General features: G+C 48.4%; 1 protein-coding gene across 1 annotated transcript; it reads right to left on the bottom strand.

Moving 5' to 3' along the window:
- Positions 1 to 18,734: 18,734 nt before the first annotated feature.
- On the bottom strand, positions 18,735 to 208,160 carry dnajc4 (DnaJ (Hsp40) homolog, subfamily C, member 4). Its single transcript, XM_078427914.1, has 7 exons — positions 208,070 to 208,160; positions 199,590 to 199,709; positions 193,624 to 193,717; positions 137,619 to 137,839; positions 111,739 to 111,903; positions 52,463 to 52,549; positions 18,735 to 18,937 (listed from the first exon to the last, which is right to left on the bottom strand). The coding sequence occupies exons 2-7, from the start codon at positions 199,673 to 199,675 to the stop codon at positions 18,838 to 18,840; spliced, it is 753 nt and encodes a 250-aa protein (XP_078284040.1). The 5' UTR covers positions 199,676 to 199,709; positions 208,070 to 208,160; the 3' UTR covers positions 18,735 to 18,837.
- Between the last annotated feature and the right edge of the window lie 41,336 nt (positions 208,161 to 249,496).

The raw sequence follows: 249,496 nt of genomic DNA, 5'->3' as shown, positions 1-249,496 counted from the left end.
AGAGAGAGGGGGAGAGAGGGAAATGGGGAGAGAGGGGGGGCAGAGAGAGGGGCAGAGAGGGAAAGGGGGAGAGAGAGGGCGGCAGAGAGAGAGGGGGGCAGAGAGAGGTGAAACGTCGCTCGTTCCTTCTCTCCAGAGACGCTGCCTGACCCGCTGAGTTACTCCAGCGTTGTGTGTCGGTCTGTCTGCAGTCCCTTCTTCAGTGTACCCCCCCCTCCACATACACACTACCCCCCCCCCCCCCCCCCCCCCCCCACACACCCCCCACCTGTACCTTAGCAAGAGACGGGCGGAGAAGGAAGAGGGCGAACTGTAGGTGGAGGACGGTGAGCGCCGAAGGCAGGTCCATCTTCACCGGCGCCCCAGAGAAGGAGAAGGAGATGGGGAGAGAGAGAGGGAGAGGGGAAGGAGGGAGGGAGAGAGGAAGGAGGGAGGGGGGGAGAGGGAGAGAGAGAGAGGGGGAAGGAGGGAGGGAGGGAGGGGAGGGGAGGGGAAGGGGGGGGGTGCTGGTGTGAAACCCACCCCTCCGACACCTCTTAGCTTGGGTTGGGGTCGGTGCACTCCATAGCACCGGCCGGCGGGGCAGCCTGGCTGGGAGAGGGAGGGAGGGAGGGAGGGAGGGAGAGAGAGAGGTGGAGAGAGGGACAGAGGAACAACGAGAGAGGAAGAGAGAGGGGGGAGAGAGACAGAGGAGGGGGAGATGGAGAGAGATAGAGGGACAGAGAGAGGGAGAGAGGGGGACAGAGAGACAGGGAGAGGGAGAGAAAGGGACTGAGAGGGGGAGAGAGAGGGACAGATGGGGAGAGAGAGAGAGAGGGGGAGAGACAGAGAGGGAGAGACAGGGAGAGGGAGAGACAGAGAGGGGGAGAGAGAGAGAGTCAGGGAGAGAGTGAGTGAGGGTGCTCTGTCGCTTGCTCCTCGCTGGCTGCCCCCTGTTACTCCACAGTGTGGGGGTGGCGTGGGTCGGTGCGCGGTGCAGTCCCGGAGATATCCCGTCTCTCTCTCACTTTCTCCGGCTTATTCCCCGAGCCTTCAACTGCACAGACCTGCCCAGTCTGTGCGAAACAGCCACTCACTCACTTCGGTTAAACACAACTCAAGAGGTCCCGTCCCCCCCACGACTTTGGCTCATGTGACTGCGAAAGGGGAGGGGTGGAGAGAAAGAGAGAGGGAGGGAGACAGAGGGGAGGGAGGGAGGGAGGGAGGGAGGGAGGGAGGGGGAGAGAGAGGGGAGGGGAGGGAGGAAGAGGGGAGGGAGGGAGAGAGGGGAGGGTGAAGAGAGGGGAGGGTGAAGAGGGGGGAGGTGTAGAAGAGAGGGGGGTGGAGAGGGAGGGAGGGATGGAGAGAGAGGGGAGGGAGGGAGGGAGAGGGGAGGGTGTAGAAGAGAGGGGGCTGGAGAGGAGAGAGGGGAGGGGAGGGAGAGGGGGGAGAGGGGAGGGGAGGGAGGGGTCGAGAGGTAGGGAGGGAAGGGAGGGAGAGAGAGGGTAGGGAGAGGGAAACACACACGGACCAGAGGTTTCAAGGACTGGACGGTCTGTCAAAGTTCCTCCCGCTTCGCGGCTGTCACTCGCTCTCACTCCCCTCCCCTCGCCCCGGCTGTGCTGAGCCCGACAGCGACTCCCTTCCCTACCCCAACGGGTCGAGAAGACGGTAACCTGCGGCTGCCACTGATGAGATCTCCGCTGTGGCCCCGACCCCACCGTCAGCGCCTCCACTCTCTCTCTGCCCGCCACCAGCGCCGTCTCTCTCTGTGTCTGTCTCTACAACCAGCGCTGTCTCTCTGTCTATAACCAGCGCTCTCTCTGTCTCTATAACCAGTGCTCTGTCTCTCTCTGTCTCTATAGCCAGCGCTGTCTCTCTGTCTATAACCAGCTCTCTCTCTGTCTCTATAACCAGCGCTGTCTCTCTGTCTATAACCAGCGCTCTCTCTCTCTCTCTGTCTCTATAACCAGCGCTGTCTCTCTGTCTATAACCAGCGCTCTCTCTGTTTCTATAACCAGCGCTGTCTCTCTGCCTCTATAACCAGCGCTGTCTCTCTGCCTCTATAACCAGCGCCGTCTCTCTCTGTCTCTGTAACCAGCGCTCTCTCTGTGTCTACAACCAGCGCGGTCTCTCTGTCTCTATAACTAGAGACAGAGAGACATTCTCAACCGTGCAGGGATTTTCTGTCTTAAACTCCACTGATGCTGCCTTTAAAACCAGTGCTGTGGTCCTCTGTATCAAAGTCCAGTGTAGCAGTTCTCAGCCTCAAAATCCAGTGTAGTGATCCTCCACCTCAATATCCAGTGTAGTGATCCTCCACCTCAATATCCAGTGTAGTGACCCTCCACCTCAAATAGACATCGGTCAGTGGTCATAATGTTTTGGCGCATCGGTGTATTATGGGAGCTTATTCGCGTGATTGGTGTCCGTAAGTTTGGGCGCCTGTAACCCATGGATGGCCTCACCAAGAGAGACGGCACCGATCAGCCAAAACATTACGACCACTGACAGGCGAAGTGAATGACATTGATTATCTTGTTGCAATGGCACCTGTCGAGGGGTGGGATATTTTAGGCAGCAAGTGAACAGTCAGTTCTTGAAGTTGACGTGTTGGATGCAGGAGAAATGGGCAGGAGTTAAGACCTGAGCGACTTTGACAAGGGCCAAATTGTTCTGGCCAGACGATTGGGTCAGAGCATCTCTGAAACGGCAAGGCTTGTGGGGTGCTCCCGGTCAGCAGTGGTGAGAACCCACCGACAGTGGTCCGAGGAGGGACAAACCACAAACCGGCGACAGGAATGGTGTTGGGCGCCCAAGGCTCATCGATGCGCGAGGGCAACGAAGGCTATCCCGTCTGGTCCGAACCGACAGAAGGTCGACTGTGGCACAAGTCACGGGAAATGTTAATGGTGGTGACGGGAGGAATGTGTCACAATACACAGTGCATCGCACCCTGCTGCTTATGGGGCTGCACAAGGAGGACCAACAGCATATTAGGATTTTGCAGCATTTTGTGAATAAATCGATTTGTACCAGCATCTGCAGTTATTTTCTTATAGCATATTAGGCATAATGTTTTGGCTCATCAGGTCATAATGATTTGGCTCACAAAATGCTGGAGTAACTCAGCAGGTCAGGCAGCATCTCAGGAGAGAAAGAATGGGTGAGATGATGCCTGACCTGCTGAGTTACTCCAGCATTTTGTGAATAAATACCTTCGATTTGTACCAGCATCTGCAGTTATTTTCTTATACACAAGATGGAATGGCATAGCGGATTCGATGGGCCGAATGGCCTAGTTCTGCTCCCATAAACAAATGAGATGGCATACTCTGAGCTTAGCCCTATAAACAAACTGCTGCCTGCCTCTGGTTAATATATAATGTTGGCTCGGTCTTTGAACTGAGATGGTTCGATGATGTTTGACCGTTGACTCCAGCTCCCACCTTCAGCTTGGCTTCCTGCATCAAGGTCAAGGGTCAGCCAGAGAGATATTCCCCTACTCTGGGCAAGAGACTCTGTGCGCCCACCCCGATCTATTCCTCTCATGATTTTGTACACCTCTCTAAGATCTCCCCTCGTCCTCAAAGCGCTGGAGTTACTCAGCGGGTCAGGCAGCATCTGTGGAGAACGTGGACAGGTGACGTTTCACAGAGTGCTGGAGTAACTCAGCGGGTCAGGCAGCATCTGTGGAGAACGTGGACAGGTACAAAGTGCTGGAGTAACTCAGCGGGTCAGGCAGCGTCTCTGGAGAACGTGGACAGGTACAAAATGCTGGAGTAACTCAACGGGTCAGGCAGCATCTGTGGAGAACGTGGACAGGTACAAAGTGCTGGAGTAACTCAGCGGGTCAGGCAGCATCTGTGGAGAACGTGGACAGGTACAAAGTGCTGGAGTAACTCAGCGGGTCAGGCAGCGTCTCTGGAGAACATGGACAGGTGACGCTTCGGTTCGAAGTATCTGCTGCAAGTAAGAATCTCATTATTCCGTTTCAGGACTAATGACAATAAACCACCCTTGACGCTTAAACTAAAGACACTTACCTGCGACCCAGTCAGGAACTTGCCCAGCCTCGCCTCTCAAGGCAATGCAGATGGGCCATAAAGAGACAAAGAGATGTCCATAAACACAAAAAAGCTGGAGTAACTCAGCGGGACAGGCAGCATCTGTGGAGAACATGGACAGGTGACGTTTCACAGAGTGCTGGAGTAACTCAGCGGGTCAGGCAGCATCTCTGGAGAGAAGGGATGGGTGACGTTTCGGGTCGAGACCTTTCTTCAGACTGAAACATCAGGGACGGGGAAAGGGATTCTCTCCAGAGACGCTGAGTTACTCCAGCTTTCTTTGTGCCCATCCATCTCCGGCTAAACCAGCATCTGCAGCCCCCCCCCCCCCCTCCCTACACAAAGAGATGTCCGTTCTGGTCCAAACGTCGAAGATAGCCCGAGGGTCGCCAATGAGGTCGAGAGTAGTCGGGGCTGCTCTCTGGTTGTGGTGGGGTGGTTCGGTTGCCTGATAGCACCTGCCTACAGGTGGGCCTGGAGTGCATGTTGGTGAATGCTGGCACGCTGGGCTGAAGAGGTCCGTTTCCACGCTGTGTCACTCTTTACACCTGACTAGAGGAGTCCCCCCGTTTGCAAGGAAGGCTCTTTTTAAAAATATCTGAGGCCCCTGTTTTCAACGCTCCCTTTAAGTCCAATGTTTTCGCTGGGAAATGTGTTCTGTTACTGTACAACAACATCCAAGGAGAGTGATTTTTTTAAAAAAGTGTGCTGGGATATTAATAGAAACAATGGTCTGGAATAGCTGTGCGACCAAGCTCCCGGGGGCTCCGCGTTATTGGAGAGTCGTTGAACTTGTCGGGTGTTCGTTGGACTTTACAGTGGTATTCTTGTAAAGAGACTTGGGACGTTTTGCAGGGTCAGCCGGCTGTCTTCCAAGGGGACGCAGGAGAGGAGGCGGACTTGGCTGAGGTTGTGGACTGCGGAGGGAGAAACACAGAGAGCAGGTGCAGGAGGAGGCCATTCGGCCCTTCGAGCCAGCACCGCCATTCAATACGATCCACAATCAGTGCCCCGTTCCTGCTTTCGCCCCACATCCCTTGATTCCGTTAGCCCCTAAGAGCTAAATCTAACTATCTTGAAAACATCCAGTGAATTGGCCTCCACTGCCTTCTACATAGAAACATAGCAAGATAGGTGCAGGAGGAGGCCATTCGGCCCTTCGAGCCAGCACCGCCATTCATTGTGATCGCGGCTGATCGTCCCCAATCAGTAACCCGTGCCTGCCTTCTCCCCATATCCCTTGATTCCACATCTCCCCATATCCCTTGATTCCACATCTCCCCATATCCCTTGATTCCACATCTCCCCATATCCCTTGATTCCACATCTCCCCATATCCCTTGATTCCACATCTCCCCATATCCCTTGATTCCACTTCTCCCCATATCCCTTGATTCCACTTCTCCCCATATCCCTTGATTCCACTTCTCCCCATGTCCCTTGATTCCACTTCTCCCCATATCCCTTGATTCCACATCTCCCCATATCCCTTGATTCCACTAGCCCCTAGAGCTCTATCTGACTCTCTCTTAAATCCATCCAGTGAATTGGCCTCCACTGTCCTCTGTGGCAGAGAATTCCACAGATTCACAACTCTGGGTGGAAAAAGTTTTTCATCATCTCAGTCCTAAATGGCCTACCCCTTATTCGTAAACTGTGTGACCCCCTGATTCTGGACTCCCACCCAACAGAATTCCACAGGGAACTTGTGTGGTGTCAGTGGAGGAGGAAGTCAAGAAGCAGAGGCAAGGACGCCAAGCACCCGGGCAACGCTTCCTGACGGTGGCGCAGCGGGTAGAGCTGCTGCCTCACCGCTCCAGAGACCCGGGTTCGATCCCGGCCACGGCTGCTTGTCTGTCAAGTGAGGTCAAGTCAAGTTTATTTGTCACATACACATACAGGACGAAGGCATTTATTCACAACATGCTGGAGTAACTCAGCAGGTCAGGCAGCATCTCAGGGTAGAAGGAATGGGCGACGTTTCAGACTGAAGAAGGGTCTCGACCCGAAACGTCGCCCATTCCTTCTCTCCTGCCTGACCCGCTGAGTTACTCCAGCATTTTGTGAATAAATACCTTCGATTTGTACCAGCACCTGCAGTTATTTTCTTACATATACACATACAAGATGTGCAGTGAAATGAAAGGTCACCCACAGTCCAGCAATAAGAGCAATAACAATAAGCAATAACACACACACAATCACAGACCAACACAAAACAAAAAAAAGAAACATCCATCACAGTGAGTCTCCTCCAGTCACCTCCTCACTGCGATGGATGTTTCTTTTTTTGTTTGTTTTGTGTTGGTTTGTGATTGTGTGTGTTGTTGCTTATTTTTATTGCTCTATTTTATTGCTCTTCCCCTGTTTTTCTACCTTCTCCCCGTGGGTTTTCTCCGGGGATCTCCGGTTTCCTCCCACACACTCCAAAGACGCACGGGTTAATTGGCGTCGGTGTCATTGCAAACTATTGTCCCGCACGATTTCTTCACACAGAGAGTGGCGAGTCTGTGGAATTCTCTCCCACAGAGGGTAGTTGAGGCCAGTTCATTGGCTATATTTAAGAGGGAGTTAGATGTGGCCCTTGTGGCTAAAGGGATCAGGGGGTATGGAGAGAAGGCAGGTACAGGTTACTGAGCTGGATGATCAGCCATGATCATATTGAATGGCGGTGCAGGCTCGAAGGGCCTACTCCTGCACCTATTTTCTATGTCTATGTTTCTATAGTGTCGGTGTGCCAAATGGCCCTGTCTCCGTGCTGTGTCTCTAAACCAAACGACGCTAATTGGGAGATTGAGACCTCCCTCCCTCCCTCCCTCCCGTACTGATTGAGAATGATCAGCCATGATCACATTGAATGGCGGTGCTGGCTCGAAGTCTATTGTCTATTGTACCTCCACCTGCCAGCAAAAGCACAGGAGTGAAAGCGTTGAGGAGGGAAGGGTGGTTCTTGGGGAGTGGACACCTCGTCCACTTGTGTGGCTTAACAAGGAACGCACGCACGCACACACACACACACACACACACACACACACAGGGGTGAGGAAATGTGAATTCACATTAGACTGGGACGCTTTAAAACCTCATCTGTTTTTGCCATTAGGATCCGGGCTGGAATCCAAACAAAAAGCAAGAATGGGCCCGTCTTGCCTCATTGAGGACACCCTCTGGAAACCCTGCAATAGAAAGCTTACGCTCAGCTCGCATCCAAAGGCATTTCCGCAAAAACCCACCCTCTCAACTCGCTCCTCAAGCTGCCTCGGCAAGGCCACCACCGGCATGATCAAGGATGAGTCTGAAGATGGGTCTCGACCCGAAATGTCACCCATTCCTTCTCTCCACAGATGCTGCCTGTCCCGCTGAGTTACTCCAGCTTTTTGCGTCTATCTTCGGTTTAAACCAGCATCTGCAGTTCCTTCCTGCACACCCCGGTCACCCCGTCTCTCCTCCCCTCTCCCGTCGGGCAAGAGGCACAGAGGTGTGAAAACGCACACCTCCAGATTCACAAAGTGCTGGAGTAACTCAGCGGGTCAGGCAACATCTCAGGAGAGAAGGACTGGGTGACGTTTCGGGTCGACCCATTCCTTCTCTCCTGAGATGCTGCCTGACCTGCTAGACAATAGATGCAGGAGGAGGCCATTCGGCCCTTCGAGCAAGCGCCGCCTTTCAATGTGATCGTGGCTGATCATTCTCAATCAGTACCCCGTTCCTGCCTTCTCCCCATACCCCCTGACTCCACTATCCTTAAGAGCTCTATCTAGCTCTCTCTTGAATGCATTCAGAGAATTGGCCTCCACTGCCTTCTGAGGCAGAGAGTTCCACAGATTCACAACTCTCTGACTGAAAAAGTTTTTCCTCATCTCAGTTCTGAGTTACTCCAGCATTTTGTGAATAAATACCTTCGATTTGTACCAGCATCTGCAGTTATTTTCTTACGCCTCCAGATTCAGGGGCAGTTTCTTCCCGGCTGCAATCAGGCGACTGAACCGCCCCATCACAAACTGAGCTGGTATCTATCTACCTCATTGCAGTCCGCACCGATCAACGATCACCCCACGCACTAGTTCTATGTCATCCCAGTTTTCTGCCCAGCCACACTAGGGGACAATCTGCGGAGTGGTGAATCTGTGGAATTCTCTGCCACAGAAGGTAGTCGAGGCCAGTTCATTGGCTATATTTAAAAGGGAGTTAGATGTGGCCCTTGTGGTTAAAGGGATCAGGGGGTATGGAGAGAAGGCAGGTACAGGATACTGAGTTGGATGATCAGCCATGATCATATTGAATGGCAGTGCAGGCTCGAAGATCCGAATGGCCTACTCCTGCACCTATTTTCTATGTTTCTATGTTTCTATCTACAGAAGTCAATTCATCTACAAACCTGCACGTCTTTGGAGTGTGGGAGGAAACCAGAGCATCTGGAGAAAACCCACACGGTCACACAGGGAGAACGTACAAACTTCCATACAGACAGCATCTGTGTTCAGGATTTAGATGCTGACATCTAAGACAGCAACTCTACCACTGCGCCCCAAAAGTATTAGGGCCTTTTTGTAGGCTCTCCTATCCACGTTCTCCAGAGATGCTGCCTGAGTTACTCCAGCACTCTGTGCCTTTTTTTTCCTAAACCAGCATCTGCAGTTAAAAAAAAAAAATCTGCTTCTTTAGACATAAGACTTTATACTTTGGAGATGCAGCGTGGAAATAGGCCCTTCGGCCCACCTAGTCCGCACCGACCAACGACACTGGCACCATCTTACACACTAGGGGTCAGTTTACAATTGTTACCAAAGCCAATGAACCTACAATTAACCTGTGCGTCTTTGAAGTGTGGGAGGAAACCGGAGCACCCAGAGAAAACCCACGCGGGTCACGGGGAGAACGTACAAACTCTGTGCAGACAGCGCCCGTAGTCGGGATCGAACCCGGGTATCCGACGCTGCGAGGCCGCGACTCTACCGCCGTGCCACCTCCCTGTCACTGTTCTCCTGTCTGCTTGGTACGTGTAGGGAAATAACTGCAGATGCTGGTACAAATCGAAGGTATCACAAAATGCTGGGGTAACTCAGCGGGTCAGGCAGCATCTAGGAGAGAGCGAATGGGTGACGTTTCGGGTCGAGACCCTTCTTCGGTCTGAAGAAGGGTCTCAATAGACAATAGGTGCAGGAGGAGGCCATTCGGCCCTTCGAGCCAGCACCGCCATTCAATGTGATCATGGCTGATCATTCTCAATCAGTACCCCGTTCCTGCCTTCTCCCCATACCCCCTGACTCCGCTATCCTTAAGAGCTCTATCTAGCTCTCCCTTGAATGCATCCAGAGAATTGGCCTCCACTGCCTTCTGAGGCAGAGAATTCCACAGATTCACAACTCTCTGACTGAAAAAGTTTTTCCTCGTCTCCATTCTAAATGGCCTACCCCTTATTCTTAAACTGTGGCCCCTGGTTCTGGACTCCCCCAACATTGGGAACATGTTTTCTGCCTCTAACGTGTCCAACCCCTTAATAATCTTATATGTTTCGATAAGATCCCCTTTCATCCTTCTAAATTCAAGTGTATACAAGCCTAGCCGCTCCAGTCGTTCAACATACGACAGTCCTGCCATTCTGGGAATTAACCTGGTGAACCTACGCTGCATAGCATGAATATCCTTCCTCAAATTTGGAGACCAAACCTGCACACAGTACTCCAGGTGCGGTCTCACTAGGGCCCTGTATAACTGTAGAAGGACCTCTTTGCTCCTATACTCAACTCCTCTTGTTATGAAGGCCAACATTCCATTGGCTTTCTTCACTGCCTGCTGTACCTGCATGCTTCCTTTCAGTGACTGATGCACTAGGACACCCAGATCTCATTGTACGTCCCCTTTTCCTATCTTGACACCATTCAGATAACGTCTCGACCCGAAACGTCACCCATTCCCTCTCTCCTGAATGCTGCCTGACCTGCTGAGTTACTCCAGCACCCTGCCTGCTTCGCATCTTTTTATTCCGCACTGCGAGCTTTGAAGGCTCTTTGCACATTGCTCAACGCACCAGTCCCTATCTAGGTCCTTTGTTATTTTATCAAGGAATCCAGTTTATCAGCTCTCGATGTGAACACTGTACTGAAGCTTATCAGCGGTTTCCCTCTCCGAATGCCTCCGTCCCAGATTGTTTGCACAACATCCCATTCCATTAGCAAACTCCTCAGCAAATGGAACTGCCCCTGCCTGCTAGCAGCGACTGCCAGACACACTTCAGATAGAGAGAGACTGATAAACAGTAGCGCTCATGTTCCCAAAGTGCCAGGAAATGCCCACCTTTCAGCATCCAACCACCTATTAAAGACTTTAGACTGCCCTAGTGTCCACAAAAAAGTGTTTTTCTTTTTCGGTGGCGCAGCGGTAGAATTGCTGCCCTTACAACACTGGAATTGAGAAAGATGAGAGGGGATCTTATCGAAACATATAAAATTATTAAGGGGTTGGACACGTTAGAGGCAGGAAACATGTTCCCAATGTTGGGGGAGTCCAGAACCAGGGGCCACACACAGTTTAAGAATAAGGGGTAGTCCATTTAGAACGGAGATGAGGAAAAACTTTTTCAGTCAGAGAGTTGTAAATCTGTGGAATTCTCTGCCTCAGAAGGCAGTGGAGGCCAATTCTCTGGATGCATTCAAGAGAGAGCTAGATAGAGCTCTTAAGGATAGAGGAGTCAGGGGGTATGGGGGGAGAAGGCAGGAACGGGGTACTGATTGAGAATGATCAGCCATGATCACATTGAATGGTGGTGCTGGCTCGAAGGGCCGAATGGCCTCCTCCTGCACCTATTGTCTGTTGTCTATTGTCACAATGCTTACAGCGCCGGAGACCCGGGTTCGATCCTGACCACGGGTGCCGTGCCTCTTATGGAGTTGGTGCGTTCTCCCCGTGACCCGCGTGGCTCATCTCCGGGTGCTCCGGTTTCCTCCCGCACTCCCCCAAAGTGGTGCAGGTTTGTAGGCTAATTGGTAAATTGTCCCGAGTGTGTGCAGGATGGTGCTAGTAGTATACGGAGTGGTCGCTGGTCGGCGCAGACTCGACGGGCCGAAGGGCCTGTTTCTGTGTGTATGTGTGTGTATCTCTAAACTAAACCAAACGGGTGGGCCGAGAGTTCTGCAGAAGGGAAGGTGGTGATAGTTGCCGACGCTTGCCTGTGCCTGGTGCTGGTTTATAAAAAAGATAAGACAATAAGTGGTGGAATAACTCAGCAGGCCAGGCAGCATCTCTGGAGCAAAAAGGGTTTTGGGAGTGAGGAAGTTGGCAACCCAAGAGAGACAGTATGGTAAGATTATTAAGGGGTTGGACAAGTTAGAGGCAGGAAACATGTTCCCAATGTTGGGGGAATCCAGAACAAGGGGCCACAGTTTAAGAATAAGGGGTCGGCCATTTAGAACTGAGATGAGGAAAAACTTTTTCAGTCAGAGAGTTGTGAATCTGTGGAATTCTCTGCCTCAGAAGGCAGTGGAGGCCAATTCTCTGAATGCATTCAAGAGAGAGCTAGATAGAGCTCTTAAGGATAGCGGAGTCAGGGGGTATGGGGAGAGGGCAGGAACGGGGTACTGATTGAGAATGATCAGCCATGATCACATTGAATGGCGGTGCTGGCTCGAAGGGCCGAATGGCCTCCTCCTGCACCTATTGTCTATTGTCTACTGTCTATTGTCTATTGGGTGGCAGGTAGGAGAATAAACATTATTGTTACTGAAGAATTATTGTCACTAAACATTATTTAGTCTGAAGAAGGTTTCTCGACCCGAAACGTCACCCATTCCTTCTCTCCTGAGATGCTGCCTGACCTGCTGAGTTACTCCAGCATTTTGTGAATAAATACCGTCGATTTGTACCAGCATCTGCAGTTATTTTCTTACATTATTGTTACTGAGATCGCAAGGTCAGTCCGCTTTATGTAAACTGTGCGGAGCTGTGTTTAATCTGTAACCGATTATAAATAACTTGACTATCTGGATGGAAGCGGAATTAATATGTTAATCTACACCGGCTGTATTCTACAGTTCAACGTTTGCAATGAACACAGTGCATGCCAATTAAACTCTCCCTTGACCTGTAGCCAACTAGAGTGATACAGTGTGGAAACAGGCCCTTCAGCCCAACTCGCCCACACCGGCCAACCATGTCCCAGCTACCCTAGTCCCACTTGTCAATAATCCTCCAAACCTGTCCTATCCATGTATCTGTCCAGCTGTTTCTTAAACGATGGGATAGTCCCAGCCTCAACTACCACCTCTGGCAGCTCGTTCCATACACCCACCACCCTCTGTGTGAAAAAGTTACCCCTCGGATTCCTATCAACTCTTTTCACCTTCACCTTGAACCTATGTCCTCTGGTCCTCGATTTCCCTACTCTGGGCAAGAGACTCTGTGCGTCTACCCGATCTATTCCTCTCATGATTTTGTACTCCTCTGCAAGATCACCCCTCATCGTCCTGCGCTCCATGGAATAGAGACCCAGCCTACTCAACCTCTCCCTGTAGCTCACACCCTCTAGTCCACCCACCTATCCTTTAAACGGACACAAACTGGTGGAGTAACTCAGCATCTCTGGAGAACACGGAATGGTGACGTTTCCGGTCGGCAACCTTCTTCGGACTCTGAAGAAGGGTCCCGACCTGAAACGTCACCTCGTCCCTTTTTCTCCAGAGATGCTAGTGTGTCTTTGGGATGCGGAGGGAAACCAGAGCACCTGGAGGAGAACCACGCGGTCACAGGAGAACGTGCAAAATGGGACAAGACTGAGGTTGGACGTAAATATGTACCTTTTAGAAGTACAGTATACAAGGTTACGAGAGGCATAGACTCTGAAGAAGGGTCCTGACCTGAAACGCCACTTGTCCCTTTTTTCTCCAGAGATGCTTGTGTGTACAAGTCCCATCTACACCAATCCAAATCAGTCTGTAGACAGGGGCAGACTCCAAGCCTGCTTCTGTTTCTAATGTTTTGAATGACTGGGGCTGAGGGGATGCTGCACTGTCTCGGTTTAATCCCCCAGGCCACTGCTTTTCCTGGTTAAAAACCTTGACGGGAGGCACAGCAATGCAGCGGGTAGAGCTGCTGCCTCACGGCGCCAGAGTCCTGAGTTTAATCTGATCTCTGCGTGTGCGTGGAGTTTGCATGTTCTCCCTGTGACCGCGTGGCTTTCCTCCAGGTACTCTGGTTTCCCTCCACATCCCAGGTACTTCCGCGGCGAGGAAGAGACCGTGTTCCACGTGTACACGCAGCGTGAGAGGTTGCAGCCCCTGTTCGACTATCGGAAGGGGCTGATCCTCGAGTTTTGGCTGCACGCTCCCAATATTTGGGCACCCGGTACAGAGGGGGGAGTCTCTCTGTCGGTCTGCTCCTGGGCCTGGCCAAGATGACCATTCGTGGGTACAGGCAGCGGGCGGTCGATGGTCACACCAGAGTCGGCTGCCTGCCCTTCTTCTGGGCCTACGTCCGTGCCCGCATGTCCCTGGAGAGGGAACATACACACGCTGTACCCATGGGGGACTCTGGAGGCCTTCCGTGAACGCTGGTCACCGCGGGAGATCGAATGTATTATTGATAAAGTCGGCGATATATTAATTTGATAACTGTTTGTCTGTAAACTGCCAATATAGGCAGCCTTTGATCGTGTTACTACTCTGTATGTTTGTTTTTGTTTTCTGAATAAATGTGTTTGTATATATATGTTTTTAAAAGACGTGCAGGTTTGCAGGTTGATTGGCTCTCTGTGAATTGCCCCTAGTGTGCAGGGAGTGATGGGAAATTCGGATAACATTGAACTAGTGTGAACGGGTGATCCATGGTCGACGCGGACTCGGTGGGGCTGAAGGGCCTGTTTCCATGTTGTATCTTTTAAATTCAGTGTAGGAAAATAACTGCAGATGCTGGTACAAATCTAAGGTATTTGTTCACAAAATGCTGGAGTAACTCAGCGGGCCAGGCAGCATCTCAGGAGAGAAGGAATGGGCGACGTTTCGGGTCGAGACCCTTCTTCAGACTTTTAAATTCAAATCAGTTTAGTTTAGTTTAGTTTGGAAATACAGTGTGGAAACAGGAAGGGTCTCGACCCGAAACGTCACCCATTCCTTCTCTCCCGAGATGCTGCCTGACCCGCTGAGTTACTCCAGCATTTTGTGAATAAATACCTTCGATTTGTACCAGTATCTGCAGTTATCTTCTTATCCTACGATCCACCATGTCCATGCCGACCAGCGATCCCTGCACATTAGCACAGTCCTGCACACTGATTTGCAATGTTTGGCAAAACCGAATTAACCTACAAACCCCGTATGCCCTTGGGGTGTTGGAGTAGTCCGGAGCACCTGGAGAAAGCCCACGCAGTCACAGGGAGAAGGTACAAACTCCGTAGTCGGGATTGAACCCGGGTCTCCGGCCCTGGTTGGCCGCGGCTCGACCTCTGTTGGGACTTCTTGGCATCCGGGATGGTCGCTCCACCGAGATTAGTGAAACAAAGATGTGCTCCCTCACTGTCTCCCTCTGTTCCCAGCGTGCAAACTGACTTGTCACGTTACCTACATTACAACAGTGACTGTGCGTCAAACAAACAAATGGTTCATTTCCTAGAAAAATGCTTTGGCTAGCTGGACTGACGTCAGCAGCTTTCTTTAGGAGGCTTGGATAACAACTTGCTATTGAATGGGCAGGGACACACTACCCTGATGTTAATGGCTCCACTGTGAACGTGGTCAACTCATCCGACTGCACAAATGCACGTGTACAAGTGTGGACACCGTGCACGAGAGATGCCATTGGAGTGAAGCACATTTCCACAGCTAGTCGTCTTAAGGGAAAGGGCTGGATACTACATCACAATTTGGATATACACCGATCAGCCAAAACGTTATGACCACTGACAGTGAAAGTGAATAACATTGATTATCTTGTTACAATGGCACCTGTCAAGGGGTGGGATATATTAGGCAGCAAGTGAACAATCAGTTCTTGAAGTTGACGTGTTGGATGCAGAGGAAATGGGCAGGAGTAAAGACCTGAGCGACTTTGACAAGGGCCAAATTGTTATGGCCAAACGACTGGGTCAGAGCATCTCTGAAATGGCAGGGCTTGTGGGGTGTTCCCGGTCAGCAGTGGTGAGTACCGACCGACAGTGGTCCGAGGAGGGACAAACCGGGACATCCCATATATTGGGCTAAATTGGTTTGTCCCGTACGGGACCGCCCTTGTCCTGTATTAGGCCCGGGGGGTGCTGTAGGCCCGGACACTGTAGGCCAGGAGGCCGCAGTAGGCCCGGACAGTGTAGGCCCATGAGCCGCCTGACGGAGGTTGCGTAGCAACCTGCCTCCCGGCCCGGGCTGCCACCATTTGTGGAGCGAAAGCACGTGGCCGCTGGCTGGGTGAGGTCACGTGGGGCGTGGGGCGGTGACGTCTCCTTTTGTCCCTGTCCGGACCTACACTGTCCGGACCTACACTGTCCGGGCCTACTCTGTCCGGGCCTACAGCGGCCCCCGGGCCTAATACAGGACAAGGGTGGTGTACGGGACAAACCAATTTAGCCCAATATACGGGATGTCCTGGCTAATATGCGACGGTTGGCAACCCTATTATAATACCTGCCTCATCTATTTCCTTGTTCCATATACCCACCTTTCTCTGTGTGAAAAGATTCCTATTAAATCTTTCCCCTCTCACCTTAAACCTATGTCCTCCGGTTCTTGATTCCTCTACTATGGGTCAAAGACTCTAAAAGGTGCATTCACTCCATCTATTCCCATCATGATTTTGTACACGTCTACAAGATCGCCCCTCAGCCTCCTGCACTCCAAGGAGTTCCAAAGATCCACAGCAACAGGCAGCCCATGGACAAACGGGACTCACTGGCGGGCAAATGAGACTTGCCAAGATGGGGCATCCTGGTTGGCATGGATGAGTTGGGTCGAAGGGCATGTTTGAGACTGCACCTGGAGTACTGTGTGCAGTTTTGGTCTCCAAATTTGAGGAAGGATATTCTTGCTATTGAGGGCGTGCAGCGTAGGTTTACTAGGTTAATTCCCGGAATGGCGGGACTGTCATATGTTGAAAAACTGGAGCAACTAGGCTTGTATACACTGGAATTTAGAAGGATGAGAGGAGATCTTATCGAAACGTATACGATTATTAAGGGGTTGGACACGTTAGAGGCAGGAAACATGTTCCCAATGTTGGGGGAGTCCAGAACCAGGGGCCACAGTTTAAGAATAAGGGGTAGGCCATTTAGAACTGAGATGAGGAAAAACCTTTTCAGTCAGAGAGTTGTGAATCTGTGGAATTCTCTGCCTCAGAAGGCAGTGGAGGCCAATTCTCTGAATGCATTCAAGAGAGAGCTAGACAATAGACAATAGACAATAGATAATAGGTGCAGGAGTAGGCCATTCAGCCCTTCGAGCCAGCACCGCCAGCACCGCCATTCAATGCGATCATGGCTGATCACTCTCAATCAGTACCCCGTTCCTGCCTTCTCCCCATACCCCCTCACTCCGCTATCCTTAAGAGCTCTATCCAGCTCTCTCTTGAAAGCATTTTGTACATTTACCAAGCCAATTAACGTACAAACTCCGTACAGACGGCGCCCGTAGTCGGGATCGATCCTGGGTCTCCGGCGCTGCGTTCGCTGTAAGGCGGCAACTCTACCGCTGCGCCACTGTGCCGCCCTAAAGGTCAGGAATAAAGCCGACGGTATCGATGCAGTAAAACGTAAAGAGAGGTTGGATTTAATTAAAGCTTTGTTTAGTCGAGAGATACAGCAGGGAAACCGGCCCTTCGGCCCACCGAGTTCACCCCGACCGCCAATCACCCATTCACACTAGTTCTATGCTATCTCACTTTCTCCTCCACTCCCTGCACATCAGGGGCAATTTTACAGAGCCCAATTAACCTACAAAACTGGTGGACATAAAATGCTGGAGTAACTCAGCGGGTCAGGCAGCATCTCTGGAGAGAAGGAATGGGTGACGTTTCGGGTCGAGACCCTTCTCCGAAACGTCACCCATTCCTTCTCTCCAGAGATGCTGCCTGACCTGCTGAGTTACTCCAGCAATTTGTGTCTACCTTTGATTTAAAGCAGCATCTGCAGTTTTCTTTCCTAACCTATAAACCTGTACGTCTTTGGGATGTGGGAAGAAACCGGAGCACCCGGGGGAAACCCAGGCGGTCACGGGGAGAATAAACTGAGCACAAACAGCACCCGAGGTCAGGATCGAACCTGGGTTCTCCAGCACTGAGTCGGCAGCTCTACCAGCTGGGACACTGTGCCACTCTGAAACGGACCATTTTCAAAGATAACAAAGACCAGTAATCGAGAGGATGTGAGTTCAGATTACACGCAGCTGGATTGTGAATTTGTATCCAATCAAAAGGCCTGTAAAAATGATCACAAAGCTGCTTTGAATGCTTAACTACTCACTAATGTTCCTTCAAAAATGGTAAAAGAGAAATAGCGGTCCTTAATTGTTCTGGGCCTCTGTAGGACTCTAGTAGGGTTGCCAACTGTCCCGTATTCGCCGGGACATTCCGTATTTTGAACTAAATTGGTTTGGCCCACACGGGACCGCCCTCGTCAATAGACAATAGACAATAGGTGCAGGAGGAGGCCATTCGGCTCTTCGAGCCAGCACCGACATTCAATGTGATCATGGCTGATCATTCTCAATCAGTACCCCGTTCCTGCCTTCTCCCCATACCCCCTGACTCCGCCATCTTTAAGAGCTCTATCTAGCTCTCTCTTGAATGCATTCAGAGAATTGGCCTCCACTGCCTTCTGAGGCAGAGAATTCCACAGATTCACAACTCTCTGACTGAAAAAGTTTTTCCTCATCTCCGTTCTAAATGGCCTACCCCTTATTCTTAAACTGTGCCCCCTGGTTCTGGACTCCCCCAACATTGGGAACATGTTTCCTGCCACTAATGTGTCCAACCCCTTAATAATCTTATACGTTTCGATAAGATCTCCTCTCATCCTTCTAAATTCCAGTGTATACAAGCCTAGTCGCTCCAGTCTTTCAACATATGACAGTCCCGCCATTCCGGGAATTAACCTAGTAAACCTACGCTGCACGCCCTCAATAGCAAGAATATCCTTCCTCAAATTTGGAGACCAAAACTGCACACAGTACTCCAGGTGCAGTCTCACTAGGGCCCTGTACAACTGCAGAAGGACCTCTTTCCTCCTTTGTCCCGTATTAGGCTCGGGGGAGCACTGTAGGCCCAGACGCTGTAGGCCCGGACGCTGTAGGCCCGGACACTGTAGGTCGGGACAATGTGGGCCCGGACGCTGTAGGCCCAGACGATGTAGGTCCGGACAGTGTAGGCCCGGAGGCCCGGGCGACGCCTAATGGAGGTTGCCTAGCAACCCGTCTACCGGCCCAGGCGGCCGCCATTGGTGGAGCATGGAGCACAAGTGGCCGCTGGCTGGGTGAGGTCACGCGGGGCGCGGGGCGGTGACGTCACCTTTGGTCCCTTATTTGGGAGTGAGATGGTTGGTGCCCCTAGACACTCGTCTCCGCATTGATGCATGTAGTTGATTTACCTGAGCAAGGAGCCGGGCCGTCTAGAGAACACCAAACGCTGGTGCTGCCTGGGCGAAAGAAGGAGTGGAGTAAATCCCAGACCTGAAGAACTCCCTCATCCCGAGACTAGATGCACTAAGCAAATGGATTGTGCTGTCTCCGCAGCGATCTACCGTCAAAGGAATGCCAGAGTCAGCACGCAGGTGAACATCACTGCAGTCAGACGCTATCATTGTGGTACATGCTCAGTGTTTTTATTCATCATCGTCTCCTTGTTTCCTCGGCCGATACTTCTCCATAAAGTGTGCGTGCTTTTGGCGAAGGATTTCTTGCTGCCTCTTGAGGCCGTTCATCCTGTGGCAAATGAAAGAGTGAGCGTGAGGGGGAAGCCCGACGGATGACAATCGGTTACAATCATGAAAGGCAGGAGTTTCATTGCTGGTCACCCATCAGCCCCTAGACTCCATCTTGGGGTTGCCAACTGTCCCATGTTAGTCGAGGCATCCCGTAATTTTGGGCTAAATTGGTTTGTCCCCGTACTGGACCGCCCTTGTACCGCGTTAGTAGGGTTGCCACAACTTCCCCACTCCCAAGTAAGGGACAAAGGGTGACGTCACCGCCCCGCGCCCCACGTGACCTCACCCAGCCAGCGGCCACGTGCTCCCGCTCCACCAATGGCTGACGTTACCTTGTCCCCTATTTGGGAGTGAGGAAGTTGGCAACCCTAACTCCATTCCATACCCATTCAGCCGAATCCACAAGGCGAGGAAGTTACGTGGATCACCTCCAACCATCAGCCTATTAAACACTACAACCTCCAAACAAGCTCTGAACTACATAGACTCGGGGGCTTTGGTTATGCCTTTTTGCACTATTATTGTTTGTTTCTTTTTTCGTTTCCATGTGTATGTATGCATATGTACAAAGGTAGACACAAAATGCTGGAGTAACTCAGCGGGTCAGGCAGCATCTCTGGAGGGAAGGAATGGGCGACGTTTTAGGTCGAGACCCTTCTTCAGACTGAGGTCTTGACCCGAAACGTCACCCATTCCTTCTTTCCAGAGATGCTGCCTGACCCGCTGAGTTACTCCAGCATTTTGTGTCTACCTTTGGTTTAATCCAGCATCTGCAGTTCTTTCCTATGCATATTGAAGGTATTTATTCACAATATGCTGGAGTAACTCAGCAGGTCAGGCAGCATCTCGGGAGAGAAGGAATGGGTGACGTTTCGGGTCGAGACCCTTCTTCAGACTGATGTCAGGGGGGCGGGACAAAGGAAGGATATAGGTGGAGACAGGAAGATAGAGGGAGATCTGGGAAGGAGGAGGGGAAGAGAGGGACAGAGGAACTATCTAAAGTTGGAGAAGTCGATGTTCTTACCACTGGACTGCAAGCTGCCCAGGCGAAATATGAGGTGCTGTTCCTCCAATTTCCGGTGGGCCTCACTATGGCACTGGAGGAGGCCCATGACAGAAAGGTCAGACTGGGAATGGGAGGGGGAGTTGAATTGCTCGGCCACCGGGAGATCAGTTTGGTCAATGCGGACCGAGCGCAGGTGTTGAGCGAAGCGATCGCCGAGCCTGCGCTTGGTTTCGCCGATGTAAATAAGTTGACATCTAGAGCAGCGGATGCAATAGATGAGGTTGGAGGTTTCCTATGCATATGTACATATATATATATGTGTACATACACACATATATATATATATATCTCTAATATATATATATATATGTGCGTGTGTGTATGTGTGTGTGTGCATATCTATGTATATATATACATTCACACACACACACACACACATATATATATACATGTACATAGTCATACAAACACATAAAAATTCTTATTTGCAGCAGCACAACAGAACGTAAACATAGTACTCTGTAAACAATATAATAAATGATAAAAGGTTCAGTATATATACATACTTATTTCCATTTAGTATATTGTTTACGTATCTGCTGTGCTGCTGCAAGTAAGAATTTCTTACAGTTTGGGACATACAGTGCATTCAGAAAGTCTTCACTTTTTCCACATTTTGCTAGGTTACAGCCTTATTTTAAAATGGATTAAATTTCTTTTTTTTTTAAATCATCAATCTTTGCAAACATTTCCAAACACCTGTTTTCACTTTTTTATTATGGGGTATTGTGTGTAGATTGATGACAAAAAAATGAATTTTAGTCCTTTTTAAAATAAGGCTGTAACGTAGCAAAATGTGGAAAAAGTGAAGGGGTCTGAATGCTTTCTGAATGCACTGTATGGCAAGAAAAGACCCTTGACTCTTGACATTAGGCGCATGTCTGGTCGCCCAGCTGTACGAAGGATGTCATTCAGTTGGAAAGGGCACAGAAGGGATTCACCAGGAAATTCAAGGTTTCAAGTTCAGTGTATTATCACATGTACCAATTAAGGTACAGTGAAACTCAATCACCATACAGTCATACTATAAAAAGCACCAAGACACACAACTACTTAAAAGTTAACATAAACATCCACCACAGTTACCTGGGCTTGCGGGCTTGAGTTTAGTTTAGAGATACAGCGCGGAAACAGGCCCTTTCAGCCCACCGGGTCCGCGCCGACCAGCGATCCCCGCACATTAACACTATCCTATACCCACTAGGGACAATTTTTTCATTTATCAAGCCAATTAACCCACAAACCTGCACGTCTTTGGAGTGTGCGAGGAAACCGAAGATCTCGGAGAAAACCCACGCAGGTCATGGGGAGAACGTACAAACTCTGTACAGACAGCGCCCGTAGTCGAGATGGAACCCGGGTCTCCGGCGCTGCATTCGCTGTAAGGCGGCAACTCTACCGCCGTAACCGCCACCGTGCTGTGTAGCTCGATGATTCTAAGACCTGGAGATATTTGCTGGCAGTGCTAGTTTAGTTTAGTTTAATGTCAGGTGTACCGAGGTACAGTGAAAAGCTTTTGTTGCGTGCTAACCTGTCAGTGGAAAGGCAACACGCTGATTACTCAGCGTACAGATACAGCAGAAAGGGAATAACGTTTAGTGAAAGATAAAGTCCAGTAGAGTTTGCTCAAAGGTAGTCCGAGGGTCTCCAATGAGGTAGATGGTATTTTAGTTTAGTTTAGTTCAAAGATACATAAAACTCTTCAGCGGGTAGTCCATAGAGCTCAGAGGACCATCGGAACACAGCTACCAGCCTTGGAGGGCAGAAAGTTCTGAGCCCCATGCTCTACTCCCTCTTCACACACGACTGTGTTCCTGCATTCGACACCAACACCATTGTCAAGTTTGCAGACGACACAACGGTGATCGGGCTGATCACCAACGGGGATGAAACAAACTATAGAGCTCGGTGCTCGGATAACAACCTGTCCCTAAATACCACCAAGACCAAGGAGCTGATCATCAACTTCCGTAGGTCACATAACGGGGAATATGCCCCGATCTCTATCAATGGGGACAGTGTGGAGAGAGTGTCCAGCTTCAAGTTTCTGGGCACTCACATTTCGGAGGACCTAACATGGTCCAATAACACTGCTGCGCTGGTCAAGAAGGCACAACAAAGACTGTTCTACCTAAGAACACTGAAAAAGTCTGGTCTGCCCCAACAGCTGCTGACGACCTTCTACCGCTGCACCATAGAGAGCATCCTAACGCATGGCATCCCTGTGTGGTACCTCAGCTGCACGGAGGCAGAAAGGAAAGCTCTACAGCGGGTAGTCCATAGAGCTCAGAGGGCCATCGGAACACAGCTACCAGACTTGGAGGGCATCTACAACACACGATGCCTCAGAAAAGCCACCAGCATCCACAAAGATTCCTCACACCCCTGCAACAGTCTGTTCGAACTCCTTCCATCGGGCAGACGATACAAGGCATTCTACGCCCGCACCTCCAGACTCAGGAACAGCTTCATCCCCAGGGCCATAGCTGCTATGAACCGGTCCTGCTGAGCCGGATGGTCACATTGCACAGTGAACCGGCACAGATCTACTTACACTTTATTCTGTTTTAAAACTGTTACAATTTGTTTCATTGGGTTGTTTAAATTAATATTGACTAGCTAATTAAATTATTGTATCATATGGGAGGCGCATTCCCAATCTCGTTGTACCCCTGTACAATGACAATAAAGATATATTGTATTGTATTGTATTGTTTTGGAAACAGGCCCTTCGGCCCACCGAGTCCACGTCGACCAGTGATCCCGGCACATTTATTAGCTCAGGGCTGCTTTCGAGTTGTTGGTGGGATGGTTCAGTTGCGTGGATGAACGAACGTAGGGAGCAGTGGAAATGCATTCAAACCTATTTGAAAGAGATAAGGGCTTGAAGGGGAAAAAGCTTTGCAGATCTCAGGGGAAAGAGCCGGGGAACGAGGCTATTTGGATCACAAGAGGTGACCCAGCAATGATGTGTTGAATGGCGTACCTCTCCTGCTCCACGACATTCCCCTGGATACTCCAGACAAATCCGAAAGGGTTACTAATCCTATCATGTGCCCCTTTCAAATCTTTCTTTGTGAGAGTTAGTGCTCTCTCTGTAGCTGAGCTGACGTGGTATGCACAGTGGGGGGTGGGTGCAGGTAGTGCTGGGATATGAGGGGAACCTTCTTCACCCAGGCAGTGGTAAAGCACCTGGAATGTGCTGCCAGAGAGAATGGTTTTAGAGTTCGGACATGCAGCGTAGAAACAGGCCCTTCGGCCCACCTGGGTTGATGCCGACCATGAACTCTGGTGGGAAGCTTACTCCATGAACTCACACTCCGTTTTCTACGCTATCCCACTTTCCCATCTACTCCCGACACCTCTGCGGGCAATTTAATTAGAGGTTAATTAACTTACAGACCCACACATCGTTGGGTTGCGAGAGGAAACTGGAGCACCTGGAGGAAACCGGAAAACCACAGGGAGAACATGCAAGCTCCACTCGCAAGTTCACGATTAAACGCGGGTCTCTGGCGCTGTGTGGTGGCGGCTCCACTATAGACAACAGGTGCAGGAGGAGGCCATTCGGCCCTTCCAGCCAGCACCGCCATTCACTGTGATCATGGCTGATCATTCTCAATCAGTACCCCGTTCCTGCCCTCTCCCCATACCCCCTGACTCTGCTATCATCAAGAATATCTAACTCTCTCTTGAAAACATCCAGAGAATTGGCCTCCACTGCCTTCTGAGGCAAAGAATTACACAGATTTACAACTCTCTGAGTGAAAAAGTTTTTCCTCATCTCCGTTCTAAATGTCCAACCCCTTATTCTTAAACTGTGGCCCCTGGTTCTGGACTCCCCCAACATTGGGAACATGTTTCCTGCCTCTAGCGTGTCCAATCCCTTAATTGTCTTATATGTTTCAATAAGGTCCCCTCTCATCCTTCTAAATTCCAGTGTATACAAGCCCAGTCACTCCAGTCTTTCAACATACGACAGCCCCGCCATTCCGGGGATTAACCTCGTGAACCTACGCGGCACTCCCTCAATAGCAAGAATGTCCTTCCTCAAATTTGGAGACCAAAACTGCACACAGTACTCCAGGTGTGGTCTCACTAGGGCCCTGTACAACTGCAGATGGACCTCTTTGCTCCGATACTCAACTCCTCTTGTCATGAAGGCCAACATGCCATTAGCTTTCTTCACTGCCTGCTGTACCTGCACGCTTACTTTCAGTGACTGGTTACCATCTGATGGTTGAAGCAGATCGCCGACAGCATTTGTTTAGACAAGCAGTCAAAATGACCGACAGATGTTGGTTAACCAAGGAAAGACACAAAAAGCTGGAGCTACTCAGTGAGTCAGGCAGCATCTCTGGAGAACATAGATGGGTGACGTTTCAGGGCGGGACTCCGTTCAGACTGCAGTTGAGCAGTTGAATCGCCTAAATATAAAAACCATTTGGACCATATGGGGCGCACAAGTCCAGAGACCTGGGTTCGATCCTGACTATGGGTGCAGTTTGTACGGAGTTTGGACGTTCTCCCCGTGACCTGTGTGGGTTTTCTCCGGATGCTCCAGTTTCCTCCCACACTACAAAGACGCACAGGTTTTTAGGCTAATTAGCTTCTGTAAATTGTGTAGGATAGTGCTAGTGTACGGGGTGACCGCTGGTTGGCACGGTCTCGGTGGGCCGAAGGGCCTGTTTCCACGTTGCTTCTCCAAAGTGTAAAGTAAAGACCAAGTACTGGGCAATGGGATTAATACAGAACGGTGCCCGCTAGTTAGCATGGCATTGGGGTGAATGGCCTGTCTCCACACTGTACAATAAGGTCATGAGGAAAAGGAGCAGAATTAGGCCATTCGGCCCATCAAGTCTGCCATTCAATCATGGCTAATCTATCTCTCCCACTTAACCCCATTCTCCTGCCTTCTCCCCATTACCTCTGACACCCATAGAAAACAGGTGCAGGAGGAGGCCATTTGGCCCTTCGAGCCAGCACCGCCATTCATTGTGATCATGGCTGATCATCAGAATCAGAATCATAATAGCCTTTATTGTCATCCAAAAAAAACAAGTCTTTTGGACAAAATCCACAATCAGTAACCCGTGCCTGCCTTCTCCCCATATCCCTTGATTCCGCTAGCCCCTCGAGCTCTATCTAACTCTCTTTTAAATTCATCCAGTGAATTGGCCTCCACTGCCTTCTGTGGCAGAGAATCCCACAAATTCACAACTCTCCGGGTGAAAAAGTTTTTTCTCTTGCTGTGTGAAAATGAGCTGCCATGTTTTCTTCCCCTCTGACAGTGAGTGCAGTACAACTCTCTGGGTGGAAAAGTTTCTTCTCACCTCAGTTTTAAACGACCTCCCCTTTATTCTTAGACTGTGTGGCCCCTGGTTCTGGACTCCCCCAACATTGGGAACATTTTTCCTGTATCTTCCCACTGAGTTCCTCCAGCACTTTTACGCTTTGCTCAAGATTCAAGCATCTGCAGTCTCTCGAAATTCTCTACAGGATGAGAGGGGAAAGATTTCAGGTGAGAGGGGACAGTTTCTTCCCCGCTGTTATCAGGTAACTGAACCATCCTATCAATGACTAGAGAGCAGTCCTACCTCATTGGAGACCCTCAGACTATCTTTGATCGGACTTGACAGGACTTATCCCCAACATTGGGAACATTTTTCCTGCATCTAGCCTGTCCAGTCCTTTTGTAATTTTACCCGTACTAATCAAGAATCTGTCACTCTCTGCTGTAAAGATATTCCCTGCACAGCCTTCTTATGGCAAAGAATTCCACAGATTCACCGCCCTCTGACGAAAGAAATTCCTCCTCATCTCCTTCCCAGAAGAACGTCCTTTAATTCTGCGGTGATGAGGCTCGCTGGACTGGCGCCTGTCAGGAGAGGGTGGGGTTTCTCCACGGATCTACGTGTGGTACCGCACACTCGAGCCCACAGAGACCGGTGACGCTCACGCCATGCCCAGGACTGATTGTGTGTGTTGAAATGAAACTGCCTTCTATTGTGCTCCTAGCGACTGGAGCTCTTGTTCCGAGTCAGGGCACGGCGGAAGCATTCAGACTTTGCATTCATCCCCTTCAATGGGGAATGCGATACCCCATAGTAGGTGACTTGTTTTCATCTGATCATCAGACACCTCCTCCCCCCACCCCCCCTCCTGCATCCACCCACCCCACCCCCCCCCCCCAACCCATCCCCCCTCCCCTTCTCCGATCGGACTCAAAGGGATCATTCTTAACTTTACGTCAACGGCAACTTAGGAAGTCTGACGGTGACTGCGGCCTGTGACCGGGGTCGGCGGGGAGAGAGCGCGCTGAGAAATGGGAGCCCCAGCCTGGATGGCACCCCTCACCCCCCCCCCCCCCCCCCCCGACCCCTCACTTCAGTAGCCCGGCAGCTGCAGATGGTGTTAATCCCTCTGATGGACAGACACAGCAAAAGGCACAGGCTCTCGGTTACATGTAGTTTGTGCACCTCGCTGACAAAGAAGCTGCAGGCCCCGTGCGACCCCTCTGTCCCACGCCTCATCTCACCCCAACACCCACCGCCCGTTCGCTACCCCTCACTGAACCCTGCACAGGCCACGCCTAGGCTTTAGAACCCTCGTCCAAATCCATGCGTGGTCACCCCCTCCTCCCTCTCCCCCCATTTCTTGCCACCTCCTCTTAGAGTCACAGAGTGACAGTGTGGAAACAGGTCCTTCGGCCCAACTTGCCTGCATCAGCCAACGTGTCCCAGCCACACTAGTCCCACCTGCCTGCTTTTGGTCCATCTATGTACTAAAACTCTCGTTTGTTCCTGAACTGCAGCCAAACCGGCACACGATGCTGGAGTAACTCAGCGGGTGAGGCAGCATCTCTGGATAGAAGGAATGGATGACGTTTCGGGTCGAGACCCTTCTTTGGACTGATGTCAGGGGAGTGGGCGGGACAGAGATAGGATGTAGTCGGAGACAGGAAGACTGGTGGCAGAACTGGGAAGGGGGAGGGGATGGAGTGAGAGGCAAAGCAAGGGGTATTTGAAGTTAGAGAAGTCAATGTTCATACCGCTGGGGTGTAAAGCTGCCCAAGCGAAATATGAGGTGCTGTTCCTCCAATTTAGGCTGGGCCTCACTCTGACAATGGAGGAGGCCCAGGACAGAAAGGTCAGATTGGGAATGGGAGGGGGAGTTAAAGTGCTGAGCAACCGGAAGACCCTACCTTCGATTTAAACCAGCATCTGCAGTTCTTTCCGGCACATTTTATCCCAGGCAATGTCCTGGTGAATCTGCATAGATTTACTGGCGCTGTGTAACTTGGTGTGCTTCATACCTTGTGCAGAGGCCCAGTTTTTACTCAAGTCCCATCATTAACAGTGATCTGACTTCTCCTCTGCCTGCATCTAAACCATGTTTCTTGCAAGCTTAGATTAGGGTTGCCAACTGTCCCATATCAACCGGAACATCCTGTATTTTGGGCTAAATTGGTTTGTCCCGTACGGGTCCGCCCTTGTCCCGTATTAGGCCTGGGGGGGTTCTAGGCCCGGACGCCGCCCATCGGAGGTTGCATTGCAACCCGCCTCCCGCCCGGGCGGCCGCCGTTGGTGGAGCGGGAGCACGTGGCCACTGGCTGGGTGAGGTCACGTGGGGCACGGGGGGGGGGTAACATCTCCCTGTCCCTGACCGCCCCGTGCTCCACATGACTTCACCCAGCCAGCGGCCACGTGCTCCCGCTCCACCAATAGTGGCCGACTGGGCCAAGAGGCGGGTTGCTTCGCAACCTCCGTTAGGCGGCGCCCAGGCCTCCGGGCCTAAACTGTCCGGGCCTACAGTGTCTGGGCCTACAGTGTCCGGACCTACACTGTCCGGGCCTACACTGTCAGGACCTGCACTGTCCAGACCTACACTGTCTGGACTTACACTGTCTGGATCTACACTGTCCGGGCCTACATTGTCAGGACCTGCACTGTCCGGGCCTACACTGTCAGGACTTACACTGTCCGGATCTACACTGTCTGGACCTACAGTGTCTGGACCTACACTGTCTGGGCCTACAGTGTCCGGGCCTACAGTGCCCCCCAGGCCTACAGCACCCACCGGGCCTACAGCGCCCCCCGGGCCTAATACGGGACAAGGGCGGTCCCGTACAGGACAAAACAATTTAGCCCAAAATACGGGATGTCCCAGCTAATACAATAGACAATAGACAATAGGTGCAGGAGTAGGCCATTCGGCCCTTCGAGCCAGCAACACCATTCAATGTGATCATGGCTGATCATTCTCAATCACGGGACAGTTGGCAACCTTACACTCTAGGCATCTAGCTGAGGGAGCAGATGGAGTTTAGTGATCTGACTGATTGATGGATACTTTATTATCACATGTGGCAAGTCACAGTGACCATCTTTGTTCTGCACACCATACACAAGGTACGCAATGAGTCGCCACAAAGGGCGGCACGGTGGCACAGCGGTAGAGTTACTGCCTTTCAGTGCTTACAGTGCCAGAGACGCGGGTTCCATCCCGACCACAGGTGCTGACTGTGCGAAGTTTGTACGTTCTCCCCGTGACCGCGTGGGTTTTCTCTGAGATCTTTGGTTTCCTCCCACACACCAAAGGCCTACGGGTTTGAAGGTTAATTGGCTCGGTGTAAATGTAAGATTGTCCCTGGTGAGTGTAGGATAGTGTTAACGTGTCACAAACTGGCGGCATCTTCCAAATGTGAGAGCAATCTACAGGCTGCGGGAAGCAAGGAAAGGCATCTCTAATGGCTAATCTCAACTGCGGACTGGAGACCAGAGACTGATAGAAATCAGTGGAAGTACAGGAGCTGCAGCCAGCGTGAGAGTAAAGATCAAACACTAACCAGTTACCAAAGGATGAAAGTACAAAGCTGGCCACTGCTACGGAATTCAGTCACCACCTGTTTAAACTGAACTTTAATCCAGCCAAGACACAAGTGGCAGGTCTAAAACCTTTTTTATTTCGATCCAATTCACACCAGATTCTATCACCCACCTACACATTGAGTGCTGTTATGCTTGTTGAGTTTTTTTCATAGAGTTTTATTGTCACGTGTACCGAGGTTCAGTGAAAAGCTTTCTTGCTGCGTGCTAACCAGTCAGCGGAAAGACAATACGTGATTGCAATCGAGCCGTTCACAGTGCACAGATACGTGAGAAAGGGAATAACATGAATTAACTAGCATCTGCAATTCTTTGTTTCTACAGTCTGAGTGCACGTCTTTGGGATACGGGAGGAACCGGGAGCATCTGTAGAAAATGCACCAGTCACAGGGAGCGCCCAGTAGCGCTGGAGCGACACGGTGGTGCAGCGGGTAGAGCCGCTGCCACACAGAGCCAGAGACCTGGGTTCCATCCTCACCTCGGGTGCTGTCTGTGTGGAGTTTGCATGTTCTCCCTGTGAACTGCAGAGGTCTCATCCGGCTGCTCCTGTGTCCTCCCACATCTCAAAGAGGTGCAGGTTTGTAGGTTAATTTTAGTTTAGTTTAGTTTTGGAGATACAGCGCGGAAACAGGCCCTTTCGGCCCACCGGGTCCGCGCCGACCATCCTACACCCACTAGGGACAGTTTTTACATTTTACCGAGGCAATTAACCTACATGCCTGCACGTCTTTGGAGTGTGGGAGGAAAACCGAAGATCTCGGAGAAAACCCACGCAGGTCACGGGGAGAACGTGCAAACTCCGTGCAGACAGCGCCCGTAGTCGGGATGGAACCCGGGTCTCCGGCGCTGCATTCGCTGTAAGGCAGCAACTCTACCGCTGCGCCACTGTGACCGCCCATAATTGTCCCTCTGTAAATTTGTAGGGAGTGCACGAGAAAGTGAGATAACATAGAAGTGGTGAGAACGGGCTGTGAGAACGGGCATGGATTCGGTGGGCTGATACAGTTTCCATATTTCTATCCCATGAACACAGATAGCACGGGAGGCGAGGATGGAACCGAGATCACTGGCGCTGTGAGGCAGCAACACTACCACCATGTACTTTTTACCTGATGCACTTCCAGAATACCATTTAATAGAAAAGATTGATGTGCAATCCAAGTACTAGGCATCTAGGTTAACACTACTGTTTTAATAATCAACATCTGTTGCAGATGTAGGTTTACACCGAAGATAGACACAAAGTGCTGGAGTAACTCAGCGGGACATGCAGCATCTCCTGAGAGAACGAATCGGTTGAGGCTGAGGAATGGTCTCAACCCAAAACATCATCCATTCCTTCTCTCCAGAGATGCTGCCTGACCTGTTGAGTTACTCCAGCATTTTATGTCAGTCTGAAGAAGGGTTTCGACCCGAAATATTACCCATTCCTTCCCTCCTGAGATGCTGCCTGACCCGCTGAGTTACTCCAGCTTTTTGGTGATACCTTGTGTTTAGTTTAGTTTAGAGATACAGCTCAGAAACAGGCCCTTCGGCCCAGAGTCCGCACCGACCAGCGATCCCCGCACATTAACATTATCATACACACGCTGGGGATAATTTACACTCATACCAAGCCAACTAACCTACAAACCTGCACGTCTTTGGAGTCTGGGAGGAAACCGAAGATCTCAGAGAAAACCCACGTGGTCACGGGGAGCACGTACAAACTCTGTAGACAGCGCCCGTGGTCGTGATATAACCCGGGTCTCTGGCGCTGTAAGCGCTGTAAGGCAGCAACTCTACCACTGCGCCCCCTTGCCCCCTGTGTCTATCTTTTCTGTTTTAATAATCTGCTCCATTCTTTGTTAGGACTGTGAACTTCCTCCAGCATATCTATCATCAGTTAAGTGAAAGGTGTGAGATCAATCTTTTGTCCTGTACGTCTAAGGTGCAGCTATTTTGGTCATGAGGTATTTGGGGTGGACTCTCAGTCAAGAGTCCTTAACTTTCAGATAATTATCACAATCATGCAGCTATCACGTCCGATTTATAACAGCGGCAGAGGTTCAAAATCGCAGAGAAGGTTTGTGAAAAATTAGAAAGCAGAAATTGAAGATTGTTGCCAAAACATCAGAAGGATGTTAAAGCAAAAAAAAAATGCAGAGGCTGGGTAGACCGTCAACAGCTCTGAAGAAGGGTTTCGACCTGAAATGTCTTCTGTTCCTTTTCTCCAGAGATACTGCCTGCCTGAGTTACTCCAGCATTTTGTGTTTTTGTCAGGGAGAGAGTTTATTTGCTCCTGTTTGTTGGAACTTGCTCCCTGCAAACTGGTTGCAGTTTTTCCACCATTGTAATAATAGTGACTCCATTTTAACTAGCACTAGACGGGCGTGGACCCTTGCAAATCTCTCGTTGGGTGCAAGCCTCTCCTGCAGGCCCGGCAACCCCCTCCCAACTGACGACCCGTGGACCTGGGGCCCTCTGGGGAGTGTCTCCACGGGCAAGGGGGGAGAGGAAAGGGGAGAGGGGGCCACTCACCTCGGCCCCGGGCGGCAAGAGCGAGCCATGGACCCGTCGGGTGCAAACCTCTCCTGCAGCAGCAGCTAGGCGGAGACGGCCATCTTGTTTGACCCTCTGCCGCCGCGCTGCACCACGGGAGGAAGGTCAGGCGTGGGGCATGCTGGCACGGGCGCCGGTCCTCCCGGCGGGGGGGGGGGTGGGGGGGAGAGTGCATTTATTAAAGTTTATTAACTTAATTGTTTTAAAAATGTGACAAAACTTGATCAATGGAGACCGCAGGGGAATGGTGAGTAGGGTGGTCCTAAAATTGTTGCGCTATCGTGTACCGTTTTGGCGGTATTTCGGGATCAAATATATCCACAAACCCACAAATATACAAGGTGAGAGTTTTCGTCATATGGAGATAGATTGGCTTTAAGCTACTTGGAGGCATTGGAAAGGTGCTGGGAAAATGCACATTGCTTTTTTCACCAGAGAACAAGAAACCCTCTGGCAAAATATTAACTTTGGCCAGCACCAACTCTCAACACATACAGGTCCGTGCACAAATGGAATTTGATCTGAAAACCTAAAGTAGGCATTAAGGGGGGAGTTCTTCGGATTTATAAATGAAGGGAAGGTGAAGTTCCACAGGGATTGGTTACTTGGACCAAACCCAGTTACAGCAGGCAGACCTAATGTGGACTCTGGGACTGGAAGCACAATGTCAAAACCTGCAGCAACGTGAATTAGGAGGTATCTATTAGCGGTAAGAACGCCGATGTAGGTAAGTGTGAATTACTTTCCTACACTGGTTACTTCAAATTCATTCTGGCCGGTACTCCACGAGGGGAAAAGTCCAGGACTGGAGGGGCTCAGACATATTTCTCACCAAAAACAGTGACACAGATTAACGAGGGGTGAAAGGAAAAAAAGAAAATCCAAGCTTTGGGGTGGTTGATTTCTGGGGGGATAGAGCAAAAAGCGTAGAAATTCTGTTCAACTGGCATTAAATCTCAGAGAGCACAGTCATGGTTCCGGTATCCAGTTTACAGAGAGGCTAGACAACCGTTGGAAAAGATGTAGCAAAAGATCCAGTGATTATGTCAGGGATAGAAAGACTACACTATTGCAACACACCGAACAGGCTTTTCTCTGGACAAGGGGAGAATGTAATAAAGGGCAGACACAAAATGCTGGAGTAACTCAGCGGGTCAGGCAGCATCTCGGGAGAGAAGGAGCGGGTGACGTTTCGGGTCGAGACCCTTCTTCTCCACCCGAACAGTCAACCATTCTTTCTCTCCCAAGATGCTGCCTGACCCGCTGAGTTACTCCAGCATTTTGTATTTACCTTCAATTTAAACCAGCATCTGCGGGTTTTTTCCCCCCTATGTAATAAAGGGTGTTTACTACTGAGTGGTTTTGTTAGGGTTAGACAATAGACAATAGACAATAGGTGCAGGAGGAGGCCATTCTGTCCTTCGAGCCAGCACCGCCATTCAATGTGATCATGGCTGATCATTCTCAATCAGTACCCCGTTTCTGCCTTCTCCCCATACCCACTGACTCCGCTATCCTTAAGAGCTCTATCTAGCGGGTTAGGATTGATGCAGAGAAGATGCAGCCAGGTGAGTGATTTGAGAACTGGGGGGGGCACTAATGTAATAAGATAATTGGCCAGACCTCCAAGAGGGAATTCAGGAGAAGCATCAAGAGAATGTGCCTACTGGACGTGACAGTGACTACTGGACGTGCTTTGAAGGGGGAGGCCAGATAAATGTTTGAAGGAAGAAAGGGTGAGGTGATGGAGCAAAATAAATTCGGAAAGAGGATCCGATAAATCAGGAAAAGCCAAGAAATTATTGATTCCGTTTGCCTTTCAAACGGAGCATTTACCAATATTTGTCAGACACTCGTTGGGATGGCGCAGCGGTAGAGTTGCCGCCTTATGGCGCCAGAGACCCGGGTTTGATCCTGACCACCGATGCTTGTCTGCAGGGGGTTTACACGCTCTCGGCATGCACTCGGTGGGCAGAGGGGCCAGTTTCCGTGCTGTATCTCCACGCTTCACTAAACAAATGCTTGTTTATTTACTGTGGTTTTGTAATATTTTGAACACCCCAGATGCCGAGACGCCTACCTTTGTCCAAAAAGTACCCAGGGACTCCAGTACATTTTCTAAGTTGAATCATCTCGTGACGCATCCTGGGCTACAAGTGTTTATGCTGCTCTGCCATTTGATTAATGAAGATCTGCAGATTCTCCCTATTTTGATCTGGGAGGCAGGAACCAAGTGGAATATTTCTTGGCCCAGCCACTCTTTCATCGGTCAGTGTCAGCTCATGGACGCGTGCCCAGTGCTAGGATTGTGTTCTGAAGCGCTAGTCGGCTGTTGACTGGGAGCTGCCTAGGCTCCTATCCAATGGAGTTACCAGCAAATTCACTGGGAATGCACGCTGAACCAACCCAGCCACAGACGGCCGTGGAGGCCAAGGCAATGGATATTTTTAAGGCAGAGATAGATAGATTCTTGACGGGCGTCAGGGGTTATGGGGAGAAGGCAGGAGAATGGGGTCAGGAGGGAGAGATAGATCAGCCATGACGGAATGGCGGGGTAGACTTGACGGGCCGAATGGCCTAATTCTGCTATCACCTCTGAACTTATGAGATTTTGCAAACGGCGTATGTTTTCATGGTACAGCAGGTTGAGTTTTGTTTAGGGATACAAGGCGGCACGGTGGCCCAGCGGTAGAGTTGCTGCCTTACAGCGAATGCAGCGCCGGAGACTCAGGTTCGATCCTGACTACGGGCGCCGTCTGTACGGAGTTTGTACGTTCTCCCCGTGACCTGCATGGGTTTTCTCCGAGATCTTCGGTTTCCCCCCACACTCCAAAGACGTGCAGGTTTGTAGGTTAATTGGCTGGGCAAATGTAAAAATTGTCCCCAGTGTGTGTAGGATAGTGTTAATGTGCGGGGATCGCTGGGCGGCGCGGACCCGGTGGGCCGAAGGGACTGTTTCCGCGCTGTATCTCTAAATCAAAATATAAATCTGGAACTGGCTCTTCAGCAACGCAGGGTCCGCACCGACCAGCGATCCCCGCACACTAGCACTATCCTACACACACACACTAGGGACAGCTTTCAATTTTACCAAGCCAATTAACCTACAAACCCGCACATCTTTGGAGTGTGGGGGGAAACCGGAGCTCCCGCAGAAAACCCCCGGTCATGGGGAGAACGTACAAACTCCGTACAGACGGCACCCGTGGTCAGGATCGAACCCGGGTCTCCGGCGCTGTGCCGCCCCTGGTCTTAAACATCTGCTGGACAAAACAATGCAACAAGAAACTGAAAGCATAAGAGTGACACCAAAAACTAAACTTGTTCCATCAGGCCAATAGGCAGGAACAGCAGCGGATAGAAATGGAGGAGAGCGCTTTCAACACCATGGGTGGCGCAGCGGTAGTGTTGCTGCCTCACAGCGCCAGAGGCCTGGGTTCGATCTTGACTGCAGGCGCTGTCTGTACGGAGGTTTGACGTTTTCCCTGTGACTGCGTGGGTTTTCCCCGGGTGCTCCGGTTTCCTCCCACACTCCAAAGATGTACAGGTTTGTAGGTTAATTGGCTTCTGTAAATCGTCCCTAATGTGTAGGAAAGTGCTAGTACGGATTGATCGTTGGTCACCACAGATTCGGTGGGCCGAAGGGCCTGTTTCCACGCTGTATCTCTAAAGTCTAAAGTTAAGTCCAAAGCGCCTTGCGTTCTGATGAAAGGTCATCAATCTAAAACCTTACGTGTAGGAAGGAACTGCAGATGCTGGTTTACACCGAAGATAAGACACAAAATGCTGGAGCAACTCAGAGGGACAGGCAGCATCTCTTGAGAGAGGGAATGGGTGACGTTTTGGGTCGAGACCTTTCTTCGGGTCTCGACCCGAAATGTCACCATTCCTTCTCTCCAGAGATGGTGCCTGTCCTGCTGAGTTACTCCAGCATTTTGAGTCTATAATCTGAAATGTAAACGCGGTTTCTTTCCCGAGCTATGCTGCCCGCCCTGCTGAGTACCTCCACTGCTTTTATTTTTTCAGTTCAGACCTCTAACGTCCAGTCTTTGTTTTTGTTTTTCAAAGCTCCCTCTGTCTGATCAAACACACAGAGCAGGGACAGTGTGGTGTAGGTACAAAGTTCTCTCCATGCAGTCTTGTCATGCATTCTCTTGGCTGCAGTAGCGCAGGTTAGAACATAGAACAGCACAGCACGGGAACAGGCTCTCTGACCCACAATGTCTGTGCCGAACATGATGCCAAGATAAACAGACCACATCTGCCTGCACTTGACCCATATCCTTACCTGCCCATCCGTGCGCCTATTTAAAAGCCTCTTCAACACCACTATAGCTTCTGCCTCCAACACCACCCCTGGCGGCGCGTTCCAGTCACCCAACAGCGGCACGGTGGCGCAACGGTAGAGTTGCCGCCTTACAGCGAATGCAGCGCCGGAGACCCGGGTTCCATCCCGACTACGGGAGCTGTCTGTACGGAGTTTGCATGTTCTCCCCGTGACCTGCGTGGGTTTTCTCCGAGGTCTTCAGTTTCCTCCAACACTCCAAAGACGACGACAGTGATGTAACATTTGAAACATGGATGATGGACACAAAAGAAGAAGAAGCGCGGAAACAGGCCCTTCGGCCCACCGAGTCCGTGCCGACCAACGATCCCTGCACACTAACACCATCCTACACACACCAGGGACAATTTTTTTACACTTATACGGAGCCAATTAACCTACAAACCTGCACGTCTTTGGAGTGCGGGAGGAAACCGAAGATCTCGGAGAAAACACACTCAGGTCACAGGGAGAACGTACAAACTCCGTACAGACAGCGCCCGTGGTCAGGACCGAACCCGGGTCCCTGGCGCTGTGAGGCAGCAACTCGGGCCGCTGTGCCATCGTGCTGCCCGAAGGTATAAAGCAGCATCTGCAGATCCTTCCTGCAGTTGCTGTGTTGGCGGCTCCTTCTTCCTCTTTGTCTGCCATCTGGGCATACTGCGATAGAAAACCCTTCCAGCATCTGGCAGCGATGGTGGTCCTCAATTGAAAGTCTTTCTGTGTGGGATTCTCCCTCCCCACTCCCCTCTCTCTTTACCATGGGGTCCTGAGATGGGGAGCATTGTACAGATGTTGAACTAGTTTCACAGATTTCCCATGCCACCTGCAATATCCGTATCCTGCAAGAGTCTGTGCAAGAAGCGTACACCGATCAGCCAAAACATTATGACCGGATCAGCCTAAACATTGTGACCATCTGCCTAATATGCTGTTGGTCCTCCGTGTGCAGCCCCATACGCAACAGGATGCGATGCACTGTGTATTGTGACACATTCCTCCCGTGACCACCATTAACATTTTCTGTGACTTGTGCCACAGTCGACCTTCTGTCGGTTCGGACCAGACCTCGCGCATCGATGAGCCTTGGGCGCCCAACACCCTGCCTGTTGCTGGTTTGTGGTTTGTCCCTCCTCGGACCACTGTCGGTCGGTACTCACCACTGCTGACCGGGAGCACCCCACAAGCCTTGCCGTTTCACAGATGCTCTGACCCAGTCGTCTGGCCGTAACAATTTGGCCCTTGTCAAAGTCGCTCAGGTCTTTACTCCTGCCCATTTCTCCTGCATCCAACACGTCAACTTCAAGAACTGACTGTTCACTTGCTGCCTAAAATATCCCACCCCTTGACAGGTGCCATTGTAACAAGATAATCAATGTTATTCACTTCACCAGTCAGTGGTCATAATGTCTTGGCTGATCGGTGTACAAACTAAAATGGTGACGGTGATGTGGTGTGTGCTGGGTTGCAGCCCCTGTTAGAATATGTGAATATATACTTATCGATTTCTAGATGTACATGAGTCCCAAATAAACACAAATTGGAGGAACATCATCTCATTGAAATCGGTGTTATATTTTTTAAGTTTATCACATTTTAAAGTTTAAATCTATCTCCTAGGAAGGGATGGGGGGGGGAGGAAGGGGGGGGTGGAGGGAATAGGGAGGATAAGGGCGGGTTGAAGGGGAGGGGAGGGAAGGGAGGAGGGTGGGGGGAAGGAGGAGGGGGAGGGGGAGGGGAGGGAGGGAGGAGGAGGGGGAAGGGGGGCAGTTGGGGGAGTAGGGGGAAGAAGGGAGGGGGAGAATAAGGGGGGTTGAGGGAGATGGAGTGGGGGGAGGGGAAGGGGGATGGGGGGAGGGAGGAGGGAGGGGGGGGGGGGGGGGAGGAGAGGGTGCTGCACCAATGCAGGAGAGGTTTGGGCCTAAAGGGTCCACTTGGTCTAGTTGGTTCTGTTTATCTTCTATAACTTTCGTTTCCCTTTCCCCTGACTCTCGGTCTGAAGAAAGATCTTGACCCGAAACATTATCTGTTCCTTTTAGCATCCAGAGATGCTGCCTGACCCGTTGGGTTACTCCAGCTTTTTGTGGCTATCCTGATCTTTGAACTCTATTGAAGCAGAGAGGAAGGCGGTAGGGGTGTCCAGTTGGGAGACTTTTCTTGTCAGTCTGCTCTCGGGTCTTGCCACGATGGATCAGGCAGTAAGCAGTTGTGGGCAGAGAGAGGGGGAATGGTGGTCTGATAGTCCCGTCACATACTCCAAGACTAAGACAGCCTGGGTTAGATGCAGAGTACGGCTTTCTCTACACTTACTGGTGATCGGCGGTCACTGGAAGCGAGTATGACTGTCCTCTCCGTAGGGTCGGACGCCTGTGCGTGACTTTGTTTAACGTGGGGAGACTGGTGCACAGACAGCCACCACACCTGTCCTTGACAGATCTGGGTCAGGATCCAGTGGCGTGGAGTCCAAGACGACCGGGGATTCTTTTCTGCTGCAGCCTTCATCCATCTGCCTTCCCAGCCGTTGTGACGCTCCACTAAAGTCAGCCGTCATCCTCCGCCTGTTCCACCGTTGAGGTCTTGCTTGGATCGCTCTTTGTCAGGGACCTCCCCCTCGACCGTACCGCCACGGGTGACCCCACCAGGAGCGTGGCTCGAGACGGCATCACTCTCAGGATCTCACACCCGCCCAGAACAGGACAGCAGAGGTTGGATACAGAGCAAAGCCTCCCCCCTCACTGTCCCATCACGCACATCAGAGCAAGGACTGCATGGGTTAGACTCAGAATAAACTCACCCGCACTGTCCACCACACTCCCAGGGCAGGGTTAGACACAGAATAAGGCTTCTTTATTTCATATTTCGCTTGGGCAGCTTACATCCCAGCGCTATGAATATTGACTTCTCTAACTTCGTAACAGGTTAATTCCCGAGACTTGACGTACGTTGAAAGACCGGAGCGACTAGGCTTGTATACACTGGAATTTAGAAGGATGAGAGGAGATCTTATTGAAACGTATAAGATTATTAAGGGGTTGGACACGTTAGAGGCAGGAAACATGTTCCCAATGTTGGGTGAGTTCAGAACCAGAGGCCACAGTTTAAGAATAAGGGGTAGGCCATTTAGAACGGAGATGAGGAAAAACTTTTTCATTCAGAGAGTTGTGAATCTGTGGAATTCTCTGCCTCAGAAGGCAGTGGAGGCCAATTCTCTGAATGCATTCAAGAGAGAGCTAGATAGAGCTCTTAAGGATAGCGGAGTCAGGGGGTATGGGGAGAGGGCAGGAACGGGGTACTGATTGAGAAAGTTCAGCCATGATCACATTGAATGGCAGTGCTGACTCGAAGGGCCGAATGGCCTCCTCCTGCGCCTATTGTCTATTGTAACCCTTGCTTTCCCTCTCTCTCCATCCCACCCCCTTCCCAGTTCTCCGACCAGTCTGACTGTCCCCCTGATTACATTAAATCTCTGTCTGCTTTGTTGACACCTTCTCCTAGCTAACAATGTTCTATTCCACATCCCCCTTGATCTGCATCTCTTTTCATCTCGTACACTTCCTTATCTCATCTCGGTTTCTCCCTCTCTTCTGAAGAAGGGTCTCGACCCGAAATGTCACCCATTCCTTCTATCCAGAGATGATCCCGCTGAGTTACTCCAGCATTTTGTGTCTATCTTCGGTGCAGATCCTTCCCACACAACACTCCCAGTTTAATTCCCCTTCCCATTCCCACACTGACCTTTCCTCCTCCATTGTCAGAGTGAGACTAAACGCAGGTTGGAGGAACAGCACCTCATATTTCGCTTGGGCAACTTACACCCCAGAGGTATGAATATTGATTTATCTATCTTCAAGTAACCTCTGCATTCCCTCTCTCTCTCTCTCTCTCTCTCTCTCTCTCTCTCTCTCTCTCTCTCTCTCTCTCTCTCTCTCTCTCCATCCATTCCCCACCCAAGTCACACCAGCTTTTTGTTCTCACCTCACTCCAGCTAACAATGACCTGTTTCCTTTATCATCGTTACTTTTTTCCATATCTTTCATTCATTTGTTCTATATCTCTCGACATCACCGTCCAAATCTTTCGTTTCCCTTTCCCGTGACTTTCAGTCTCCCGACCCGAAACGTCACCCATTCCATCTCTCCGGAGAAGCTGCCTGTCCTGCTGAGTTACTCCAGCATTTTGTGTCCATCTTCGGCGTAAGCCAGCATCTGCAGTTCCTTCCCACACAAGGCTTCCTCTACACTGTCTGTCTGTTCGGGGCCACAACAGGTTAGCTGCATAGTTAATATAAGAAAATAACTGCAGATGCTGGTACAAATCGAAGGTATTTATTCACAAAATGCTGGAGTAACTCAGCAGGTCAGGCAGCATCTCAGGAGAGAAGGAATGGGTGACGTTTCGGGTCGAGACCCTTCTTCAGACTGGTGTCAGGGGGGCGGGACAAAGGAAGGATATAGGTGGAGACAGGAAGATAGAGGGAGATCTGGGAAGGAGGAGGGGAAGAGAGGGACAGAAGAACTATCTAAAGTTGGAGAAGTCGATGTTCATACCACTGGGCTGCAAAGCTGCCCAGGCGAAATATGAGGTGCTGTTCCTCCAATTTCCGGTGGGCCTCACTATGGCACTGGAGGAGGCCCATGACAGAAAGGTCAGACTGGGAGTGGGAGTTGAAGTGGTTGGCCAACGGGAGACCAGTTTGGCCAACGCGGACCGAGCGCAGGTGTTGAGCGAAGCGATCGCCGAGCCTGCGCTTGGTTTCGCCGATGTAAATAAGTTGACATCTGGAGCAGCGGATGCAATAGATGAGGTTGGAGGAGGTGCAGGTGAACCTCTGTCTCACCTGGAAGGACTGTTTGGGCCCTTGAATGGAGTTGAGGGGGGAGGTAAAGGGACAGGTGTTGCATCTCGTGCGGTTGCAGGGGAAAGTGCTCGGGGATGGGGTGGTTTGGGTAGGAAGGGACGAGTGGACCAGGGAGTTACGGAGGGAACGGTCTCTGCGGAACGCAGAGAGGGGAGGGGATGGGAAGATATGGCCAGTGGTGGGGTCCCGTTGTAGGTGACGGAAATGTTGGAGGATGATTTGTTGGATTCGCTGGCTGGTGGGGTGGAAGGTGAGAACGAGGGGGATTCTGTCCTTGTTGCGAGTGGGGGGAGGGGGAGCAAGAGCGGAGCTGCGGGATGTAGAAGAGACCTGCATAGTTAAAGCTCCCTCGACACTGTCCCATCAAGATTCAGCTGGGCTGCAAGTTGAGTGCCACCATAAAAACATGCTGGGATTATTGGGTGCAGAGGCTGAGTCATTCAACTGATCTTGCTGAAGCAGATAATGGAACAGGACTGGACCTGTCTCAGCTGGTGGTATGCTGAAGATTTTATCTACTACAATGAGATACACAAGAGCATTGAGCTGTAAGGAACAGGTGTCTGATTATGCAGGAGCAAGGTCTACGGTTCAGATGACAGCGATGAGGGTTTAACACTTTCGCCGGCACAAGCTACCGGAGTAACTTACAGTGCCCTCCATAATAGACAATAGACAATAGGTGCAGGAGTAGGCCATTTGGGCCTTCGAGCCAGCACCGCCATTCATAGAAAATAGGTGCAGGAGTAGGCCATTCGGCCCTTCGAGCCTGCATGAAGCCCTTCGAGCCTGCACCGCCAATGAGTTCAATGTGATCATGGCTGATCATTCTCAATCAGTACCCTGTTCCTGCCTTCTCCCCATACCCCCTGACTCCGCTATCATTAAGAGCTCTATCGAGCTCTCTCGAACGCATCCAGAGAATTGGCCTCCACTGTCTTCTGAGGCAGAGAATTCCACAGATTTACAACTCTCTGAGTGGAAAAGTTTTTCCTCATCTCCGTTCTAAATGGCCCAACCCTTATTCTTAAACTGTGGCCCCTGGTTCTGGACTCTCCCAACATGGGAACATGTTTCCTGCCTCTAGTGTGTCCAATCCCTTAATAATCTTATATGTTTCAATAAGATCCCCTCTCATCCTTCTAAATTCCAGAGTGTACAAGCCCAGTCGCTCCAGTCTTTCAACGTACGACTGTCCCGCCATTCCGGGAATTAACCTGGTGAACCTACGCTGCACGGCCTCAATAGTAAGAATGTGCAGGTTTGTCTGCTAATTGGCTTTGGTAAAAATGTAAGATGTCCCTAGTGTGTGTAGGATAGTGTTAGTGTGCGGGGATCGCTGGTCGGCGCCGACTCGGTGGGCTGAAGGGCCTGTTTCCACGCTGTATCTCAAAACGAAACTCGACGCTTTGCTTATGCTCCTCCTCTTCCTGCCTTTCCAGGAGTGGGAGTATAGACTTTCCATCACTCCCACTTTTGACAACCACCTTCAGCTGCCTGGGTCCCAAACGTGCATTTCCCATCGCAGCCCGGCTGGAAGATGGGCTTCCATGTCGTCAGGCTTCTTGTGTGGTTCAGTTTTCAACGTAGCCATAGGAGCTGTATAAATATTTGGCACTTGTCCTTCAGTGCACAGATGGGGAGAGTTAAAGTACTCAGGTCAAAGACTGAAGACTCATGAAACAGCTGTAAACAGTATTTGATAATTTCTAGACATAAGGACATCCCATATACACACCAGAGCAATAGATATAAACAGATGTAGAGTCTGTTATTCATGGGTTCTTGGCTGGCTTTGTGGAAGCACAATGCTGTCAGCATGTATTAGTAGCGTTTCTTCATTCACTATGTATGGGGAAGGGGAGCTTATACTGTAGAACACAAAGTGCTGGAGTAACTCAGGAGGACACGGATTGGTGATATTTTGGATCGCACGTCTCCTTTAAAACACCTTATAGCTAGGTTATGCCAGGACTTGATATTAAGAGCCACAGAACCATTACTAAAGTATAGATTACCTATGTAGGAAAAACAAACTGCAGATGCTGGTTTAAATCGAAGGTAGACACAAAATGCCGGAGTAACTCAGCGGGTCAGGCAACATCTCGGGAGAGAAGGAATGGGTGACGTTTCGGGTCGAGACCCTTCTTCAGTCTGAAGAAGGGTCTCGACCCGAAACGTCACCCATTCCTTCTCTCCCGAGATGCTACCTGACCCGCTGAGTTACTCCAGCATTTTGTGCCTACCTATAGATTACCTATGATGTAACTAAATGGGGATGGTAGGCTCAAGGGTGTGAAATGCAGGTGGCACCGCGCTAGTTACCTGCCTGACAGCGCCAGAGACCCGGGTTCAATCCTGACCACGGGTGCTGTCTGTACGGAGTTTATATGTTCTCCCCGTGACCTGCGTAGGTTTTCTCCAGGATCTCAGGATTCTCAGTAGTAAAGAAAGCAAACGCAATGCTAGCATTTATTTCGAGAGGGCTTGTATACAAAAACTGGGATGTAATGCCGAGGCTCTATAAGGTGCTGGTCAGGCCACATTTGGAATATTGTGAGCAATTCTGGGTACCATATCTGAGGAAGGATGTGCTGGCTCTGGAGAGGGTCCAGAGGAGGTTTACAAGAATAGAGGCAAAGACAGTGGATATATTTATGGCAGAGTTATGGGTGTCAGAGGTTTTGGGGAGAAGGCAGGAGAATGGGCTTAGGAGGGAGAGACCAGCCATGATTGAATGGCGATGGACTCGATGGGCCGAATGGCCTAATTCTATTCCAATAACTTATGAACTTATGATCTTAGGATCTTATGATCTCTGGTTGCCTCCCACACTCCGAATACGTACAGGCTAAAAACGTCACCCATTCCCTCTCTCCTCGATGCTGCCTGACCTGCTGAGTTACTCCAGCATTTTGTGATACCTTCAAGATGTACAGGCTTGTAAGTAAGGCAGACACAAAATGCTGGAGTAATTCAGCGGGTCAGGCAGCATCTCTGGAGAGAAGGAATGGGTGACGCTTCGGGTCGAGACCCTTCTTCAGACGGATCAGTCTGAAGAAGGGTCTCGACCCGAATCGTCACCCATTCCTTCTCTCCTGAGATGCTGCCTGACCCGCTGAGTTACTCCAGCATTTTGTGTCTACCTTCGATTGAAACCAGCATCTGCAGTGTTCTTTCCTACAGGCTTGTAAGTAAATTGGCTCGGTATCATTGTAAATTGGCCCGAGTTTGTGTAGGATAGTGTTAGTGTGCGGGGATCGCTGGTCAGTGCCTACTCGGTAGGCCGAAGGGCTTGTTTCTGCACTGTATCTCTAAGCTAAACTAAATGTTCCTTATTCCTAAAGGCAGCACAAATGATTTGCCTTTGCCTTGACGGGTGCTTGAACATGGGAGTACATGGAAAGTTATTATCTGCAGAGCCAATGTAAACACCGATTAAAAGCCAAATTAAAAACCAGAGACACACGATTACACGGCTAATCACAGAGCAGATAAGTGTGGAATATTTTCAGCATCACTCTGGTCGTCCTGGAGCTCACTTTTATGCAGCCACCTGGTTTCACTCTGTTATCCTTGTTGCCTCTGGAGTGATCATAGTTCCACGGATCAAGCTCATGAGGATTAGCTGCCTCCAACATCTCCCTTACAATCAGGTCTGAGGAAGGGTTCACGACCAGAAACGTCACCTATCCGTGTCCTGTGGGACACTGCCTGATCTGCTGAGTCAATCTTTTTGTGCACTTTGTGTCTGCCTGCGGTTCCTTGTTTGTGCATTCATGAAGGGCCTGTCCCAGTTACGCGATCTTTAAGGCGACTGCCGGCGACTGTCAAAGTCGTTGCAGATCGCCGAAATTTTCTTTGACCCCACGACAATGACCACGACAACGCCGAGTCAGGTCGATACAAGTTACTTTTTTTCGTGAAACTAGCACCTGGCTAAGAGATTACACCGTCTTCGGAAACATCTCGAAATTCCCACGCTTACCCGACCGTCAAACTGTCGCCTCCAATCTACCCGTCAAATGTCCTGACGGTAAATAAATTGGTTAAACAAAACTATCTTAGACAATAGACAATAGGTGCAGGAGGAGGCCATTCAGCCCTTTGAGCCAGCGCCGCCATTCAACGTGATCATGGTTGATCATTCTCAATCAGTACCCCGTTCCTGCCCTCTCCCCATACCCCCTGACTCCGCTATCTTTAAGAGCTCTATCTAGCTCTCTCTTGAATGCATTCAGAGAATTGGCCTCCACTGCCTTCTGAGGCAGAGAATTCCACAGATCTTCTGGTATCTTCAAATGTCTTTTCTTAATTTAATATTACGTGCTTCTAAACGCATCTGCGACAACCTAGCAAACCTGGGACCAGCGTGCGACAGCGCCCGCAATAAGCAGCGATACCTGGCGACAAGCCAGCTGTCACCGAGAAATTTTTATCTGGAAAATTTTTCCGCGACGTGCCGAGATCCGCTACGATTCATTGAAGACTCCTCGCGGTCACGCCCACGGCACACCGGCAAACGTTCGGCGGCAGCCTAGTCGCCGGCAGTCGCCCTTAAAAGCAACTGGACCATTGGTGCGAGGTGGTGCTGCCAGTCCAGTGCAAAACGTTTCTACCCGTCCAGCAGTTGGCAGTGCCACTAATGTGTTGCTACATTCCCCACTGATTCAATGGGAGCAAATGGAGTGCCAAAGCAGCCGTATGATATGCTTGCCTTCGCTGGTCAGGACTTTGGTTATTAGAGTCATGAAGTCATTTTGTCGTTTCATTGAACTTTAGTTGGGCTGCATTTGGAGTGCTAGTCTGGTTGCCACATTACAAGAAGGATAAAAATATAGAAACATAGGAAATATGTGCAGGAGGAAGCCATTTGGCCCTTCGAGCCAGCACCGCCATTCATTGTGATCATGGCTGATCGTCCACAATCAGTAACCCGTTCCTGCCTTCTCCCCACATCCCTTGATTCCGCTAGCCCCTAGAGCTCTATCTAACTCTCTTTTAAATCCATCCAGTGAATTGGCCTCCACTGCCCTCTGTGGCAGAGAATTCCACAAATTCACAACTCTCTGGGTGAAAAAGTTTTTTTCTCACCTCAGTTTTAAATGGCCTCCCCTTTATTCTTAGACTGTGTGTGGCCCCTGGTTCTGGACTCCCCCAACATTAGGAACATTTTTCCTGCATCAAGCCTGTCCAGTCCTTTTATAATTTTATACGGCTCTCTCAGGATGTGGAGTGTTTGGAAAGGTTTACCAGGATGCCGTCTGGATTTGAGGGTATAAGCTAGAAGGTGAGGTTAGAGTCATAGAGTCATAGAGTCCTACAGCACTGAAAGAGGCCCTTCAGCCCATCGTGTCCGTGCCGCCCGTTACCAAACACAGTCTAATTTTAATCCCATTTTCCCGCATTTGGACCGTAGCCCTGAATGTTGTAGCATTTCAAGTGCCCATCCAAATGCCTCTTAAACGTTGTGAGTGTTCCCGCCTCCACCACCACCCCAGGCAGTGAGTTCCAGACTCCAACCACCCTCTGGGTGAAAAAGTTCTTTCTCACATCCCCCCTAAACCTCCCTCCCCTTACCCTGTATCTATGTCCCCTTGTTGTTGAACCTTCCACCAGTGGAAGAAGTTCCCCGCCATCTAACTTATCTATGCCCCTCATGATCTTGTACACCTCGATCATGTCCCCTCTCAGCCTTCTCTGCTCCAGGGAAAACAACCCCAGTCTGCTCAGTCTCTCCTCATAGCCGAGGCCCTTCATCCCTGGCAGCATCCTGGTGAAGCTCCTCTGCACCCTCTCCAAAGCTATCACATCCTTTCTATAATGTGGTGACCAGAACTGTACACAATACTCCTTGGCTTGGATTGTTTTGTCTGGAGCATCAGAGGTTGAGGGGAGACCTGATAGAAGTGTGCAACTTTATGAGAGGCATAGATAGGATAGACTGTCAGAACCTTTGTCCCGGGATGGAAATGTCAAAGCTTTAAGTTGAGGGGGCATAGCTTTATGAGGGGGGGAAAGTTGTGGGTCAACATTTTTACACAGAGGATGGTGAAACGTGCTGCCAGGGGTGGTGGTGGAGGCAGAAACGATAGTGGCGTGTAGAAGACTTTTGGATGGGCACATGGATATGCATGGGATGGAGGGGTGTGGATCAAGTGCAGACTGAAGGAATCAGTTGAATTTGTCGTCATGTTCGGCACTGATACTGTGGGCCAAAGGGCCTGTAGCGGTGCTGCACTGTTCTCTGCTGGGTAGAAACACTGCGAGTTACTCTGAGGGTAGACACAAAATGCTGGAGTAACTCAGCGGGTCAGGCAGCATCTCTGGAGAGAAGGAATGGGTGACGTTTCAGGTCGAGACCCTTTTTCAGACCCGAAACTTCACCCATTCCTTCTCTCCTGAGATGCTGCCTGACCCGCTGAGTTACTCCAGCATTTTGTGTCTACCTTCGATTGAAACCAGCATCTGCAGTTTTTTTTCCTACTGAGAGTTACCCCAGTACTTTGTGTTTTACTCAAGATTCCGCCATCTGTCGTTTCTCGTTTGGTTTAGTTCGGAGATACAGCGCGGAAACAGGCCCTTTCGGCCCACCGGGTCCGCGCCGACCAGCGATCCCCGCACATTAACACTATTCTATACCCACTTGGGACAATTTTCACATTTACCAAGCCAATTAACCCTGCAAACCTGTACATCTTTGGAGTGTGGGAGGGAACCGAGGATCTCGGAGAAAACCCACGCAGGTCACGGGGAGAACTACAGACAGCGCCCGTGGTCGGGATCGAACTCGAGTCTCCGGCGCTGCATTTGCCGAAAGGCAGCAACTCTACCGCTGCACCGCCCGCACCGTTGAACAAAGGCCAGAGATGAATAAACGGAAGGCGTGAGGAATGCACAAGAGTCGGGATCTGGGAGAATCGAGGGCTGGCGGGAGGATGAAGGCGAGGGAGGCGTTCGTAAAACCGAGGGATAGAACAGAGACAGGGAGAGGCGGTGCCAGCTGCTGAAGGTGATTCATGGGCACGTCATTGCCACGCCTAGTTCATCAGTGGACGACATGACTCAGGTGAAACACCTCCTCTGAGTGCAAGGGTGAAGCCGGAGGCAGAGATTGCTGCTTTGATTTCTACACCGAACGGCAACACTGTTCGCTGGTAGACACAATATGCTGGAGTAACTCAGCGGGTCAGGCAACATCTCGGGGGAGAAGGAATGGGAGACGTTTTGGGTCGAGACCCTTCTTCAGACTGATGTCAGGGGAGGGGGTGGGACAAAGATAGGATGTAGTCGGAGACAGGAAGACTAGTGGGAGAACTGGGAAGGGGAGGGGATGGAGAGAGAGGGAAAGCATGGGTTATCTGAAGTTAGAGAAGTCAACGCTGGGGTGTAAACTGCCCAAGTGAAATATTAGGTGCTGTTCCACTAATTTACGCTGGGTTTCACTCTGACAATGGAGGAGGCCCAGGACAGAAGGGTCAGACTGGGAATGGGAGTTGAAGTGCTGAGCCACCGGGAGATCAGGTAGGTTAAGACGGAACGAGCGGAGGTGTTGAGCGAAACGATCGCCGAGCCTGCGCTTGGTCTCGCCGAAGTAGAGAAGTTGACACCTGGAACGGCGGACACTGTAGATGAGGTTGGAGGAGGTGCTGGTGAACCCCTGCCTCGTCTGGAAAGACTGGGTCCTTGGATGGAGTCGAGGGGGGGAGGTAAAGGGACAGGTGTTGCATCTCCTGCGGTTGCAGGGCAAAGTACTTGGGGAGGGGGTGGTTTGGGTGGGAAGGGACGAGTGGATCAGCGAGTTTCGGAGGGAACGGTCTCTGCGGAAAGCAGAAAGTGGTGGAGATGGGAAGATGTGGCCAGCAGTGGGATCCCGTTGGAGGTGGCGAAAACGTTGGAGGATAATATGTTAAATCGAAAATGTTGGAGGATAAAAGTGCAAAGGTGTAGGGCTGCTTACTAGTGTCAGGGGTTCTGGGGAGAAGGCATACGTTCATACCGCTGGGGTGTAAACTGCCCAAGCGACCCCAGTGGTATGAACATTGACTTCTCTAACTTCAGATAGTTCCTCTGTCCCTCTCTTTCCCCTCCCCTTCCCAGTTCTCCCACTAGTCTTCCTGTCTCTGACTGCATCCTACCTTTGTCCCTCCCCCCTCCCCTGACATCAGTCTGAAGAAGGGTCTCAACCCGAAACGTCACCCATTCCTACTCTCCAGAGATGCTGCCTGAGTTACTCCAGCATTTTGTGTCTATCTTCGATTTAAACCAGCACTTGCAGTTTTTTTCCTAAGGTTTTGTGGGGATTGGGCCAAACGCAATCCAGTGCAGTTGTGGTCATCATGAACAAGTTGGGCCAAAGGGCCTGTTTCCATGCCTCGCTTGGAAAGACTGGGTCCTTGGATGGAGTCGAGGGGGGGAGGTAAAGGGACAGGTGTTGCATCTCCTGCAGTTGTTCGCTGCCCAGGTTCAGGTGTGATGGGGATGGGGGATGGGGAAGGGTGTGGGGCTGAGATTCGGCAGGCTTTGAGCTGCGTAACCCATTCACAGAATCCCTGCTCTTCAGCTGCTCTGTGGTGATAATTGTTCCGCTGTCCAAATGCAGGCCAACTTCCCCAAAAGTCAGACAGTGGAACATTGTTGCAGCAACGTTAAATAAGATTGACATTTGAAAGTATTCGTGCAATTTGGTCATCAGAGAATCTTAAATGGGAAAGTTCCAGATGTTTGAAATATTGGAACACAGGCTTTGACTCAAGTTGAAAACCACGTGGGCAAAAATAAGTCACAGTCATTAACATTCTCCCTGGACACGGTGATCGTCAGCAAGCTGCAAACACACTAGATCTGTATCTCCATTCAAAATCTCATTACAATCTCCAAGTCAGAAGTTCAAAGCTGCCAAGAATGCTTTATGAGCTCGCTCAATGACAGAATCGTTCGCAGTCCCTACACCCTCTTTCACACTCAGGCTCGCTGATTAGGACACTCCGTTGTCGACTCCACACGCTCAGTCCGTATCGCCAAGTGTGCTCTCCTCCCCATCAGCCCGGCCCAGCCGAGGTTCGCTCTACCCCTTCCTACAACCCTGCCCTGCTCATGACTCCAACAACCCCTTTCCAGTGGCTCCAACAGCCCTGCCCAGTTTTGAGGCTCCCCTTTCCCCTGTCCTGTGCAGGCTTCCAAGAACCTTTCCCAGCGGAGGCCATCCGACAACTCTGCCCAGATGAAGCGTCAACAACCCTGCCCAGTCGAGGTTCCCCTTATCCCCTGACCCAACAAGGCTTCCAGCAGCCCTGCCCATTCGAGGCTGCCCCTTACCCATGACCAGTCGTAGCGCCCAACAATCCTTCCCAGTGGAGCTTCCAACAGTTTGGCCCAGTGGAGGCTTCTAACACTCCAGCCCTGTCAAGGCCCCCCCCCCCCCCCCTCCACTACCCCTGCAGGCTGCCAACAACCCTGCCCAGTTGAGACTCCCCTTATCCCTGCTCAGTAGAGCATCCAACAGAGGGGCTCCCTCTGGTCCAGCCTAGTTGAGCTTTCTCCTATCCATGCCCAGTTGCGGCTTCCAACAGCCCCTGCCCAGTCGAGGTCCCCCCCCCCTACCGAAAACCTTTCCCAGATGAGGGCACCCCCCTTATTCCTGCCCTGCGACGCTTCCAACAATCTTTCCCAGTGGAGCTTCCAGCATCTCAGCCCAGTGGAGGCATCTAACAACCCGGCCCAGCTGGGGCTTCCCCTATCACTGCCCAGTTGAGGCTTTCACAAACCCTGCCCAGTGGGTACTTCTAACTACCCTGCCCAGTCTGAAGAAGGGTCTCGACCCCCGAAACATCACCTATCCTCCAAATTTGAGGTAGGATATTCTTGCTATTGAGGGCGTGCAGCGTAGATTTACTAGGTTAATTCCCGGAATGGCGGGACTGTCGTATGTTGAAAGACTGGAGCGACTAGGCTTGTATACACTGGAATTTAGAAGGATGAGAGGGGATCTTATCGAAACGTATAAGATTATTAAGGGGTTGGACACGTTAGAGGCAGGAAACATGTTCCCAATGTTGGGGGAGTCCAGAACCAGGGGCCACAGTTTAAGAATAAGGGGTAGGCCATTTAGAACTGAGATGAGGAAAAACGTTTTCAGTCAGAGAGTTGTGAATCTGTGGAATTCTCTGCCTCAGAAGGCAGTGGAGGCCAATTCTCTGAATGCATTCAAGAGAGAGCTAGAGCTCTTAAGGATAGCGGAGTCAGGGGGTATGGGGAGAAGGCAGGAACGGGGTACTGATTGAGAATGATCAGCCATGATCACATTGAATGGCGGTGCTGGCTCGAAGGGGCCGAATGGCCTCCTCCTGCACCTATTGTCTATTGTTTATCCATATTCTCCAGAGATGCTGCCTAACCCGCTGAGTTAATTCAGCGCCTTGTGTCCTTTGGCCCACTGGATGACGGTTGGAGAGGGCGCTGAGAAGATCTACGAGGCTGGCACTCTGCTCCTTGGAGTGCAGGAGGATGAGGGGTGATCTTATAGAGGTGTGTAAAATCATGAGGGGAATAGATCGGGGTAGACGCACAGACTCTTGCCCAGAGCAGGAGAATCGAGGACGAGAGGACATTGGTTTAAGGTGAAGGGGAAAAGATTGAATAGGAATCCGAGGGGTAGCTTTTTCACACACACGAGGGTGGTGGGTGTGTGGTACGAGCTGCCAGTGGAGGCAGGTTTAAGAAACAATTAGACAGGTACATGGATAGGACAGGTTTAGAGGGATATGGGCTAATCGCAGGCACGTGGTAATATTGTACATGGAACATGTTTGTCTGTGTGGGCAAGTTGGGCAGGAGGGCCTGTTTCCGTGCTCAATGTCTTATGACTCATGACCTGCTGAGTTACTCCAGCATTTTCTGTCTTTTTGGGCATTAACTCGCGTCTGCAGTTCTTAGTTTCTCTCTAATCCACCAGGACTCCCCAACATCCTTGCTCAGTGAAGGCTTCAACCAAGAGGCGCAGAAGTGCGAAAACGCACACCACCAGATTCAGGGACAGTTTTTTCCTGGCTGTTATCAGGCAACTGAATCATCCCACCACAACCAGAGAGCAGTGCTGAACTACCATCTCAGTTAGACACAAGATGCTGGAGCAACTCAGCGGGTCAGGCAGCATCTCTGGAGAGAAGGAATGGGCGACGTTTCGGGTCGAGACCCTTCTTCAGACTGATGTCAGGGGAGGGGGCGGGATAAAGTTAGGATGCAGTCGGAGGCAGGAGGAATGGTGGGAGAACTGGGAAGGGGTAGAGAGGGAAAGCAGGGACTATCTGAAGTTAGAGAAGTTAATGTTGATACCACTGGGGGTGTAAACGACCCAAGCGAAATATGAGGTGCTGTTCCTCCAATTTGCTCTGGCAATGGAGGAGACCCAGGACAGAAAGGTCAGATTGGGAATGGGAGGGGAAGTTAAAAGTGCTGAGCCACTGGAAAATCTGGTTGGTTAAGAACTACCACCTACCTCTTTGATGACCCTGCTTGATCGGACTTTGCTGGCTTTACCTTGCACTAAACGTTATTCCCTTATCATGTGTCGATACACTGTAAATGGATCGATTGTGATCAGGTATTGTCTTTCTGCTGACTGGTTAGCACGCAACAAAAGTTTTTTGCTGTACCTCGGCACACGTGACAATAAACTGAACCGAACTGAGCAACTATGCCGACTGGAGACTCCTCAGAACCATAACCCAATGGAGACTCGTTCACAAACCTGCCCGACCGAGGCTCCCCAATACTTTGCTCCCAATGCATTAAATACTGTCACATTAACGCAGGCCTGGGTCAATCCAGGGCACATGGAAAGTTACCTGGCTCTTTCCTTGGAATCGTTATACATTTCCGTTATAACTCGGTCCTTGTGGTCCATGAAAGTTTTGTGAGCTTCTTCAAGTTTCCTGCAAGACAGTGAAGTTTTGATTCGCAAATTATTTTCGTTTCCCTCGAAGGGCCAGATATCGGCTTGGAGCAAGTCAAAAGCCCATGGCCGTGAAACCTCACGAGATAGACAATAGACAATAGGTGCAGGAGGAGGCCATTCGGCCCTTCGAACCAGCACCGCCATTCACTGTGATCATGGCTGATCATCCACAATCAGTTCCCCCGTTTCTGCCTTCTCCCCATACCCCCTGACTCCGCTATCATTAAGAGCTCTATCTAGCTCTCTCTTGAAAGCACCCAGAGAATCGGCCTCCACTGCCTTCTGAGACAGAGAATTCCACAGATTCACAACTCTCTGACTGAAAAAGTTTTTCCTCATTTCCGTTCTAAATGGTCTACCCCTTATTCTTAAACTGTGGCCCCTGGTTCTGGACTCCCCCAACATTGGGATCATGTTTCCTGCCTCTAATGTGTCCAATCCCTTAATAATCTTATATGTTTCAATAAGATCCCCTCTCATCCTTCTAAATTCCAGCGTATACAAGCCTATGGCGACATGGTGGCGCAGCGGTAGAGTCTTACAGCGAATGCAGCGCCGGAGACTCAGGTTTGATCCTGACTACGGGAGCCATCTGTACGGAGTTTGTACGTTCTCCCCGTGACCTGCGTGGGTTTTCTCCGAGATCTTCGGTTTCCTTCCACACACAAAGACGTACAGGTATGTAGGTTAATTGGCTGGGCAAGTGTTTTTTAAAAATTGTCCCTAGTGTGTGTAGGATAGTGTTAATGTGCGGGGATCGCTGGGCGGCGCTGACCTGGTGGGCCGAAGGGCCTGTTTCCGCGCTGTATCTCTCAAAAATCTAGTTGCTCCAGTCTTTCAACATACGACAGTCCCGCCATTCCGGGAATTAACCCGGTGAACCTACGCTGCACGCCCTCAATAGCAAGAATATCCTTCCTCAAATTTGGAGACCAAAACTGCACACAGTACTCCAAGTGCAGATAATACTCAGCTGTCCCTGGCTGTCAAAAATGGAACTGGCCAAAGATGCAATCCCAATTGGCAGCAAACATCCAGAAAAATACACTTTAACTTCCAAGTGCGAGATTTCAGGCATGAGTCCAAGAAGCACATTTCTCACACCAAAAAGGCTTTGAATATCTGCAACTCTCCCTCTAAAAAGCTGCCCAGATCAAGCTAAAATGTCAAAAGTAACATTGATGGAGATTTGTTGGACAAAGCACTAGTGGATTGAGAGCCAAATGGATAGATCAACCATGGGTTAAAATGAATAGTGAAGGAAGGAACTACAGATGCTGGTTTACACCGAAGATAGACACAAAATGCTGGAGTGACTAAGTAGGACAGGCAGCATCTCCGGAGAGAAGGACTGGGTGATGTTTCAGGTCGGGACCCATCTGAAGAAGGGTCTCGACCCGAAACGTCACCCATTCCTTCTCTCCAGAGATGCTGCCTGTCCTGCTGAGTTACTCCAGCACTTTGTGTCTGTCTGTAGTGTAAATGAACATTGGATAGGTTTGGAGGGGAGGAGCAAAAGACCTGAGACAATCTCGGTGCTGATTTCAGATACGTACTATCATTTTTTGGAAGAAAATATAAAAGTTATGTTTTTTGCTGCTGATTGCTGTCTCTTGACTCATACTGGAGAACGCCTGGAATTTAAGGATGAAGTCAATTCAATCAATCCCGCTGCTAATCAAGTTTTCCAGAGAAACAACACCTGAGGCAAGATACCGGGAGTCCCCTAGTCCCTGAGAAACTGTGCTACATCATGACTGAACTTCCACAAAAGGGTCTGGAATATCAGAACATCAGACACTTTAAAGGAGGGAGGATTTTTCATATATAGAAACAGAAAATAGGTGGAGGAGGCCATTCGACCCTTTGAGCCAGCACCGCCATTCATTGTGATCATGGCTGATCGTCCCCAATCAATAACCCGTGCCTGCCTTCTCCCTATATCCCTTGATTCCGCTAGCCCCTAGAGCTCTGTCTAACATTTTTAAATTTGTTTTAATTATCTGGAGAGGAGAGGAGAGGGGAGGAGAGGAGAAGGGAGGAGAGGGGAGGAGAGGAGAGGAGAGGGGAGAAGAGGGGAGGAGAGGGGAGGAGAGGGGAGGAGGGGGGGGAGGAGAGGGGAGGGGAGGGGAGGAGAGGAGAGGAGAGGGGAGGGGAAGAGAGGTGAGGAGAGGAGAGGAGAGGAGAGGAGAGGAGAGGAGAGGAGAGGAGAGGAGAGGAGAGGAGAGGAGAGGAGAGGAGAGGAGAGGAGAGGAGAGGAGAGGAGAGGAGAGGAGAGGAGAGGAGAGGAGAGGAGAGGAGAGGAGAGGAGAGGAGAGGAGAGGAGAGGAGAGGAGAGGAGAGGAGAGGAGAGGAGAGGAGAGGAGAGGAGAGGAGAGGGGAGAGAACATTTAGTGAAGAGTGGTTTTCAGCGTGGTTAATTGATTGAGGTAGAAATAGTCCTGGGAACCATGTAAAAGTACGCAAAATGTGCCTATATGCCGAGACGAAACGTAGACTTAGTGATTGTTTTGCTGAACACTTACGCTCAGTCTGCCTTGGCCTACATGATCTCCCGGGTGCCAACCATTTTAACTCCCCTTCCCCTTCCATTGACTCCATCTACACCTCACGCTGCCTCGGCAAGGCCAGCAGCATAATCAAGGACCAGTTGCACCCTGGCCACTCCCTCTTCTGCCCTCTCCCATCAGGCAAAAGGTACAGAAGTGTGAAAACGCACACCTCCAGATTCAGGGACAGTTTCTTCCCAGCTGTTGTCAGGCACCTGAACCATCCTACCACAACCAGAGAGCAGTGCTGAACTACTATCTACCTCATTGGTGACCCTTGCACTATTTTTAATCGGACTTTACATTGCACTAAACGTTATTCCCTTATCATGTAAACGGCTCGATTGTAATCGTGTATTATCTTGGTTAGTACCAAACAAAAAGCTTTACACTGTACCTCGGTACACGTGACAATAAACTGAACTGAACTGAAAGCCTCAGACGAATCTCCTCTGGAAAGGAGACCCATAGCACATGGGATGAAGCAGCACACCAGGAGGCCATCCTTTGAGATATGGCGATTCACTTGCTTTAGTTTAGTTTAGTTTAGAGATACAGCGTGGAAACGGGCCCTTCGGCCCACCAAGTTCGCGCCGACCAGCGATCCCCGCATATTAACACTATCTTACACACACTAGGAACTAGTTTTATTTTTACCCAGCCAATTTACTACAAACCTGTACCCCTTTGGAGGGTGGGAGGAAACCGAAGATCTCGGAGAAAACCCACGCAGGTCACGGGGAGAACGTACAAACTCCGTACAGACAGCACCCATAGTCGGGATTGATCCAGGGTCTCTGGCGTTGCAAGCGCTGTAAGGCAGCAACTCTAGCGCTGTGCCACCGTGCCGCCCACAAACGTGGCTGCGCCATTTCAAATTATCCATGCCTTCTATCGATATTTTCAATCTCAAACCATAAAATTTTGAAAAGCTTTGCTTCAACTACTCTTGCTCCCAGTGAAATAAACAATCTGCGAGCTCTGGTATTGTTCTGGTAAGAGTTGTCATGGCCCAAACATCCCTTTGAGCATGGTTGCCAAGGGTGGCCTGCTGCGGCCTAACTAATATCCTATTAAAAATACAATCATTCACTTTACTGCTGAGAGTTTCAATGTCGGTACATATAAACCCAGAAAGTAATTTATCCTGTTTATTATTGTCCGTTTCCAACCGCACAGTTGCTTTTGGTGCTGAATGAATCCAGTGTGTGGTAGATAGGGGTTGCCAACTATCTCACTCCCAAATACGGGACAAGGTGACGTCACTGCCCCGCGCCCCACGTGACCTCACGCAGCCAGCGCCCACGTGCTCCCTCTCCACCAATGGCGGCTGCCCGCGCCGAGCGGCGGGTTGCTGCGCAACCTCTGTTAGGCGGCGCCCAGGCCTCCAGGCCTACACTGTCCGGGGCTACAGCGTCCGGGCCTACCCTGTCTGGACCTACAGTGTCCGGGCCTACAGTGTCCGTGCCTACACTGTCCAGACCTACAGTGTCCGCATCTACAGTGTCCAGACCTACAGTATCCGGGCCTACACTGTCCGGGCCTACAGTGTCCGTGCCTACACTGTCCAGACCTACAGTGTCCAGACCTACAGTGCCCTCCGGGCCCAATACAGGACAAGGGCGGTCCCGTATGGAACAAACCAATTTAGCGCAAAATAAGGGATGTCCCGGCTAATACGGGACAGTTGGCAACCCTAGAGAACATACTGAATGGTTGTTTCATGGGCTGGTTCTGCAGGAACGGAGATTACAAAGACATTACAAAGTGCCACATGTATTACAGATGCTGATCCATATCCCTCCATTCCCTGAATATCCATGTGCCTTTGTAAAAGCCTCTTAATTGCCACGACCACACCTGCCTCCACCATCACCCCTCCACCAGGCACCCATCAATCTTTGTGTACAAAACACTTGGCCCGCACATCTCCTTTAAACGTTGCCCCCCTCACTTCAAAGCTATGCCCTTTAAGGGCCTGTCCCAGTTACACGATTTTTAAGACGACTGCCGGCGACTGTCAAAGTCGTAGCAGATCGCCCAAATTTTCTTTTACCCTACGACAATGACCACGACAATGCCGAGTCAGGTCGATACATTACTTTTTTGTGAAACTAGCACCAGGCTAAGAGATTACACCGTCTTCGGAAACATTGCGAAATTCCCACGTTTACCTGACCGTCAAACTGTCGCCTCCAATCTACCCGTCAAATGTCCTGACGGTAAATAAATTGGTTAAACAAAACTATCTTCTGGTGTCTTCAAATGCCTTTTCTTAATTTAATATTACGTGCTTCTAAACGCATCTGCGACAACCTAGCAAACCTAGGGACAGCGTGCGACAGACAGCGCCCGCAATAAGCTACGATACCTGACGACAAGCTAGCTGTCGCTGAGAAATTTCTATCTGGAAATTTTTCCGCGACGCGCCAAGATCCGCTACGATTCATTGAAGACTCCGCATGGACATGCCCGCGACACCCCGGCGAACGTTCGGCAGCAGTCTCGTCGTCGGCAGTCGCCTTAACATTGCCTAAGTGGGACAGGCCCTTTAGTCTTTGACATTTCTTCAAAGGAAATGCCCTTATATAGGAACGTCCAGTCTTAGTACCAAGGTTCAATGGGACTGCTTGTAATATTGCAAAATCAATTTCCACTGTATGTTCTTGGAAAGGCCGGGCACTTGTGGTTTTAAGAGTTGGCTAACACAACAGTTTATAAAGGGAAAAGAGTTGGAAATAAAAAGATCTGGGAAAGATTAGATTGCTGAAGTCCAGCCAGGATTTGATTGTGCTGTGTAAATGATTCCAAGTATAAATCCTATCTTCAGGTAGGCTTTATCAATTTCCACATGTAAGTGCTTGTGCAGTTCGATCCTCGTTCCATGCCAATACTGCATATTTATTTCACGCAAAAATGCCCTGTTTCCACAAATAAAAATTAAACAACCTAGATTAAAGATACAAAGTCCTGGGGAAATTGGAGGTTGTCTAATTGCAAGCCCGCTAAACAGGAGTTGGCTGCTGAATTTTAGGATGCAAGGAAATTGTGTAAGTCTGAAGAAGGGTCTCGACCCGAAACGTCACCCATTCCTTCTCTCCTGAATGCTGCCTGACCCGCTGAGTTCCTCCAGCAATTTGTGTCTACCTATATAAATGTACCTTGTTTTTTCAATTTGTAGCTTTATGGTGAAAAGATCTGCCTTGGCACTGTTCAATAAGATTATGGTTGAAATCATCTTGTAATTCAATTTTCATGTCCAAAGCCCACATCATCTGGAAGAGTAGGAAAAAAACCTGCAGATGCTGGTTTAAATCGAAGGTAGACACAAAATGCTGGAGTAACTCAGCGGGTCAGGCAGCATCTCTGGAGAGAAGGAATGGGTGACGTTTCGGGTTGGGTCAGTCTGAAGAAGGGTCTCAACCCGAAACATCACCCATTCCTTCTCTCCAGAGATGCTGCCTGACCCGCTGAGTTACTCCAGCATTTTGTGTCTACCCACATCATCAGGTACCTTTGCTTCCAAAAATCTATCATACACAGATATTGTACATAGAGTCACAGAGTGATACCGCGTGCAAACAGGTCCAGCAGCCCAACGAGCCCACACCGGCCAACATGTCCCAGCTACACTGGTCCCACCTGTCTGCGTTTGGCCCATATCACCCCAAACCTGTCCTGTCCATGAACCTGTCTAACTGTTTCTTAAATGTTGGGATAGTCCCTGCCTCAACCACCTACTCTGGCAGCTTGTTCCACACACCCACCACCCTTTGTGTGAAAAAATTACCCCTCAAGGTCTTATTAAGTCTTCACCACTTCACCATAAACCTTTGTCCTCTGGTCCCACAATCCCTGGCAGCGCGTTCCAGGCGCCTTGTGTAAAAAACTTGTCCCGCACATCTCCTTTAAACATTTCCCCTCTCACCTTAAAGCTATGCCCTCTAGTCATTGACATCTCCACCCTTGGAAAAAGGTTCTGACTCTCCATCCTATCTAATTTTATATCGTTCTGATAGAAGTCTCCCCTCCACCCCTGACATTCCAGAAAAAAACCAATCCAAGGCAGACACACAATGCTGGAGTAACTCAGCGGGTCAGGCAGCATCTCGGGAGAGAAGGAATGGGTGACGTCTCGGGTCGAGACCCTTCTTCAGACAGATGTCAGGGGAGGGGGCGGGACAAAGATAGGATGTAGTCGGAGACAGGAAGACTAGTGGGAGAACTGGGAAGGGGGAGGGGATAGAGAGGGAAAGCAGGGACTAGGGGAGGGGGGGAGGTAAAGGGACAGGTGTTGCATCTCCTGCGGTTGCAGGGGAAAGTACTTGGGGAGGGGGTGGTTTGGGTGGGAAGGGACGAGTGGATCAGCGAGTTTCGGAGGGAACGGTCTCTGCGGAAAGCAGAAAGTGGTGGAGATGGGAAGATGTGGCCAGCAGTGGGATCCCGTTGGAGGTGGCGAAAACGTTGGAGGATAATATGTTAAATCGAAAATGTTGGAGGATAAAAGTGCAAAAGTGTAGGGCTGCTTACTAGTGTCAGGGGTTCTGGGGAGAAGGCATACGTTCATACCGCTGGGGTGTAAACTGCCCAAGCGACCCCAGCGGTATGAACATTGACTTCTCTAACTTCAGATAGTCCCTGCTTTCCCTCCCTATCCCCTCCCCCTTCCCAGTTCTCAATTTCCTTGGCGACTACCTAGGTCAACCGGCGACAGGTACCGGCGTCAAACCCGGAGGCCAAAATGACGTGAATTGTCCTCAGTTGTCGCCGACAGGGTCTTCGGCGACCTGCTACGACTAGGACAGTCGCCTAAAAAAAATCGCCTAAGTGGGACAGGTTTGTAAGTTAATTAGCTGAGGTAAAAATCGTAAATTGTCCCTAGTGTGTAGGATAGTGCTAGTGTACAGGGATCGCTGGTTGGCACAGAGTCAGTGGGCCGAAGGGCCTGCTTCCGTGCTGAATCTCCAAACTAAACGAAAACTAAACAAATCCAAGTTTGTCTGACGTCTCCTTACAGCTAATACAATTTATTCCAGGCAGCATTCTGGCAAACCTCTTCTGCCTTCACATCCTATTGATATCAGTTTTGAATGTGCTCAGTGCCTGAGCAACCCCACGGCCTCTTGGACGGAAGATTCACAATCCAGAGCAGAGAAATTTCTCTCCTGGGTTTCTCCCTCCCGTATCCCGAGTGTGGCCCCTAGTTCTGACGAGGCAGCCGCTCAGCGCTTCCACAGTCTATCCCTCTCAGAAGCCTGCACATTCCGGAAGCTTCTGCCACGGTTGCAGCCAAAGATAATAGAGCAGAGCAAGACAGACCACTCGACCCTAAAAACTGTAGTATGTCATGGCACCATTTTAGTAGACAGAAACTTGCAGAAACATTTAAAAAGGAAAATAACAAACAATCTGTGAATTGATAGATGAGATATAGAAACATAGAAAATAGGTGCAGGAGGAGGCCATTCGGCCCTTCGAGCCAGCACCGCCGTTCATTGTGATCATGGCTGATCGTCCACAATCAGTATCCCGTGCCTGCCTTCTCCCCATATCCCTTGATTCCACTAGCCCCTGGAGCTCTATCTAACTCTCTCTTAAATCCATCCAGTGATTTGGCCTCCACTGCCCTCTGTGGCAGAGAATTCCACAAATTCACAACAAATTCTCTGGGTGAAAAAGTTCCTTCTCGCCTCAGTTTTCAAATCTGCATTTTTATGGTATCGTCACACGTACTGTTCCCCCAAGACACTGATTACACTGCGAGAGGCAGAGCGAACGGCGGGGTTTGCCTACTAAAATGGCGGGCGTCAGGCTCCTTTGCGTGCCACACTTCAGTGCAGGCGATTTTGACGGAGCGGCCCATCTTGCTCCTCTAGTATCTTTGGTTGCAGTCGAGCCAGGGGAGGCCAGCTCCACGTGGTCTGCGGGATTTAGCGGTGCGTCTGGCAGAGGACTTATCCGCGAGGTATTTAATCCTGATAAATTATTTACGAATGTGTGCATTGAACATAGGTGCACGTAGGTTGGTCACGAGATGCCAGGTCAGCTGGCTGCCTGGGCGGGAAACTGCTGGCAGCTCCTTGGCATCCGCCCCAGGGCTTAATCGCTCCGGGGCTGGAGAATTAAGGAATACTGAGAGACTTGAAGCTGCGTTTGGAGAACAGAACCAAACTCTGGAGATCACTGTGTGTAAATATGTATCTAATGCAGTTTTAATGTAAACAAACATTCATTGCGTTACATTTTCAGTGCTTGTAGGAGTTCACATGCTGCTGATAAACTACATCTGTTAAGTGGGATTTGAATCCGTTCCTGCAGGCTGCAACTTATAAAATCATCAGTTCTTGTGCACAGACCAACGGTCCCTTTCATCGCGGCTGCCAATTCCAACATACAAGCTTTCCAACATCAGCTGCTTTAAAGAACCACTATGTCACAGTTACAAATTACATACAATCCAGCCAGTGCTGATTCAATTGCTCCGTGAGGCATGACTACCACGTCAGGATAAGAACTCCAAAGCAAGCAAGAGACTTGGTTTCAAATTGTGCAGAGGACACGTGGTAGCATTTGCTGCCTGTCCCAGACTGATCGCAAGAAGGAAGGCACAAAATGCTGGAGTAACTCAGCGGGTCAGGCAGCATCTCTGGAGAGAAGGAATGGGTGACGTTTCGGGTCGAGACCCTTCTTCAGACTGATGTCAGGGGAGGGGGCGGGACAAAGATAGGATGTAGTCGGAGGCAGGAAGACTCGTGGGAGAACTGAGAAGGGGGAGGGGATAGAGAGGGACAGAGGGACTATCTGAAGTTAGAGAAGTCAATGTTCATACCGCTGGGGTGTAAACTGCCCAAGCGACCCCAGAGGTATGAACATTGACTTAGACAATAGACAATAGACAATAGGTGCAGGAGTAGGCCATTCAGCCCTTCGAGCCAGCACCGCCATTCAATGCGATCATGGCTGATCACTCTCAATCAGTACCCCGTTTCTGCCTTCTCCCCATACCCCCTCACTCCGCTATCCTTAAGAGCTCTATCCAGCTCTCTCTTGAAAGCATCCAACGAACTGGCCTCCACTGCCTTCTGAGGCAGAGAATTCCACACCTTCACCACTCTCTTCTCTAACTTCAGATAGTTCCTCTGTGCTGTTTCACCCAGAGAGTTGTGAATCTGTGGAATTCTCTGCCACAGAAGGCAGTGGAGGCCAATTCTCTGGATGCTTTCAAGAAAGAGCTGGATAGAGCTCTTAAGGATAGCGGAGTCAGGGGGTATGGGGAGAAGGCAGGAACGGGGTACCGATTGTGGATGATCAGCCATGATCACAGTGAACGGCGGTGCTAGGGTGAAGGGCTGAATGGCCTCCTCCTGCACCTATTGTCTATTGACAGTCAGAACCTTTTTCCAAGGGAGGAAATGCCCAACACTAGAGGGCATTGCTATAAGGTGAGGGAGGAAAAGTTTAAAGGGGATGCGGGGGGGGTTGGCAGAGGGTGGTGGGGGACTGGAAATTATAGTCAGGGTAGAGGTGGTGGAGGCAGATACGATAGTGGCGTTTAACAGGCGACTAGATAGGCACTTTTATTAAAAATCAAAAATATTTATTCAAATATTAAAATAATATATACAATACAATAAAACCAAAACAGAACCCACCACCAGAATACTATACAAACAAATATACCAATTGAAACTTTTATACAATTATATTACAATCCCCATCCAGGATACATCCAATCCCCCGCGGTGCCCAGTGGTCCCGGAAATCCTCCGGGGTGCCCGTGGACAGCGCGTAGTCCCTCTCCAACACCACCCGGGCACGGACGTAACCCCGGAAAAGGGGTAGGCAGCTGGCTCGGGCAGAGCCCTCTTCCACCTGGCGCCGCGAGTCGCGGATGGTCAGCTTGACCAGGCCCTGGAGCAACCCAACCAGGACATCTTCGGCCCTGCCCTCTCCCCTACGCACAGGGTGTCCAAAGATGAGGATGGTGGGTGAAAAGTGCAGCCAAAAGGCAAGGAGCAGCCCCTTTAGATATTGAAACAGGGGCTGCAACCTCACACACTCCATGTACACATGTTACTCGGACTATTCCAACCCGCAGAAGTGGCAGGCGACTAGATAGGCACATGGGAGTGCAGGGAACAGAGGGATGTGGACCAAGTGCCAGCAGATGAGTTCAGTTTCATGGCATCATGTTCGGTACAAGCATTGTGGGCCGAAGGGCCTGCTCCTGCGCTGTGCTCTGCTGTGGTCCACGTTCCATCATGTTGTAGAACCAGAGAATACTCCAGCGTGATAGGCGTCCATGCAGTCCATCAAATCCCCTCATGAACAGCAAGTCATTCAGATTCATTATCCCGTTTGGCTCGACCTTCCAGTTCAGTTCTGCTTCCGAGATTCCCAGGAACGTCCCTGATGATACTCGATCTGCCTCACCAGTGCACCGTGACCTCCGCACTGGCAGCCAGTGCATGTCTGTGGTTGGGAAGATGGTAGAGTTTGCTCGTTGTGTGGCCTGTCTTGCGGGGGGGGGGGGGGGGCGGGGGGGGCAGGGGGGGGGGGGAGGGGGGGATGCTGCCCCCTTGTTCATGCCCCGGTTGCAGGTGGGCTGCTTTCCTCTCGCTCCCCACTTTCCCATCGTTGTTGAAGGGTCCCTCCCGCCCACCCGCTCCTGGGGGACTCGCCAGCTGCAGTAAACCCTCTCTCCTCCTCGAGTCGACGATGCCAGGATATTGAAACCAGACTCTGAAGAAGGGTCTCGACCCGAAACGTCACCCATTCCTTCTCTCCTGAGATGCTGCCTGACCCGCTGAGTTACTCCGGCATTTTGTGAAATAAATACCTTTGATTTGTACCAGCATCTGCAGTTATTTTCTTATGAAACCAGACTCCCCCTCGTCTCAGAAAAGGCAAAGGGGCGTGAGCCTCTTGGCCAGAGAACCTAATGAATGAGTGGGAAAATAACTGCAGGTGCTGGTTCAAATCGAAGGTGGACACAAAATGCTGGAGGAACTCAGCAGGTCAGGCAGCATCTCAGGAGAGAAGGAATGGGTGACGTTTTGGGTCGAGACCCTCCTTCAGACTGATGTCAGGGGAGGGGGTGGGGGTACAAGGGTGGCGCAGCGGTAGGGTTGCTGCCTTACAGCGCCAGGGACCCGGGTTCGATCCTGACTATGGGTGCTGTCCTTACGGAGTTTGTACGTTCCCCCCTTGACCTGCGTGGGTTTTCTCTGAGATCTTCGGTTTCCTTCCACACTCCAAGAACATTCAGGCTTGGGGGTTAATTAGCTTGGTATCAATGTAAACTTGTGACCTGCATGGGTTTTCTCTGAGATCTTCGGTTTCCTCCCACACTCCAAAAACATCCAGGTTTGGAGGTTAATTAGCTTGGTGTCAATGTAAAATTGTCCCTGGTGTGTGTAGGATAGTGCTAGTGTGTGGGGATTGCTGGTCAGCGCAGACTCGGTGGGCCGAAAGGCTTGTTTCTGCATTGTAGATCTCGGAGAAAATCTCGAAGGGCGGCACGGTGGCGCAGCGGTAGAGTTGCTGCCTTACAGCGAATGCAGCGCTGGAGACTCAGGTTCGATCCTGACTACGGGCGCCGTCTGTACGGAGTTTGTACGGTCTCCCCGTGACCTGCGTGGGTTTTCTCCGAGATCTTCGGTTTCCTCCCACACTCCAAAGACGTACAGGTTTGTAGGTTAATTGGCTGGGTAAATGTAAAAATTGTCCCTAGTGGGTGTAGGATAGTGTTAATGTGCGGGGATCGCTGGGCGGCGCGGACCCGGTGGGCCGAAGGGCCTGTTTCTGCGCTGTATCTCTAAATCTAAAAGAAATCTAAATCTAAAAACCCACGCAGGTCACGGGGAGAACGTACAAACTCCGTACAGGCAGCGCCCGTAGTCGGGATGGAACCCGGGTCTCCGGCGCTGCATTCGCTGTAAGGCAGCAACTCTGCCGCTGCGCCACCGTGCAGTGCCACCCTTCTTCAGACTGATTGTGGTGGGGAGGAGGAGGGGCAGGGGGGCGCCTGGCGGGTGGTGGGTGAATGCGGGCAGGGTGGGTTTTTGGTGGGCAGATGGTTGGATGGGTGCTACAGATGAAAGGACAAAAGGGTACCACCACACTCAGCATGACGAAGGGTCCCAACCCGAGGCGTGACCTGCGCTCTCCGTGGATATTGTCTGACTCGCTCAGTTGCTCCAGCACTTTGTTTTTTTTAATTATGTGCCTGAAGATATGACCGGACTTATTAATGAATCAACAAGCAGCCAACATCCATTGCCACATCAGCACTGACTGATATTCAGAGGCAATGGATATCTGCAGAGGACCATAGAACATGGAAAAGCACAGGAACAAGCCCCTCGGGCCACAATGCCTGTGCTGAACATGATGCCAAGATAAACTAATCTCATCTGTCTACACATGATCCATGTGCCTTTCTAAAAGCCTCTTAAATGCCAAGAGGAAGAGGTGAATGAACCTTCTCCCCACCAATGATGTGGACAGGGAGCACATGAACTGCGTTTGATTAACCACGGAGGCCCGATGTGAAATGTAAAGTTACGTAAAATGTAAAAATGTAAAACCGTGGTGGGTATATGGAACGAGCTGCCGGAGGAGGCAGTTGAGGCTGGTACAATAACAACATTTTATAACAGACATTTGGATGGGTACAAGGATGGGAAAGGTTTAGAAGGATATGCGGGCAAGTGGGCCGAGCGTAGCTTGGCCGGCACCTTGTTCGGCCTGGGCAGGTTGGGCCAAAGGGCCTGTTTCCGTGCTGTTTCACACGATAACTTCAGCCACAATATGCCAAAGGTGGAGACAATGGAAGTTTTAGCCAATGCACCTTGGTAACCGGACAAATTATTTTTGATGGAAATGCTGCTGAATGTCACAGGGAGGCGGCTGGACTCACTCTTGCTGGTGACAACGATTGCCAAACACTTGCCTGGTGTGAATAACTCTCATCACTTATCAGTTCAAGGGTGGACGAGGATTAAAGTGAGGGTCTGATGCACGTTTTTTCTTCACAGCATGGAAACAGGTCCTTTGGCCCATTGATTTATTCACAAAATGCTGGAGTAACTCAGCAGGTCAGGCAGCATCTCTGGAGAGAAGGAATGGGTGACGTTTCGGGTCGAGACCCTTCTTCAGACTAGTGCACACTGGACATCAAGAACCAATCCGAAACTAATCCCATTTTATTCCACCCACATCCTATTACCTTCTTTGGGAATCTAATCCTCAGGTACACATGGTGGTCAATTAACCGCCAAATTGCACATCTTCATGTTCATCAGTTTTAGGAGCAGAATTATGCCATTCGGCCCATCACATCTAATCTGGCATTCAATCTTTCCCTCACAACTCCTGCCTTCTCCCCATAATCCCGACACTATTACTAATCAAGAATCTGCCAATTTAAAAAATATCCATTGACTTGGCCACCACCGCTGTCTGTGGTAATGAATTCCACAGGTTCACCATCGTCTGACCAAAGAAATTTCTCCATCTCTGGGATGTGTGAGGAAACTGCAGAGATAGATTCTTGATTAGTGCGGGTGTCAGGGGTTATGGGGAGAAGGCAGGAGAATGGAGTTAGGAGGGAGAGATAGATCAGCCATGATTGAATGGCAGAGTAGACTTGATGGGCCGAATGGCCTAATTCTGCTCCTATCACTTATGAACACCCAGAGGAAAGCCATGCTGTCACAGAGAGGCCTAGGGATGCCGACTATCTCACTCCCAAATACGGAACAAGGTGACGTCACCGCCCCGCGCCCCACATGACCTCACCCAGCCAGCGGCCATGTGCTCCCGCTCTACCAATGGCGGCCGCCCGGGCCACGAGGCGGGTTGCTAAGCAACCTCTGCGGGCCGCCGTAGGCTAACGGAGTGCGTTCGAGGAGCGGGGCCGAGTGCTACGCAACCTCCATTAGGCGAACACGCTCGGCCCCACTCCCTGGACACACTCCGTTAGCCGACAGCGGACCGCTTGCCTAATACGGGACAAGGGCGGTCCCGTACGGGACAAACCCATTTAGCCTAAAATATACGGGATGTCCCGGCTAATACGGGACAGTTAGCAACCCTGGAGAGACCGTACAAACTGCACACACATTTCAGGAGAGGACGGGTCAAGCCTTGCACAAACAATAATCTTGGAAAGGTTACTGCTCAACTCCAGTACAGTACTGTTCTGTGGCAAACCGAACCTGTAACCCGCTGACACATCTACGCCGCACCTGTTGTTGGTTCCTGAAGTCCTTTTAGCTGCATAATTCCTTTATTGCAGCCATAAAATATTCACGGTCCCCGCATGATGCCACCGACAAAGGAACTATATTTCTTCAGATAACTCACGCGGCGATGTGCACAGCTGCCAAACGCATTAACGGCAGACACGAACGTCAATTGTGTTCCTGTTACCCTACATTTTATTGCCGAAATTGGAGTCTGAAGAAACAATTTGTGTATTTATTCTAACATAAAACTTTGTCTCGAGGATATGAAACAAAACACGAAGATTGATGCCGGCGGAATTGGTCCACTGGCTCCTACTCCATAACGCTCCCGGTTATTGCTTCCTTCTTCACAGGCTGAATCATATGCGTTCCTTGTATCACTGCTTTGGGATTTGCTGGGGTCATGAGAGGTCCTATACAAACGCAATCCACTTCCGCTGCTTCTTTCACTCTGTCACTAATGCATTCAGCAAAGGGAAGGCTGGAGCAGAAAGCAGGGTGAAATATGAGACTGCACAATCATTGGGTACATAGCTCGCTGTGTCGTGCCAATACCTTGAAACACATCTCTAATTAGTCACAATTCACACCCCACATGCCATTCTTGCTCTTCCTCCCAACGTAGTGTTACCAACTGTCCTGTATTAGCCGGGACCTCCCGTATTTTGGGCTACATTGGTTTGTCCCGTACGGGACCACCCTTGTACCGTACTAGGCCCAGGGGGGGCGTTGTAGGTCCAGACACTGTAGGCCCGGACGCTGTAGGCCCGGACACTGTAGGCCCCGACACTGTAGGCCCGGACGCTGTAGGCCCGGACACTGTCGGCCCGGACACTGTAGGCTCCGACGCCGTAGGTCCCGACACTGTAGGCCCGGACGCTGTAGGCCCGGACCCTGTAGGCCCGGACGCTGTAGGCCCAGATGCTGTCGGCCCCAACGCTGTAGGTCCCGACAGTTCAAGTCCCGACACTCTAGGTTTCCGACATTTTAGCTCCGGACAGTCTATGTCCGGAGGCCCAGGCGCCGCCTGACGGAGGTTGTGTAGCAACCTTGCCTCCCGGCCCGGGTAGCCTCCATTGGTGGAGCGGGATCACATGGCCGCTGGCTGGGTGAGGTCACTTGGGGCGCGGGGCGGTGATGTCACCTTGTCCCGTATTTGGGAGTGAGATAGTTGGCACCCCTATCCCTACGGCCCTGTGAAGATTTTGCTTCACCATTGTTTATCTAATTCCCTTTAAAAGTCACCATTGAATCAACTTCTATTGACCTTCTAAGCAGTGCATTCCAAATGACAACGCACAGTGAAAACGCGCACCTCCAGATTCGGGGACAGTTTCTTCCCAGCTGCTATCAGCCAACAGAAACATCCGACCGCAACCAAAGAGTAGTCCTGAACTACTATCTACTTCGAGGAGATTTCCCAGCAGAGCGGCAAAATGTGTAGGAAAAAAAAAATTGCAGATGCTGGTTCAAATGGAAGGTAGACACAAAAAGTTGGAGTAACTCAGCAGGTCAGGCAGCATCTCGGGAGAGAAGGAATGGGTGACAGTTTGGGTCGAGATCCTTCTTCAGATGAAGTCTACTATCTACCTCATTGGTGATCCTCGGGCTATCTGCACCTCCTCCAACCTCATCTATTGTATCCGCTGTTCCAGATGTCAATTTCTCTACATCGGTGACCAAATGCAGGCTCGGCGATCGTTTCGCACAACACCTTCGCTCAGTCCGTCTTAACCAACCTGATCACCCGGGGGCTCAGCACTTCAACTCCCCCCCCCTCCCACTCCCAGTCTGACCTTTCTGTCATGGGCCTCCTCCAGTGTCATAGTGAGGCCCACCGCAAATTGGAGGAACAGCATCTCATATCTCGCTTGGGCAGCTTACAGCCCAGCGGTATGAACATTGACTTCTCTAATTTTAGATAGTTCCTCTGTCCCTCTCTTCCCCTCCCCCTTCCCAGTTCTCCCACTGTCTTCCTGTCTCCACCTATATTCTTTCTTTGTCCCGCCCCTCCTGACATCAGTCTGAAGAAGGGTCTCGACCCGAAACGTCACCCATTCCTTCTCTCCAGAGATGCTACCTGACCTGCTGAGTTACTCCAGCATTTTGTGAATAAATACCTTCGATTTGTACCAGCATCTGCAGTTATTTATACTCGGGCTATCCTTGATTGGACTTTGCTGGCCAGACCTTGCACTAAACGTTATTCCCTTATCATGTATCTGCACACTGTAAATGGCTCGATTGTAATCATGTATTGTCTTTCTGCTGACAGGATAGCACACAAGAAAAGCTTTTCCCTGTTCCTCGGTCCACGTGACTATAAACTAAACTGTAAACTGTAGAAACTCTGCTCCTCAACTTCTTTGCTAAATATCGTAAACCCATGTCCCTCTGGTTACTAACATACCTGTCAGAGGGAAGAGTTCTCCTTACACCATCACACCTTCAAAATCTTGACCCACCCCTGCCGAGGGATGCCAACTATCTCACTCCCAAATAAGGGACAAAAGGTGACATCACTGCCCTGCGCCCCACGTGACCTCACCCAGCCAGCAGCCACGTTCTCCCGCTCCACCAATGGTGGCCGCCCGGGCCGGGAGGCGGGTTGTTTTGGAAACCTCCGTTAGGCGGTGCCCGGGCCTCCGGGCCTACACTGGCCCCCGGGCCTACCGTGTTGGGGCCTACAGTGTCCGGGCCTACAGCGCCCCCCGGGCCTACAGTGTCTGGGCCTACAGTGGCCCCCGGGCCTACAGTGTCCGGGCCTACAGCGCCCCCCGAGCCTAATACGGGACAAGGGCGGTCCCATACGGGACAAACCAATTTAGCCCAATATAGCCAAAGATGTACAGGTATGTAGTAGGTTAATTGACTGGGTAAATGTAAAAATTGTCCCTAGTGTGTGTAGGATAGTGTTAATAGTGTTAGTGTGCGGGGATCGCTGGGCGGCGCGGACTTGGTGGGCTGAAAAGGCCTGTTTCCGTGCTGTATCTGAAATATGAAAAATATGAAAAAAATACGGGATGTCCCGGCTAATACGGGACAGTTGGCAACCCTACTAACACACCTGTCAGAGGGTAGAGTTCTCCTTACTCCCTCACGCCTTCCAAATCTTGACCCGCCCCTGCCCCTTGTATTAAATCCGCGCAACCCAATTAATGAACACGGCGACTTCTACTCAATGCGGCAGGGCTGGAAGTGTTGTTCTTTGGACAAGATATTTGACCAAGTGTTGTTATCCCGTTCAAATGGACCTGTCACATTTTTAGAAGAGCGAAGAACTCTCCCGGGAAACATTCACATTCAACTAAGAGCGTTGCTTTTGAGCATCTCAAGCCTGATTCAAGTCAGCCTGGAGCACGGCCACCAGATCACCTCTCATTCACATGAATCAACATTTATAGGAGGCTATTCCGGGACTGTGAAGGGAGACAAGGAAGTTTACCCCTGCATCTTAAGCCATGCTGTCCCAGTCCCGAACGTGTCTGTTAGGACAGTGCTAATGACCTTTTACTCTGTATCTAACCAGTGTTCCTACGATAATGGGATGCATTTACAAGAGCAACAACATAACACAGAGAGACCCAGAATTAGGGAAAGGCATATCTTTGAGAATGTGAGATCTGGAATGAGAGGTTAGCCCGATATAAAGTGACAACTGATTTTAGAGTCACAGCATCGTACCGCAAAGATACGGTACGGCCCACTAAGTTGGAACCAACCCCTATTCAGAAGATCAGCACAAAATGCTGGAGTCACTCAACGGGACAGGCAGCGTCTCTGGAGAGAAGGAATGGGTGACGTTTCGGGTCGAGACCCTTCTTCAGACTAGCAGAGGCTAGCAGTCTGAATGAAAAAGGGTCTCGACCCGAAATGTCACCCATTCCTTCTCTCCAGAGACGCTGCCTGTCTCGCTGAGTGACTCCTGCATTTTGTGTCTAACCCCCCCCCCCCCGGAGGTGAGCTCGATTAAGCGGAACTGATCTTAGGTGTAAACCAGCATCTGCAGACCCCTGTGCCGGAGGTCAGCATCGATCCCGGGTCTCAGTGTGGTGGGCTCGCAGGTCCAATAGTTTTGCCACCACGCTGCCTCGTTAATTGAACCGATGTTGTTCTAACCTTAGAAACAAGGAATGAACAAACAACATCTCTGGAGAGAAGGTATGGGTGATGTTTCGGGCCAAGACCTTTCTTCAGACTGTGCCGCCCTGAATTCTGAAATTTCCTCAGCCAATTCACCAGATGTTAAACCGTTCAGTAACTTGTCATTGCTAAGAAATATCTATATACCAAAACTCTCGTTTGTTTGTCCCTGAACTACAGCCAAAACGGAACACAATAGCGCGACAATTTTAGGCCCACCTTACTCACCGTCGTCCCTAATGGTGCTAATGGAAGAAGTTTCATTGAAATCGGTGTTATATTTTTTAAATTATTCACATTTTAAAGTTCAAATCTATCTCCTAGAGAGGGAGGGGGTGGAAGGAAGGGGGGAGGGAGAGAGGGGGGTTGAGGGGGATGGAGTGCGGGTGAGTGGAAGGGGGGTAGGGGAGGGGATGGAGGGAGGGGGAGGGAGGGAAGGGGGGAGGGGAGGGTGAGGGAGGGGGAGGGGGAGGAGGAGAGGGTGCTGCACCAATGCAACGGGTCCACTCGGTCTAGTATTTATATAAAATCGAGGCACTCATTTAGCACTTTGAGCATTTCCTAAAGCTTAGAATTCTCCCACCAGACCTGTCCACATCTCTCTCTCTCCCTTTACGATGCAGTATGCCATTTGGCGCATTGGGTCCATACTGGCTCGCAGCCAAACAATCTGCCAGTCCCATTCCTCCTCTCCTTTTCTTCCCTGTAGCCCTGCAATATATTCACCCTCATGTGCCTGTCAACTCCTCTTTGGTTCTTTTGTTACTCACCTAAACAAGAGGGAAATTTACTGTGGCCAATTAACCAACTTACTTAAAGCTTCCCTCTCTGACCAAGCTTTTATCACCTTGAATGATGTCTCCTCGCGGTTTGCTGTTAAATTACAACAGATTAAGAATTCCACTCCCCAAACGTGTGCCTTATTCTCAAAAGTTGTAATTATACTAGACGTCCTGTGGACCCGTTGGGTTCCCGCTGTGACGGTGGTTGATGAAAAAAAAAAGACACACAATTTTAATATTATTGAGTGGCCAAACTTTAACCTGAAGAAAATTTGAGCATTTACCTCAGGAGTTATCGTTCAACGGAGCACGCGTCTAATGAACACGGAAGTATTAGATCAAAATGGCGATGTTTATTTCATGGGGTATGTGTCCGAAATACAGCCAAAACGGTACACGATAGCCCAACAATTTGAACGAAATTTGATACTGCACATCACAGGCGAATGGTGAGTAAGGTGGACCTAAAATTGTTGCGCTATCGTGTACCGGTTTGGCTGTATTTCGGGAACAAACATATATATATGAGATTTTTAGTGATATACTAGACCAAGTGGACCCGTTGGGCCCTAACCTCTCCTGCATTGGTGCAGCACCCTCTCTGCCCCCTCCCTCCTTCCCCCCTCCCCTCCCCTCCCTCACCCCCCTCCCCAGCTCCCCCTTACCCCCTTCCCCTCCCTCCTACTCCATCCCCCTCAACCCCCTTATCTTCCCTCCTCCCCCCTCCCTCCCTCCCCCCTCCACCCCTCTCCCTCCCTAGGAGATAGATTTAAACTTTAAAATATGAATAACTTTAAAAATATAACACCGACTTCAATGAAACTTCTTCCATTAGCACCAAAGGGACGACGGTGAGTAAGGTGGGCCTAAAATTGTCGCGCTATCGTGTACCGTTTTGGCTGTAGTTCAGGAACAAACAAACAAACATACAAGAGTTTTAGTAGATAGATAGATAGATAGATAGATAGATAGGTAGGTAGATAGATAGATAGATAGATAGATAGATAGATAGATAGATAGATAGATAGATAGATAGATAGATAGATAGATAGATAGATAGATAGATAGATAGATAGATAGATAGATAGATAGATAGATAGTGATATTCCTTTACTTTGTTCACTAAACATCGTTTATCATTACAGTTGCTTACAATGTTTACATTATGTTAAGAAACATGTGTTTCTTAAGCATTGTGGTGGCTGCGAGCCTCCAATGGAACTGAGTAGTTTAGCTTAGTTTAGAGATACAGCATAGAAAGTGGGCCTTCGGACCACCGAGTCCGCGCCGACCATCCCTCACCCATTCAAAGTGAGACGCAAAATGCTGGAGTAACTCAGCGGGTCAGGTAGCATCCCTGGAGAGAAGGAATGGGTGACGTTTCGGGTCGAGACCCTTCCTCAAACTGATGTCAGGGGCGCGGGTAGTCGGCGGCCGCACAGGGGTCGGCTGCCCGCCCCTTTTCCGGGCTTACGTCCGTGCTCCACGGGGACGCTGGAGGCCTTCCGTGAACGCTGGTCGCCGCGGGAGGTCGAATGTATTGTTGACAAAGTTGGCGGAATTTTTATTTGATAATTGTTTTGTTTGTAAACTGCCGCTAAAGGCAGCTTTTGATTTGATCGCGTTACTACTTTGTATGTTTGTTTTTGTTTTGGAATAAAGTATTCGTAAATAAAAAAAATCCCCCCCAAAAAAAAAGCTTGCCAAGATTCTGGACTGACACCATGTGAAGACACTAAGGGAGTTGTTTGTGAAATCCTGGCTCTTCCCTGTCCTGCAGGCATTGATGGTGTGGGACTTGGCAGCAGCAGCAGAGATGTTTGAAGCAGGAATTGTAAGGTGTTAATGCAAGCCCTCAGTGTTTGTTTGCGCCAGTGGTTGTCTGAACAGAGATGCTGCAGTTGTACATGTACATTCGGGGCTTATCACAGCGACTAATTCTCACCCATGACTGCCTGGTATCAGCCATGGATTTGTAAGAAAGTATTGTTTCACGTGATGGTATCACAAAATGCTGGAGTAACTCAGCAGGTCAGGCAGCATTTAGGAGAGAGGGAATGCGTGACGTTTCTGGTTGAGACCCAGAAGGGCGAGGGGCGGTGATGTCACCTTGTCCCTTATTTGGGGGTGAGAAAGTTGGCAACCCTAACTCCTAGGCCCCTTTTCTGAGGAGGCTTTCATCTGCCCAGGAGCAGCAGTGGATTCTTGTAAATTCTCTAACTTCAGATAGTCCCTGCTTTCCCTCTCTATCCCCTCCCCTTCCCTGTTCTCCCACTAGTCTTCCTGTCTCCGACTACATCCTATCTTTGTCCCACCCCCTCCGCTGACATCAGTCTGAAGAAGGGTCGCGATCCGAAACGTCACCCATTCCGTCTCCCCTAGATGCTGCCTGACCTGCTGAGTTACTCCGGCATTTTGTGATGCCTCCGATTTGTACCAGCATCTGCAGTTATTTTCCTACACAACTTGTTTCACTTGATGATGTACAGAAAACAATAACCGAGTCAGAACATAAAATGTCAATGTGCATTGAAATAGCACCAAGATGGTGACACAAGTGACGCAAATATGAATTTAATTGTTCCATTTTGCCACATATGACAATGAACCACTCGTCTCTTGACCTGAAATGTTGCTGTCCATTCCCTCCACAGATGCTGCCTGACTCGCTGAGCTCCTCCAGCACTTTGTGTTTTGCTAAATGTTCAACTATCTGCGGTTCCTTATGTCCACAGAGTTTCAGGCCTGGGTAGCTAGAATGTGGAAACAAGAAACTGCCGAAGGTAGACACACAATGCCGGAGTAACTCAGCGGGTCGGGCAGCATCTCAGGAGAGAAGGAATGGGTGACGTTTCGGGTCGAGACCCTTCTCTCGACCCATTCCTTCTCTCCAGAGATGCTGCATGACCCGCTGAGTTACTCCAGCATTGTGTGTCTACCTTCGATTTTAACCAGCATCTGCAGTTTTTTCCCCTACACAAGCAACTGCAGATGCTGGTTCACACAACAGGACAAAAATTGCTGGAGTTACTCCAGCTGTTTTGTGTCTATCTTCGGGGTAAACCAGCATCTGCAGTTCCTTCCCACACAAAAATTGCTGGAGTCTGAAGTAGGGTCCTGACCCAAAACTGACACAACATGCCGGGGTAACTCAGTGGGACAGGCAGCATCTTTGGAGAGAAGGAATGGGTGACATTTCGGGTCGAGGCTCTTCTTCAGACCCAATACGTCACCCACCCTTGTTCTCCGGGGATGTTACCTGACCTGCTGCATTGTTCCAGCACTTTGTGTCCCTTTGCGGGCAGCTGGAACATCGATACCGAATACAGAGCCACTGATATGATTGTGGATGCTCGGGAGAGCACAGATCTTGTGGTGAGTCCTAACTGTAACTCAATGCACATCGTGATAGTTTCTGTTAACTTTGGCCGGCTATCAGAGAAAAAGGGAATGCAGCGTTTTCAATTGCTGTGCTAATTTACCGAGCACGTCATTCTCCTTTGTAGTGGTCGCTGTTACTTTCCTCAGCAGCTACAAGAGCTGTCTGGCCTGACTAACCCTTCAGACTTCTTTCACATTGTTCGGCCAGACGGGGCTTCACAGTTGACCGTGATTAGAAGTTACAACTCCCAAGGACTGTCAACGGGCCGACATTAGCATTTGAAAAGACTAGGCCAGGCCATCAAAGTTAATGTTATCTTAGCTGATCTGTGAACTTGTGGAACTGTGGTTCTAGCACCAGAAGAAGCCTGGCCCACTCCTGTCTCGGCGAGGATGGGGCAGCCCCCATTTTGAGCCGACAGTGTCATTGTGTGACTGAAAGAGGACTTAAACAGTGACAAGGATTCCTATCCCCTGTCCCGTGGCACTAGGCTGGGGAGGATAATTGCTCACCGCGCCCCTTCCTTGGGAGGTGACATGCAACCACAAAACCTCTGTGTTTAACGCGGCTAATTATCCCAAGGACCCATCACAGGGACACCACCGAGCAACAAAAAGTTCACGCCACGCTATGTAGGACAGATTACCCATCGCTTGGCGAGAGGTAGGTTTTGCATGTCTTAAAGGAGGAAGGCAAGGAAGAAGTTTTGCAGGGGGTGGGGGTGAATTCCAGAGCTGATTGCCGTGGCAACTGATAACTCAGCTGTCAACGGTGGAGCAATTTAACTTGCTGGGCTCAGGGAACTGCAAAGCCAGAGGAGATTATATTGATTATCGAGAGGGAGACCACAGAGGGATTTGGAAACAGGGACGACAGTCCCACAATACGTTTGCTTAACCCGGGGGGCAATGTAGGTCAGCAAACACAGGGAGCGCTGGGTGGATGGGGCAAGGGCCAGCAGAGTTTTGCATGGCTGAGTTTACAGAGGAGTGGAACGAGCAATGCCCTGCCAGGTGCAAGGCTGGCAGAGTGGATTTTTAGATTTTAGATTTAGGGATATAGCGCAGAAACAGGCCCTTCGGCCCACCGGGTCTGCGCCACCCAGCGATCCCCGCACACTAACACTATCGTACACACACTAGGGACAATTTACATTTACCCAGTCAATAAACTTGTCATTTATTGTATGAGTGCTTATTGTATATTTGTTTTTGTCTTGTTGCGTAAAAGTGCTTGTAAAGCTACAGCAAGTTAAAATGTCATTATTCTGTCCCAGTGCTGACAAATACTCTTGATTTATGGTCTAAAGCCCATATCCGGTTTATATATAACAAGATTGCAAACAGTCTGGCTGGCAGAGATGTCCGTGGCTAGTCAGTGGCCAGGGATCAGATTGTAGCTGGGAACAGTTTGCTGGGGACTCAAGTCAGTGGCTTCATACTTGTCAATATTTAGCCTGGGGAATTTCTGCTCATCCACTATTAAACATCAGTACAGATTACTCCCAGAGAGACATAATCGATCCTAAGCAAAGACACAAAGTGCTGGAGTAACACAGCGGGTCAGGCAGTATCCCCTGATTGCATGCGCCTTTGTCACCTTCTCCTAGGGTTGCCAACTATCTCACTCCCAAATATGGGACAAGGTGACGTCACCACCCCGCACCCCTTGTGACCTCAACCAGCCAGTGGCCACGTGCTCCCGCCCCACCAAAGGCGGCGGCTCGGGTCGGGAGGCGGGTTGCTACGCAACCTCCATTAGACAATAGACAATAGACAATAGGTGCAGGAGTAGGCCATTCAGCCCTTCGAGCCAGCACCGCCATTCAATGCGATCATGGCTGATCACTCTCAATCAGTACCCCGTTCCTGCCTTCTCCCCATACCCCCTCACTCCGCTATCCTTAAGAGCTCTATCCAGCTCTCTCTTGAAAGCATCCAACGAACTGGCCTCCACTGCCTTCTGAGGCAGAGAATTCCACACCTTCACCACTCTCTGACTGAAAAAGTTCTTCCTCATCTCCTTTCTAAATGGCCTACCCCTTATTCTTAAACTGTGGCCCCTTGTTCTGGACTCCCCCAACATTGGGAACATGTTTCCTGCCTCTAATGTGTCCAATCCCCTAATTATCTTATATGTTTCAATAAGATCCCCCCTCATCCTTCTTTAGGTGCCGCCCTGGCCTCCGAATGTCAGAAACCTAGAATGTGGGGACCAAAACTGTTGGGACCTACAGCGTCGGGGTCTACAGTGTCCGGACCTACAGCGTCCAGGCCTACAGCACCCCCCGGGCCTAATATGGGACAAGGGCGGTCCCATACGGAACAAACAGGGTGGCACGGTGGCGCAGCGGTAGAGTTGCTGCCTTACAGCGAATGCAGCGCCGGAGACTCAGGTTCGATCCTGACTGATTCTGTTCGGAGTTTGTACGTTCTCCCCGTGACCTGCGTGGGTTTTCTCCGAGATCTTCGGTTTCCTCCCACACTCCAAAGACGTAGGTTAATTGGCTGGGCAAATGTAAAAATTGTCCCTAGGGTGTAGGATAGTGTTAATGTGCGGGGATTGCTGGGCGGCGCGGACCCGGTGGGCCGAAGGGCCTGTTTCCGCGGTGTATCTCTAAATCTAAAAAATCTTTGAAAAAATCTAAAACCAATTTAGCCTAAAATACGGGATGTCCCGGCTAATACGGGACAGTTGGCAGCCCTACCTTCTCCTCAGCCAATAATGAACCATTCTACATTTCCCTACTCATCGTCGTTTTCACACCTCACCCTTCCACATCTCTCGTCTTCCTCTCCCCGACACTCAGTATGAAGAAGGGTCTCGACCCGAAGCGTCACCCATTCCTTCTCTCCAGAGATGCCGCCTGTCCCGCTGGGTTACTCCAGCGTTGTGTATCTTGAGGACATGGATGGGTGACGTTACGGGTTGCGACCTTTCGTCAGACGAGAGAAGGGTCCCGAGCCGAAACATCACCTGTCCATGTTCTCCAGGGATGCTGCCTGACCTGCTGAGTTACTCCAGCATTTTGTGTCCTTTGGTAAACCAGCATCTAAGGTTCCTTGTTTCTACATAATAGATCCAAACTTTATTTTTAAATAATTATTACGGAGATCCAACTTTCTCCTGTGACACGAGGCCAGAATGTATCCCTTGATTAAAACAGATTAACACTCCACTGTGTGTGGGAGTTGGTGTTTGCAACTGGACCATCTATCTCTATAGACACAAACTGCGGGAGTGACTCAGCAGGTCGGGCAGCATCTCTGGAGAAAACGAATGTGACGTTTTGGGTCAAGACCCTTCCTCAGACTGAGAGTCGGGCGGGAGGGGGAGAGGGGGAAACTAGAGTTATGAAAATGTTCAGAGCAAATCACAACCAGCAACGATGACCATTGGCGACAACCTACGTCAACCGGCGACAGGTACCGGCGTCAAAACCGGAGGCCAAAATGACGTGAATTGTCTTCAGTTGTCGCCGATACGGTCGTAGCTTGTCATGGGCGGACCTAGGTTGACTTCGGTTGCCGTAGGTTGCCGCCAGTGCGGTCGTAGGTTGTCGTAGGTGCGGTCGTAGGTGGACGTCCTAAGTCGCGACGATTGGGTCGCCGGTTGTCGGTAGCTTGCCGTAGCTTGACGTTGACTAGGTGGTATATTTTTTTGCTGCTCCCCGTCTGTGATTTCTCCTTCGCTGCTCCCCCTCTGTGATTTCTCCTCACTGCTCCCCCTCTGTGATTTCTCCTTCGCTGCTCCCCCTCTGTGATTTCTCCACCTCCTCTCTTCGACGAGAGTTTAGCAACATGTTGTCTCGCTGCTCCCCCTCTGTGATTTCTCCTCCTCCTCTCGACTAGGTGGTTAGGTTGTTGTAGCTTGTCGTAGACATTGTCGTGGGGGGGTCCAGTCACCGGTTTTTCAGCGAACTGCTACGACTATTGTAGTTGCCGGCAGTCGCCTAAAAAAACGCCCAAGTGGGACAGGCACCTTACTCCAGCTTTTTGTGTCTACTTTCAGGTGAGGACTCTTCTTCAGACAGAAAAAGGGCCTGACTCGTTCTTTTACCCCCTCAGGTTGGTGTAAACCACCCTGCAATAACGCTGAAAGAGCCTTGTCGCTCTGCTGTGTGTGTGAGTGAGTGTGTGTGTGTGTGTGCGCGTGTGTGTGTGTGAGTGTGTGAGTGAGTGAGTGAGTGTGTGTGTGTGTGTGTGTGTGTGTGTGTGTGTGTGTTTTGTGTGTGTGTGTGTGTGTGTGTGTGTGTGTGTGTGTGTGTTTGTGTGTGTGTGTGTGTGTGTGTGTGTGTATGTGTGTGTGTGTGTGTGTGTGTGTGTGTGTGTGTGTGTGTGTTTTATTGCCTACAAAGTGTTTGGGGCAATCTGATATTGTGAAAGTTATAATATAAATGCAAGCAAAAAAAACAAAAAACAAAGAGCTGGAAGAACTCAGTGGGTCAGGCAGCATCTATGGAGGGAATGGACAGGCAACGTTTCGGGTTGGGACCTTTCTTCAGACTGATGGAGTAGGGAGAGAGAAAGCTGGGAATGAGAGTTTGGGGGTGGGTCAAAGCATGGCAAATGATAGGTGTGAGGTGGAAGGTCTTACTTCTCCCCGTTGAATATATTTGCTTCCTATAGGAGCTGGGGACTGAGGTGGTGATAATGGGCCATTAGTTAAAAATGTGATATCCAAATTAATTAGTGTTCTTGAAGAATTTGAGTTACTAGTTTACAAGAGGGATGATGAAACTTGTAGGAAAAAAAACTGTAGATGCTGGTTTAAATCGAAGGTAGACACAAAATGCTGGAGTAACTCAGCGGGTCAGGCAGCATCTCAGGAGAGAAGGAATGGGTGACGCTTCGGGTTGAGCCCCTTCTCAGACTGATGTCAGGGGAGGGTGGGGGGGACAAAGATAGGATGTAGTCAGAGACAGGAGGACTAGTGGGAGAACAGGGAAGGGGAGGGGATAGAGAGGGAAAGCAGGGACTATCTGAAGTTAGAGAATTTGCAAGAATCCACTGGCTCCTGGGCAGTTGACAGCCTCCTCAGAAAAGGGGCCTAGGAGTTAGGGTTGCCAACTTTCTCACCCCCAAATAAGGGACAAGGTGACATCACCGACCCTCGCCCCACGTGACCTTATCCAGCCAGCGGCCACATGTTCCTGCTCCACCAATGGCGGCCGCCTGGGCCTGGAGGCGGGTTGCTACGCAACCTCCGTTCGGCGGTGCCCGGGCCTACATTGTCCGGGATTATAGCGGCCCCTGGGCTACAGTGCCCCCCGGGCCTAATACGGGACAAGGGCGGTCCCGTACAGGACAAACCAATTCAGCCCAAAACACGGGATGTCCCGGCTAATACGGGACAGTGGCAACCCTAAACCTAGGAGTGTTTGAAAGGCTGTATATTTTGGAAGGCTGTATATTTTAAAAAAAAGAAACCTTCAAAAGGATAATAGAAAATCAATATTTGTGCTTAAAGCTGCTTTTGTATCAACAGCTGGTGAACATTGAGGAATGATAGCCGTACAGTTTACCGGCACCAATCAACAGCTGGTGACCACTGAGGAAAGATAGCCGCGCTGTTTGTCAGCACTGACAGGGCCTCACAGTAAATGTGTGGCTTGCTGTGATGGATGATCTGACACATTTGCAGGAATGATCCCATCTCTCTCAATAAAGCCTGGTCTTCGACCATCAGGAGAGTCACTCGTGGGGCTTTTTACAGCGGCAGAGTTTGTGTGGCTGCATCTGCCCGAATTCCTTCCCAAGGAACAGTGGAGGTGCCTGAAGCTGGAGTATTTATCCGACCTGACAATAAATCACCGCACTTTTCACTTCACTCAGCAGTTAATGGCGGCAGCACAGAAGGCAAACAAGCACTCAGCGACTGCTGCGGTTAAACGAAGGCCAACCTGGCCTGTTAGTGGAGTTCAGCAGCGCACAGCTGAGATCCATTGTGCCATTGAGGTTACAGCGAGAGGATAGCTGTATAATCAGCTGCAGTGCAGCTGATCCTGAACGCAAAAAGCCACCTGGGGAGGGGTTTGCTTGCAAGTCACCTCACCGTTGGGTGGCAGGGTCAATGGGGTGACAGTGAATGTGAGTGTAAGAAGAGGAGAGAACTGAGCAAGGGAACTGAAAATTAGTCGGCACGGTGGCGCAGCGGTAGAGTTGCTGCCTTACAGCGAATGTAGCGCCGGAGACTCAGGTTCGATCCTGACTACGGGCGCCGTCTGTATGGAGTTTGTACGTTCTCCCCGTGACCTGCGTGGGTTTTCTCCGAGATCTTCGGTTTCCTCCCACACTCCAAAGACGTACAGGTATGTAGGTTAATTGGCTGGGCAAATGTAAAATGTGTCCCTAGTGTGTGTAGGATAGTGTTAATGTGCAGGGATCGCTGGGCGGCGCGGACCCGGTGGGCTGAAGGGCCTGTTTCCGTGCTGTATCTCCAAATCTAAATCTAAAAATCTAGTCTCAAGAAGGGTCTCGAGCCGAAACGTCACCCGTTCCTTCTCTCCAGAGATGCTGCCTGATCCGCTGAGTCACTGCAGTGCTTTGCGTCTATCTTCGAACTGAAAAAGGAGTTGCCTAAACCATCACATGAACCAACCCCTCTCCCACCCCCCCCCCCCCCTTCCAAATACACCATCTACACCTCGCGCTGCCTCGGCAAGGCCAGCAGCATAATCACGGACCAGTCTCACCCCCGGCCGCTCCCTCTTCTCCCCTCTCCCCATCGGGGCAAGAGGTACAGAAGTGTGAGAACGCACACCTCCAGATTCAGGGACAGTTTCTTCCCGGCTGTTATCAGCCAACTGAACCATCCTCTCACCAGCTCGAAAGCGGTCCTGACCTCCCCTCTCCCTCATTGGTAAAACACTTGAACGATCTTTCATCGATCATCAGTGACGGCTCCCACTGATTGTCGCCGGAAGCTTGCGCCCTTTTCAGGACGGACAATGGCAGCGATGTAACATTTGAAACATGGATGATGGACACGAAAGGAGAAGGAGATCCGAGTTTATCGGACTTCAATGTTATATCTTCCACTCAATGTTGTACCCTTTATCCTTTATCTGTGCACTGTGATTGTATACACGTACAATAGACAATGGACAATAGACAATAGGTGCAGGATTAGGCCATTCGGCCCTTCCAGCCTGTACGCACCGCCATTCACTGTGATCATGGCTGATCATCCACAATTAGTACCCCGTTCCTGCCTTCTCCCCATACCCCCTGACTCCATTATCATTAAAAGCTCTATCTAACTCTCTCTTGAAAGCATCCAGAGAATTGGCCTCCACTGCCTTCTGAGGCAGAGAATTCCACAGATTTACAACTCTCTGAGTGAAAAAGTTTGTCCACAATCTTTTCACTGGCTGGAGAGCAGGCGAGCAAAAGCTTTTCCCTGTACCTCAGTAGACGTGCCGATAACAAACGAAACTAAATGGAAGATAAACGATTTTAAATTTCTACTGCAGGTTAGAGGAAGAAGACATTCCGATTTTTGGACATATGGCTGCTCGTCTACCAAGTCGCTATTTATTATAATACATTAGATCCTGTAAACACACACCATTGACAAACACGCACCAAAACAAAAATGTTTTTTGAATTCCCACCCCAACTAATTACAACTTCAAAAGGCCAGAGACTCTCTTTGATATCTGGATAATTTGTTTCAAAAATAAACATTCAGTTACTGGGTCAGAGCTGCTTCTGGACTTGTTCCAGCTGCACTGTTGTTCCTGGTCACTTGCTTCTGCCATTAAATTATTGGCCTGCAATTGCCGAGTAGAACATCCAACAACAAGTAGCGCGGCGGCACTGCAATCTCGTGCCGAAGCCAGTTCCCATGAATAACACGCTGGGGTAACTCAGCGGGTCAGAGAAGGAATGGGCATCTCGGGAGAGAAAGAACGGGTGACGTTTCGGGTCGAGACCCTTCTTCAGACTGATGTCAGGGGAGGGGGGACGGGACAAAGATAGAATGTATTCGGAGACAGGAAGACTAATGGGAGAACTGGGAAGGGGGAGGGGATAGAGAGGGAAAGCACGGACTATCTGATGTTTCCCTCTCTTTCCCCCTCTATCCCCTCCCCCTTCCCAGTTCTCCCACTAGTCTTGCTGTCTCCGACTACATTCTATCTTTGTCCTGCCCCCTCCCCTGACATCATAGAAACTTAGAAAATAGTTGCAGGAGGAGGCCATTCGACCCTTCGAGCCAGCACCGCCATTCATTGTGATCACGGCTGATCATCCACAATCAGTAACCCATGCCTGCTTTCTCCCCATATCCCTTGATTCCGCTAGCCCCTATATCTCAATCTCTTTTAAATTCATCCAGTGATTTGGCCTCCACTGCCTTCTGCGGCAGAGAATTCCACAAATTCACAACTCTCTGGGTGAAAATGTTTCTTCTCACCTCAGTTTTGAAGATCTGAAGGAGGGTCTAGACCCGAAACGTCACCCATTCCTTCTCTCCCGAGATACTGCCTGACCCGCTGAGTTACTCCAGCATTGTGTGCCTACCTTCGATTTTAACCAGCATCTGCAGTTTTTATCCTGCCCATGAATAACATAACGCGGGAGTTTCTGTATGAAAGACGACTTCAGCACCTTTGAACTGGTATCACAGATCTGTGTGGAGAACAGGAATAAGCTACTGTGGGCCCAGAAAACTGATGGAATGCAGTGTACCTGCAGATGTTATCTTTATGGATAGATAAACCTCAATAAGCATCTGGAGAAGAAAAAGAGAGAGCGATTGAATGGCATCAATGTAAATAGGTGCAGATAGACAGACACAAAATGCTGGAGTAACTCAGCGGCTCAGGCAGCATCTCGGGAGAGAAGAAATGGGTGACATTTCGGGTCAAGCCCCTTCTTCAGACTGATGTCAGGGTGGGGGGGGGGGGGCGGGACAAAGATAGGATGTGGTCGGAGACAGGAGGACTAGTGGGAGAACTGGGAAGGGGGAGGGGATAGAGAGGGAAAGCAGGGACTATCTGAAGAGAGGGAAAGCAGGGACTATAGAGAAGTCAATAGCGGAATCAGAGGGTATGGGGAGAAGGCAGGAACGGGGTACTGATTGAGAATGATCAGCCATGATTACATTGAATGGTGGTGCTGGCTCGAAGGGCCGAATTTTAGATTTTTTAGATTTAGAGATACAGCGCGGAAACAGGCCCTTCGGCCCACCGAGTCCGCGCCGCCCAGCGATCCCCGCACATTAACACTATCCTACACACACTAAGGACAATTTTTACATTTACCCAGTCAATTAACCTACATACCTGTACGTCTTTGGAATGTGGGAGGAAATCGAAGATCTCGGAGAAAACCCACGCAGGTCACAGGGAGAACGTGCAAACTCCATACAGACGGCGCCCGTAGTCAGAATCGAACCTGAGTCTCCGGCGCTGCATTCGCTATAAGGCAGCAACTCTACCGCTGTGCTACCGTGCCGCCCCTCCTGGCCTACTCCTGCACCTATTGTCTATTGTCTATTGTCAATGTTCATACCGCTGGGGTGTTACCTGCCCAAGCGAAATATGAGGTGCATATAGATAGATGGACAGGACAGGTTTAGTGGTACGGGTGCTTACCATGGGGTTACGTTCCAAGAAACCCATCGCAAACCGAAAATATCGTAAGTCGAAATGCATTGAATACACCTGATCACGTGGCCGGAAGCGAGCTGCGGCGAGCTACCGTTTGCACCATCGCAAAGTCGAGATATCGTAAGTCGAAGCATCGTACGGCAGGAAGCATCTGTACATGGGCCAAACGCAGGCAGGTGGGACTAATGTAGATGGGACATGTGACAAATTGGGCCGAAGGGCCTGTTTCCACCCTTTAAAACTATGACTCTATAGGAGTGGACGAGGTGGGCCGATCGGCCTGTTTCTGTGTCAGTGTCTTAGAATCGTACATCATGGACCACCAACCCAACTTGCCCATGCTAATAGGGTTGCCAACTGTCCCGTATTAGCCGGGACATCCCGTATTTTGGGCTAAATTGGTTTGTTCCCGACGGGACCGCCCTTGTCCCGTATTAGTAGGGTTGCCAACTTCATCACTCCCAAATAAGGGACAAAGGGCGACGTCACCGCCCCGCGCCCCACGTGACCTGATCACGTGGCCGGAAGCGAGCTGCGGCTGCCATTGGTGGAGTGGGAGCACCTGGCCGCTGGCTGGGTAAGGTCGCGTGGGGCGCGGGGCGGTGACGTCACCTTGTTCCGTATTTGGGAGTGAGGAAGTTGGCAACCCTACATGCCAATCAAGATGCCCCATCTACGCTCGTCCCACCTGCCTGCATTTGGCCCATATCCCTCTAAACCTTTACTATCCATGTGCCTGTCCAAATGTCTTTTAAATCTTGTTGGTGTACCTGGTTCCTCTGGCAGCTTGCTCCATATACCCGCCAACCTCCGTGTGGGAAAAGCTGCCCCTCGGGTTCCTATTAAATCTTTCCCCTCTCACCTTAAACTTCTGCCCCCTGGCTCTCGATTCCCCTACTCTGGGTAAAAGAGTTTTATAACTGAGACATTGGTTAAATGGGAGTTAACAGGGGGGCACAGGGTGGTGAAATAGGTACAGGGCCCTAGTGAGACCGCACCTGGAGTACTGTGTGCAGTTGTACAGGGCCCTAGTGAGACCGCACCTGGAGTACTGTGTGCAGTTGTACAGTGCCCTAGTGAGACCGCACCTGTAGTACTGTGTGCAGTTGTACAGGGCCCTAGTGAGACCGCACCTGGAGTACTGTGTGCAGTTGTACAGGGCCCTAGTGAGACCGCACCTGGAGTACTGTGTGCAGTTTTGGTCTCCAAATTTGAGGATGGATATTCTTGCTATTGAGGGCGTGCAGCGCAGGTTAATTCCCGGAATGGCGGGACTGTCATATGTTGAAAGACTGGAGCGACTAGGCTTGTATACACTGGAATTTAGGATGAGAGGGGATCTTATCGAAACGTATAAGATTATTAAGAGGTTGGACACGTTAGGGGTAGGAAACATATTCCCAATGTTGGGGGAGTCCAGAACCAGGGGCCACAGTTTAAGAATAAAGGGTAGGCCATTTAGAACGGAGATGAGGAAAAACGTTTTCAGTCAGAGAGTTGTGAATCTGTGGAATTCTCTGCCTCAGAAGGCAGTGGAGGTCAATTCTCTGAATGCATTCAAGAGAGAGCTAGATAGAGCTCTTAAGGCTAGCAGAGTCAGGGGGTATGGGGAGAAGGCAGGAACGGGGTACTGATTGAGAATGATCACATTGAATGGTGGTGCTGGCTCGAAGGGTCGAAAGGCCTACTCCTGCACCTATTGCCTATTGAAATGAACCGAAAAGCAAATCTATCAGAGGTGACGTTGCAATGTTGGCAATTGATCGGGAGACCGAGAGTGGAGATAGGGGGAGCAGTCTTGGAGAGGTACAATGTGACAAGAGGTGTCCACTGGAACCAAACTTCAAATTGCTAGTAGTTAATATCACCAACAACTTCTCCCGGACCACCCATATTGAAGCAACGACCAAGAAAGCACACCGTGTAGGAAACAAACTGCAGATGCTGGTTTTAATTGAAGGTAGACACGAAATGATGGAGTAACTCAGCGGGTCAGGCAGCATCTCAGGAGAGAAGGAATGGGTGACGTTTCGGGTCGAGACCCTTCCTCAGTCTGGAGAAGGGTCTCGACCCGAAATGTCACCCATTCCTTCTCTTAAGAAAGCACACCAACTTCCTACTGCACATCCTATCACATCTACTTCCTTAGAAGGCTCAGGAACATTGGCATGTCCCCTACAACTCTCACCAACATCTACAGATGCACCATAGAAAGCATTTTATCGGGATACATCACGGCTTGGTTTGGGAACAGCTGCGTCCAAGACCGCAAGAAATTGCAGCGAATTGTGGACGCAGCCCAGACCATCACACAAACCAACCTCCCTTCTACCGAATCTATTTATACCTCGCGCTGTCTCGGCAAGGCCAGCAGCATAATCAAGGACAAGTCGCACCCTGGCAACTCCCTCTTCTCCCCTCTCCCAGCAGGCAAAATGTAGAGAAGTGAGAAAACGCACACCATTAGATAGACATTTTCTTCCCAGCTGTTATCAGGCAACTGAACCATCCTACCACAACCAGTGAGCAGTGCTGAACTGCTATCTACCTCTTTGGTAACCCTCGGACTATCCTTGATCGGACTTTGCTGGCTTTTCCTTGCACTCAACGTTGTTCCCTTATCATGTGTCTATATGCTATAAGTGGATCGATTGTAATCATGTATTGTCTTTGCACTGACTGGATAGCACACAACAAAAAGCTTTCCACTGTGCCTCGCTCGGTACACGTGACAATAAACTATACTGAAACTGGAGTTCAGCTTTTCACAATATACTGGATTTGGATGTAGGCACTGAGGGAAATTTGTCCACCCGTGTCTGGAAGCGATATTCAATGAGAAGGCAAGGTGCAAGTTTGGAGCAGGAAGCCACATGTATAGAAGTGAGAAAACGCATGCCATCAGATAGACAGTTCCTCCCCATCTGTTATCAGGCAACTGAATCATCCTACCACAACCAGAGAGCAGTGCTGAATGACTATCTACCTCTCTGATGACCCTCGGACTATCCTTGATCGGACTTTGCTCCAAGTAAACATGACATTGCAAACGATCAGGGTGGCATTCGGCTTTCCGTAAGCTTACATTACCAGGTAACGTAAGGAAGGAGACCTTTGAACAGAACACCTGTAGGAACTTCATGACTAACAGGCTACATTCCTCACCATGTAGCAGGGATTGCACAATGCAAACATTAGACAACAGCCTGTTTCTTAGATCATCGGCTCAAAAAACTGTAATTAAGTGATAAAGCACAGCTCAAATGTAGATATCGATCAGCCGGTGTTGCTATTACAGGACCAATTGGTGCAGTATACTTCCCTTTTCAGAAGTGCGGCATTCACAAACCACTGAGCATTCAGTTTGTGACTCTTTACAAGACGGCCCGGGTAGATTACAGAAAGCTGAATGCCACCCTGGTAGTTTACACGGTCATGTTTACATGGAGCCGAACCCTGATTGAAAGAGACACCGAACATTAATCTTGTTCAGGGCCAACGTGTCTTACATTGAATTGCCCAGGTTTATGGCAAAAGGCTGACACTGAGAGGGTAACATTAGATGAGCGTAATTCCCATTATGAAGAGCTCTTCAATGAAATGAGATAAACAAAGTTGGGAATGCTTAACCTGTGTTTCTGGGAGGACAAAACCCATGAATTAAGTTAGACTTTCACAAAGTTCTTAAATGATCTTCCGTTTGATTTTTTCCGCTCCTTTGTCAGCTAGGCTTGTGTTCTTTAAGCAGCACTACACTACATGTTTCAGAATGGCTAAAGAATGGGACACCTTTTAATTAATTCACTGCCAGTCGTGGAGGTCGTTTCTCATGATCGAGGTAGGGAGGGGCTAGGGGTTGGCAACTATCTCACTCACAAATATGGGACAAGGTGACGTCACCGCCCCGCGCCCCGCGTGACCTCACCCAGCCAGCGGCCACGTGCTCCCGCTCCACCAATGGCGGCCGCCCGGGCCTGGAGGCGGGTTGCTACGCAACCTTCGTCAGGCGAACACACTACGTTAGTCTGAAGAAGGGTCTCGACCTGAAACGTCACCCATCCCTTCTCTCCCGAGATGCTGCCTGACCTGCTGAGTTACTCCAGCATTTTGTGAATAAATACCTTCGATTTGTACCAGCATCTGCAGTTATTTTCTTATACACTCCGTTAGCCTGCACTGTCCCGGCCTACAGCGGCCCCCGGGCCTAATACGGGACAAGGGTGGTCCCGTATGGGACAAACCAATTTAGCCCCAAAAATACGGGATGTCCCGGCTAATACAGGACAGTTGGCAACCCTAGGAGGGGTGATGTAGAGGGATAAATTTTACTCCAGGGGACCAATGTTAAAATAGCTTCAGACAATTGCCAAGGATCCAGTTCAGTTCAGTTTAGCTCATTGCCACTTGTACAGAGGTACAGTGGAAAGGTTTTGTTGCGTGCCAACCAGTCAGCAGAAAGTCAATACATGATCACAATCGAGCCTTTTACAGTGTATAGATACCCTGATAAGGGAATAACGGTCTGTGCAAGGTAAAGCCAGCAGAGTCTGATCGAGGATAGTCCCAGGGTCTCCAAATAGTTATGAATGAATGAATGAAGGCTCGTTGCTCACACTTGCACAGATGATAATTTAAAAAAATATCTGTAACTTGTGTTGCTTCCGATCATGTTGGATGGCAGAGGGGAAGAAGGAAGACTTCTTTCACAATCTCGACATCCCAAAGACTTGAAGTGTGATCACTTTTGCAATATCGGAGGTGCAAAGGACAATTTCAGGCAGCAATTGAGCACTGAATGCTCAAGCATTCAACCATTGCCTTGCTGCAGTGGGCGGCACAACTGGTCGAGCTGCTGCCTCACGGCACGAGAAACCCGGTTTTCGATCCTGACCTCGGGTGCTGTCGGTGTGGAGTTTGCACGTTCTCCCTGCGACAGCGTGGGTTTCCTCCGGGTGCTCCGGTCTCCTCCCACATCCCAAAGACGTGCGTGTTTGTAGGTTAATTGGCCCTCTGCGAATTGTCTCTGGTGTGTCGGTAGTGGCTGAGAAAGTGGTATAACATGGAACTAATGTGCACGGGTGATCGATGGTTGCCGCAGACTTTGTGGGCCAAGGGGCCTGTTTCCACGCAGTATATTCCACGAGAAACCCGGTTTTCGATCCTGACTTCGGGTGCTGTCGGTGTGGAGTTTGTACGTTCTCCCCGTGACCTGCGTGGGTTTTCTCCGAGATCTTCGGTTTCCTCCCACACTCCAAAGACGTACAGGTTTGTAGGTTAATTGGCTGGGTAAATGTAAAAATTGTCCCTTGTGTGTGTAGGATAGTGTAAATGTGTGGGGATCGCTGGGCGGCGCAGACTCGGTGGGCTGAAGGGCCTGTTTCCGCGCTGTATCTCTAAATCTAAATCTAAAATCATATCTTGCTTTTGCTCATCTGCCCCGCACCCGACCACCCCGCCAGTGAAACTGCCCCGAAATGAATGCAGCAAATATATATTCACGTTTTGTTGAGAAAATGTTTGCTTGATTGAACTACCTGTGCCTAAGCTCTGCTGGATTTTGCGTTGTCCAAATTGTATTGTATGACAGAAGAGTTTTGTTTCAAGAAATGCTTTAAGGAATTTAAACTCAGTTGAACTGGCCCTTGGTGTCTTTATCAGTGAGCACTGGTATGTTGAATTAGGGTTCACTAAACAATTTATTAATGCTTGACATGAATTGCAGGCTTCAAAGTGATTCACATTTAACAGTAGCATAAGAAAATAACTGCAGATGCTGGTACAAATCAAAGGTATTTATTCACAAAATGCTGGAGTAACTCAGCAGGTCAGGCAGCATCTCAGGAGAGAAGGAATGGGTGACGTTTCGGGACAAGACCCTTCTTCAGACACATTTAACAGTAAATATATAATATATCCCTGCACAAAGTGGTGCAGCAGTCGAGTTGCTGCCTTACAGCTAAGGTTGCCAACTGTCCCGTATTAGCCGGGACATCCCGTATTTTGGGCTAAATTAGTCTGTCCCGTATGGGCCTGCCTTTGTCCCGTATTAGTAGAGTTGCCAACTTCCTCACTCCGAAATACGGGACAAGGTGACGTCACCGCCCCGTGCCCCATGTGACCTCACCCAGCCAGAGGCCAATTGCTTCCGCTCCACCAATGGTAGCTGCCATTGGTGGAGCGGTAGCACGTGGCCACTGGCTGGGTGAGGTCACGTGGGGCGGTGACGTCACCCTTTGTCCCTTATTTGGGAGTGAGGAAGTTGACAACCCTATGTACAACACTAGAGACCCCAGTTCGATCCTAACTATGGATACTGTCTGTATAGAGTTTGTACGCTATCCCTGTGACCACGTGGGTTTTCTCTGGGTGCTCCGGTTTCCTCCCACATTCCAAAGGCGTGCGGGTTTGTAGGTTAATTGGCTTCTGTAAATTGTCTCTGGTGTCTAGGATAGAACTAGTGTACGGGTCTGGTCGGCGCAGACTTGGTGAGCCTGTTTCCACGCTGTATCTCTAAACTAAACTAAGACTGATATCTCTACATAACTCCACCAAGTCCCATCACTGACTTCAAAAATCAGAAACTTTCCAACCAATTTCATCCAAACTACAAAAAAGTTGCAATTACCTCAACTTTTAACCAGTTTCAAATGAACTGCATTTAAAGATAGGACATTGTTGCTGCCGTGTGTATTGATCTGTGTTCTTGTTGGTTCACATTGACCCACACAAACAGAATGATAGCGGCTCAATTGGAGGTGCGCACACCTATGCATCTAAGAAGGCTTAGGAAGATTGGCATGTCCCCAACAACCCACACCAACTTCTACAGATGTGCCCTTGAGAGCATCTTATCGGGATGCATCACAGCAAGGTTTGGGAACAGCTCCATCCAAGACCACAATAGACAATAGACACTAAACAATAGGTGCAGGAGTAGGCCATTCGGCCCTTTGAGCCAGCACCGCCATTCAATGTGATCATGGCTGATCATTCTCAATCAGTACCCCGTTCCTGCTTTCTCCCCATACCCCCTGACTCCGCTATCCTTAAGAGCTCTATCTAGCTCTCTCTTGAATGCATTCAGAGAATTGGCCTCCACTGCCTTCTGAGGCAGAAAATTCCACAGATTCACAACTCTCTGACTGAAAACGTTTTTCCTCATCTCCGTTCTAAATGGCCTACCCCTAATTCTTAAACCGTGGCCCCTGGTTCTGGACTCCCCCAACATTGGGAACATGTTTCCTGCCTCTAACGTGTCCAACCCCTTAATAATCTTATACGTTTCGATAAGATCCCCTCTCATCATTTCTCGGCACGGTGGTGCAGCGGTAGAGTTGCTGCCTATCAGCGAATGCAGCGCCGGAGACCCGGGTTCCATCCCGACTACGGGCGCTGTCTGTACTGAGTTTGTACGTTCTCCCTGTGACCTGCGTGGGTTGGTTAATGTAAAAATTGTCCCTAGTGGGTGTAGGATAGTGTTAGTGTGAGGGGATCGCTGGTCGCCGCGGACCCGGTGGGCCGAAAGGGCCTGTTTCCGCGCTGTATCTCTAAACTAAAACTAAACTAAACTAAAAGTGCAAGGGCTCTCCAATGAGGACGGCCAGTAAATTGGGACTACACCCTTAGCTTATGAGACGTCTGTTCACTAGTTTGATAAAAGCTGTTCCTCAATCTGGTGGTATGTGGCTTCAATCTTTTATATCTTCTGCCCGACAGAAGAGGAGGGAAGGAGTACTTTCGTTTATTGTCAATTGTACTGAGGTACACTGAAAAACCTTTGTTCTGTGCTAACCAGTCAGGGGAAAGGCAATACAAGAGGGTGTCAAGTCAAGTCAAGTCAAGTCAAGTTTATTTGTCACATACACATACACGATGTGCAGTGAAATGAAAGTGGCAATGCCTGCGGACTGTGCACAAAAAAGAATTACAGTTACAGCATATAAATAAAGTTAATATAGAGAAGACAAAATTTAGTCCCTGGAGTTATAAAAGTTAACAGTCCTGATGGCCTGTGGGAAGAAACTCCGTCTCATCCTCTCCGTTTTCACAGCGTGACAGCGGAGGCGTTTGCCTGACCGTAGCATCTGGAACAGACCGTTGCTGGGGTGGCAGGGGCCCCTCATGATCTTGCTTGCTCTGGATTTGCACCTCCTGAGAGGTCCTTGATTACGCTGACTGCTTTACCACGGCAGCGTGAAATGTGGAAGGGATCAATGGCGAGAGGAGGCTTGGGGTGGAAGGTGGGAGAAGGCTGGTCTGAGCGATGGACTGAGCTGCCTCCACATCTCTGCAACTTCTTATGGATCATCATATTGCTTTTTTGGGATATCGGTGCGTGAAATAGCTGGTGCATTCTCTGCTTTTTAATAATGGCTTCATTTCAAAAGTACCTTGTGTGAGGGTAAAGGGTTTGGGACCATCTTGAGATTTGAGATCAAGGATAAATGGAAGGTGTTTCCTTTGAGCTTCATGCCGACCCTCGAGGTCTTATATCTAATAGGCCAAATAGATCAAAACACTGTAGAAACTCCTCTTGCCTGGACCTAGATTGGTGGGGTTTAGTGTAGTTTGGAGATACGGCATGGGAACAGGCCCTTCGGCCCACCAAGTCCACACTGAGCATCGATCACTCTCTGTGGAATTCTCTGCCTCAGAAGGCAGTGGAGGCCAATTCTCTGAATGCATTCAAGAGAGAGCTAGATAGAGCTCTTAAGGATAGCGGAGTCAGGGGGTATGGGGAGAGGGCAGGAACAGGGTACTGATTGAGAATGATCAGCCATGATCACATTGAATGGCGGTGCTGGCTCGAAGGGCCGAATGGCCTCCTCCTGCATCTATTGTCTATTGTCTATCACCCGTTCATACTAGTTCTGCTATCCCACTTTCTCACCCACTCAGAGCAATTTACGGAGCCAATTAGCCCACAAACCTGCACGCCTTTTTTTTATTATTAATCAAAAATATTTATTCAAATATTAAAATATTATATGCAATACAATAAAACCAAAACAGAACCCACCACCATAGAACAAGACAAACAATAAACTATTATACAACTATCTTACACTCCTTGTCCAGGATGCATTCAACCCCCCGCGGTGCCCGTGGACAGCACGTGGTCCCTCTCCATCACCACCCGGGCGCGGGCGGACGTAACCCCGGAAAAGGGGCAGGCAGAGCTCTCTTCCGCCTGGCGCCGTGACTAACCCGCACGTCTTCGGCACGTGGTAGGGAACCCGAGCGCCCGGAGAAAGCCCACACGGTCACGGGGAGAGAACGTGCAAACGTCACACGGGCGGTACCCTAAAGTCAGGATCTTATCGAAACGTATAAGATTATTAAGGGGTTGGACACGTTAGAGGCAGGAAACATGTTCCCAATGTTGGGGGAGTCCAGAACAAGGGGTCACACAGTTTAAGAATAAGGGGTCGGCCATTTAGAACTGAGATGAGGAAAAACTTTTTCAGTCAGAGAGTTGTGAATCTGTGGAATTCTCTGCCTCAGAAGGCAGTGCAGGCCAATTCTCTGAATGCATTCAAGAGAGAGTTAGATAGAGCTCTTAAGGATAGCGGAGTCAGGGGGTGTGGGGAAAGGGCAGGAACGGGGTACTGATTGAGAATAATCAGCCATGATCACATTGAATGGCGGTGCTGGCTCGAAGGGCCGAATGGCCTCCTCCTGCACCTATTGTCTATTGTCTATTGAACCTGGGTCTCTGGCACTATGAGGCAGCGGCCCTACCCGCTGCGCCCCCGTCCCACCCCTACGCAGGATGTTTACCAATGGAAGGACATTTCCCAGCACATTGGTTTCAGACAGGGTCCCCTGGGCTCAGAGAGGAAATTACTCATCTTATTTCTCAAAATTGACCACACCACATTTTCAAAGTTGTTGGATGGCTAAGCGGGAAGATTACATTGGCCAACCCCATTTTCAAAGGTCTGGTGGTGAGGGCAGGGGTGGCGATGACAGGCCATTTGAAATCAGATAAAAAGATCCTTGGTTTGAAACTTGCAACAGCCTCTCTCACGGATGTCCCGTGGGGCAAGCATAAACAATCAGCCTGTGCCACAAAGCATCGGGGTTTGAAAATCCCTTGAAGCTGTAGCATTATTCATTCTAATCTGCTCTTTCAATTTACCCAAAGCAAGACTCTGCCTTGTACACCGTAACGTGTAAAATATGATGTATGGCATGTGCAGGAAGGAACTGCAGATGCTGGTTTAAACGGAAGATGCTGGAGTAACTCAGCGGGACAGGCATCTCTGGAGAGAAGGAATGGGTGACGTTTCAGGTCGAGACCCTTCTTCAGACTAGTCAGGGGTGAGGGTGACGAGAGATATAGACAGTGAAGTAGAGAGATATAGAACAAATTAATGAAAGATATGCAAAAAAGTAACGATGATAAAGGAAACAGGTGTAGGAAAAAAACTGCTGATGCTGGTTTTAATCGAAGGTCGACATAAAATGTTGGAGTAACTCAGCGGGTCAGGCAGCATCTCTGGAGAGAAGGAATGGGTGACTTTCGGGTCGAGACCCTTCTTCAGACTGATGTCAGGGGAGGGGGTGGGACAAAGATAGGATGTAGTCAGAGACAGGAGGACTAGTGGGAGAACAGGGAAGGGGGGGGGATAGAGAGGGAAAGCAGGGACTATCTGAAGTTAGAGAATTTGCAAGAATCCACTGCTGCTTCTGGGCAGTTGACAGCCTCCTCAGAAAAGGGGCCTAGGAGGGGGCGGGACAACTTTGTCCACTAGTCTTCCTGCCTCCAACTTCCTATCTTTGTCCCCCCCCCCCACCCCCGACATCAATCTGAAGAAGGGTCTCGACCCGAAACGTCACCCGTTCCTTCTCTCCAGAGATGCTGCCTGACCCGCTGAGTTACTCCAGCATTTTTGTGTCTACAAAGGGAACAGGCCATTGTTAGCTGCTTGCTAGGTGAGAACGGGAACCTGGTGCGACTTGGGCGGGGGAGGGATGGAGAGAGAGAGGGCGTGCAGGGGTTACTTGAAGTTAGAGAAATCAATATTCATACCACCGGGTTATAAGCTGCCCAAGCAAAATGTATGGCCTCATGCATGGCATGTTGCAAGCAGCGCTCTGAATTCCTGAAGCTCAGCAAATTTACACTTGAATATGCATTGATTCTTCAGTCAATTACTGAACATTGATTCAACTTCATTCCAATTACAAGCTCCACCAGTCCAGTCACAGGGGGTCAAGTGGGCCATTCCTAGTCACGCGTGTGAGCAAAAATATGAAAAATTGTTAAATACATCTATATACTATAACTCTTGTTTGTTTGTTTGTTCCTGAACTACAGCCAAAAAGGTGCACGATAGCGCGACAATTCAAGGCCCACCTTACTCACCGTCGTCCCTTTGGTGCTAATGGAAGAGGTTTCAGTGAAATCGGCGTTATATTTTTAAAGTCATTCACATTTTAAAGTTTAAATCTATCTCCTAGGATGGGAGGGAGGAGGGAGGTTGGAGGGAGGTTGAGAGGGATAGACAATATACAATAGGTGCAGGAGGAGGCCATTCGGCCCTTCGAGCCAGCACCGCCATTCAATGTGATCATGGCTGATCATTCTCAATCAGTACCCCGTTCCTGCCCTCTCCCCATACCCCCTGACTCCGCTATCCTTAAGAGCTCTATCCAGCTCTCTCTTGAATGCATTCAGAGAATTGGCCTCCACTGCCTTCTCCACAGATTCACGACTCTCTGATGGAGTGGGGGGGAGGGGAAGGAGGGAGGGGAGTGGAGAGGGAGGGGGTGGATGGAGGGGGGAGGGAGGGGGGTGGAGGGAAGGGTAGGAGAGGGTGCTGCACCAATGCAGGAAAAGTTTGGGCCCAACGGGTCCACTTGGTCTAGTCTCTTCTAATTCTGAAAGCATGACAGGTATATTGTTTTGTACTGTATATACGACTCATATATGTCAAAGTTTATCAAGTGAAATTTTTATATGTTATGCTGACAATGTTTGTTTCGGGTCAGAGGTCAAAAATGACGTCACGTGCGTGACCTCATACGGAATTTTTTTTTCACAACTCAGTTTTATCTTACAAACTTTGAATTTAAAAAAAGACACGCATTATAGTTCTGTAGGTAGGAAAAGAGCAATGAATAAGATTAATCTCACAAGAATTTTTTTAATGTATTACTTTATGTGATGACGTCCGGTCACGTGTGTGACATTTTGGTTCACTTTCCAAAGAACGGCCCAAGTGGACATTATTTGTCTTTCTCAGGAGAGAAACAAAGGGGGACAGAAAGATATTGGCAGACAGGGAGACTGAGGCAGAGGCACATACACAAAGAGTTCGAGAGACAAAGTGAGTGAGACAAAGAGACACGGGCAGCGAGGAGGGACAGCAAGATAAGACGGGCAGATGAAAAAATGAGAGACAGACAGATAGACACACATAAACCACCCCTGGTCTGTATCAAAATCCCCTTCGTTGTGTCCACCATTTACCAGCCATGCTTTGTCCTGATTGTCTATTGATTGTCGATTGTTTATTGATTCTCCCAGCTCTCTTCCCCCCCCCATCCCCAATCAGTCTGAAGAAGGCTCCTGACCCGAGGCGTCACCTATCCATGTTCTCCAGAGATGTTGCCAGATCTGCTGAGTTACTCCAGCATTTTCGGTCCTTTTTGCGTAAACCAGCATCTGCAGTTCCTTGTTTCGATGCATGCGCATGTGAACAGAGACAGTGACCGTGAATCTTTTGAATCATTGCTAAGACAAATCTTCGAAGATCCTTGAAATGAAACCAGGGCACTTGACTCAGGTCTCAGACCCAATATAATGGGCTTCTAAATTAAAAAAGAAAATGCAGAAATACTCAGAATATCATCGAACAACTAAGTGCCAAGGCGTGACGGTGAAGTGGAGATGGGTAGGGAGATAGGGAAAGAGAGAGAGAGAGACAGAGAGGGAGGGAGGGAGAGAGAGAGAGAGGGAGGGAGGGAGGGAGGGAGGGAGAGAGAGAGAGAGAGAGAGGGAAGGAGGGAGGGAGACAGAGAGAGAGAGAGAGGGAGGGAGGGAGAGAGAGAGACAGAGAGAGAGAGGGAGGGAGGGAGGGAGAGAGAAAGAGAGAGACAGAGAGGGAGGGAGGGAGAGAGAGAGAGAGAGAGACAGAGAGAGAGAGAGAGAGAGAGAGAGAGAGAGAGAGAGAGAGAGAGAGAGAGAGAGAGAGAGAGAGAGAGAGAGAGAGGGTGGGAGGGAGGGTGGGAGGGAGGAGAGAGAGGAGGGAGGGAGGGAGGGAGAGAGAGAGAGAGAGAGAGAGAGAGAGAGAGAGAGAGAGAGAGAGAGAGAGAGAGAGAGAGAGAGAGAGAGAGAGAGAGAGAGAGAGAGAGAGAGAGAGAGAGAGAGAGTTGTTGTAGTAAGGAACTGCAGATGCTGGTTTAAAGGCGGCAGCATCTCTGAGGAAGGGTCCTAACCCGAAACGTCACCCATTCCTTCTACCCAGAGATGCCGCCTGTCCCACTGAGTTACTCCAGCATTTTGTATCTATCTTCGCGAGAGACAGACAGACAGAAGATAGACACAAAATGCTGGAGTAACTCAGCGGCACAGTCAGCATCTCTGGATAGAAGGAATGGGAGACAGGAATACTTAACGTTTCAGATTCATCAGAACTTTTTGATGAAACATTAATGCTATGTTAGAGGTGCATCACCCGAAACATCACCCATTTCTTCTCTCCAGAGATGCTGCCTGTCCCACTGAGTTACTCCAGCTTTTTGTGTCTATCTCTGGACAGAAGGAATGGGTGATGCTTCGGGTCGAGACCCTTCTCCAGTCTGAAGAAAGGTCTCGACCCGAAACGTCACCCATTCCTTCTATGCAGGGATGCTGCCTGTCCCGCTGAGTTACTCCAACATTTTGAGTCTATCTCTGGTATTGTTATATTGATATTCGTGGCATATAAACCGGCATCTGGAGTTCCTTCCTACACTACAAAATACTAGATCTTTGCTTCTGGGGTTTTTAAGTATTAGTCAGAATACAGCCCTCTTCGGAGTTTTCTATGAAGCTGTTTTTATTGCTGTTTTTATCCTTCCCAGATCTCGGTAAGGGTCAGTTAAGGACCACAGATAATTGTGCTCTGTGTTTTTAGCAGAGGTAGAAGGAATGGTGCTTCAAACAAGTGACCGTGCCTGTCGGAGCCTTCTCAGTGGACACCAAGCCAGAAAATCCAGATGAAAGACACCAAATGTCGGAGTGTATATTCCTTTGCTAAACCAAAATCTGCAGTTCCTTGTTACAACATCCCGATGAATGTTTGTTCACCCGCAGTCATTAAATCACTAATGGCGCACTTGAAGATTTCAGGAAATGTGTGCAGTGTGTGTGTGTGTGTGCAGTGTGTGTGCTTAAAGGTTTACTGGGAAACTACAATAATTCAGAGCTCTTCGGTGTCTTTGACCTGCGGTTTAAACAAAATAATTAGTTCAGTGTGCAGTCTCAACTAATAGCAATGTGGCATTCATTGGGACTGACACACCAGATGCTCCCTCAAGATGAACTTCTATGTGTTGCTGCAATCGACCACGAGCGTACCCGCATTCACATTTGTAAATATTATACACAATGAATCTCTGAGATGCGAAAGAAGATTTCTGCAATTACATTCCTTCCTGACAGCATTCTCAAACAGATACAAACTCCACTGCCACTTTTTTTTTTGCCAGTGTTCGCGTTCTCCTTACATACAAGTTTAAACCAGCATCAACTGTTGGAGGTGTCACACTGTGGCTGGAATCTACTCGTGCTCCAGACACTCAATGCCTCAGATGTGAAGGGGATGTCCGGCTAAATATAATGCCCTCCCCTCCCACACCGACAAGTTAGAATTTAGCTTGGTTTAGAGATACAGCGTGGAATCAGGCCCACCGAATCCACGCAGACCAAACGATCCCTGCACGCTCACGCTATCCTACACACACTAGGGACAATTTACAATTATACCAAGCCAATTAACCTACAAACATGCAGGTCTTTGGAGTGTGGGAGGAGACCGGAGGTACCGGAGAAAACCCACGCAGGTCACGGAGAGAACAGAACGTTCGTACAAACGGGGAGACAGCATCCGTAGTCAGGATTGAACCCGGGACTCTAGCGCTGTAAGGCAGCAACTCTGCCGCTGCGCCACTCCACCTGCATAGAGTTACATCGCAGAAACAGCTCAAATGGTGCAAAGGTCCATGGCTGCGTTTTGCACTGTATCGCTCTCTCTCTGTGGATCGAAATAAATCCACAGGACACTTAAACTTTGCGGTGTATCCTTAAAATTCCTCATGTATCTATTAAAAGCTTCCCCTTTAAAACATCCGTAGTTTTTACCGTAAGGCAGTCAGTCAAACACTCCGGGTTTGCTGGGTGAAGACATTTCCCCTTGAGTTTTCTCTCCAGGTTTAAAGTCATTGGCACATATTTCTGCCCCTTGGTTCTCAATTCATCCTCAAGCAGAAAGACCTTCTCTCCAACTAGTCCATGATAACATGAGCCCCAAACATGGGTCAAACCGGGACTCCTCCTGTTCTGTGTGTGGACCTCCATGTTACATCTGTTCAGTGTGCCAATTGGCTGTTGATACTTCATTAACTGACTCACTGCATTTGACAGACAAAAATATCATTTTTTCCAAAAGAAAACCAACGGAAGTTTCATTTGATAAGACCCACATGACACAATTATGCCATCTGGACGCACTCTGGGAAGGGAGGGAGAGGGAGGGAGATGCAGGAAGACGGGGAGAGGGAGAGAGATGCAGGGAGAGGGAGAGTGAGAGTGAGAGGGAGAGGGAGAGAGAGGGAGAGGGAGGGAGGAGAGGGGGAGGGAAAGGGAGAGGGGGAGGGGGAGGGAGAGGGGGAGATGCAGGGAGAGGGGGAGGAAGAGGGAGAGGGAGAGATTTTAGATTTAGAGATACAACGCAGAAACAGGCCCTTCGGCCCACCGAGTCCGCGCCGCCCAGCGATCCCCGCACATTAACACTATCCTACACACACTAGGAACAATTTTTACATTTACCCAGTCAATTAACCTACATACCCCTGTACGTCTTTGGAGAGGGAGGGGGAGGGAGAGGGAGGGAGAGGGAGAGAGAGAAAGAGAGAGAGAGAGAGTCCATTGAGATGATAAGCATTATCTTGATTTGACATTTCATCTCAACAGAACATAAAACAATATAGCGACAGGAACAGGCCCTTCGGCCCACAATGTCGGTGCCCAACATGATGCCTTGACCAACTCTTGTCTGCCTGCATGTGATCAATATCCTTCCATTCATGTGCCCATCCAAAAGTCTTTTGAATGCCACTATCGTATCTGCCGCAACCACTACCCTATGTGTGACACACATGGCTCCCACAATGCCGCAGTGCTTCCTCTGCACTGGACGTGAGATTATCAGCATACACATTATAAAGAAGCCTCAGGAGTGGAGACTGCCTTCAGACTGAGGAACATGAGTTCTACCCACTAAGAAGCAACTGGCACACAAAGGGAGAATTACTTCCTATTTTTCTTCAAAATATAATGATCACCAAATCTGTTGCACATTGGTTGAAGCCAAGAACAAGTCAAGTCAAGTCAAGTTTATTTGTCACATACACATACAAGATGTGCAGTGAAATGAAAGGTCACCCACAGTCCAGCAATAGAGCAATCGAAATAAACAACACTGAACACTGGAGGGTCGGGTCGGACCATTTGAAGAGTGCAGAATGCTATGTCGCTGGCATCGAATGACTTCAGTGGCTGAACAACATGGACAAGGAAAGTAGAAACAAGGAACAGCAGACGCTGGCTTGCCAAGGAAAGACACAAAAGTGCTGGAGTAACTCAGCGGGTCAGACAGCATCTCTGGAGAACATGGATGTCAAGATCGTCCCATCAACGGGAGGTTAGAGGCCCGCCCGACCGCTGGAGGACAAAGAAGGGAGAGATTGAACTTTTTTTTGCCCTCCATCACAGTGAGGGATGCGGAGGAGTCACTCTGGTGGATGTTCATGTTAAAATGTATTCTGTGTGTCCTGTTGCTTTTTATTGTTATGACTGTATGGCAAATGAAATTCCTCATATGTTGCAAAACATACTTGGCTAATAAAGTATGATTGTGATTGTGAATGTGATTGATCGTTTCGGTTGGGTTCGTTCTTCAGTCTGAAACGACACCCACCCATGTTCTTCAGGGATGCTGCCTGATCTGCTGAATTACCCCAGCATTTTGTGTCTTTGTATTGACAAGGAAAGTGCCTAGTTATGTGCTATTAGTGAATCTCAAGGGTGAGTTGGGAGTGGGATATTATAACCCCATGCATCTGCCAAGAACCATAAAAAATTGGATGTGCTATTGTTTTTAATTCCCACACAATTGTAACACAGTTGGAGCATGATATCAAACACTCATGTTCATAAATTCATAAGTTCTAGGAGCAGAAATAGGCCATTCGGCCAATCAAGTCTACTTTGCCATTCAATCATGGCTGATCTATCTTACTCTTACAAGCTCATTCTCCTGCCTTAGAAACATAGAAAATAGGTGCAGGAGTTGGCCATTCGGCCCTTCGAGCCTGCACCGCCATTCAATATGATCATGGCTGATCATCCAACTCAGTATCCCGTACCTGCCTTCTCTCCATACCCCCTGATCGCTTTAGCCACAAGGGCCACATCTAACTCCCTCTTAAATATAGCCAATGAACTGGCCTCAACTACCTTCTGTGGCAGAGAATTCCACAGATTCATCACTCTCTGTGTGAAAAAATACTTTCTCATCTCGGTCCTAAAAGACTTCCCCCTTATCCTTAAACTGTGACCCCTTGTTCTGGACTTCCCCAACATCGGGAACAATCTTCCTGCATCTAGCCTGTCCAACCCCTTTAAGAATTTTGTAAGTTTCTATAAGATCCCCCCTCAATCTTCTAAATTCCAGCGAGTACAAGCCGAGTCTATCCAGTCTTTCTTCATATGAAAGTCCTGCCATTCCAGGAATCAATCTGGTGAACCTTCTCTATATTCCCTCTATGGCAAGAATGTCTTTCCTTCTCCCCATAACTCAAGTTGATACCAGCAGCATGCCAGCTGTGGTCATCGCCTCCCACTCCAGATGCCAACTCAAGGAACACTTTGACCTCAGCATCCTCAGGCTTGGTATTACTGACAAGGGTTCCTGCTTTCGAGTGCTGCCAAAAGAAGCAGATGGTGTCCGCAAAGCCCCTTGAGCCTTCCCTGGCTAATCAATAAAATCACAGCTGGCCCCAATGCTCAAGTTCACCCTCCCGTCCGATCCCCAGATCCCCCGAGTGTTGAATGATTCACTGACTGCAGGCCCCGATGGTGTGACGGACAGAGTGCTGAGGGAATGTGCAGACCAATTATCTGAGGTCTTCACAAAAATCTTCAACCTGTCCCTTTTAAAATCCACCATCCCTCCCTGCCTGAAGTCCGCCATAATCATCCCACTGCCGAAAAAGTCTGTCATCAGCGGTCTTAACGACTACTGTCCGGTAGCACTCACACCGGTCATCACAAAGTGCTTCGAGAGACTGGTCCTGCAGCACATCAAAGCCAGCCTCCCACCCACCTTCGACCCACACCAGTTTGCCTACAGAGCAAATAGGTCTACAGGGGATGCCAACGACACTGCTCTTCACACTGCACTGACCCACCTTGAACACCAGGGGAGCTATGTGAGGATGCTCTTCCTCGACTTCAGCTCTGCCTTTAACACGGTCATCCCGAGCAGACTGGTCACCAAACTTTCCGACCTTGGATTTTCCCAAACCATCTGCCAATGGATCAAGGACTTCCTGACCAACCGCCCCCAGACCGTCAAAATAGGCCCTCACCTCTCCTCCACCATTACACTGAGCACCGGCTCACCACAGGGCTGTGTGTTGAGCCCCATCCTTTACTCCCTCTACACTCACGACTGCGCCCCCACCCATCCCACCAACACCATCATCAAGTTCGCGGATGACACGACTGTGGTTGGACTCATCTCAGAAGGAGATGAGACAGCCTATAGGGATGAAATCCAAAGGCTGGCAGCATGGTGTTCAGTGAACAATCTGGTCCTGAACTCCTCCAAAACAAAGGAACTTATAATTGACTTTAGAAAAACCAGTGGAGATTACGACCCACTCTACATCAATGGGGTCTGTGTGGAAAGGGTACCAGCTTTCAGGTTCCTGGGTACGCACATCGCAGAGGATCTTACCTGGTCTACCAACACCATCACCACAGTAAAGAAGGCACAGCAGAGACTCCACTTCCTGAGGATCCTCAGGAAAACCAACCTGCAGGAGAAGCTCATGTTGTCCTTCTATCGCTGCTCCATCGAGAGTGTGCTGGCATACTGTATAACCACATGGTATGCCAGCTGCTCAGAAAAGGACAGGAAGGCCCTTCAGAGGGTCATCACGACAGCCCAGAAGATCATCGGCTGCTCACTGCCCTCCCTGGAGCACCTGTTCAGCCTACGCTGCCTCAGTAGAGCAGGCAAAATAATAAAAGATCCATCCCACCCCGGCCACCGTCTGTTTGTTCATCTGCCCTCTGGTCGACGTTTCAGGTCGATCAAATCCCAATCAAACAGACTTAAGAACAGTTTTTACCCCAGGGCCATACGAGAACTGAACACTACCTTTGCACTAGGCAACACCGTTAAAAAATCTTGTACTTAATATAATTGTATTTAATTGTATTTATGTATTTATTTGTTTTTGCATTTATTGCATATATGTTTGTACGCACCGTCAGGATTGGCTATTTTTTAATTTCGTTGTACTCGTTGCAATGACAATAAATGAATATTATTATTATTATTATTATTATTATTATTATTATTATTATTATCCACAGCTTTGTGGAAGAGAGCATTCCACAAGAGCTACTCGGCAGGGTCGAGACGGAGTGCCAGAAAGTGGGCCTCCACCTCAATGCCAAGGAGACGGAGTACATGGCGTTCAACGGTGGTGACCATGAGCCTCTTAAGACCAGTGGCAGTGCATCTCTCAAGAAAGTGGAGGACTTCAAGTACCTGGGAGCAAGGATGCAGAGCTCGGAGAATGACATCAAGGTCCGGAAAGCGCTTGCATGGAAAGCCCTCAATAACGTGGGGAAAACCTGGGCATCTCGGATGTCTAAGAGTCTCAAACTGAGATTCTTCCATGCAACTGCAGAGACAATATTATTGTACGGGTGTGAGGCATGGACTCATGGAAGCGAATGGTATGTTAGCATTCATAGCAAGAGGATTTGAGTATAGGAGCAGGGAGGTTCTGCTGCAGTTGTACAGGGCCTTGGTAAGACCGCACCTGGAGTATTGCGTACAGTTTTGGTCTCCTAATCTGAGGAACGACATTCTAGCCTTAGATGGAGTACAGAGAAGGTTCACCAGATTGATCCCTGGGATGGCAGGACTTTAATATGAAGAAAGACTGGATAGACTAGGCTTATACTCGCTGGAATTTAGAAGATTGAGGGGGGATCTTATAGAAACATATAAAATTCTTAAGGGATTGGAGAGGCTAGATGCGGGAAAATTGTTCCCAATGTTGGGGAAGTCCAGAACCAGGGGTCACAGCTTAAGGATAAGGGGGAAGTCTTTTAGGACCGAGATGAGAAAACATTTCTTCACACAGAGAGTGGTGAATCTGTGGAATTCTCTGCCACAGAAGGTAGTTGAGACCAGTTCATTGGCTATATTTAAGAGGGAGTTAGATGTGGCCCTTGTGGCTAAAGGGATCCGGGGGTATGGAGAGAAGGCAGGTACAGGTTACTGAGCTGGATGATCAGCCATGATCATATTGAATGGCGGTGCAGGCTCGAAGGGCCTAATGGCCTACTCCTGCACCTATTTTCTATGTTTCTATGTTTCTATGAGCACTGTCCAAGTCTCTCGATGGTGTCTACACCCGAATGCTCAGAAAAGTTCAAAATGTTGAGTTGGAGGGACCTCACCACCGAGGCCCAGCTGTATGGGGAGATTCCACTTCTGACCGAGGAGGTCAGGTGGAGAAGGACGAGGCTCGCTGGTCATTGCCACCGCCACCCAGAAACACCAGCAAACAAGGCTGTGCTGTGGGAACCCACCCATGGAAGACGGAACCCGGGACCACCAAACAAGACCATGCTGCTGACGTTGAGGGAAGACGCATATGTAGAGTCAAAAGAGGAGCTGGCCAGCTGTATGGAGGGCAGAGACGTGTGGGGCGTCCGTCACCGTGCCCGTCGGAAACCAGCACCACTGCGTCACTAATGTTTTCAACAATTTTAATTGATCAATCAATTAATTAATTAATTAAAAGCCCTCTGAGTGAAGAAACTCCTTTACATTTCAGTCCAAAATGGTTAACAACCCCTGATCTTGAGACTACACTGACAAGTGCTAGATTCCCCATGCTAAGGCCTCTTGGCATTGAGCCTTCAACTCTCGTCTGAGTCCAGGATTTAGTGAATTTAATAAGTAATCTTCCAAATGCTGATGAGTGGAGGCCAATCTTCCCTCTTCCATACAATCGGTTGGATCTATGAATCCTTTCATTTGCCCAGAGAGACACCAGTTATTAGTGAATTTGCATTTAAACCTACCGATGTGACATGGCCAGTTAACTAACCCCAAGGATGCAGCAACAAATGAAAAGTAGGAGTAAGCTGTAAGTAGGGTTGCCAACTGTCCCGTATTAGCCGGGACATCCCGTATATTGGGCTAAATTGGTTTGTCCCGTACGGGACCGCCCTTGTCCCATATTAGTCCCAGGGGGCACTGTCGGCCCGGACACTGTACGCCCGGACACTATAGGCCCCCCCGGTGGCCACTGTAGGCCCGGACAGTGTAGGCCCGGAGGCCTCTATAGGCCCGGACAGTGTAGGCCCAGAGGCCACTGTAGGCCCGGGCAGTGTAGGCCCGGACGGAGGCCACTGTAGGCCCGGACAGTGTAGGCCCAGAGGCCTGGGCGCCGCCTAACGGAGGTTGTGTAGCAACCCGCCTCCCGGCCCGGGCGGCCGCCATTGGAGCACGTGGCCGCTGGCTGGGCGAGGTCACGTGGGGCGCGGGGCGGTGACGTCACCTTTTGTCCCTTATTTGGGAGTGAGAAAGTTGGCAACCCTAGCTGTAAGGTCCCTTTAGCCTGCTCCATCATTCTATAGATCAATATATAACAGAACAGTACACAGCATTGGAACGGGCTGTTCAGCTCACAATGTTTGTACCGAACATGATGTCAAATTAAACATCTCATCTGCCCGTACATGATCCATATCCTCTCTATTGCCTGCATATCTACGTTTGAGTTACTCCAGCATTTTGTGTCTACCTTCGATTTAAACCAGCACCTGTAGGTTTTTTTCCTACAAATCCACCCTGTAGAAAGGTTCCGACCCAAAATGTCACCAATCCACATTCTCTAGAGACGCTGCCTGAACCATTGAGTTACTCCAGCACCTTTACTGAAGATTCAAGCATCTGCAGTTCCTTATGTCTTTATTTTACTCGAATAATACCAATCATATCGAGCTTTAGTTATTTGGAGAGGCTTGGGTTGTTCTCTTTGGAGAGTAAAAGGATAAGGAGAAATTTAAAACTGAGGGATTTTGATAAAGTAAATAAGGGGAAACTGTTTTCACTGGCACGAGGCTTGGTAACAAAAGGACACATATCAAAGATAATTGTCTCCTCTTTGGTTCTTTTGCCAATGAAAAATATTTTCATGCAACGAGTTTATTATGATCTGGAATGAGCTGTGTGCTGCCTGAAAGGCAGCAAATTCAAAAGGGAATTGGTTGTACATATAGAATTTTTTTTAAAAAATGAATTCAGAGTTATGAGGAAAGAGCAGGAAATTGTGAGACTGATTGGAAGGCTCTTTCACAACACTGATGTGCCACATGGCCTCTCTTGGTATCGTTCACTAGTACCTTATCTGGCAGAATTTATAAGATTGCACCGTTTGATTGGAAGCAATCACCTGAAATGAATGTCCTGATGTGACATCTTTTGCACACTGGCAGCCTGCCACAGAGAAACTGCAAAAAAGAAAATTGCCTGGAAATAAAAAGACATCAGACAGTCTGTGCACTGCCCTGTGGACATAACGAGGGAACTAAAATGAACAAAGAGATTAGTCTGGAAGAAGGTCAAAGCAGCGCACAATTCGACTTCTTACAGGAAGGGCAAAGCAGCAGTACATTTAACATTTTCAACACAATCCACTAACATGGACAAAGGTTCATTGAACTCTATTTGATGTATGAATCACAGATTAATCAACACCAACATTACCACTTTGAATATGCACCAAGTTCTTCATTCTGTTAGAAATACGAAAAAGATCATTGTGAAGAAACGTGCTGATGGTAAGAGTTGTAAGTGTTAGAAATATGAAAAAGAGCAAATGCTGGAAATCCAAAGTGCACTGGGCAGCAGGGGAATGGATAATAGCTGTGAAAGAGGTCCACTCATATTTCTTATTCTGGTCCCTCCAATCCCATTTTCAAAGCATTAACTTGGGCTTGATGCAAATGAGGCACTTGCTTGAAAATGAAAAGCTCTTTGTCCGTGTTCATTGTGATGCTAAAAATCTCCTTTCCTGATATTTGAAAGGAGAAAAGAACGAGGGCTTGGCGAGACAGAGATCCACAATGCTGCAGATCCAGCCTCTGTAGCAATGCCTCATGTGTAAAATTCTCACCCTCATGTTCAAATGCCTGCATGGACTCATCGCTCTTTTGAGCTTCCATAGCGTCGCAAAGCCCTTTGGCCCAACTTGTTCATGATGAGCACAACTGCACTGGATTGCGTTTGGCCCATATCCCACAAAACCTTAAGAAAAAAAAACTGCAGGTGCTGGTTTAAATCGAAGATAGACACAAAGTGCTGGAGTAACTCAGCGGGTCAGGCAGCATCTCTGGAGAGAAGGAATGGGTGACGTTTCGGGTCGAGACCCTTCTTCAGACTGATGTCAGGGGAGGGGGAGGGACAAAGATAGGGACAGAGGAACTATCTGAAGTTAGAGAAGTCAATGTTCATACCACTGGGGTCGTTTGGGCAGTTTACACCCTAGCGGTATGAACATTGACTTCTCTAACTTCAGATAGTTCCTCTGTCCCTCTCTTTCCCCTTCCCCTTCCCAGTTCTCCCACTAGTCTTCCTGTCTCCGACTACATCCTGTCTTTGTCAGGACCCCTCCCCTGACATCAGTCTGTAGAAGGGTCTCGACCCGAAACGTCACCCATTCCTTCTCTCCAGAGATGCTGCCTGACCCGCTGAGTTACTCCAGCATTTTGTGTCCACCTTCCCACAAAACCGTTCCTATCCATGTACTTATCCAAATGTCTTTTAAATGTTGTTATAGTACCTGCATCAACGGCCTCCTCTGGCAGCTGGTTCCATGTACTCACCACCCTCTGTGTGATAAAGTTGGTACCCCAGGTTCCTATTAAGTCTTTCCCCTCTCACCTTAAAGGGAAGTCCTACCCTTCCCTAAGGTTTAGGAGCAGAATTAAGCCATTCGGCCCATCTACTCCACTCCACCATTCAATCACGGCTGATCTATCTTTCCCTCTCAACCCCATTCTCATGCCTTCTCCCCCAGAACCCCTGACACTAGTAAGCACCCCTACTCTTTTGCACTTTTATCCTCCAACATTTTCGATACAACATATTATCCTCCAACATTTTCGCCACCTCCAACGGGATCCCACTACTGGCCACACATTCCCCTCTCCACCCCTTTCTGCTTTCCGCAGAGACTGTTCCCTCCGAAGCTCGCTGATCCACTCGTCCCTTCCCACCCAAACCACCCACTCCCCGGGCACTTTCCCCTGCAACCGCAGGAGATGCAACACCAGTCCCTTTACCTCCCCCCTCGACTCCATCCAAGGACCCAAACAGTCTTTCCAGGTGAGACAGAGGCTCACCTGCACCTCCTCCAACCTCATCTACTGCATCCGCTGTTCCAGGTGTCAACTTCTCTACATCGGCGAGACCAAGCACAGGCTCGGCGATCGTTTCGCTCAACACCTCTGCTCAGTCTGTCTTAACCAACCTGATCTCCCGGTGGCTCAGCACTTCAACTCCCCCTCCCACTCCTAGTCTGACCTTTCTGTCCTGGGCCTCCTCCATTGTCGGAGTGAGGCCCAGCGCAAATTGGTGGAACAGCACCTCCAACAGCACCTTATAACTCAACGGGTCAGGCAGCATTTCTGGATAAAATGAATGGGTGACGTTTTGGGTCGAGACCCTTCTTCAGACTGATGTCAGTGGAGTGGGCGGGACAAAGATAGAATGTAGTCGGAGACAGGAAGACTAGTGGGAGAACTGGGAAGGGGAGGGGATAGAGAGGGAAAGCAGGGACTATCTGAAGTTAGAGAAGTCAATGTTTATACCGCTGGGGTGTAAACTACCCAAACGAAATATGAGGTGCTGTTCCTCCAATTTGCGCTGGGCCTCACTCCGACAATGGAGGAGGCCCAGGACAGAAAGGTCAGACTGGGAGTGGGAATGAAGTGCTAAGCCACCGGGAGATTAGGTAGGTTAAGACAGACTGAGCAGAGGTGTTCAGCGAAATGATCGCCGAGCCTGCGCTTGGTCTCGCCGATGTAGAGAAGTTGATGGAGCAACTCAACGGGTCAGGCAGCATCTCAATAGACAATAGACAATAGGTGCAGGGGGAAGCCATTCGGCCCTTCGAGCCAGCACTGCCATTCAATGTGATCATGGCTGATCATTCTCAATCAGTACCCCGTTCCTGCCTTCTCCCCATATCCTTAAGACTCCGCTATCCTTAAGAGCTCTATCTAGCTCTCTCTTGAATGCATTCAGAGAATTGGCTTCCACTGCCTTCTGAGGCAGAGAATTCCACAGATTCACAACTCTCTGACTGAAAAAGTTTTTCCTCATCTCAGTTCTAAATGGCCTACCCCTTATTCTTAAACTGTGGCCCCTGGTTCTGGACTCCCCCAACATTGGGAACATGTTTCCTGCCTCCAACGTGTCCAACCCCTTAATAATCTTATACGTTTCGATAAGATCTCCTCTCATCCTTCTAAATTCCAGTGCATACAATCCGGAGAAAATAAATGGCTGTTGCTTCGGGTCTGAAGGAGGGTTCTTCTCCAGAAGATGACTCCAGCACTTTGTGTCTGCACTCGATACAAAGTAAAGGTTCTGCTGCATTGTCCCTGCATGACCAACATTCCACTCTGTTTTAACAAATATACTTCCTCTCAAAGACCGGCAGCGCACAGACAGGACCTTCACCCCATGAACATGTAAAGGGAGGTGTGAGTGGCAAACAGCTATTGACCAATGCTGCCCACAGGAATGCGTGCGCGTGTGAAATACTTTACTGCTCAAGGTTTCATGTTGTGGTGCAGCTGAGTAAATGCACAAGGCAATTCAAACAACTTGTTCCTCATCAAACATACCTGAAACCAACGTAGTGGATGAAGACTCCAGTCAACATAATGAAGACGCAGTAACCAAACGTCTTCAGATTCCTCTTACGCTTGTTTTCACCGTGAAAGGCTGTGTTCCCTTCCGTTGGGTACCAAAACTGCTCCCAGTAACGCTGATGCTCAGACTTCTTAAAGCTGTAAAGAAGGGTCGGGAAGAAGGTGGAAAAACATGAGTTCAAAACTATTAAACTATTGTCCCTGCATGAACAGCATTCCACTCTGTTTTAACAAATATACTTCCTCTCAAAGGGGGCGGTCACGGTGGTGCAGCGGTAGAGTTGCTGCCTTACAGCGAATGCAGCGCTGGAGACTCAGGTTCGATCCTGACTACGGGCGCCGTCTGTACGGAGTTTGTACGTTCTCCCCGTGACCTGCGTGGGTTTTCTCCGAGATCTTCGGTTTCCTCCCACACTCCAAAGACGTACAGGTATGTAGGTTAATTGGCTGGGCAAATGTAAAAAATTGTCCCTGGTGTGTGTAGGATAGTGTTAATGTGCGGGGATCGCTGGGCAGCGCGGACCCGGTGGGCCGAAGGGACTGTTTCCGCGCTGAATCTCTAAATCTAAAAAAAAAAATCTAAATCTAAATCTGTGGATTTCTCTGCCTCAGAAGGCAGTGGAGGCCAATTCTCTGGATGCTTTCAAGAGAGAGTTAGATAGAGCTCTTAATGATAGCGGAGTCAGGGGGTATGGGGAGAAGGCAGGAACGGGGTACTGATTGTGGATGATCAGCCATGATCACATTGAATGGCTCGAGGGGGCCGAATGGCCTACTCCTACATCTATTGTCTATTGTCTATATTTGTAGGCTACTATGATTTGTGTGCGGGGACTTTTTCTTGTGTCGGTGAATAGCAAGCAGCAAACAAGAGATTAGGTGAGAGCCTGAACCAATGTAGCCATGCCCATTATCCAGCAGCTTCCAAGTGTGATGGATGAAGAGTGCAGTGTTCAAAAGACTCGCGGAACATGTTCCTTTTGATTTTGACGTTTTAAGGATGTGAGCATTGCTGCCAAGGCCAGCTTTTACTGTCCAGATTTTTTAGATTTTTTAGATTTAGAGATACAGCGCGGAAACGGGCCCTTCGGCCCACCGAGTCCGCGCCGCCCAGCGATCCCCGCACATTAACACTATCCTACACACACTAGGGACAATTTTTTTACATTTACCCAGTCAATTAACCTACAAACCTGTACGTCTTTGGAGTGTGGGAGGAAACCGAAGATCTCGGAGAAAACCCACGCAGGTCACGGGGAGAACGTACAAACTCCGTACAGACGGCGCTCGTAGTAAGTATCAAACCTGAGTCTCCGGCGCTGCATTCGCTGTAAGGCAGCAACTCTACCGCTGTGCCACCGTGCCGCCCAGATCTTGAGAACATGGAGGTGTAACGCCTTCTTGAATTGTTCCAGCCCTTGTGAACCAGACCGTCCAGCAGGTTTCCAATTGGAATCCCTCGCCTGTGAAAGGTTAAGTTACCTTTAGTCCCATGGAGGTGGTTTAAGTTGGTCACAGCACACACTTTGTATGCGGAGCAAGGTTTCGATGGGATCGACTGAAGGCCATACTGCAACTCCTACTGAAAAGGGAACAACCTGTCCCTAAACACTAGGAAGGCCAAGGAGCTAATGATCAACTTCAGAAGGTCACAGAATGAGGAATACACTCCAGTCCTCATCAACGGGGACGAGGTGGTGAGAGTGTCCAGCTACAAGTTTCTGGGCACACACATTTCACAGGACCTCATGTGGGCCACCAACACCGCTGCGCTTGTCAAAAAGGCACAGCAACGGCTGTTCTTCCTGAGAACACTAGAAAAGGCCGGTCTGCCACAACAGCTTCTGATGACCACAGAGAGCGTACTGACATGCGGCATCTATGTGTGGTATCTCAGCTGCACGGCGGCGGACACGAGAGCTCTTCAGTGGGTCGTCTGCAGAGCGCAGAGGATCATTGGGACACAGCTACCAGCCCTGGAGGACATCTACAACGCTCGCTGCCTCAGGAAAGCCACCAGCATCTACAAGGACCCCACACACCCATGCCACCGTCTGTATGAACTACTTCCATCTGTCTGAAGAAGGGTCTCGACCCGAAACGTCAATCAGTCTGAAGAAGGGTCTCGACCCGAAACGTCACCCATTCCTTCTCTCCTGAGATGATGCCTGACCTGCTGAGTTACTCCAGCATTTTGTGAATAAATAACAGCATCTGCAGATATTGTCTTATACTCCCATCTGGCAGATGGTACAAGGCCTTCTACGCCCGCACCTCCAGACTAAGGAACAGCTTCATCCCTCGAGTTACAGCTGCTCTGAATCGGTCCTGCTGAGAGCCCGCCATGATCTGTCTCTGCCCCCAGGGTCATCTGGCACAACTGACCACCTGCATCAACCTTTGTTTGCTCTTTACCTCGATCCCCCTTTTCTTTTTTCCTTCCCCCCCCCCTTCTTGTTGTTTGCATGTTCGCCATGATTTATTTAAATATTTGATTTGACAGCATCGATATGGAAGCGACAATCAAAATCTCGTTGTACATGTACAATGACAATAAAGGATATTGTATTGTATTGTATTGTATTGTAAAGGCTAGGGATATTGTTTGATGGTGACTATGGAAGACTCCACAGAGGAATGATGGCTACTTTCAGTCAGGTGGACTAAAAATGAATCACAAAAATCTTTACCCCAGAAAAGGGACTGTGGCAAAAGAGGAATATTGGAGAGACTGTTGGTAGTTATATAGTTGAAGTAGGCATGGTGGCGCAGCGGTAGAGTTGCTGCCTTTCAGCGCCAGAGACCCGGGTTCGATCCTGACTACGGGTGCTGTCTGTACGGAGTTTGTACGTTCCGCCCGCGTGGGTTTACCCCGGGTTCTCCGGTTTCCTCCCACACTCCAAAGATGTACAGATTTGTAGGTTGTATAGGAAAAAAACTGCAGATGCTGGTTTAAATCGAAGGTGGACACAAAATGCTGGAGTAACTCAGTGGGTCAGGCAGCATCTCGGGAGAGAAGGAATGGGTGACGTTTCGGGTTGAGACCCTTCTTCAGACTGATGTCGGGGGGGGGGGGGGGGAGTACAAAGATAGGAAGTTGGAGGCAGGAAGACTAGTGGACAAAGTTGTCCTGCCCCTTCCTCTGACATCAGTTTGAAGGGTCTCGACCCAAAACATCACCATTCCTTCTCTCCCGAGGTGCTGCCTGACCCGCTGAGTTACTCCAGCATTTTGTGTCTACCCCAGATTTGCACGTTAATTGGCTTCAATAAAAATTGTAAATTGAATGAATGAATGAATTAATTAATAAGTTTATTGGCCAAGTATGTGCAGATACAAGGAATGTGCCTTGGTGCTCCGCTCACAAACATACAGTTAACAATTAAGAATAAAGCATAAACACATGAAAACAATAAGGATACACCATTACAGTCTAAACATGTGGGTGAAAATAAACCAGAGCGAAAAAGAGACGACGGACTTTGGTTATTGAGTAGAACTATCACTCGTGGAACAAAAGTTGTGAAAGATTGTCCCACAAAATAGTGTGTAGGATAGCGCTAGTGTACGGGGATTGCTGGTCAGCGCAGACTCGGTGGGCCGAAGGGCCTGTTTCCACGTTATATCGCTAAACTAAACTAAACTAAACTAAGTGGAATTCTCTGCCTCAGAAGGCAGTGGAGGCCAATTCTCTGAATGCATTCAAGAGAGAGCTGGATAGAGCTCTTAAGGATAACGGAGTCAGGGGGTATGGGGAGAAGGCAGGAACGGGGTACTGATTGAGAATGATCAGCCATGATCACATTGAATGGCGGTGCGTACAGGCTCGAAGGGCCGAATGGCCTCCTCCTGCACCTATTGCACCTCCTGCACCTGCACCTACTCAGAGATGCTGCCTGTCCCACTGAGTTACTCAGTGATGCTGCCTGTCCCACTGAGTCTATTGTCTATTGTCTATAAGTGAAGCCAAGAAGTTGCAAGCTCATAGGCACAATAGTGAAATGCTATGAAAGCTCACTGAGTCTACAGCCTTCCGATTTCCCTCTTAAATACACGGCAATATTTCAAGTCAGATCTTACAGTCTACTAAACATTCCAGTAAAAGAAATGCTGACGACGTGACAAGATATTGAATCAGCACCCAGACGTTTCTCATTGAGGTTTACGAGAGATGGAGAACGCTGGCTCCTGGAAGGTGTTCGCTACGAGGAAGAGCTCCGAATGTCAATGTCCTCTAGATAGATTGAGGAAGTTGTTCATTCAAAGACCAATCAGAATAAAGATGATGTGGCAGGGACAGAGTCTCGTGGACCATATAAATACAGCGGGAAAAGGCAATTAAAAGTGTTGCTAAACAGGTTCACAGCTGAGCAGAACAGAGAAAATAAGTTTGCACGGGAAGGAACTGCAGATGCTGGTTGGCACCGAAGGCAGACACAAAATGCTGGAGTGAATCTGGAGAGAAAGAATGGGTGATCTTTTGGGTCGAGACCCTTCTTCAGACTGAGAGTCAGGGGAGAGGGAGGCTAGGGATATGGAAGGGTAGGTGTGAAAATGACAGGTCAAAGTAGACGATGATCAAGGAAATGTTGAATGGTTCGTAGTAACTCAGCGGGACAGGCAGCATCTCTGAGTAACTCAGTGGGACAGGCAGCATCTCTGAGTAACTCAGTGGAACAGGCAGCATCTCTGAGTAACTCAGTGGGACAGGCAGCATCTCTGAGTAACTCAGTGGGACAGGCAGCATCTCTGAGTAACTCAGTGGAACAGGCAGCATCTCTGAGTAACTCAGTGGGACAGGCAGCATCTCTGAGTAACTCAGTGGGACAGGCAGCATCTCTGAGTAACTCAGTGGGACAGGCAGCATCTCTGAGTAGCTCAGTGGGACAGGCAGCATCTCTGAGTAGCTCAGTGGGACAGGCAGCATCTCTGAGTAGCTCAGTGGGGCAGGCATAATCTCTGAGTAACTCAGTGGGGCAGGCAGCATCTCTGAGTAACTCAGTGGGACAGGCAGCATCCCTGAGTAACTCAGTGGGACAGGCAGCATCCCTGAGTAGCTCAATGGGACCCGTTGATGGAAAAAAGGGACACAGCGCCAGTAAGTAGGTCGGAGGGGTGTAGTGCGGTAAATGGGACTCAGGGAGATGGTAAGGAGATGAACAGTTGAGGGTGGTGACGATCACCAGGAGAAAATGAGTAGTGGAGATTGAGAGACCTGGATGGGGCAGTGAAAATGAAGGGTGTGTAAAATGGGTAGGTAGGATGAGTATGAGCAGATGAATATAGTGCATCTGGGAAGATAATACTGAAGGGTTACTACAGGTTCTTAGACGGCTGAGGGGTAAGGGTGGGTGGGGATCGGGGTAAAAGAGATGAATAGGTGAAGGTAAAATGTACTGGAGGTTGGGAGGTGTAGAATGCAGATATGTTGTTGTTCATCACTCATTTTCGAAGAAGACCATGACATCTAAGGGCGGACCATGGGAGGCACGGTGGCGCGGCGGTAGAGTTGCTGCCTCACAGCGAATGCAGCACCGGAGACCCGGGTTGATCCCGACTACGGGCGCTGTCTGTACGGAGTTTGTACGTTCTCCCCATGTCCCGCGTGGGTTTTCTCCGAGGTCTTCGGTTTCCTCCCACACACCAAAGACGCACAGGTATGCAGGTTAATAGGCTTGGTAAAAGTAAAAATGGTCCCTAGTGGGTATAGGATAGTGCTAGTGTGCGGGGATCGCTGGTCGGTGTGGACCCGGTGGACCGAAAGGGCCTGTTTCGGCGCTGTATCTCTAAACAAAACTAAACTAAATCTAGTTTATAGTGTTTGCGATTTGTGCAGAGGTGATTAGACAATCTTCCTTCCACACAGGTGTCAGAGGTGTAGAGATCCTGTAGCACCAGTGGATTTTGATATTTAAGATTCTCTTTTCCTCTTTGCTTCCTCCATCCCAGCTTTCTTATATGAACGAGCACTCTTTTTTTAAAAATGCGGGCACGCCAAACATAGTTTGTCGTTCCCAGTGGTACATGTCAATATTGAAACTCTTCAGGGATGCTCTCAGAGAGCACATGGATCTCTTTTTCCGCCATCAGACATACTTCTGACATGTCCTGCCTGCCTGATCGGTAATTCTTTTAACAATGCGTGAATGCTGTCAAAGTCTGTTAGGGACAGAATCCGTGGGTCTGGAATCGTGTCTTGTCACTTCATGCAAAGTATTCTGTGCAGACGGGTCGCATGGAAGTGGCTAAACTGACAGGCATTTTCGCTGTGCATTGTCAATGTCCGACAAGCATACAGTAAGATGGGTCTGATAACAGCACCATGCACCTTCAGCTTGCCTTTCAGGCTGATTCCTCTTCATTCCCACACTTTACGTCAATGGTACTATGGTATTACCACATGTACCACTTCTCAGTCTTCCAAAAGGATACAGAATGTGGGTGAGTGAGGTTAAGGTGGATGCATGAAGAGAGGGATATGGATGGTGTGGGTGGGTGAAGATAAAGTCGACGGTGGTTGGCAGGTGAGGATGAGACATATGGAAGGTGGGGAACAGACGATACGGGACTTGAACACCAGGAGATGGATGGGTGAGGCAAGAGGGAAACTAGGACGTGAATAGGTGAAGTTGAGGAGTAAAGGAGGTGGGATGATGAGGAATGAGACAGGAAAGGCAGCTTGGTGGCGTGGGCGATATGGAAGGTTGAGGTGTAGTAAGAAGGAACTGCAGAGTTTAGTTTAGTTATACAGAGCGGAAACAGGCCCTTCGGCGATCCCCGCACACCAGGGACAATTTTTACATTTAACAAGCCAATTAGCCTACAAACCTGCACGTCTTTGGAGTGTGGGAGGAAACCGAAGATCCCGGAGAAAACCCACGCAGGTCACGGGGAGAACGTACAAACTCCGCACAGACAGCGCCCGTAGTCGGGATCGAACCTGGGTCTCCGGCGCTGCATTCGCTGAAAGGCAGCAACTCTACTGCTGCGCCACCATGACCACCCTGATTATACAACAAGACAACAAGTGCTGAAATAACTCAGCGAGTCAGGCAGCATCTCTGAAGAACACGGATAGATGAATGATTCGAGTGGGACCCTTTTTCAAACTCAAGAAAGGTTGAAAACTAGAGGAGTATCACTAGAGGCGATAAGGGGGAGAGGTGGACATGGGAAGGTGTTGATGGGATGGAAGGAAGATATGCAGGCAGCAAAGATGCATTGGAAAGGAGAGTTAATATGATGTATCTAGGAAATATGTACACACATGTTGGATCAGATGAACTTTTCCGATTGCTATTAGTGACCTCGATCTGGGTGTCCTTGTTCATCAGTCACTTAAAGTTAGCAAGCAGGTACAGTAGGCAGTGAAGAAAGCTAATGGCATGTTGGCCTTCATGACAAGAGGAGTTGAGTATAGGAGCAAAGAGGTCCTTCTGCAGTTGTACAGGGCCCTAGTGAGACCGCACCTGGAGTACTGTGTGCAGTTTTGGTCTCCAAATTTGAGGAAGGACATTCTTGCTATTGAGGGTGTGCAGTGTAGGTTTACTACGTTAATTTCAGGAATGGCGGGACTGTCGGACGTTGAAAAACTGGAGCGACTGGGCTTGTATATGCTGGAGTTTAGAAGGATGAGAGGGGATCTTATTGAAACAAATAAGATTATTAAGGGATTGGACACGTTAGAGGCAGGAAACATGTTCCCGATGTTGGGGGAGTCCAGAACCAGGGGCCACAGGTTAACATTTAGAACGGAGATGAGGAAAAACCTTTTTCACTCAGAGAGTTGTAAATCTGTGGAATTCTCTGCCTCAGAAGGCAGTGGAGGCCAATTCTCTGGATGCTTTCAAGAGAGAGCCAGATAGAGCTCTTAATGATAGCGGAGTCAGGGGGTATGGGGAGAAGGCAGGAACGAGGTACTGATTGTGGATGATCAGCCATGATCACATTGTATGGCGGTGCCGGCTCGAATGGCCTCTTCCTGCACCTATTGTCTATTGTCTATTGACCATGCCTGCTCTTTCCGTAACATCTGGCGGACAGATCGTCCCTGTGTCGTAGGTTGCTCCTCTGGTGAGTCAATGGTGAAAAGGACACGGGATCAAATGACAAAGGGATGACTTGCTCCAGATCTCGCACTGTTGACACACATTCCCCGCGCATTCCTCAATCAAGCTTTCGACCAAGGGTGTGAAAAGACTTGACACTGAGCAGAAAAGGTGGCAGTGACTGAAGGACTCCATTCCGCACGGCAAGGAGCATGTCCGTGAACAATAAGAGAGGCTTATTTCAAACACACATCCACTGAAGGGAAAATATTTACAGCACACTAATCCTCGTCACCCCAGAGCAGATGTTGCTCTTTGTTTTTAGAAAAAAGAGATTGGACCCCTCTGTTAATGGATGGAAGCTGTCAGTTTGGACACTGATGGGATGCAGGCGAACTGACAGGAAGGGAATTATAAATATGAACGGAAATAAAAAGGGAAGAAAAGGTGATAATAATTTTTTTCAAAAACCTGCTCCGATCATAATGGATGGGTTCTGCCTGACTGGTGGGAAGTGGGGTTTTCGAGCCCGGGCAGCTTATTTTTGTTTGAACCCTCTGATCACTTTGCACACAAGGTGTGGATGAAGTGGTCTGTCAAGCGTGGATCCGAGTTCTTTTGATTGTGTGAAAGAGCCAAGTGAAATGGCTCACGCATGCTAGCGTTACTCTCTTTTACATGGAACTCCGCACTTGAGAGGCAAGCAGTACATTCCAAACCAGGAGCCATGCCTCCAAAGGAAGAAAGAGCAAGGCTTTGAAGCATTGAATGCATTCAAGAGAGAGCTAGATACAGCTCTTAAGGATAGCGGAGTCAGGGGGTACGGGGAGAAGGCAGGAACGGGGTACTGATTGAGAATGATCAGCCATGATCACATTGAATGGCGGTGCTGGCTCGAAGGGCCGAATAGCCTACTCCTGCACCTATTGTCTATTGGAATACTGACACCAAAACAAAGACATTAAGGCAGATGACCAAATCTTATTAAAGGAACAGAGTGATTTGGAGAGGTTTCGGGTGGGAATTCCAGAGCAAAGTGCCAAATTTGACGAAGACAAGACTGTGAATCAAGGAAACCGGGGATGCACCAGGCTGATGGCGTGCTGGCCTACAAGATGTAATGTGGGATGTGATGGTACTGGAGAGGCTGCAGAGCAGATTCACCAGGATGCTCCCTGGGATGGGACGCTTCAGTTTGGAGAAGACACTAGGCGGCACGGTGGCGCAGCGGTAGAGTTGCCGCCTTACAGCGAATGCTGCGCCGGAGACTCAGGTTCGATCCTGACTACGGGCGCCGTCTGTACGGAGTTTGTACGTTCTCCCCGTAACCTGCGTGGGTTTTCTCCGAGATTTTCGGTTTCCTCCCACACTCCAAAGATGTACAGGAATGTAGGTTAATTGACTGGGTAAATGTAAAAATTGTCCCTAGTGTGTGTAGGATAGTGTTAATGTGTGGGATCGCTGGGCGGCGCGGACCCGGTGGGCCGAAGGGCCTGTTTCCGCGCTGTATCTCTAAATCAAAAAAATCTAAATCTAGAGTTTGTTCCCCCTGAGCAGAGGAGGTGAGGGGAGGGTACAATTGAGGTTTGTGAAATGATATGAGGTATAGATAGGGTAGACTGTGAGAATCTTTTCCCTTTATCAGAGGTGAATAAAGGTAGAGGACACAGATTTAGAGTAAGAGATTCAGCGGGGATCTGAGAGTAATAGAGTGTGGTGAGTACCTGTTTGCACTGCTTGAAATTCTACAGGTGCACAATAGAGAGCATATTGACTCATTGCATCACGGCCTGGTTCGGCAACTCAATCACCCAGGGACGAAGGAGATTACAAAAACGTAGTGAAGACTGCCCAGTCCATCACGTGCACTGACCTCCCCACCATTGAAGGGTTCAAATCGGCACCCAGCATCATCAAGGACCCACATTACTCTTTAAACCTTCTCAGAGGCTAACTGTGAAACGTTCAACCTGCATCGCATGAATTGCTTTGAGTTGGATGCCGCCAGGCTCATGTGAAGACCAACGCTTCACTGGAGTTTAGAAGGATGAGAGGGGATCTTAGAGAGACGTATAAAATTATAAAAGGACTGGACAAGCTGGATGCAGGAAAAATGTTCCCAATGTTGGGGGAGTCCAGAACCAGGAGCCACACACAGTCTAAGAATAAAGGGGAGGCCATTTAAAACTGAGGCGAAAAGAAACTTTTCCACCCAGATAGTTGTGAATTTGTGGAATTCTCTGCCACAGAGGGCAGTGGAGGCCAATTCACTGGATGGATTTAAAAGAGAGTTAGATAAAGCTCTAGGGGCTAGCGGAATCAAGGGGTATGTGGCAAAGGCAGGCACAGGTTGCTGATTGTAGATGATCAGTCATGATCACAATGAATGGCGGTGCAGGCTCGAAGGGCCAAATGGCCTCCTCCTGCACCTATTTTCTGTTTCTAGGCTAATAAACATTATTAAACGTGACAAACTCCAACTAAATTCCAAACTGTGAACTGTCTTGTATACACTGGAATTTAGAAGGATGAGAGATCTTATCGAAACGTATAAGATTATTAATGATCAGCCATGATCACATTGAATGGCGGTGCTGGCTCAAAGGGCCGAATGGCCTCCTCCTGCACCTATTGTCTATTGTCTGTTAAGGGGTTGGACACGTTAGAGGCAGGAAACATGTTCCCAATGTTGGGGGAGTCCAGAGGCAGGAACGGGGTACTGATTGAGAATGATCAGCCATGATCACATTGAATGGCGGTGCTGGCTCAAAGGGCCGAATGGCCTTCTCCTGCACCTATTGTCTGTTTTCTATTGTCTTGGTTGCACTAGGGATTTCGATGTCTGTCCGTTTTTTCCCCCCACTATATTGGGTTTTATTTTTATTGCACTTTATGGGGTTTTTATTGTACGCCTATTGAGTATAGTGTTTTCAAATCTGCTGTGCTGCTGCAAAGTAAGAATTTTATTGTTCGAATTATTTCGATACACATGACAATAAAACACCCTTAACTCTTGAAAAGGGTGGTGGATGTAGAGTTACGAACAGCATTGAAGAAATGTCTAGATAAGCATTTGAATTACCTAGACATTGATGGCTAGGGGCCACATGCAGGAATATGGGATTAACACTCTAAGCGTTTAATCAGAAGGGAAGGTTACGTAAACCAGAATAGAAAGTGATGGAATTTAGTAGGCTAAGAGGTTATTGTTTTTGTGCAATTTAAGAACTAATCACAACAGATAGTGGAAAATCATATTTGATTAAAGGCCTTTGACCCAAAATATTAACTGTTTCATTCTTCATTGCCGCTGCGAGACGTACTAAAATATTTTCAGGATTTTCTGCACTTATTTCAGATTTCCAGCTTCTGGAGTAACAATTTCTATTGGATACTAGACCAAGAGGACCCGTTGGGCCCAAACCTCTCCTGCATTGGTGCAGCACCCTCTCCTCCCCCCCCCTCCCCCTCCAACCCCCTCCCTCCCCCTCCCCCTCCACTCCATCCCTTCACCCCCCCCTCTATCCTCTCTCCTCCCCCCTCCCTCCACCCCCCTCCCTCCCTAGGAGATAGATTTAAACTTTAAAATGTCAATAACTTAAAAAATGTGACACCGATTTCAATGAAACTTCTCCCATTAGCACCAAAGGGACAACGGTGAGTAAGGTGGGCCTAAAATTGTCACGCTATCGTGTACCGTTTTGGTTGTAGTTCAGTAACAAACAAACAAACAAACAAACAAACAAAAGTTTTAGTATATAGATGAAGTCTCGGACCTGGTGACATATTCTAAATTGTCTTTATTAGCCAACATACTTGGCTAATAAAGTATGATTATGATGATGATTATTATGATCAATTTTAATTTTAAGTTTGAGTTTTCTGCAAATTTAACATCAGAAGTGATACGAAACACTAGCAAAGACTAGAGAGCAGAGCTTTAAAGTCAGAGGTTTAAAGGAGATGTGCAGGGTTTGTTTTCTTCTTTTGCACAGAAAATGGTGGGTGCCTGGAACATGCTGCCAGACAATTAAGAGACTTTTAGATAGTCACATGAATATACAGAAATGGAGAGATATGGATCACGTGAAGGCATTGGTGATTAGTTTAACTCGGAACAGACATGATGGACCAAAGGGCCTGTTCCTGTGCTACACTGTTCTGTATTCTAGCAGAGGATATAAGGAGTTTAGTTTAGTTTAGAGATAGAGCACGGAAATAGGCCCTTCGGCCCACCGAGTCCGCGCCGACCAGCAATCCCCGCACATTAACACTGTCCCACACACTAGGGACAATTTTACAATTTCACCGAAGCCAATTAACCTACAAACCTGTACGTCTTTGGAGTGTGGGAGGAAACCAAAGATCTCAGAGAAAACCCACGCAGTCACGGGGAGAACGTACAAACTCTGTACAGGCAGCACCCGTGGTCAGGATCGAACCCGGTCCTCCGGCGCTGCAAGCACTATAAGGCAGCAACTTTACCACTGCGCCACCGTGCCGAGTTGTGTAACATACGAGCCACAAACTCAATGGACAGCTGAATGGGTTCAAGGAGCTGAATGGTCCTTTCTTGTTTCTATCTATCTAAGAGGCCAGAGTTAATAAGATAAGTAAATACACTTGATTATATAAGCAGTGAAAGCGGACAGCTTGTACACATCGCTGTACAGCTCTTTCAACAAACTGCATATAACTCATCTCTGCCAGGATCCATTCTTTGGAGTACTAGGCCCCTGATTTAAGACTTCAATAAGATAGCACAATCAATGACCTTGAATTACTTCAGGCACTAATTTGAAGAGCTATAAATTAACGCAGTGCAGAAAAATTCACATTAATTACACAAGAAACACAAAATGACAATAAAACAACTTTCTACTCATACACAGCAAGGCTTGCTCACACAACTGCGATGGACTGTGATGATTTGGTACCATGTTTTGTGCTACCTGAACACAGGCACATCCCCTACTCTAGTAAACCAAACTCTTCCTTTCCTCCTCTAAGACACTCCTCGAAAACTGAGACCAGGGTTCGGGCCACTTGACCTGATACCTCTGGGGAAGTGTTTTTAGTCATTTACTACTAAGTACAAAACCAGCAACACTGAATGTAAAGAGCAACACTAAGAATGTGAAAGGCTTTGCACTGAGTTTAGAGATAGACAATAGACAATAGGTGCAGGAGTAGGCCATTCGGCCCTTCGAGCCAGCACCGCCATTCAATGTGATCATGGCTGATCATTCCCAATCAGTACCCCGTTCCTGCCTTCTCCCCATACCCCCTGACTCCGCTATCCTTAAGAGCTCTATCTAGCTCTCTCTTGAATGCATTCAGAGAATTGGCCTCCACTGCCTTCTGAGGCAGAGAATTCCACAGATTCACAACTCTCAGACTGAAAAAGTTTTTCCTCATCTCAGTTCTAAATGGCCTACCCCTTATTCTTAAACTGTGGCCCCTTGTTCTGGACTCCCCCAACATTGGGAACATGTTTCCTGCCTCTAACGTGTCCAACCCCTTAATAATCTTATACGTTTCGATAAGATCTCCTCTCGTCCTTCTAAATTCCAGTGTATACAAGCCTAGTCGCTCCAGTCTTTCAACATATAACAGTCCCGCCATTCCGGGAATTAACCTAGTAAACCTACGCTGCACGCCCTCAATAGCAAGAATATCCTTCCTCAAATTTGGAGACCAAAACTGCACACAGTACTCCAGGTGCGGTCTCACTAGGGCCCTGTACAACTGCAGAAGGACCTCTTTGCTCCTATACTCAACTCCCCTTGTTATAAAGGCCAACATTCCAATGGCTTTCTTCACTGCCTGCTGTACCTGATGCTTCCTTTCAGTGACTGATGCACTAGGACACCCAGATCTCGTTGTACGTCCCATTTTCCTAACTTGACACCATTCAGATAATACTCTGCCTTCCTATTCTTACCACCAAAGTGGATAACCTCACACTTATCCACATTAAACTGCATCTGCCATGCATCCGCCCACTCACACAACCTGTCCAAGTCACCCTGCAACCTCATAGCATCTTTCTCACAGTTCACACTGCCACCCAGCTTTGTATCATCTGCAAATTTGCTAATGGTACTTTTAATCCCTTCATCCAAGTCATTAATGTATATTGTAAATAGCTGCCACGGGAACAAAGTGTACTAACTGTATGGAGATGGTACGTTCTACCTGTGACCCCGTGGGCTTTCTCCAGGTGCTCCAGTTTCCCCTCACATTCCAAAGACATGCAGGTTTATGGGTTAATTGGCTTCTGTAACTTGTTCTTAGCATGCAGGATAGAACTAGTGTATGGGTGATAGACACAAATAGATGGAGTAACTCAGCGGGTCAGACAGCATCTCGGGAGAAAAGGAATAGGTGATGTTTCGGGTCGAGACCCTTCTTCAGACTGAGGGTCAGGGGACATCTGGTCAGCATGGACTTGGCGGGTCGAAGGGCCTCATCCCTGCTGTATCTCTAAACTAAACTAAACTAAATCAGTCATGACCACATTGAATGATGCATGGGGCTGAATGCCTGTTATTATTCTTTTTACTTTCATGTTCTTAAATCATATTTATACATTTGAGCAAAGTTTTTTGTGATATTAAGGAGAAACTAGACCAAGTGGACCCATTGGGCCCAAACTTCTCCTGCATTGGTGCAGCACCCTCTCCTCCGCCACTCCCCCTCCCCTCAACCCCCCCTTCCCCTCTCCCCTCCACTCCCCCCTCCCCTTCCCACCATCCCCCCCTCCCACCCTCTCCCATCCTCTCCCCCCCTCCTCACCTCCCTCCCCCCTTCCCCACCCCCCACCCCCCCACTCCATCCCCCTCAACCCCCCCTTATCCTCCCTCCTCCCCCCCTCCCTGAAATTCCTGATAAAAACTGTTGCATTTGGCACTGAATTGATCATTTACAAGATTGACAAGATTGGAGACTGGGGTTGCGATCCAAAACGCGTTGTTTAGTAGGCACCTTAATCTCACTTTGAGTGCAAACACCTCACACATACTGACTGCAAGTCCATTCACCACTGGCCTCTCATGATCAAAGCACGCCAGCTGTTCTCTGGAATTAAACCAAAGCGACAACTTATGTACAGGTCTTTCCTCTTCATTGAACTTTAGTACGTGTGAAGCTCCCAACACGGCAATCACTACTTGTCAAGTCACTTCTGGTGAAAGTAGACACAAAATGCTGGAGTGACTCAGCGGGGACAGGCAGCATCTCTGGAGAGAAGGAATAGGTGACGTTTCGGGTCAAGACCCTTCTTCTACCTGACACGTCCTTCTTTCCAGAGATGCTGCCTGTCCCGCTGAGTTACTCCAGCATTTTGTATCTATCTTTGATTTTTAACCAGCATCTGCAGTTCCTTCCTACACACTTCTGGTGAAAAGCAGCCTCCCTCCTTCTTCACCCTTTCTCTGGTCCTGAGACAGCTCCACATACACTGAAGAGTTCTGGGAGCTTAACTCTTAGCAGGCTACTTAATTATGTAGCTATCCCTAATTGAGCTTTTTCTTTGCTCTATCCCAGACGAAACAATGGAGGTTTTTGTCCTTACCGCTGAGCCTGAAAACTTCAACTACACATTCCACTCTGAGTAAAGCTTCAGTGCCCCCAATCTTCACTGCTTTTACAAATCACTCTCACCCTTTCGAACCTGACCACTTTCGTTTGCTTTGCACACCAACATGGAAATTACAGCAGGTGGTCCAGTTTGGTGATGGCCTCAATCTAGAGAGCCCAGGACTGTTTCTTCCCCTTTCCCCAGCCGTCTGTTGAAACCATATTTATACATTTGAGCAAAGTTTTTTGTGATATTAAGGAGAAACTAGACCAAGTGGACCCATTGGGCCCAAACCTCTCCTGCATTGGTGCAGCACCCTCTCCTCCGCCACTGCCCCTCCCCTCAACCCCCCTTCCCTCCACTCCCCCCTCCCCACCACCCCCCCCCTCCCCCCTCCCCCCTCCTCTCCCCTCCACACCCCCTCCCCTCCCCACCATCCCCCTCCCACCCTCCCCCCTCCTCTCCCCTCCTCTCCCCCCCTCCTCACCTCCCTCCCCACCCCCCACTCCATCCCCCTCAACCCCCCTTATCCTCCCTCCCCCCTCTCCCTAGGAGATAGATTTAAACTTTAAAATGTGAATAACTTAAAAAATATAACACCGATTTCAATGAAACTACTTCCACTAGCACCAAAGGGACGACGGTGAGTAAGGTGGGCCTAAAATCGTCGCGCTATCGTGTACCGTTTTGGCTGTAGTTCAGGAACAAACAAACAAACAAACGAGTTTTAGTGTATAGATGACAGCGCAGGCAGAAGTAAATCATTTCTGTTATTTGGGGATTCCAGGATTCAGGGGCAGAGTCCAAACCAAAGAGGCCGACCTTTCAGGAATCACGTCCACATAAGAGACGTGGTTTACAGTTGGAACTCTCATCGGCAAATGTGAATCATGCTGCGTCAATTATTAATTTTAAATATACAACTGATAAGATTTTTATAAACCAAAGGCATTAAGAAATACGAGGGACATGGCATAACAATGGTTCCAGGCGGTAGTTAACCTACTCTTATTGATGTTCCTACATATTTGTTTTAATTATCCTTTCAGACGGAATATGTCACTAGCCCTCTCGTTACGCCGTGCAATACAGGATTCGGTTTTCTTTTCTACACGCATTGTGTATCAATCATGCTGGATACAAAATAGTCATGCAACAACAAATAGTTGGAATAAATTCTGCCATCTGTTTATTCCAGTATGCTATGCCCTCGCCCTTTGTAATTTTAAACAACTTTACCGATCATCCCATTGGTGGTTTGTCCGAAAACAGTCCCAATTTTCCAAGGCAGTGGAGGCCAATTCTCTGAATGCATTCAGCGGGTAGTCCATAGAGCTCAGAGGACCATCGGAACACAGCTACCAGCCTTGGAGGGCATCTACAACACACGATGCCTCAGAAAAGCCACCAGCATCCACAAAGACTCTTCACACCCCTGCAACAGTCTGTTCGAACTTCTACCATCGGGCAGACGATACAAGGCCTTCTACGCCCGCACCTCCAGACTCAGGAACAGCTTCATCCCCAGGGCCATAGCTGCCATGAACTGGTCCTGCTGAGCCGGATGGTCACATGGCACAGTGAACCGGCACAGACCTACTTGCACTTTATTCTGTTTTAAAACTGTTCCAATTTGTTTAATCGGGTTGTTTAAATTAATACTGACTAGCTAATTCATTTATTGCATCGTAAGTGAGGCGCATTCCCAATCTCGTTGTACCCCTGTACAATGACAATAAAGATATATTGTATTGTATTGTAATGTATTGTAAGAGAGAGCTAGAGCTCTTAAGGATAATGGAGTCAGGGGGTATGGGGAGAGGGCAGGAACGGGGTACTGATTGAGAGTGATCAGCCATGATCACATTGAATGGTGGTGCTGGCTCGAGGGGCCGAATGGCCTACTCCTGCACCTATTGTCTATTGTTCCGATTGTGATTATGCATTTGGCTCGATTGTAACCATGTGTTCCATGTGCCACAAAGGCTTTTCACTGGACCTCGGTACATGTGAACTGCTTAGCTTGGTTTAGTTTGGAGATGCAGCATGTAAAAAGGCCCTGTGGCCCACCAAGTCCGTGCCGACCAACAATCGAACATACACTAATTTCACCCGACATACCAGAGGGAATTTACAGAAGCCAATTAATCTACAAGCCTGCACGTCTTTGGAATGTGTGAGGAAATCCACGCGGTCATAGAGAGAACGTACAAACTCTGTACAGACATTACCCGAGGTCAGGTTGAACCCAGGTCGAAGAATTGAGAACCAAAGCACATGGATTTAACGTGAGAGGGGAAATTTTAATAGGAACCTGAGGTGCAATTTTTTCACACAGAGCATGGTGGGTATATGGAACAAGCTGCCACAGGAGATAGCTGAGGCAGGTAATATAACAAAGACATTTAGTAGGAAAAAAACCTGCAGATGCTGGTTTAAATCGAAGGCAGACACAAAATGCTGGAGTAACTCAGCGGGTCAGGCAGCATCTCGGGAGAGAAGGAATGGGTGACGTTTCGGGGAAGAAGGGTCTCGACCCGAAACGTCACCCATTCCTTCTCTCCCGAGATGCTGCCTGACCCGCTGAGTTACTCCAGCATTTTGTGTCTAACAAAGACATCTGTCAGGTAAATGGATAGGAAAGGTTTAGAGGAATATGGGCCAAATGCAGGCAGGTGGGACAAGTGCAGATGGGGCACCTTGGTGAGTGTGGGCAAGTTCGGCCGAAGGGCCTGTTTCCAAGCGGTATGACTCTATGACTCTCCAATTAACTCTCTCTCTAATTGACTCCTATGACTCTCCAACAGTTATGCCTTTTCTCCTGCCCACTGGAAATGTAAATACAGCATAACCCTGATACACACACATGATAGAACTGAGAAGCATTTTTTTTACCAAGGTCTTTGCAAACTCTAGATTGAAATCTCTCTGTATCCCACTCGTTGAAACACGACATTAGGCAGCAAATTAGGAACAACGGTGAATAGTTCTTCGAAATGCTACATGAGATTTAGCGGATTGAGTGCTTTATGAGTTAAATAGTGGAGAATTAAGGTGCATTGTATGGTCAGATCGGGATTTAGCATTTAATTGTTGTGCTTTGGTCTGAAATTCTACACTAAACAAGTGAATAGGCAATATTTGCCATAATTGAGGGATTGTAGGATTGGATAGGAATTTGAGACATTCTCTAAGCAGCGATCTGTTAAATCTTGTTATTTTACTGCTTAGTCTTTCTCCAGTAAATATCATCATGTCAATGTAAAAAAAAATACCCCCGATTAACAGATGTCTAATGAGCCTGTGCAATATTCACGCCTCATTCGATGTATAGGTTGAAAACTCCCCATGTGCTTTCCATAATTGTTCTGCCAAATTCCTTGTCAGGGAACTCAACTTGCATTTCCCAAAGACCTGAAACGTGGTCACGCCTGACCCAAAGGTACCGTGCCCACTGTGGCTTAGTGAGTAGCACGTTTGCTTGCACTCCAGTCTGCGGATTCTGGGGTCGTGACTCACTAGTGAGGCTTGAGGACTTCATCTCAGCAATGAAAGAGTGCTGGAGAAGGTTCAGTCTTCCAGATCAGATGTTAAACCAAAGCTGAAGAAGGGTCCCAACCCAAAACGTCACCCGTCCATCTTCTACAGAGATGCTGCCTGACCCGCTGAGTTACTCCAGCGCTTTGTGTCCTTTTGTGTATTAACCAGCACCTGCAATTTTTTGTTTCTACTGTTTATACAAATGAAAGACTCAGCTTCTCCTAGGGCGGTCACGGTGGCGCGGTGGTAGAGTTGCTGCCTTACGGCGAGCAGCGCCGGAGACCCGGGTTCCATCCGGACTACGGGTGCTTGTCTGTACGGAGTCTGTATGTTCCCCCCGTGACCTGCGTGGGGTTTCTCCGAGATCTTTGGTTTTCTCCCACACTCCAAAGACATGCAGGTTAGTAGGTTAATTGGCTTGGTAAATGTACAAATTGTCCCTAGTGGGTGTGGGATAGTGTTAGTGTGCGGGGATCGCTGGGCGGCGCAGACCCGGTGGGCCGAAAGCGCCTGTTTCCGCGCTGTATCTCTAAACTAAACTCCCATCCTTCATATTAGAGCTGACAAGTCCCGACCCGAAACGTCACCTATTCATGTTCTCCAGAGGTGCTGCCTGACCCACTGTTACTCCAGCACTTTGCGTTTTGTTTTGTAATCCAACATCTACAGGTCCTTGTTTCTACAGACAAGCACTTATTGTTTCCCTCTTGTCTATTTTTTGGGACTTGCCTCTGTGGGTACTGACTTGTTCTCTGATAATTTAGCCTAGGACGCAAACGTGGACAAAATTAGTAAGTGCCATCAGCAGCAGAATCCCGTTGGATCGTTCCTGTTTAGCCCTGGGAAGCTCAGCTGATCGTTTGATCGTGAAACCCAGTTACTTTCAAGCTGGACCAAAGATCAAAACCCTGCCTCTCCCTGCTCCCCATTTTGCATTATCTTGAACTGCCACAGTTCCCTCCAAATATGGGGCTGCCTGCTTGGATCATATGCCGTCACCTTTATATCAAAGTGCAATAGCCGATGAGAAATATAGTTTACGAGTTAACAACAGTCTGCAAAGAGGATCACAAAGAGGCTCTAAATTCTGCACATTCTACATTCCCTTCTGGTTACTGCTGCTGGTGACAGGCACTGAGCAGCAGGTAAATGAACTGGAGTTTACTGCCGCCCATAAATGTCTGGCATCCTTGAAAGGGGAAAAGGAGGCTAACTTATGTTCATTTTCCAAAATGTTTTTACAGCCTGTATATTCTGCAATTCGGCCAACACCTAGTGCATTCACCCTACCGAGTAATTCCTGACCTTCGTATGTCGGGAACGCACTCACATAAATACAAATGTCTCGGCAGTGTTAGATATTGGATCACCATATCTAATGTATGTTGGGCCTTGTCACCACTGCTGCCCGTTATCAACGGCCCCAAATGTCTCTTCCCTTTCGGTGTGAAAATTTAACCCACTTCCTCATTTTGAACAATATCCAATAGTTCTCAGCCGGTCAGAAAGTTAGCATGGACGGAAATGCTAGAAACTGGGAAGAGATGGGTAGTTCGCAGTTATTGTTAAATATCACAGGATTTAAAAGTTAAGACTTTTAACAATATTAACACTGAATTTGAGGCGCCAGATACATGGTGATTCTTGTCTACCGCCTCAATTAATTCGACTTTCATTCATCAATTTATTTAATTCTTTAATTCATCAATTAATTAATGTATGAACTCGACTTCCATAGTGAGGCCCACCGGATATTGGAGGAACAACACCTCGTATTTCGCCTGGGCAGCTTGCAGCCCAGTGGTATGAACATCGACTTCTCCAACTTTAGATAGTTCCTCTGTCCCTCTCTTCCCCTCCTCCTTCCCAGATCTCCCTCTATCTTCCTGTCTCCACCCATATCCTTCCTTTGTCCCGCCCCCCTGACATCAGTCTGAAGAAGGGTCTCGACCCGAAACGTCACCCATTCTTTCTCTCCTGAGATGCTGCCTGACCTGCTGAGTTACTCCAGCATTTTGTGAATAAATACCTCAATGCAAACTCTGCAGCAGACACTCTTACCTGCAGCAGCACAATAGGTTTGCAAACACAGTTCTCAAAGATAATATGATTAATATACAAAAAAATTGTCCAATAAATAAAAACCCAATCTCGTGCAAAAACAAAACCCAAAGGTCTCCAGTGCAACCCTGGCAGTTCATAGTTCGGAGTTTAGTTGGAGTATAAGAAAATAACTGCAGATGCTGGTACAAATCGAAGGTATTTATTCACAAAATGCTGGAGTAACTCAGCAGGTCAGGCAGCATCTCAGGAGAGAAGGAATGGGTGACGTTTCAGGTCGAGACCCTTGTCGTAGTGTCCAATAGCCTGATGGTTCTTGGAATAGCCTAATGGTTCTAAATAGCCTCTACCCACTCCTCTTCATTGCATCCTTTCAGCATATCCTTCCATCCTTTTCACTTCTATTCACGTCAACTATTACTTGTTCTACCAGTTATCAGGCAACTGAACCATCCTGCCACAACTAGAGAGCAGTCCTGAACCATCTACATCAGTGGAGACCCTTGGACTATCTGTGATCGAACTTTACTGGCCTTATCCTACACTAAACGCTATTCATGTTATGAACTGCAGTTGTGGGTTTAAACCGAAGATAGACACAAAAGACTGGAGTAACTCAGCGGGGACAGGCAGCCTCTCTGGAGAGAAGAAATGGGTGACGTTTCAGGTCGAGTCTGAAGAAGGGTATCGACCCGAAACATCACCCATTCCTTCGCTCCAGAGATGCTGCCTGTCCCGCTGAATTATTCATATTATTCCCTTTATCATGTATCTTTGAATGGCTCGATTGTAATCATGTCTTGTCTTTCCGCTGACTGGTTTGCGTGCAACAAAAGCTTTTCACTGTATACGTGACAAAAAACTAAACTAAACTTCTCCTGACTTTCTCCTGTATTCTCCATGGTATTGGTTAGTGACAATCTTACGCCACCTTATTTTAGATCCCTCCAAAATGGAAAGCTAGTGGAACATATTTTTTCCTCATGCACCCTATCAAAACTTTATGATCTAAAATACTACTTTTAAGACACCCCTTTGTCCTTTTCTGAAGTAAGGAATTCAAATGGCGGCACGGTGGCACAGCGGTAGAGTTGCTGCCTTACAGCCAATGCAGCGCCGGAGACACAGGTTCGATCCTGACTACGGGTGCTGTACTGTACGGAGTTTGCACGTTCTCCCCGTGACCTGCGTGGGTTTTCTCCGAGATCTTCGGTTTCCTCCCACACTCCAAAGACGTACAGGTTTGTAGGTTAATTGGCTGGGCAAATGTAAAAATTGTCCCTAGTGGGTGTAGGATAGTGTTAATGTGCGGGGATCGCTGGGCGGCGCGGACCCGGTGGGCCGAAGGGCCTGTTTCTGCGCTGTATCTCTAAATTTAAATCTAAAATCTAAAATTTAAAGCCATAGTTTGAACTCCTGGCTGTTATGGTTAGGCAAGGGGTTTTAAATTGGTCTCGTCTCAAAAAGGCACATAAATAGCACAAAGAATCTGACGGGACGACAAGACCAAATGACAGATGTATTTGAGTGGCATAATTCATTGACAGCCACCTAAACAAACACACAAGCATTTGTGGTCAATTGTGGATTATTGCAACTGTTTTCGTCTCAATTGCACATGGGCTGGGGATATGTGTTTTTTTTTAAACAGCCACCAATTATGCCATTAGTGGTCAGTCATTAGCGTGAGAGCCACTTTGTGCTGAAGAGGCTTCCATTACTTCTGTTCCCGCAGAAACTTAAACATTCGCAAAAATGCCTTCACTGAAAGAGTGAGATAGGAGGTTAACAAAAAAAGCACAGGGATTCTGCTAGCTTTTAAAAAAACATTGCATGATATAGCGAGGCCAAACGTTCTCAGAACTGGCTGTGAGAATGCCACAAACTGATCTGCTGAGCTTTTGAAGGTAGACACAAAATGCTGGCGTAACTCAGCAGGTCAGGCAGCATCTCAGGAGAGAAGGAATGGGTGACGTTTCGGGTCGCGACCCTTCCTCAAACTGACGTCTGACCCGAAACGTCACCCATTCCCTCTCTCCTGAGATGCTGCCTGACTCGTTGAGTTACTCCAGCATTTTGTGTCTACCTTCAATTTGAACCAGCATCTGCAGTTATTTTCTTACACATGCTGAGCTTTTTGAACTGTTGATTTCACACGTAAGACTTTGTGACTTTACAACATGACTATGTCACATTATTCAGGACATTTTACGACTTACATAATCCAAGGAACATATCTACACGTTTACCGCACTCCCTACATTCACTTCAGAACCACTTTCTGCCAAATGTTGGTGCAGAGCGCATCAATGATTTATTACCAGTGAGTTACATTGATGGGCCAGTTATTCAGAATGAAATATCTTAAAATATATGAGCTCCAGTCACAATGGTAGCAGCTTGAAATTTGAATCCAACTTCAGAAAGTGACCATGAAACTACAGGATTATCAGAAAAACCCAGCTTGGTCACTCATACCGAAGAGAAAAACTGTCTTGTGCACCGACTCCAAGTCTCTACCTGTCTCCAATGGAATACAGAGGTGGTTCTGGGATGTTGCAGCAGGTTCTTTGTGACACACAATTATTTCTAGGGAAAGAAACGGCAGATGCTGGTTTAAATCGAAGGTAGACACAAAATGCTGGAGTAACTCAGCGGGTCAGGCAGCATCTCGGGAGAGAAGGAATGGGTGGCGTTTCGGTCCCGAGATGCTGCCTGACCCGCTGAGTTACTCCAGCATTTTGTGTCTACACAATTATTTATTTCAGTGGGGGAAACCAGAATATGGGCACGCACAATGATCCAGATAGCTGTCTCTAGATACAACTGTGAACCAGAAAACACTTCCTGCATTTCGCCCACCCTTCCTCCAATGCTGTTGTTCCAACAATAGCTAATGCCTCATCAATCAAACCATGTGAAAATGCACCTGACATTCCACACAAATTGAATTGGAGCCAGGGCAAACAACTGTCCAGAGTGGCTGTGATTTACACCAACACCTGCCTGCTGAGATAATTTTAAAAAATCCTTCCCATTTACGCAGAGCTTTTCACAATCTCAGGACAGTAGTGGAGCACTTTACTAACAACCTATAGAGATGCCCGTTGGGGAATGTTGCCGACTAGCTCACTGTAGACTGCTGGAGTAGACAAAAGACAATAGACAATAGGTGCAGGAGGAGGCCATTCGGCCCTTCGAGCCAGCACCGCCATTCAATGTGATCATGGCTGATCATTCTCAATCAGTACCCCGTTCCTGCCTTCTCCCCATACCCCCTGACTCCGCTATCCTTAAGTGCTCTATCTAGCTCTCTCTTGAATGCATTCAGAGTATTGGCCTCCACTGCCTTCTGAGGCAGAGAATTCCATAGATTCACAACTCTCTGACTGAAAAGGTTTTTCCTCATCTCCGTTCTAAATGGCCTACCCCTTATTCTTAAACTGTGGACCCTTGTTTTTGGACTCCCCCAACATTGGGAACATGTTTCCTGCCTCTAACGTGTCCAACCCCTTAATAATCTTATACGTTTCGATAAGATCCTCTTATCCTTCTAAATTCCAGTGTATAGAAGCCTAGTCGCTCCAGTCTTTCAATAGACAATAGACAATAGGTGCAGGAGGAGGCCATTCGGCCCTTCAAGCCAGCACCACCATTCAATGTGATCATGGCTGATCATTCTCAATCAGTACCCCGTTCCTGCCTTCTCCCAATACCCCCTAACTCCGCTATCCTTAAGAGCTCTATCTAGCTCTCTCTTGAATGCATTCAGAGGATTGGCCTCCACTGCCTTCTGAGGCAGAGAATTCCACAGATTCACAACTCTCTGACTGAAAACGCTTTTCCTCATCTCAGTTCTAAATGGCCTACCCCTTATTCTTAAACTGTGGCCCCTTGTTCTGGACTCCCCCAACATTGGGAACATGTTTCCTGCCTCTAACGTGTCCAACCCCTTAATAATCTTATACGTTTCGATAAGATCCCCTCTCATCCTTCTAAATTCCAGTGTATACAAGCGTAGTCACTCCAGTCTTTCAACATATGACAGTCCCGCCATTCTGGGAATTAACCTAGTAAACCTATGCTGCACGCCCTCATTAGCAAGAATATCCTTCCTCAAATTTGGAGACCAAAACTGCACCTTAAATTTCACTGCACCTTAATTGGTACATGTGACAATAAATTGATCTTGAAATCTTGAATCCTGGGGGATAAAAGGGCTGATTGAGCCATGCTGATATTGATATCTCATTGAACTTAGTTTTGAGATCAAATGGCATATTTTTCATCCACCCTATTACCAGTCCTCCAGAGGGTGGTCACCTTATCCCAAGATTGTTTATTGGGCGGCGGTAGAGTTGATGCCTTACAGCGCCAGAGACCAGGTTCGATCCTCCTGACCTTGGGTGCTGTCCGTAGGGAGTTTTCATGTTCTCCCTGTGACTGCGTGGGTTTCCTCCCACATCCCAAAGGAGTGCAGGGTTGTAGGTTAATTGGCTTCTGTAAATTGTCACTAGTGTGGAGGATAGAACTAGTGTACGGGGTGATCGATGGCGGGCGGGTACTGGGTGGGCCGAAGGGGATGTATCCGCGCTGCATCACCAAAGTCTAAAGTATTTTACCCGTAGCTTGATGTTGGGTCCACATTGTAGAAGAAAGGGTCTTCCTGGCTGCTACGTGCCTGTGGATCGAAAGGTTTTCCAAAGGAGGCATGTCGCTGCAGTCTTAGGTTTGTGTCGTATTCTAATCGGCTCCTGTGTTTGCTCAGCACACTGTATGCTTCGTTCAGCCTTACAAACTGGGTGTGCAGGTTGGGGTTGGATAAGTCGATGTCCGGATGAAGCTGTAGAGGAAGACATTTGACAGAATTTATTCTCGCATCAGGAAGTCCAAAACGGAAATATTGAAGATGCTGGAAGTCTGAAATAAAAAATAGAAAATGTTAGATACTTTAGACTTTAGAGATACCGCACGGAAACAGGCCCTTCAGCCCACTGAGTTGTGCCGACCACCGATTACCCCATACACTAGTACTATCTTACACACCAGGGACAATTTTACAATTTCATCGAAGCCAATGAACCTACAAACTGAAAGTCACTGAAAGGAAGCATGCAGGTACAGCAGGCAGTGAAGAAAGCCAATGGAATGTTGGCCTTCATAACAAGAGGAGTTGAGTATAGGAGCAAAGAGGTCCTTCTGCAGTTGTACAGGGCCCTAGTGAGACCGCACCTGGAGTACTGTGTGCAGTTTTGGTCTCCAAATTTGAGGAAGGATATTCTTGCTATTGAGGGCGTGCAGCGTAGGTTTACTAGGGTAATTCCCGGAACGGCGGGCCTGTCATATGTTGAAAGACTGGAGCGACTGGGCTTGTATGCACTGGAATTTAGAAGGATGAGAGGGTATCTTATCGAAACGTATAAGATTATTAAGGGGTTGGACACGTTAGAGGCAGGAAACATGTTCCCAATGTTGGGGGAGTCCAGAACAAGGGGCCGCAGTTTAAGAATAAGGGGTAGGCCATTTAGAACTGAGATGAGGAAAAACTTTTTCAGTCAGAGTTGTGAATCTGTGGAATTCTCTGCCTCAGAAGGCAGTGGAGGCCAATTCTCTGAATGCATTCAAGAGAGAGCTAGATAGAGCTCTTAAGGATAGCGGAGTCAGGGGGGTATGGGGAGAAGGCAGGAACGGGGTACTGATTGAGAATGATCAGCCATGATCACATTGAATGGCGGTGCTGGCTCGAAGGGCCGAATGGCCTCCTCCTGCACCTATTGTCTGTTGTCTATTGTCTAAACCTGTACGTCTTTGGAGTGTGGGAGAAAACAGGAGCACCTGGAGAAAATCCCAGAGAACGTACAAACTCTGTGTGGACAGCACTGATAGTCAGGATTGAAGCTGGGTCTCTGGTGCTGCAAGGCAGCAATTCTACTGCTCTGCCATCCCTAAGCCTACACGTAGCAGGTCAGATTCATCTGTGAAGGGAGAAAAATGGGAGTGTTTGATACCCAACCACATAGCAGATTGAACAAATGGCCAGAGGCTTGGTCAAAGATGAAGGTTGGAAAGGGAGTTGGGGCAGTTGACGGTATGGTCGTTAACGGCAAGTTGCAAAACGTCATCAGGCCAGAATTGGAGAAACACCAATATCCCAGAGGGTTGAAGATTGGAGGAGGTTACAAAAATATGGAGGATGTGACTATGGTTAGAAAAAGAGACAGGTGATATATTGAACAGTACAAAATAAAGCACGGGCTGGTACTGTCTGCAGTGGAGTGTGGCACAAATCTGCAAATACTCAACATTGCTGCAAATTAAAATTCCTTTCTTCTGTGTAGTAGGAGCCCTCACACAATGACTGACATGAAATTAAATCTAAAAACCTTATCAGTCACTTCACAGCGGCACATAAACATTATGTTCAACACTTAACATGTCAAAACATTGGAAATGCTTCTTTCCCATTTGGACACACCAGCTGCACATGTTTCCTGAAATGCTGAAGGTGATTTGTGCCTCACAAACTCTGAGTGAATCCCCTCAGGATCGAGAGTAAACGACACGAGAGCCAAATTCCATGAAATGTTCCAACACACCAGATCAGCGAGAGACCAATACTATTCTGAAACGGCTCGAGCTTCCTTGCCCAGTTCAACAGTGAATTTGGATTGTGAAAGTGGGGCGTAAGTTCGGCCACCAATAATAATCTACTTAACACCAGCTCCAAAGAATGCTCCGTATCCTCATCGCATTAGCAACATCTGCCTGCAAAGTAATAACACTGAGCAAAAGGCTCTCAAAACCAGAGGTCATGAATTCTAGATTTATTAACTCAATCTACATGCACATAAAGAGAGTCCTGCTGGCACTGTCTGAGGCCAGTCTGATGGTGTTGTCCCATGGCAGACTCTACTGTTCTTCACCATATCTTCTCATACTTCTTGCCTGACATCCTGCACATGGCTGCCTTGTCAAAGACGCTGATAGCATTTGGCATACAATGCAACCCATTCCTTGGTGCATTCTTTGGTACCATTCCTTTACCAAACCTTGTGTAAGAAAATAACTGCAGGTGCTGGTACAAATCGAAGGTATTTATTCACAAAGTGCTGGAGTAACTCAGTGGGTCAGGCAGCATCTCAGGAGAGAAGGAATGGGCGACGTTTCGGGTCGAGACCCTTCTTCAGACTGATGTCAGGGGGGCAGGACAAAGGAAGGATATAGGTGGAGACAGGAAGACAGTGGGAGATCTGGGAAGGGGGAGGGGAAGAGAGGGACAGAGGAACTATCTAAAGTTGGAGAAGTCAATGTTCATACCGCTGGGCTGCAAGCTGCCCAGGCGAAATATGAGGTGCTGTTCCTCCAATTTCCGGCGGGCCTCACTATGGCACTGGAGGAGGCCCATGACAGAAAGGTCAGACTGGGAGTGGGAGGGGGAGTTGAAGTGCTCAGCCACCGGGAGATCAAGTTGGTTAAGGCAGACTGAGCGAAGGTGTTGAGCGAAACGATCGCCGAGCCTGCGTTTGGTTTCGCCGATGTACAGAAGTTGACATCTAGAGCAGCTGCAATAGAGGAGGTGCAGGTGAACCTCTGTCTCACCTGGAAAGACTGTTTGGGTCCTTGGATGGAGTTGAGGGGGGAGGTAAAGGGACAGGTGTTGCATCTCCTGCGGCTGCTGGCGCTGTCTGAGGCCAGTCTGATGGTGACCAGTGACCAGAAGGGTTCCCTTCGGATGTTCTAGTGCAACCAATACGGTGACCAACAGGTGCCGAGGAATGTTTGCAAGCGGCAATCTACTCAATGGATGCCTTTGATGTCATTAATCATGGGAGTGGAGCATTGCCAGCTCCTAACCTTACTCTGAACCCACAGAGCTCACATATATAAGGTAACAAAATGTGCTTTCTATCACCTCAAAAAAATTGCTAAAGTACGGCCTTTCTTAACTCAACATGACTGTAAAAAACTCATACATGCTTTCATATGAATGAATGAATGAATGAATGAATACGTTTATTGGGCAAGTATGCAGATACAAGGAATGTGCCTTGGTGCTCCGCTCACAAATGACAACACAAACATACAGTTAACAATTAAGAATAAAGCATAAACACATCAAAACAATAAGGATACACCATTACAGTCTAAACATGTGGGTGAAAATAAACCAGAGCAAAAAAGAGACTACAGACTTTGGTTATTGAGTAGAACTATCACTCGTGGAACAAAAGCTGTTTTTATGTCAAGCTGTGGCTGCTTTGACAGTCCGGAGTCGCTTTCCAGAGGGAAGTGCTTCGAAGAGTTTGTGGCCAGGGTGAGAGGGGTCAGAGATGATCTTGCCCGCTCGCTTCCTGGCCCTTGCAGTGTACAGTTCGTCAATGGGGGGGGGGGGGGGGGGGGGGAGGGTTGCAGCCAACAACCTTTTAAGCTGTGCGAACGATCCGTTGCAGCCTCTGGATGTCGTGCTTGGTGGCTGAGCCAAACCAGACCATGATGGAGAAGGTGAGGACGGACTCAATGATAGCAGTTGTTGCGATATCAAGCGGACTTGATTGCTGTAATGCCTTATTTACCAGTCTGCCTTCAAAGTCAACGAACAAGTTACAGCTCATTCAAAATGCTGCAGCCCGGCTTTTAACAAATACCAAGGAAAGGGAACATATCACCCCAGTATTATATACTCCCTTCATTGGCTTCCTGTAAGATCCAGGATAGACTATAAGGTCCTCCTTGTAGCCTACAAAGCCCTAAATGGCTTGGGAGCAGCATATCTTACAGAGTCCCTCTCTCCGGATGCCCCTACTCGGGCGCTCAGGTCTTCTGATGCCGGCCTGTTAGCCACTCAATCTCGCAGCGGTAAGAAAATTGGGGATGCAGTCTTTTTCAATTACGCCCTCAAGCTGTAGAACACCCTACCCAGGGCCATTAGAGACGCCGACTCAGTTGAGATTTTTAAAAGGCAGTTAAAAACATATCTTTTTACTCAAGCTTTTAACTGATTTTATTTCCTTTGCTCGTTTGCACTCCCAATTTTACATTTTATATTTTTATAGAAATATGTGCTTCGTATGCCTATGTCCTTACTGTTTTAAATTGTATCTTTCTTCAGACATGTGTTTGTTTTTGTGGAAAGCACTTTGGGCTGCATTAAATTGCATGAAACGTGCTATACAAATAAAAGTTATTATTATTATTATTATTATTGCTTTGCAATCACTCCAGCATATCTTTTCATTTCTCATGGCACTCATGCGTACACAGGCCATTGAGCAAATTATTGTTACAAATTTGCTCAGTGATTTATTCAGGTGCAGGAGCTGGGACCAATTTCCCCGTGCCTTGAACGAGAGGGCCAGCTAATGATCCAATCAAGTATATTTAGCAACCTGCTGCATATTAATCTAAGCCCACATCTCTGTGACTTCATCAAAGGCCAAATCAGATTTCACTGTTTGGGTGGATCAAAAAAGAGCTGATAAAACTCACGCTGTGAAATAGTCACCTCAAAGTCACGGGCGGGCAATAAAGGAGACTCCATCGCGTACATGCAGTTACATCGCCCAGGTACATGGGGAAGAATGAAAGAGAAAGATATCCTTTTGTGGAGTAGGATGAAGAAAGGTGGGTGGAGGCTTGCAAGGAACACAAATAACCACGGGGCATATTTTTTCACATGCAGGGAGGAACTGCAGATGCTGGTTTACACCGAAGATAAGACACAAAATGCCGGAGTAGCTCAGCGGCACGGTGGCGTAGCGGTAGAGTTGCTGCCTTACAGCGAATGCAGTGCCGGAGACTCAGGTTCGATCCTGACTACGGGCGCCATCTGTACGGAGTTTGTACGTTCTCCCCGTGACCTGCGTGGGTTTTCTCTGAGATCTTCGGTTTCCTCCCACACTCCAAAGACGTACAGATGTGTAGGTTAATTGGCTGGGTTAATGTAAAAAATTGTCCCTAGTGTGTGTAGGATAGTGTTAATGTGTGGGGATCGTTGGGCGGCGCGGGCCCGGTGGGCCGAAGGGCCTGTTTCCGCGCTGTATCTCTAAATCTAAAAAATCTAAAAAAACAGGCAGCATCTCTGAATAGAATGAATGGGTGACGTTCCGGGTCAAGACCCTTCTTCAGACTCAGTGTCCGGGGAGAGGGAGTTAAAGAGATAAGGAAGTGTAAGAGATCAAAAGAGGTGCAGATTCCAGGAAAATGTAGAAGAGACCATTGATAGACACAAAAAGCTGGAGTAACTCAGCGGGATAGACAATAGACAATAGACAATAGGTGCAGGAGTAGGCCATTCAGCCCTTCGAGCCAGCACCGTCATTCAATGCGATCATGGCTGATCACTCTCAATCAGTACCCCGTTCCTGCCTTCTCCCCATATCCCCTCACTCCGCTATCCCTAAGAGCTCTATCCAGCTCTCTCTTGAAAGCATCCAACGAACTGGCCTCCACTGCCTTCTGAGGCAGAGAATTCCACACCTTCACCACTCTCTGACTGAAAAAGTTCTTCCTCATCTCCGTTCTAAATGGCCTACCCCTTATTCTTAAACTGTGGCCCCTTGTTCTGGACTCCCCCAACATTGGGAACATGTTTCCTGCCTCTAATGTGTCCAATCCCCTAATTATCTTATATGTTTCAATAAGATCCCCCTCATCCTTCTAAATTCCAGTGTATACAAGCACAATCGCTCCAGCCTTTCAACATACGACAGTCCTGCCATTCCGGGAATTAACCTAGTGAACCTACGCTGCACGCCCTCCATAGCAAGAATATCCTTCCTCAAATTTGGAGACCAAAACTGCACACAGTACTCCAGGTGCGGTCTCACCAGGGCCCGGTACAACTGTAGAAGGACCTCTTTGCTCCTATACTCAACTCCTCTTGTTACGAAGGCCAACATTCCATTGGCTTTCTTCACTGCCTGCTGTACCTGCATGCTTCCTTTCATTGACTGATGCACTAGGACACCCAGATCTCGTTGAACTCCCCCTCCTCCTAACTTGACACCATTCAGATAATAATCTGCCTTTCTATTCTTACTTCCAAAGTGAATAACCTCACACTTATCTACATTAAACTGCATCTGCCATGTATCCGCCCACTCACACAACCTGTCCAAGTCACCCTGCAGCCTTATTGCATCTTCCTCACAATTCACACTACCCCCCAACTTAGTATCATCTGCAAATTTGCTAATGGTACTTTTAATCCCTTCGTCTAAGTCACTAATGTATATTGTAAATAGCTGGGGTCCCAGCACCGAACCTTGCGGTACCCCACTGGTCACTGCCTGCCATTCCGAAAGGGCCCCATTTATCCCCACTCTTTGCTTTCTGTCTGTCAACCAATTTTCTATCCATGTCAGTACCCTACCCCCAATACCATGTGCCCTAATTTTGCCCACTAATCTCCTATGTGGGACCTTGTCGAAGGCTTTCTGAAAGTCGAGGTACCCCACATCCACTGACTCTCCCCTATCAATTTTCCTAGTTACATCCTCAAAAAATTCCAGTAGATTTGTCAAGCATGATTTCCCCTTCGTAAATCCATGCTGACTCGGAATGATCCCGTTACTGCTATCCAAATGCTCAGCAATTTCGTCTTTTATAATTGACTCCAGCATCTTCCCCACCACTGATGTCAGACTAACTGGTCTATAATTACCCGTTTTCTCTCTCCCTCCTTTCTTAAAAAGTGGGATAACATTTGCTATCCTTCAATCCACAGGAACTGATCCTGAATCTATAGAACATTGAAAAATGATCTCCAATGCTTCCACTATTTCTAGAGCCACCTCCTTAAGTACCCTGGGATGCAGACCATCAGGCCCTGGGGATTTATCAGCCTTCAGTCCCATCAGTCTACCCAAAACCATTTCCTGCCTAATGTGGATTTCTTTCAGTTCCTCCATCACCCTAGGTTCTCCGGCCCCTAGAACATTTGGGAGATTGTGTGTATCTTCCTCAGTGAAGACAGATCCAAAGTAACGGTTTAACTCGTCTGCCATTTCTTTGTTCCCCATAATAAATTCCCCTGTTTCTGTCTTCAAGGGACCCACATTTGCCTTGACTATTTTTTTCCTCTTCACGTACCTAAAAAACTTTTGCTATCCTCCTTTATATTATTGGCTAGTTTACCCCCGTACCTCATCTTTTCTCCCCGTATTGCCTTTTTAGTTAACTTTTGTTGCTCTTTAAAAGAGTCCCAATCCTCTGTCTTCCCACTCTTCTTTGCTATGTTATACTTCCTCTCCTTAATTTTTATGCTGTCCCTGACTTCCCTCGTCAGCCACAGGTGTCTCTTACTCCCCTTAGAGTCTTTCCACCTCTTTGGAATAAATTGATCCTGCAACCTCTGCATTATTCCCAGGAATACCTGCCATTGCTGTTCTACCGTCTTCCCTGCTAGGTCCTCCTTCCAGTCAATTTTGGCCAGCTCCCGCCTCATGCCTCTGTAATCCCCTTTGCTATACTGTAATACTGACACTTCCGATTTTCCCTTCTGCCTTTCCATTTGCAGAGTAAAACTTATCATGTTGTAATCACTGCCTCCTAATGGCTCTTTTACCTCTCGTCCCCTTATCAGATCAGGATCATTACACAACTCTAAATCCAGAATTGCCTTCTCCCTGGTAGGCTCCAGTACAAGCTGTTCTAAGAATCCATCTCGAAGGCACTCTACAAACTCTCTTTCCTGGGGTCCATTTCCAACCTGATTTTCCCAGTCTATCTGCATGTTGAAATCTCCCATAACCACCGTAGCATTACATTTTTGACACGCCAATTTTATCTCCTGATTCAACTTGCAGCATCTCTGGAGAAAAGGAATGGGCGACGTTTCGGGTCGAGACCCTTCTTCAGACTGGTTGGGGATAAGGGAAACGAGAGATATATAGACGGCGATGTGGAGAGATAAAGAACAATGAATGAAAGATATGCAAAAAAGTAACGATGATAAAGGAAACAAGCTATTGGTAGCTGTTGAAAGGGTGAAATGAGAAGCTAGTGTGACTTGGGTGGGGGAGGGATAAAGAGAGAGAGAGAGAGGGAATGTCGGGGCTACCTGAAGTGAGAGACATCAATATACCTACCACTGGGCTGTAAGCTGCCCAAGCAAAATATGAAGCGAAGTGAAAGCGAATAGACCATTGTTAGCTGGGAGAAGGTGACAACAAAGCAAACAGAGATACACTGTATTCAGGGGGACAGTCAGGCTGGTCGGAGAACTGGGAAGAGGGAAGGGATGGAGAGATAGGGAAAGCAAGGGTTACTGGAAGTTAGAGAAATCAATATTCATACCGCTGGGGTGTAAACTGCTCAAGCGAAATATGAGGTGCTGTTCCTCCAATTTATGTTGGGCCTCATTCTGACAGTGGAGGAGGCCCAGGACAGAAAGGTCAGTGTGGGAATGGGAGGGGAAGTTAAAGTGTTTAGCAGGTAGGTTTAGGCAAACTGAGCGGTGTTCAGCGAAACGATCGCCGTGCCTGTGCTTGGTCTTTTACCATTACAGATTTTCTATGTAATAGTTATAACCTTGAATGACTATGATAATACCACTATTAAGTTCCAATTCACAAAATGCTGGAGTAACTCAGCAGGTCAGGCAGCATCTCGGGAGAGAAGGAATGGGCGACGTTTCGGGTCGCGACCCATCTTCAGATTAAGTTCCAAGATCACTACCAAATATCGAGTCTTCCCCACTCACACGCATAACTAATTAAGCTAAGGCTGGATGCATTTTGCTGGCTTGAGACTCCCCATTTATTTAATATGAGAATACAAATATATTCATTCACACAGAGGCAACAGGCAATTATCTAATGGAAAAGTCTCAATCGCCTAAGGGATTTGAAGTGAATTCCAAAGATTTTTAATTCCATCCCCCATCCCCCTACAAATTGGCCATTGTTTTTTAATCTGTTTTCTCGGGTGGGGCGGGGTGTGGAGAGTGATAACCACCTCTATTTGTGAAGCACGTTCAGGATAGTAAGTCGCAAACAGGTTCACAGGAGCATAACTGAACGGAATTTGACACTAAACCAGGTAAGGGGATAATGGAGCAAATGATCACTGAAGGACTGTCTTGGAGAAAAGACACGCAGCAGTTCAGCGAGGGAATTACAGAAGTTAGCTCACAAGAATCCCAGAGTATATGCACTGAGCCAGTGCAGCTGAAGGCACAGCTGCCATTGGCAGAGTAACTCAACCTAGAGATGAGCCACAGGCCAGAACTGAAGAAGCAGATACCTCACAGCAGGTTCAGGGCAGGTTACAAGGATTGGGAGGGGAGAGGCCTCAGATGGAGCAGAGAGCTTGGATGAGAATTTCTGGCAGAGGTCAATGTGCTCAGGAGATAAATCGACCATTGCAGATACGTACATGGGTAGCAGAGTGTTGAATTACCTTCAGTTTAATGGAGTGAATTGATAAGAGCAACTTATCAGCTCATAAATCATAGAAGTAGAATTAGGTCATTCAGCTCATCAAGCATAGTCCGCCACTCGATCACGGCTGATCTATCTTTCCCTCTCAAGCCCATTCTCCTGCCTTCTCCCAAAGCCCTAGACACCCTTACTAAGAAAGAATCTGTCAATCTCCGCTTTAAAAATACCCATTGACGGCCTCCACTGCCGTCTGTGGCAATGAATTCCACAGATTCACCGCCCCCTGACGAGACATTCTGACTAAAGTCTAAAGAAGGGTCTCGACCCGAAACGTCGCCCATTCCTTCTCTCCTGAGATGCTGCCTGACCTGCTGAGTTACTCCAGCATTTTGTGAATGAATACCTTCGATTTGTACCAGCATCTGCAGTTATTTTCTTATAAAGACATTCCTCCTCATCTCCTTTCTAAAGGTTGGTCCTTTTTATTCTGAGGCTGTGTCATCTGGTCCTAGACTCTCCCACTAGTGGAAACATCCTCTCCCCATCCACTCCATCCATGCCTTTCACTAGGCCCAGTGCGGTCAAATGCACATCATACATCATCATACGACTTGGAACAGTCATTTGCCGGGGTGAACAAGGAACAGCAATTGTGCGAGAACGGGCCACAAGATGTTGTTTTGTCTGCCATTTGTTTATTTGTTCCTGAACAGTGGATTAGTGCAATTTGTTCCTGAACAGTGGAACAGTGCAATTACCAAACATCATCACCAATAGACCAACTTACGTGGGACATGAGTTAGGGTTGCCAACTGTCCCGTATCAGCCGGGACATCCCGTATTTTGGGCTAAATCAGTTTGTCCCGTATGGGACCCGCCCTGGTCCCGTATTAGTGGGGGTCGCCAACTTCCTCGCTCCTAAATAAGGGACAAAAGGTGACGTCGCCGCCCCGCGCCCCACGTGACCTCACCCAGCCAGCGGCCACGTGCTCCCGCTCCACCAATGGCGGCCGCACGTGGCCACTGGCTGGGTGAGGTCACGTGGGAGCGCGGGGCGGTGACGTCACCCTTTGTCCCGTGTTTGGGAGTGAGGACGTTGGCAACAGAGGTAACCATTGCAGCCATCTGCTTATCGAAAAGAAGGAGCCAGCGCTGCCGTCGCAGCTGCGGCTTGCCTGCAGTCCGTCTGTCTTTTGTGTTTTTTGTTGTTTTTGTATGAATTGTAGTTTTAATATGGTGTAGTGTTTGTATGTTATGTGGGGGGGAGGGGGTGGGAGGGAACGGGAACTGTAAAAAATTCTCTCTCCCGAACGGAGACACGAACTTGTTTCTGTGTCGTGTCTCCGTTCCCGTTGCGGCCTACCACCGGCCACGCACCTGGGACCACCTGGGGCTCTGGTTCGCAGAGCCCGCGGCCCGGACTCACCACAAGCGGCGCTGTCTGCCTGCGGATGCTGCGGGAGCGGCTGCGACTCGTCTCCGGAGGCTCCGGCGCGGGCCGCGTGGACGTCGGAAGCCCGCAAGCCCCTGGATGGGGGCCGACATCGGGAGCTCCGGCAGCGGCAGAGGCAACGTGTTCGCCCGCCCCGAATCGCGGGGCTTGGGTCGGCCCGCCGAGGACCTTTCACCGTCCGGCGTGACGCTCCAATGTCGGGAGCCCCGACCGCCCCGACGTGGCAAGTTCAACAGCCTGACCTCGGGAGAAGACGGCAGGGAAGAGAAAAGACATTTTGGCCTTCCATCACAGTGAGAAGGGACTGGAGGAGACTCACTGTGATGGATGTTTCTTTTGTTTGGTGTTGGTGTATGATTGAATGTGTTATTGCATTTTTATTGATTATTCTTATTGGTCTTAGTGTTTCAACTGCGGGTAATGTTTCATTTCACTACACATTTATGTGTATGTGACAAATAAACGACTATTGACTATTGATCAAAACGCCCCCCCCTCGCCTGTGTCCCCTTATTACCTGCCACGATTTGTCCTCCCTCTCCTCTCCCCCATCTCCCGCAACCCCTACAATCAGTCTGGAGAAGAGTTCCGACCAGAAATTTCACCTATCCATGCTCTCCACAGACTCAGCATGACTCGCTGAGTTATTCCAGCACTTTGTGTTCTTTTGTGTAACCGACATCCTCAGTTCCTTGTTTCTACAGAGTAAACTGTCAATTGCCTTAATTAGCCTGAAGAAGGATCTGAAGAAGGGTCTCGACCCGAAACGTCACCCATTTCCTCTCTCCTAGATGCTGCCTGACCTGCTGAGTTACTCCAGCATTTTGTGATGCCTTAATTAGCCCGTTCATCCACTTTGTAATCACGAAATTACCGTGGGCAGCACGGTAGCGCAGCGGTAGAGTTGCTGCTTTACAGCGAATGCAGCGCCGGAGACTCAGGTTCGATCCTGACTACGGGTGCTGCACTGTAAGGAGTTTGTACGTTCTCCCCGTGACCTGCGTGGGTTTTCTCCGAGATCTTCGGTTTCCTCCCACACTCCAAAGACGTACAGGTATGTAGGTTAATTGGCTGGGTAAAAATGTTATAAAAAAAATTGTCCCTAGTGGGTGTAGGATAGTGTTAATGTACGGGGATCGCTGGGTGGCACGGACTTGGTGGGCCGAAAAGGCCTGTTTCCGGCTGTATATATATGATATGATATGATATAAAATCAAAACATACTTAAACATAGAAAATAGGTGCAGGAGGAGGCCATTCGGCCCTTTGAGCCAGCACCGCCATTCATTGTGATCATGGCTGATCATCCACAATCAGTAACCTGCCTGCCTTCTCCCCATATCCCTTGATTCCACTAGCCCCCAGAGCTCTATCTAACTCTCTCTTAAATTCATTCAGTGATTTGGCCTCCACTGCCCTCTGTGGCAGAGAATTCCACAAATTCACAACTCTCTGGGTGAAAAAGTTCCTTCTCACCTCAGTTTTAAATGGCCTCCCCTTTATTCTAAGACTGTGGCCCCTGGTTCTGGACACCTCCAACATTGGGAACATTTTTGCTGCATGTAGCTTGTCCAGTCCTTTTATAATTTTATATGACTCTATAAGATCGCCTCTCATCCTTCTAAACTCCAGTGAGTACAATACTTGGTAAAGAATAATGCTGAATGTCAATTCTGAACATGCTGTGGAGTTTTTAATCTTTCTCTGCACCCATACTGCTCCCCTAGTAACCCAACATCTATGATCATTGAGTGGATGGTCTCTTTCCTTGACCACTGACCTCCTAGTATAACATCAGGCCAGCTAACACAATCTCACTGTGGGCACTAGCTCCCTCTGGAGGTATGGCATGACGAAGAACAAGAGCAAAAGAGAACCAAGTCACATGTATCTGTGGCACAGCGGTAGAGTTGCTGCCTTACAGCGAATGTAGCGCCGGAGACTGAGGTTCGATCTTGACTACGGGCGCCGTCTGTACGGAGTTTGTACGTTCTCCCCGTGACCTGCGTGGGTTTTCTCCGAGATCTTCAGTTTCCTCCCACACTCCAAAGACGTGCAGGTATGTAGGTTAATTGACTGGGTAAATGTAAAAATTGTCCCTAGTGTGTGTAGGATCGTGTTAATGTGCGGGGATCGCTGGGTGGCGCAGACTCGGTGGGCCGAAGGGCCTGTTTCCGCGCTGTATCTGCAAAGGCTGGTTTACAAAAAAACACCAGAGTGCCGGAGTAACTCAGAGGGTCAGGCGGCATCTCTGGAGAACAATGTATAGGTGATGATTAGGGTTGGGACCCATCTCCATGTTCTCCAGAGATGTTGCCTGACCCACTGAGTTACTCTAGCACTTTGTGTCTTCACATGGATCCATGAACCACTTCACAAGCTCGCCGGAGAGAGGAAGGTAACTGTGAATGTCCTCAACTTCTCTTTTCTAGATGAGTGCTGCTTAACTAACACTCAAGGAGGCCAACCCCACTGTGGACTAGGCAGCCCATTTGATAAGCTTCCCATTTCTGACTTGAACATTTATTCCCTCAATCAATGGTACATTGTGGCTCCCACATACAGTTCTGTTAAAGTTGCTGGGTCCAAACCTTGGAACTGTGCATTCAAAGGTGTAATGGGAATACCTTAATTACAGCAGATCAACACGTGGCTTATCATCATCTAGCTAAAGAGGAAGCAGGGTTAATAAATGAATAATAAACGCTGGCCCATATCCTGTAAATGAATAAAACAAAACTCAACTACCTCCCTTACACAATCCTAATCTGACTGTGCCACACCTGAAGCTATCCATATCATGTGTAGGAAGGAACTGCAGATGCTGGTGTACACTGAAGATAGACACAAAATGCTGGAGTAACTCAGCGGATCAGGCAGCATCTCTGGAGTAAAGGAATAAGTGATGATTCACATTGAGACTTTTCTTCAGTGTCTGAAGAAGGGTCTTGACCCGATATGTTACCTATTCCTTCTCTCCAAGGATGCTGCCTGATCCGCTGAGTTCCTCCAGCATTTTGTGGCTATCCATATCACACTGTCCTGCTCTCCTTGTCACTGTTAACTGTGGCTCTCTGGGACACTTCTAGGTCTACATCCTACTCCAGATCTGTAGAACTAAATTTAGATCTGGAGTTGTTCTACTACATGTATCAGGCTTGATAGATAGAGGAACTAAATGAAAGAAAGAAAAAGCCTATATCGAATAGTGAAAGGCCTGGATAGAGTGGATGTGAAGAGGATGTTTCCAATAATGGGAGAGTCTAGGACCAGAGGCCATAACCTCAAAATAAAAGGACATACCTTTAGGAAGATGAGGAGGAATTTATTTAGTCAAAGGGTGGTGAATCTATGAAATTCATTGCTCAGAAAGCTATAGAGGCCAAGTCAATGGATATTTTTAAGACAGAGATTGATAGATTCTTGATTAGTGTGAGTGTCCGTGGTTATGGGGAGAGGGCAGGAGAATGGGGTTGAGAGGGAAAGATAGATCAGCATGATTGAATGGCAGAGTAGACTTGATGGGCCAAATGGCCTAATTCTGCTCCTATCACATGAAGATTTTTGCAGGGTGTATTACAAAGTTTATGTAAATGGGTGACCCGACGCAGGTGTCTAAACTGTGCCCTTTTTGTTGGATACTTTTGAAGCTGCCACAGCCTTGTGCTATCCTAGATCGACACTTGCAACAGGTAGAAGGGCAAACGGCCCCCGTCAAGAAATGATATTTGGATCTCAAACAGGCTGCTGCGATTTGGTTTCCAAAACAAATGTTCACTTGTCAAATAAACCTCAAGCTCAAAAGGAGGCATTTCCGTTCCATTATGATGAATGCCTTTCACTTCAAAAGTGGCTTTGGGATATCCCAAGTAGTGAAAGGCACCACAAAGGAGCAAGGCTTTTCTTTCATGACTGCCCCGCGGTGTCCATTGAGAGAAAAAGAGAGAGGTGAGAGAGAAAGAGAGAGAGAGAGAGAAAGGGAAAGAGAAAGAGTCAATGTACATTCAAACCGTAGACCATTATATGTTTAGAATGGTTGACCAGTGAGATATTACAGCAATGTGACTTCTTCTGTTATTATAAAACAATAACTGCAGATGCTGGTACAAATCGAAGGTATTTATTCACAAAATGCTGGAGTAACTCAGCAGGTCAGGCAGCATCTCAGGAGAGAAGGAATGGGTGACTTTTCGGGGCGAGACCCTTCTTCAGACTGATGTCAGGGGGGCGGTACAAAGGAAGGATATAGGTGGAGACAGGAAGATAGAGGGAGATCTGGGAAGAGGGGGGGGGAAAGAGAGGGACAGAGGAACTATCTAAAGTGGGAGAAGTCGATGTTCATACCACTGGGCTGCAAGCTGCCCAGGAGAAATATGAGGTGCTGTTCCTCCAATTTCCGGTGGGCCTCACTATGGCACTGGAAGAGGCCCATGACAGAAAGGTCAGACTGGGAGTGGGAGGGGGAGTTGAAGTGCTCGGCCACCGGGAGATCAGTTTGGCCAACGCGGACCGAGCGCAGGTGTTGAGCGAAGCGATCGCCGAGCCTGCGCTTGGTTTCGCCGATGTAAATAAGTTGACATCTGGAGCAGCGGATGCAATAGATGAGGTTGGAGGAGGTGCAGGTGAACCTCTGTCTCACCTGGAAAGACTGTTTGGGTCCTTGGATGGAGTTGAGGGGGGAGGTAAAGGGACAGGTGTTGCATCTCGTGCGGTTGCAGGGGAAAGTTATTAGTTCTTTTCACTTGACTCTTTATTACACTTAATAAACCAGGTGGTTTACGGTTTAAGGCACGATCCACCCTTCCACAGCCAACAGGCAACTGGAAAAGGAAAATAGTTTTGATTTTAAATGAAGTAAAGGCACAGTGTGGGACACAGACAGGTGCTGCGCTTTGCTGTCCGATTCTGAAGAAGGGTCCTGACCTGAAACGTGACTTATCCATTCCATCCAGAGATGCTGCCTGACCCGCTGAGTTACTCCAGCACTCTGTGCAGTTGTGCAGTTTCATCTACAGTTTATTGTGTCACCGTAGCACCTTTTAGCTTAATTTAGTTTAGAGATAAAGCGGGGAAGCGTGCCCTTCGGCCCACCGAGTCTGCACCGACCAGCGATCCCCGCACATTAACACTATCCCAGACACACACTAGGGACAATTTACATTAACACTATCCCACACACACTAGGGACAATATACCAAGCCAATTAGCCTACAAACCTGTGCACCTTTGGAGTGTGGGAGGAAACCGAGGATACCAGAGAAAACCCACGCAGGTCACGGGGAGAACGTACAAACTCCGTACAGACAGCACCCGCAGTCAGGATTGAACCCGGGTCTCTGGCGCTGAAATGGAAGCAACTCTACCGCTTCGCCACCCTGCCTCCCTCTTTCCAGGCAAGTTTTGCTCTACTTTACTTTTGACTTGGTCCTTGGCATTTGCTGCTTCTTAGGCATTGATTTATCTGCTTTTCATTTCACAATCAAATTGGTCTTGGCCGCCACCCAACATGAGTAGTTACAATGGTCAAGAGAGGAGAGAAGATTACTGAATTTTGCAGCTGAGTATTGTCGAGGGGCATTTGGTCATTTCCAGTTGAGTAAATTAACCCAAAACAAATACTGCAACACAAATAACAACAACATTTACCATCTGATAGGAACACTGCCTTTTCCATCGTGAGCAAGATTTAAGACTGTTGGCACATCACTTCATCAAGAATAAATTGGTCAATTATACAAACTCCATACAGTCAGGATCGAACTCAAGTCTCTGGCGCTGTAAAGCCCACTTAGGTGATATTTTTAGGCGACTAGGCCATCGCCACACGGTCGCCAGGGTGTCGCCTGTACGGTCGTGAGTCGTCTCCAAAGAGTCGTAGCGTTTTTTTGGTCGCCGATGGATTTTGAAATGTTAAAAAAATTTCAGCGACTTTGGTTTGACGCCGATGATCGTAGCTTGACGTCTCCTGACGTGGGCACTGTCGTTGTTGTCGCCAGGTGACGTAGGATGTCGCCGGTGCTGACTTCGGTGAATTCCATTGGTGACTACCTACGTCAACCGGCGACAGGTACCGGCGTCAAAAACGGTGGCCAAAATGACGTGAACTGTCTTCAGTTGTCGCCGAAAGGGTCGTAGCTTGTCGCGGGTGGGCGTAGGTTGACTTCGGTTGTCGTAGGTTGCCGCCTGTGTGGTCGTAGGTTGTCGTAGGTGCGGTCGTAGGTGGACGTCCTAAGTCGCGACGATTGGGTCTCCGGTTGTCGGTAGCTTGCCGTAGCTTGACGTCGACAAGAGGTTGTCCCAAGAGTGTAGGATAGAACTAGCATTGGTCGGGGTGGACTCTGTTCCACGCCGTCTCTCTAAACAATAAAAAAAATGTTCCTTTCACTGATCTTCAGCTGCCACAGGAGATTAAGCTTTAACCTCTGAAGATTCTACGATAATGTTGGAAAGTTGGCACCCTCCAACACTGAGACTGGCTGGAGTCGGATCTAGGAATACTTGGCGTAATAACTTTGTGACGGATGTCGTTTGTCATTTAAGAAGATTTTGACTGTTGAAAGCAAATTTGATGAATGTAATCACATGGATTTGCGAAGTAAACAAGAACTAAAGCCCAATATGGCTCTGTAACCAGCCTGCAATCTTAGTTTAATTTAGTTCAGAGATACAGTGTGGAAACAGGCCCTTTGGCCCACTGTGGCCATGCTGACCATGATTACTCTTGCACTAGTTCTAAGGTATCCCACTTTCACATCCTACATACTGGGGCAAATTTTACAAAAGCCAATCAACCTACAAACCTGCATGTCGTTGGAACGTGGTAGGGAAATGGAGCACCCGGAGAAAATCCACAGGGAGAACAACGGCACGGTGGCGCAGCGGTAGAGTTGCTGCCTTACAGCGAATGCAGCGCCGGAGACCCGGGTTCCATCCCAACTACGGGCGCTGTCTGTGCGGAGTTTGTACGTTCTCCACGTGACTTGCGTGGGTTTTCTCCGAGATCTTCGGTTTCCTCCCGCACTCCAAAGACGCACAGGTTTGTAGGTTAATTGGGTTGGTAAATGTAAAAAGAAAAGTCCCTAGTGGGTGTAGGATAGTGTTAATGTGCGGGAATCGCTGGTCGGCGTGGACCCGTCGGCCGAAAGGGCCTGCTTCCACGCTGTATCCTTAAACTAAACTCTAGGGCGCTGCCCTCGCAGCTGTGGCTCACCTGTGTTTAGATGTGATGTCGTTTTTTGTGGTTGTGTACTATGTGGGGTGGGGTGGGGGGACTGTAAAATGGTCTCTTCCGAACGGAGACCCGACCTTTGTTTCTGGTTGGTGTCTCCGTTCTCGCTGCGGCCTCCCATCGGCCAAACACCTGGAGCTGGCGGCCTCCAGCCGGGACCACCTGGGCTCTGGTTCACAGAGCCCGCGGACCGGACTCACCACCTGCGGAGCTGGCTGCCTTCGGAGGCCTGTGGTGGCGCTGCGGGAGCGGCTGCGACTCGCCTCCGGAGGCTCCGGTGCGGGCCGCGTGGATATCGGAAGCTCGCAGGCCCCTGGGTGGGGGCCGACATCGGGAGCTCCGGCAGCGACAGCGTCTTCGCCCGCCCCGGATCGCGGGGCTTGGGTCGGCCCGCTGCGGACCTTTCACCGTCCGGCGCGGCCTGGAACGTGGCAACTTCAACAGCTTGACGGCGGGAGAAGACGGCAGGGGAAGAGAAAAGACATTCTGGCCTTCAGTCACAGTGAGGAGGTGACTGGAGGAGACTCACTGTGATGGATGTTTCTTTTTGTTTTTTGTGTTGGTTGTGATTGTGTGTGAAATAGTTTATTTTTATTGCTCTATTGCTGGACTGTGCGTGACCTTTCATTTCACTGCACATCTTGTATGTGTACGTGACAAATAAACTTGACTTGACTTGACAGCATCCTCAAGTAGGGTCAAACCCAGGTCTCGGGCACGGTGAGGCAGCAATGCCACCGCTGCGCCACCGTTCCTCTCCAAGTGGCAGATGCAGTGAGTGCAAAGATTGAGCGGCGGACTGCTTTTATCATTATCATTCACTTTGCCAATGCATCAAGCTCCATGTTCAGGCAGAATTAGCACAGGGGCTTGTCTCCCTTTGCTTCCTCATCTTCCAGGGTTCCCAGGAACTCAATACTACCTGGCACCACCATATTCGTAGTCAAATCAGTGACCTTTGCAACCGGTCAGCCACGGCAGTGGTTCCAAAAAGGTTCGTCGCGCACGACATAATTCCCTGGACAAAGGCTGGGCTTCAACAGCAACAAAGGAGCACAGCTGAGAGGCGTCGAACTGAGTCGAGATGGCCCCCTTTCATCTACGGAGGTCTGGCAACTTAACATGGTTCAGTTTAGCCCCTGGTAAAGAACCCACTCTTGCACTTTGCTGTTTTGATGTTGTAAACGAGCAGGAAAATAAAGGAAAAATGTCCGGTTGGAAAATAGAAAAAATAATTAGTTCCCCTGCAGTTTCACGACCTTGTTATTCAATGCTTTCATTGATCTCTTTTGGCTGCCAGTTAATATAACTCAATGCGCCGCACCGCGCCAGAGACCTGGGTTCCATCCTGACTACGGGCGCTGTCTGTACGGAGTTTGTACCTTCTCCCTGTGACCCTGTTGGTTTTCCCCGGGTGCTTCGGTTTCTTCCCGCACTCCAAAGGCGTGCAGATTTGTAGATTGATTTAGCTTCGGTAAAAATTGTAAATAGGCCCCCAGTGTGTAGGACAGTGCTAGTCAAGGATTGCTGGTCGGCGCGGACTCAGTGAGCTGAAGGGCCTGCTCTCTGCGCTGTATCTCCAAACTAAACTAAATGTGCAAGTACCATTATCCTGTGTAAGAAAATAACTGCAGATGCTGGTACAAATCGAAGGTATTTATTTCACAAAAAGCTGGAGTAACTTGGCAGGTCAGGCAGCATCTCAGGAGAGAAGGGATGGGTGACGTTTCGGGTCGAGACCCTTCTTCAGACTGATGTCAAGGGGGCAGGACAAAGGAAGGATGTAGGTGGAGACAGGAAGATAGAGGGAGAACTGGGAAGGGGGAGGGGAAGAGAGGGACAGAGGAACTACCTAAAGTTGGAGAAGTCAATGTTCATACCGCTGGGCTGCAAGCTGCCCAGGCGAAATATGAGGTGCTGTTCCTCCAATTTCCGGTGGGCCTCACTATGGCACTGGAGGATGCCCAGGACAAAAAGGCCAGAGTGGGAGAGGGAGGGGGAGTTGAAGTGCTCAGCCACCGGGAGATCAGGTTGGTTAAGGCGGACTGAGCGAAGATGTTGAGCGAAACGATCACTGAGCCTGCGTTTGGTTTCGCCGAAGTAAAGAAGTTGACATCTAGAGCAGCGGATACAATAGATGAGGTTGGAGGAGGTGCAGGTGAACCTCTGTCTCACCTGGAAAGACTGTTTGGGTCCTTGGATGGAGTTGAGGAGTTGGATACCATTATCCTGTGCTGGGTGCTCAGATCTGCTCCATAAGCCTCGACTCTCTGATATTAAATTCACAGGACCATATCAATTTGGAGTCTAAATGTAAAATGATCAATTCACTGTTAATGGGAAGCTGGAAACTGGATCTGGGAAATCTGGGAAAGATGCACAACAGCTCTAAAAAGCTGGACAACATATGCTAGAAAGAATAAGTAAATCAATTAACCATTTTATATTTATACTCACCTCCTTCGGACGTTACAAAGTGCACTGCAGTCAAACAAGTACTTTGGAGATACAAAGAAAAACACACAAAGCACTGGAGTAACTCAACGGGTCAGGCAGCATTTCTGGAGGACTAGGATAGGTGACGTTTCGGACCGCGACCCTTGCAACATAGAACGGAGCAGCATAGGAACAGGTCCTTCGGCCCACAATAATTATGCCGAACATGATGCCTGGTTAAACTGATCTCATCTCATGCCTGGTTAAACTGATCTCATCTGATATCACGTGTGGCGCGGGGCAGTGACAAGGTGACGTCACTGTCCCGCGCCACACGTGACCTCACCCAGCCAGCGGCCACGAGCTCCCGATCCATCAATGGCGGCCGCCCGGGCCGGGAAGCGGGTTGTGTAGGAAAAAAAACTGCAGATGCTGGTTTAAATCGAAGGTCGACACAAAAAGCTGGAGTAACTCAGCGGGTCAGGCCACATCTCTGGAGAGAAGGAATGGGTTTCTCTCCTTCTCTCCAGAGATGCTGCCTGACCCGCTGAGTTACTCCAGCTTTTTGTTTTTACCCGGGAGGCGGGTTGCTACGCAACCTCCGTTAGGCGGCGCTGGGGCCTCTGGGCCTACACAGGCCCTGTGGCCTCTGTCCGCACAGCACCTACATTGTCCGGAAGGTAGGCACAGATTTTAACCAGCATCTGCCATTTTTTTCCTACCACACTGTCTGGGCTTATAGCGCCCCCCGGGCCCAATAAGGGGTAAGGGCGGTCCCGTACGGGACAAACCAACTTAGCCCAAAATACGGGATGTCCTGGCTTATACGGGACAGTTGGCGACCCTAAGTTCCAGGTCCCCTCCACTTTATCGTTAAAAAACCTTTCCCCACAGGTCTCCATTAAACTTTCCCCCTTCCTTCAGACTCGACCTGAAACGTCAACTATCCATGCCCTCCAGAGAAAGTCTGAAGAAGGGTCTCGACCCGAAACGTCACCCATTCCTTCTCTCCTGAGATGCTGCCTGACCCGCTGAGTTACTCCAGCATTTTGTGTCTGCCCTCCAGAGATGTTGCCTGACCCGTTAAGTTACTCCAGTACATTTTTTTTGTAAACCAGCATCTGCAGTTCCTTGTTTCTCCACTTTGCTTCTGTATTGTAGGAAATACAGCAGCCGATTTATGCACGCTAAGTAAGGTCCAAACAATATGACAGCAAATTTATAATAATCAGATAATTGATTTTAGTTTTAGTTTTTCAGGTTTAAAGATACAGCGCGGAAACAGGCCCTTCGGCCCACCAAGTCCATGCCGGCCAGCGAACACCGCACTCTTACACTATCCTAAACAATTTACAATTATACCAAGCCAATTAACCTACAAACCTGTACGCCTTTGTACGTGAGAAACCGGAGCACCCGGAGAAAACCCACGCAGGTCACGGGGAGAACGTACAAACTCCATACAGACGGCACCTGTTGTCAGGATCGAACCTGGGTCTCTGGCGCTGGAAGGCAGCAACTCTACTGCTGCGCCACTGTGCCGCCTTAAACTTTAGTGGTGTGACTGAGGGATAACTGGCCTGCTGTTGTTGAAAATCGTGACACAGGTTCTTGTTGAGCTATCTAAGAGAGCAGACCAATTGGGTAATCGTGGTTAACCAACCAAGCCAAAAGAGCATTTCTGAGCAGGCATCTCTTCCTCGCTGCTCGACTGAATGAATGCATGAATGAATGAATGAATGAATGAATGAATGAATGAATGAATGAATGAATGAATGAATACGTTTTTTTTGCCAAGTATGTGCATATACAAAGAATGTGCCTTGGTGCTCCGCTCACAAATGACAACACAAACATACAGTTAACAATTAAGAATAAAGCACAACCACATCAAAACAATAAGGATACAACATTACAGTCTAAACATGTGGCTGAAAATAAACCAGAGCAAAAAAGAGACTACAGACTTTGGTTATTGAGTAGAACTACCACTCGTGGGGAAAAAAAGCTGTTTTTATGTCAGGCTGTGGCTGCTTTGACAGTCCGGAGTCGCCTTCCAGAGGGAAGTACTTCAAAGATTTTGTGGCCATGGTGAGAGGGGTCAGAGATGATCTTGCCCGCTGGAGGATCAGCCCAGATTTTTGCACTGGAGTTACTATTGTGGGGCTTGACCTTCTGATGTTAGGCTAACACAATGACAAATTGCCACCAGTACACTTGTCAGCCAGCTCATTTCACAAACTATGTGCAGCATGCTTCCAGCTAGACAAATAAAGCATCAACAACACACAAATTGCCTAACAAGCAGTGGGGCAAATTCCTCACTTCACAGGGTATTGCGAAATGTCTCTGCATTTGTCGGATTTATCTGTTTCAATCTTGCATCTTTGTGTTGTGGAGGGCTGTTGAAAAACTTATTTTTTTTAAATGAAGAAGAAAAACGCCCCAGAGGGGGAAGAATACAAAAAGAAAAGGGAAAACGAGGCCCTTATCTGAGGGAGGGCTAATAGAGGTCATTGACTGTGACAGGGTTCAACGAGGTTCCGATTTGTGAACGAGACTGAAAATAAGTTAATCAGTATTAAGGCCATCAGAAACTCAGGATAAACATCATGACCCAGGGAATGGGGGGAAATGTGGAAATCATTCCGAAAGGGAACGATTAAGGTGAACAACAAGAGATGGATTTAAGGGAAGGCAGACACAGAAAGCTGGAGTCATTCAACCCGAGTGCAAAAATCTGGGCTGACCCTCCAGCGGGCAAGATCATCTCTGACCCCTCTCACCCTGGCCACAAAATCTATGTTGAAAGACTGGAGCGACTAGGTTTGTATACACTGGAATTTAGATGGATGAGAGGAGATCTTATCGAAACGTATAAGATTATTAAGGGGTTGGACACGTTAGAGGCAGGAAACATATTCCCAATGTTGGGGGAGTCCAGAACAAGGGGCCACAGTTTAAGAATAAGGGGTAGGCCATTTAGAACTGAGATGAGGAAAAACCTTTTCAGTCAGAGAGTTGTGAATCTGTGGAATTCTCTGCCTCAGAAGGCAGTGGAGGCCAATTCTCTGAATGCATTCAAGAGAGAGCTAGATAGAGCTCTAAGGATAGCGGAGTCAGGGGGTATGGGGAGAAGGCAGGAACGGGGTACTGATTGAGAATGATCAGCCATGATCACATTGAATGGCGGTGCTGGCTCGAAGGGCCGAATGGCCTCCTCCTGCACCTATTGTCTATTGTCTAAAGCTGGAGTAATTCAGCAAGTCAAGCAGCATCTCTGGAGAAATGGAATCGGTGACGTTTTTGGTCGAGACCTATTCCATCTCTCCAGAGGGGCTGCCTGACCCGCTGAGTTACTCCAGCTTTTTGTGTCTGTCTTCGGTTTAAACCGGCATCTGCAGTTCCTCCCCCCGCATTAAGTATTTAAGGGAAGCCGGATATACACACGAGAGAGAACCAGAAAGATATATGAGCATGGGGGAGGGTTGTTAGAGGTGTGAATGAATCGGGCAGAAAGAGATTTATGTGGAACATAAAATATAAACTGAAAATGCAGGGAAAACTTAGCAGGTCAGATCTTTCAGGGGCAGTGTTGCAGTGGTAATTTTTTAGGTGCAGGAGCTGTCACTGTTGCACAGTTGGGCCGAAGGGCACTGTTAAATTCCCGGTTTATTTTGGTTTTATTTTACAGAGGTGCCGGAGCAGCACTCCGGTGGGCTCCGACAGCACTGCACCCCTGTTCAGGAGGCCTTTGATGTGAAATATTAACTCGTGAACTCTGCTTCCTTTCCACATATGCCGCCTGACCTGCAGAGTTTTCCCAGCAGTTTCCACTTTTGTTACGGAACCTGCAGTATTTCTGATTTTCATTTTCTGCCTCTGGAGCATGGGGGCCTGCTTCTGAAGTCTAAAATCGTTGATGTGATGGACTTCTCTCTGGGTTATTGCGAAGAAATCTATTTTCATTGCATAAAGAATAAGCATCTCAACCTGAAACTTCACCTATTCCTTTTCTTCACAGATGCTCCCTGACTCACTGAGTTACTCCATCTTTTTGTGTCTATCTGTGGTATAAACCAGCATCTGCATTTCATTCCTACTCATTGAGGGAATCTTCCCAAGTGGAAGAATGTTTCACCATTCCCAAGCAGGTTGTGCTTCCATATCAGTTGAAGCACATTAACCGAACAGAAGAGGAAAATATTTAATAGGAATCCGAGGGGTAATTTTTTCACACAGAAGGTGGTGGGTGTATGGAACGAGCTGCCAGAGGAGGTAATTGAGGCTGGGACTATCCCATCCTGTAAGAAACAGTTGGACAGGTACATGGATAGGACAGGTTTGGAGGGTTATGGACCAAGCGCAGGCAAGTGGGACTTGGGCAGCTGGGACATTGTTGGCCGGAGGTAGACACAAAACGCTGGAGTAACTCAGCAGCATCTCAGGAGAGAAGGAATGGGCGACGTTTCGGGTCGAGACCCTTCGGGGTCTCGACCCGAAACGTCACCCATTCCTTCTCTCCTGAGATGCTGTCTGACCCGCTAAGTTACTCCAGCATTTTGTGTTTACCTTTGATTTAAACCAGCATCTGCAGTTTTTTTCCCTACACATTGCCGAAGGGCTTGTTTCCACACTGTATGACTATGACTCTAAGGCCAAGAGACGAGATTAAACTGCTGCCATCATCAGGGATCGTTTCTGCTCCGACTTTTTAATCATCGTGCGACACACATAGTCATGCTCTTGCTTTGAAACAATATTGAAGCATGCAATTTATAGCTTAGCTACATAATTCTGAGTTATGAGAAAATACCAGAGGTAATTACAGCTAGGGCTTGCACTGTGAATTATGCAACACGAGGAGTAAATTCAGTATGAACTGTTTTTTTCAATAGGGACAGCCACTTTGGTAGGTCATCTTCCTTTCCCTATAACCACCATTATTGCTGATTGTCTGCTATAACCGAGTAAGGTATTATCGTTGTATAAGTAGTGGTATACCCTAAAACTAAAACCTCTTCTGACAATAATTAAACGTGAGGGAACAATTAATACATTTGTAGATGTAAGTTTGTTCTAAAAGTGTACGCACGATTGAGTGCGAGAAAAGGTTTTAAGCTGCGCGGAGATATTAATGGATCAGTCAAGTGGGAAAAAAATAGCAAATCTAATGCGATACAGAGAAATGTGAAGTGGTATATTGAGGAGGGCAAACAAGCAAACAAAATGCATGATGAACTGTTAAATGTTAAATGCAAATATTGATCTTTTTCTGCCTGAGAGCAGAAAGATAATGTGATTAAGAAGGCCTACAGGATACAGTAAATCCACGTTATAATGGACCATGGTGAGGAGGGGAAGAGGATGGTGTCTGTTATTGCAGATTGTCTGTTATAACTGAGTAAGGTATTATCGTTGTAGAGGGTAGCTCCCCCCCCCCCTCAGTCATGGCTGACCATTGGTGATGCATCCTAGTTGTTGGCTGCTTGCTCCAAACCTCGGCTAGAGCAGCGTCGCTTGTGGCTGAAGAGACCAATGCGGGAGTGACAGTCTCTGTCGCAAAGGTCACATTTGTCTGTTGATGTTGCCCCGCTCCGTTCTCCGTGCACGCTTGTCTGCCGCTGCATTCATCAGTTTCCCTTCCCCCGTTTTGAGATGTTGGTTCAGGGTACTTCTCCACCTCGTGCGGCCAGCTGCAAGGCTCTTCCAGGACTCCACATCGATGTCGAGCGCCCTTCATATCTCTCTTGCAGACATCCTTGTAACGTAGCTGGGGCCGGCCGATGGTTCTCCTCCCAGAGTAGTGTAAGAAAATAACTGTGAATGCTGGTACAAATCGAAGGTATTTATTCACAAAATGCTGCAGTAACTCAGCAGGTCAGGCAGCATCTCAGGAGAGAAGGAATGGGCGACGTTTCGGGTCGAGACCCTTCTTCAGACTGATGTCAGGGGGGGCGGGACAAAGGAAGGATATAGCTCATCCAAAATGGCGGCGCTGCCATAGCAGCTGCGGCTCACCTGCGGTCCATTTGTCTTTGTGTTTTTGTTGTTTTTTTGTCTTAATTGTAGTTGTGATGTGGTGTTTTTGTGTTTGTGTACTATGTGTGGGGGGAGGGGGGAACTGTAAAATTGTAAATATGTGTCCCTTCCGAACGGAGACCCGACCTTTGTTTTCTGGGTGTTGTCTCCGTTCCTGCTGCGGCCTACCATCGGCCCAACTCCTGGAGCTGGCGGCCTCCAGGGCTCTGGTTCGCAGAGCCCGCGGATCGGACTTACCATCAGCGGAGCCGGCCGTCTTTGGAGGCTGCGGGAGCGGCTGCGACTCCCCTTAGGCTCGAGCCGCGTGGATGCCGACATCGGGAGCTCCGGCAGCGGCAGCGGGTTCGCCCGCCCCGGATCGCGGGGCTTGGGTCGCGGACATTTCACCGAACGGCGCGGCCTAAAATATGCCGCGGGATATTTCTCTGCTGGGCGGGGGCTTCAAAGTCGGGAGCCACGACCGCCCCGACGTGCAGCAACAGCAGCAGCGTGTTCGCCCGCCCGGATCGGACTTATCATCAGCGGAGCCGGCCGTCTTCGGAGGCTGCGGGAGCGGCTGGGACTCGCCTTGGGCCGGCCCGCTGCGGACCGTCCGGCGCGGCCTGCAACCACAACAACCTGACCGCGGGAGAAGACGGCAGGAGAAGGGAAAGACATTGTGGCCTTCCATCACAGTGAGGAGAGGACTGGAGGAGACTCACTGTGATGGATGTTTGTTTGATGGATGTTTCTTATTTTGTGTGTTTTGGGGGTTGTGTAATTTTAATGCCTATTTAATGCTTTTATTGTTGGACTGTGGGTGACTGAATTTCGTCCAATATTGGATGACAAATAAAGCTATCTTGAATCTTGAATCTTGAGACAGGAAGACAGTGGGAGATCTGGGAAGGGGGAGGGGAAGAGATGGACAGAGGAACTATCTAAAGTTGGAGAAGTCAATGTTCATACCACTGGGTACGATCAGCTCTCCATAGTGGATGTCTTTTGGAATACGGCCATTCTCCATGCGGTGGACATGACCCAGCCACCGCAGTCTGCCTGAGTAGAGTGTACATACTCGGAAGGCCAGCGCGAGACAGAATCTCGGCATTGGACACTCTGTCTTGCCAGGATATACCCAGGATACACCGGATGCTTCTATGGTGAAAGGTGTCTGTTATTGCAGATTGTCTGCTATAACCAAGTAAGGTATTATCATTGTCTAAGTAGTGGAAACAAACAACTGCAGGTGGTGGTTAATACACAACAAGGCACAAAGTGCTGGAGTAACTCAGCAGGTCAGGCAGCATCTCTGGAGAACATGGATAGGTGACTTTTTTGGGTTGAGACCCTTCTTCAGACTCTCGGTCCAGAACTGGGCCTGGTATCCAAATGAGTTGCTGGCCCCGGTCTGCTGACGGCCAGGGTAAGAGGTGAGGATCGGCGGAGTCAATTGGTCAGTGGTGGGGGAGGGGGCACGAGCTGGATTTACTAAGACCACCTTACATCTCCAACATCACCACCACCCTGTGTCTGAAGTCTGAGGAAGGGTCTCGACCCGAAAAGTCACCCATTCCTTCTCTCCAGAGATGCTGCCTGTCCCGCTGAGTTACTCCAGCATTTTGTGTCTTTCTTCGGTTTAAACCAGCATCCGCGGTTCCTTCCTACATCTGGCTTCCATTCCCCATCTTAAAATGAATTATTTATACAGTTCTTCATTTAGCAAAGACATGAATTATCATCTTTGCTATCGGGACTTAAAGGCCTAAGCTATAGGTGGAGTTTGGGCAATCTAGGACTTTATTATCTGGAGCGCTGAAGAACGAGGGGTGATCTTGTAAACATGTTTAAAATCATGAGTGGAATCGAGGGGGTAAATGCACAGAGACTTTTACCCAGAGCTGGGGAATCAAGAACCAGAGGACATAGGTTGAAGGTGAGAGGGGAAAGATTTAATAGGAACCTGAGGAGGAACTTTTTTACACAGTGGGTTGGTGGATGTAACGAGGTAGTTGTGGCAGGCACTATTCCAAATTTTTAATGGCATTTGGACAGATACATGGATAGGAAATGTTAGAGGGGTAAGGGCCAATTGCGGGCCGGTGGGACTAGTGTGGATGGGGCATATGAGCAAAGATTGGAAAGACTGGGCTTGTATTCACTGGAGTTTAGAAGGATGAGAGGGGATCTTATAGAGACGTATAAAGTTATAAAAGGACTGGACAAGCTGGATGCAGGAAAAATGTTCCTAATGTTGGGGGAGTCCAAAACCAGGGGCCACACCATCTAAGAATAAATTTAAAACTGAGGCGAGAAGAAACATTTTCACCCAGAGAGTTGTGAATTTGCGGAATTCTCTGCCACAGAAGGCAGTGGAGGCCAATTCACTGGATGAATTTAAAAGAGAGTTAGATAGAGCTCTGGGGGCTAGTGGGATCAAGGGATATGGGGAAAAGGCAGGCACAGGTTACTGACTGTGGATGATCAGCCATGCGGCACGGTAGCGCAGCGGTAGAGTTGCTGCTTTACAGCGAATGCAGCGCCGGAGACTCAGGTTCGATCCTGACTACGGGTGCTGCACTGTAAGGAGTTTGTACGTTCTCCCCGTGACCTGCGTGGGTTTTCTCCGAGATCTTCGGTTTCCTCCCACACTCCAAAGACGTACAGGTTTGTAGGTTAATTGGCTGGGTAAATGTAAAAATTGTCCCTAGTGGGTGTAGGATAGGGTTAATGTACGGGGATCGCTGGGCGGCACGGACTTGGAGGGCCGAAAAGGCCTGTTTCCAGCTGTATATATATGATATGATATGATATGATCACAATGAATGGCGGTGCTGGCTCGAAGGGCCAAATGGCCTCCTCCTGCACCTACTTTCTATGTTTCTCTATTGGTCGGCGTGGGTACATTGGGCCGAAGGGCCTGTTTCCATGCTGTATGACTCTCTGATATAACAAGGTATGAGCTGTGCACAAAGGGTGGGGGCAGGATTTGTAAAGAGACACAATTTTTATAAACTTTAACCTTAATCTTTTCACACAGTGTCAGGTTAATTGTGTTACATATCTTGCTAACGCTAATGGGCCGATGATCATCAAACATTCAGTGCTGACCAGTCCTCCAAAACCTCAGAGGAAATGGCATTTAATGTTTGTTTTTCTGAGGCTCCGGGAATACATGTGAGTATTTAGGGGTCAAAATCTTTGCAAAGGATCAGTTCAAGGCAATGCTACTTATCAAATTGGAATCAAGTGTGGTGATTGCAATGTGGTTAACTGTGAATACAGAGTGGCCCCTGACTGTAAATTGAAAATGCCTCATGTCCAAATTAACTCTAAACCACAAATTGTAGTCACATTTTTGGACCATTCTCTTTAAATCTCCAGATTTTGTTTCTCATTACCTCTGTTAACATAGAAACATAGAAAATAGGTGCAGGAGGAGGCCATTCGGCCCTTCGAGCCAGCAACACCATTCATTGTGATCATGGCTGATCGTCCCCAATCAATAACCCATGCCTGCCTTTTCCCCATATCCCTTGATTCCACTAGCCCCTAGAGCTCTATCTAACTCTCTCTTAAATCCATCCAGTTATTTGGCCTCCACTGCCCTCTGTGGCAGAGAATTCCACAAATTCACAACTCTCTGGGTGAAAAAGTTTTTTCTCACCTCAGTTTTAAATGGCTTCCCCTTTATTCTAAGACTGTATGGCCCCTGGTTCTGGACTCCCCCAACATTGGGAACATTTTTCCTGCATCTAGCTTGTCCAGTCCTTTTATAATTTTATATGTTTCAATAAGATCCCCTCTGATCCTTCTTTAGTTCCACCAAAGAAACCAAATCTATGCAGCACTTGATTGTGCCTATCTTTGGTTTAAACCAGCATCTGCAGTTCCTTCCAACACATTTCGACTGCTTCACAGCAAAATCTCCTCAAGGTATGCCTACTTTGAAGAAGTTCCCCTCCTCTCTCCGACGTGATTTCTGCAACATTTTCTCTCGCTGCTATATCTCTCTATATCTCTCGTTTCCCTTTCTCCTGACTCTTAGTCTGAAGAAGAATCTCGTCCTGAAACATCATCTGTTCCTTTTCTCCAGAGATGCTGCCTGATCTCCCGAGTTACTCCAGCATCTTGTGTCTATCTTTGATTCTCACTGTTGCTTTCTCCTCCAGGTAACATACTGAAACCTGTCCACCAGCCTATTTGTAATGCCTGATGTGAACTTCCCCCGCGCATTGCAAAGTAAACAGATGGACTCCCAGTCCTAAAATAAACAGGACTTGTTTGCCCGCCTTTTTTTATTGTAAACACCCAAAACTAAATGAGTTAAGAGTCAGCAGAATTTTAAAAAACGTATATAAATATCACCTTGTTTTCTTTAGTAACTGGGTTGCGTATGTGTTGGGATTCCAAAATCCAATCTGCATTAATAATATCTGCTGATGTTTGCCACAGTTGGTGACTTTGATTCAGCATCACAATAATAATTGTTAACGTATTTGTTGGTTGGGTAGTGGAACCTTTGTTCTATATTTCCTTGCAACATGGAAGGCCATTCGGACTATCTAGTCCATGCTGGCTCACAGGGCAATTCCAATCCCCAACTAATTTTACCAATGTTTAACCAATTCTAACATTAACCTGCATTAGGGACAATTTACATTGGCTAATTAAGTTACTAACCGTTCGAAGAAGGGTCCCGACCCAAATTGTCGCCTGTCCATTCCCTCCCACATGCTGCCTGACCCACTGAATGTTTGATTGATCGAATGAAAGATACACTATTGATCATCTCTTCACACTAGATCTATGTTCTGGTTTGTTTTATGTGGGGGAGTGGGGGTGGGGGAGGGGGTCGGGGGAAACTTTTTTTCAATCTCTTACCTTGCCGGAGATGTGATTGTTTTCCGGATCCTATCTCCGGTCGCTCGGCGGCCTAACATTATATAGCTGGCAGCCTTGCGCGAGACTGACTTTGTGCCCCACCACGAAGCTGTGGACTTACCATCGGAGCCTACGATTCCTTGCCTGGGATCGACGCTCCAACCACGGCCCTAGGATTCCAACATCGGGGAGCTCGACGTCTCGGGAGGAGACTGATGTTGGGAAGCTCCAAAGTCGCAGAAGGTTCGGCTAGCCCCGATTTGAGGTCCGACCGCCTGGCGCGGGGAGCTGAGATCCCCCCGACGCAGGAGCTTGATCGCCCCGATGCGGAGGGCCCGACCACAGCTTACAGGAGCCAAGATCGTCCCGTCAACGGAAGGCTCGAGGCCCCCGACTGCGGGAGAACAAAGAAGGGAAGAAGATTGGACTTTTTTTTGCCTTCCATCACAGTGAGGAATGTGGAGGAGTCACTGCGGTGGATGTTTATGTTAAAATGTATCTTGTGTGCCTTGATGCTTTTTATTGGTATGACCGTAAGGCAAATGAAATTCCTCGTATGTTGCAAAACATACTTGGCTAATAAAGTATGATTATGATTATGATTATGGATGATGTTATCCCACTTTTTCAGCCACTTCCCTACCAATCCCTAAACACTACGGGCAATTTACAGAGGGGCGATTAACCTGCAAACAGGCACGTCTTTGGGATGTGGGAGGAAACCGGAGCACCTGCAGGAAGCCCATACAGACAGCACCCGAGGTCAGGATCGAAGCTGGGTCCCTGGAGCTGTGGGGCGACAGCTCTATGAAGTCCCAGCTGCACGACTGAGTTCAGCAGCATGGACTGTTGAAATGAAGAGCCAGTCAAATCCAGGGAATGTGGCAAGATGAGAGAAAAAGAGAAACACGTGCAAGCGGCGATGAAGTAATTATAATTTAAACTAGACGAAGTGGACCCATTGGGCCCAAACCTCTCCTGCATTGGTGCAGCACCCCCCTCCCCCTCTTCCTCCCCTCCCCACTTCCCCTTCCCCCTCAACCCCCCCTTTTCCACCCTCCTCCCCCTCCCTCCCCCCCCCCCCCCCCACCTCCCTCCCTCCTCCCTCCTCCCTCCCCCCTTAGGAGATAGATTTAAACTTTAAAATGTGAATAACTTTAAAAATATAACAGCGATTTCAATGAAACTACTTGCTTTACCATTAAAGCGACGACGGTGAGTAAGGTGGGCCTAAAATTGTCACGCTATCGTGTACCGTTTTGGCTGTAGTTCGATCACAAATAAACAAACAAGAGTTTTAGTATATAGATGTTATCAAATAGTCATTTTATTTTGTACAACGGGTATCACTGTTTAAGCAGCCTGAATTTTTCAAATGGATTTAATCTACTGATCTGATATTTTTCATTCTTATTCACATCGTGCTGAAACAAACTTTTTAGACGGTTTCAATCTCCCTGACCATTTTGGCATGGTGTAGAAAAAATGAATCCTTCTGTACTCTGTGCACCAAAGAATCGGGTTGCGTATACCTCTCGTTCTTTTGGAAAGGATCAGCACGGGGTAGCTCGGATGTTAAAAGTTTATGAAAAGGCACGTTGTTTAAGTAAGCTTCTGTGGCAAGTGCTTACACCACATGCTAAGAATGTCATAATTTAAGAGGCATCATCTTTATTTGTTGGCCTGCATGCACAAAGCATAGACATTAGCCACGTTCGTATGGCATTGTAACAGTGAGTGTGCGCGCAGGAAGCTTATGAAGGCGTTAGCGATTTCGGAAGCTGTCCATCTAATAGATTGCTCCCACACTCTGCTGGGTCCAGTTGGCCACAGGGTTCACTCTTTTTTTTAAAAAATCTTGTCATTACTTTGCAGATTTGAGAGATCATCCATTTAGTTAACGCCCTTTGGGGATTTGTTTTTTGTTCATTTCACTTTTGTCAGGGAGTATTGCTGAGGTCATTGGGAGAACTGTCCACGGGGGAGGCACTGAACCCAATAATGCCTGCAGAATTAATTAACTTTCAAAGCTTTCATAGCTGGCCGCCTTCTCCTAATGAGAGCTTGTGACATGTTGATGGTATTGTCCATTTCCCATTTTCTCCCCACACCACCCCCAACAACCCAAACTCCGACATTTAGCAATTTGTCCCAGGTACCTGCTGGGTGCACTTGCATGGTAGAAAGAGAGCCCAAACGACAAGAGGGGCCACTTGGCCTTTCTCAGATTCAGCATGGCATCTTCATCAAAACGGTCCGTGCACAGGCAGACGTGGGCACAGATTGTAGGGGGGAAAAAACTGAACTGCAGATGCTGGTTTAAATCGAAGGTAGACACAAAATGCTGGAGTAACTCAGCGGGTCAGGCAGCATCTCGGGAGAGAAGGAATGGGTGACGTTTCGAGTCGAGACCCTTCTTCAGACTGAAACATCACCCATTCCTTCTCTCCCGAGATGCTGCCTGACCCGCTGAGTTACTCCAGCATTTTGTGTCTACCTTTGATGGGCACAGATTGTCAAGCACAAAGAATCCATCAGCAAGAAAAAAGTCCTTTCACTGGCAAAGTTACAGTCATAGAGTCTTACAGCGTGGAAACAGGCCCTTCGCTTTCAATGTTCCATGTACCTATCTAAATGTTTCTTAAATGTTGCAATAGTGCCCGCCTCAACTTCCACCTCCAGTGAGCAGCTCGTTCCATACACCTTTCACCCCTTTGCGTGAAAAACCTAGGATTTCGATTAAATCTTTCCCCCCTCACTTTAAACCTACGTCCTCTGGTCCTCGATTCCCCTACTCTTGGCAAGAGACTCTGTGCATCTACCCCGATCTATTTCATTCGTGATTTTGTACACCTCTATAAGATCATCCCATCCTCCTGCGCTCCAAGAGCGTCCTAGACTGCCAACCTCTCCATACAGCTCAGGCCGTCAAGTCCTGGCAACATCCTCGCAAAGTTTCTCTGCACCCTTTCCAGCTTGACAACATCTTTCCCAGAGCACGGTGGCCAAAACTGAACACAAGGTGACGGATTTGTTTCCACCTGTTCACCATCCCAACACTCAACAGATTTTCAATACCTTCTGGGAGAGAATGCAGGAAGAATATTTAAATTGGTGCCTAATTTGTAAGTGACTCCAGCTTTCAGGCTGCATGTTAAAGCAAGGTGCCTTGTGGTTGGATTGACTAGACTCCATAGCAGATTTTTCAGACTTCCCCCTGACTACCCTGATTAATAATTGTTCTTTAACCAACAGCCCAGAAGATCACGAACACACATCTGCCTGCCCTGGAAGACATCCAGAGCTCCCTTTGCCTGCGGAAAGCATCCTGCATCCTAAAGGACCCATCTCACCCTGCCCATCACTTGTTTGCCCCTCTGCCCTCAGGAAAGCGCTACAGGTCCACCAAAGCGCACACCACAAGACTAACAAACAGTTTCTACCCTAAGGCCATCACCACACTGAACTCTGCACTGAAAGCACATCCCCCATAGACAATATTTATACTGTAAAATACCTACCTTTGTGCAATACTGATATATTCATTTATAATATTTATTTTTATAATGCTACTAGACCAAGTGGACTCGTTTGGCCCAAACCTCTCCTGCATTGGTGCAGTACCATCTCCTCCCCCTCCCCTCCATCCCCTCCCCCTCCTCTCCCCCTCCCCCCTCTCAACCCCCCTTATCCTCCCTCCTCCCCCTCCCTCCCTCCCTCCCTAGGAGACAGATTTAAACTTTAAAATGTGAATAACTAAAAATATAACACCAATTTCAATTAAACTTCTTCCATTAGCACCAAAGGGACGACGGTGAGTAAGGTGGGCTTAATATTGTCGCGCTATCGTGTACCGTTTTGGCTGTAGTTCAGGAACAAACAAACAAACGAGAGTTTCAGTATATGGATTCTGTGCCATATCTTATATTCTGACAATGACCTTCTGAGAGCAGTATCTTATATTCTGATAAGGGTGCATACGTAGGCATAATGTGTATGCGTGTGTGTGAATCTGTGTGTATGTGTCACAGTGTGTGCACGTGAGTGTATGAACAATTTTTAATTTTAATTTTACTGTTATTTTATTGTTATTTTTTATCTTTTACATTTGAGCTCTGCTCAGGCACTGTGCCTGAATTTCGTTGTATGCAGCACTACAATAAAGTAAAGTATTAAGTATTAAATATTACTTAATTGACAGATAACTGTGAGCTCTAGCCAGCCATTAATGATGGCACTATTTATTTGAAAGACACAGCATGGAAACAGGCCCTTCAGCCCACCAAGTACAATGCCGACCATCAATCAACCTTTCACACAAGTTATATGCTATCACATTTTCACATCCACTCCCTACCTACAACACCTTCTGGGAGAGAAGGCAATTTACAGAGGTCCAATTAACTTGCAAACCCGCACGTCTTTGAAACGTGGGTGGAAACCGGAGCACCCAAGGAAACACCTTGCGGTCAAGGGGAGAACGCGCAAACTCCATGCACACAGCACCTGAGGTCAGTAAGGACACAAAGTCTCAGGCACTGTGAGGCAGTGGCTCGATATTTCTTACACCCCATCAGTGACTCCACTGAGTAACTCGGGGCATCCTGGAGTACGTGATTGTTTCTTGTCACAAAATGCTGGAGTAACTCAGGCAGCATCTCAGGAGAGAAGGAATAGTCAAGACCCGAAACGTCACCCATTCCTTCTCTCCTGAGATGCTGCCTGACCTGCTGAGTTACTCCAGCATTTTGTGAAATAAATACCTTCGATTTGTACCAGCATCTGCAGTTATTTTCTTACACTAATTGTTTCTTGTCATGTGGCGTTATGCTTTCAAATTGCTCAAAAATGAATTAGAACAGACTCACTTAGTCCATGGCATACCTGCCACCAGAGAAACAGGCCTCTTTGTTGAAGGGTCTCGATCCGAATGTCATTCATTCCTTGTCTCCAGCTCTCAAGGTGCACACTAATCACAGATGCTGCCACGTTGTCTCTCACTATCCAGATGCAGACCTCCCAACATTTGGTTTTACAAATTCATAATTCTGATGTCCAAAATTCAGAATTTTACATCAAAATTCAGAATATGGCGCGTAATGTAACTTTTCAGCAAGAAAAAAGTATGCACGCCAAATGCGCATGCGTGATGTGCTACATTCATGTGTGAAAAATGACTTATTTCCAACAGTCTGTAGTTCTTGGACTACATGTACAATGTCAGGCCTATCATGAGTATATTCTGCTATTTATAGAAAGGTTAGATAGAGCTCTTAATGATAGCGGAGTCAGGGGGTATGGGGAGAGAGCAGGAACCGGGTACTGATTCTGGATGATCAGCCATGATCACATTGAATGGCGGTGCTGGCTCGAAGGGCCGAATGGCCTACTCCTGCACCTATTGTCTATTGTTATTGAACAGAAATACTTTTTACAACACTAAGAAAAAATTGTTTAGTTTTGTTTTTCCTATTTTGCTTTTTCCTTACACATCCCAATTCTCTTGGTATTGAATAAAAGAACAATGGTCATAAAATGTATGACTAAGTTATGAAGAAAGAGTTTCATTTAAAACTGCACATACCTAATTTAATTGAAGAGTCTGTGACCGCGTTAACAAGGGTCGCAATACAATGCATCGATACTGACCATCCGAAAACAGTCGAAGGTATTTATTCACAAAATGCTGGAGTAACTCAGCAGGTCAGGCAGAATCTCAGGAGAGAAGGAATGGGTGACGTTTCGGGTCGAGACCCTTCTTCAGACTGAAAACAGTCTGAAAACAGTCGGTAATTTCGATCATCTGGCATATATCGAGTGGCCGAATTGACAAATTGAAATTACCGACTGTTTTGCGGAAAGATGTGAGGCGAAATCGGAACGGCGGAAATGAAATAAGAAAGCGGAAAACTTTCCGCCAGGTTTGGAAAGGTTGGGAGGTCTGCAGATGCACTTGAGCAAGTCGTAGAAGGGATATGGGGCCACACCAACGATCACTTGGAATATATAGTAGCGACTGGACGGATACAGGCCATTCAGCCAACTTCTTCAAGCTGATATTTATGCTTCACACAGTCCATCACCGTGTCACACTATTCCTTTCTCCCTAGTCCATGCATTCGGATTCACCAAAAGAAACATTCAAACAGATCCCCACAAAACATTCCCTGTGGAAAAGGCAATTCCACATTTGCAAAACACTTTTCCCAGGTGCACGTTTACGTGAAGTTGGTTTGCTAGAAGCAAGTCTACGCAATGTTACCTTGCTGCCAGCTAAAGTTCAATCGGCCAATGTTACCTTGCTCCCAGGTAAAGTTCTGCACTTTGGCTGTGCTGCTGCCATCAACTCGGAAGGCGCTCATCCCCCGAAGGGTTAAGTGAGACCCACCGAAACCACCTCAAGACACCAAAACCGTATTTTCTTTTCAACAAGAATTCTATCTAGCTAAGTGATCTGATGCAAGACGCCAGGCTTGGAAGCTCTGAAAACGTGCTGTTGTTGTTTCAGGCCACATGTCAACACACAGATGTGCCTCATTTCATTCTCATAAAACTGGAAAATGCAGTCCTCGGTTTGTTTTCTTTCCTTAATCGAATGCTGACAAACGAAAAAGTTGGTGGGTGCCTCTGTCCTTTGAACTGAGCTTTTCTGATTCGCTTTGTGACAAGGGAGTGCAGCCGCTATCTGCCGTTGCAGATCAGGAGCCCTCAGTGCAGCACTGGGACGGGAACAATGATCCCCCATCACCAGGCTGAATATCCTAAATGACCAATTCAAAGAAACCTCTGATAAGATTTCATAACATGCCCAACCAGCTCTGACAGATTATCTCCTGCTCATTTTGTGCAGACTATGAGGCCACAGCAAGTGTGTGTTTAAAAAGATTCCATTTTTGTTTAATCTACTCGAAAATCACCATCCCTAACTCAGGTTTCTATGGGCTTTTTTTTTGTTGAAAATTGTCTCCCTTTTTTTCTCAGGAGACACAAGGAACTGCAGATGCTGGTTTACAACAAAAAAAGGACACAAAGTGCAGAAGTAACTCAGTGGGAGTTACTCAGGCAGCATCCCAAAAGGCAGTGAGGGCCAATTCCCTGAATGTTTTCAAGAGAGTTGGATAGAGCTCTTAATGATAACAGAGTCAAGGGATATGGGGAGAAGGCAGGAACGGGGTACTGATGTGGATGATCAGCCATGATCACGGTGAATGGCGGTGCTGGCTCGAAGAGCCAAATGGCCTACTCCTGCACCTATTGTCTATTGTCTAACTTCATTGACTCACATTTTCCAGAGATGCTGCCTGACCCACTGAGTTACTCCAGTACTTTGGCCTCTTATTAAGTTTAGTTTAGTTTTATGTATTGTCACATGCACCAAGGTACTGTGAAAAGCTTTTGTTGCGAGCTAACCAATCAGTGGAAAGAGAATACATGATTACAATCAAGCCGTCCAGAGTGTACAAATATAGGATAAAGAGAATAACGTTCAGTAAAATCCGATTAAAGACAGTCCGAAGGTCTCCAATGAAGTAGACAGCAGCTCAGGATTGCTCTCTAGTTGTTGATAGGATGGTTCAGTTGCCTGATAACAGCTGGGAAGAGACTGTCCCTGAATCTGGAGGTGTGCGTTTTTACACTTTTGTATCTCTTCCTGATAAGGAGAGGGGAGAAGAGAGAGTGAGCACTGGGGTGAGACTGGTCCTTGATCATGCTGGTGGCCTTGTTGAGGCAAAACAAGATGTTAATTTTGGTTTGTGTGATGGCCTCACCTGCGTCCACAATTCTCTACAATTTCTTGCGGTCTTGGATGAAGCTGTTCCCAATCCGTACTGTGAAGCATCCCAATAAAATGCTTTCTACGGCGCATCTGTAGAAGTTGGTGTGAGTTGTTGGCCTGCCCAGCTAAACATTCCACAATATGGAAGCAGTTAAGGTCTTCTTAAAGTCCATATCTACATTGGCATTTCCCCTTGTTTGACAGACACCTTCATTTGGCATCACGTACTAATGGCACCTTTCCCACCAAAACACAAACTTCAGTCAGTCTGGGCTCTGTGCATTCTCAGATATCCAGCTGTACCGAAGGCCAATCACACTCTTTCATTCTCTCCATCCTCATCTGCAACATAAAGTCTTTCAGAGACGTTAGCACAATAACCTAAACTGAGATTCCAGTCTGCATACTTGCGGCAATGTCGATCGTCAAAGGTCCAGTTGCGAGATTAAATCTGTTTAGTCAGGTTAATGTAAAACATCTCATGACATGATTTCAAAGTGGAGCAGAGACAAAGGTTAGCCCTCAACCAACATTTCAGAAGAGATCGAAACTTAAAGTGCTGGAGAAACTCAGCACGTCAGGCAGCATCTGTATAGGTGATGTTTCGGGTCAGGATCTTTCTTCAGAATGGGTCTGAATTCAGATGACCAGGTTATTACTAATGGCTAAACGCCAATTGGCTGTCACATTTCTTACATTGCAAGAGACGTTGTCCTCCAGAACAGGTTGTAATGTGCTTTAAGGCACCCTGAAAGATATGTAGAAATGCTTTACATAGGTACATGTCTTTTTCATTCTTTTCATGAAAGACGTCTTTGATATGTACCTCAGAGGATGTAGTTGAGGCAGGTACGATAAAAGACACTTGGACAGATACATGGATAGGATAGAGAGATATGGGCCAGATGCGGGCAAATGGGACTAGATAGGATACCTTGCTCGGCATGGGCATGTTGGACCTAAAGGCCTGTTTCCATGCTGTATCACTCGATGTTCCTGGCAAAGCTGCCTTTAATCATTTCAACCAGAGGACATATGTTTAAGGTGAAGGGGGAAAGATTTGATAGGAACCTGAGGGGTAACCTTTTCACACAAAGGGCGGTAGGTGTATGGAACGAGCAGCCGGAGGAGGTAGTTGAGGCAGTTGAGGCAGGAACGATCACACTGTTTCAGAAAATGCAGGAGTAACTCAGCAGGTCAGGCAGCATCTCTGGAGAGAAGGAATGGGTGATGTTTCGGGTCCCGAAACGTCACCCATTCCTTCTCTCCAGAGATGCTGCCTGACCTGCTGAGTTACTCCAGCATTTTGTGATACTTTCGATTTGTACCAGCATCTGCAGTTATTTTCCTACACTGTTTCAGAAGCAATTAGACAGGTACATGGATAGGACAGGTTTAGAGGTATATGGGCCAAACGCAGACAGCTGGGACTAGTGTAGGATGGACATGTCGGTCGCTGTGGGCAGGTTGGGCTGAAGGGCCTGTTTCCACAATGTATGACTCTGTGACTCGAAACAAGAACTTACGCAGTAGGTTCTCTTTTGATGAAGGGTCTTTGACCTTAAGTGTTCATTCAGTTCCTCTCGCTGCAGATGCTTCCTGACCTACTGAGTGTTTCCCGCTTATTACATTTTTATTTTAGTTTTCCAGCATCTGCAGTTTTTTATTTCTTTTGCTAACAACAGCAAACTACATCGGAAATGGCAAATGGCGGGGGGGGGGAAACGGCAAAGCAGAAGAGGACACTTCAAGGAATGCACAGAGAACAGATACGTTCAGTTCAAAATGTGAACGAGGACAATTTGTGAAGAAGAAAGCGAAAGGAAGAAGCATATGGGGGGGAGTGGAGGAACAGGAGTCCAAAAGTGCAGTGGCATTAATTATTTTGTTTAGTCAAGTCAAGTCAAGTTTATTTGTCACATACATATACAAGATGTGCAGTGAAATGAAAGTGGCAACGCCTGCGGATTGTGCTGAACTACAAAACAGAATAGAAAAATTAAAAAAAGACACAACACAAAAAATAAATTAATACAGTAATGAGTCCCTGGTGATATAAGAGTTAACAGTCCTGATGGCCTGTGGGAAGAAACTCCGTCTCATCCTCTCTGTGTTCACAGCGTGACAGCGGAGGCGTTTGGCTGACCGTAGCAGCTGGAACAGTCCGTTGCTGGGGTGGTAGGGGTCCCCCATTATGTTGCTGGCTCTGGATCTGCACCTCCTGATATATAGGTCCTGCAGGGGGGCGAGTGTAGTTCCCATAAAGTGTTCAACCGAACGCACTACTCTCCACAAAGCCTTCCTGTCCTGGGCAGAGCTGTTCCCAAACCAGATTGAGATGTTGCCGGACAAGATGCTTTCTACAGCCCCAGAGTAGAAGCACTGAAGGATCCTCAGAGTGACACTGAATTTCCTCAGTTGTCTGAGATGGTAAAGGCGCTGCCTTGCCTTACTCACCAGTGCGGCAATGTGTGTTGTCCATGTCCATGTCTGCGATGTGGACTCCCAGGTATTTAAAACTGCTCACCCTATCCACAGTAATCCCATTTATCTCCAGTGGCGTGTACGTCCTCGGATGTTTAGCCCTTCTAAAGTCCACAATCAGCTCCTTAGTTTTTGTGACATTCAAGAGGAGGCTATTGTCCTGACACCAGAGTGCCAGATCAGCCACCTCCTCCCGGTAGGCCTTCTCATCGTTATCGGAGATCAGGCCCACCACCACAGTGTCATCAGCAAACTTGATGATGGAGTTGGAGCTGAACCTGGCCACACAGTCATGTGTGTACAGGGAGTACAGTGAGGGGCTAAGGACGCAACCCTGGGGGGATCCTGTGTTCAGGGTGAGGGGGTTAGAAGTATGTCTCCCCATCTTGACCACTTGGGGCCTGACGGTGAGAAAGTCCAGGACCCAGGCACACATTGGAGTGTTAAGCCCCAGTTTCAGCAGCTTCTCAGCAAGTCTGGTGGGGACTATTGTATTGAAAGCTGAACTAAAATCAATGAACAGCATCCTCACATAGCCCCCCTTCTGTCTGTCAAGATGAGAGAGAGCGGTGTGCAGAACCTGGGAGACCGCATCATCCTTGGATTTGTTCGGATGGTATGCGAACTGCAGTGGGTCCATATTGCGAGGGAGGAAGGCACAGATGTGGTTCTTGATCAGCCTCTCGAAGCATTTCATGACCACCGAGGTGAGGGCCACCGGTCGGTAGTCATTCAAACAAGCTGGAGAGGCATTCTTTTGCACTGGTACGATGATGGATCTTTTGAAGCATGCAGGGACCACGGACTTGGCCAAGGAGAGGTTGAATATTGTGGTGAGCACTGGAGCAAGCTGAGTGGCACAAGACTTTAGTACTCGCCCAGATATACCATCTGGGCCTACAGCTTTCCTCGTGTTCACACGCGTCAAAGCCCTCCTCACGTCGTGCTCGGACACCGAGAATGTGTGCACATCCCCAGCGGTGGATCCCCCTCCAGCCTCGCTAGCCAGCACGCTGGCGGTGTTGTTTTTAGACGGTGAGCTAGGGGTAATGTTGCCCGTCTCGAATCGTGCATAGGAGTTCAAGTCATCAGCTAGGGAGGTGCCGGCACTTCCGGTTGAGGAGGGGCTACACCGGTAGTTAGTTATATGACCGGTAGTTAGTTATCAGACTGATCTGTCTGAAGAAGGGTCTCGACCCTTAACGTCACACATTCCTTCTCTCTCTCGAGATGCTGCCTTACCTGCTGAGTTACTCCAGCATTTTGTGTCTACCATAAAAACATATACAGAAGACACATTTTTGTGTACTCATATACTGGATTCTACTTTTACTTCTAATAATAGATTCTACTATTTCCCCAAATTTTTGCCATCCAACTATTTATCCTATTCCATTTTTAATCTACCACAAATCAGCTTCTATTATTTGTTCAGGCAGTGCATTCAAATAACTTGCTGTACAAGAAAATTGTCCTTATTCCCCTCCCTCTGATTCATTTAACTCTGAGTCCACTGGCTGCCAAGTTTTCTGCTGACGGATTAGGAGTTTCTCCTAATTTATTAAACCCCACAGTTTCTCCGTTTAATCTCCGCTTTAAAACAGATCAACCCAGCTTCTTATTAACTACACTCCCTATCCCTGTCAATGTTCCAGTAAATCTCATCTGCCCTCTCCAAGGCCTTGGCCAGCACCAGGAGTAGACACATTCTCTGTCTCTGCCCAATTACACTTTACATCAGTCTCTTTGCGTTGGAAATTCTTGATGAGGGATTTTGCAAACATTGCCTCTTCCATAGCAAATCCCCCAAAACGGTGATTTTATCCTTCACCCCACAGTCCCACCAACCTTGGGCACTGTACTCTCCCTCTTCCAACTGGCTTTATGTAGCCAGGAAACTCATTCTACTAGCATTCGCAGTTCCTTCTTACACAATCTCGTTGTACCCCTCCCTGTACAATGCCAATAAAGATATATTGTATTGTATTGTATTGTAACTCATACTGTATATTTTTGTGTGGACACGAAAGGAACTGCAGTTGCTGGAATTTTGTGCAGTCTGACCTGCGAGTTCCTCCAGCATTTTGCTGTATCTCTTTGTCTTAGTTTCAAATCCTTTCATATCTTCTTCTCGGCACAAATAAGAAATAGCAATAGGAATTGTCCAGACAATCTTTGCCTGCTGATTATTGCCAGCACAACTCCATTCTTCTGTTCCAGCTTCATTTCTCCAGCTAGAGTGAGACCGCGTGGCCACAGGCCCTTCGGCCCAACTTGCCCACACCGACCAACAATGTCCCATCTACACTAGCCCCACTTGCCTGTGTTTGGCCCGTATCCCTCTAAATCTGTCCTATCCATGTAACTGTCCAATTGCTTCTTAAACGTTGTGATAGTTCCTGCCTCAAGTACCTCCTCCGGCAGCTATTCACAAAATGCTGGAGTAACTCAGCAGGTCAAGCAGCATCTCAGGAGAGAAGGAATGGGTGACGTTTCGGGTCGAGACCCTTCTTCAGTCTGAAGAAGGGTCTCGACCCGAAATGTTACCCATTCCTTCTCTCCTGAGATGCTGCCTGACCTGCTGAGTTACTCCAGCATTTTGTGAATAAATCGATTTGTACCAGCATCTGCAGTTATTTTCTTATACCACAGATATGCAAGCTCTTTCCCATGGTACCAATTCCCCTTGGAGCGTAGTCCATTTCATTTCACTGTGTCGACCACTGATCCCAATATCAATTATTTCCTAATTGTCCATTTTTCTTCCCATTGCAAAACTCAGCAAATCAAACCCCAACCTGCTGCCTAATGTTACTTAGTGACAGCCTGATATAGGGAAAGGTTTTTTAATCTCTTCTGTGTAAAATGTCACATTCGGCAGAATATTTTCTGTTTAGACAGAATGATGATTGATTAAACGATTTGTAATACAAAGATTTGCAAATTGGTCATTTTTATCTGGCGTTTATAGTAGACCTGTTCCAAGCAAAACATTCCTCAGCAAGCCAGTTATGTGATTATCAGGACGGAACTGTTATTATACAGTAGGTAAACACAACGAACGTTACATTTTACAGCTCACTATTAGCCAACTAACTAAAAGATGCAGTTTGCAGAAAAGCTAGGCTCTTGGTATAAAATACAATTCATCCGTACTAAAACAGATTTTGATGGTTTAACGTGTAGGAAGGAACTGTAGACGCTGGTTCAAACTGACAATAGACACAAAAAACTACAGTAGCTCAGCGGGACAGGCAGCATCTCTGGAGAGAAGGAATGGGTGACGTTTCGGGTCGGGTCTGAAGAAGGGTCTCGACCCGAAACTTCAGCCATTCCTTCTCTCCAGAGATGCTGCCTGTCCCGCTGAGTTACTCCAGCTTTTTGTGTCTGTCTTTGATGGTCTAACCATGTGAACAGCCATGGTATTGGAAAAGGTGCCATCCCCAGTCAGTATTAAGGACCTTCATTCAGCCACAAGTGTTCAGAAGTGCTACAAATCTTTTGCTCACAATAGACCAGAAGAAGCTGCAGGGAGCCAGAGGTACAATTACAGGTGCTCCCCGGCTTACGATGCTTCGACTTGCGATGGGGCAAACGGCAGCGACCCATGGTGAGCTGCCGCTCGCTTCCGGCCACGTGATCAGGTGTATTAAATGCATTGCGACTTACAATATTTTCGGTTTGCGATGGGTTTCTTGGAACAGAACCCCATCGTAAGCTGAGGAGCACCTGTACAAGGTTTAGAAAACGTTTGGATAAGTACATGATTAGAAAAGGTTTAGTGGGATACTAGACCAACTCGACTGGTTGGGCCCAAGCCTCTCCTGCATTGGTGCATCACCCTCTCCTCCCCCTCCACCCCTCCCCTCCCCCCCCTCGCCCCCTCCCTCCCCCTCCCTCCTCCCCTCCCCCCCCCCCACTCCATCCCCCTCAACCCCCTCTTATCCTCCCTCCCCCGCTCCCTCCCTAGGAGATAGATTTAAACTTTAAAATGTGAATAACTTAAAAAATATAACACCGATTTCAATGAAACTTCTTCCATTAGCACAAAAGGGATGACGGTGGGTAAGGTGGGCCTAAAATTGTCGCGCTATCGTGTACCATTTTGGCTGTAGTTCAGGAACAAACAAACAAGCAAACGAGAGTTTTAGTATTTCGATGGGCCAAATACGTACAGGTATGTAGGTTAATTGACTGGGTAAATGTAAAAATTGGCCCTAGCGTGTGTAGGATAGTGTTAATGAGCGGGGATCGCTGGGCGGCGCGGATTCGGTGGGTCAAAGGGCCTGTTTCCGCGCTGTATCTCTAAAAAGAATCTATAATCAAATGCAGGCAAACTGTGCTAGTTCAGAGGGACATCTTGATTGATATAGATGAGTTGGGTCGAAGTGGCTGTTTCCATCCTGCATAACTCCACAACTTTCCGTACATTTAAAAAAATGGATAGAGAGACACAATGGTCTTTAAATTTATGAAGGCCTTCTGCAGGGTAGATGGTGTGTGGGGTGAGAATAAAACCTGGAGGTCATAAATACAAAATAGTCCCAATTAATTCAGTGAGGAATTCAAGAGAATTGTTTTATATTCATAGAGGAGTTAGAATGGAGACTCCAGTACCGCAGCAAGTAATTAAGGAAAATATAGTAGATGATTGTAAAAGAAAGCTTGCTTTATGATCATCATCATCGGCGGTCACTCGAAGCGAGTGTGACTGTCCTCTCCATAGGGTCGGACGCCCGTGCGTGACTTTGTTTAACGTGGGGAGACTGGTGCACAGACAGCCACCACACGGTCCTTGACATATCTGGCTCAGGATTCAGTGGCATGGAGTCCAAGACGACCGGGGACCCTTTTCTGCTGCAACCTTCATCCATCCGCCTTCCCAGCCGTTGTGACGCTCCACTAAAGTCAGCCATCATCCTCCGCCTGTTCCACCGTTGAGGTCTTGGTTGGATTGGTCGTTGTCAGGGACCTCCCCCTCGACCTTACCGCCATGGGTGACCCCACCAGAAGCGTAGCTCCAGGCGGCATCGCTCTCAGGATCTCAGGATGCAACTCTACAAGACTTTGGTTAGGCCGCATTTGGAGTATTGCGTGCAATTATGCTCGCTCCATTACAGGAATAAGGATTTGGAGGACTTGCAGAGGGTGCAGAGGAGGTTTACCAGAATGCTGCCTGGCTTCAGCTACAAGGATAGGTAGGAGAAACTTGGCTTATTCTCTCTGAAATGTTGAGGGGAGACTTGACGGAAGCATATAAAATTATAAGAGGTAGACAGTCTATCCCCCAGGATAGAAATGTCAAAGATTGGACGGCATATCTATAAGTTGAGTGGAGCAAAGTTTAATGGAGATGTACGGGGTGAGTTTTATTACACCGAGAGTGGTGGGGGCTTGGAAGGATAGTGGTGTTTAAGGGGCTTTGAGTGCGAAGAATAGAGGAATAGGGATCATGTGCAGGCAGATGAGATCAGTTTAACTTGGTGTCATGTTCGGTGCAAACATTGTGGGGTGAAGGGCCCGTTCCTGTGCTGTCGTGTTCTATGTTAAATGCTCAATGGAATTTTATAGTTATGCTGAGAGTGTAAAAGGAAGCTCTTGAGGAACACAAAGTGGCAAGGAGATGGTACGAGGGTTCTATTTACGGACAGCAAATTCTGTGTAATTCTTTGCAGAATTTGCCGGTGAGATGAGGAAGAAAATATAAAGTCACAAAGGGTTCCTAATGAAAGTGCAGATGCAAACACTGGGTTAGATAATTTTCCTCTACTGTGAATTTAGCAACACTCACTGCTCAGAAGCTCCTGTGTACAATAGACAATAGACAATAGGTGCAGGAGGAGGCCATTCGGCCCTTCGAGCCAGCACCGCCTTTCAATGTGATCATGGCTGATCATTCTCAATCAGTACCCCGTTCCTGCCTTCTCCCCATACCCCCTGACTCCGCTACCCTTAAGAGCGCTACCTAGCTCTCTCTTGAATGCATTCAGAGAATTGGCCTCCACTGCCTTCTGAGGCAGAGAATTCCACAGATTCACAACTTTCTAACTGAAAAAGTTTTTCCTCATCTCAGTTCTAAATGGCTACCCCTTATTCTTAAACTGTGGCCCCTGACAACTGACAAGAGTCAGGAGACAATTATTAATATTAATCATTAATTTACAAAGGAAAACAGACACTCAATATTAAACCATTTTGCTGGACAGTGTATTTCACCTCTTGAGTTGTTAGATATCACTGAATTGTCAGATATCACTTAACTGACCCCCAAAGTGTACTTGCATTCATGTCACGATTTTCAGGACTTCAAGATGGTCCAAAACACTTTATAGCAAATCAACCACCTTTGAAGCATTCAACAAATTATCCTCCAACATTTCCGCCACCTACAATGGGATCCCACTACTGGCCACATCTTCCCCTCTCCACCCCTTTCTGCGTTCCCGCCGAAACCCCCTGGTCCACTCGTCCCTTCCCACCCAAACCACCCCCTCCCCGGGTACTTTCCCCTGCAACTGCAGGAGTTGCAACATCTGTCCTTTTACCTCCCCCCTCAATCCCAATTTTATTCAGAGATGACTGTGCATTTGGTCATGAACTCCTGTTCACCGTAGTCAATGGCGACTCTAATCTATTAGCTTTAGGCGGTGCTGATGTCTCATAAGCAGACATGGTGACATCAATATTCACCCCCCAGTGCAATGCAGAACTCCTTGCGGTTGTTCCTACCAGCTGGGTTCAGAACCTTCGACGTTCCTTTATCCCCACCACACCGTACCACAGCTTTTTTACATACATACAATGCAATCCTACAGAATATTTGCAAGTGCTTTCACTTCCATTACTTCCTGAGTAACAGACAGGGCCACCTCTGAACACTAAATGTTGGCTCCAATTAGCAAGGATCCTCCACGAGAAAAAGAATAAATTCTGTCACATTGGCAATGCAGCTCAGAAAGTGCATTGCCTTACGCCCTTCTGCCTCATGCAAAGGGAATTATTTACAAGCAAACTGTAATTAATTGCTTGCACATTGATGCATATGTCACTGCACACAGTTATTCCAGTAAAAAAAAGTATTACATTGTAATGGACTGGGTGTAATTTAGATATTGCTGTGTAAATCTAACCCCAACTCCCTCTGTTGTAAATGGTATACCCTGGAGGGCTCCCCTGTCTACTCTAATCTCCATTTTCCTCAGCGTGAAGTTTCACTGTGATCCAAAAAGGTTTGACAGTAACAAGGGAGGAAGAGCAGACGAGATTTAAGTTTAGAAAGAGATGTTAAACTCCCATTATTTCTGTTTTCAATCAAACTTGAATTTAGTCACTGAGATGTTGGATAAATATTAATAAAAAAAGCACACAACTAGTTGAAAAATTAACCCTCACAATTGCTTGAAACACAAAGACGCTACCGCTGCCGGGAGCGTTGACACCGATTTAAAATGATTGTCAGAAGGACCAGGGGTACACGAGGGCGGCACGGTGGCGCAGCGGTAGAGTTGCCGCCTTACAGCGAATGCAGCGCCGGAGACTCAGGTTCCATCCTGACTACGGGCGCCGTCTGTACGGAGTTTGTACGTTCTCCCCGTGACCTGCGTGGGTTTTCTCCAAGATCTTCGGTTTCCTCCCACCCTCCAAAGACGTATAGGTATGTAGGTTAATTGGCTGGGCAAATGTAAAAATTGTCCCTTGTGTGTGTAGGATAGTGTTAATGTGCGGGGATCGCTGGGCGGCGCGGACCCGATGGGACGAAGGGCCTGTTTCCGCGCTGTATCTCTAAATCTAAATCTAAATCTAAAGGAGATTTTTTTTATTGTGAAAAAGAACTAAGCTGTAGTAATCTGAAGATCCACACAATCAAATTCAATAGTAAGGTTCGAAAGGTTATAGATCTGTAGGAGCTGTAGAGATGTGAGAAAAGGGGTTGGAGAAAGTGAAACAAATTGCTGTTTCAAAGAGCTGGCACAAGCTCGGAGGGTTGAATGGCCTTCTCCGCAGCAGGACTCTATGCTTACACGGGAGAGAAGGAATGGGTGACATTTCGGGTCGAGGCCCTTCTTCAGTCTGAAGAAGGGTCTCGACCCGAATCGTCAGAAGGGCCTCGACCCGAAACGTCACCCATTCCTTCTCTCCCAAGATGCTGCCTGTCCCACTGAGTTACTCCAGCATTTTGTGTCTACCTTCGATTTTAACCAGCATCTACAGTTTTTTTTCCTACTCTATGCTTGCACGTTAGTCAATGTACAAGGAGAAATAAAAACAATATTTAGATCCAAGTTCCTCCCAAGACAAGTCTGAACAAAGCCTCTACTCTCCATAAGTCTGATAATATCTGATGCCAACTGGCCTGGTGTTTCTCCAGGGCTTTTCATCCTTTTAACCCTGATTATACCGCACCTAGACGGGCCATTCTGCCCAAAAAGATTATTGGTGGTCATGCTCCCAAGAACCTCCTTCCAACGACTCACACATCAGCTTACTTGTATCTTTTTCCCCTCACATTTTTCTGGTTTCCCATTAATGCTCCTTTCGCCCTTCTACATTCACCTCCACCACGCCCTGTGGGAGACTTTCACATTCTCTGGAGAATGAAATTTCATCTGATTTCTTTCTGGATTTGTTTCTGATTGTGTTGCATCTTTGGCCTCTCGTTCTGGTCTCCCCAAAAGTGGAAACACCGCCTCTGCATCAAATAAAAAAAACATCTTTGGTCACCCCTTTCTGCCTTTCCTTTCCTGGACGAAAATATCCACTGTTCCGTTTTTTTCCTGAGAGGTCATAAGGTCCTAAATGAATGGAATAGAATTAGGCCATTCGACCCTTCAGGTCTACTCCACCAATCAATCATGGCTGATCTATCTCTCCCTCCTAACTCCATTTTCCTGCCTTCTCCCCTTAACCTGTGACACCTGTACTAATCAAGAATCTATCTATCGCTGCCTTAAATCTATCCACTGACTTGGCCTCCACAGCCTTCTGTGGCAAAGGATTTCACAAATTCACCACCCTCTGACTAAAGAAATTTCTCCTCAACTCCTTCCTAAAAGAACGTCCTTTAATTCTTAGGCTATGACCTCTAGTCCTAGACTCTCCCACTAGTGGAAACATCCTCTCCACATCCACTCTCTCCGGGCCTTTCACTATTCTGTACGTTTCTATGAGGTCCCCCCCCCCTCATTCTTCTAAACTCCAGCGAGTACAGGCCCAGTGCCGACAAACGCTCATCATAGGTTAAACTACTCATTCCTGGGATCATTCTTGTAACCCTTGTGGTTTTGGTTATGTGCATGTCTTTTTTCTCTCCAGTTTTCTTAATGTACCGGGGAAATAATAACTGGGTAGGTCCACCAGTGTGGTCTAACCAAAAATCTACAAGTTTAACACAATTTCTATGCTTTTGGATCTGTTCCCCTAGAATGAAAAAATAGGTTGCCGTTTTTAAAACTGGCCTTAACTGGAGGGATTTGTACATCTGCAGTTCTGAATCCCTCTGAGCCATGACCTCCACTCCATTCCTCCCCAACCCCCACTTCAGACTCTTATGTTCTGTGACTTCCTTATTCCCTCTACCAATGTGCATCATTTCACATTTATTGTCGGTACTGACTGGGTGTAATTTATTCAATGCTCGTTTGCAGTCCAAGTGGAATGAAGGATAATTGGGAGTGAAATATACCTTTATGGGTAAACCTTGAAAAGGTCAACCATTTTACGCTGCCATCTAAAAGAACACACTACTGCCTTGCACCGTTTATGAAAAAGCATGTTGGGGCTGGCTTTACGATCCCAGTGGCATTTCACTTACAGGGACCGGATATGGAGAGGCTCATACTTCATGGTGATTCCTCTGTGCACTGAGGGAGTATGTTTATTAGTGCATTATGCCTCTGCAGTCCCCTTCCCATCCCCAAGGAGACATGTTGGAGGTCACTCTCCAGGCCGTGCAGTCAACTTCGATCATCATTCTCTGAGAAAAATGCAGTGACATCCCGGGTTACATCCTTGGTTTGTCCTCAAGGAAGTGCTTGACTTCTGCTGACACTTGCCTACCCACGTGACACCATAAATAGTGCCTTCCTTTATGTATTTCAGATCGAATCAAACAACACGGTCTATTCAGCCACAGATTCTATGTTGCCTCTTTGTCAGTGATCTAATTGCCTCCTCTACCCTGCTCTTTCCCTATTGCTATGTACACCGATCACCCAAAACATCATGACCTGATCAGCCAAAACATTATGACCACCTGCCTAATATGCTGTTGGTCCTCCGTGTGCAGCCCCATATGCAGCAGGGTGCGATGCACTGTGTATTGGGCCACATTCCTCCCGTGACCACCATTAACATTTTCTGTTACTTGTGCCACAGTGGACCAGGCGGGATAGCCTTCGTTGCCCTCGCGCATCGATGAGCCTTGGGCGCCCAACACCCTGTCTGTCGCCGGTTTGTGGTTTGTCCCTCCTCCGACCACTGTCGGTGGGTACTCACCACTGCTGACCGGGAGCACCCCACAAGCCTTGCTGTTTCAGAGATGCTCTGACCCAGTCGTCTGGCCGTAACAATTTGGCCCTTGTCAAAGTCGCTCAGGTCTTTACTCCTGCCCATTTCTTCTGCATCCAACACATCAACTTCAAGAACTGACTGTTCACTTGCTGCCTAATATATCCCACCCCTTGACAGGTAGCATTGTAACAAGATAATCAATGTAATTCACTTCGCCTGTCAGGGGTCATAATGTTTTGGCTGTTCGGTGTACATCCATAGTTGTTCTGGATGTTTCTCCTGTAAGTTACGATGGAATCTGCTTCTGCCACATTTTCAGACAGTGCTTCCTGGATCACAACTACTTAACAAGGTTAAGGTCTCCTCATCTGCTCCCTGACTCATTTACCAACTGTCTTTAATCTATGGTTATTGCGAATATTCTGGTGTATCTATGTATAATTCTCTTCATCCATGCTATCAAAGCAATATGATCCCTAGTTCCTCTATTTAGAACAGGGGTGGCACGGTGGTGCAGCGGTAGAGTTGCCGCCTGACAGCGAATGCAGCGCCGGAGACCCGGGTTCGATCCCGACTACGGGTGCTATTTGTACGGAGTTTGTACTTTCTCCCCGTGACCTGCGTGGGTTTTCTCCAAGATCTTCGGTTTCCTCCCACACTCCAAAGACGTACAGGTATGTAGGCTAATTGGCTTGGTACATGTAAAAACAAATTGTCCCTAGTGGGTATAGGATAGTGTTAATATGCGGGGATCGCTGGTCGGCGCGGACCCGGTGTGCCGAAGGGCCTGTTTCTGCGCTGTATCTCTAAACTAAACTAAACTAAACAAGCGAAGTCTCTTCTCACAACTGAACTCTCTTATACTTGGTATCATTTCAGCAAGTTTCCTATGATCTCTTTCCAAGAAAGAGAAAGCATGATGACAGGCAACCTGTACTACATCTTCGCTGACACCACTGCAAAACAGCCAACAGATTAACAGCGGTATTGTGAATTCCTCCCTTTTGAGGATAAATAATTTCCACGTTGCATTAAACAATGTGCTGGAGGAACTCAGGCAGCACCTGTGGTGGAAATGGATGGGCGATATCATAGGTCGGGACCCTTCTTCGGTCTGACAAAGAGTCCTAACCGTCATCTGTCCATTCCCTGCCCAGATGTTGCCTGACCTGCTGAGTTCCACCAGTACTTCGTTTTTTGCTCCAGAGTCCAGCGCTTGCAGTTTCTTGTGTCTCCATTTTACTGTGTGGCAACAGCAGTAATCCAGCCAAGATCACTGCGTAGGCGGAGCAGGACTCATGAGTCCAGATTTACATCTTGAGATCCACTGTACACCAGAGCTTCTGTTTGCCACACCTGCAGGCTCATCTTAATTTCAATATCAACATGATATACAATGATTTTAATGTGGTCAATTATTCAAACAAGGAGCATTATCAGACAAATTATAACACCCAACAATAAACGGAGATATCGAGATACAGGCAAACAAGAATTTAGCTAAGAGGAAGATTTGAAAGAAACATCTTAGAAAGAGGTTGAGAAGATTTGGGAGGAGACTTCAAAGGTACGGTCCAGGCAGCTGAAGAAAGGGTGCCAATGAAATCAATTCATTTGGTACGGGAGAGAAAATACCCTTAGACTACTTGGGAGAATAGTTTTAATTTAGTTTTAAAGATACAGTGCGGAAACAGGCCCCTTGGCGCACCGAATCCACGCTGTCCAGCAATCTCCCATACAGCTGATCTATCCTACACACTAGGGACAATTTACAGAAGCCAATTAACCTACAAATCCGCACATCCCTGGAATGTGGGAGGAAAGTGATTTACCCGGAGAAAACCCACACAGTCAAAGAGAGAACGTACAATCTCCGCACTGGCAGCACCTGTAGTCAGGATCGAACCCGGCTCTCAGGCGCTGTAAGACAGCAACTCTACTGCTATGCACATCTTTAAAACAATCGAATGCAAGAAATATCAAGACATGGTCTCAGGTAACTAAGAAGCAATTTAGGTGATGGGAGAAAAACAGTTGATTAAGTCTGAAGAAGGGTCTCGACCCGAAACGTCACCCATTCCTTCCTGAGATGCTGCCTTACCCACTGAGTTACTCCAGCATTTTGTGTCTACTTTCGATTTAAACCAGCATCTGCAGTTTTTTTCCCCTACACTAGTTGATTAAGGAATACTGTAAAGGGCCTGCCAGTGAAGCAATTGGATCTAAGATCCAAGTATGTGGAGAGCTTGTTATTTTACATGGTACTGTACAGCAGGATGTCAGTTGTATAGAGCGTTAGAACTGATGCAAAGTCTCAACATTGACAATTAAATCCCCCCAACCTACATAGAGTTCCTTGTTTGTTTATTGCTGCAGTACAGCGAAATCTTGCTCATTCAATTGATGGAGCTGTTCCCAAAGAAGCACTTCAAAGTTGGAGATGCCAAGAGCAGTAAAGTTGACACTATTTGAGATGTCAACATAATTATTAACCTTCTAATGGCCAAAGTGTTCGAGCGGATCTACAACATAGCAACATATCTCAGATTGCTGCAAAGCAGCGATTATCATGAAATATCATCGCTGCACGGTGGCGCAGCGGTAGAGTTGCTGCCTTACAGCGAATGCACCGCCGGAGACTCAGGTTCGATCCTGACTACGGGCGCCGTCTGTACGGAGTTTGTACGTTCTCCCCGTGACCTGCGTGGGTTTTCTCCGAGATCTTCGGTTTCCTCCCACACTCCAAAGACGTACAGGTATGTAGGTTAATTGGCTGGGCAAATGTAAAAATTGTCCCTAGTGTGTGTAGGATCGTGTTAATGTGCGGGGATCGCTGGGTGGCGCGGACCCGGTGGGCCGAAGAGCCTGTTTCCGCGCTGTATCTCTAAATCTAAAAAAAATCACCCCCATGCCACAGACGGAGATATTAGGACAGGTGGTCAGATGGTGGCGCAACGGTACAGCTGCTGCCTTACAGCACTTGCAGCACCGGACACGCAGGTTCAATCTCGGCTACGGCTTATTGTCTGTATGAGGTTGCATGTTCTTCCCCGTGACCTGCGTGGGTTTTCTCCGAGAACTCCGGTTTCCTCACATTCCAAAGACGTACAGGTTTGTAAGTTAGACACAAAATGCTGGAGTAACACAGCGGGACAGGCAGCATCTTTTCCTACGCAGGTTTGTAAGTTAATTGGCTTGGTATAAATGTGAACGTTTTTCCTCGTGTGGGATAGTGTTAATGTGCGGGGATCGCTGATCAGTGCGGACTCAGTGGGCCAAAGGGCCTGTTTCCATGCTGTATCTCTAAAAATAAAAATAAATCTAATTAAGAGTCCGCAGCTTGTTTGTGCATTGCAGGTTCCGAGTTAAGAACTTGTCTTGGGTCATTAAATGTGCCACCATGAATTGTGAGGAACATGCACTGCACGCAAGATAAAATGCAAGCTCTCCCTACCTTCTTTGACTGTTCCAGGAAAGCCTTCTTGATCTCTTCCAGTGTGGCATCTGGTTTGATTCCAAGGACAGCGTAGTGTGTGGTACTGCTGAACCTAGGCAAATTGGAAGACAAGTTACCTGGGCTGATATTGGGTTATTCTAACTGCTGCAACATGGACGCAGGCGAAATGTTGGGCACCTCGCAAATGAGTACATTGAGGGTGTGATCCTCAAACCAACTCTGCTGCACCCGCGCTCATTTTTCATCTTCCCTCTCTCCATTCACCTATATTCCTTTCTCGAGCTTCACAATTCATTCCTCTTATATCCTTATCTCATACCACCTGTCCTTATATATCTATCCTTTATCCAATCATCTGCCTATCAAACCCCCGCTCACCTGTATCCAGCAGTCACTTACTAGGCTTTGTCCTGCCCCGCCTCTCTTCCAGCTTTCTATTCCCCCTCCCCCAAAGCACAATCTGTCTGCAGAAGGGTCCCGAGCCAAAACATCACCTATCCATGTTCTCCAGAAATGCTGACTGACCCTCTGAGTTACTCCCGCATTTTGTGCCTTTTTTTGGCAAACCAGCATCTGCAGTTCCTTGTAACTCTTATCTTTGTGTTTTATTGGCGTGACAGAGGGACCAAGTGCTTTCTTTCATACATGAAAAGGAAACATCTGGGACCATTAATACAATACAATACAATATATCTTTATTGTCATTGTACAGGGGTACAACGAGATTAGGAATGCGCCTCCCATACGATGCAATAATTTAATTAATTTAAACAACAGCAACCCAACGAAACAAATTGTGACAGTTTTAAGACAGAATAAAGTGCAAGTAGATCTGTGCCGGATCACTGTGCGATGTGACCATCCGGCTCAGCAGGACCGGTTCATAGCAGCTATGGGCCTAGGGATAAAGCTGTTCCTGAGTCTGGAGGTGCGGGCGTAGAATGCCTTGTATCGTCTGCCCGATGGAAGGAGTTCGAACAGACTGTTGCAGGGGTGTGAAGAGTCTTTGTGGATGCTGGTGGCTTTTCTGAGGCATCATGTGTTGTAGATGCCTTCCAAGTCTGGTAGCTGTGTTCCGATGGTCCTCTGAGCTCTATGGACTACCCGCTGAAGACCTTTCCTTTCTGCCTCAGTGCAGCTGAGGTACCACACAGGGATACCATGCGTTAGGATGCTCTCTATGGTGCAGAGGTAGAATGTCATCAGCAGCTGTTGGGGTAGACCAGACGTTTTCATTGTTCTTAGGTAGAACAGTCGTTGCTGTGCCTTCTTGACCAGCGCAGCAGTGTTATTGGACCATGTTAGGTCCTCCGAAATGTGAGTGCCCAGAAACTTGAAGCTAGACACTCTCTCCACACTGTCCCCATTGATAGAGATCGGGGCATATTCCTCGTTATGTGACCTACGGACGTCTTCCCTTGACCATCTCTTATTGATTACAAGGTAGTTTGTCCAAAATCTTGGAGCAGATGACCTCCAGTTTCATCTGCAGGGAGCACAAGGCCATGAAATCATAATGTTTACAGGACTTTTGTTTTACAGAACTTGGAAAGAGATTCTAGGTAGAAATTATGAACTTCATCACTCCATAACAATTTAATCACAAAACTCTTCAGTTTTCTTGCAGTATAAACATATTATTCCAGTTGCTATAGAAACATCGGAGTACAGATACACAGCTCGTAGATTAGAGGATCCAGTTTGGATTCCTGGTCAATGTTAACTTGGTTCATCTCAATTGGGCAGCCGCTGGGAAAGGCACCATGGCTCAGCTTGCACTTAGTGACAGAGATGAGGCTTATTGTTCTCATTCACTGCCCGGTGATAGAAACATAGAAACATAGAAACATAGAAAATAGGTGCAGGAGTAGGCCATTCGGCCCTTCGAGCCTGCACCGCCATTCAATATGATCATGGCTGATCATCCAACTCAGTATCCTGTACCTGCCTTCTCTCCATACCTCCTGATCCCTTTACCCACAAAGGCCACATCTAACTCCCTCTTAAATATAGCCAATGAACTGGCCTCAACTACCTTCTGTGGCAGAGAATTAAACAGATTCACCACTCTCTGTGTGAAAAAAAAACTTTCTCATCTCGGTCCTAAAAGACTTCCCCCTTATCCTTAAACTGTGACCCCTTGTTCTAGACTTCCCCAACATCGGGAACAATCTTCCTGCATCTAGCCTGTCCAACCCCTTAAGAATTTTGTAAGTTTCTATAAGATCCCCCCTCAATCTTCTAAATTCCAGCGAGTACAAGCCGAGTCTATCCAGTCTTTCTTCATATGAAAGTCCTGCCATCCCAGGAATCAATCTGGTGAACCTTCTCTGTACTCCCTCTGTGGCAAGAATGTCTTTCCTCAGATTAGGAGACCAAAACTGTACGCAATACTCCAGGTGTGGTCTCACCAATGCCCTGTACAACTGCAGCAGAACCTCCCTGCTCCTATACTCAAATCCGCTCGCTATGAATGCCAACATAGCATTCGCTTTCTTCACTGCCTGCTGCACCTGCATGCCTACTTTCAATGACTGGTGTACCATGACACCCAGGTCTCGTTGCATCTCCCCTTTTCCTAATCAGCCACCATTCAGATAATAGTCTGCTTTCCTGTTCTTGCCACCAAAGTGGATAACCTCACATTTATCCACATTATACTGCATCTGCCATGCATTTGCCCACTCACCTAACCTATCCAAGTCACCTTGCAGCCTCCTAGCATCCTCCTCACAGCTAACACTGCCCCCCAGCTTCGTGATCATCCGTGAGAGATTAAACATCAGGGAGAATAGGGCCAAATGTAGCCGCGATGGTCTCCTTTCCCCATAGCCTCAAATGAAAATAGGTTGTAAAGAAGGTGGCTGCTGTCTATGCAGTGTTAACCAATGACACCACAAGAGTTAAATACTGCAGTACAAATATATAAACTATGGTTATGGTTCCTGGAATGTAGAAAGTTCAAGGCTGAGTGGATGGAGGCTTTTGAAAGAGAAAGCTAAAGAAAATAAGTATTTTTGCTGATGGGAGGAGTCCAGAATAAGGGGACATAGCCTCTCAATCACGACCAGGGAATTTAGAAGTAGCTCGGAAACACTTCTTCATACAAAGGATGGCAGATGTTTGGAACTGTCTCCCACAAAGGCTGCAGATGTGTGCACAATCAATAAATTTAAATCTGACACAGATAGACTTTTTTAACCAGAGGGACTTGAAGCCAAAGCATGTGGATGGAGTCACAATGCAGTTAGGTCATGACTGCACTGAATGATTGTAGGGGCTCGAGGGACTGGGGCCCCTCTCAATATTTCAGGAAAATGGGAGAATATTGGCAGAAAGCAGTTATAGTACTCTTCTGATATTTGAGGAAAATGTAATAGATTTTGATAAGTAGAACTTACCTGGTCCCACTGTGTCATTTCTGCTCACCAGCAATCAATCTCTGATATTAGATATTAGTGGCAACAAAACGTGTTGCCACCTCACACCCCGATTGAGCAATAGGATGTACAGGCAGATGTTGCCCAATGCTGCTTTGTTAGTAACTGCTAACAGATTGATCCTGTGCTAAACACAAGCTGTCGCTGCATCAGTAGATGCATGAAACCTACCAAGGCTGACAACATCTACCGACTCTCTGGCATTGCACGTCCTGGAATCAGAAGAGCTGTAGCCAGTCAAAACGAACGCCAAAAAGAAAAATGTTCCCAATGTTGGGCGAGTCCAGAACCAGGGGCCACAGTCTTAGAATAAGGGGGAGGCCATTTAAAACTGAGGTGAGAAAAAACCTTTTCACCCAGAGAGTTGTGAATTTGTGGAATTCTCTGCCACAGAGGGCAGTGGAGGCCAAATCACTGGATGGATTTAAGAGAGAGTTAGATAGAGCTCTAGGGGCTAGCGGAATCAAGGGATATAGGGAGAAGGCAGGCACGGGTTATTGATTGGGGACGATCAGCCATGATCGCAATGAACGGCGGTGCTGGCTCAAAGGGCCGAATGGCCTCCTCCTGTACCTATTTTCTATGTTTCTATGCCTCAGACAATCAGAGGATGAAAGACACCCCCTACATGACCACCCTTTGCTACCTCAGCGTTTGAAATCACGCAGAGGTTTCCTCTCTTCTGTCCATCCCCTGGACTGCAGTGCATCGTCCAGAAGGCTCAAACTCTGGGAAGAGTGACTAGAAAAATCTCCGGAAAACACCCACATGGCAATCGACCCCTCTGAGAAACTCCCACCAGGTTCCGACCAGCCGTGGATAACCTGGCGCAGTCTCAACGGACTGCAGACAGGCATGGGGAGGAGCAAATCGAACATGCTGAAGTGGGGATATATTGAAGATGCGGCAGACTGCAAGTGCGGGCGGGGGCTTCAGACTATGGAACATCTCCTGAGCTGTGACGTGCTGCATGACACATGCACTGTAAAGGATCTTGCAGAGGTCAACGACGTGGCACTAAAATTTCCTTGCTATTGACAAAGTTGTGTGATGACACAAAATAATAATAATAATAGTAACTGCGAGGACAGTTTAGAAAGAACAACTGGGACCTGAGGACGGGTCATGACCCAAAACGTCATCTTCCCATTTGCCTACACAGATGCTGCCTGACCCGCTGAGTTCCTCCAGCACTTTGTTTTCTTTCTGCTCGACAGATTCCAGTCCCACTTAATTTTAGTTTTAGAGATACAGCCCTTCGTCGCACTGAGTAGGTGCTGACCATCGAGGTTCTATGTTAGCCCACTTTCATATCCTACACACTAGGGGCAATTAGCCTGCAATTAACCTGCAAACTTGCACATGTTTGGAATGTGGGAAGAAACCGGAGCACTCAGAGAAAACCAACACCGTCACAGGTAGAACGTACAAACTCCGCACAGACAGCACCCGCAGCTAATATCGAATCTTGGCCCCTGGTGCTGTGAGGCAGCAGCTTTACCATTCCACCATTGTGCTGCCCATAAAAATGTACTACTTTAAATGTATGGGAAGGTCAGAGGTAAGATGGGAGAGGTTCAAATAACCAATAACCATTCAAGTATATCGTTATTGGTGTAAGATTATTAAGCCAGATGGAAACATAGGAACAGGTCATAACTCCACCTTCCCGTCTCAGTTTCCTAAAACTCAAAATCTGTGCTGAGCAAAAATCCATCAATCTGAATTTGGAAGTTGCCAGATGAATTCAGTGAAACACGGAGTGTGAATTGTGAAAGGTCATTCCTTGCTCTAGGCAACTGCATTATGTCTTGTGCTTTTGGGTCTAACCAGAAGGTTGCTGGTGTCTACCACGATACACACCAGCAACTACTGCTTTGTTCCTTTTGAACATGATATTTGTCTTAAAGAGATTCCTGCACCAAAAAGTATAATGTTTGTTCTGCAATGAATCTTTTAGTTTATTGGTTTAAGTACATTTCTTGACTGCTTTAGAGAGCATGAATACATACTTTACACAGGTTTCATTTGATGACTGATCCCAATGGATCAATGAAAAGTGAAATGGATGTTTCAGTATGTGAAACAACACATTAGGTTCTCAAAGGAACAAGAATGAGCTTCGTTTAACATTTTCTTAAAATTCGCAATAAAGTGGCAGGGGGCGAGTTTCCATCCTATAATCCTCCATGCCCTTGTTACTGAGCTCAGACATCTGGTTACCACGACCATTGCGATCATGGAGTACATTGGTACCAGCAAAGAAGGAAAAACTTCCCTGAAACCGAAGGTAGACACAAAATGCTGGAGTAACTCAGCGGGTCAGGCAACATCTCTGGAGAGAAGGAGTAGGTGATGTTTCGGGTCGAGACCCTTCTTCAGACCAGGGCATTTAGAAGTAGCTAGAAAACACTTCTTGATACAAAGGATGGCAGATGTTTGGAACTGAAACCGATACATCTCCAAGTTCGCTGTTCACGCAGAACCCAGTAGGGGTGATGAAAGTTACTGGCTGTTACTCACCTGTGCAATGCTGTGAAGAATCTCCAGGAGGATAATCTGCACCGTTGACAACACTTGCAGGCTAATGTCTGGGCATTCAGCAGCATCTCACACGGTTACCCCAAGAGATTTCCTCTCAACCTGGTAAATGAAAGTAATAACAGTAATACTTAGTAATTAAAACATAGAACAGCGGTAGAGTAGCCCCCCCTCAGCACTCTATGGGGCAACAGCCTAGATTGTTGTGATCAAATCTCTGGAGTGGGATTTGAATCCACAACTTTCTGGTTCAGAAATTCATAGTCCAATCCATTGTTAAAAGTCATCTAATTTAGTGGTCTCTGGCAACAACAGTAATAATCCCTTTTTATTAAAAGACGTCGACAAAGATTAATAGGCATGCAGCATAATAATAAAATCATAAATTACCCATGAACACATCATGAGACACAATAAATCAAAAGAACAATCAACCTTAACATAAATTAATGACAAATTCTGTATAGACTGTATACCTTGGTCAGAAAATGTTCCAGCCAGCGCGGACGTGAGCTACAGTAGTCCCTGCTTTCCATTGTGATGAAAACAAAGTTCACATCACTGGTACATTTCAGTTTAGTTTGTACGGTTAAATACATGCCTTTAGGAGTAATGTCCTTGAGAGGGCTAGAGATTAGTAAACTGGAAGCTGCAATAAGTTTCTGAACTTTTACCGTTTTCCCAGTACCAACATTTCAGTTTAGTTGTACAATTAAATATATGACTCTTAGGAGTGATATTCTTTAGAGCAGCGTTTCTCAACCGGGGTTCCCAGGAACCCTAGGGCTTCGCGAGAGGTCGCTAGGGGTTCCGAGAGAAATAGTGATAAACAGGCTAATCATATGTAAATGCATTTTTGAGTCATTTTTGTGATTAATTTCATGTCTTAATTTTATTATACACGTACGGCATATTCTTGGAAAATTCTTGGGTATTATAATAAAGTCTCCAACCTGTTATATCATTTAAATTTAAGTTTAACTTTAAGTTTACAAAAGAGAAAGAGATTAATAAAGATACATAATAATTTTTATGTAGGGGTTCCCTGAGAGATGAAAATTATTTCAAGGGTTCCGCAAGGGTAAAACGGTCGAGAAACGCTGCTTTGGAAGGCTAGAGATTAGGAAACTGGAAGCTGCGCTGTTTATTAAAAGCACAAAAGGGGACCCGAAGCCTCGGACACAATGCCTTCCATAGTTCAATAGACTCCAACACATACTGCCTCAGTCTATGTTTGATGTGTGGCTCCCGAACAGGCAAACATTTCGATCATAGAACAGTACAACACAGGCACAGGTCCTTCGGCCCATGAGGTCTGTGCCAAACATGGCACCTACTTAAACTAATCCCTTCTGCCTGCCTGCATGTGTTCCATATCCCACTGTTCCCTGCATATTGGTATGCCTATCTAAAAGCCTCTTTAGTGCCATTGTTTTACCTGCCTCCACTACCACCTCTGGCAGCACGTTCCAGGCACCTGCCACACTCTATATGTAAATGCTTGCCCTGTAAATCTCCTCTGAAGTTTCTGCCACTGACCTTACAGCTGCGCCATTTACTATTTGACATTTACAAAAAAAATCTGAAATCTTTTCAATAATGAGCACCAGCTCCAGAAGTGAAAGGCAGGTTTTAGTTTATGACATTTTTTTAACTTAATTTACTTAAAGGTTTTTTAATCATTTTTTTGCATTTGAAAAAAACCCCACTCGAATAAAAGTGTTTTTGTATTCGTTTTTGAATGTTTCTGAATGGTGACAGTTTTTCAATAGCTTTGACAGCTAGCCAAGACAGAGAAATTGATTATCTACCCATCTAATTTTTCCTTGCATTCTTGTGGACAGGGCTATTCCACTCCCACGGTCAGGAAATTCAAAATCATGACGAAAATCTAAAACACTACAAAACAATTTTCAAGGGTTGCAGCAGGTTACTCTAGGCCCTGGTTAGCAAAGATCCCCAGGAGTGAAGAACCAAGGGTAAACGTAAGAAAATAACTGCAGATGCTGGTACAAATCGAAGGTATTTATTCACAAAATGCTGGAGTAACTCAGCAGGTCAGGCAGCATCTCAGGAGAAAAGGAATGGGCGACATTTCGGGTTGAGACCCTTCTTCGACCAAGAGTAAACCATTTCTGACAGACTATTTGAGAAAAAGGGAAAGAAATGTTAACTTTAGCCAACATCATTAGAACTGGTGAGATAAAGCTAATTGATTGCAACTCCCCAACCGTTAGACTGGAAAATTACCTCTGGTCGGTTACACACTTGGGGAAAAATTGACTCAAGTCAAGAGTGCACCAGTTAACTTTCATTTTAATAAAGCTACAGACTTTTATTTACGAAGGCACAGAACCTCCAATGAATTACTATGGCTAAAATCCAGATTGTAAAGGATTAATATTTAAAAATATTGCACTTCTGCTTTACAAGGATAAAAGGGAACGAGACAAGACATGCACGGTGTTCTTGGCACTGTCAACTCCATTGAAAACATACTAGTTCCATGGCCAAAGTTGCCATGGGAGCTTGCAATAATAAGTAGGACAGCACAAGGGTGCAGCAGTTAGTGCTTTAGTCACAGCATACACCAGATACTCCAACACTTTGTGTCTTTTTATCGAGAGACTCTGGATCCAATTCTGACCTCGACTAATATTTTGGCCGTTTAGAAGTTTCCCTCTTGATGTGGGTGTCCTCCAGGTTTTCTCCCACATCCCAAATTGCTGCAAGGTTAATTAGCTCCAGTAAGTTGTACTTAGTGGAGGTTAATGGCAAAAACAATCAAAGATGGGCATGCATGAACGATTAATTTTGCACAAAATGCTGGAGTAACTCAGCGGGTCAGGCAGCATCTCTGCAGGGAAAGAATGGGTGACGTTTCGGGTCAAGACCCTTCATCAGGCTGATGTCAGGGGAGGGGGCGGGACAAAGATAGGATGTAGTCGGAGACAGGAAGACTAGTGGGACAACTGGGAAGCGGGAGGGGATAGAGAGGGAAAGCAGGGACTATCTGAAGTTAGAGAAGTCAATGTTCATACCGCTGAGGTGTAAACTACCCTGAAGTTAGAGAAGTCAATGTCCATACCACTGGGGTGTGAACTACCCAAGTTAGAGAAGTCAATGTTCATACCGCTGGGTTATAGAAACATAGAAACATAGAAAATAGGTGCAGGAGTAGGCCATTCGGACCCTGACCCTGAAGTACCCTGAAGTTAGAGAAGCCAATGTTCATACCACTGGGGTGTGAACTACCCTTTTTTTGCTAGGCTAGAGGGGATATAAGGAATGAGAGAGTGGGACTCCTCCACTGGGAGCAAACATAGGCCCAATGACATCCTCTGTGTGCTTACAAAGGTATAATAAGATGTGCCAAATGTTTCTTAGCTGGAGGAAATTAATTTAATTACGGGCCACTTTTTCAAGCTACAGCATTCCACCCAATGACCATACAATCGGTCGAGTATCGCACACCACGGCTGAACCGAGAGGGCCAAGGGAGTGACTGAGTGTGGTGCGTGAACATTCTCAACTCAAAACCTACTTCTATTCCCTAGCGTTTGAGGCCCTCTGAGGGGGCGCTGTAAACTGTAAACTGTTTATGGATGTGTTGTTAGGTTTGTGTGCTATTGTATGTTCTTTTTTAGTACCTGTACTGATGTACAGCACTTTGGTCAACGTGGGTTGTGTTTAAATGTGCTATACAAATAAAATTGACTTGACTTGATTGGACACGGTCAGATGGAACGACATGCGGATTAGATAAAAGTGGGAGTCTTGTAAGTATAACATCCAGTTGGGAATTTGCGAGAATGTGGACAAACTTTCCTTAAAAAAGCAGTTGAGACCATTGCATTTAAAGGGAAGCTGGATAGGCACAGGTGGTTGGAAAGGAAAAGAAGAACATGGGAGAGAAAAAGAGTGGAAAGATGTTCATATAAAGTATAAACACCTGCAGCGATTAGAGGGATCAAACAGCATGTTTCTCTGCTATATATTGAATTACATAGAAACATAGAAAATAGGTGCAGGAGGAGGCCATTTGGCCCTTCGGGCCAGCACCACCATTCATTGCGATCATGGCTGATCATCCACATCAGTAACCCGTGCCTGCCTTCTCCCCATATCCCTTGATTCCACTAGGCTCTCGAGCTCTATCTAACTCTCTTTTAAATTCACCCAGTGAATTGGCCTCCACTGCCCTCTGTGGCAGAGAATTCCACAAATTCACAACTCTCTGGGTGAAAAAGTTTCTTCTCACCTCAGTTTTAAATTGTTTTGTTGAATTGTTTTTATACTGTATATGATGGAGTAACAATAAATATATAGATGATAACTAACAGTACATAAAGAATCTAATGATTAGTTATAATTGATGAGATTTTCTTTTCTAAACTCTATTAAAGTGTAACCTGGAATAACACGCGTGATTTATCAATAAGCTTTGATGTAAAATATTTCTCAGCTTTGTAAATATGATAATCAGGTTCCTTATCGGAGCTAACTTGCAAGTGTTAAACATGGCACAACACGTTCACCACTAATGCAAGCAGTTCACAATGCTTGAGAGAATATCACCTGTCACAAAGGAACGGTACGTGACACAAGTCAACCCTTACAAAGCACAAGGGCAAGGGACCTCACTGTAGCCATGGTTAATGTGCAAGGTCAGCACGCTGCATGTCCTTGCCGAACAAAGAGCGGCACAAATTGTGCCATCATTGCTATTTAAATTCTCTGGTTCAAAAGACAAAAATTGATCACAAGCAACCATTTTTTTTTAAATCGAAAAGTGCATCTGCAGCCACAAAGAGTTTGGAATCAATGCATGCCAACAGGGCAGGTTTGTAAAGCCACTTCTGCATTACTCGATCAATTAAGTAAAATGCCAGTTTCATTCGCTGTAATTCAACTACCAGTTCATTTTCCGAATATGTCAATAGTCAATAGTCAATAGTCGTTTATTTGTTACATACACTTAAATGTGTAGTAAAATGAAACATTACCCGCAGTTGAACAATAAGACCAATAAGATTAATCAATAAAAATGCAATAACACATACAATCACAACTAACACCAAACAAAAAGAAACATCCATCACAGTGAGTCTCCTCCAGTCCCTTCTCACTGTGATGGAAGGCCAGAATGTCTTTTTCACAAATCTAGGTCAGGCTAGATATGCTTGGATAGTGCTTCTGTTAATCACACCTGGAGACATGAATACTGAAAGGCTTGGATAGAATGGATGTGGAGAGGATGTTTCCACCAGTGGGAGAGTCTAGGACTAGAAGTCACAGCCTCAGAATTAAAGGATGTTCCTTTAGGAATGAGATGAGGAGGAATTTCTTTAGTCAGAGGGTGGTGAATCTGTGGAATTCTTTGCCACAGACGGCTGTGGAGGCCATCAATGGATATTTTTAAGGCAGAGATAGATAGATTCTTGATTACTACGGGTGTCAGGCGTTATAGGGAGAAGGCAGGTGAATGGATTTAGGAGGGAAGAGATAGATCAGCCATGATCGAATGGCGGAGTAGACTTGATTGGCAGAATGGCCTAATTCTGCTCCTATCACTTATGACCTTATGACTTTCGTACCTGGAAGGGACCAGCGAACCATTCAGCTCTGAAGTTACCAATCATGAGAATGTAACTATTTATCTTTCCACAAATTTTGCCTGACTTGCTATCAACCATCAATAATAATCAGACATTTATGCTGCTTCTGCAAAATGTCACATACCCAAGCAGAAAGGTACACACTTCAAAAGCCAACTGTTCAGCTGACAAATTCAGATTTACATTACACTACAGTATTATCTGATTTAGATTGGATAGTGTGACAAAGCTTTTCGCTGTACCGCAGCACATGTGATAATAAACCAAAACTATTCACATCAAGATCTCACAAAGGGCCAATAACGTGTTATGCAAATGTAATTACTGGAAGAACGACAGAAGAGACTCTTCTAAGTAGGGGGGTAGGATTGCTCCAAAGCTAGCAACAAGCTAATGAGCAAAATGTTCTACAAATACATGGACAATAGGTGTGGGAGCAGGCCATTTGGCCCTTCGAGCCAGCACCACCATTCAATGTGATCATGGCTGATCATCCACAATCAGTACCCCGTTCTTGCCTTCTCCCCATATCCCTTGAGTCCGCTAGCCCCAAGAGCTATATCTAACTCTCTTTTGAATGCATCCAGTGAATCGGCCTCCCCTGCGTTCTGAAGCAGAGAATTTCACAAATTCACAACTCTCTGTGTGAAAAAGATTTTCCTCATCTCAGTTCTAAATGGCCTACCCCTTATTCTTAAACTGTGGCCCCTGGTTCTGGACTCCCCCAACATCGGGAACATGTTTCCTGCATCTGGCATGTCCAATCACTTAATAATTTTATATGTCCAGAAAATAAATATATGAAGTCTGAATAGGGCCATACAATGACACAGCTGGTAGAGCCGCTGCCTCACAGCGCCAGAGACCCGGGTTCAATCGTGACCTTGGCTGCTGTCTGTGTGGAGTTTGCACACTGTGACCACAGTAGGTTTACTCGAGGTACTCTGCTTTCCTCCCACATCCCAATTATGTGTGGCTTTGTAGGTTAATTGGCCTTTGTAAATTGCTCCTGGTGTGTCAGGAAGGAGTGGATGCAAAAGTGGGATTACATAGAACTAGTGTGAAGGGGTGGTCGATGGTCAGAGTGGACTCAGTGGGTAAATGGCCCGTTTCCATGATGTTTCTTTCACTCAATCAATAAAATGGAATCAGTGTAAGTGGTTGGTTATTGGTCAGTATGATCTCAGTGGGCCAAAGGGCCAGTTTCCATGCTGTATCTTACACTCAATCAATAAAATGGGATTATTGTAAATAGGTGGTTGTTATTGGTCGATATGGACTCGGTGGACCGAAGGACCCGTTTCCATGTATCTTTCACTCAATCAGTAAAATGGTATCAGTGTAAAAAATTCGGTGTGGATTTGGTGAGCCATAGGGCCTGTTTCCATGTTGTATCTTTCAATCAATCGGTATAAATAGGGTCCAGCAGAGGAGGAAACACAAAAAGCTGGAGTAACTCAGCGGGTCAGGCGGCATCTCTGGAGAAGAGGAATGGGTGAACACAAAAAGCTGGAGTAACTCAGCGGGTCAGGCAGCATCTCTGTCGAAGAGGAATGGGTGAACACAAAAAAAAACACATCCAGAGATGCTGCTTAACCCACGGAGTTACTCCAGCTTTTATGTGCCTATAATCGATATAAATACATTTCCACCATTTATTGGAGTGCAAGCCGATTTGGCCCCAAGTTAGGGTTGCCGTCTATCTCACTCCCAAGGGTGAAACATAGAAACATAGATACAGGACATTCTATGGGACAAACCAATTTAGCTCAAAATACGGGATGTCCCGGCTAATACGGGACAGTTGGCAACCCCATGCGCAACATAGAAAATAGGTGCAGGAGTAGGCCATTCGGCCCTTCGAGCCTGCACCGCCATTCAATATGATCATGGCTGATCATCCAGCTCAGTAACCTGTACCTGCCTTCTCTCCATATCCCCTGATCCCTGTAGCCACAAGGGCAACCTCCGTTAGGCAAACACACTCGGCCCCACTCCCCGAACACACTCCGTTAGCCTAGTGTCCAGGCCTACAGCGGCCCGTGGGCCTAATACGGGACAAGGGCGGTCCCGTACGGGACAAACCAATTTAGCCCAAAATAGCGGGATGTCCTGGCTAATACCGCCAAGTGTTAGGCACCAGACAGGTGGAGGGATGGGGGTTCAGAGAAGGGTGAAGACTCTTTTTAAGCGTCAACTGTGCGTGAGAGGAATCCCCCCTGCAGCCCAGACCAAACCAAGGGGAGTCCAGAACCAGGGGCCACACACAGTTTAAGAATAAGGGGTAGGCCATTTAGAACGGAGACGAGGAAAAACTTTTTTCAGTCAGAGAGTTGTGAATCTGTGGAATTCACAATAGCAAGAATGTCCTTCCTCAAATTTGGAGACCAAAACTGCACACAGTACTCCTGACTAGATCTAGTTGCTCTTTTTAAAGGCTTAAAAGTGTCGGCCAAAAACAATGGATGGGGGGGGGGGGGGGGGGATGTGGGGACACCCCCTTTAAGGAGCGTCCGTCCAGTCAAGGTGAAGGTGTGAAGGTGGCTCTCGACCCGAAACGATGCCCGTTCGCCCGACCCCCTCCCCTCCCCTCCCCTCCCCTCCCCTCCCCCCACCGCCACCCTGCTGAGTTACTCCAGCGTTTTGCGTGCGTCCATCTAAGGTTGTTGTCTGGGTGAGGTGACTGGAGAGAAAATAAAATCACACAGACAGTGCAGTAATGACGGTCAACGCTTCCCCACTCACACGGTGGTGCCTCCCCGATACGGTACGGATTCCCTCTCCCCCTTTACAAAAGGCGAGCCCACCTCCCGTGCGTGTGTGTGTGTGTGGGTGGCTTTTTACCGAGACATCAACGACACATCGACAGTAAAAAAGGTGAGGTTGTCATTTTGGAAAAAACGGCGGCGATCGGTGACCGGCGGCGGGGCGACGGCCACTGGGCATGCGCGGTGACGTCAGGGGGGCGGCGGTTGGGCTGCGGTGACGTCAGGGAGGGGGCGGCGGCGGTTGGGCGCGCGCGGGGGGCGGCGGTTGGGCTGCGGTGACGTCAGGGGGGGCGGCGGTTGGGCGCGCGCGCGGGGGGCGGCGGTTGGGCCCAAAGGTACTAGAGGAGCCAGACGGACCACTCCGTCGTTGTCGCCTGCACTGAAGTGTAGACAGCGCGCAAAGGGAGCGTAACCGGCCGCCATTTTGGTAAGCAAACACCGCCGTTCGCTCTATGCCTCTCGCAGTGTAATCAGTGTTTTTTTTGGGGGGGGGGGGAGCAGCATGTGTGATGATACCATAAAAACAATAGACAATAGGTGCAGGAGTAGGCCATTCGGCCCTTCGAGGCAGCACCACCATTCAATGTGATCATGGCTGATCATGCACAATCAGTACCCCGTTCCTGCTTTCTCCCCATACCCCATGACTCCGCTATCCTTAAGAGCTCTATCTAAAGGTTGTATCTAAAATGCAGAATGTATCTTATCTGTCAATTCGCAGGTTGTTGTTATTTTTCTTTTTAAATGTTTCTGTAAGTTTCTGCCTACTAAAATGGCGTCATGACGTACTACGGTTTTGAAGTGTGCGCATGTGCGCGCATGCGCGGGATTCTCGGGCGGGCGAGGCCTGTGGAATCAGTGATAATTTCCAGGCGTTTCGAAGATATGTATTACAGAAATTAGTTGCTTGAATAAAGTTTAAGTAAATTGGAATTCTCATTTGTCTCACAACAATTTAAGCAACTTAATCTCAGAAGTTAAGCAGTGTGACATCGAGATGGAGAAACTATCACAACTACCACAACGCTTGGATCTGGATCCCAACTCACCTACTGCAGCAAAGGAATGGAATCGCTGGCTTCGTACACTAAATAACTTCTTTGATGAGTGTGGCGACAATGCACCAGACAAATTCAGGACATTAATAATCTCTGTCTCTTATGATGTATATGATTACATAGAGGAATGTACAACTTATGATTCTGCTATTGATGTACTAAGCAGACTCTTCGTCAAGACACCCAATGTAATATTTGCTCGACACCTCCTTACTACTCGTAAACAAAAACCTGGTGAGTCACTTGATGAGTTTTTACAAGAACTTCAAAGACTTAGTAAAGACTGTGCCTTCAAAGCAGTTACAGCTGATCAAAATCGACAGGAACTTATTCGAGACTCGTTTATCAATGGTTTGGCATCGCCTTTAATACAACAGAGACTATTAGAAAACAAAACCTTGGATTTACAGTCAGCTTACAATCAAGCTTACTCATTAGACTTGGCTCTGAGAAATCCAGATAATGTATGAAGGAACTATGCCTGATCTTGTATTGTCAAAACCACCAGTATTGTGTGTTTTTTCTGCTGCATCTGTTGAATGTCCTTCATTAGTCACGAATTTATCCTCTAAGTGCAAGCCAATTGCTACAAAATCAAGACATTTTAGTAAGGATGACAAAAACTTTATCAACACAGAAGTAACTAATCTTTTACGAGAAGGTATCATAGAGCCCAGCTCTTCTCCTTGGAGGACACAAGTTGTTGTGGTTACTCTCAAACTATAAACCAGTTCACGGAGCTTGATGCATATCCATTAACTCGTATAGATGATATTATCAATACATTAGCTGAGTATAAGATATTCTCTACTTTTGACCTAAAAAGTGCTTACTGCCAAATTCCTTTGAAAGAATCCGAAAAGAAATACACTGCGTTTGAAGCTAATGGAAAATTATACCACTACTGCAGAGTTCCTTTTGGTGTAACTAATGGTGTGGCAGTTTTTCAGAGAGAGAGATGGACAAACTTGTTGAACAGGAAAACCTTAAAGATACTTTCCCTTACCTTGATAATATAACTATTGCAGGAAAAGACCAAGCTGTGACAAAAATGTGCAACGGTTTTTAGAAGTTGTACATTCTAAAAATCTAACATTAAATGAGGCTAAGTCAATATCAGTGCAATCAATTAATATTCTTGGTTATTGGGTTGGAAATGATACGATCAAGCCTGATCCAGAGAGACTCCACCCACTCCAAGAGATACCTGTTCCAGCTACATTAAACTCTCTACGAAGGGTTCTTGGCATGTTTGCATATTACGCTAAATGGATACCAAATTTCTCTGACAAAATTAAACCTTTGATTAGAGCAAAATCTTTCCCCCTTGACTCTACAGCAATTGGTGCCTTTACTAATTTAAAGAAACAATTAGAATCTGCGACATTACACGCCATCGATGAGGATCTCCCCTTTGTTGTTGAATGTGATGCCTCTGATTCAGCAGTATCAGCAACATTAAATCAAGGAGGACGACCAGTGGCTTTCATGTCTCGTACTCTCCAAGGTAGTGAATTGCATTACCCACCCGTCGAAAAGGAAGCTACTGCAATTATTGAAGCACTGAGGAAATGGAGTAATTTCCATGCTCGCCAGCACTTCACTTTGATAACAGATCAGCGTTCAGTAGCTTTTATGCCAGATAATCGGAAGCGAACGAAGATTAAAAACAGTAAAATTCATGAATGGAGGATTGAATTATCTGCATATAGATATTCAATTGAGTACCGCCCTGGTAAGGATAATGTTGCTCCGGATACCTTAACTCGAGCATTTTGTGCCTCTGTTCATTCTTCTGCACTCACTGATCTTCACAATGGGCTGAGTCACTCGTATGTTATATTATGTTCGTTCCAAAAACTTACCTTTCTCTACAGAAGATGTGAAGATGACGTGTGCTTCATGCAGAATCTGTGCTGAATTTAAACCAAGGTTCTTCCGTCCTGAAGAAGGAAGATTGATCAAAGCTACTCAACCTATGGAACGTTTGAGTATTGACTTCAAAGGGCCTTTACCATCCTCCTCTCAAAATGTTTATATACTTACCATAGTTGATGAATATTCGAGGTTTCCATTTGCCTTTCCTTGTCCAAATATGTCAGCTGCTACGGTTATCAAATGTTTAGATCAACTGTTTTCATTCTGTGGATTTCCAAGTTACATACATTCTGATAGGGGCACCTCATTCATGTCAAAAGATTTAAAGGACTACCTTTCTAATAGAGGAATTGCAACAAGTAAAACAACACCATATCATCCTATTGGAAATGGTCAGGTTGAGAGGTATAACGAAATCATTTGGAAAGCAGTGAAATTGGCTTTAAAGTCAAATGACATACCAGATCAGCAGTGGGAATGTGTTCTACCAGATGCATTACACTCCATCAGATCTTTACTGTCAACCGCTACCAATACTACTCCACATGAGCGGTTCTTTAACTTCAAACGGCGTTCTTCTAGTGGTACTTCTCTGCCATCATGGTTGACTACCCCTGGGCCTGTGTTGCTTCGTCGGTATGTCCGATCAAATAAGAATGAGCCCTTTGTTGATGAAGTTGAACTGACTGATGTCAACCCTTATGCAACTATCAAGTATCAAGATGGACGTCAGTCAACTGTCTCACTTCGTGACCTTGCACTATGTCCATCTTCTCCATCAGCTCCATCACTCCTTGATAATATTAATCGAGAAATTCCTTCAACACACCCATCTTTCCCTATGAAAACTTCTACAAGTAATTCTAAAATTGAAAATGTAAATAACAATATGAGTGAAGTTGATGACCAAGCAACATATGTACCACCAGCTATGGAAACACCATTATCTCCTGATGCTCCAGTGCTGCGACGGTCATCAAGACATACTAAACCTCCTGACCGTCTCAACTTATAAATGGGAGGGGAGAATGATGTGCGCGCATGTGTGCATGCGCGGGATTCTCGGGTGGGCGAGGCCTGTGGTATCAGTGATAAATTCCAGGCGTTTCGAAGATATGTATTACAGAAATGAGTTGCTTAAAGCTTAAATAAAGTTTAAGTAAATTGGAATTCTCATTTGTCTCACAACGGGTTTTTTTTAGGGTCGAGTGGCCTATCTTGTTCCTCTAGTATCTTTGGTTGGGCCGGAGCCGAGTCCGATGGGGAGGGAGGGTCCGTCAGCGGCAGGGGCGGGACAATGAGGGGGAGGGGGGAGAGTCCGTCAGCGGCAGGGGGCGGGACAATGAAGGGGAGCCGGGGACAATGAAGGGGAGGTGGGGACAATGAGGGGGAGAGTCCGTCAGCGGCAGGGGGCGGGACAATGAGGGGGAGCCGGGGACAATGAAGGGGAGGCGGGGACAATGAGGGGGAGGGGGAAAGTCCGTCAGCAGCAGGGGGTGGGACAATAAGCAGGGGTGGGGTTTGTGGGCGATCGACGTGCCGGGGAACCAATCAGATCTCGTGCCCAGACGATCAGCCAATGGGATGTGCAGTGGGCGGGATATCCCTGGACTGACAGTGGAAGCGGCCAATGGAGTGAGAGAGGGGAGGGGTCAATAGGAGGGGAGGTGGGCGGGACGGCGGGGTGATCGACTCCAGCATTTTGTCTACCTTCGATTTAAACCAGCATCTGCAGGTCATTCCTACACATATACACACCCACGCACACCCCCCCACCCACGCACACCCCCCCACCCACGCACACCCCCCCACCCACGCACCCCCCCACCCACGCATATACACACACGCATATACACATGCACACATACATACATATGCACACGCACATATGCACACACACATACACACGCACATACACATACATATACTCAAAAAGCATAGTAGTACAATAATAATAATAGTCTATTGTAGTTCAGAGCTTATTTGAGGTTGCAGTGTTTAATAGCCTGATGGCTGTTAATGGACTCTAATTTAGGAATGCAAGTTAAGGCAGGCTTTGGATCACCTGTTCCTTCAAGAATGAAGTTAAAATGGCCCGTCAGCTTGGACAGAGGTAAGGAAGAGTGTGCATTTATGTTAAAAATTTTAAAAAACACAAGGTGCTGAAGTAACTCAGCGGGTCAAGCAGCATCTTTGGAGAACATGGATGGGTGATATTTTGGATTGTGACCCTTCTTCAGACTGCACTCTGAAGCCCTTAGTGCCCTTTCGAGTCAAGAGCGTTTAATTGTCATGCACTAAAACGGAACAATGAAAGTCTCATTTGCAACAACGCAGCGGGTTCGTTACGGTACTCAAAAGATAACATGATAACAAACAAAAAATGTTAAATAGGTTTAAACAAAAACAATATAGTGCAAAATAAAACAAAAGTTCAAAGTCCCTAGCAACCAAGACAGTTCATAGTTTGAGCTTTTGTTGGAGTTTGTAGTGTTCATACCTGAAGAGGGATGAAGGATGTTGGGAAGAAGCTGTTTCAGAACCTGCATTTCCAACGTGAACGTTCAGATTACGAACAGTTCTCAGGAACCCAGGAAGCACTTGTACTTGCCACTAGTTTCCACTAGTGGGAGAGTCTAGGACCAGAGGTCACAGCCTCAGAATTGAAGGACGTTCCTTAGGAAGGAGATGTGGAGAAATTGTTTTAGTCAGAGGGTGGTGAATCTGTGGAATTCCTTGCCACAGAAGGCTGTGGAGGCCAAGTCAATGGATATTTTGAAGGCAGAGATAGATGGATTCTTGTTTAGTACGGGTGTCAAGGGTTATGGGTAGAAGGCAGGAGAATGGGGTTAGGAGGGAGAGAGGGATCAGCCATGATTGAATGGCGAAGAAGACTTGATGGGCTGAATGGCCGAATCCTGCCTGCCCCGCTGAGTTACTCCAGCTTTTTGTGGTCTATCTTCGGTTTAAACCAGCATCTGCAATTCCTTCGTACACATAGGAAGAGATAGATGCATACCAGGCCATGTGGAAATGTTGGGCCCAAAACTCTCCTGCATTGGTACAGCATCTTCTCCTCCCCCTTCCCCCTCCCTCCTCCCCACTCCCTCCCCTCCTCCCCCCACCCCCCTCATGCCCTCCTCACCTCCCCTCCCCTTCCTCTCCCGCCCCCCTTCCCCCCACTCCCCTCCACCCCCCCTCCCTCCCTCCCCCCTCCCAAGGAGATAGATTTAAACTTTAAAATGTGAATAACTTTTAAAATATAACACTGATTTCAATAAAACTTTTCCCCTTAGCACCAAAGTGACGACGGTGAGTAAGGTGGGCCTAAAATTGTCAGGCTATCGTGTACCGTTTTGGCTGTAATTCAGGAACCAACAAACAAACGGGAGTTTTAGTATATAGAAGGGCCAAACACGGGCAGGTGCAGATGGGGCATCTTGATCGACATGGGAAGGTTGGGCCGTAGGACCTGTTTTCATGCTGTATGACCTTCTGACAAGGACGGAGCCGTTGGGCTGAATGGCCTCATTCTGTCTGGTAAATGCTGCCAAAATCTCTGCCTGGCTCCCTGCCCCCATCCTCGAAAGCTTCAGAAGACGCTGAAAATCTGTGCACAGGACGGGATATTGTCTGATACGGTGTGGGACTTTCACCAGGATTGAAAGGCATTCCTCTGGCATCGTGTCAACTTGCATTCCCCCCCCCCCCCCCGAGGAGATAACAGCATTTCAATGAGGGTGAATTCAGATCTTGGTTAAAAATGCAGATCAGCAGGTGGATCTGGGGGGGGGGGGCGTGAGGCAGCACAGACGAAACGCAACAGCCCGGGCCTCTGATGAGACCGCCATCACTGATAGAGATCAGTGTTGCCACAGCTAAAACAAACAGCCCTCAAAGCGGGCAGGGCATAACCCAAACAGAGTCGGCAGTCCTCAGCAGGCCGCTGTGGAATGGGAGAAGTGACATGGGAGTAGCTGGAAGAGCCGATCGTTATCTGGCGCCACTGGTACACACGGCCGTGCAGAAGAACTGAAGGTTTCCCCACCTGTGAGAAGCTGCCTCCGAAGGCTTCCAACTTGAATGCAATCTGGGCTGGAGACATGTTGTTGTCACGGATGCCTGTTTGCTGCACCATTCATGTGTGCGTGCCTGAAGTAATCTACAGACGAAAACCCAACTAACTCAGCGGGTCAGGCCGCATCCCTGAAGGTCATGGGTAGGTGACATTTCATAGACACAGAGAAAATAGGCGCAGGAGTAGGCCATTCGGCCCTTCAAGCTAACACCACCATTCAATACAAAATCATGAGAGGAATAGATCGGGTAGATGCACAGCCACCTCCTCCCCAGGTACTTTCTCCTGCAACCGCAGGAGATGCAACACCTGTCCCTTTACCTCCCCACTCGACTCCATCCAAGGACCCAAACAGTCTTTCCAGGTGAGGCAGAGGTTCACCTGCACCTCCTCCGACCTCATCTATTGTATCCGCTGTTCCAGATGTCAACTTCTCTACATCGGCGAGACCAAACGCAGGCTCGGCGATCTTTTCGTTTAACACCTCCGCTCAGTCCGCCTTAACCAACCTGATCTCCCGGTGGCTCAGCACTTCAACTCCCCCTCCCACTCCCAGTCTGACCTTTCTGTCATGGGCCTCCTCCATTGTCATTGTGAGGCCCGCCGCAAATTGGAGGAACAGCATTTCATATTTTGCTTGGGCAGCTTACAGCCCAGCGGTATGAACATTGACTTCTCCAACTTCCCTCTGACCCTCTCTTCCCCTCCCCCTTTCCAGTTCTCCCACTGTCTTCCTGTTTCCTACTACGTCCTATCTTTGTCCCGCCCCCTCCCCTGACATCAGACTGAAGAAGGGTCTCGACCCAAAACGTCACCAATTCCTTCTCTCCTGAGATGCTGCCTGACCCGCTGAGTTACTCAAGCATTTTGTGTTTACCTTTTGTCTAAACCAGCATCTGCAGTTCCTTCCCTCATCAGCTCCTGTTCAGCAGTAGAGTTGCTGCCTCACAACGCCAGAGACCCGGGTTCGATCCTGTCTATGGGTGCTAGTAACTGGAAAGGGGGAGGGGAAAGAGAGGGACAGAGGAACTATCTGAAGTCTACGGATTTTGTACGTTTTCTGTGGGTTTTCTCCAAGATCTTCGGTTTCCTCCCACACTCCAAAAAGACATACGGGGTTGTAGGTCAATTGGCTCAGTATAAATGTAAATTGTCCCTAGTGGGCGTAGGATAGTTTACGTGTGTGGGGATCGTTGGTTGGTGCGGTCTCGGTGGGCCGAAGGCCCTGTTTCCGAACTGCATCTCTAAACTAAACTAAACAAACTAAACATCAGTCTGAAGAAGGGTCTCGACCCGAAACGTCACCCATTCCTTCTCTCCCAAGATGCTGCCTGACCCACTGATTTACTCCAGCATTTGGTGTCTACCTTAAATAAAATTAAACTCTGGCCTGGAAGGGCCCATCACAGCCGCCAACCTTTGGGAGAGCACGGCCAAAATAAAATTAAAAAAGCGTCCTCGGTTAAACGGTTAAAGGGTGCGACACGCCAAATGGGACAGTAACTGATGTCAGGCAAACCTCTCTCCCACCAGCTGCCAAACAACGTGAGCGGCAAAGGGGAAACTGGGCCCTGAATGCCTGTGACGTCACGGCCATCCTCTTTCACTCTGCAGAATGGGAAGCAGTGGAGGACAAAAGAGCAGCGGAGAGGAGGAGAGGACGGACGTCTGTTTGGAATAACGAGCGGCCTGAGAAGATGCCCGCTTTCCACGTCAGAGTGGTTTGGCACGAGGCCGCAGCTTAATTCAGGGGGACTTTCCGAGCACGCCAGCGGAAGCAACAATCCATCTCTGTCGACTCTTGCTTCTGCATAAATATTCCTGGAAGTTGTCCATGCTTCTCCTTCTATGCCCTGGGTAACCAGGGTTCATCGGAAGTGGATGTAACATCTCATTCTGGATGTTCCTCAAAACCAACAGCTTTGTTCTAACTTTCTTCCAGTCTACCCAACACCACCAATTTACTCCACCCCCCCCCCCCCTCCCCCACATACAACACTGCCTGTGGTCTGTGCTAAAGCATATTTACCTTCCATCCAAATGTATTTGGTTGTTGAGTGAGGGGGGAGGGGAAGATTTAATAGGAACCTGAGGGGTAACTTGTTCACGCAAAGCATGGTGGGTGTATGGAACGAGCTGCTGGAGGAGGTAATTACGGCAGGTACTATCCCAACGTTTAAGAAACATTTAGACAGGTACATGGATAGGACAGATTTAGAGGGATATGGGCCAAACGCAACAAGCGTGGATGGGACGTGTTGGTCGGTGTGGTCAAGTTGGGCCGAAGGGCCTGTTTCCACGCTCTAGGACTATGTTGAGTTATTCTATGCTGTTGTCCCACTGATGTGATTACTCCAAGTCTCCAACCTTATTCTCAGTTCAGAAGCAGATCAAAACCCCTCTCACCTGCATCCACCTATCACTTGACAGGCTTTGTCCCATCCACTAGTTCTTTTCCAGCTTTCTCCCTCCAACTACAATCAATCTGAAGAAAGGTCCTCACCCAAAACATCGCCTATCCACGTCTCGACCCGAAACGTCACCCATTCCTTCTCTCCTGAGATGCTGCCCGACCCGCTGAGTTACTCCAGCTTTTTGTGATACCTTAAATGTTACGATAGTACCTGCCTCAACTACTTCCTCCAGCAGGTAGACACACAATGTTGGAGTAACTCGGCGGGTCAGGCAGCATCTCGGGAGAGAAGGAATGGGTGACATTTCGGGTCGAGACCCTTCTTCTGAAGAAGGATGCCGACCTTAAACAGATCAGTCTGAAGAATGGTCTCGACCCGAAACGTCACCCATTCCTTCTCTCCCGAGATGCTGCCTGACCCACTGAGTTACTCCAGCATTGTGTGTCTACCTTCGATTTTAACCAGCATCTGCAGTTTTTTTCCTGCCTCCTGCAGCAATTCGTTTCATACACCCACCACTCTTTGTGTAAAAAAGGTTACCCCTCAGGTTCCTATTAAATCTTTCCCCCCTCACGTTGCACATATGTCCTCTGGTTCTCGATTCCCCTACTCTGGGCAAAAGACAGTGCATTTACTCGATTCGTTCCTCTCATGCCTTGTACACTTCCCTAAGTTCACCCCTCATCCTCCTGCGCTCCAAGGAATAATCCAGAGCTGATGGAGGTGGCAGTTGAGACAGGTGCTATCACAATGTTTAAGAAACATTTAGACAGGTACACAGATAGGACAGGTTTAGAGGGATATACGGGCCAAACGTGGGCAGGTAGGACTAATGTAGATGGGGCTGTTTGCCGGCATGGGCAAGCTGGGCTGAAGGGCCTGTTTCCATGCTGTGACTCTATGAGTGGTGGTGGAGCGAGTTGCTATAGTGGTGCTTAATAAGCTTCTATATTGGCACATGGATATGCATGGAATGGAGGGATATGGATCTTCGTGTAGGCAGCAAAGATACTAGAGGAGCAAGATGGACCACTCCATCGAAATCGCCTCTACTGAAGTGTAGTATGCAAAGGAGCCATTTTAGTCGGCAAAACCCAGCATCCGTTATGCCTCTCGCAGTGTAATCAGTGTTGTGGGGGAACAGTATGTGTGATGATACCATTAAAATGCAGAATATATCTCATCTATCAATTCACAGATTGTTGTTATTTTTCTTTTTAAATGTTTCTGCAAGTTTTTGCCCACTAAAATGGTGCCATGAGATACTACGGTTTTTAGGGTTGAGTGGTCTATCTTGCTCTACTCTTATTATCTTTGGTAGACAGAGACGGTTAGTATATCTAGATGCTGTGTTCAGCAGAGACATTGTGGGCTGAAGGGCCTGTTCCTGTCCTGCCACATTTTCCACATTTACCTAGTGAACCGAGGTGCACTTCCTTCAACTTTCCTGAACCTATGTTTTAGAGATACAGCGCGGAAACAGGCCCTTTCGGCCCACCGGGTCCGCGCCGACCAGCGATCCCCGCACACTAATACTATCCTATACCCCACTAGGAACAATTTTTTTTAAAAATCACATTTACCAAGCCAATTAACCTACACACATGTGCATATCAGGAGTGTGGAAGGAAACCGAAGATGTTGGAGAAAACCCACGCAGGTCACGGGGAGAACGTACGAACTCCGTGCAGACAGCGCCCGTAGTCGGGATCGAACACGGGTCTCCGGCGCTGCATTCGCTTTAAGGCAGCAACTCTACCGTTGTGCCACCATGTGCTGGCAACAATGGAACAGAAAGGTCTTACTGTGTTACTTGACAGACTACCAGGTTGATCCTTGCCGAGAAATGAGAGCAAGTGCTTTGAATCAGTGCCATTTCCTATTGCAGATTAGTGTATAATTTGCCATCATTTTCCACAAACGCTTCCTGCATTTTCCTCAGAGACTACTCTAATTACTACAGATTGGAACATGGAATCCACAGTTGATCTTGCTAATGTTAATCTCCAGAGCGCTAATATTTCCTTGTGCAATTTTCGTGTGATTATGAGTATTTTTAGTTGGAAAACTGCACAAGATCTTACGCAGCATTAAGCTGGTCATTTGTGCGTTGCCTTTGCTAATCCTGTGCATGAATTGAAAAGGAACCGTCATTGAAACGTGAAAATTAACAAACTCCAGATGCTGGGAATGTGAAATAAAAATAGAAACTGCTGGAAACACTCAACGGGTCAGGCAGCATCTGTGGAGAGGGGTAATGGGGATATTGCGTGAGAACCTAATTAACAGGAAGAGATAGAGGCGGCACGGTAGCGCAGCGGTAGAGTTGCTGCTTTACAGCGAATGCAGCGCCGGAGACACAGGTTCGATCCTGACTACGGGTGCTGCACTGTAAGGAGTTTGTACGTTCTCCCCGTGACCTGCGTGGGTTTTCTCCGAGATCTTCGGTTTCCTCCCACACTCCAAAGACGTACAAAGATGTAGGTTAATTGGCTGGGTAAATGTAAAAATTGTCCCTAGTGGGTGTAGGATAGTGTTAATGTACGGGGATCACTGGGCGGCACGGACTTGGAGGGCCGAAAAGGCCTGTTTCCGGCTGTATATATATGATATGATATGATATGATAGAGACCATATCCCCCTCAAGGCTGTTCTATCTGCAACGTTCGAACTGAGAATGAAATGTCAAGGCACATGCAAAACGCTTACTCAAAAAGGTCCGTAAAGGGGGATCCATGAGGAACAAGATCATAAGGGATAGGAGCAGAATTAGGCCATTCGGCCCATCGAGTCTACTCGCCATTCATTCATGGCTGATCTATCTCTCCCTCCCAACCCCATTCCCCTCATAACCACTGACACCCGTGCCAATCAAGAATCTATCTATCTCTGCCTTAAATATATCCACTGAACAAGGCACAAAAGAGAGAAACAAGGTACCGCAGAAGCTGGTTTACAAAAAAAAAGACGCAAAGTACTGGAGTAACTCAGCGGGTCAGGCAACACCTCTGGAGAACAGTTGGTGGGTAATGCCACTGTGAATTGACCCCAGTGTGTGTGCGAGTGCCATGGAGTCATACAGCATGGAAACAGGCCCTTCAGCCCAACTCATCCATCCTGACCAAGATGTCCAGTCGAAGCTCGTCCCGATTGCTCATTGTTACAAGGAACTGGTTTACACAAAATCGACACAAAGTTCTAGAGTAACTCAGCAAGTCAGGCAGCATCTCTGGACTATACGGATAGGTGACGTTTTGGGCAAGGACCCATCTTCAGACGCAATAGGTGAAGCCTATTAGGCGGCACGGTGGCGCAGCGGTAGAGTTGCTGCCTTACAGCGAATGCAGCGCCGGAGACTCGGGTTCGATCCTGACTACGGGCGCCGTCTGTACGGAGTTTGTACGTTCTCCCCGTGACCTGCGTGGGTTTTCTCCGAGATCTTCGGTTTCCTCCCACACTCCAAAGACGTGCAGGTATGTAGGTTAATTGGCTGGGCAAATGTAAAAATTGTCCCTAGTGTGTGTAGGATAGTGTTGATGTGCGGGGATCGCTGGGCAGCGCGGACCCGGTGGGCCGAAGGGCCTGTTTCCGCACTGTATCTCCAAATTTAAAATCTAAAAAAAGCCATAGCTTTAAGGTGATAGGAGCAATTTTTAAAGGTTGGGTCCAAACCTCTCCTGCGGTCCCGGTAACCCTCCCCCAACTGACGACCCGTGGACCCGTTGCCGGCCGAGGAGTCTCCCCCGGGGCCGGGAGGGGGGAGAGGAGAGGGGAGAGGGGGCCTCTCACCCCGGCCCTGGGCGGGCAACTTTACAATCAGGGAGTTACTTAACTTGGAGTTCGTGTCAGGGAACTATGAGGTGATGAGGCCATCACGGCCATGAGGTGGGTCTCGATGCAAGTTGGGGCACGGGAGAGTAGACAATCTCAGGGTTCCTTGACGGTGGCGTCACACGTATGTAGATAGGGTGGTTTTTCATCTAGATCAAAATTTCCCTTTGTCAATTTTAAGGTGAGTGCGAGAAGATTTAATGGGATCCAGAGGGAGAACTTTTTTTACGCAAAGGGTGGTAGGAATATGGAACAAGCTGCCAGAGCAGATAGCTGAGGCAGGTACTAACGCAACGTTTAAGAAATATTTAGACAGGTTCATGGATAGGACAGGTTTGGGCCAAACGCAGGCAGGTGGGACAAGTGTAGATGGGACATGTTGGTCGGAGTGGGCAAGTTGAGCCGAAGGCCCTGTTTCCACGCTGTATGACTATGATTGTGCTGGAATAACTCAGCGGGACAGGCAGCTTCTCTGGAGAGAAGGAATGGGTGACGTTTCGGGTCGTGATCCTACTTCAGACTGAGGGAGATTAGACTCAATCAGACTGAAGAAGGGTCTCCACCCGATATCGTCGCCCATTCCTTCTCTCTAGAGATGCTGCCTGACCCGCTGAGTTACTCCAGCATTTTAGTTTAGTTTAGAGATACAGTGCGGAAACAGGCCCTTCGGCCCACCGAGTCCATGCCGACCAACAATCCCCGCACACTAACACTATCCTGCACACACGAGGGACAATTTTCATTTACACCACGCCGATTAACCTACGAACCTGTACATCTTTGGAGAGTGGGGGGAAACTGGAGATCACGGGGGAAGTACGTGCACACTTCGGACAGACAAGCACCCGTAGTCTGGATCTGTTAGGCACCAACTCTAACGCTGCGCCACTGTTTGTATGTTGTAGATATGTAAACATAGTATTCTGTAAACACCATCATCTGCAAGTAGGGTTGCCAACTGTCCCGTATTAGCCGGGACATCCCGTATATTGGGCTAAATTGGTTTGTCCTGTACGGGACCGCCCTTGTCCCATATTAGGCCCGGGGCTGGGGAGGAGGGGCACTGTAGGTCCAGGGGTCGCATTAGGCCCGGAGGCCCGGGCGCCACCTAACGGAGGTTGCATAGCAACCCGCCTCCCGGCCCGGGCGGCCGGCATTGGTGGAGTGGGAGCACATGGCCGCTGGCTGGGTGAGGTCACGTGTGGGGGGGGGGGGGGGGGGGGTGACGTCACCTTTAGTCCCTTATTTGGGAGTGAGGAAGTTGGCAACCCTATCTGCAAGCCGACTGTCACTATATAACTCAGTTTGAACAAGCAGGTGGGCAAACCATCCCATCAGCAGACCACTTACAGAAACAAAAATTCCCTTCTCCTGCTCTCGGATGTCAACAACTGTGATGTCTTGATTATTGAAATGAAGCAATCACCGGGCCGAAATGAAGCAATCACCGCGCCTGAAGTCAATTAGTTTGCCCCTTCAAAGCCCATGGCTAAGTAAATGTCTGTGTTGTGTTAACCATCTCCTGCGGTTCCCAGTGTGGTTTAGCAATGTTTGAAATTGACAGAATAACGCGGCCTCAGCTGAGACAACCTGATTCTAATCTGGAATGAAAACATTGCTTTTCCCTTGACCCTCATTTGCCAATTTTTGTTTCTCCTTCTATAGACATGCACTTTTGATTTTTTTTTCCATAAATTGTCTTGCATTGCCCAATGTTCGAATGGGTAAAGGCCACTTTCGAAGTGTCCGAACTGTGTACGCGGCCTCGGTCCTGTTTTAGGCGGCACGGTGGCACAGCTTCAGTGACCCTGAGTTCAATCCTGCCCTCCAATTCTATCGTGTGGAGCTTAATATAGACAATAGGTGCAGGAGGAGGCCATTCGGCCCTTCGAGCCAGCACCGCCATTCAATGTGATCATGGCTGATCATTCTCAATCAGTACCCCGTTCCTGCCTTCTCCCCTTACCCCCTGACTCCGCTATCCTTAAGAGCTCTATCTAGCTCCCTCTTGAATGCATTCAGAGAATTGGCCTCCACTGCCTTCTGAGGCAGAGAATTCGACAGATTCACAACTCTCTGACTGAAAAAGTTTTTCCTCATCTCCGTTCGAAATGGCCTACCCCTTATTCTTAAACTATGGCCCCTTGTTCTGGACTCCCCCAACATTGGGAACATGTTTTCTGCCTCTAACGTGTCCAACCCCTTAATAATCTTATACGTTTCGATAAGATCTCCTCTCATCCTTCTAAATTCCAGTCTATACAAGCCCAGTCGCTCCAGTCTTTCAACATATGACAGTCCCGCCATTCCAGGAATTAACCTAGTAAACCTACGCTGCACGCCCTCAATAGCAAATGATTTTGGGTGGCATGGGAGTGTAAAGGAGTTGTTGCCTTGCAGCGGTAGAGTTGCTGCCGTGCAGCGGTAGAGTTGCTGCCTTACAGCAGTAGAGTTGCTGCCTTACAGCAACAGAGACCCAGGTTCGATGCTGACCACGGGTTCTTGTCCGTACGGAGTTCGTACGTTCTCCCTGTGGGTTTTCTCCAGAAGCTCTAGTTTCTTCCCACATTCCAAAGACGCCAGTAGAGGTTTGTCGGTTAATTGACTTGGTATAATTGTAAATTGTCCCTTGCTATTGAGGCAGTGCAGCGTAGGTTCACCAGGTTAATCCCTGGGACGGAGGGACTGTCATATGAGGAAAGATTGGAAAAAATGGGCTTGTATTCACTGGAGTTTAGAAGGATGAGAGGGGGATCTTATAGAGACGTATAAAATTATAAAAGGACTGGACAAGCTAGATGTTCCCAATGTTGGGGGAGTCCAGAACCAGGGGCCACACACAGTCTAAGAATAAAGGGGAGGCCATTTAAAACTGAGGTGAGAAGAAACTTTTTCAACCAGAGAGTTGTGAATTTGTGGAATTCTCCGCCACAGAAGGCAAGGGGAGGCAAAATCACTGGATGGATTTAAGAGAGAGTTAGATAGAGCTCTAAGGGCTAGTGGAATCAAGGGATATGGGGAGAAGGCAGGCACGGGTTACTGATTGTGGATGATCAGCCATGATCACATTGAATGGCGGTGCTGGCTCGAAGGGCCAAATGGCCTCCTCCTGCACCTATTTTCTATGAGCAGGCAACACCCGTAGTGAGGATCGAACCCAGGTCTCTGGTGCAGTAAGGCTGTGCTGCCCCTTTTTGTGGTTCTGGAAGCAGGTACAAGAGTGGGATTTAAGTGGCTTTTAGATAGACAGTCGACCAAGTGGACCCGTTGGGCCCAAACCTCTCCTGCATTGGTGCAGCACCCTCTCCTTCTCTAGAACCATTGGAGGTTGAGGGGATTCAGTGATAGAAGTATGTATAATTATGAGCGGCATGGATAGGTTAGACAGACAGAACCAAAGATACTAGAGGAGCAAGATAGACCACTCAACCCTAAAAACCGTAGTATGTCAGGGCACCATTTTAGTTGGCAGAAACTTGCAGAAACATTTTAAAAGAAAAATAACAACAATCTGAATTGATAGATGAGATATATTCTGCATTTTTATGGTATCATCACACACACTGTTCCCCCAAAACACTGATTACACTGCGAGAGGCAGAGCGAATGGCGGGTTTTGCCTACTAAAATGGCGGCCGTTCTGCCCCTTTGCACACTACACTTCAGTATAGGCGATTTCAACGGAGTTGTCCATCTTGCTTCTCTAGTATCTTTGGACAGAACATTTTTCCCAGGCTGCCAGTGTCGAACACCAGAGGCCGTAGCTATAAAGTGAGAGGGCGAAGGTTTAATGGCGATGTGTATGTGTGTCGCAGGTTTTTTTGTACGCAGAGGGTGGTGGGGGGTGCTGGGACACGCTGCCAGAGGTGGTGGTGGTGGAGGCAGATACGATAGTGGCGGCAAGGTGGTGCAGCGGTAGAGTTGCTGCCATACAGCGATTGCAGCGCCGGAAACCCGGGTTCGATCCCGACTACGGGGGGCTGTCCGTACGGAGCTTGCACGTTCTCCCCCGTGATCTGCATGGGTTTTCTCCGAGATCTTCGGTTTCCTCCCACACTCCAAAGGTGTGCAGGTTTGCAGGTTAATTAGCTTGGTATAAGTGTATATAAGTGTAGATTGTCCCCAGTGGTGTAGGGTGGTGTTTGTGCGTGGGGATCGCTGGTATAAGTGTAGATTGTCCCCAGTGTGTGTTGGGTAATGTTAATGTGCGAGGATTGCTGGTTTTTTGTACAATTGTAAATTGTCCCAGGTGCATGTCGGATGGTGTGAGCGTGCGGGGATCGCTGGACGGCGCGGACTCTGTGGGCCGAAGGGCCTGTGTCCAAGCTGTATCTGCTTGGCTGAATGAAGCACTAGACAAACGTTATGGAAACTATAGGCTGCAAAAGCTGTATCGTTTCGGGTCGAGCCCCTTCTTCAGACTGAGAGGCAGGGGAAAAGAAGCAAGAGATATGGACGGTGATGTAAGTGGAAATATCCAACACTAGAGGGCATAGCTGTAAGGTGAGAGGAGGAAAGTTTAATGTAGATGTGTGGGGTAGGTTTTTTTAGAGAGTGTTGGAGGGCGGGAACAAATAGGGTTGCCAACTGTCCCGTATTAGCCGTGACATCCCGTATATTGGGCTAAATTGGTTTGTCCCGTACAGGACCGCCCGTATTAGGCCGGGGGGGCACTGTAGGCCCGGACGCTGTAGGCCCGGACGCTGTAGGCCCGGACGCTGTAGGCCCGGACGCTGTGGGCCCGGCAGTGTAGGCCCGGACAGTGTAGGCCCAGAGGCCCAGGTGCCGCCTAACGCAGGTTGCGTAGCAACCTGCCTCCCGGCCCAGGTGCCCACCATTGGTGGAGCGGGAGCACGTGGCTGCTGGGTGGGTGAGGTCACGTGGGGCGCGGGGGTGGTGACTTCACCTTTTGTCCCTTATTTGGGATTGAGAAAACTGGCAACCGTAGGAACAAATGAAGTTAAATAATCTTACTGACATTTTTAAACACTTTTTTCCTTTTATGAATGCGGACATGAGAAATTCATTGCAAATCTCATTACTTTGGCCATGGTTCCATGTCCAATTAAGCCAAGTTTGTAAGCTGTTACTATCTGGCCATTCGTATGTGAGTCACACTGAATATTTGGAGACTTCATAAAGGGTCATAAGTAACAGGAGCAGAATCAGGCCATTCGGCCCATCAAGTCTACTCCGCCATTCAATCATGGCTGATCTATCTCTCCCTCCCAACCCCATTCTCCTGCCTTCTCCCCATAACCCCTGACACCCGTACTAATCAAGAATCTATTTATCTCTGCCTTAAAAATATCCACTGACTTGGTCTCCACAGCCGTCTGTGACAAAGAATTCCACAGATTCACCACCCTCTGACTAAAGAAATTCCTTCTCATCTCCTTCCTAAAGGAACGTACTTTAATTCTGAGGCTGTGCCCTCTGGTCCTAGACTCTCCCACTAGTGGAAACATCCTCTACACATCCACTCTATCCAAGCCTTTCACTATTCTGTACGTTTCTAAGAGGTCCCCCCGTTATCCTTCTAAACTTCAGCGAGTACAGGCCCAGTGCCGACAAACGCTCATCATAGGTTAACCCACTCATTCCTGGGAATCTTCTTGTAAACCTCCTCTGGACCCTCTCCAGAGCCAGTGCCAAAGATACTAGAGGAGCAAGATGTACCACTCCGTCGAAATCGCCTATACTGAAGTGTAGTACGCAAAGGAGCGTAACCTCCGCCATTTTAGTAAGCAAAACCCGCTGTTCGCTCTGCCTCTCGCAATGTGATCTTGGGGGAACAGTATGTGTGATGATACCATAAAAATGCAGAATATATCTCATCTATCAATTCACAGGTTTTTGTTATTTTTCCTTTTAAATGTTCCTGCAAGTTTCTGCCTACTGGTACACCCTCTTGGGAGCTGTCGGGGCAGAAGACACTCCCAGTCCGAGCGGCGGACAGGTTGGTGGCTCTAATCTAGGCAAGGAGACTCGACCGGGGAGACCGAAGTCGGGAAGAGCCATAGTAGTGGGTGACTCCATTGTCCGAGGTACAGACAGTAGATTCTGTGGCGGCAAGCGGGACTTGAGGATGGTCTGTTGCCTCCCTGGTGCCAGGGTTCAAGACATCACGGACCGGCTTCAGAACATCCTAGCGAGGGAAGGCGATCAACCGGAAGTAGTTGTGCACGTGAGTTTAGAGAGTTAGGAAGAAGACTGAGAAGTAGGACATCGAGGGTGATTATCTCTGGACTGCTGCCTGTACCTCGTGCTGGTGAGGGCAGGAACAGAGAGATCGGGGATATGAATGTATGGTTGAGGGGCTGGTGCAGGGAGCAGGGATTTAGATTTCTAGACCACTGGGATCTCTTCTGGGGTAGGGTTGACCTGCACAAAAGGGACGGGTTACACCTTAACAGCAGGGGGACCAACATTCTGGCAGGTAGGTTTGCTAGTGCTACACGTGTGGCTTTAAACTAAGTAGTGGGGGGGAGGGGTTGACAAATTGGGAATATGAAGATGGAGTTAAAGGGGAAGCGAATACAGGAGAAATTGCAAAGGACTCTCGAATAAATGGGAAGGGAAGTTCTAGATGGGATAAGAGAGTGTCAGGGCCAATTGTGACCGGTGTGAGAGGGGAGGTGAATACCGAAGTTAAAGTGTTGTATTTAAATGCGCAAAGTATAAAAAATAAAGTGGATGAGCTTGAGGCTCAGTTAGACATTGGCAAGTATGATGTTGTGGGAATCACAGAGACATGGCTACAAGAGGACCAGGGCTGGGAACTGAATATTCAGGGGTACACAACGTATAGAAAAGACAGACAGGTGGGCAGAGGGGGTGGGGTCACTCTGTTGGTAAGGAATGATAATCACTCCCTTGTAAGGGGTGACATAGAATCAGGAGATGTGGAATCAGTATGGATAGAAATGAGGAATTGTAAGGGTAAAAAGACTCTAATGGGAGTTATCTACAGGCCCCCAAACTGTAGCCTCGACATAGGGTGCAAGTTGAATCAAGAGCTAAAATTGTCATGTCGCAAATGTCAGTATTACAATATAGCAAAGGGGATTACAAGGGCAGTCAAGGACAGCATAAAAATAAAAGAGAAGAAGTATATCATAGCAAAGAAGAGTGGGAAGCCAGAGGATTGGGAATCTTTTAAAGAGCAACAGAAGATAACTAAAAAGGCAATACGGGGAGAAAAGATGAGGTACAAGGGTAAGCCAGTCAATAATATAAAGGAGGCTAGTAAAAGCTTTTTTAGGTATGTGAAGAGGAAAAAAATAGTCAAGGCAAACGTGGGTTCCTTGAAGTCAGAAGCAGGGGAATTTATTGTGGGGAACAAGGAAATGGCAGACGAGTTGAACCGGTACTTTGAATCTGTCTTCACTAAGGAAGATACAAACAATCTCCCAGATGTTCTAGTGGCCAGAGATCTTAGGGTGACGGAGGAACTGAAGGAGATTCACATTAGTGAATCTGGAGTATGGTGTGCAGTTCTGGTCGCCAAATTATAGGAAGGATGTCGACAAAATGGAGAGGGTACAGAGGAGATTTACTAGAATGTTGCCTGGGTTTCAGCACTTAAGCTACAGAGAGAGGTTGAACAGGTTGGGTCTTTATTCTTTGGAGCGTAGAAGGTTGAGGGGGGACTTGATAGAGGTTTTTAAAATTTTGAGAGGGAAGGACAGAGTTGACGTGGGTAGGCTTTTCCCTTTGAGAGTGGGGAAGATTCCAACAAGGGGACATAGCTTCAGAATTGAGGGACAAAAGTTTAGGGGTAACATGAGGGGTAACTTCTTTACTCAGAGGGTGGTGGCTGTATGGAATGGGCTTCCGGTGGAAGTGGTGGAGGCAGGCTCGATTTTATTATTTAAGAGTAAATTGGATAGGTATATGGATAAGAGGGGATTAGAGGGTTATGGTCTGAGTGCAGGTAGATGAGACTAGGTCAGGGAGAGTGGTCGGCGTGGACTGGTAGGGCCGAACGGGCCTGTTTCCGTGCTGTAGTTGTTATATGGTTATATATGGTTATTAGGCAGGAAATGGTGTTGGGTAGACTGATGGGACTGAAGACTGATAAATCCCCAGGGTCTGATGGTCTGCATCCCAGGGTACTTAAGGAGGTGGCTCTAGAAATTGTGGACACATTGGTGATCATTTTCCAATGTTCTATAGATTCAGGATCAGTTCCTGTGGATTGGAGGGTAGCGAATGTTATCCCACTTTTTAAGAAAGGAGGGAAAGAGAAAACGGGAAATTATAGACCAGTTAGTCTGACATCAGTGGAGGGGAAGATGCTGGAGTCAATTATAAAAGACGAAATTGCGGAGCATTTGGATAGCAGTAACAGGATCGTTCCGAGTCAGCATGGATTGACGAAGGGGAAATCATGCTTGACTAATCTTTTGGAATTTTTTGAGGATGTAACTAGGAAAATTGACAGGGGAGAGCCGGTGGATGTGGTGTACCTCGACTTTCAGAAAGCCTTCGACAAGGTCCCACATAGGAGATTAGTGGGCAAAATTAAAGCACATGGTATTGGGGGTAGGGTACTGACATGGATAGAAAATTATAGGAAAATAACTGCAGATGCTGGTACAAATCGAAGGTATTCACAACATGCTGGAGTAACTCAGCAGGTCAGGCAGCATCTCAGGAGAGAAGGAATGGGTGACGTTTCGGGTCGAGACCCTTCTTCAGACTGATGTCAGGGGGCGGGACAAAGGAAGGATATAGGTGGAGACAGGAAGATAGAGGGAGATCTGGGAAGGGGGAGGGGAAGAGAGGGACAGAGGAACGATCTAAAGTTGGAGAAGTCGATGTTCATACCACTGGGCTGCAAGCTGCCCAGGCGAAATATGAGGTGCTGCTCCTCCAATTTACGGTGGGCCTCACTATGGCACCGGAGGAGGCCCATGACAGAAAGGTCAGACTGGGAATGGGAGGGGGAGTTGAAGTGCTCAGCCACCGGGAGATCAGGTTGGCCAATGCGGACCGAGCGCAGGTGTTGAGCGAAGCGATCGCCGAGCCTGCGTTTGGTTTCGCCAATGTAAATAAGTTGACATCTGGAGCAGCGGATGCAATAGATGAGGTTGGAGAAGGTGCAGGTGAACCTCTGTCTCACCTGGAAAGACTGTTTGGGTCCTTGGATGGAGTTGAAGGGGGAGGTAAAGGGACAGGTGTTGCATCTCGTGCGGTTGCAGGGGAAAGTGCCCGTGGATGGGGTGGTTTGGGTAGGAAGGGACGAGTGGACCAGGGAGTTACGGAGGGAACGGTCTCTGCGGAACGCAGAAAGGGGAGGGGATGGGAAGATATGGCCAGTGGTGGGGTCCCGTTGTAAGTGACGGAAATGTTAGCGGATGATTTGTTGGATACTAGATGAGGTTGGAGGAGGTGCAGGTTAATTGAGGTTGGAGGAGGTGCAGGCAGGATAGAAAATTGGTTGACAGACAGAAAGCAAAGAGTGGGGATAAATGGGTCCCTTTCAGAATGGCAGGTAGTGACTAGTGGGGCACCGCAAGGCTCGGTGCTGGGACCGCAGCTATTTACAATATACATTAATGACTTGGAAGAAGGGATTAAAAGTACCATTAGCAAATTTGCAGGTGATACAAAGCTGGATGGTAGTGTGAGCTGTGAGGAAGATGCCATGAGGTTGCAGGGTGACTTGGACAGGTTGTGTGAGTGGGCGGATGCATGGCAGATGCAGTTTAACGTGGATAAGTTTGAGGTTATCCACTTTGGTGGTAAGAATAAGAAGGCAGATTATTATCTGAATGGTGTCAAGTTAGGAAAAGGGGACGTCCAGAACCAGGGGCCACAGTTTAAGAATAAGGGGTCGGCCATTTAGAACGGAGATGAGGAAAAACCTTTTCAGTCAGAGAGTTGTAAATCTGTGGAATTCACTGCCTCAGAAGGCAGTGGAGGCCAATTCTCTGAATGCATTCAAGAGAGAGATAAATAGAGCTCTTAAGGATAGCGGAGTCAGTGGGTATGGGGAGAGGGCAGGAACGGGGTACTGATTGAGAATGATCAGCCATGATCACATTGAATGGAGGTGCTGGCTTGAAGGGCCGAATTGCCTACTCCTGCACCTATTGTCTATTGTCTAAAATGGCGCCGTGACCTACTACGGTTTTTAGGGTCGAGTGGTCTATCTTGCTCCTCTAGTATCTTTGGCCAGCACATCCTTCCTCAGATATGGTGCCCAAAACTGCTCACATTACTCCAAATGCGGCCTGACCAGCGCCTTATAGAGCCTCGGCCTTGTGGGATTTCCCGTGTTTTGTAACGGCAGTGACTGCTTCGAACAAATATGCAAAAATATTGAATCTTGAAGACAGGGCCATTGACTATTCATATCCCTTCACGGATGCTGCCTGACGTGCTGAGTTTCTCCAGCAGTTATGCTCACAAGATAGAGAGAAGGAAACAGGGAGAGGAAGACCTCCAACCCTTGGAGAAGCGCGCAGAATATGCACCTTTTGGCCCTGACGGGAAGGGGCGTTGTAAGGGGCGGCACGGTAGAGTTGCTGCCTTACAGAGAATACAGCGCCGGAGACCCGGGTTCGACCCCGACTGCGGGCGCTGTCTGTACGGAGTTTGTACGTTCTCCCCGTGACCCTCGTGGGTTTTCTCTGAGATCTTCGGTTTCCTCTCACACTCCAAACACGTGCAGGCTTGTAGGTTAGTTGGCCTGGTAAATGTAAAAAATGTCCCTAGTGGGTGTAGGATGGTGTTAGTGTGCGGGGGATCACTGGTTGGCGCGGACCCGGTGGGCCAAAGGGCCTGTTTCCGCGCTGTATCTCTAAACTAAACTAAAAGATGAAATGCCAGCAAGCCCAGCTTTTGCTCAGTCTTTGAAGATCATCTTCAGATCCAAGGTGGAAGCAGAAAATGCTGGAGATACTCAGCAAGTTGGGGCAGCATCTGTGGAGAGGGAAATAGCATTGGTGGTTCAGATATATGACCTTCACTGGGAAGCAAAGGCTTTCAAGGCAGAATCATCTCCATGGATTGATGAGAGATCTCCTGTTTCTTTGGGAAAATGGGGTTAGGAGGGAGAGATAGATCAGCCATGATTGAATGGTGGAGTAGACTTGATGGGCCGAATGGCCTAATTCTGCTCCTATCTCTTATCTTTATACTAAAACTCTCGTTTGTTTGTTTGTGCCTGAACTACAGCCAAAACGGTACACGGTAGCGCGACAATTTTAGGCCCACCTTACTCGCCGTCGTCCCTTTGGTGCTAATGGAAGAAGTTTCATTGAAATCGATGTTATATTTTTTAAGTTATTCACATTTTAAAGTTTAAGTCTATCTCCTAGGGAGGGACGGGGCAGGAGGGAGGGAGGGGGTAGAGGGAGGGAGGAGAAGGGGGGTTGAGGGAGATGGAGTGGGGGGGAGGGGAAGGGGGTAGAGGAAGGAGGGAGGGGAGGGGGCGAGGGTGGAGGGGAGGGGGAGGTGAGAGCTAAATAGAGCTCTTAAGGATAGCGGAGTCAGGGGGTATGGGGAGCAGGCAGGAACAGGGTACTGATTGAGTATGATCATTGAATGGCTCGAAGGGCCGAATGGCCTACTCCTGCACCTATTGTCTATTGTCCATTGTCTATTGTAGGGGGAGGGAGGGGGAGAGGGAGGGAGGGGAGAGGGAGAGGGAGGGAGGGGAGAGGGAGAGGAAGAGGAGGGAGGGAGGGGAGAGGAAGGGGAGGGGAGGGGAGGGGAGGAGGGAGGGGGGGAAATGAGGAGGATAAGATGTGTTGAGGGAGATGGAGTGAGGGGGAGAGGGAGGAGGAAGGGGAGGGGCGGGGGGGAGAGGGGAGGAGTAGGGGGAGGGGAGGAGAGGGTGCTGCACCAATGCAGGAGAGGTTTGGGCCCAACGGGTCCACTTGGTCTAGTGATCTTACAAAAATGCAGCATTGTCATATTGCCCCTTCTGGTTTCGGTAGTATTCGATTGTCAATTACTGCCTGATATAAAAATAACACTGAGAACGTGCCCGTCAACATCTCTGTACTTGCACGTATGCAAGAGTTGTTCAGTGCTTGGCAATATCCCAGAAAACACAGTCAGGCCTCTGAACCCACCAAATAGCGGGGCCTTCACACAACTGCAGGCTGGCAGTGTGTGTAGCTCCTCATCCCGGGACAGCTGGATGTCCTCACAGGCTGGAGAAATGATTTGACCCCCCTTTCCCAACACCTCCCCCTCCCCTCGCTCGCCCTCCATCATTCTTGCCACAGCCTCCCACACTTTCCCGTCAGTAAACTCGTTGTTGAGACGTGCCGCCTGTTGGGCTGCAGGGAACGTGCTGAAGGCCCGTGCAACTTGGAGGAGCCCCGATGTGCAGCACACAGCAGGAGAGGCCGGGGTTTGTGTGCGAAACTCTGATCAATGTTGTCAACTGGCTAGGGGGTGCCAACTATCTAACTCCCAACTAAGGGACAAGGTGACGTCACCGCCCCTAGCCCCACGTGACCTCACCCAGCCAGCGGCCACGTGGTCCCGCTCCACCAATGGCGGCCGCCCGGGCCGGGAGGCAGGTTGCTACGCAACCTCCGTTAGGCGGCGCCCGGGCCTAGATTGTCCGGATCAACAGCGTCCGGGCCTACAGCGTCCGGGCCTACAGTGCCCCCCCCCCCCGGGCCTAAAACGGGACAAGGGCGGTCCTGTATGGGACAAACTAATTTAGCCCAAACTACGGGATGTCCCGTCTAATACGGGACAGTTGGCAACCCTAAGTACAGGCCATCCAAGGGTTATGGGCACCCAAACGTACGGACACCATGCACGCAAATAAGCTCCCATAATATAATGTAAAGACACAATATGCTGGTGTAACTCAGCGGGTCAGACAGCATCTTGAGTTATTCTGGCATTTTGTGTCTATCTTAAAATCATCGGAGTGCAACACAATCATACGGCTTTTCTAAGCCAAGAGGCAAGAGGCTGACGTGGTAGGAAGGAAATCAGGACTAGTATCTGAACTACACTATTATTTTGCAACGTAGCACAGCAAATCTGATTTTCAAGATTAAAAAGCTCAATTATCAGGAAGGTTGAAACGGATGTCAAGATATTCATGTGCCATTTGAGCAGTGGCCCTACCAGCATTCACAGTGCTGGCGTCAGCCATTTAACAGACTGTTGCCACTGAATGTGCTGCTAAAAGTCTTAATTGGTTGTCTTTAAACTGCAGGTCTATCAGACTGTGATTTAATCTGCACGCTCCAGTTTTCTGCCTGATATTGTTTCTTTAGAGTTTAGAGATACAGCGCGGAAACAGGCCCTTTCGGCGCACCGGGTCCGCGCCGACCAGCAATCCCCCGCACACTAACCCACTATCCTATACACACGTGTATACATTTACACCAAGCCAATTAACCTACATACCCGCACGTCTTTGGAGCGTGGGAGGAACCCGAAGATCTCGGAGAAAACCCACACGGGTCACGGGGAGAACGTACGAACTCCGTACAGTCAGCACCCGTGGTCAGGATCGAACCCGGGTCTCCAGCCCTGCATTCGCTATAAGGCAGCAACTCTACCGCTGCGCCATCGTGACCGAGAAGGAATGGGTGACGTTTCGAGTCGAGATCCTTCTTCAGACTATCTTCGGTTTAAACGAGCATCTGCAGTTCCTTCCTACACATTGTAGTAACAAGGAACTTCAGATACTGGTCAATATACAAAAGGACACAGAGCGCTGGAGTAACTCAGCGGGTCAGGCAGCATCTCTGGAGAACATGGATAGGTACACAGGGCTGGAGTAACTCAGCAGGTTAGGCAGCATCTCTGGAGAACATGAACAGGACAGGCACGGTGGCGCAGCGGTAGTGTTGCTGCCTTACAACGAATGCAGCGCCGGAGACTCAGGTTCGATCCTGACTACGGGCACCGTCTGTATGGAGTTTGTACGTTCTCCCCGTGACCTGCGTGGGTTTTCTCCGAGATCTTCGGTTTCCTCCCACACTCCCAAGACGTACAGGTATGTAGGTTAATTGGCTGGGCAAATGTAAAAATTGTCCCTAGTGTGTGTAGGATAGTGTTAATGTGCGGGGATCGCTGGGCGGCACGGACCCGGTGGGCCGAAGGGCCTGTTTCTGCGCTGTATCTCTAAATCTAAAAAAAAATCTAAAAGTGCTGGAGTAACTCAACGGGTCAGGCAGCATCTCTGGAGAGCATGGACAGGTACAGAGTGCTAGAGTAACTCAATGGGTCAGGCAGCATCTCTGGAGAACATGGATGGGTGACATATTGAATCGGGACCCTTTTTCAGACTTGGACTTTGGTGTGAAGAAGGATCCTGAACCGAAATGTCACCTGTACATGTTCTCCAGAGTTTCTGCCCAGCCTGCTGAGTTACTCCAGCACTCTGTGTCCTTGTATGCAGAGTGTCCCAGGCCTCACAAGCCATACTGCCAGGCCACACAGTCCATCGAGTCCTTTCCAACCATCAAGAACCCATTTATATTAATCCAACACTAATTCTGTTTTATTCTCTCTACATTCCCATTAACTCCCCTTAGATGGCCCACACACGAGGGACAATGTACAGAGAAGCCAGTTACTGACCCACACATCTTTGGGAGATGGGAGGGAAGCCAAATAATTGGTTAACTAACTAAACACACATCTGTCACCATATGCAGAGTATTGTAGAAAACAGGATGGGCGGTCACGGTGGCGCAGCGGTAGAGTTGCTGCCTTACAGCGAATGCAGCGCCGGAGACCCGAGTTCGATCCCGACTACGGGTGCTGTCTGTACGGAGTTTGCACGTTCACCCCGTGACCTGCGTGGGCTTTCTCCGAGATCTTCGGTTTCCTCCCACACTCCAAAGATGTGCAGGTTGTAGGTTAATCGGTTTGGTAAATGTAAAAATTGTCCCGGGTGGGTGTAGGATAGTGTTAATGTGCGGGGATTGCTGGTCGGCGCGGACCCGGTGGGCCGAAAGGACATGTTTCCACGCTGTATCTCTAAACTAAACTAAAGGAACTGCAGATGCTGGTTAATACACAAAAGGACTCAAAGTGCTGGAGTAACTCAGCGGGTCTGGAGAACATAGATAGGTTCTTTAGACTGGACTTTAGTCTGAAGAAGGGTCCCAACCCGAAATGTCACCTCTCCGTGTTCTCCAGAGATGGTATCTGACCTGCTGAGCTACTCCAGCACTTTGTGAACTTCCAGTACATGCAGAATATTCCGTGCCTCCCCTTCTGCTTCTAACTGAGTAATAGGATCAGAATCAGGCCATTCGGCCCATCAAGTCCACTCCGCCATTCAATCACGGCTGATCTATCTCTCCCTCCTAACCCCATTTTCCTGCCTTCTCCCCATAACCCCTGACACCCGCACTAATCAAGAACCTATCTATCTCTGCCTTAAATATATCCACTGACTTTGCCTCCACAGCCGTCTGTGGAAAAGAATTCCACAGATTCACCACCCTATGACGAAAGAAATTTCTCCTCATCTCCTTCCTAAAGGAACATCCTTTAATTCTGAGGCTACGCCCTTTGGTCCTAAACTCTCCCACTAGTGGAAACATCCTCTCCACATCCACTCTATCCAGGCCTTTCACTATTCGGTAAGTTTCAATGAGTTCCCCCCACCAACCACCCTCCTCCCCTCATCCTTCTAAACTCCAGCGAGTACAGGTCCAGAGCCTTCAAACGCCCATTATTCGTTAACTCGCTCATTCCTGAGATCATTCTCCTTAGGGGTGCCAACTTCTTCACTCCCAAATACGGGACAAGGTGACGTCACCGCCCCACGTGACCTCACCCAGCCAGGCTCAGGGGGTGCTGTAGGCCCGGACAGTGTAGCCCCGGGGGGGGCCTCTATAGGCCCGGACAGTGTAGCCCCGGGAGGCCGCTGTAGGCCCGGACAGTGTAGGACCGGAGGCGCCGCCGCCGCCTAATGGAGGTTGCATAGCAACCCGCCTCCCGGCCCAGGCGGCCGCCATTGGTGGAGCGGGAGCATGTGGCCGCTAGCTGGGTGAGGTCACATGGGGCGCGTGGGGCGGTGACATCGCCCTTTGTCCCTTCTTTGGGAGTGAGGAAGTTTGGCAACCCTACTAACACGGGACAAGGGCGGTCCCGTACGGGATAAATCCATTTAGCCCAAAATACGGGATGTCCCGGCTAATACGGGCCAGTTGGCAACCGTAGTTCTGGTAATCACACCTCGACGGGCAGAATTAGCAGCCGAATGTTACAGGGCACGGTGTTATCATCTCAGCAGCTCAAAAATCGCTGGCTGGCTCCAGCAATTGTTCCATTGCCACAGACCATCAAGTCAAAATCCCAAACTCCAGTTCAGTAAGCGGATAATCGTCCCAAACATTAATGCTTTCAATTATTTCAGGGAAATTCCGTTTTAATGACTGATTAAAGAATAAAGCAGGCTCTCTGCCTCCTGTCAACTTCCTGCTCACAACATATCCTTTGTGCACTGTGTATCTGCGATCTAAACACATGAACAGCAAAATAAATGAGGGATGGAGAGCCAGTACTCATGGATATATGTGTACACACCAATCAGCCAAAACATTATGACCACCTGCCTTATATGTTGTTGGCCCTCCGTGTGCAGCCCCATATGCAGCACTTTGTATTGTGACACATTCCTCCCGTGACCAACATTAACATTTTCTGTGACTTGTGCCACAGTCGACCTTCTGTCGGTTCAGACCAGACGGGATAGCCTTCGTTGCCCCTCGCGCATCGATGAGCCTTGGACGCCCAACACCCTGCCTGTCGCCGGTTTGTGGTCTGTCCCTCCTTGGACCACTGTCGGTAGGTACTCACCACTGCTGACCGGGAGCACCCCACAAGCCTTGCCGTTTCAGAGATGCTCTGACCCAGTCGTCTGGCAATAACAATTTGGCCCTTGTCAAAGTCGCTCAGGTCTTTACTCCTGCCCATTTCTCCTGCATCAACTTCAAGAACTGACTGCTCACTTGCTGCCTAATATATCCCACCCCTTGACAGGTGCCATTGTAACAAGATAATTCATGTTATTCACTTGCCTGTCAGTGGTCATAATGTTTTGGCTGTTCGGTGTATATATCTAAATTTTCTACACCTGACCTCCCTAAGCTATTGTGGCCGGCGTCTCGCTGATTCTGCCCATACGTTTGGCTCATATCCCTCTAAGCCTTTCCTGTCCATGTACTAGTCAAGATTCAAGATCAATTTTTTTGTCACATGTACCAATTAAGGTACAGTGAAATTTGAGTTACCATACAGCCATACTAAGTGAAAAGCAACAAGACACACAACCACAGAAAATTTAACATAAACATCCACCACAGCGGATTCCACATGTGATGGAAGGTAATAAAGTTCAATCAACTTCCTCTTTGTTCACCCGCGGTCGGGGCTGTTGAACCGTCCGCAGTCGCCGCTGCCGACTGTCCGAGGCCCTCACGTCGGGGCGATCGAAACTCCCCGCGTCGGGGACGGTTGAAACACTCCGCGGCACGGAGCTCCCGAGTCGGCCTCTTCTCACCAGTGACCGCGTGCTTCACGGTGTTAAAGTCCACAGGCCCAGCGGTCGGAGCTCTCCACAGTCAATCCCCGGCAAAGGATCGCAGCTCCACGATGTTAAAGTTCGCGCCATACTTTTAGTCCAAATGTCTTTTCAGTATTGAGATTGTATCTGCCTCAACTACCACAAAACAAAACAAAACGCTGGAGTAACTCAGCGGGACAGGCAGCATCCCTGGGTGATGTTTCAGGTCGAGACCCTTCTTCAGTCCCCCTGATTAAATGTTATCTCGGTATGTTTCGTTGTCATCTTCTTCCAGCTAACAACGATATATTCTACATTCTCCTTGAAACAACATCCCCTTTGATGTCCCGTCTTCATACCTTACACTTCCTTATCTCTGTGTCTCCCTCTCCCCTGACTCTCAGTCTGAAGAAGAGTCTCGACCCGAAACGTCACCCATTCCTTCTCTCCAGAGATGCTGCCTGACCCGCTGAGTTACTCCGGCATTTTGTGTCTATCTTCGGTGTAAACCAGCATCTGCAGTTCCATCCTACACATACCTCCTCTTGTAGCTCTTTCCATACATCCGCCACCCTTTGTGTGCAAAAGTTGTGCCTCAGGTTCCTATTAAATCATTCCCCTTTCACCTTAAACCTATGTCCTCTGGTTCTTGAGTTCCCCATTCTCTAGGTAAAACACTGTACATTCTTACCTATTCCCCTTATGATTTTATACACCTACTAGACCAAGTGGACCCGTTGGGCCCAAACCTCTCCTGCATTGGTACAGCACCCTCTCCTCTCCTCCTCCCCTGGACGATCGCTGGTCGGCGTGGACTCGGTGGGCTGAAGGGCATGTTTCCGTGCTATATCTCTAAAGTCTGAGTGCCTTTGCAAGATTTTTTACAGTTCCTGTACTTCACTGTTAGGGGTTGCTAACTATCTCACTCCCGAATACGGGACAAGGTGACGTCACCGCCCCGCGCCCCACGTGACCTCACCCAACCAGCGGGCCACGTGCTCCCGCTCCACCAATGGTGGCCGCCCAGGCCGGGAGGCGGGTTGCTAAGCAACCTCCATTAGGCGGCGCACAGGACTCCGGGCCTAAACTGTCCGGGCCTACAGTGACCGGAGCTAAGGGCGGCATGGTGGCGCAGCGGTAGAGTTGCTGCCTTACTGCAAATGCAGTGCCAGAGACTCAGGTTCGATCCTGACTCCGGGCGCCGTCTGTACGGAGTTTGTACGTTCTCCCCGTGACCTGCGTGGGTTTTCTCCGAGATCTTCGGTTTTTTCCCACACTCCAAAGACGTGCAGGTATGCAGGTTAATTGACTGGGTAAATGTAAAAATTGTCCCTAGTGTGTGTAGGATAGTGTTAATGTGCGGGGATCGCTGGGCGGCGTGGACTCGGTGGGCCGAAGGGCCTGTTTCCGCGCTGTATCCCTAAAATAATAAAAAGAAATGTCAGGACCTAAACTGTCGGGACCTACAGCGTCTGGGCCTACAGTGTCCGGGCCTACAGTGTCCGGGCCTACAGCGTCCGGGCCTACAGTGTCCGGGCCTACAGCGCCCCCGCGGGCCTAATATGGGACACGGGCGGTCCCGTACAGGGACAAACCATTTTAACCCAAAATACAGGATGTCCCGGCTAAGACGGGACAGTTGGCAACCCTATTCACTGTTATTGTCAATGTGCAAGTGGCAATAAACCCGACTTGACTTGAAATGACCCTGCGAGCCACTGTTATCAGGACAAACAGGACGGCAGGCTTCCACTCGACGCAGAAGTCTAATGTGACCTTAGCAGACGACGTCTCACATAAACGCACAGATCGTCGAGATGGAGCCATACTGACTCGAAGGTCTGGGCTCCAACTTCCCAAATTACTGCGTGCTATCTGATCACAGGCATTCCGGGAACTTGGCTCCTGCACGCCGTGAACTGGGAAACAGAGACAAGGAACGGCAGAGGCCGGTTAACACACGAGGACACAAAGCGCCGGAGTAACTCAGCGGGTAGAGGCAGCACCTCTGGTGAACGCGGGTAGGTGATGTCGCAGGTGGAGACCCTTCTTCCGACTGAATTTGGGGAAGAAGGACTGGGGGTGGCAGGTAAAAGATCGGCAAAGGGGAAGGGGGGAGATTATGACAGATGTTTGGTTAGAAACATAGAAAATAGGTGCAGGAGGAGGCCATTCGGCCCTTCCATTCATTGTGATCATGGCTGATCATCCACAATCAGTAACCCCTGCCTGCCTTCTCCCCGTATCCCTTGATTCCACTAGCCCCTAGAGCTCTATCTAACTCTCTTTTAAATTCATCCCGAGAATTGGCCTCCACTGCCCTCTGTGGCAGAGAATTCCACAGATGCACATCTCTCTGGGTGAAAAACTATTTTCTCACCTCAGTTTTAAATGGCCAACCCTTTATTCTTAGACGGTGTGTGGCCCCTGGTTCTGGACTCCCCCAATATTGGGAACATTTTTCCTGCATCTAGCTTGTCAAGTCCTTTTTATAATTTTATACGTCTCCATAAGATCCCCTCTCATCCTTCTAAACTCCGGTGAATACAAGCCCTGTCTTTCCAATATGACAGTCCCGCCATCCTGGGGATTAATCTTGTTGGAACAAAGACCAGAGATAAGAACAGGATCCTGCTGGTGTATGGGATGATCGCTGGTCGGCACGGACTGGGTGGACTGAAGGGCCTGTTGTGAAGCCAGAGGGAGGAATGTAGCAGAGGGGGGAGGAGCAATAGGTGTGAGTTCAGGTGGGGCTCAGGGGATGGAAGGTAGGGGGAGAGGGAGGGGGAGAGAGAGAGGGGGTATGGGGGAGAAAATTGGCCTTCTGGATTGCTGGTCCTACAAGTTGCCAAAGATGGGGAGAAACATGGTCTCACTTTGACCAGCTCATCCTACAAGCATCTCTTACATCTACACAATGTGCAGAAAGGAACTGCAGACGTTGACTTACACCGAAGAGAGACACAACATGATGGCGTAACTCTGCGGGACAGCCAGCATCTTTGGAGAGAAGGAACGGGTGACGTTAAGAGGGGTCTCGGCCTGAAACGTGAAAATTTAGAGATATAGCTCGGAAACAGGCCCTTCGGTCCACCCAGTTCGTGCCGACCAGCGATCGTCCCGTACACCAGCACGATCCTACACACTAGGGACAATATACAACTTTTACCGAAGCCAAATTAACCTACAAACCTGTACATCTTTTGGAGTTCTCCATGTGACCGCGTGGGTTTTCTCCGGGTGCTCCGGTTTCCCCCCACACTCTAAAGACGTACAGATTTGTAGGTTACTAGACCAAGTGGACCCATTGGGCCCAAACCTCTCCTGCATTGGTGCAGCACCCTCTCCTCCCCCCCTCCCTTCTCCCTCCCCCCTACCCCTCCACTCCATCACACTCAACGTCCCTTATCCACCCTCACTCCCTTCCCCTCCCTCCCTAGGAGATAGATTTAAACTTTAAAATGTAAATAACTTAAAAAATATAACACCGATTTCAATGAAACATCTTCCATTGGCACCAAAGGGAGACGGTGAGTAAGGTGGGCCTACAATTATCGCGCTATCGTGTGCCGTTTTGGCCGTAGTTCAGGAACAAACAAATGAGAGTTTTAGTATATAGATGTGTGCAGGAAGGAACTGCAGATACTGGTTTAAACCGAAGATCGACACAAAAAGCTGGAGTAACTCAGCGGGTCAGACAGTATCTCTGGAGAAATGGAATAAGTGACGTTTCGGGTCAGGTCTGAAGAAAGGTCTCACTCCGAAAAGTCAACCTGTTCCTTTTCTCCAGAGATGCTGCTTGACCCGCTGAGTTACTCCAGCTGTTTGTGTCCGTCTCAGGTTTGCAGGTTAGTTGGCTTCAGTAAGTCGTAAAATTGTCCCCAGTGTGTGTAAGGATAGTGCCAGTGTGCGGGGATCGCTGGTCGGTGCGGACTCGGCGGGCCGAAGGGCCTGTGTCAGCGCTGTATCTCTAAAGTCTAAAGTCTACTTAAGTGGAGGAAGGGGGAAAAACAGATCTGCCGCCACTAACGTCAGCGCGAGGAGAGACGGAGGGGGAACAGTTGCAGTTGATTCTCAGCCATTAGGAAGTTATTTTCTGATCGTATTTCTTAAATAAGCGTGAAGATTTGGCAACGCTGAAGCCACTGTGGTTCCTGGCAAGCTGGCGACCGGACCATGTTACAGGCGGTCACGACCTTCCCATCGGGAAGGAACAATGGGGGTCCCGGGGCGGGGTGGGGGGGGGAACAATAGAGGACCCGGGGTGGGGGGGGGGAATGGAGGACCCGGGGTGGGGGAACAATGGGGAACCCGGGGTGGGGGGAGGGGAACAATAGAGGACCTGGGGTGGGGGGGGGTGGCAATGGAGGACCCGGGATGGGGGTGGGGGGGCAATGGAGGACCCGGGGTGGGGGGGAACAATGGAGGACCCCGGGGTGGGAGAGGAGGGGAACAATGGGGGACCCGGCGTGGGGGGGGGACAATGGAGGACCCGGGGTGGGGGGGGGTAGGGGAACAATGGGGGACCCGGGGTGGGGGGGGGGGTCACATTGGAGGATCTGTGGTGGGGGGGGCAATGGAGGACCCGGGGTGGGGGGGGCAATGGAGGACCCGGGGTGGCGGGGAACAATCGAGGACCCGGGGTGGGGGGGGGTAGGGGAACAATGGGGGACCCGGGGTGGGGGGGGGGGGTCACATTGGAGGATCTGTGGTGGGGGGGCAATGGAGGACCCGGGGTGGGGGGGGCAATGGAGGACCCAGGGTGGGGGGATCAATGGGGGACACTGGGGTGGGGGAGGGGAACAATGGGGGACTCTGGGTGGGGGGAGGGAAACAATGGGGGTCCCGGGGTTGGGGGGGGGTGTAGGGGAACAATGGAGGACCCGGCACGAGGGGGGATGAACAATGGAGGTCCCGGGGTGAGGGGGTGGGGAACAATGGCGGACCCGGCGTGGGGGGGGTGGGAAGAACAATGGAGGACCCCCATTGTGGGGGGGGGCAGTATGAGGGGGAAGGGGAACAATGGACAATGGGGACCTGGCGTGGGGGGGGGGAGAGGGAGAACAATGGACCCTGAGTGGGAGGAGGGGGGATGACCAATTGGACGATGGTGATCCAGCGTGAGGGGTGTGCTGTGTGAGGGGGAGGGGACAATGGGGTCACAGCGTGGGGGGGGGCATGGGGAGGGCGGGACTACACAGGACCCGGAGTGGGGGAGGGTGGAGAAGAACAAAGGGGGACCTGGTGGAGATACTATGTAGACTTTGTCGGTGCCCTTTATGTGGCGACTCTTTGCAGACCCTGGGTACTCAAGCAAAGAATTTCACTGTGACTTAACACAAGGGACAATAGGGTATTCGTTCATTCATGACCCTTTCACCTCTGGAATTCCCTCCCTTCTCTGCATCCCTCCCCTCCATCGAGCTGCTGTTTGTCTGTTGTCCCTGTTCTTATCCTCACCTTTCCCTCTCTGGCACGACCTCCAAAGATACTCATGTGTGAAGCTACACTTTATTAAATCAACGCTGCTGCTAATTTATTACCACTATTCGAGTATAAACTTAATGTTCTTAATGTCTAAATGTTTTATGTTTTATTCTTAATTGTTTACTGTTTGTCACATTGTTACTTGCGAGCAATGCACCAAAGCAAATTCCTTGTGTGTGTACATACTTGGCTAACAATTTTTTTTCAATTTCAATTTTATTCAATTTCAATTTCGAGCCAGCACCCCCATTCATCGTGATCATGGCTGATCATCCACAATCAGTAACCCGTGCCTGCCTTCTCCCCATATCCCTTGATTCTGCTAGCCCCTAGAGCTCTATCTAACTCTCTTTTAAATTCATCCAGTGAATCGGCCTCCACTGCCCTCTGTGGCAGAGAATTCCACAAATTCACAACTCTGGGTGAAAAGGTTTTTTTCTCCCCTCAGTTTTAAATGGGCTCCCCTTTATTCTTAGACTGTGTGTGGCCCCTGGTTCTTGACTCCCCCAAACATTGGGAACATTTTACCTGCATCTGGCTTGTCCAGTTATAACTGCCTCCTGTCGGTGTGCGTGTAAATGCGAGCAATGAACCGGGGGATGTGCCCAACCCGAGGCTGGTACACCCACTACCACCCGGCAACAACTGCCCATGCACCGACTTACGAGGGGCCGAATGGCCTCCGGCGTCACATCTGTGGGCGAACGACCGTTCATCCGCCGCCCTCTCACATGCCAATCCGCCGGGCCAATGGCGAACTGCGATCTCACTCTTGACTTCCGCTTTTGTGGAGATTTGTCGTGAGGATTGTTCCGTAGCCGGTTAGTGTCGGTGCCGCCCAGATCCGCAATAGATCCCGGAGTTGAGTTGCAGGGCGGACTCGTCACTGGAACGCGAAGCAGCCATGGGATAAGTGTAACGGTGAGACTTTGTTACATCGCGTTCCATTGTTGCTCCGTGTTCCATGGGAAACCGATACATTGTTGCTCCGTGTTCCATTGGAACCCGATACATTGTTGCTCCGTGTTCCATTGGAACCCGATACATTGTTGCTCCGTGTTCCATCATTTGAACCGATACATTGTTGCTCCGTGTTCCATTGGAACCCGATACATTGTTGCTCCGTGTTCCATCATTGGAACCCGATACATTGTTGCTCCGCGTTCCATTTTAATGTATGGTATCATCACACATACTGTTCCCCCCAAAACACCGATTGCATAGAAACATAGAAAATAGGTGCAGGAGTAGGCCATTCGGCCCTTCGAGCCTGCACCGCCATTCAATATGATCATGGCTGATCATCCAGCTCAGTAGCCTGTACCTGCCTTCTCTCCATACCCCCTGATCCCTTTAGCAAAAAGGGCCACATCTAACTCCCTCTTAAATATAGCCAATGAACTGGCCTCAACTACCTTCTGTGGCAGAGAATTCCACAGACTCACTATTCTTTGTGTGAAGAAATGTTTTCTCATCTCGGTCCTAAAAGACTTCCCCCTTATCCTTAAGCTGTGACCCCTGGTTCTGGACTCCCCCAACATCGGGAACAATCTTCCCGCATCTAGCCTCTCCAACCCCTTAAGAATTTTATATGTTTCTATAAGATCCTCCCTCGGTCTTCTAAATTCCAGCGAGTACAAGCCCAGTCTACCCAGTCTTTCCTCATATAAAAGTCCCGCCATCCCAGGGATCAATCCGGTGAACCTTCTCTGTACTCCCTCTAAGGCAAGAACGGCTTTCCTCGGGTTAGGAGACCAAAACTGCACACAATACTCCAGGTGCGGTCTCACCAAGGCCCTGTAAAACTGCAGCAGAACCTCCCTGCTCCTAAACTCAAATCCTCTTGCTATGAATACCAACATACCAATCGCTTTCTTCACTGCCTGCTGCACCTGCATGCTTGCTTTCAATGACTGGTGCACCATGACACCCAGGTCACGTTGCATCTCCCCTTCTCCCAATCAGTCACCATTCAGGTAATACTCTGCTTTCCTGTTCTTGCCGCCAAAGTGGATAACCTCACATTTATCCACATTATATTGCATCTGCCATGCATTTGCCCACTCGCCTAATCTATCCAAGTCACTCTGCAGCCTCCTAGCATCCTCCTCGCAGCTAACACTGCCACCCAGCTTCGTGTCATCCGCAAACTTAGAGATGTTGCATTCAATTCCCTTGTCCAAATCATTAATATTGCACTGCGAGAGGCGTAGCGAACGACGGGGTTTGCTTACTAAAATGGCTCCTTTTCAGTACAGGCGATTTCAACGGAGTGGTCCATCTTGTTCCTCTAGTATCTTTGGTCAGCGCAGACTCGGTGGGCTGAAGGGCCTGTTTCCCTGCTGTATCTCCAAACTAAACTAAGGAAACAGTCCCTCTATTTACCTAACAAATGGATGCAATAAAGGACACGTCTACATTTGGAATTTACACCTAAAAAAATCTATTTATTGCCTCGTTCAACATCCTGATTTCCTTTTCACTATGTTGGCATCTTCTCCCATTGTGCTTTCTGAGTGCTAAAGCTCTGGATTTTATGAGATACAGCACGGAAACAGGCCCTTCGGCCCACCGAGTCTGCGCCGACCAACGCTCACCCCATATACCAGCACTAAGCTACACACACCAGGGACAATTTGACATTTTTTTATCGAAGTCAATTAATCCTACAAACCCGCACATCTTTGGAGTGTGGGAGGAAACCGGAGCACCCAGAGGAAACCCGCGCGGGTCACGGGGAGGACGTATAAACTCCATGCAGACAGCACCCGTAGTCGGGATGGAACCCGGGTCTCTGGCGCTGTGAGGCAGCAACCCTACCGCTGCACCACCGTGCCTGAGCAATCTCTCCCTGAAGCTCAGGCCCTTGAGTTGTGCTGATAGAATACATAGAAACAGAGACAATAGGTGCAGGAGGGGGCCATTTGGCCCTTCCAGCCATTCATTGTGATCATGGCTGATCATTCACAATCAGTAACCCGTGCCTGCCTTCTCCCCATATCCCTTGATTCCGCTCACCCCTACTATAATAGCATAATATTAAAAAAATAGCATCTGATAAAAGTGAATTAAAAAATGTGTCAGTGTTTGAATGACCTCCGATAGTCCAGAAAATCAGATAGTCCGACTTTGAAGTCCCAGCGTGGAGAGGCGATGTTTCAGGTCAGGACCGTTCTTCATGGAATATAGAACAGTACAGCACAGGAACAGGCCTTTCGGCCCACAATGTCTGTGCCAAACATGATGCCAGGCTAAACTGATCTCATCTGCCTGTGTGTGATCCACATTACTCGTGGGTAGGGTAGCCAACTGTCCCGTATTAGCCGGGACATCCCGTATATTGGGCTAAATTGGTTTGTCCAGTACGGGACCGCCCTTGTCCCGTATTAGGCCCGGGGGCACTGTAGGCTGGACACTGTAGGCCCGGACAGCCATTCATTGTGATCACGGCTGATCATCCACAATCAGTAACCCGTGCCTGCCTTCTCCCCATATCCCTTGATTCCACTAGCCCCTAGAGCTCTGTCTAACTCTCTTTTAAATTCATCCAGCAAATCGGCCTCCACTGCCCTCTGTGGCAGAGTATTCCACAAATTCACAACTCTGGGTGAAACATAGAAACATAGAAAATAGGTGCAGGAGGAGGCCATTTGGCCCTTTGAGCCAACACCGCCATTCATTGTGATCATGGCTGATCGTCCCCAATCAATAATCCGTGCCTGCCTTCTCACCATATCCCTTGATTCCACTAGCCCCTAGAGCTCTATCTAACTCTCTCTTATATCCATCCAGTGATTTGGATTCTACTGCCCTCTGTGGCAGATAATTCCACAAATTCACAACTCTGGGTAAAAAAAGTTCACCTCAGTTTTAAATGGCCTCCCCTTTATTCTAAGACTGGCGCCTGGTTCAGGACTCGCCCAACATTGGGAACATTTTACCTGCATCTAGTTTGTCCAGTCCTTTCATAATTTTATATGTTTCTATAAGATCCCCTCTCATCCTTCTAAACTCCAGTGAATACAAGCCTAGTCTTTTCAATCTTTCCTCATATGTCAGTCCCGCCATCCCAGGGATCAATCTTGTGAACCTACGCTGCACTGCCTCAATTACAAGGATGTCCTTCCTCAAATTAGGAGACCAAAACTGTACACAATACTCCAGATGTGGTCTTACCAGGGCCCTATACAACTGCAGAAGAACCTCTTTACTCCTATACCGAAATCCTCTCGTTATGACAACATGCCATTAGCTTTCTTCACTGCCTGCTGTACCTTCTTCGGTTTCCTCCCACACAACTTTCAGTGACTGGTGCACAAGGACTCCCAGGTCTCGCTGCACCTCCCCCTTACCTAACCTAACTCCATTGAGATAATAATCTGCCTCCTTGTTTCTGCCGCCAAAGTGGATAACTTCACATTTATCTATATTATACTGCATCTGCCACGCATCTGCCAACTCACTCAACCTGTCCAGGTCACCCTGCAACCTCCTAACATCCTCTTCACGGTTTACACTGCCATCCAGCTTTGTGTCATCTGCAAACTTGCTAGTGTTGCTTCTAATTCCCTCTTCCAAATCATTAATATATATGGTGAACAGTTGCGGCACCAACACCGAGCCTTGCGGCACTCCACTCGCCACTCCCTGCCATTCTGAAAAGGACCCGTTTACTCCTACTCTTTGCTTCCTGTTTGCCAACCAATTCTCTATCCATCTCAACACCCTACCCCCAATACATGTGCTCTAATTTTAGTCACCAATCTCCCGTGCGGGACCTTTTCAAAGGCTTTCTGAAAGTCTAGATACACTACATCCACTGGCTCCCCTTCATCCATTTTACTTGTCATTTCCTAAAAAAATTCCAGAAGATTAGTCAAGCATGATTTCCCTTTCATAAATCCATGCTGACTTGGATTTATCCTTTTACTGCTATCCAAATGCACCGTTATTATCTCTTTAATAATTGACTCCAGCATCTTTCCCACCACCGAAGTTAGGCTAACTGGTCTGTAATTCCCCGTTTTCTCTCTCGCTCCTTTCTTGAAAAGTGGGATAACATTAGCTATCCTCCAATCCACAGGAACTGATCCTGAATCTATTGAACATTGGAAAATGATCACCAACGCGTCCACTATTTCTAGAGCCACCTCCCTGAGGACCCTGGGATGAAGACCATCAGGTCCATGGGATTTATCATCCTTCAGTCCCATTAGTCTACCCAATACTATTTCTCGCC

Source organism: Rhinoraja longicauda, chromosome 34 (genome assembly GCF_053455715.1).
Source record: "Rhinoraja longicauda isolate Sanriku21f chromosome 34, sRhiLon1.1, whole genome shotgun sequence".
NCBI classification, from domain to species: domain Eukaryota; kingdom Metazoa; phylum Chordata; class Chondrichthyes; order Rajiformes; family Arhynchobatidae; genus Rhinoraja; species Rhinoraja longicauda.
The sequence above is the reverse complement of the archived record's forward strand: the minus strand, read 5'-3'. Positions and strand labels throughout refer to the sequence as shown.

Bases quoted from the DNA above. Each gene is read 5' to 3' on its own strand.
- dnajc4 (XM_078427914.1), bottom strand. From the start codon at position 199,675: ATGCTGCTGAATGCCCAGACATTAGCCTGCAAGTGTTGTCAACGGTGC. The intron at 137,840-193,623 runs GTAGGGAGAGCT...CTTCCTCTACAG, and splicing joins TCCTGGAACAGTCAAAGAAG to CTTCATCCGGACATCGACTT. The intron at 18,938-52,462 runs GTAACTTTCCAT...CATTTGCCACAG, and splicing joins GATTCCAAGGAAAGAGCCAG to GATGAACGGCCTCAAGAGGC.